Source organism: Saimiri boliviensis, chromosome 17 (assembly GCF_048565385.1).
Source record: "Saimiri boliviensis isolate mSaiBol1 chromosome 17, mSaiBol1.pri, whole genome shotgun sequence".
NCBI lineage: Eukaryota > Metazoa > Chordata > Mammalia > Primates > Cebidae > Saimiri > Saimiri boliviensis.
Genome location: NC_133465.1, coordinates 45,412,083 through 45,669,793, shown reverse-complemented (window position 1 = coordinate 45,669,793; position 257,711 = coordinate 45,412,083). Strand labels below are relative to the sequence as shown.

The window sequence follows — 257,711 nt, the reverse complement described above, 5'->3', positions numbered from 1 at the left end:
TCAAACTCCTGACCTCAAGTGATCCACCCGCCTTGGCCTCCCAAAGTGCAGGGATTATAGGCGTAAGCCACCATGCCCAGGCATATTATTTTATTTTTTTGTAGAGACAGAGTCTCCCTATGTTGCTCAGTAGTCTTGAACTACTGGCTTCAACTGATCCTCCTGCCTTGGCCTCCTAAAGTTTTGGGATTACAGGCATGAGTCACTGCAGCTGGCCAGATATGTTCTTTGGAACGTTATTATTGTAAACCAATGGAAATGCACTTGCAATGGCCATCAGCAGGGGAATTGCTAGATAGATTCTGGTCCCTTCATACTATGTATGCCTCCCAACCTGTCTAGAGTGAAGACTCCATGAGGAAAGGGACTTTGTTTTATTCGGTTGTATTCTCAGTGCTCAGAACAGTGCTCAGCGTGGGCATCAACGTGATTAGGTCTCAAAAACAATATTGAGTAAAAACAGAGCAAATGACATTCCTATAATATACCACTTACAAGAATTAAAAAACTCCATATTGGCCAGGCATGGTGATTCATGCCTGTAATCCCAGCAGTAGGGAGCCTGAGATAGGAGGATTGCTTGTGAGCTCAGGAGTTTAAGGTCAGCCTGGGCAACATAGGGAGACCCCCGTCTCTACAAAAAAAAATCAAAAAATTAGCCAGGCATAGTAGTGCAAGCCTGTAGTTCTAGCTACTTGGGAGGTTGAGGTGGGATGATGGCTTGGGCCAGGGAGGTTGAGGCTGCAGTGAGCTGTGACCACCCCACTGCAGTCCAGCCTGGATGACAGTGAGATCCTGTCCTCTAAATAGATAGATAGATAGATAGATAGATATGGTTTGGCTCTGTTTGCCCACCCAGATCTCATATATCTCATGCTGAGTTGTGATTCTGAGTGTAGGAGGTGGGGCCTGGTGGGAGGTAAGTGTAGTACCTTCCCTTTTGCCTTTTCTCCTGCTTCTGCTGTGGAAACACACTCACTTCCCCTTCGTTTTCCACTCCTTCGTCTTATGCTTGTAAATTTCCTGCGGGCTCCTGAGAAGCAGAAGCCTGTACAGCCTGCAGAACCATGGGCCAATTAAGCCTCTTTTCTTTATAAATTGCCCTGTCTCAGGTATGTCTTTATAGCGGTGTGAGAACAGACTAATACAATAATACAATGAACAAAAGCTCAATATTATTCTTTTTTTTGAGATAGGGTCTCACTCTGTCACCCAGGCTGGAGTACAATGGCGCAGTCTCGGCTCTCTGCAACATCCGTCCCCCAGGGCTCAAGGGATTCTCCCACCTCAGCCTCCCAAGTAGCTGGGACTGCAGGTGTGCACCACCATGGCTGCCTAACATTTTTGTATTTTTTGTAGAGATGGGGTTTGCCATATTGCCCTGGCTGGTCTCAAACTCCTAGGCTCCAGCAATCTTCCTGCCTCAGCCTTCCGAGGTGCTGGGATTACAGGCGTGAGCCATCACACCTGGCAGCTTAATACTATTTTGTAGTAAAAATATGAAAACAGGCCGGGCGCGGTGGCTCAAGCCTGTAATCCCAGCACTTTGGGAGGCTGAGGCGGGTGGATCACGAGGTTGAGAGATCAAGACCATCCTGGTCAACATGGTGAAACCCCGTCTCTACCAAAAATACAAAAAATTAGCTGGGCATGGTGGCGCGTGCCTGTAATCCCAGCTACTCAGGCGGCTGAGGCAGGAGAATTGCCTGAACCCAGGAGGCGGAGGTTGCGGTGAGCCGAGATCGCGCCATTGCACTCCAGCCTGGGTAACAAGAGCGAAACTCTGCCTCAAAAAAAAAAAAAAAAAAGAAAAGAAAAGAAAAGAAAACATAATGGGAAGGCTGCCGGCTGAATTATCAGAGTGGCTGCCTTTGCCAGGAGAGCAAGATGGACTCTTCCAACTTAGCCGTAATATTTTATTTATTTATTTATTTTGTAGAGATGGGGTCTCACTCTGTGGCCCAGGCGAGTCTCAAACTTCTGGGCTCAAGCAATCCTCCTGCATTGGCCTCTCAAAAGGCTGAGATTATAGGCATGAGCTATGGTGTCCAACTTATTTCTTTTTTGATTACAAAACTTCACAGAATAATGAAATGTTAACATGACGAAACTTGGGTGGAGAGTATACGGGTACTTATTTGTTATGTTGTTCTTTGTACTTCTATGCAGTTTTTAAATTAACAAAACAAAACTGGAAGGTAGCCAGGCATGGTGGCTCATGTCTGTAATCCCAGCACTTTGTGAGGCCGAGGCGAGTGGATCACTTGAGGCCAGGAGTTCGAGACCAGCCTGGCCCACATGGTGAAACCCTGTCTCTACTAACAATACAAAAATCAGCCAGGCATGGTGGTGCACATCTGTAACCCAGCTACCGAGGTGGCTGAGGCAGGAGAATCACTTGAACCCTGGTAGCGGAGGTTGCAGTGAGCCGAGATTGCAACACCGCACTCCACCCTGGGTGACAGAGTGAGATTCTGTCTCAAAACAAACAACAACAAAAAAAACTGGAAGGTAAAAGAATACAGTGAACTCTGCAAGCACAAAAGTGACACTTGGCTGGGCATGACGGCTCACACCTGTAATCCCAGCACTTTGAGAGGCCAAGGCTGGTGGATCACTTGAGTTCAGGAGTTGGAGACCAGCCTGGCCAACATGGAAAAACCCCATCTCTACTAAAAATACAAAAATTAGCTGGATGTGGTGGTGGGTGCCTGTAATCCCAGCTGCTTGGGAGGCTGAGGCAGGAGAATTGCTTGAATCCCAGAGGCAGAGGTTGTAGTGAGCTAAGATTGCCCCACTGCACTCCAGCCTGGGTGACAGCATTAGACTCCATTAAAAAAAAAAAAAGTGACTCTGAGTTTCTTTAGGAAAACCCACATTAACAGGATTCATCCAGACAGCGAATGAAGAAGCCTCCAGACAGTCAATAGACAGAAAAATGGCCCATAGAACCAGGAAATCATGGCAAATAACCCCAGCTCTCTGCAAGAGAGTGATAAACCCTCTCCAGTCACTTACAATCAAGATTGAAGATTTATAACCTCATGTGAGGCTGGGCTCCTCAGAAAGATTGCTCATTACAGCTACAAACATTAAACAAGTTGAAAAGGGGCTCAGGCAGCTGTGCTTGCCTTGTGTATATCTCCTGATCACACACGCAAGAAATGTGGCTTTTGAAATCATGGAAGTCTGTCAAGGGCCAGAACGACTGCTGCGTGGATACCCAAAGACAAATGAAGATAGGTTGGGTAACAGAATCCCAGAGTGATGGTTAATACTGAGGGTCAACTTGATTTGATTGAAGGAGGCAAAGTATTTCTCCTGGATGTGTCTTCGCGGGTGTTGCCAAAGGAGATTAACATTGGAGTCAGAGGACTGGGAAAGGCGGACCTCAATGCAGGTGAGCACCATCTAATCAGCTGCTGGCACAGGCAGAAGAAAAAGCTGGAGAAAGACCAGACTGGCTGAGTCTTCTGGCCTCCATCTTTCTCCTGGCTGGATGCTTCCTGCCCTTGAACATCAGACTCCAAGTTCTTCACCTTTGGGACTCTTGGACCTTCGACCTCAGACTGAAAGCTGTACAGTCAGCTTCCCTACTTTTGAGATTTTGGGACTCGGACTGGCTTCCTTGCTCCTCAGCTTGCAGACAGCCTATTATGTGAGTCAATACTCTGTAAAATTCCCTTTATATATACAACTATCTTATTAGTTCTGTTCCTCTAGAGAATCCTGACTAATACACCCAGGCTGAGGCGGGGAGAAGGCAGCACAGCCTGAGAGAAGGCGCATTAACTTTGTATCAGGTCAGCCTGGGTTCCATTGCAGGGCTCATTGAACCCACCTGAACATGTCCTTGCATCCTAAAAGGACACGGAGGAGGTGAGTAACCGTGATCCTCCCACCTCGTCCTTCCTGAAAGGGAATCAAAGATCTTTGAGAAGGTTTTGGGATTGGTTTGCGATATCAAAGGATAACACGGGGAAAGGATTGGAGTCCTAAAAATAAATGAAGAATCTGGATGCTAGGATCAAAGCACCTGCCACAGAGACTGAGGGGTGGGTTTGGGAAGCACAGAAGGGCTGTTCTGCAGTCAACTTTAGGAATTTCATCATACTGAGAAGTAGCAGAAGGTGAAAGGAAGGAAGGGATGCCAAATATTGTGACCAGGGCTGGAGTATGATCAGGGGCCAGAGCAGGGCCAGGCCAAAACCCTTGCTTAATGGAAATTAGGAATACAGGCAGACCTTGGAGATATTGCAAGTTCAGTTTCAGGCCACCACGGTAAAGGGTGTCACAGAGCTGCTGGTTTCCCAGTGCACATAAAAGTTATGTTTACACAGGCCAGGCCCAGTGGGTGGCTCACACCTGTAATCCCAGCACTTTGGGAGGATGAAGCAGGCAGATCATGAGGTCAAGAAATCAAGACCAACTTGGCCAACATGGTGAAACCCTGTCTCTACGAAAAATACAAAAATTAGTTGGGTGGTGCGTGCACCTGTAGTCCCAGCTACTCAGGAGGCTGAGGGCTGAGGCAGGAGAATTGCTTGAACCTGGGAGGCAGAGGTTGTAATGAGCCGAAATGGTGCCACTGCACTCTAGCCTGGGCAACAGAGGGAGAGGCCATCTCAAAAACAAAACAACAAAACAAAAACAAACAACAAAAAAACCTGCCGGATGTGGTGGCGTGTGTCTGTAGTCCTGGTTACTCTGGAGGCTGAGGCTGGAGGAGGGCTTGAGCCCAGGAGTTCTGGGCTGTAGTGTGCCATGCCGATCGCGTGTCTGCACTAAGTTCAGCATCAATATGGTGACCTCCCGGGAGCGGGGCACCATCAGGTTGCCTAAGGAGGGGTGAACCGGCCCAGGTCGGAAACAGAGCATGTCAAAACTCCCGTGCTGATCAGTAGTGGGATCGAGCCCGTGAATAGCCACTGCACTCCAGCCTGGGCAACAGGCCTGGGCGTTGTTGAAGTTCTCTATATAAAGTTATTTCTAGTTAATTCATTATGCAGAAGGTAGAAGGATTTATCCTTGCTGTTTTGTGCTTTATTAGGTTTTTGTCTTTCCCTTACTTTATCTGTTCTATAGCATTGCATTCCAGCCTGGGCAACATAGTGAGATCCCGTCTCTAAAAAAAAAAAAAAAAAAAAAAAAAAACATGCACACACACGCACAAATTTTTTTTTTTATAATAAGAAAATAAAGAAGAGGAAGAAAGAGAAAGAGGAAGAGGGAGAGAGGATGGGGATGGGGGTATTGCTTTATTGCCCGGGCTAGAATGCAGTCTAAATATGGGTATGCCTATAATTGTCCTTAATAATGGAGACATGAAAGAAAATGAGGGAAGAGTAACAAACAAGAAGCCGACCAACATTTCGTTTAAACTTCTAAGTTGATATGATGTGGTACTGATAAGAGTGTATATTTTGTGTATTTAAAGTGGAGAGTTCTATAAATTTTAATTACGTTTACTTGTTCCAGATCTGAGTTCAAGTCCTGGATATCGTTGTTAATTTTCTGTCTCATTGATCTGTCTAATATTAATGTTGAAGTCTCCCACTATTATTGTGTGGGAGTCTAAGTCTCTTAGTCTTGTATGTCTGGGTATTCCTGTATTGGGTGCGTATATATTTAGGATCTTTAGCTCTTCTTGTTGTTGCATTGATCCTTTTATCGTTATATAATGTCCTTCTTGGCTTCTTTTGATCTTTGTTGCTTTAATGACTATTTTATCAGAGGCAAAAAATTGTAACTTCTGCTTTTTATTTATTTATTTTAGCTCTCTGTTTGGTTGGTAAATCTTTCTCCATCCCTTGTTTTGAGTCTTTGTGTATCCTTGAATATGAGGTAGGTCTGGATGCAGCATACTGATGGGTTTTAGTTTTTTATTCAAATTGCCTGTCTGTCTTTGGATTGGGGGATTTAGTCAATTTAAATTTAGAATTAATAATGATATATGTGAGTTTAATACTGCCATTTAATATTAGCTGGCTATTTTGCCCATTAGTCGATGTAAATTCTTCATTATATTGATGCTCTTTTTGGTATTTTTTAGAAAGGCTGATACTGTTTGTTCCTTTCTATGTGTAGTGGTTCTTTCAGAAGTTCTTGTAAAGCAGGCCTGGTGGTGATGAAATCTCTGAGTGCTTGCTTGTTCACAAAAAACTTTATTTTTCCTTCACTTATGAAGCTTAGTTTGGCTGGATGTGAAATTCTTGGTTGAAAGTTCTTTTCTTTAAGGATGTTGAATATTGGTCCCCACTCTCTTCTGGCTTGTAGGGTTTCTGCTGAGAGATCTGCTGTAAGTCTGATAGGCTTCCCTTTGTGGGTAACCTGACCTTTCTCTCTGGCTGCCCTTAGTATTTTCTTCTTCATTTCAACCCTGGTGAATCTGACAATTGTGTCTTGGAGTTGCTCTTCTTGAGGAATATCTTTGTGGTGTTCTCTGTATTACCTGGAGTTGAATATTATCCTGCCTTACTAGGTTGGGAAATTTTCCTGAATAATATCCTGAAGCGTATTTTCCAGCTTGGATTCATTCTCTTCCTCACTTTCAGGTACACCTATCAAGCGCAGATTAGGTCTTTTCACATAGTCCCATATTTCTTGGAGACTTTGCTCGTTCCTTTTTATCCTTTTTTCTCTAATCTTGTCTTCTTGTTTTATTTCATTGAGTTGGTCTTTGACCTCTGATATCCTTTCTTCTGCTTGATCAATTCGGCTGTTAAAACTTGTGCATACTTCACGTGGCTCTCGTATTGTGTTTTTCAGCTCCATCAATTCACTTATTTTCCTCTCTAAATTGTGTATTCTTGTTAACATTTCGTCAAACCTTTTTTCAAAATGCTTTGTTTCTTTAGATTGGGTTGGAACAAGTTCTTTTAATTCACAGAAGTTTCTTATTATCCACATTTTGAAGCCTGCTTCTGTAATTGGAACCCACTCGTTCTCCATCAAGCCTTGTTTCATTGCTGATGAGGAACTGTGATCCCCTGTAGAGGGAGAGGCATTCTGATCTTGGGTATTCTCAGCCTTTTTTGGCTGTTTTCTTGCCTTCATTGTAGATTTATCCATCTGTGGTCTTTATAATTACCGTCTTTGTAATTGGGTTTCCAAGTGGACATCCAACTTATTGATTCTAAGCGCCAAAATCTGAGCAACCCACTGCGCCGGCTAAATCAGCGGCGTTAAAATTGATGGTGCTTTTCTGACTCTGCACCAAGAACCGACGCTCTGAGGTCACAAGAGTCGCGCTGGCGACCTGTGGGGCTCCTCCACTGGGAATCTCCTGGTGCGTGAGCAACAAGAATTCATGTGAAGGTGTGGCGTCCTCTCGTTCTTTGTGCTTTCACTGGGAGCTACAATCCTGAGCTGCTAGTGATCAGCTGATCTCAAACAAACAAATTTGTGTTTACACTATATAGGCTGGGCATGGTGGCTCATGCCTGTAATCCCAGCACTTTGGGAGGCTGAGGTGGTCGGATCACCTAAGCCCAGAAGCTCAAGACCAGCCTGGGCAATATAGCGAGATCCCATCTCCACAAAAAAATGCAAAAATTATCTGGGCGTGGTGGCACTCGCCTATAGTCCCAGCTACTTGGGGGGCTGAAGTGACAGGATCATAGCCCGAGGAGGTCAAGGCTACAATGAGCTGTGATGGTGCCACTGCACTCCAGCCTGGACAACAGAGTGAGAGCCTGTTTCAAAAAAAAAAAGTTATGCTTCTGCTATACTGTAGCCTATTAAGTGTGCAAGAGCATTATGTTTCAAAACGTATCTTATATATGTACATACTTTATTTTTTCTTTATTTTTTCCTCCTCAAAGAGACATTCTCAGCAAGAAATGTACATACTTTAATTTAAAAACACTTTCTTGCTAAAAACGCTAGCAATCAGCTGCGTCTTCAGCAAGTCCTAGCCTTTTCGCTAGCGGAGGTCTTGCCTCGTGTTGATGGCCACTGACTGATCAGAGTGGTGGTTGCTGAAGGTTAGGGTGACTGCAGCAATTTTTTTTCTTATGTTTGTTTTTATTTTTCCTAAGCCTTCAGGTGAGAACAATTTCTTAAAATAAGAAAATAATGAAATTTTCTGCATCGATTGACTCTTTTCTTTCTTCTTTTTTTTTTTTTTTTTGAGACGGAGTTTCGCTCTTGTTACCCAGGCTGGAGTGCAATGGCGCGATCTCGGCTCACCGCAACCTCCACCTCCCGGGTTCAGGCAATTCTCCTGCCTCAGCCTCCTGAGTAGCTGGGATTACAGGCACACGCCACCATGCCCAGCTATTTTTTTTGTATTTTTAGTCGAGACGGGGTTTCACCATGTTGACCAGGATGGTCTCGATCTCTTGACCTTGTGATCCACCTGCCTCAGCCTCCCAAAGTGCTGGGATTACAGGCTTGAGCCACCGCGCCCGGCCTTTTTTTTTTTTTTTTTTTTTTTGAGACAGAGTTTCGCTCTTGTTACCCAGGCTGGAGTGCAATGGCGCAATCTCGGCTCACCGCAACCTCTGCCTCCTGGGTTCGGGCAATTCTCCTGCCTCAGCCTCCTGAGTAGCTGGGATTACAGGCATGTGCCACCATGCCCAGCTAATTTTTTGTATTTTTAGTAGAGACGGGGTTTCACTATGTTGACCGGGATGGTCTCGAGCTCTTGACCTCGTGATCCACCCGCCTCGGCCTCCCAAACTGCTGGGATTACAGGCTTGAGCCACCGTGCCCGGCCTTCTTTCTTTACTTTTTTTTTTTAAGAAAAGTTTTCACCATGTTGGTCAGGCTGGTCTTGAACTCCTGACCTCAGGTGATCCGCCCACCTTGGCCTCCGAAGTGCTTGGATTACAAGCATGAGCCACCACGCCAGGCCTTTTTTTTTTTTTTTTTAAGATGGAGTCTCACCCTGTTGCCCAGCTAGGGTGCAATGGCATGATATTGGCTCACTGCAACCTCCGCCTCCTGGGTTCAAGTGATTCTTCCACCTCAGCCTCCCTAGTAGCTGGGATTACAGGTACCTGCCATCATGCTTGGCTAATTTTTGTATTTTTGTAGAGATGGGGGTGTCACCATTTTGGCCAAGCTGGTCTCGAACTCCTGACCTCAGGTGATCCACCCACCTCGGCTTCCCAAAGTGCTGACTCTTCATTTCTAGAAAGGTTTCTCTGTAGTAGGCGATGTTGTTTGACATTGTTTTACCCACAGTAGAACTTCTTTCAAAATTGGAGTTAATCCTGGCCAGGTGCAGTGGCTCACGCCTGTAATTCCAGCACTTTGGGAGGCCAAGGTGGGTGGATCACCTGAAGTCAGGAGTTCAAGACCACCCTGGCCAACATGGTGAAACCCTGTCTCTACTAAAAATACAAAAATTAGCCGGATGTGGCAGTGGGTACCTGTAATCCCAGCTACTGGGGAGGCTGAGGCAGGAGAGTCACTGGAACCCAGGAGGCAGAGGTTACAGTGAGCTGAGATTTCACCATTGCATTCCAGCCTAGGCAACAGAGCAAGACTCTACCTCAAAAAACAAACCAACCAACAAAAACTGAAGTCAATCCTCTCAAACTGCTGCTGCTTTATGAACTAAGTGTACGTAATATCCTACATCTTTGTTGCTGTTTCAGCAATGTTCACAGCATCTTCACCAGGAGTAGATTCCATCTCAAGAAACCACTTTCTTTGCTCATCCAAGAGAAGCAACTCCTCCTCTGTTCAAATATTATCATGAGATGACAGCAGAAGTCGCATCTTCAGGCTCCACTTTTTTTTTTTTTTTTTTTTTTTTGGTAGAGACGGGGTCTTGCTATGTTACCCAGGTTGGTTTGGAACTTCTGCTTTTTTTGTGTTTTTTTTTTGAGACGGAGTTTCGCTCTTGTTGCCCAGGCTGGAGTGCAATGGCGCGATCTCGGCTCACCGCAACCTCCGCCTCCTGGGTTCAGGCAATTCTCTTGCCTCAGCCTCCTGGGTTTGGAAATTCTGAGCTCAAGTTATCCTCCTGCCCTGGCCTCCCAAAGTGCTGGGATTGCAGGTGTGAGCCACCGTGCCTGGCCTCAGGCTCCACTTCTAATTCTGGTTCTTTTGCTGTTTCTGCATCTGCAGTTTCTTCCTCCACTGAAGTATGTCTTCAGCCCCTCAAAGTCATCCATGAAGGTTGGAATCAACTTCTTCCAAACTCCCATTCATGTTAATATTTTCACCTCCTCCCACAAATTACACGGACCAGAGAGCTATATTTTCTTTTTGAGACAGGTTCTCCCTCTGTTGCCTAGGCTGAATGCAGTGGTGTGAATATGGCTCACTGCAGCCTCAACCTCTTGGGTTCAAGTGATCCTCCCGCCTCAGCCTCCTGTGTAGCTGGGACTACAGGCACGAACCATCATACTCAGCTATTTTTCTTTTTTTTTTTTGAGACACTTTTCTACTCTGTTGCCCAGGCTGGAGTACAGTGGTGTGATCTTGGCTAACTGCAATCTCCCCTTCTTGGGTTCAAGTGATTCTCATGTCTCAGCCTTCCAAGTAGCCGGGATTACAGGCGCTTGCCACCATGCCTGGCTAATTTTTGTATTTTTAGTAGAGATGGGGTTTCACCATCTTGGCCAGGCTGGTCTTGATCTCCTGACCTCAAGTGATCCACCCGCCTCATCCTCCCAGAGAGCTGGAATTACAAGCATGAGACACTGCGCTCGACCTAATTTCTGTTTGTTTTTTTTTAATAGACAGGGTCTCACTTTGTTATCCAGGCTGGTCTCGGCCTGCTGGGCTCAAGTGATCTTCTTGCCTCAGCCTCCAAAAGTGCTGAGATTATAGGTGTGAGCCACCATTTCAGGCCTAATCATGAATATTTTTTGTTTTCTGAGAAAGAGTCTCACTCTGCCACCCAGGCTGGAGCGCAATGGCACGATCTTGGCTCATTGCAACCTCTGCCTCCTGGATTCAATTTAAGTGATTCTCATGCCTCAGCCTCCCGAGTAGCTGTGACTACAGGAGCGTGCTACCACGCCTAACTAATTTCTTTTTTTTAAGTGGAGATGGAGTTTCACCATGTTGGCCAGCTTGGTCTCAAACTCCTGACCTCAGGTTTTCCACCTGCCTCAGCCTTCCAAAGTGCCAGGATTACAAGCTTGAGCTACCACATCTGGCCCTAATCATGAATATTCTTAATGGCATCTAGAATGATGAATGCTTTTTAAGTTTTCAGTTTACCCAGATCCATCAGGGGAATCACTATGACAGATATAGCCTTACAAAATGTATTTCTTTTTTTTTTTTTTTTTTTTTGAGACGGAGTTTCACTCTTGTCACCCAGGCTGGAGTGCAATGGCGCGATCTCGGCTCACCGCAACCTCCGCCTCCCGGGTTCAGGCAATTCTCCTGCCTCAGCCTCCTGAGTAGCTGGGATTACAGGCATGCGCCACCATGCCCAGCTCATTTTTTTGTATTTTTAGTAGAGACGGGGTTTCACCATGTTGACCAGGATGGTCTCGATCTCTTGACCTCGTGATCCACCCGCCTCGGCCTCCCAAAGTGCTGGGATTACAGGCGTGAGCCATCGCGCCCGGCCACAAAATGTATTTCTTAAATAAGACTTGAAAGTTGAATTATTTCATCCATGGACTGCTGAATGGATGTGTTAGCAGGCATAAAAACAGCATTATTTCCCTGGTACCCCTCCATTAGAGGTCTTGGGTGATCAGGTGCATCGTCAGTCAGCAGTAATAACTTTGAAAGAAATCTTTTTTTTTTTTTTTTTTTTTTTCTGAGCAGTCCATCTCAACAGTGGTTTAAAATGTTCACTAAACCTCACGCCTATAATCTCAGCACTTTGGGAGGCCGATGCCGGCAGATCACCTAAGGTCAGGAGTTTGAGACCAGCCTGGCCAACATAGTGAAACCCCATCTCTACTAAAAATATAAAAATTAGCCAGGCGTCCTGGCATGTGCCTATAATCTCAGCTATTCGGGAGGCTGAGTCAGGAGAATCACTTGAACAGGGGAGCCGGAGGTTGCAGTGAGCTGAGATTGTGCCACTGTACTCCAGCCTGGGCAACAGAGCAAGACTCTGTCTCAAACAAGAAACACAAAACAACAACAGCAACAACAACAAAACTGGCCGGGCACGGTGGCTCACGCCTGCGATCCCAGCACTTTGGGAGGCCAAGGCAGGCAGATCATGAGGTCAGGAGTTTGAGACCAGCCTGATCAACATGGTGAAACCCCATCTCTTCTAAAAACACAAGAAATTAGCTGGGTGTGGTGGTGTGCACCTGTAATCGCAGCCATTAGGGAGGCTGGGGCAGGAGAATCGCTTGAACCTGGATGTGGAGGTTGAGGTGAGCCAAGATGGTGCCACTGCACTCCAGCCTTGGCGACAGAGCAAGACTCTGTCTCAAAAAAAACACAAATGTTCAGTAAACCATGCTGGAAACAGATGTGCTGCCATCCAGGCTTTGTTGTGCCATCTGTAGAGCAGAGGCAGAGTAGATTTAGCATCATTAGCAAGAGCTCTAGGATTTTCGGAATGGTAAATGAGCATTGGCTTCAACTTAAAGTCGCCAGCTTCACTAGCCCTAAGAGTCAGCCTCTCCTTCGAGGCTTTGAAGCCAGGGATTGGCTTCTCCTGGCTAGCTATGAAAGTCCTTGGTGGCATCTTCTTCCAATAGAAGGTTGTTTTTCTACACTGAAGGTGTGTCGTTGAGGGGTAGCTGCCTTCATCAGTGATCGGAGCTGGATCTGGACGGATAACCTGCGGCAGCTTCTCCATCAGCAGTTGCTGCTTCACCTTGCACTTGTGTGGCATGGAGACGGCTTCTTTCAACCTCACAAACCAACCTCTTGTTAGCTTCTAACTTTTTTCTTCTGCAACTTTCTCACCTCTTTCTACCTTCACAGGATTGAAGAGAGTGGGGGCCTTGCTCCGGACTCGGCTTTGGCTTAAAGGAATGTTGTAGCAGGTTTGATCTTTCCAGACTAAAACTTTCTCTTTATCAGCAATAAGGCTGTTCTGTTTTCATCCATGTGTCCACTGAAGCAGCACTTTTAATTTTTTTAATTTTTTTTTTTTGAGATGGAATTTCACTCTGTCAGCCAGGCTGGAGTGCAGTGTTGTGATCTTGACTCATTGCAACTTCCACCCCCCCGTTCAAGCGATTCTCCTGCTTCAGCCTCCAGAGTAGCTGGGATTACAGGTATGTGCCACCAAGCCCAGCTAGTATTTTGTATTTTTAATAGAAATGGGATTTCACCATATTGGCAAGGCTGGTCTCGAACTCTTACTCTCAAGTGATCTACTTGCCTCTGCTTCCCATGAGCCACTGCACCCAACCTGGAGCATGTGCTTTTAATTTCCTTCAAGAGGCTGGGCGCCGTGGCTCAAGCCTGTAATCCCAGGACTTTGGGAGGCCAAGGCGGGTGGATCACAAGGTCAAGAGATCGAGACCATCCTGGTCAACATGGTGAAACCCCGTCTCTACTAAAAATACAAAAAACTAGCTGGGCGTGGTGGCGCGTGCCTGTAATCCCAGCTACTTAGGAGGCTGAGGCAGGAGAATTGCCTGAGCCCAGGAGGCGGAGGTTGCAGTGAGCCGGGATTGCGCCATTGCACTCCAGCCTGGGTAACAAGAGCAAAACTCCATCTCAAAAAAAAAAAAAAAAAAAAAAAAAATTTCCTTCAAGAACTCCTTCATAACTTGGCTACCGGTTTGCTGCAGGAGGCCTGGCTTTTGGCTTCGCTCAGCTTTCAACACACCTTTCTCACTAAGCATAATCATTTTGACCTTTTGATTTAAAGTGAGAGACATGTGATTCTTTCTCCCTTTTTCTGTTTTTTGTTTTGGGACTGGGTCTCACTCTTACCCAGGTTGGAGTGCAGTGGCAGGATCTCAGCTCACTGTAGCCTCTGCCTCCACCTCCTAGGCTCAAGGGATCCTCCTACCTCAAGCTCCCAAGTAGCTGGGACTACAGGTGTGTGCCACCATGCCAAGCTAATTTTTGTATTTTTTGTAGAGATGGGGTTTCACTGTGTTGCCCAGGCTGATCTCGAACTCCTAAGCTCAAGGAATCCACCAGCCTTGGCCTCCCAAAGTGCTGTGATAGCAGGCGTGAGTCACCACGCCTGGCCAAAACTTGGAGGGTTATTCATAGGCTTAATTTCGGTATTATTTTGTGTCTCAGGCGATGGAGAGACTCAAGGAAAGGGAGAGAGCCAGGGAATGGATGGTGTGCGAGCAGTGAGAACACACTCAACATTTACTTATTTATTTATAGACGGAGTCTCACTCTGTCGTCCAGACTGGAGGGCAATGGTAACCTCCGCTTCCGGGGTTCAAGCGATTCTCCTGCCTCAGTCTCCAGAGCAGCTGGGACTACAGGCATACACCACCATGTCCAGCTAATTTTTCTATTTTTAGTAGAGACAGGGTTTCACCATGTTGGCCAGGATGGTGTCTTATCTCTTGACCTCGTGATCTGCCCGCCTCAGCCACCCAAAGTGTTGGGATTACAGGTGTGAGCCACCAAGCCTGGCCTGGATTCCTATTTTTAAGAACCAGTTCACTGACTAATCTTATGGCAGATGTGGGGAAGGAGCCCGAGAGATGTGGTGATCTGCCAGTATTTGAGAAGCACACAGGTACGAAATAGAGTAAACCTGGGCTCCCGACTCCAGCTCAGCGTCCCTCCGCCCTCCCCTGGGTGCCTCCCCCTCTGCAGACCCATCCGGCCTTCAGATTACTACACACCTAGGGCTGGTACTCTAAGGCCGAAACCCCAAAATCCAAGGCTGCCAATATTGCTGTCTGATACACAAAACGCTTTGGAGAACTTTTTATTGTTTAAAAATCATAATAGAAGCTTCAAAAAACATACAAGCCAAGACATCCCAGTTCCAGGCCCCTGCTCCCTAGAGGAGCACAGGGCTATCCTTCCCTCCTCCTCCCACACCACCAGCCAGGACCCTGCCCGGGGAGGTTGCCTGCCCACCCTCCTGCCCACTGTGCAATCAGTCACCGGCTGGGGAGGGGCCCTGGAGGAGATAGGGGTGGCTGGCTCCCAGCACCCCCACCCCCTGCACGAATGCAGCCTATGAGCTGTGTGTGGGAAAATGGGAACAGTGCCCTGGGCAGGTGACCCCCAAGGGGGAAAGAGCCTGTCCCCATTCACCTGACCCCTCCCCAGCCCCCCAGCTCAAGGGAAGCTGTCATCATCATCTTCTGCCATCTCCTTGGCAAACTCCAAGTCCTGCTGTTCTCGCTCACGCCGTTCCTAGGGGGGAGAGGCGGGGTGAGGCCAAAGCTTCAGAGCAGCTCCCAACCCTTCCAGACGCTTCCCCGCCTCCCCTTCTGTGTGGAAATTTGACCTTTCAGTCTCACCCAGAAAGCAGAGAGCTTACCTCTGCAGACTCCAAGTCCTTGTTGTAGGATTTAGGAGGAAACCTCATGGCCTGGGGCACAGCAGAGAGAGGAGCAAGGTAAGGGAGGGAGGGAAGCAGGGGAGGCATCTGTGCAACCTGCACTCCCTGCGTCCCCTGTGAGCCAACACCCGGCAGGAAGCGGCGGGCCCTCTCCAGTTAGTCTAGTGGGGGGCTAGGCATCAAAGGAATTATTACAGTGCCCTGTGGGAAATACTGAAAAGAGAGGAATAAATGACCAACACTCTCGACTGGGCAGGGAGGAGGAAAAGGAGGAACACAGTGGGTGTGGAATGGGGAGAGGCCAGGCCTATACTCAGTGGGGTTGACTGCTGGCTGCTGGGGTAGGAGCGGGAGGGCAGGCGAGACGTTAGGGACCAGGTCACAAGCGGCCTCGCATTATCACGTGAAGAAGGGCTTAGCTGGATTTTAAGCAAGGCAGCAATAGCCCTAGTTTCCTGGGAGGAGACTGGAAGAAAACATGGCAACCAAATAGTAACAGCATCAAACTCAGTGGCTGAGGATGAGGGCTCACCCTTTCATGGAGCTAGATACCAGTGCCATTTTGTTTGTTTGTTTGTTTGTTTTTGACAGAGTTTTGCTCTTGTTGCCTAAGCTGGAGTGCAATGGCATGATGTGGGCTCACTGCAACCTCCGCCTCCCGGGTTTAATTGATTCTCCTGTTTCAGCCCCCCGAGTAGCTGGAATTATAGACGTGTGCCACCACGCCCAGCTAATTTTTTGTATTTTTAGTAGAAACGTGGATTCACCATGTTGGCCAGGCTAGTCTTGAACTCTAGCCCTCAGGTGATCTAACTGCCTCGGCCTCCGAAAGTGCTGGGATTACAGGTGTGAGCTACATCCCCCTACCCCCAGCCCAGTCCCATCTTTTTAACAATTTAGACTTTGTTAAGTGCCTCAATACAGGGACTTCATTTAATCTTACCAACCCTGTGAAGCAAGCAAGACGGTTAACACCTCCCTATCAGCTTCAGAGATGGAGAAAGAGAGTTCTGAGATGTTAAATGACACAAATTTGGAACCAAATGTAGAGCCCTCTGAATCCCTGCTTGGTCCTTCATGGTGACCAAATCCCTTAAACAGAACAGGAGAGGGCAACTAGCTGTGCAACTGTGGCCAAGTCCCCTCCCCATGCTGGGCCCCCTGTGCTGTAGCTCAGTGATTTTACAGCGACGGGCTGGGACCTGGGCCACAAGCCAAGCCAGTCTTCTCTGAGGAATCCACGAATGTGGAGGGAGGGGCACGCTGCTGCCAGGTGTGACTCTGCAGCCACGGGCTTCTCACCTTGACAGACATGTTGTGGATATCTAGGCAGAAGGAGATGCGCTGGTGGAAGGCCAGCTGGGGCTCTCGGGTGGAATAGATGTCAATCATCTCCTTGGATTGGACATAGCCCTTCTCATGATTGATGCTGGCCTCAATGACACCATCCCGGATGGCCTGCAGGCCCCCAAAGAGGAAAGAAAGCTCACCAGCAAGCCCATCTTCTTTTTTTTTGAGACAGAGTCTCATTCTGACCCAGGCAGGAGAGTGCAGTGGCGTGATCTCAGCTCACTGCAACCTCCGCCTCCCGGGTTCAAGCAACCTTCCCGGGTTCTCCTGCCTCAGCCTCCTAAGTAGCTGGGATTACAGGCACCTGCCACCAGGCCTGGCTCATTTTTGTATTTTTAGTAGAGACAGGCTTTTGCGAAGTTGGCCAGGCCGGTCTCAAACTCCTGACCTCAGGTGATCCGCCCACCTCGGCCTCCCAAAGTGCTAGGATTACAGGCATGAGCCACTGTGCCTGGCCCAGCACACCCATCTTCTAAGCCAGAGAACATCTTGTTCCATTCCATTCTTCTGCCCGCCTTATATTCTCACACTCACAGACACTATCACAAACTCAACATGTGCACACACCTACACTCACACGCACATCCATTCTCCCTCTGGCAACTTCTTGGCTTCACTGCAAATGACGGGCACTCCCTGAAGACTATGCCACTGCTTCACCTATTCCCCTCCTTGGCCAAACTCCTCCCATTCCTGCCTCCTCAAATTGGCAGGAAAGTGACAACCTGGTCCCTGTGGTTCCTGAACCAGCCCCACCTTGGCAACAATGAACTCTGCATCTTCGGGGCTATCCAACTGCAGCTTCTGGGCGATGTCGGCCAAGGAGATTCGGGAATAGGAGAGGCTGATCATGCGCACACCTGGGAGAGGAAGGAGCGATGGGGTGGGCAGGGCAGGGTGGGCACAGATCCTTCACTTGCCCACAGATAGCCACTGGGTTTGCCCCAGCCTGGCTTCTGCTCCTCCGACAGCCCCTCAGATCCTGATCCACACCTGTCTTAATCACGTTGTGCCGCAGCCGGATAATTAGGGTGTAGGTCCCATCTGCTTGAAACTTCTCCCCAAACTGATCCAGGACCTGGTTGAACTTGGCTAGGTTTCCTGTCCTGACAGCTGCAAGGAGAACAGGAGTGGACTGGATGATGCAAACCGGCATGGGCACGGAGAAGGCCCCAGTGAAAGGGGCCTAGCGGGCTCTGGGGTGGGGAAGCCAGCCTTACCTTGAGTCAGAAGGAAATAGGGCATGAGTGAACGCTTGAGGGAGGGCTGACGGAACTGCAGCCGGTCAGGGATCTCCCCCAGCAACAGCTCCACCACGATGAGAAGCTTGTGCACCTGGACAGAGTGACAGGGGGCACAGTGGGCAGGGAGCCCCACGGGTGGAAGAAGAAAATGAAATGTGGCCTAAATTCTGCCAGATACAGTGGCAAACAGGGAAAGGGAGCACTGTTTAGGCTCAGAGAGAGGAGGAGGGCATGGGATCCAAGCTCTGCCTTTGGCTGCAGAGCCCTCAGCTGCGTTTCACCTGACCGCCCCGTGCACACTCTGCTCTGAAATGACAGCACTCTAAGGCCAGATGGGCGGGTGCTGCGGCTCAGCAATGGCAAGGGACCAGGCCTCATAGGCCTGGGGAGTGGAACGGGTGTCAGCCAGATGCTCACTAGGGAGGTGGACTGTTACTGGAGGAGAGGAGGGGATCAGTGGGTAGAACTCGCTATCTGGGTAGAGGCAGACGCGCCGGAAGGGGCCTGGCCTCAGTGAAGAGCAGAGACATAGAAGGCTGGCTGGAAACCTGGCCTGTCTTCCTCCACAGGACTGAGGTATTTCCGAGTGGTGCCAACTGTGGATCCAGCACCACGTAAGAACTATGGTGGAGGGACAGCAGTTATTTGCTAGTTTTAGAGATGAGGAAACCAAGGACGCCTGCCGACTCAGGGTCTTACCAGCAAATGGGAGGCACAGAACACAAGGCAGCTAAACTGCGGGGCAGCAAGTGTTGGGGGAAGCAGGGTTACAACAGGAGTGCGTGATCACACCCACGGCCAGGCGGGCCCTTCAGCCCCACAGGCACCCATGAGGCTGCCCTGTCCCTTGGAGTAACCCAAGTGTGAGGGGAAGTCCCTGGAAATGGTAATTTATGAAGTGCCTTAAGGATTCTGACAAAGTCGAAAAAGGAGGAGGGTCAAGGGTACAGAGCTAGAAAGAGGCAGAGAAGTGTGGGTGCCTGGGGAGCTGTTAGGAAATGGACAGCTGGGACCACGGTCTGGGGACATGCCATTGCCATTCTGAATGCCAGGCTGAGCAGTTTGAAGTTGGCACATAGAACACCTGGTGTCTAGCTAGTAAACACTGAACAACTGGGTCCTTGGTTTCCTCATCTCTAAAACTAGCAAGTAACAGTAACAATACCCAGCCTGTCTACCTCACGAGACTGTACGATACTCTGCGGCAGTGGGGAGCAATGGAAGCTTCCCAGGCAGGGGAAGGAGAGAGCTGGAGCCCTGCTTAGTAAGGCAAGGGAGTGTAAGCTGGGCTGATGGAGATGAATATGACCAGGCAGAAGTGTCTGGAAATGTTAGCAGCTGGAACCACGGCACCAGCAACACCAAGGAACAGGCAAACACAGAAGACATGCAGACAGTTCAACAGATGACCCAGTGACGGGTAGGGGGCGAGGGAGAGTCAGAGGATCCCAAGGCCCTGATCTGGATAGGGACAGCAGGAGGAAGGACCGGGAAGGGGGCCGGGAGGCGTCTGATTGGGATACGCTGTATAGAGAGATATGGGGGGTGGGAGGGAGAGCTGGATCTGTAGGCCTGGTGTTCACAAGAGGGGTCAGAGGCAGTGTTATAGGCTAAACTGTGTCCCCCTCAAATTCATGTTACAGACCTCAGAGTGGGACTGTATTTGGACATAGGGCCTTTAGAGGTAATTACGGTAAAATGAGGTCATACGGGTGGGCCCTAATCCTATATGACTATTGTCCTCCTATGACAAGAGCAGGACACAGACACGCACAGAGGGAAGACCATGTGAAAACACCAGGAGACAGCCATCTGCGAGCAAACGAGAGAGGCCCTCAGAAGAAACCAATCGTGTCGACACTTGCTCTTGGACTTAGAGCCTCCAGAATTGTGATGAAATACATCTTGGTTGTTTAAGCCACCAAGTCTGTGGGACCTTGAGGTGGCAGCCCCAGCAGAGTCACGGAGTTAGCAGTGTACCGGCTGAAGAGCATCATGTAGGCGACAGCTGAAGCTGGGAAAGCAAACAAGGACGCTCAAGGAGAGAATGAGGGTTTCACTATCGACAGAGAAGCTCTCAGAGTGCTCTGCTGAGGCCGGGTGGTGAGGAGGAGCAGAGAGAAAGCTGGAGGGAAGGAGCTGGCCCCTGTGCTGCTGGGGAGGCAGCTGAGGGGGACAGGAATGGCCGCTTGAGAGAAGCAGCAGGGCTGGTGGCTTTCTGCCCAGAGACTGAAGCAAACAGGTGATGAGCCAAAGCCGGAAGAGAGAGGAAGGAGTGGGACGGAAAACACAGGTAGCGAAGCTGGCATTAAGTAAAGACAGGGAGGGTGAGAATGGGTGGAGAGAGACATTTGAGTTTCCAGGAGACAAGGCAGCTTCAGGAACGAATGCCAGCCGGCCTGAGCCCTGAAGGGATGAGCCGGCACCGCCCTCCTCAGTGCGCTCTGTGCACCAGCAGCACTGGCGTCACCCAGGGCCCATTAGGAACACAGACTCTCTGAATAGGAACCTACAGCTTCATCAGACCCCCAGGTGATTCCGTAAGCTGGGGTGGCGACAGGGGTGCGGCAGGGGTATGTGAGGGCAGAGGGCAGAGGGCTGGTTGCAGGCCTTCTCCCAAACATGCCTTCACTCCCGCTTTCTCTCTCCCCAGGCTCCCTCACCAACAGTGCCCTGGCCTCTCTTCCAGCTCTCTCTATGCCTTCCTGCCACTGGGCTCCACCAGAGGAAATGGAAAGCTTCCATGTCCATAGTAAAATCTCATTTAAAAACACTGCCTGAAAGCCCCTCCTGGGGTACATGACGCATTTTATATGTTAATTGCTTGGATCTTTAGTGATTTTTAAAAGAAACTTTAGTGTATCTTACAGTGTAAGCAATCTAACATTTTGCTCATGTACCACGTGTCTGAAAAGACTTTACTTTTTGTAAAAATCCTACCCAGCTTTCAAAGGCCAGTTCAATTTTAACATTTCTTTTTTTCTTTTGAGATGGAGTCTTGCTCTGTTGCCAGGCTGGAATGCAGTGGCTCAATCTCAGCTCACTGCAACCTCCACTACCAGGTTCAAGTGATTCTCCTGCCTCAGTCTCCTGAGTGGCTGGGACTACAGGTGGGCGCTACCACACCCGGCTAGTCTTTGTATTTTTAGTAGAGTGGGGGTTTCGCCATGTTGGCCAGGATGGTCTCGATCGCTCTCTCTCTCTTTGGTCTCGATTTCTTAATCTCGTGATCCACCTGCCTCGGCCTCCCAAAGTGCTGAGATTAGCCACTGCGCCTGGCCACGTTTCTCTTTTTTCGAGACAGAGTCTTGCTCTGTTGCCCAGGCTACAGTGTAGTGGCATGATAATGGCTCACTGCAGCCTCAACCTCCTGGGCCCAAGTGATCCTTGCACCTCAGCCTCTCAAGTAGCTGGGACTACAGGTGCATGCCATTACACCCAGCTAGGTTTTTTATTTTTGCAGAGATGGTGTCTCCATATATTGCTCAGGTTGGTCTCAAGCAATCCTCTTGCCTTGGCCTTCCAAGTGTTGGGATTACAGGTGTGAGCCACTGTATCCAGTCAACTTTTTCTTTAAGACCCTTTCTCTTTAATTATTTGATTAAAAACAAATCTGACTTTCTCTGAACTTCTGAACAGAAATAAATCGCCCACTGCACTGACCTAATCAATGTACATATTTCCCGTTCCCTGTCAAGGCACTATGGAGGTGGACATTGTGTGAAGGTAAGAGCAAAGGTTTGAATTTGGGAAGACTGGGTCTACATCCTGGCTACTGGGCTCTGATTTCACATATAGCCTTCAAGCTTTTTGAGTCAACATTTTTTATCTATTTGAAACACTATAATAAGAAATACCTCACCAGGCATGGTGGCTCATGCCTGTAATCCCAGTACTTTGGGAGGCTGAAGCAGGTAGATCATCAGGTCAGGAGTTCAAGACCAGCTTGGCCAACACGGTGAAACCCTGTCTCTACTAAAAACACAAAAATCAGCTGGGCGTGGTAGCATGCCTCTGCAATCCAAGTTACTCGGGAGGCTGAGGCAGGAGAATTGCTTGAACCCAGGAGGCGAAGGTTGCAGTGAGCTGAGATCATGTCACTGCACTCCAGCCTGGGTGACAGAGCAAGATTCTGTCTAAAAAAAAAAAAAAAAAAAAAAAGAAGAAGAGATACCAGCTGGGAACTACGGCTCAAGCCTATAATCCCAGCACTTTGGGAGGCCAAGGCAGGCAGATCATCTGAGGGCAGGAGTTTGAGACCAACCTGACCAACATGGGGAAACCCCATCTCTACTAAAAATACAAAATTAGCCAGACATGGTGGTGCATGTCTGTAATCCCAGCTACTTGGGAGGCTGAGGCAGGAGAATCGCTTGAACCTGGGAGGTGGAGGTTACAGTGAGCCAAGATTGTGTCATTGCACTCCGGCCTGGGTGACAGAGCAAAACTCAGTCTCAAAAAAAAAAAAAAAAGAAAAAAGAAAAAGAAAAAAAGAAATACCATATATTGGCAGGATGCGGTGCTCACTCACATCTGTAATCCCAGCACTTTGGGAGGCCCAGGTGGGTGGATCCCTTGAGCCCAGGAGTTGGATATCAGCCTGGGCAACATGGCAAAACTCTATCTCTACAAAAAATTAGCCAGGTGTGATGGTGCATGCCTGTAGTCCCAGCTACTTGGGAGGCTGAGATAGGAGAATCATCTAAGCCATGAAAGTTGAGGCTGCAGTGAGCCATGATCATGCCACTGCACTCCAGCCTGGGCACTGGAGTAAGATTTTGTCAAAAAAAGAAAAGAAAAGAAAGTGAGAGAAAGAAATACCAACAGCATGGTGGCTCACGCCTGTAATCCCAGCACTTTGGGAGGGTGGGGTGGGTGGATCACCTAAGGTTGGAAGTTCCAGATCAGCCTGGCCAACATGGTGAAACGCCATCTCTGTTAAAAATAAAAAAATTAGCCAGGCATGGTGGCAAGCGCCTGTAATCCCAGCTACTTGGGAGGCTGAGGCAGGAGAATCCTTTGAACTCCAAAGGCAGAAGTTGCAGTGAGCCAAGATGGCACCACTGCACTCTAGCCTGGGCAACAGGAAAGACTCCATCTTTAAAAAAAAAAAAAAAAACCCACAAAAAAAACAAAAAACAAAAATTAGTTGGGTGTGGTGGCAGGCACCTGTCCAGCTACTCAGGAGGCTAAGGCAGAATTGCTTGAACTCAGGAGGTGGAGGTTGCAGGGAGCCAAAACTGTGTCACTGCACTCCAGCCTGGGAGACACCATCTCAAAAAAGCGAAAGAAAGAAAGAGAGAGAGAGAAAGACCACTTATTATCCTCCCTTCCTATCCTTTACAGTACCTAATACCAAGCTTGATCTTAAAAAAATAGTTGGTGACTGCCAGCTCTTAAGTTGCCAGGTTTTATCTTTACTGAGCCAGTCAGCCTGTGGAGCTATTCTGGGTTCCTAGGCCACAGACAATACAGTTTCCAAATGTGAACATGAAGGACCAGGTAGAACCCGGGGTTTTTAATCAAGGCAATCTAGGTCCCTGCCTGGAATGACTGTCAGAAGTGCTGGGGAATCAGGAATAATCTAAACCTAGCTGCAAGGAGGACACTGAACATTAACTGCCAGAGGTGCAGGTAGTGTCTGCTTCTTGATACCCACAAACAGATGTGAAGCAACCTTTTGCAGACATGGTGGCTCACACTTGCAATCCCAGCACTTAGGGAGACAGAGGCAAGAGGAGTGCTTGAGCCCAGGAGTTCAAGACCAGCCTGAGCAACATAGTAAGACATCATCTCAATTTAAAAAAAGGAGGGACTGGGCGTGGTGGCTCAAGCCTGTAATCCCAGCACTTTGGGAGGCCAAGGCGGGTGGATCACGAGGTCAAGAGATCGAGACCATCCTGGTCAACATGGTGAAACCCCGTCTCTACTAAAAATACAAAAAATTAGCTGGGCATGGTGGTGCGTGCCTGTAATCCCAGCTACTCAGGAGGCTGAGGCAGGAGAATTGCCTGAACCCAGGAGGCGGAGGTTGCGGTGAGCCAAGATCGTGCCATTGCACTCCAGCCTGGGTAACAAGAGCGAAACTCCGTCTCAAAAAAAAAAAAACAAAAAACCGGGAGGCAAAGGGATGATGGTGGCTATGGCTTACCGTCTGTTTGAAGCCGACAGCTGTGTGCTGAGGGGCCTTGCGAAGGGCATTGGTCATTGTTCTCCGGGCCTCTGAGTACTCCAGCTGGATGGCTTTGATTCGCCCTGGGAGTGGAGGGAAGCAGACTTGGTCAACAGAATGGGGTCATCCAACCCCCCGGACAAGCCAGAGTGCCAAATTGTCCTCTTATGTACCACCCCTTGGAAAATTTGCACCAAGCAGGCCTGAGACACCTGATTTGTGGGTTGGGCCCCTCTGCTCACCTGTGTAGTAGAGGTACCTGGCCCACTCATTGTTGTTGGCCTGCTCAGGGAACACAGACTTGGACACCAGCTTCTCAGCCTGGTCATACAAGCTGTAGTGTAGGTAATTCCGCAGCAGGAGGTTCAGCAGGGTGGCCTGGCCATCTGCATCATGCCGAAGCGTTGCTGTCCGGAGCCGAGCATGCAAGAAGCTTCAAGGAGGAAAGAAAGAAGATGTCAAAGCCTTCAAATCACAACTCTTTGAACTGGCTCTGACCTTTCACTCTCTCTCAATTCCTTAAAAAAGTTGGCCAGGCCTGGTGGCTCACACCTGTAATCCCAGCACTTTGGGAGGCCAAGGCAGGTGGATCGCGAGGTCAGGAGATTGAGACCATCCTGGCTAATGTGGTGAAACCCTGTCTCTACTAAAAATACAAAAACTGGCTGGGTGTAGTGGCACGAGAATCACTTGAACCTAGGAGGCAGAGGTTACAGTGAGCTGAGATCGCGCCACTGCACTCCAGCCTGATGAGAGAGTGTGAGTCTGTCTCCAAAAAAAAAAAAAAAAAAAAAGTTATACAAATTGCTTTTCTGGTTATTCGCTGAATATTTAACTATCGACTGCCTAAGGTGTGTAGCACTATTCTGAGTGGACAAAAAGGACAAAGTCCTGCCCTTAGGGAATGCAGTGGGGGAGACGATGAGCATGAGAAAGGACATTGTGCAGTGTGGCAGAAGACAGGGCGGCTGTGAAGTCAGGGGAGCTGCGACAGGGAATGCAGGAGGTGAGAAAGATGAGCTGTGCTTTTAAATAGCTTGGCCAAGAACGAGACCAGCCTGGCCAACATGGTGAAACCCCATCTCTACTAAAAATACAAAAAAAATTAGCTGGGCACGGTGGCGTGCATCTGTAATCCCAGCTACTAGGGAGGCTGAGGCAGGAGAATCACTTGAACCCCGGGGGACAGCGGCGACGGTGAGCCGAGACCACGCCGCTGCACTCCAGCCTGGCAACAGAGCAAGACTCCATCTCAAAAAAAACAAAAACAAAAACAAAAACAAAAAACCACCACATAAATAGCTTGGCCAAGGCAGGACTCACTGAGAAGGGATCAATTAAGTGAAGGCTTGAAGGAGGCGGGGAGAAGAGTGTTCTGGACAGAGGGGCAGCCAGTGCAAAGGCTCTGAGGAAGAGCATGCTGGGTACACCAGGCAGGCCAGTGGGGCTGAGGAGCAAGAGGAGGTGACATCTAGAAGGTCAAAACGGAACAGATCATATTGGGCCTTATGAGTTATTGTAAGGACTCTGCCTTTCCTTGAGGGAAATGGGAAGCCACTCCAGGTTTTGAGCAAAGAAGTAAAATGTTTTCTAGCCTGTTCCTCTAACCCGAACCCACCCTCAGTCCTACATTGATGTGGGGTGAAGGGAAGAAGCTGAGGGCAGCCCAGCAGTGACTTACTTCTTCATCTAGCATTAGTCTCTCTCCCACAGCCATCATGTGGCAAAAGGCATGGGAACCACTGCCCCTCTTTCCTGCTTACATCTACTGGTTCATTGCCCTCTGCAGGTTCACAGCTGTGTGCCTGTGACTGACCAACTCTCTGACCCCGAGGGCCCCAAGTGAGACCCTCGGTCGCCTGTACCTGCGCACCACATCCAGCTTGTCCAGGAACTCATAGACCCGGGCGTGATAATAGTAACATTTTGCGGCCACAAGGTCTAGGGCCCGGCGATTCTGAGTACTGATCTTTTGCATCAGGTCATCAGAGATCTTCTGTGCCTGGGGAAGCCAAAAGAGAATCAAGTGGTAGTTCCTCAAAAGGATAAACATGGAGTTATCATTTGAGCTAGCAATTCCCATCCTAGATAAGCAGCCAAGAGAACTGGAAACTTATGTTCACATATATGCATGTACACGAATGTTCACAGAAGCATTATTGATAATAATCAAAAAGTAGAAATAACCCAAGTGCTCATCAGCTGATGAACAGATAAACAAAATGTGGCCTATCCACATGATGGAATATTACTCAGCCTTGAGAAGGAATGAAGTACTGACACACGCTATAACATGGATCAGCCTTGAAAACATGATGCTTAGTGAAGAAAGCCAGGGACAAAGGACACATCGTGTGTAATTCAATTTACATGAAATGTCCAGAGTGAGTAAATCCTCAACAGTGACACAGGGTGGATCAGTAGCTGCTGGGGGCTGGGTAAGGGGAAATGAAAAGTGACTACTAACAGGTATGGTGTTTCTTTTTGGGGTGATGAAAATGTTCTGGAATTAGGGATGATGGATATACAACTTTGTGAATATATCAAAACCCACTAAATTGTGCACTTTAAAGGGGTGAATTACATCTCAAAAACAAACAGCCAAGTACAATGCCACCTGCCTCTCACGTAATCCCAGCTACATGAGAGGCTGAGGCGGAAGGACTACCTGATCCCAGGAGTTCAAGACCAGCTTGGGTAACATAGCAAGACCCCATCTCCCACAAAAACAAAACAGTAGGCAGGTGCAGTGGCTCATGCCTACAAACCTAGCACTTTGGGAGGTCGAGGCTGGGGGATTACTTGAGCCCAGGGGTTGGAGACCACCTTGGCAAGAAGGTGAAATCCTGTCTCTACAAAAAAATTAAAAAATTAGCTGGGTGTGGTGGCACACACTGTAGTCCCAGCTACTTAAGAAGCTGATGTGGAAGGATCGCTTAAGCTGGGGAGGTCAAGGCTGCAGTGAACTGTGATTATACCACTGCACTCCAGCATAGGCAACAAAGCAAGATCTCAAAAAAAAAACCCCAACCACCCACCCAAAACAGTGTGGTAAGGAAAGGAAAAAAAAACCAGGAAATTAAGGAGTGGGACTTATTTCTTGAGTGTGCTCCTGTGACAGTGGCCATGATGAACAAAGCAGTTGGCCCCAGCTGGGGGAGTGGAGGAAGTGCAGTATGCAACATGGAGCTGTAAGTCCATAATCACAGCCACCATTTACTAAAATACCATGAAAGCTTACCATGTGCAGATCACGGTGCTAAGTATTTTCCAACAAATTATTTTCTGTAATTCTAACCATCTTGTAGGTAGGTACTGTTTTCCCCGTTTTACATATAGTGGGGAGAAATTTTTTTTTCTTTTTGAGACAGTTTGGCTCTTGTTGCCCAGGCTGGAGTGCAATGCTGCAATCTCAGCTCACCACAACCTCTGCCTCCCAGGTTCAAGTGATTCTCCTGTCTCAGCCTCCCAAGTAGCTGGGACTACAGGCATATGCCACCATGCCCAGCTAATTTTGTATTTTTAGTAAAGATGGGGTTTCTCCACGTTGGTCAGGCTGGTCTCGAACTCCCGACCTCAGGTGATCCGCCTGTCTCAGTCTCCCGAAGTGTTGGGATTACAGGCATCAGCCACTGCGCCTGGACAGCTGGGAGAAATTCATTTGCCTAGGGTCCAGCTGGGATTGGAACCCAGGTCCTCTGTCTCCAAACGCCCCTACTTTTCTCCAAAGAATGTAATACACTGGTATCACCCACTGACCGGTACAGCACACCCACTGCAAGCCCTGTCCCACAGTGCCCAGAGCAGGGGTGGATTTTCCCCTGATGTGGGGTAAGCACATGCCTCTATGCCTCTATGGGGAAAGAGTGTAGGGAATAGTTCTTAAGAACCCAGCGATTATTTCCATTTCCTCACCAGGGACGATCTCCCCGCCAAACCCCTCGCATCACTGGGGGCTTGTGACCCACTCTCACGGCATCCTGGATACCTCTTTGTAGCGCTTGCTGTTCATCATGAAGATGACCATGAGGAGCTGGAGATAGGCTTCCACTTCAGGCAGGAGGGGCGCTGACGCAGCTTTTCCTGTGCGGGGACGGAACTGTAAATCAGCCTCTGTGTCCATGGGCTAGGAGAGGACATGGAAAAGCTCAGTCAAATCAAGTAACCAAGAATTTATTAAGCATCCACTATGTATTTTAACATACTTATTGAGTGCCTACTATATGCCAAGATTTTGCTATGTGCTAGGGATAAAAAAATAAAGATGATAGTCTTTCCCAAAGGAATCAAGGAGGAGCTGGGTGTGGTGGCTCACATTGGTAGTGTCAGCTACCTGGGAGGCTGAGACAGGAGACTGCTTGAGGCCAGGTGTTTGAGACCAGTCTGGGCAACACAGCGAGAACCCCATCTCTCAAAAAATAAAAAAAGAACCAGCCAGGCATGGTGGCATGCACCTGTGTTCCCAGCTACTTGGGAGGCTGAGGCAGGAGGATCGCTTAATCCCAAGAGTTAGAGGCTGCACTGGACTATAACTGTGCCACTGTGCTTCAGCCTGGGTGACCGACCAAGATCCCATCTCAAAGAAATAAACAAGTCAAGGAGGCTGGCAATATATTAATAAACACAATAAAATGTTATAGGAGAAGAATAAACTTCTTTACAGCACATAATGGGGACACGAAGGACAATGTAAGGAACATTCAAAGAGCCCAATCTAAGTAGAGAGATTAAAACACCACACCGGGAACCACTGCAAATACTACCATACAGGCCTTCATGAAATAATTCTAGAGATGCAATCAAGAATCATGAGACCAAAAAACTGTTTCTTATGAGAACTTTTGGGGAAAGTCAACATATACACAAAACTTATTTTCATATTTTGTCTTTGCCACTGGAAGAAATAATGTGTTACAGTCGCTCCCCAAAATAATCATGTTTCATGAGTTTGGAGATGTGAAGGTCAGAACACATGCCAGGTGGAGTTGGGGGTAAGAGTACCTTTTCCCCTTTAGCAGACAAGAAACTCTTCACTGCCCTGCCTCCAGGGATTTTCTGAGTTTTCACATCCATGGAACTGACTGTAACTACATAGGATTTTAAGGAAACACAGGTGCTGGAGGTCAATGGAATTTGAGAAGGCTGAGACCTGGACCATGCCATGAATCATGAGGGAGATTTTACAGCTACAAAGGATAAAGGAAGGGCTCTCCTGGCATGGAGGCCACTGCCACCACCACCACCAAACTGACTTCGTCTGCATTCGCTATGTGCCAGGCACTGTTCTAGGAGCTTTACACTCCCTGCTCCCCAATCTCTTCAGCACATTTAACAAGTGAAGAAAACGAGGCAGCACAGCGAGATGAAGTCACTTGCTCAAGTCTCACAGGTACTGACTGTCAGAGTTTGGATACAAATTCAACTCTACCTCTAAAACCTGTGTTTTGTGTTTTTTGTTTTTTGAGATAGGGGGGTCACTCTGTCACACCCAGAATAGAGTGCAGTAGTGCACTCCTGCCACCTCCACCTGCATTCAAGCGATCCTTCCGCCTTGGCCTCCCGAGTAGCTGGGACTGCAGGCAGGTGTCACCACGCCTGGCTACATTTTGTACTTTTTGCAGAGACAGAGTCTCGCCATGTGCCCCAGGCTGGTCTTGAACTCCTGGGCCAGCAGATCATTTGAGTCCAGCCTCCCAGAGGGCCTGGGATTACAGATGTTAGCTACCATGCCCGGCCCTAACACCTGTGCTCTTAACCACTGTTCTGTGTTTCCTCAGAGGAAAGAGCTTCAGAGGAAAGAGGCAGCAGCACCTTCTCTCTCCCAGGACAACAAAGAAGTCACCCAGCTCAACCTCAACTGGCGTAGAGGGCACATGTTGCAGAGTCGTGGGAAATGAGTTTGGCTGGGAGGGTCCTGATCCCCTGACCTGGAAGAATCACACTACAGGGCAGTGGATGGTTCCCTCGTCACTGGGTAGATTAGTATTAAAATGCACTGTTTTGGGCCGGGCGCGGTGGCTCAAGCCTGTAATCCCAGCACTTTGGGAGGCCGAGGCGGGTGGATCACGAGGTCGAGAGATCGAGACCATCCTGGTCAACATGGTGAAACCCCGTCTCTACTAAAAATACAAAAAATTAGCTGGGCATGGTGGCGCGTGCCTGTAATCCCAGCTACTCAGGAGGCTGAGGCAGGAGAATTGCCTGAACCCAGGAGGCGGAGGTTGCGGTGAGCCGAGATCGCGCCATTGCACTCCAGCCTGGGTAACAAGAGCGAAACTCCGTCTCAAAAAAAAAAAAAAAAAAAAAAAAAAGCACTGTTTTGGCTTCACTCCTCATGCTACGGCAGGTAATAAGATGGGACTTCCGGGTGGAAAATGATGATATTTCTGGGGGGTCTGAGGCCATGCCTGCATCCTTTCAGTTGGCCTGACTCACTCACCTCTTCCAGGAAGGGGAGCAAGAAGTCTCGAGTGGCATTATTTGAGGTGAAGAAACCCTGCACAGCCTTATACAGAACATAGTGGTTGAGGCGGCGCGACGTGGAAGGCAGCATCCGCAGGGCCCGCAGCACGAATCTCGGCTCCTTGCCTGAAACAGCTTTTTCCAGCTGTTTCACGTGCTCCTTGATGTCTGAAGAGGAGCAGAGAAGAAAATGATGTCACTTTGACTCCTAGTCCCCACCACTCCAGGCAGGGGGTTCTAGGGAGCCTCTCACAAAGGGGCAAAATGCGACTAATCACCTTTTCTGCCCTAATGGGGTACATGATATTTACAGATTCCACATATTGATTTTAAGACATAACCAGTTTGGGCAACACAGTGACACCCCATTTCTCAAAAAAGAAAAAAATACAGGAGGGATGGGGGATGGGGTAGAGGATGACAGAAGAAGAAAAGAAAAACCAAGAAACTAAAGAAACCTGGAGATTTATCAGATCTTAATGGAAAAGACTTTCTAAATGTAAACAATGTAAGAAATCACATAGGCACAAAAGATTAATAAGCTTGACTTCATTAAAAAAAAACCCTTTTAGATAACTGTATATACAAAAGAAAAATATTTTCAACAAATGTGATCAAAGATTCATTTTTATTCTATAAAGAGCTTGTATAAATGGTTAAGAGATATAATGATATAATGGTTATAATGCCACAATTTCAAAACAAAAATGGAGACGAACGAACATAGAAGGAGGAAAAATCGCTTACAGACAAAAATTATATTTCATTAGTATTGGAGTAATTGCAAATGGAAACATTTTTAAACTACCAAATTAGTAACATTAAAAAAATTATAGTCTGGGTTCCGTGGTTCATGCTTGTAATCCCAGCGCTCTTGGAGGCCGAGGCCCCGTGAATTGCCTGAGGTCAGTACTTAGGAGAGACCAGCCTGGCCAGCAATGTGAAACCCAGCTCTCCTAAACACACAAAAATTAGCCGGGCATGGTGGCGGACGCCTGTAATCCCAGCTACTTGGGAAGCTCAGGCAGGAGAATCACTCAAATTGGGGAGGCAGAGGTTCCAGTGAGCTGAGATTGCGCCACTGCACTTCAGCCTGGGCAACAGAGCAAGACTCCATTGCCAAAAAAAAAAAAAAAAAATTGCCGGGCGCAGTGGCTCACGCCTGTAATCCCAGCACTTTGGGAGGCCGAGGCGGGTGGATCACGAGGTCAAGAGATCGAGACCATCCTGGTCAACATGGTGAAACCCCGTCTCTACTAAAAATACAAAAAAAATTAGCTGGGCACGGTGGCATGTGCCTGTAATCCCAGCTACTCAGGAGGCTGAGGCAGGAGAATTGCCTGAACCCAGGAGGCGGAAGTTGCGGTGAGCCGAGATCGTGCCATTGCACTCCAGCCTGGGTAACAAAGCGAAACTCCATTTCAAAAAAAAAAAAAAAAAAAAAAAAAAAATTATAGAGTACAGTGAAAAGTACATTTCTCCTGATATAATGTAAATCAGTACAGTTTTTCTGGACAATAACTATCAAAAACCTTTAAAACGCTCAGCCTTTTTAACTCAGGCATATAGATTCTGGGAATCTGTACTTAAGAAATAATTATAAAAGTAGATTTTTAAAGTTGGGCACAAAGATGATTGCTTCAAAGCTATTTATAATAGCAAGAAACTAGAAACAGTTTAAATGCAGAGCAGTAAGGGAATGCAATCAATGAGTAGTTTCTTAGGCACTCCTGTATATTCAGCGCTTTGCACAGAGTAGCTAGGCCAATGATATAACAACGCGATAGGCACAGTTTTATGCATTCTAACATTCACAACAATGCAATAAAGTACCATACTATTCCTCATATTCATACAGATGAGGGAACTAATTCCAGAGCTTCTGCTCTAATTGGGTGTTCAATAAATGTTTCTGAAATAAATTGAATGCTGATTATGTTTACGGATGTTAATGAAAACATAAAATTCAAAACTTATATTTAGTTATGCCTTGATACAAACTGTATGTAGCAAAGGCAGAAGGATACTGGTATACAACTTGCTCTCAATTATAGGAGAGCAGCTCAAAAATTCTTAAGAAAAAATGTTGACCATGTTTTCCCCTCCTGCTTTGAACTTCTCATACATTCCAACATTTCTGCAATGACTACGAATTACTTTACAACAAGAAAATGAAGTGCCTGTAATAAACACCGCGCAGTAGGCAATGCTGAGTGGCACCTTTGACAGTGGCTGTCACTACTGTAGGTAAAAGGATCTCTTTTACCTACAGTATTGATCTTGTTGCTAAACTTTAGAGTAAGAGCTGATGTAGTCAACACCATCACATCCTCAAAAGCACCACCCGGGAAGATAACTTTGCTTATCTCAATGTTTTTAAGCTAGTTTCTCATGCAATGTAATGAAAAGAAAACCTAGTAAGTAGTCTGGTCCCACTTGATCCAGAACCCGGAAAATGGCATCAGGATCACAGTGGGAAGCTCTCACTTGACCCACTTCAAATGTAGACAGGTTGCTTTAAGTTGGAAAAGTAAAACATGAACTTGGAGGAACAAGAGGACTATAGATACTCGAAACAGAAACCTTGGAGAAAAGAAATAGGAGACACTGGTATATAGGAGTTCAGATCAAAGGTGAGTATTACAAAACCAAACAAAGATGACACCCGAAAAGTTTTAAGTGTGTGTGTATTTAAACCCTTTAGAAACAGAGCGGGAGTAGGGACCTGAAGGGAAAGGAGAGGGCAAGGGAACTGTCGGGGCACTTAGAGAAATATCGCAAACAAGGTACCAGGTCGAAATGGTTCATGCTGGGGAGTTTGCGAAAGGTAGCTAGGACAACAAAAATATTCTGCACAGTTTTAAAACTCAGGAGCCAATATTCTAGGTCATCCTGGACCTGCTGACACACATAGACACAAACACTGGTTTCTAGCGGGATCAATTAGTCATATACTGGGGGCGCTAAAATCAGTCAGACAGGATGTAAATGGAACTAGTCAGATGGGAGGGCTTAGAAAGGGGAGGACTTAGAAGAGGGAGTCCCCAGGTCCAGTGGGACCTAGATATAGACACAACCCCAGATATGGGGACGGAAGGGATGTGAGGGGAGTGGTTCCCAGCCTTGGAGAGAAGACTCAGTCATTGGGCCTGGAGTCGGGAGTGTCAGGGCAGTGGGGGCAGGTATCTGGGGGTGATCCCAAGAAACTAGGGGTGGTGGAGGCTGCTCTGGCTTCGCGACGAGAAGCCGAATCACAGGGGTAGCTGTCACCCGTGATTGTTGCACGTTCCCGGCCTGGGCTCCCGTACCCTCCAAGGTGACGGTGTCCAGCTCTCGCTGGGAGTGCTCAGTCGCTGCCGTCGCCGTCTTGCCGTCTGCCTCCCCCGATGACCCGCCACCCGTCGCCGCCTCCTCTTTCATCTCCACATCCTGGGGGGCCGGGGGTGGTGGTGGTTCTTGTTCCCCTCCGCCCGGCGGCGGTTTCGCCTTGTCCGCGCCGCGGCGCCGCGCCGAGCCCTCCTGCTTCATGGCACCCGGGGTCGCGGCCTAGTCCGGGGACCAAGGCCAGGGCCTCGCGTGAACCCTCGCACCGGGGACCAGGAACCGACCCGGGCCTGCACACGAGCGCGGGCTACCGTCGGGCCGCACGATGACGGAGCAGCTACAAACCCCTTCCCGGCGCTGGGCCTTCTGGGAAACGCCAGGCCCGCCAGGCCGATGGCCGAGTTAACAAAGGGAAAATAAATCAACAGCCGAGGTGCAGGATGGAGGCGGAGCTTCGAGGAAGGAGCTGGGAGGAGCCTGTATGTGTTCTTGGTGGAGGGGGGAGGCTTTCTTTCGAGCGCTTAAATGTGATGCTTTTATGTTCCTCACAGACTGCATTTCTGTCCGCTTCCACGAGAGGTCACCTTGGGCTCCAATCTGGGTTACAAAGGACTTTAAGAGCCCCTCAACCAGCGTGGAGTAGGTACAGCCTATCCGAGCGCGGGGCGAGATGACGTCACGAGTTGCCGGGCGGGTTTTGCGCTCAAGTTTGCTCAGTTTTCCGCGGTCGGCCGTCTCCTTCCAGATCCGCGAGGTTTGATTTCTACGGCTGCCGGGTGCCTGCGGCTGGAGGGAGGGAAAGAAGGCTGCGAAGGAAGGACGTGAAGCTAGGGGCTGTTGGGCTTAAAATAAACCGAACTGGAGAGTAGAAAGAACCCTATGGGATCCGGACTTCCTTGGCTAGATTTTAGTTTACTGCTGAAGATAAGGCATACAATTTCTGCAGGCTGGGAGTGCCGATAGGTGGGAGCGTACAATTGCGTAGAATCACTCCAGTTTAATTAAATATGGGGGTCTACCCTATGCACGGCCCAGGACTAGCACACGGGGTGAAAAACAGCTCAAGAATGTAGTGTACCGGGAGTCAGATTGTTAAATAACCAGACACTGTGCTCTGGGCTGCGGTGGATTGGGAGGGTTAAGGAAAGAGGGTGGGAGCCCCTACTGGCAGGCAGGCGCTTTAGGGAGCCCATTGAGAGGACTTTTATACGTCCAGACTGACATTGCTGACATTGTGAAATGGGGGACAGAATAATGGTGTGCCTAAGGAGAGAATGATGGTTTACCCAGTGGTGTACCTAAGGGAAAGCAAATTGGACCAGAAATCCTACCCACTTATTTTTCAAAGGACTCGCCCACTGGTTCTGCAGGGAAGGTGAAACCAGGTGGAAAATTCAGGTCCTAGTTTCTTAGAACAGAAAACACAAACTCTCTGTCTTGAAACTTTTCTCTCTCCCATAAGTGGAAGTCCTGAGTTTTAGACCTTTGTCGGTCCCTACAAGACAATCTAGCCCTTGTAAGGACCCAGAACCCAGAAGGCAGGAAATATGTTTTGACCTCCTCCTCCTTTACATATATAAAAGATAGCCTACTTGTCTTTTTTTTTTTAAGATGGTGTTTCACCATGTTGGTCAGGCTGGTCTCAAACTCCTGACTTCAGGTGATCCACCTGCCTTGGCCTCCCAAAGTGCTGGGATTACAGGCGTGAGCCACCGCGCCCAGCCTCTTTTGTATCTTTCATAGGATTGCAGGATGTTCCTTGCATTAAACAGCCACTTGCTAACTGGAAAGATATGTGCTCTAGTTTGAGGGCACATGCCTTGACCAGTTCCTCCTCAACTGTCCTCTCACCGTCCAGGGCTGGAGAGGGATGGATAACAGGAGTTTTGAATCATCATTGGAATAAACTCATTAGAAACTCTTCTTCATAACACCGTATCTGCAACTGAAGGTGGGTGAGAATGTAAGGAAGAAAACAGATGAGTTTTGTTTATCCTTAACAATCAAAGGAGTTACTCTTCTGGATAGTTTGGGTGCTAGCTCACATCTATTAAGTTTACATCACACAGAGAAAACAACCAAGTCAGCACATAACAACCTGGTATATCCATGAGCAATAGAGTGAGGCTTTGGAAGGTGCCCAGGATCGGGGAGGATGGCGACATAACACAAAGCTTCTGGCAGTTGGTCATGAATTCTTGGTGGATGAGGGAACCAGCCTGGGCAGGGGGCAGCTAAGATGCTGGGGGAGAGTATGACTCCTGGGACCAAAATCCTTAGAGAAACTATTCCACTCATAAAACTTTTTTTTTTTTTTTTTAACAGAATCTTGCTCTGTTGCCTAGGCTGGAGTGCAGTGGCATTATCTTGGCTCACTGCAACCTCCCACTCTGGGGTTCAAGCGATCCTCCTGTCTCTTCCTCCTGAGTAGCTGAGACTACAGGTGCGAGCCACCATGTCCAGCTATTTAAAAACTTTTTTTATTTTTTTATTTTTAGTAGAGACAGGGCTTCACCATGTTGGGTAGGCTGGTCTCGAATTCCCAAACTCAGGTGATCCGCAGACTCAGCCTTGCAAAGTGCTGGATTATAGGCATGAGCTGCACTCATAAACTACTTTTTAAAAAATTATTTTGCTGGGCGCAGTGGCTCACGCCTGTAATCCCAGCACTTTGGGAGGCTGAGGCGGGTGGATCACAAGGTCAAGAGATCGAGGCCATCCTGGTCAACATGGTGAAACCCCATCTCTACTAAAAATTAGCTGGGCATGGTGGCGTATGCCTGTAATCCCAGCTACTCAGGAGGCTGAGGCAGGAGAATTGCCTGAACCCAGGAGGCGGAGGTTGCAGTGAGCCGAGATTGCGCCATTGCACTCCAGCCTGGGTAACAAGAGCGAAACTCTGTTTAAAAAAAAAAAAAAAAGTAATTTTACTTTTTGAGACAGGATCTTGCTCTGTCACCCAGGCTGGAGTGCAGTGGTACTATCTTGGCTAACTGCAGCCTTAGCCTTCCAGGCTCAAGTGATCCACCTCAGCCTCCCAAGTAGCTGGGACCACAGATACATGCCACCATGCCTGGCTAATTTTTTGCATATTTTATAGAGATGGGGTTTCACCATGTTGCCCAGGCTGGTGTCGAACTCCTGGATTCAAGCGATCTGCCCGCATTGGCCTCCCAAAGTGCTGGGATTGCAGGCGTGAGACACTGCGTGCGATCCTAAAACTGATTTAAAGAGGTTGGTAGGCCGGGTGCCTGTAATCTCAGCACTTTGGGACGCCGAGGCAGGTGGATTACCAGGTCAGGAGTTCAAGACCAGCCTGACCAACATGATGAACCCCTGTCTCTACTAAAAATACAAAAATTAGCGAACGTGGTGGTGCATGCCTATAATCCCAGCTACTTGGGAGGCTGAGGCCGAGAATTGCTTGAACTCAGGAGGCAGAGGTTACAGTGAGCTGAGATCTCGCCACTGCACTCCAGCCTGGGCAACAGAGCAAGACTCCATCTCAACAAAAAAAAAGGTTGGTGAAAGATGTTCAAACCCAGCTTTTAGGTGGAGGAGGAAGATATCAACCCAACAGTTTGATGAGACTGTAATATCCATATTAGTAGCAGGTCCATATGCAAAGCCTACCCACAGTACTTCCTCCTACAAGAACCCTAAATTTCAGGGCAGAACAGAGAACAGTGAAACAATATCACAATTTAGTTTTTAAGTTTTGGGTTAGTCTTATTCTTGGGTTACCCCCCCTCCTTTTTTAAAGGCCCATCTGCATTTTCTGTTCAATAAACTTGAAATTCATCTTATTTTTGTTTTGGGCTTCTACTACCTATCTCTGGGTCTTTCCCTCAACCTAGAGCTAGGGGACCCCCAAATGTTCTTCTTTGAAGACAAACTGCTTTGATATCTTCTCACTTTAGAATCTAAATTTCATTAAAGAAAACTAATTGAGGCCAGGCACGGTGGCTCACGACTATAATCCCAGCACTTTGGGAGGCCGAGACAGGCGGATCATGAGGTCAGCAGTTTGAGTCCAGCCTGATCAACATGGTGAAACCCTATCTCTACTAAAAATACAAAAATTAGCCAGATGTGGTGGCTTGCACCTATAATCTCAGCTACTCAGGAGGCTGAGGCAGGAGAATTGCTTGAACTTGGGAGGCGGAGGTTGCAGTGAGCCGAGATCGTGCCTCTGCACGCCAGCCTGGGTGACAGAGTGAGACTCTGTCTCAAAAAAAGAGAAAGAAAACTAATTGAACAGAAAAAAAAATAATAATCTAGATTCCCCACTGTATACCCTGTGAGCATTTTCCAGCTAGCCTGAGGACGGTGTAGAGTATTCAAGTACATATGATCTGTGCACAGTACAACAATCATTTCTTTTTCTGGCACAAATTAAGAATTTCTATATGATCAGTTCTTTAAAGAAAAACACCAGAAGACATATCATCCTAAGATTGACATAATATTTTCCATTAATTCCAGTAAAACTTGTTGTTTTTTTTTTTTTTGAAGTATAAGTAGGCGGGATTAGGATAGAAAATTAATTGATCTTTGTTTTCGGTAATGCTGAAACGGCTCATAGTTTTGAAAGTTGAGTGCTTCTTCTAGAAAATTTAAGCATCAGCAGTTGGGCTAATGGGTTGCAGAGCTGGAGGAGTAGGGGGTGATAGATGGTTGGGCAGGTGGATATTGGTTATTCTGGGTGAACAGCTAAGATTTCAGTTGTCTTCCGCTGATGGCTCTGAAATGCCCTTAAGGACACAGCACCATGAGATTGGGAAGGCATTAGGGAAGCATAAGGCAAATGGAAAGGGCAAATTAGGAGGCCTTGCTCAGCTGCTGAAGCAGGGAGAGGCTGGCATAAAGAGCACAGAGGCGAGGGAGGGTGTCTGGGTCCCACATGTACTGGGGGCCCGATCTCTGCACTTCCAGGCCGCTCAGCCCAACTAGGGCCTCCGTGAGAGTCAGCTCCTCGTCCCCAAGGGAGGAGAGCAGCTCGGGTTGCAGGGGGAAGACACCGTCTTTATCCTGCAGGAAGTTCTGTTCCATCGTGCTCTCCACCTGGAGGGAACCAAAACAGCATGAAAAGAAAAGAACTGGAAACCTCTCTCCTTCTAACTCACAGAAATCCCAAGAAGGTTACATTTCCCCTTATTAGAATCCCTTACTTTACCTTACATTACAACCCCATCTGGGTCAGGGCAGCACGTTTTATAGCCCCATTTTACAGAGGAACAAATCGAGACAGACTTAGATACATTAAAAATTTGCTCACGGCTGGGCATGGTGGATCACGCCTGTAATCCCAGCACTCTGGGAGGCCGAGGTGGGTGGATCACCTGAGGTTGGATGTTTGAGCAACCTGACCAACATGGAGAAACCCCATCTCTACTAAAAATACAAAATTAGCTGGGTGTGGTGGCACATGGCTGTAATCTCAGCTACTTGGGAGGCTGAGGCAGGAGAATCGCTTGAATCCGGGAGGTGGAGGTTGTGGTGAGCTGAGATCGCACCATTGCACTCCAGCCTGGGAAACAATAGAAAGAGCAAAACTCCTTCTCAAAAACAAACAAACAAAAATTGCTCACAACATTTGGCTATGAATAAGCAAGGCCACAGTTTCTGTCTGTTCTCCCAAGATCAGGCTGATAAACCCAGATCATTGCCCAGAAATTCAGTCTTCTAGTGCTTGTTGTGAAATAACAAGAAGAAATATAGAGAGAAAGGAGGAGTGAGCATAAGCCCCTGGGATAAGTCGAGGGTCCTCCAGAATGGCTCCATCCTTAGGGGAAATCACATCTCCGTGGGCTCCAGCTACTCCCAGACTCTCCCCAGCATCTGCTGTTTTTCTCTCACCAGCTTTAGCTGCACGGGTAGGATCTTTTTCTCCATAGATTTTACCAGCAGCTTCTGTTGGGCTTCACTTAGCTCTGGAGAAACAAAAACAAAAACAAAAACAGAGAAAGATATGTGTCACTGGTGCAGAGGGGACTACAGACTCCAAAGAGTGCACTTCCAGAATTTCAGCATTCATTCATTGTATGTAATTACAATACAGGTGTTAAGGGAGCCATAGCTGAGGGGTCCACTTTGGTCTTGGAGTTGGCAAGGTCTTGGAGGGCAGGCTTCTTTTTTTTTTTTTTTTTTTTTTTTTTGAGACGGAGTTTCGCTCTTGTTACCCAGGCTGGAGTGCAATGGCACCATCTCGGCTCACCGCAACCTCCGCCTCCTGGATTCAGGCAATTCTCCTGCCTCAGCCTCCTGAGCAGCTGGGATTACAGGCACACGCCACCATGCCCAGCTGATTTTTTGTATTTTTAGTAGAGACGGGGTTTCACCATGTCGACCAGGATGGTCTCGAACTCTCGACCTCGTGATCCACCCGCCTCGGCCTCCCAAAGTGCTGGGATTACAGGCTTGAGCCACCGTGCCCGGCAGAGGGCAGGCTTCTTAAGGGAACAAACATTTCAGCTTACATCTGAAGGATCACAGAGTTTTGTTTTTTTTTTTTTTTTTTGAGACAAGAGTCTTGCTCTGTCACCCAGGCTGGAGTGCAATGGCGCTATCTTGGCTCATTGCAACCTCCACCTCCCAGGTTCAATCAATTTTCCTGTCTCAGCCTCCTGAGCAGCTGGGATTACAGGCATGTGCCACCACACCCAGTTAATTTTTGTATTTTTAGTAGAGATGTGGTTTCACCATGTTGGTCAGGCTGGTCTTGAACTCCTGACCTCGTGATCTACCCGCCTTGGCCTCCTAAAGTGCTGAGGTTACAGGCATAAGCCACCGCACCCAGCCGGATCACAGAGTTTTTCTAAGTGAAAAACTAGAAAATGTGGAGGGAAGAAGCGCTTTTAGGATCAAGATCAGAAAATGTTACTCCCTGAAATTAAATCTAACAGGTATCATGATAGAAGTGATGAGCTTAGCTATATGCAGAAATTTTAAATATGTGGCTGATAAAACTAGGATTATTCAACCTCTATTAGCAAGACTAGGCTCTCTTTTCAGACCATCCAGCGTGACCAAGTGAATACTTAGGAATGAAACCAATTTTTTTTTTTTTTTTTTTTTTTTTTTTTTAGACGGAGTCTTACTCTGCTGCCAGGCTGGAGTTCAGTGGTGTGATCTCAGCTCACTGCAACCTCTGCCTCCTGGATTCAAGTGATTCGTGTGCCTCAGCTTCCCAAGTAGCTGAGATTACAGGCATGTGCCACCATACGTAGGTAATTTTTGTATTTAAATTTAAAGTAGAGATGGGGTTTCACCATGTTGGCCAGGATGGTCTCGATCTCCTGACCTTGTGATCCCCCTGCCTCGGCCTCCGAAAGTGCTGGGATTACAGGCATGAGCCACCGTGCCTGGCCCCAATTTTTTCTTGACGGAACCTCACTTTATTGCCCAGGCTGGGGTGCAGTGGAATAATCTCGGCTCACTGCAACCTACCCCTCCTGGGTTCAAGCAATTCTCCCACCTCAGCCTTCCAAGTAGCTGGGATTATAGGCACTGACCACCACACCGGGCTAATTTGTGTATTTTTAATAGAGATAGGGTTTCACCATTTTGGCCAGGCTGGTCTTGAACTCTTGACCTCAGATGATCCACCTGCTTCAGCCTCCCAAAGTGCTGGGATTATAGATGTGAGCCACCATGCCTGGCCATGAAACGAATTTATTAAAATGTAGGTATAAACTACTTAACTATGGTATAATTTGTCATTCATTCATTTATTTATTCATCCATTTGGGAATTGATCCAAGTGACTCATTCCTATCACTGAAAAGGTCTATAAATGAAGACCTTATTCCCCACTTACCTGTTAGGGCTCCAACAAAATAGAGGATGGCACCCACGGCCTCCTTTGATAGCAGGACATCTCCTGGGAGTGCCTCCAGGGTCACTTCATGTCCCTTGTCTAGAGCCCCTTCAAGCTGTGGGGGAAGGTGGGCGACTATTGAAGATAACATAGGAAAGGTCCCAACCCAGGGCCCAGCACGTAATAATCCACTGACAGGCGTGAACTCTCTCCCATTTCCCCATGTCTTTTTCAAGGCCTCAAGTCCTGGAGAGTACTGGACTCCTGGGTTCCCTGGTCCCTGAGTTTTCGACTCTGGAAAGGGAAGGTTCCAGCCCCTCCCGCAGACAGCCCTCTGGCCTGCCTCCTACCCTCTGGCCATCAGAGGGAGCATGTTTGCCCTTTCCCAGGGAAAAAAAAAAGGAAGGAGCAGTGGGCTGACAGCCGGAGGGCACGTGGCCGGCCTTGGGGAAGGATCTACGATGGACTCCCCTGGCCACTGGCCACCTCCTGCCACTGTCAGATCTCCCCACCTGCTGCAATACCCGCCCCCACCAAACCTTTACCAAAATGTGCCTTCGCCCACCCTTCCCCACTTCCACTGGGTCCTCACCGCCAGCTCGAGGTCTTGTAACTCCTTTTTCTTCCCTAGAAGTTTGTTGAGGGAGCTGAGCAGGGAGCTTTGGCCGACTCGGCTCAGCTTCTCCACCTGTTGGGTCTCTCTCTGAACTTCTTCTTTTAGTGTCCTGAAGCCTTCATGTACATCCCCTGTGGGGACAGTAATGGGGCACACAGCCCTCCAGTAAGCATTCTCCCTGCAGGGCTCCCACGCTCACCCCCTTTAGGTTCCCATGCCCTACCCCCCAGCTTGAGCCTGGCCCCTTTTTTCTTTACCAAGGAATGTGGTTGCAGGGGTATCCGCCAGCCCCGGCCTGAGGGTTGGGCGAGAAGGTGGACCAGGACTCATGCTGTCATCTAACCCAACAGTGAATTTTCCCGATATCCCAGGCCACATCCCACATCAGTACACAATTGACTTCTCTTTCTCTAAGATTCCAGCCAAAAGTAGAGAAAGAAGGTCTGTATTCCCTTCTCATGAGTTAGTTGACAAAGAAGAATGACTTGGCCTTCTCCTCTCTCTACCCTAATGCTACCTCCATGCCAAAGTCTTGAGAGAAACAAAGTTGCTTACCAGCATCGGATGCCTGGATAACTGAGAAAATAAGAAAAAAAAAAAAAAAAAAAGATAAGAATGCAGTCCTTCAGAATGGCAGCCATACCAGGGGATGAGACACTAAGGAAGATGAGGAAATACATCCTGCCTGTCTCCTGGGAGATCCCAGCCACCTCGTTCCTGGTGTTACTGTGACTCAGTGGCTTTGGCCCCAGGTGCTGGGTGACCGAGGTGCATATGTGTGTGTAGCAGGTTATAGCTACTAAGACTCTTAAAAAAAATTTTTTTTTTTTTGAGACAGAGTCTTGCTCTGTCATCCAGGCTGGAGTGCAGTGGTGCAGTCTTGGCTCACTGCAACCTCTGCTCCCAGGTTGAAGGGATTCTTTTGCCTCAGCCTCCTGAGTAACTGGGACTACAGGCATGTGCCACCATACTCAACTAATGGGGGTTTCACCATGTTGGCCAGGCTGGTCTTGAACTCCTGACCTTGTGATCTGGTCATCTTGGCCTCCCAAAGTACTGGGATTACAGGTGTGAGCCACTGCATCTGGCCAAAATTTTTTTTTTTTTTTTTTTTTTGAGGCGGAGTTTCACTCTTGTTACCCAGGCTGGAGTCCAATGGCGCGATCTCGGCTCACCACAACCTCCGCCTCCTGGGTTCAGGCAATTCTCCTGCCTCAGCCTCCTGAGTAGCTGGGATTACAGGCACGCGCCACCATGCCCAGCTAATTTTTTGTATTTTTAGTAGAGACGGGGTTTCACCATGTTGACCAGGATGGTCTTGATCTCTGGACCTCGTGATCCACCCGCCTCGGCCTCCCAAAGTACTGGGATTACAGGTTTGAGCCACTGCGCCCGGCCATTTTTTTTTTTTTTTTTTAAGAAACATCTGCTTCAGTATTTTTTTTTTAACTCCAGGCACAGTGGCTCACACCTGAAATCCCAGCACTTTGGGAGTTCAAGGTGTGCAGATCACCTGAGGTCAGGAGTTTGAGACGAGCCTGACCAACATGGTGAAACCCCATCTCTACTAAAAATACAAAAAATTAGTGGGGCATGGTGGTAGGTGCCTGTAATTCCAGATACTTGGGAGTCTGAGGCAGGACAATTGCTTGAACCTGGGAGGCAGATGTTGCAGTGAGCCAAGAGCTCGCCATTGAACTCCAGTGTGGGCACAATTTTTTTTTTTTTTTTTTTTTTTTAAATAGAGACAGGGTCTGGTCTCACTATGTTGCCCAGGCTGGTCTCGAATTCCTGAGCTCAAGGGATTCTCCTGCCTCAGCCTCCCAAAGTGCTGGGATTATAGGCGTGAGTCACTGTGCCTGGCTGCTACTAAGCCTCTTGAGGACAAAGGTTTCAGGCATCAGACCACCTGGGCATCTGGTCCAAAGACTCCCCCTTTCCACTGCTTTTTCCCAAGCTATTGGAATTTCTGCCATGTTTGGGGGACAATTATTTTCTGAGACTTGCTCTGCCATTTCCATCAGTCTCATGAGAAGGAAAGGAAAAGATTGGAGTTTTAAAATTCTGAGTCAAGAAAGTTTCAGTAGAATGAAAGAAAACACTTACGGATGACCTTCTCCTCTCCTGACTTTCCTGAAGACAGAAAATTGCACATCTGTCAGCACAAACCCATTTCTGCCTTTTCATCTGAAGCAGTTGTCAAGGCAGGTTTTTTTTTTTTAAATCAGTTATCATTATAAGAACACGTGGAGATGATGTTAGCTCATCCACCCCCGAAATTTGGGAACACACTTGTCTCCCAGCCTTATTCTGCTGCTGACTGTGCCTTCCGGTCTCTGTCGGTTTCTGCATCTCTCTGGGGCAGTATTTATACATATCTATCTCTCTTTCCTGAAGTTGAGGCTGGGTATTTTTAGGGACTTGGGAAACAAAAGCAGAGGCACCTTGGGGGATTATAGTATAAGCTAGGAGAGGGTGGAGGATTTTTAGCAGATAATGTCAGGGGTAGGGCAGAAGATGTGGGAAGCCCGTAAGGAATTTCACTTACCTCCAGGAGGGAAGGTTTGCATGCTATCGTTGCAGATATGTGGAATATCTGTGAAGGGCAAGAGGGAGGGCAGGGGGACTCTTACCAGCTGCCCCACAATTCCTTCTCCAGTCTCAAGCCAAAGGGCTCTGCTAAGTACTAAGACTTTGTGCCCCGAATGCTTAATCTAATTCCCTGCCTCAGCCTCCCTTGCTGGAAGTAATCTTTTCTTCCTTGATAAATTCTCTACTGTGATAACACTACTTTCTACCTTCCATTCAGTCTCTGTCTGTTTCCTCCTTTGGCCACCGACGTCTTGAGAGCAGAGGCGATGCCTGTTCATCTTTGTACCCCCTCCCCCAGTGACCACAGTGCCCAGCACCCAGGAGATGCTCAGAACCCAGGAGCCTCTTCACCCCTCTCTCCAGAGCAGCCTCCACGGCTGCAGTTGGATCACAGTACAACACACGCCCCTGCTCATTCTCTGACGTTTCCACAAGAGGGGACCAGGGTGCCTCAGTATTGGTGCAGGTAATTCTCGTCTTGCGGGGAGAACATGTGGGTCTCTGCTCACCCCACTCATCTTTGCCTTTGACCATCAGCTGTCTCACTCGAAAAGCCAGGACGCAGCCCTTGGGGATGGTTACAGCCTCCTTGTGGTTTACAGATCCCTAGAATTAGATGATGAGAGTTTGTGAATCTCTGGAGATCTTAAGTATGAGATATTGGGAGTGTGTGTTGGGGGAGATGCGGGGTCAGGGCTGACAGCCTTCAGGGAGATAAGTTGGAAGCCTTCAGTGGGGTCCCTGGTCTGCCTGGACTCTGAGGAAGGACTTCAAAGCCCTTGCCCTCATTTCTGCTGATTTTCCTTTTTTTTTTTTTTAAATTGAGATGGAGTCTTGCTCTGTAGCCCAGGCTGGTGTGCAATGGCGCGATCTCGGCTCGCGGCAACCTCCGCCTCCTGGGTTCAGGCAATTCTCCTGCCTCAGCCTCCTGAGTAGCTGGGATTACAGGCACACGCCACCATGCCCAGCTAATTTTTTGTATTTTTAGTAGAGACGGGGTTTCACCATGTTGACCAGGATGGTCTCGATCTCTCGACCTCGTGATCCACCCGCCTCGGCCTCCCAAAGTGCTGGGATTACAGGCTTGAGCCACCACGCCCGGCCTTTTTTTTTTTTTTTTTTTTTTAGATTGAGATGGAGTCTTGCTCTGTAGCCCAGGCTGGAGTGAGTGCAGTGGTGCCATCTTGGCTCACTGCAACCTCCGCCTCCGGGTTCAAGCCATTCTCCTGCCTCAGCCTCCCGAGTAGCTGAAACTACAGGTTTGCACCACCACACCGACTAATTTTTTGTATTTTTTTGTTAATCGGGGAAAGCGCGAATGCAGTCCCCCACTATCACAAATTATGCTCCAGTTTCACACATTTGGGGAGATTGCAGGGATCCGCACATCTGGAGTGCACAGCCTCGCCCTGGGAAAACCACCTTGGTGATCATGGTATCTCCCCTGCCAGGTAAGTATAATTTTTGTATGTTTAGTAGAGATGAGGTTTCACCATGTTGGCCAGGATGGTCTCGATCCCTTGACCTCGTGATCCACCTCAGCCTCCCAAAGTGCTGGGATTACAGACCTGAGCCATCGCGCCTGGCTCTGCTGATTTTCCCTCTAGCAACATGTATCTCTCTTCCTGCTTCAGATGCATGAAGGGAACCAGGCCAACCTGCTCCATCTCCTGCCTGCACATCACCCTAGAGCTTCCATCCAAGCCCTGGCTCCTTCTTCCTCTTTGTCATCTGCCCCATGCTTACCTCTTACAGGAAGCCTTCCATGACTAACCTCTATTCCCAGCTCCAAATCCCAAATCATCCCCTGAATATTTAGATGCAATAGGTAGAGGTATGTGGAGCATTCCTATTTCCACTGACTTTTCCAAGCCTGTGTTCTCTGGGCTTTAACCTCTGTGTCTCCTCTATGAGCCAGAGAACTTTCTGAGAGCAAGGATGTCTCCTCTTTGGATTGGGAGCACCATGAGGGAAAATCTATGAATGGGACTTTCCCCTTCCCCAGTAGTTCCCTGTGGCATCTGGCACAGGGATCTGCCCTCACTGGGTGCCAGTGACCAGGGAGGGAGCGTGTGTCTGGGGTTTGGATCTTGAAGAGCCAGGGGAAGGAGTGGTCCTTTTCAGCATCCTGGGTGGGCACTGATCAGGCAAAGCTAATGAAACCTCTAGTCAGGGGCTGAATGTAAATGTGTATGTGTGAGTGTGAGTGTGAGTGAGTGTGTGTGTGTGTGTGTGTGTGTGTGTGTGTGTATGTGTTTGAATCAAACCTGTAGCCCCAGTGGGGAGAAGAAGGGGAGGGAGAAGCAGGCCTCTGCCTTGCCAGCTCGCTCCAGTGTGACCTCCTGCACCGTCTCCACCACCTCCATCACCACATACAGGTTCTCGCCTTGATCTCGAACCTCTTTCAGGAATGGGTGATCTGCTGCCAGCTTCCTGTGGCAGGAGAAACATAAGGGAACCCGTTCAGAGCTTCTTCCTGCCTGTGCCATGCTCTCCTCTTTTCTTCTGTCATTCCCAGGAGCTAGACATTGTGGTGGCAGAGAAGGAGTGAGGACTCTGGACCAGGGCTGAGGGCAAAACCCAGATCTCCTGTTTACTGGCAGGGCAGCGTCTCTGAGTCTTAGTTGCCTCATCTCTGAAATGAGTATAATGATGCTGACATCCTGGGTTGCTCAGAGATAAACTGGGTAATTATCTGGGCCAGCACCTTGCTGGGAATAGGGCTTCTCAGGTGCTTCTTACCCCCTTTTCCTCTGGTTCGGGGGTAGATGCTTCCCTGTTTCCTCCCCATTCATCTCTCTGGAACCCTTCCTCTCCATGTCTTATGCTCTCTTGTTAACACCAGTTTCTCTTCTCCACTTGCTCCTTCTGTCTGCTTCCATATATACACGTGTCTGGATCCTAACAAATTTGTTTGCTTTGATCATGCTGCTCTCTCAAATTACTACCCTATTTTCCCCCTCATTTCATTGGCAAATATTTCAAAAGATATGCCCACCCTTACTCCTAAATTCTTCTTCTTTTTTTTTTTAGATTCTCACTCATTCTGTGGCCTAGACTGGAGTGCAGTGGCATGATCTTGGCTCACTGCCACCTCTGCCTCCCGGGTTCAAGTGATTCTCTTGCCTCAGCCTCCTGAATAGCTGGGATTATGGATGTGGGCCACCGTGCTCAGTCCACCTAAATTCTCTTTCTTTCTTTTTCTTTTCTTCTTTCTCTCTTGCTTGCTTGCCTACCTTCCTTCCTTCCTTTCTTTCTTTCTTAGATGGAGTCTTGCTGTGTCGCCAGGCTGGAATCCAGGGTCGTGATCTTGGCTCACTCCAGCCTCAGCCTTCCGAGTAACTGGGGCTCCAGGAGCATGCCACCATGCCTGGCTACTTTTTTGTATCTTTAGTAGAGACAGGGCTTCACCATGTTAGCCAGGATGGTCTCGATCTCCTGACCTTGTGATCCGCCTGCCTCGGCCTCCCAGGATTACAGGTGTGAGCCAGTGCACCTGGCCCTAGTCTGCCTACATGCTTTATAATTTGCCTTCTATTTCTTTCTCAGCTGAGATTACAATGACCTCTTACCTATCAGTCTCAATGACCTTGCCTAACTCTGCAATACTCAATCCTGCTGTCCAACCCTCAGAGCGACGCTGGCTTCCCTTGGCTTCCAGTCACGCTGTACCGCTCTGGTTCAACTCCAGTGCTTCTAGCTTCTAAATCTTACCCATTCTGTCTGCACCTCATTTTCCATTTTATTTGGTTCTCTACAATTTTATGTTCTGTAAGATTCTGTTCTCAGTCCTGTTTTCTCAACTCCCTCTGAAATGCCCAACTCACTCCTATAGTGTTTTCTTTCTTTCTTTTTTAAGGTCTCACTCTGTTGCCCAGGCTGAAGTGCAGTGGCTCGATCGTAACTCACTGCAGCCTTGAACTCCTGGGCTCAAGTGATCTTCTTGCCTCAACCTCCTCAGTAGCTAGGACTATAGGCACACCACCATGCCCGGCTAATATTTGCATTTTTTTTTTTTAGAGATGAGGGTTTCATTATCCTGCCTAGGCTGGTTCGAACTCCTGGGCTCAAGGAGTTCTCCTGCCTCAGCTACCCAAAGTGCTGGGATGATAGGAGTGAACCTCCTTCCTTGGCCCCTATAGTTTTACTCTTTATATAGCTGATGACCCCGTGTCTATCTTCACCTTGACCTGTCTCCTGAGCTCACGGGCCTTATTTCCAGCCACCTGGTAAACATTCTCAGCTGATGTCTCAGCAGAGCCAGAAACTCAAAACATCCAAAAGGAACTCACAATCTCCAAATTACCACTAACCTCTGTCTTCCTGTTTGTCACTGGTAATGGTATCTTTAATGTCCTGGAACATCACAACCTGAGTCAAATCTCACAGTCACCTTTGACAAAACCCTTTCCGTCATCCTGCAGTCAGCTACCAAGCCCAGGCCATTCTATTGCCCTTGCTAATATGCCCTGCTCCATTCCTTCCTCTTCACTCCTATTGCCCTTCCTCAGCTCGGGTCTTCAGTTTACACCGCTCATGGGATAGAATCAACAGTGTCTTGGCTGGGCGCGGCGACTCACACCTGTAATCCCAGCACTTTGGGAAGCCGAGGTGGGTGGATCACCTGAGGTCAGGAGTTTAAGACCAGCCTGGCTAACGTGCTGAAACCCCGTGTCTTCCAAAAATACAAAAATATGCTGGGTGTGGTGACAGGCATTTGCAATTCCAGCTACTCTGGAGGCTGAGGCAGGAGATTCGCTTGAACCAGGGAGGCGGAGGTTATGGTGAGCCAAGATTGCACCACTGTGCTCTGGCCTGGGTGACAGGGCAACACTCTGTCTCAAAAAAAAAAAAAAAAAAAAGAACAGTATCTTTCCTGGTCTGACTGCTTCAAACCACTGTCTTCTTCCCCCGTCTGACACACTTCCTCCATCTGGCTGGATTAGTCATGGGACACATCCGAGCATTTTCAGGGTCTTCCTGATGCCTACAGAACAATTCAATCTCCTGGACCTGCCACTTGGCTCCTCCGTAGTTTGGGTTCATCCTGCATTTCCTGCTCGTTCTACTCACACCTCATCTGTCCCTGCCCTGCTGGCCCCTGGTGGTTGAGATTGCTCACCTGTGTGCCTTCATAATACCCTTCTCCCAGCCCTGCATGCCCAATTTCTGCTCATCTTTCAAGGCCCAGAACAGAGGCTGCCATGTCTATGAGATCTTCCCTTCTTTCTCCAGCCAGAAGTCCCTTTGACCTGCCACAAGACTCGGTCAAACCATTCCTACAGCACTAACCACTTCCTGGCTTGGATTATAACTATAATTACTGTGGCACAGGTGTGTTTGTTTGTTTGTTTGTTTGTTTTTGAGATGGACTCTTGCTCTGTTACCCAGGCTGGAGCGCAGGGGCACAATCTTGGTTCACTGCAACCTCTGCCTCCCTGGTTCGAGCAATTCTTCTGTCTCAGCCTCTTGAGTAGCTAGGATTACAGGTACGTGCCACCATGCCCGGTTAATTTTCGTATTTTTAGTAGAGACGGGATTTCACCATGTTGGTCAGGCTGGTCTTGAACTCCTGACCTCGTGATCCACCTGCCTCAGCCTCCCAAAGTGCTGGGATTTCACGTGTGAGCCACTGCACCTGGCCTGCACAGATTTTTTAAATTTTCACCTTCCTAGATTGCAAGGTTCTTGGACAAAGATGTTCTAGGTGCACTGAAGCCCGTAGTAGAGTGCTTTACTATATAATACTTGCTGGATGACTACCCCAGCCCTTCCTTCTGGCCTTGTCAGTCCTTACCTCCGTCTTTCAACCACTACTTAACTACTTAAAAGCCAGTTCCCATGTCAAGCCAAACATCCATGGTGCCCAGCATCAAGGTGGCACCTGCCACACCCTTGTGCTGTGGGGCAGCATTCCCAAGGGCGTGTCTAGTGTGTATTGGGGCCAGGGAGGAGGCTTCATTTATGGGAGCAGAACACAGTGCTCAGGCCTCAGCTGGGGACAGTTAAGACCCATCCCTCCTCTTTCTAGTGTATCGCATAATCTTAGAGTTAGAAGGAGCCTTAGAGATGATCATCCAATCCCATCATTTTGCAGAAAAAAAACTGAGGTCCCAAGAAAAGTGACTTTTCCAAGATCACACAGCAAGCTGGTGTGGACGTAGTCCTCCCTGCGCGTGTGTGATAGTGGGGAGGTGGTCCTGGAGGCAGTGGCAGACCTGGAGGTGTGACTAGGAAATGGCCCAGATGCAGCCATGGGCCGGAAGGGTTGCCTTCAAGAGCGCTCATGTGGTGACCACATTGGCAAAGGTCAGTGCAAGGATCTTACCTTTCAACTCAAGGCCCAAAGCACCCTTTCCACACACTGCCCCACCCACCTCCCAGTCGCCCCTGGGTCCTGCCCACTCTCACCTCTCCTGCTGCAAGGTCTCCAGGGCCTTGGGAGCCACACTGAGTGTCTGGACCTCCAGAGTGCTGTTCTGCGAGAGCCCTGCCGTTCCCTTCACCTTCACCGTCTTTGGTACATCCACTTCTCCCTCCACTCGGGTGTCCAGCATATTCTTAAAGCCAAAATTCCCAGTGTCTGTTGGGTCTGCAGGAGGGAAAAGATGAAAGGGGCTGGGCTGGCTGGGCACGGTAACTCACGCCTATAATCCCAGCATTTTGGGAGACCAAGATGGAAGGATTGCTTGAGCCCAGAAGTTTGAGACCAGCCTGGGCAACAAAGCAAGACCCTGTCTCTATAAAAACAAACAAGTAAATAAATAAAAGAGACTGAGTAGGCCAGGCATGGTGGCTCACACCTGCAATCCCAGTACTTTGAGAGGCTGAGGGAGGTGGATCACCTGAGGTCAGGAGTTTGAGACCAGCCTGGCCAACATGGCAAAACCCCATCTCTACTAAAAATACAAAAATTAGCTAGAGGTGATGACAGGTGCCTTTAATCTCAGCTACTTGGGAGGCCGAGGCAGGAGAATCGCTTGACCTCGGAAGGTGGAGGTTGCAGTGAGCCTAGATTGTGCCACTGCACTCAACCTGGGGGATAGAGTGAGACTCTGCCTCAAAAAAAAAAAAAACAAACAAACACAAACAAAAAAAAACAGGCTAAGCTGAGAGGTACCCCGACTCCTGGCCGCCTCAGCTCCAGATGATAGCTTTGGGCTGGATGATGTCTAACCACCTCTGGCCAGAGGGAGCTTTGAGGTCCTCCTTACAGACCAGGTGCCCAGCCCCTGCCCCTCAGCATCCCTCCGTTCCCGGCCCTGCTCAAGGCTGACCTGAAGGTGAGCTGCCGGGTTCAAGCACATCCAGGAGTGTGTAGTCGGTGCGGACATACCGGGCCCCCCAGAAGAGTGTGCTCTTCCTCTTCCTCAGCACCAGGCAGAAGGGATGGAAGCGCTTGAAGTCGATGAGGCTGTCAAGGGGTGTCAGGTCCCCTCGAGGGTTCAGCTGTCTGGTGAGGGCCCGGGTGACATTTTCAAACATGGTCATGGTCTCTGTGGAGATGGGGAGACAGGAGAGTGTCAAGGCGGCTGCCGAGGAGCCCGGGACGTGGGCTGGGCCCCTGCGGAGATGCCTGGATTGTCTCCTGCCATAGCTGGAAAGAACCAAGAGAGTCTGCCTTTTATGATGGCGAACCTAGGACTGGCGAGTTGAAACAGTTGCCTCAAAGTTCCATAGATGGCCAGCAAAGCCACACGTCCCTTTTCTTTGTCAAGGGCCCTTTTCTCACTCCACGCTCATTTTCTTCACTGCCAGGGAGCCCAGCTGGAGCATTTCTTTCCTCTTTCTCTCTTTCCCTCTCCCTTTTCCTCTGCCCCCTTCCCCTCCCGCTCTCCTCCCCTCCCTTCCCCTCCTCTTCCCTTCTCTTGTCTTCCGAGACAGGGTCTTACTCTGTTGCCCAGGCTGGAGGGCAGTGGCGTGATCACAGCTCACTGCAGCCTTGACCACCAAGGCTTGATCAGTCCTCCCGCTTCAGCCTCCTGAGTAGCTGAGACTGCAGTCATACACTTGGCTAATTTTTAAAATGCTTTTTTTTTTTGTAAATTAAAATTTTTTTTTTTTTTTTTGAGACGGAGTTTCGCCCTTGTTACCCAGGCTGGAATGCAATGGCGCGATCTCGGCTCACCGCAACCTCCGCCTCCTGGGCTCAGGCAATTCTCCTGCCTCAGCCTCCTGAGTAGCTGGGATTACAGGCACGCGCCACCATGCCCAGCTAATTTTTTGCACTTTTAGTAGAGACGGGGTTTCACCATGTTGACCAGGATGGTCTCGATCTCTCGACCTTGTGATCCACCCGCCTCGGCCTCCCGAAGTGCTGGGATTACAGGCTTGAGCCACCGCGCCCGGCTGTTGTTGTTGTTTTATTATGTTTCCCAGGCTGGTCTCAAACTCCTGGCTCAAGTGATCCTCCCACCTCGGCCTCCTGAAGTGCTGGGATGACAGGTGTGAGCCACTGTGCCTTGTCTAGAGCGTTTATTTAGCAATGGAAGTAACGCTTCCTCACTCCAGAGACTAGCAATAGCCAGGGTCTGAGGACACAGGGGAGGGAGGGAGGCGCTGCTGGCAGCGAAGACCTGGGCGGCCGAGCTGTTCACCTGCCCCAGTTGCCCCCTCTGTGTGTGGGGGACACTTCCCTGCCCCGGGTCTTCCCTCGCGTGTGCCTCCCAGCTCACAGGTATGAGTAGAAACACTCTCCTCTCACAGCCCCTGGGATGCCTGCATCCGGACTTTTTTTTCTTCTTTTGAGACAGAGTCTCACTGTCGCCCAGGCTGGAGTGCAGTTGTGCCATCTCTGCTCTGCAACCTCCACCTCTCGGATTCAAGTGATTCTCCTGCCTCAGCCTCCCAAGTAGCTGGGACTACAGGCATGTACTTCCATGCCTGGCTAATTTTTGGATTTTTAATGGAGACGGGGTTTCATCACGTTGGGCATGCTGATCTCAAACTCCTGATCTTAAGTGATCCGCCCTCCTTGGCCTCCCAAAGTGCTGGGATTACAGGCGTGAGCCCCTGCACCTGGCCAGGATCCAGCCATTTCGATGTTCTTTCCCTCTGCCCTCTCTGCTTACAATAATACCCCCTTCCGAATCTGAACAACCCCTAGTTGTCCTCTAACACGCAATTCAGGTCACTTTCTGTGACCTCTTCCCTCACTCCTCCAGCCAGCTGGTGACTGTACCTGTGTTCCCAAAGCGCTCTGCCGAACACCTGCCCTTCCTGTTGTTACGATCTGCTCACCTGACCCTCTCACCTCCTCACCTGTGACTTCCCAGAGGGCAGGAAATGGGCCTTAGTCACCTCTACAGCAGCAGCAGCAGCAGCAGCAAATACCACTCCTGGCACGGAGTTGGAGCGTGGCAAGTGTGTGTGGAAAGAACCAACGAGTATGGCCCCGAGAGACGTGAGAGGACCCTGGAGAATGTGGGGCCCATGAAAGCCTGAGGGTCAACATTGTTTATTTTTTTTTTTTTGGACACGGAATTTCATTCTTGTTGCCCAGGCTGGAGTGCAATGGCGCAGTCTCGGCTCGCCATCCACCTCCTGGGTTCAAGTGATTCTCCTGACTCAGCCTCTCAAGTAGCTGGGATTATAGGCACCTGCCACCATGCCTGGCTATTTTTGTGTTTTCAGTAGAGACGGTGTTTCTCTATGTTGGTCAGGCTGGTCTCGAACTCCTGACCTCAGGTGATCCACCTGCCTCAGCCTCCCAAAGTGCTAGGCTTACAGGTGTGAGCCACTGCACCCAGGCTGAGGATCAACATCTTAAGTCTCTGTCTTTGAAGTTTGAGTCCAGGTGCTCTGGCCGATTGGCACACCCGAGTTATCCCTGTGGGTGGAAGAGGCCACACCAGCTGGCACGGAGGCACCCCACATCCACGGCAGCAGGGGACCGGAAGCACGGTACAGGTATGTGGGGCTGTTCTGCCAGCTTTGAGGAGCTTTTTCTTTTCTTTTTTTAATCCTCATTCCTGGGAAGGCCAGAACGGGGCAGGACAACCTCCTGGCGCCATCTGGGTGCACCTGGGAAGAGCTTGGGCAACGGCAGCCTCCTCTTCACCAGACAGATGCCCACAGGCCTGCCTCTCCCATCCCTTCCAAGGCCTATCGGCATACTTATCCCACTGGACTCTAGGGGAGCTCCATGCCCTTCTTGGTCCACCCATCTCCCTGTGTCCCAAGGACACCCCTGCCTCTCCTGCTGTCATCAAGTCCTTACCTGGGAGGAGGGCTGGGTCCTGTCCGGCAGCTGGGTCTCGGGTGAGGGCCTAGGGCTTGCTTGGTCCGTAGGTTGAGAGGATGACCGTCCCTTGCCAGGACAGGCTGCTTTATGCAGGGTCAGAGGCTTCCAGGGACCCCGCCTGCCCTAGTGACCCCACCCCCGTCCCGCTCCACTTCCGGGAGAACAGCATCAACCTGTTCCACGTGTGCCCTGGCCTCCTGAGGGCTGAGGGGGTGGATGGGGAGCTGCCAGGCAGGTGCCAGCGTGGGTGGGGGTAGCCAAGGCTGATAGAGAGGCGGCAGCTGGAGTTTGGCTTGTGGGCTGAGAGGAGAGGAAGGCAGGTGCCTTTGGGAGGGGTGCAGAGGGAGGCAGTGTGTGTGTGTGTGTGTGTGTGTGTGTGAGAGAGAGAGAGAGAGAGAGTGTGAGTGACCAGGGATGGCGTCTCTGTTCTGTCATCATCACGGTCATTGGGGAGCATCTCGGATTCATGGCAGGGTCTGCGGGTGTGACACAGGGATGAGGAGTACTGTCTGTCCACGCACCCCAGCAGAGAGCAGAGCATCTGCCGTACCGCCCTCCAGCCCTGCGCGTGTCAGCTGTGTTGCGTGGCCTCACTCCATTTGTTTTAGCTGCATGGACATATCTCTGGTACCGCTAGAAGCAGATGTCTGAGTAGGCAGAGAAGGAGTTAGACCAAATGGTTTTCTGTTATTGAATGCTCCTCGTCTCTGCTCCTCACGGAATGTTGTATACACACATACGAATATCTGTAGGCAGAGGCACGGCGATATTCGTGGAAAAGCCCCGGGTGCTTGTCGTGGGCTTTCAGATGTCGCATGAGAGGTCACTCAGGTCCTTCTCTTAGCTTAAATCTCTGCCTAGAAGGGATTTTAAAGGAATTTCAAATTTTGCCTACACGGCCACATCCCTAGAGGACAGAATAAGGGACTTAGAAGCAAGGCCCTGATAGTGTTGGGCTATGTGGCCGTGCATGTGTGCAGGTATAACCGGACACACCTGAGCCTTTCTGTTCCCACCTGGAGGCCCCTCTCAGTATCACTCATCGAAAAAGAAACGCAACCCTGAATGCCGTGCAGAGTAAATTCCATGTTTACTGAAGGTTTTCGTGAGGGGCTGGTGGTGAATGAGACTAGACCATTCCACACTCAGGAAAACTCCCTAAAAGTGTCATCACTCCACTTGTGTCCCCAAAGTCTCATCCAATGACAGATGCTCCCAAATATTTCTTCTCTACGTCTCTACGTCTTAAAAAAGAACAAAACCAAGCCTTGCCCCTGCCTCTGTGCTCACTCTCTTTTTGTTTACATCCCTTCTTCTCCACCCTACGCCTTTTTAAGACAGGGCCTCGCTCTGCCACCCAGGCTGGAGTGCAGTGGTGCGATCATGGCTCACTGCAGCCATCCGTTACTTCATCCTCCTTCCACAGCTCCAGCCCTACAGGGTCCTGTGAGCCCCTCTCTGCTGGTGTGGAGACGAGAAACTGTGGAAATAAAAGACACAAGACACCAAGAAAGAGAAAAAAGAGTTTGGGCCCAGGGGTCCACTGCCAACCAAGGCACGGAGTCCTTTGGCCCCGAGTGCCTGGACGCTCGGACTTTTACTGAGTACAGAGCAGGGGGAAGGGTAGGTAGGGTGAGGTAATGGTGGTCAGTGAATCACGTGTCTTGGAGATAGGGGTCCCAGGACTTTCAAGTAGCCAAGGCGAGGAGAAAACCTAATGCGACTTTTTCATACTTGTCAAGAAAGAACAAAGACATTAAGATTTATGTTACTATTACTGATTTTATCTCTTAAGAGAAGGAGGGGCCAGGTGCAGAGGCAGAGCGTGAGAGTGGACATGGAATGTGACCCCTGAAGCGCAGCATCACACAGAGACAGTTAACCCCCCGGATGTCTGTGGGTCTACCTGACAGCCGTCAGGCCTTTCCACAAGAGCTTGGAGAAGTGGAGTTTTCTCCTAACTCCCCCGAGGAAGGAGATGTCTCAGGCATTTTGGACATCTCCTTCCCTCGTGGCTAGACAGCGGGCGCTTTCCCAGCGCTGGTGCTGCCTCACAGCTGAGGCGCCCTCCAGCAGCACTTAGGTGGGCGTGACAGAGGGCTTAGAGCATCTTGCCTTAGGATCGCTTTGTTCACAATGTCACCTCAGTTCCATGCTTCATAACCCAATAATCATTAGTAAGATTAAAAGATTATATTGAATATATATATTTCTGTGATTACATATGAGTATGTGATTATTCATGATTATATATAGGAATAACTATGTAACTATATCTCTAATTCTTTTCTTTCTTTCTTTCTTTTTTTTAAAGACGGGGTTTCACCATGTTGGTCAGGCTGGTCTTGAACTCCCAACCTCAGGTGATCTGCCTATCTTGGCCTCGAAAGTGCTTGGATTACAGGTGTGAGCCACCATGCCCGGCCCTCTCTAATTCTTTTCTAATTCTGTATTCATATGGGAACAGGCTGAGGCTTCAGATCCTTGCCTTGGCACTTGCGAAGTCTCCCACAGGGTCTCCCACCCACACTGAGGCAGGAGAATCACTTGAACCCAGGAGGTGGAGGTTGCAGTGAGCCGAGATTGTGCTACTGCACTCCAGCCTGGATGGCAGAGCGAGACTCCATCTCAAAAGAAAAAAAGGTTATAGTCAGTCATCTGGTCCCTATCACAATACATATTTACATAGAAACTTGTATGTGTTATATCCTTTTCATCTCTCTCTGTTTTCCTGGTTCTTCCTGGATTTCCACCTCTTCCTCCCTGTATCTCTTGGCCCTACACTGATGTGACACCTGCATTTCAGCATATAGTCCTGAGGCTGTGCAGTCTCCTATGCCTTAATCAGCTCCGGGGAAGGCGGTCCCACTCCCACCCTCTCACCAGCTTGGCATTGCCTCGGTTAGACTTTTGGGAGTTTCTTTCCAGTGACGACCCTCCTCCCATGGGCTGCAGGCCAAGTTTCCTAGTCTAGTGGGTTCTGCCAAGATCTGGGGAACAGTGGCTTTGAAAAGCCACACATGGCTCTGCTCTCCCCAAGGACCCGCAAGCCAGCTCTCTGACCAGGATGTCTTGCTTCTTTCATTTCTCCTGCCTTCACTCTGATCTCAGAGCACTCTGCTCGGCCTGTCCTCACATTCCTGGTGTCCTCCCTACCCTGCCTGCACCGCATTGCCCCATTCCCGCAGATGGCCTAATGATGTTCCAAGCAGGGGGCTTGGTGGGTTCCAGGCAGGGAGGAGATACATGGGCAGGTAGGGTCAACCAGGTTGAAGCTTCAGTGCTTTTGGAATGAAAATATCCACATGTAGCCTTGTCTTGGTGCTGCTCCTTCCTCCCATCCAGGGTGCCCTGACTCTCTCTCTCTCTCTCTCTCTCTCTCTCCCCCCCCTTCCTTCCTTCTTTCTTCCTTTCCTTTCCTTTCTTTTCTTTTTTTGAGATGGAGTCTCGCTGTGTCCCAGGCTGGAGTGCAGTGGCACAATCTCGGCTCACTGCAACCTCTGCCTCCTGGGTTCAAGAGATTTTCCTACCTAACCCTCCCAAGTAGCTGGGATTACAGGTACATGCCACCGCTCCCAACTAATTTTTGTATTTTTGGTAGAGACGGGGTTTCACCATGTTGGCCAGGCTGGTCTTGAACTCTTGACCTCAGGTGATTCACCCGCCTTGGCCTCAGAAAGTGTTGGGATTACAGGTGTGAGCCACCGCACCTGGCTACCTTTTTTTCTTTTTCTTTTACATTTTTGAGAGAGGGTCTCACTCTATTGCCCAGGCTGGAGTGTAGTGGTGCAATCATAGCTCACTGCAGCCTTGACTTCCTGGGCTTACGGGATTCTCTAATCTCAGCACCCCTTCCCTGCTCCCAGTAGCTGGGACTACAGGCATGCATCACCATGCATAGCAAAGTTTTTTTTTTGTTTTTGAGATGGAGTCTTACTCTTGTCGCCCAGGCTGGAGTGCAAAGGCGTGATCTCGGCTCACTGCAACCTCCACCTCCCGGGTTCAAGTGATTCTCCTGCCTTAGTCTCCCGAATAGCTGTGATTACAAGCATGCACCACCAGGCCTGGCTATTTTTTTGTATCTTTAGTAGAGACGGGGTTTCACTATGTTGGCCAGGCTGGTCTGGAACTCCTGACCTCAGGTGATCTGCCCTCCTTGGCCTCCCAAAGTGTTGGGATTACAGGCATGGGCCACCACACCTGGCCATACCTGGCTAAGTTTTAAATTTTGTGTAGAGAAAGAGGTCTTCCTATGTTGCTCAGGCTGGTCTTGAACTCCTGGGCTCAAGCAGTCTTCCTGCCTCAGTCTCCCAAAGCGCTGGGGTTACAGGCGTGAGCCACTGCGCCTGGCCTGTGGCAGAATTTAAGTTGCACTGATGGATATTTAAATTAGACTGCCTTGTAAGATCTCTTCAAGGCCAATTAAAAGAGAATGCTGAAGCAGGAGGCCATGGGGTGCGTGCTGCTCAGGCAGGTGGTAAACTTTGCTCTCTACCTCCCTCTGGTGGTCAATCAAGGTAATGATGGACAATAATCACCCCTTATTTGGGGACCAAGCTTGTGACTGTGGGGTTGCTAGGAGATAGGGATGAGGAGAGGGAATTGACTTAGGAGAGGAAGCCCCAGCCACCTGCCCCTTGGGCCCCTTCCTGTCTCTCTGACGTATAGAGTGCACTGCAGACAGACACCACAATGTGGCAGAGCGTTGTTTCCTTACTCTTTTTTCCTTATTTTCCCTTTTTTTTTTTTTTTTTTTTTGTTGTTGTTGTTGTTTTGTTTGAGATGGAGTTTTGTTCTTGTCGTCCAGGCTGAAGTGCAATCTTGGCTTACTGTAACCTCTGCCTCCCGGGTTCAAGTGATTCTCCTGCCTCAGCCTCCCTAGTAGTAGGGATTACAGGCGCCCACCACCCACACCCAGCTAATTGTTGCATTTTCAGTAGAGATGGGGTTTCACTGTGTTGGCTACGCTGGTCTTGAACTCCTGACCTCAGGTGATCCACTCACCTCGGCCTTCCAAAGTGTTGAGATTACTGGCGAGAGCCACCGTGCCTAGCCGCTTCTCCGTATTTTCACCAGCTCCCCCAGGCTTGTCCTCAAGCCCCACCCTGCCTTCCCTAGTCATGGGCGGGCAGGGCTGGGGATCCCTGATGCAGAAAATATCTGGAGAGCCAGCTGCTGTTGGCCAGCACCTGAAATATGGAGAGGCTGGCTTACAGGACACAGAGTGGGGTCAAGGCATTTGGCTCCCAGGTGTGAGGAGGGTCTGTCTCCTTGTATGTCAAGGCCACAGAGTCCCATCAGGGCCTGACCACTTTCAGCTCCTCACCTCAAAGTAGCTCAAAGTAAAGACAGAAGGGTCCCACCTTCCCCTGGAAGAAATTCTAGTCCAGGATGGTTTCTATCTGCACAGTGGAGAAAAAATATCACAGGTTGCTTTGCATTTAGGGAGCCACCAACTTCAGAAGGGATCTATAGTAAAATTTATTTATTTATTTATTTTTGAGACAGAGTCTTGCTCTGTCGCCTAGGCTGGAGTGCAATGGCATGATCTCGGTTCACTGCAAACTCTGCCCCCCGCCGGGTTCGAGGGATTCTCCTGCCCCAGCCTCCCAAGTAGCTGGAATTACAGGGGTGTGCCACCATGCCTGGCTAATTTTGTACTTTTAGGAGAGATGGAGTTTCACCATATTGGCCAGGCTGGTGTCGAACCCTTGACCTCAGGCGATCCGCCTCCCCTTGGCCTCCCAAAGTGCTGAGATTCCAGGGGTGAGCCACCGTGCCTGGCCAAATATAATTCTTAATAACTTTCATAACAAGGAGTCCTGCATTTTCATTTTGCACTGGGACCCGTAAATTTTGTGGTAGGTCTTGCTTGGTACCATTGGGCCTAACTTAGTAGGCCTGACACATCAGGGATGGCCTTCACCCTCATTCCTGACCCTCACCACACAGAGCTCCCAGCAGGTGCAGAATGTTCCCTCAGCATGGAGTTGGGGTTGCTGAAGTCTCCTGCAGTCCTGCAGCCATTCAGAGACTCCGTTCCTACCCCCAGTTCTCCCTCTGTAGATCCAGGACTAGATCAACCTGGCAGAGAGATGGGAAGTGATGATTCCCAGGCAATTAGACAGCTAGCTTCCTGAAGGAGGGGACGCAGGTCTTCACGCTCAGAATGGCCATTCCATCATGGCAAGGGCCCAGTCTCTTTCCCCAGGAAGAAGCCTCCTCAGGTGGGCTGAGATCTCCGGGGAGGAGGCCGATCACGCCCCATCCAGCCCTCCTCTGGCCTTACCAGCTTGTAGCTCCGCCCTCAGCCATCTTAAGCCCAGCCTATCATCTCCCACCATCCATCTTACCCGCTAGCCCGGGCTCGGTCTTCCGGCGCTCCAAGTGTGTTCCTCAGCACTTGAACCCTGTCCCAGATCCCGCCCCGCCCCTGGGCAATCTGCCCCGCCCCCTGCGACCTTAAGCCCCGCCTCTCGGCCCTAGTAGTCCTGCCGTCACCACCCAGCCCCGCCCTCTGAACTCCATCTCCACCTCTGCCCGGCAGCCCGCAATTCCTCCCACTTCGCTCCAGCCCCGCCTTCACCGCCTCAGCCCCACCTCCGCACCAGCTCCTCTCTCACCGCCCCAGCCCTAGGTCCGCCCAAGCCCGGTCCTCAAAGCCCCAACTGCACCCTCATCAACCCAACCCCACCTCTGCCCTAGCCCCGCTCTCACTACGTAAGCCCACCACACTCCGGCCCCGCCTCCCCAGCCCCGCCCCCACCGCACAGCCCCGCCCCCACCGCACAGCCCCGCCCCCACCGCCCCAGCCCCGCCTCCACCCCGCCCCTCCGGTCGTTCTCTCCGCAGCATCTCTGCCGCCCGGGTGTGGCCCTTCCGCACCGCAGCAATTCCTTCACCTCCACCTGCAGTGCCTGAAACCCCGTGTGCTCCTGTGGGGCCATCTCGGGCCCGGACTGAGCTGTGGGTTCAGGACAGTGGTGACTGGGACCTTACCTCTCTCCACCCTCTTCGACCTCACTTTACTGAGCAAGTCCCTCATTCCCAGGCAGAGGTTCCTTTCTGGGGCGTGGCGCCCTGTTGCCCCTTGCAGACTCTTCACTAGGAAAAGATCGACGGTCGGAGCAGGGTCTTATGGTGAGGGCGTGTGGGGGCTCCACGCCTTACAACGTTTTCCGGTGGGTATTGAGGATCCTGTCTTGCGGAAAGGAAAGCCAAGAGACGTCCTGCGCTTTGGTGCAGCACTGGGTGGGCCTAGCCTCAACCTACCTAGAACAGCGTGGTGGGGGTTGAGGGGGACGATGCACCGAAAAGGCCCAAGAAACCTGTGGCTACCATCGCAGTCAGCACTACGTTCCTCCAATGTCCAGACCTCTCTGCATCCCACCCACCAACACCCCAGAGTTTTTCCCTTGAGAAGGGGCTCTGGGCTTCAGTTGCTGACTTGACAGGTTTCTTTCCTTTGCTTAGGAAGGGGGTCTCTGTGTCCCTCTTACCTTCTAAGGCTTTGTCCACCCTTGGGGCGGGGATGGGGAGAAGAGCCCTGTGCTTCTCCCACCTTCTGAGGGCATTTTCAGCTTCTTGTTCTTGGATGGGGGATGTCTGTGAAGGTCAGAAATGGGGCACTTGGCTGGGCTTGGTGGCTCTTGCCTGTAATCTCAACACTGGGAGGCTGAGGCAGGCGGATCACATGAGGACAGGAGGTCGAGACCAGCCTGGTCAACAGGGAGAAACCCCATCTCTACTAAAAACACAAAATTAGCCAGCATGGTGGTGTGTGCCGTTAGTCAGCTACTTGGGAGGCTGAGGCAGGAGAATTGCTTGAACCCAGGAGGTGGGAGATTACAGTGAACTGAGATCATACCATTGCCCAGTCTGGGTGACAAGAGACTTGTCTTAGGCTGGGTGCACTGGCTCACACCTGTAATCCCAGTACTTTGGGAGGCCGAGGTGGGTGGATCATGAGGTCAGGAGTTCAAGATCAGCCTGGCCAACATGGTGAAACCCCGTCTCTACTAAAGATACAAAAATTAGCCAGGCTTGGTGGTGCATGCCTGTAATCCCAGCTACTCAGGAGGCTGAGGCAGGAGAATCACTTGAACATGGGAGGTGGAGGTTGCAGTGAGCCAAGGTTGTGCCATTGCATTCCAGCTTGGGCAATACAGTGAGATTCTGTCTCAAAAAAAAAAAAAAAAAAAAAAAAAAGGGAGAGAGAGAAATGGGGCAGTGGGCACTGGCCTCTCTGTCGATTCTCAACCTCCCCCCATCCCTGCCGCCCCACACCCAACACATATAGTGTGGCCTCCAGGAGGGGACAGGGGGGTGCAGGGTGCAGGCATAAGGCAGTCACACAGCAGGGGATGTGAAATAAGGATTGGAAGGGGCCCAGGAGAAAGTGGAGTCACCAGCTGGTTTGGAAGACTCCAAACTTCCAAATTTCAGCTCAGCTCTGAGAGTCTGGCCTTGAATAGGAACCGTCCCTGGGAGGCCGCCTCCCCTCCCCTCCCTCGAACTCTGTGCTGTGACTCCAGGTCTTCTCCCCACTGACTCGCTGCTTTTTGGGGCAAAAGGCCATGATGATGCTCCTGTGTGGAAACAGAGAGCCCTGGAAAAGGCAGCCATCTACAGGGCAGGAGGGAAGGGGGGGAGATGGGAGAGAATGAAAGAAGGGAACCCTGGCAGAGGGTGGGAGAACCCTGGCTGCAGTGGAGCCGCTTGGGGAAAGTGCCAGCTGGCTTGAAACCTGGGCTTTGCTCACAGATTGACCTTGGATCAGTCCCTGGACTTTTCCGAAGTCCAGTTTCCTAAACTCTGTGAAGTGGTGATTGCAATAGCAGTTTTGCCTTCCTCCCAGGATTCCTGTGAGATAATAGATTTTAAAAAGTCCTTAACAAAGATAAAAGTGTGAAGGGGAATGGCACAGCATGCAGAGGAGGGTAGGGGCTGCGTGGGGGAATGAGGGAGCAAGTGTGCATGGAAGGGGTGGTGTGGGTAACCTCCCATATAGGCATCGAGGAATGAGAGCTAAGCAGAAGCCTGGCACAGTTAGGGCTTGAGGAATATCTCACTTTATAGAGTTACTATTCAGCTATTTCCTTTTATATAATCCTTTACATAATCATATATTAGTTTATAGAATTAGGGCTTGAAGAATCCCTTTATATAATCCTCTCCATATAATCATTAATAGTTGATAGTATGAGTGCCTAAAGAATATTTCCCTACATATATACCTATAATTATATCTTAGTTCATAATCGGAGGAATGCCTAGAGCAGACACAGTGCAGAGCATGATTTAAGGGAAAACAGTTATGCCAGGACAAGAATCCATAGCCCAGGTGGCAGCGTTCAGTATCATAAAGATACCTGCTGTATGGCAGGCTTGGGGCAAGAGCCACTCCTCCTGATAAACGAGTTGTAGAACCTTGCTCCAGTTCTTGTTGAAGGCTGCCCTCAGACCGGCAATCCACCTTGGTGACTGTGAACTTTATCAGCTCTTGCTACTGTGCTGCTTGAAAAGCATCTTCCCATAAAACCCATTGGAAGCTGCCAGAAGGCGGCGGTAACCTTGACAGCTCTGTCACTGCTATGTGACTTAAAGCATTCTCCTATAAATCTTCTTAGAAGTAGTTTGCCCATAGATAGAAGTATTGCACACTGCACCCTCTTCACTGTGCACGGCCCACCTTCAAGCCTCGGTGACCTAATGGGGGTGGACCCCTTACTGCACATGGCCCTTGCCTTCGTGGGAACGGGTCCCTTGCTGTGCACTGTCCACCTACTGGCCTAGGTGACCTAATGGGGATGGACCCCATGTTTTATTGCTCACGACCCTATCACTATCCTTAAAGATGATTTCACTCACTGCCCTGCCCCCTAACCTATACACAATAAATACTCATGCTTCTGGACATTCTGGGCCTCGCCTGACTCCGCTTATAGGTGGCGTGGTCCTCTGAGCCCAGCTGCGTTTCCTTTGTACTTCTGTGTCCTGTCTCTTTATTTCTCGGATGTGCCTCAGCACAGCATAAGGCTCACCCCACGACCCTGTGGGGCCCTCAGCCCTACAGGGTGGGGCAGAGAAGACATCTCAGAGACTATCAACCTTGAGCCCCACAGCAGCGAGGTGGGGATGGAGCTGCTCCTCTGGCCTTGCCCCGCTTCTCCAGCGTGGCTTCCTTTAGCATCTCCATGGTCTTGGTCACCACATATAGATTCTCCCCACCCTCCACAAGCTTCTGGAGGAAGGACTATGCTGGCTACTTCAGCTTTGTGGAAGGGATGTGGCTAGACTCAGAGGCTGCCAGCGGGTAGACCCTGTGCCCATTTCAGCTGCACCCTGGGCCCACGGTTGTCTTTCTGTATCTCTCCCTTATTTCATTCCATTGGAAAGGGAGTATATGTGTCCCAGAGGGTCAGGGCCCCATGGATTCTAGTCCTGCTTCTTCCTTCCCCGCCATGTGACCTTGGATAACTCGCTGCCCCTCTTGGGCCCTTTTGTATAATAAAGATCCCAAGATCCCTGCCAGCTTGAGCAGTCCACGTGGTTCTGGGTGGGTCCTGCTCCTCTGTGCCAGCCCTCAGCATCTGGCCTGGTATCCTTAAACTGCCTCCTCACCCCACCCTGCGGCTCACCTCTTCCTCAGGTTCTTTTTTCTTTTTTTTTTTTTTTTGAGACAGAGTCTCACTCTTTTGCCAGGCTGGAGTGCAGTGGCATGATCTTGGCTCACTGGACTCCGCCTCCTGGGTTCAAGCAATTCTCTTGCCTCAGCCTCCTAAGTAGCTGGGACTACAGGCACATGCCACCACGCCCAGCTAATTTTTGTATCTTTTTAGTAGAGATGGGCTTCACCATGTTGGCCAGGATGGTCTCAATCTCTTGACCTTGTGATCTGCCCACATTGGCCTCCCAAAGTGCTGTGATTACAGGCTTGAGCCACCACACCTGGCCTGTTTTTTGTTTGTCATTTGAGATGGAATCTCGCTCTGTCATCAGGCTGGAGTGCAGTGGCACGATCTCAACTCACTGCAACCTCCAACTCCCTGGTTCAAGGGATTCTCCTGCCTCAGCCTCCTGAGTAGCTGGGATTATAGGTGCCCGCCACTACACCTGGCTAATTTTTGTATTTTTAGTCGAGATGGGGTTTCACCATGTTGACCAGGCTAGTCTTGAACTCCTGACCTTATGATCTGCCTGCCTCAGCCTCCCAAAGTGCTGGGATTACGAGTGTGAGCTACTGTGCCAGGCTGGGAGCAGAGTTTTTAAATAACTTGGTGGGTTGGGGGAAACCAGTGAACCACGAGTGCTGATTGGTCAGAGATGAAATCACAGGGAGTCAAGGCTGTCTTCTTGTGTTCAGTCAGTTCCTGGGTGGGGGCCGTAAGATCAGATGAGCCAGTTAATCAATCTGGGTGAGGCCAGCTGATCCATCAAGTGCAGGGTCTGCAAAATATCTCAAGCCCTGATCTTAGGAGCAGTTTAGAGAGGATAAGAAGCTTGTAGCCTCCAGCTGCACAACTTTTGTGAGCCATAATTTCTAATCTTGTGGCTAATCTACAAAGGCAGTCTAGTACCCAGGCAAGAAGGAGGTCTGCTTTGGGAAAGGGCTGTCACCATCTTTGTTTGAACTATAAACTATAAACGAAGATTTTCCCAAAGGTAGTTCAGCCTGTGCTCAGGAATGAAGGAGGACAGCTTGGAGGTTAAAAGCAAGATGGAGTCAGTTAAGTTAAATCTCTTTCCCTGTCTCAGTCATAATTTTGCAAAGGCAGTTTTAGGCCTCTCTCCTCCCATCACAGCCCACTGGCTCCCTGATGTTGCTTGTGGTGACAAACTGGGACCTGGGCCCAGGCCGTGGGGATTCTTGCCTCAGGCCTGGCTTGGCAGTAGGCTGGGTTGTCTCGGTTCCTGAGTCAGGTTCCAGCACTTCCGGGTGGGAGAGTTTGGGACCGATGTGGTGTGTCTCCCAGAATAATGTGCCTTTTCCCTCCCTCTGTCCCAGGCAGAAGGGTCAAAGCAGGCAACATCGCTGAGGCCGTCCAGTTGCCTCACCAGGCTTCAGTGGTTTCTCAGGACCCAGGGTCCTGTGATCCCTGGTCCATGGCAGAAGTGAGGATGGGAATGAGGACAGTTACGCCACCCCCTCCTGCCTGCCCAGTGGACAAGCACTAGCCTGAGGTCAGGATGCTGAGGGAGGAGCCCAGGGGTTGTGGGTAGTTGTTCCAGGCAGGAGCCTCTCGGAGTGTGTCAGCACAGCCCTGGCCAGTCTAGCAGATGGACTCTGGTGGCAGGGGCTGGGAGGCAGAAGAGGAGAGAGGAAGCTGGCCTCCAGCCCAGCGGGAGCAACCACAAGGATGGCGGAAGGGCTGGGGACAAGCTCAGCACCCGTCCTCCTCACTACCGGGTCACACGTGCCCAGGAAAAACTAGCAATAAGAGATCGGAGCATTGATAAAAGTGACTTTATTGAGTTGTCCAGGGATGCCCTGGGGTCTCCTCACTTTCCCCAGCTCTCCAGTCACCATCCCCAGCTCAGTAATAGAGACCACCTTCCTCCCATGAGAAAGAGCTCTGGAAACTCATCAGTGTATAAAAGAGGGGATAGAGAGAGATAGGGATTCTCTGGATAGGGACCCTGTGCCGGAGTAGGGGATCCCCAGTAGAGGGCACAGGAAGAGCAGGAGCCTGGGGGCAAGAGAAGCAAGAATCGAGGGGAGGCTCTCAGGGGAGGCAGAGGGAGAAGAGAGGGGGAGTCCACAGTGTCCTTTTAAATCTGGCCACAGCCTGGCTTTTGTCTTCGCCTCCAGCTTGTTCCAACCCACCCTCCCCTTTCCCCTCTGCACCTTCTCTTCCAGCCCTAGGGTGAGTCTTGCTGCTGCGCAGACGTTCTCAGTCATTGTACATCTTCCTTTCTTTCTCCACACCTTTCATCTAGGGTCTCTCTCTCCTCTCTCTTTTCTGTCCAAAGCTCTCCCTTTTTTTTTTTTTTTTTTTGAGACCGGGTCTCACTCTGTGGCCTAGGCCGGAGTGCAGTGGCACAATCTTGGCTCACTGCAACCTCCACCTCCCGGGTTCAAATGATTCTCCTGTCTCCGCCTCATGAGTAGCTGGGATTACAGGTGCACGCTACCATGCCCTGCTAATTTTTTGTATTTTTAGTAGAAACGGGGTTTCACGATGTTGGCCAGGCTGGTGTCGAACTCCTGACCTTAGGTGATCCAACCACTTTGGCCTTCCAAAGTGCTGGGATTACAGGCGCAAGCCACTGCGCTCGGCCTCCCCATTCTTTAAGAATCAGTTCAGCACTTTGGAAGGCCGAGGCAGGCAGATCACAAGGTCAAGAAATCGAGACCAGCCTGGCTAACAGGGTGAAACCTGTCTCTACTAAAAAATACAAAAATTAGCCGGGTGTGGTGGCATGCACCTATAGTCCCAGCTACTCGGGAGGCTGAGGCAGAGGCAGAAGAATCACTTGAACCAGGAGGCAGAGGTTGCAGTGAGCCGAGATCGTGCCACTGCACTCCAGCCTGGAGACAGAGTGAGACTATCTCAAAAAAAAAAAAAAAAAAAAATGGCCAGGCGCGGTGGCTCACGCCTGTAATCCCAGTACTATGGGAGGCTGAGGTGGGTGGATCACGAGGTCAAGAGATCGAGACCATCCTGGCCAACATGGTGAAACTCCCATCTCTACTAAAAATACAAAAAAGTTAGCCGGGCATGGTGGTGCGCGCTTGTAGTCCCAGCTACTCAGGAGGCTGAGGCAGAAGAATCACTTAACCGGGAGGCAGAGGTTGCAATGAGCCAAGATTGCGCCACTGCACTCCAGCAGCGTGGTGACAGAGCCAGACTCCATCTCAAAACCAAAACAAAACAAAAGTAGAATCAGTTTAAACATCCTACAGTGAAGGTTTTGAGATCGCCCTGGGCCAGGTGTAGGCTTCCTCCTCAACCTGCTCCCCCCAGCCCCTCCTCCCCTGCTCCCACCCCACCTGTGGTCATTCTCTGTTCTGGATTTTCTGAGTTTAGTACAAACCAGGCACAGAGTAGGCACCAAAAAATTCCAGGCACCAAAGACGGTGTTGGGTAAGATGACAGAGAGCAAGCCAGCGAACCAGTAGGTATTTAGGGGTAATAAAGGAGAAAGGGGCGGGACGCACTGGGGGCAACGGAGGCAGAGGGAGTCAGAGGAAAGGAGACGGCATAGGGGCAGGGGTGTGAGGTGTGGCTGGAGGAGCTCCCCAGGTCTTCAGACCACTGTGCTGAGGGTGGAGGAGCCCTCGGAACGCACGGGCAGCACTGGGGCCCGCTTGAGGGAGCGCCGGGTCTCATCTCGGTTCTGCCACACATAATGCACCAGGTAAGCCACAACGAGTGTCAGCCAGCCCCCCATGGTGACCAGCAGGGCCACATCGGTGCTCCTCCGGGCCCCGCCCCGCCCTGTCCCACACAGCTCTTTCTCCCCTGCCAGCAGCAGGAACTCCTGCCCCACAAAGTCCGGTCGGGCTCCGGGGCCACACACGATGCCTGTCCCAGTGCCTGGTGCCAGCCTCACCTGCCTGAGCACTTCCTGGAGAGCGCAGTCGCAGTGCCATGGGTTGGCGGATAGGTTCACTTGGATCTGTAGTCCCATAAAGGCCTCCACAGGCACCGAGGCCAGCTGGTTGGCAGAGAGGTCAAGGTGGCGCAGTGTGCCCTCCAGGCCCTGAAAAGCCGCCCCTGAGAGGTGGGCGAGGGCATTATGGGACAGATCCAGCTCCTCCAGGACAGCCAGGTGCTGGAAGGCACCAGCAGGCACCGATGCCAGCTGGTTGGCATCCAGGTAGAGCTTGCGGGTGTCGTTGGGGATGCCGGAGGGCACAGCGCTCAGGCCTGCCTGGCTGCAGCGGAACGTCCGTTCACCTGCTTCCTTTGCCACGTAGCAGCCCCGGGGAGGCACCTGGGGACTGGGCACAGTACCACCTGTGCCTATCACCAGCAGGAGGGACAGGAGGTGACCTGCTGGTGGGAGCATGGCCGCAAGTTGGCATACTCCTGGAGTGGAGTAGGATCTGGGGAAGAAAAGGTCACATAAAGGAAGAGTGAGTAAAGAGAATCACATGCCCACTGCCAGCTCTCTCCTCCTGAGGTCCCTTGGGGAGTCCCTTTGGGCCGGGGCTTCCTCTCAAGACTGGGTGACTTGTTCACTTCCTTCTTGGGGTATCTTGTTTTAAGGCTCCTCAATAGGGCCTTTTGGGTAAAGGGTCTCTTGTGCTTCAAACTCTTTTAGGGTCTATTGATTCTTGAAGGTTAATCTATGAGGCCCTGTTGGTCATTCTGGGTCCGGGGGTTTCTAAGTTTCTGCCTCTATGTATTGATCTCTCTCATTGGAATAAAGTCTTTTTCCCCTATCTGCCTGGGTGGCTGCCAGGTGGGCTAGGTAGCCACCAGGGGTCTAGTTGGCACTTGTGTGATGGAGACAAGTGGGACAGATGACTGATAGGGTGCCAGGGCATCCAGCTAGGCCGGGTGACTAGGTAAAATGGACTTCTGGCCCACCTTCTATGCCCATCAACCCCTCTTCTGGGAGTGCCCACCTGTCTGCCTGCCCAGCTCTGTCCTCTCTGCCTTGCACGGCCTTCCTCCTCCTCCCTCTCCTCCTCTCTTCCTCTCACCCTTCTTGGTGGTAGAGCCTTCTCCAGTGCAGCTGCCCTCTCCCGGCTCCCTGCTGCTGGGCTCTGGAGACCCGCTTCCTCCTCCTGTTTGCTTGTAGCTGCTGGAAGTTGGGGGCTGGGACTTAAGAGTGTTGGGTTTCCTGCATGTGACTCCGGGCCCAGGTGTCGGATACCTGAGCCATGGTGTGGCCAGGCAATGCCAAGAGAGGGCAGATCCTGGACCCTGATGAACTCTGCCATGGGGATACCAGGCCCCAGTTCCATTCCCTGCCCCAGGCTCCCCTCCCCAGCCTTGATACTATCATCTTCCCTCAGCCTTCGAGGCTGAGACTCTGTTTCCAAGAACCCCTCTTCCCTGCCCAGAACTTGGCTGGGCAGAAGGATCCCTGCTTGGCAGGCCTGGGGGGCAGAACTGAACTGGGCGGGCCCCATCTCACATCCACTGTCTCCAGCAACCTGTACACCCCCAACTCCATTCTCCCCCGCCGTCTGCTGCTCCTCTTGTTTTGTTGTTGTTGTTGTTTTGTTTTTGTATTTTTGTAGGGATGGGGTTTCTCCATGTTGGTTAGGCTGGTCTTGAACTGTTGACCTCAGGTAATCTGCCTGCCTTTGCCTCCCAAAGTGCTGGGATTGCAGGTGTGAGCCACCATACCCGGCCGCTTCTGCCCTTCCTTCACGCTCTGTGGCACTTTCTTCCACGGTGAGCAAACTTCCCTTAGCCTTCCTTGGAAAACATGTCTGTCCAGGGCCACATCTCCTGGCTCCTCATAGTGCCCAGCTGTCTTGCCTGCCAGGGGTGCTGTGGTTCAACTTTAGTTTGATCTCTGTGTGGTGGATTGATGGCCTCTCTAGGAGTCAGAAGGAATTCTTTAAGGCACCTGAAGCCTGATGTGGTCGCCTCTGAGTTTTCCTGCTGATTTTATGATCTGGATGAGAACCAACTCAGGTTCTCTCTGCTGGAGCCTTGGACTCTCAGGGTGGCACTTTGAACCCTCCTTCAGGCCTGGGCACCAAAGAGGGCTTGGATGACTTGTTCCCCAGGGCATCCCGGCCCCAAGCATCATTTGCAGGCCATGCCACTCCGTGATACCAACCTCTCCTAATGTTCACTGGGTAGTGGGAAGGAAGGATTTCAAGGCAGAGGATGAGATTCATTTGTGACCTGAGTATGTGACCTGACGCTGCTGGTTGGGAAGAGCTGCCAGGGTTGAGCGGATGTGAAGGCACTTTGTGAAGTGCTGTGCAGTGGCGAGTTGTTAGGATTACAGTCTTCCAGAACACATCGGGTCTTCCTCCATGATTTCAGTACCATGCCAGGCTTTTCCCCACCACCTCCTCTGGTATGCTCTTCAGGGGCAGGGGTGACAAGGGGTCATAGATGTGATCCGTGTGGATGACCCGTCTCATTCCTTAGCCCATGGTGGCTTCTCCCCTGCAACTCCCTACCCACACTATCTCCAGTTCGGTGCTGGATTCAGAGCCTCAGGGATTGATAGAGCTCAAAGGAAGGGGCCAGCCAGTTGACCCTTCTTTAGTTTTCAGATGGGTAAACTGAGGCCCAGAATGTGACCAGAGTTACACAGTGAGTCAGTGGCCAAAGACCAGAGCCCTGTTTTCTGACTCCTTGTCCAACCTCTTCCCATTGCCTGCTAGCACCTCTGGTCTCTGTGCCACACTTACCCACACCCTACATCCTTGCATGTGGAGCCTGATGGTGCCCATGGTATTGTGTAGCACTCGGAAGCCCTCCTGCCAGGTCAGAGAGGTAGAAGAGTGGGGTGTCACAGAGACCAGACAGGATATACTTACATGAAGGAAGATGACATCATATGCAGTGGAGACCTTGCTGAGAAGGACAGCCTTGCTGGTTTTTGCAAGACTGTGGTGACCAGGACTGGACATGGAATTGCAGAGCTCAGTGCAAAATAAAAATGGTGGGGAGGGGCCCCTTGTTTCAAAACCTGTTAAGAATTTCTTTAAAAAAAAAAAAATATATATATATATATACACATACATATTTTTAAAGATGGGGTTTCACCATGTTGGTCAGGCTGGTCTTGAACTTCCAACCTCAGGTGATCTGCCCGCCTTGGCCTCCAAAGTGCTTGGATTACAGGTGTGAGCCACCACACCTGGCCAAATTTCTTTTTTTTTTTTTTTGATGGAGTCTCCCTCTGTCACCCAGTCTGGAGTGCAATGGTGTGATCTCGGCTCACTGTAACCTCCACCGTCTCTGGGTTCAAGAGATCCTCCTGCCTCAGCCTCTGGAGTAGCTGGGATTACAGGTGCCTGCCACCACGCCTGGCTTATTTTTGTATTTTTAGTAGAGACGGGGTTTCACCATGTTGGCCAGGCTGGTCTCAAGCTCCTGACCTCAGGTGATCAGCCCGCCTTGGCCTCCCAAAGTGCTGGGATTACAGGCGTGAGCCACCGTGCCCAGCTCTTTTTTGGGCGGGGGGATGGAGTCTCATTCTGTGGCCCAGGCTGGAGTGCAGTGGTGCAACCTCAGCTCACTGCAACCCCCATCTCCCAGGTTCAAGTGATTCTCCAGCCTCAGCCTCCCGAAAAGCTGGGATTATAGGCGCCCGCCACCATGCCTGGCTAATTTTTGTATTTTTAGTAGAGACAGGGTTTCACCATGTTGGCCAGGCTGGTCTCTAACTCCTGATCTCAACAGAGTCTCAAGAAGGTCTCACTCTGTTGCACAGGCCAGTCTCAAACTTATGAGGCTCCTTGGTCCTTGGCCTCCCAAAGTCCTGAGATTATAGGCATGATCCATGCACCCAGCCTTGAAATTCTGTAGTGGCTCATGTAGTGAGCACTACGCCCTGCCGAAATGGTTAAGAATGTCAAGGCCGGCTGGGCGCGGTGGCTCACGCCTGTAATCCCAGCACTTTGGGGGGCCGAGGCGGGTGGATCACAAGGTCAATAGATTGAGACCATCCTGGTCAACACCGTCTCTACTAAAAAAAAATACGAAAAATTAGCTGGGCATGGTGGCGTGTGCCTGTAATCCCAGCTACTCAGGAGGCTGAGGCAGGAGAATTGCCTGAACCCAGGAGGCGGAGGTTGCAGTGAGCCGAGATCGTGCCATTGCACTCCAGCCTGGGTAACAAGAGTGAAACTCTGTCTGAAAAAAAAAAAAAAAAAGAATGTCAAGGCCTTGCTGGGTATGGTGTAATCCTGTAATCCTAGTATTTTGGGATGCCGAGGCGGGTAGATCACTTAAGACCAGAAGTTCCAGACCAGCCTGACCAACATGGTGAAACACCATCCCTACTAAAAATACAAAAAATTAACTGGGCCATGGTGGCACATGTCTGTAATCCCAGCTATTTTGGGAGGCTAAGGCACGAGAATCACTTGAACCCAGGAGGCAGAAGTTTCACTGAGCCAAGGTCGCACTACTTCACTCCAGCGTAGGTGACGCATCAAGACCCTGTCTCAAAAAAAAAAAAAAAAAAAAGAATTTTAAGACTGGGTGCATGGCTCATGCTTATAATCGCAGCACTTTGGGAGGCTAAGATCCAAGGAGCCTCATGAGTTTGAGACTGTCCTGTGCAACATAGTGAGACCTCGTCTCTACTAAAAACCAAACAAACAGGCCGGGCGCAGTGGCTCATGCCTGTAATCCCAAAACTCTGGGAGGCTGAGGTGGGCGCATCACAAGGTCAAGAGATCGAGACCATCCTGGCCAACATGGTGAAATCCCATCTCTTTTTAAATACAAAAATTAGCCAGACATGGTGGCACGTGCCTGTAGTCCCAGCTACTTAGAAGGCTGAAGCAGGAGAATTGCTTAAACCCAGGAGGCAGAGGTTGCAGTGAGCCGAGATTGCGCCACTGCACTCCAGCCTGGTGCCTGTCAACAGAGCGAGACTGTCTCAAAAACAAAAAACGAAACAAAACAATAACAAAACTATTTGTCCAAATACATTTAAAAAATTTTTTTTTTTTTTGTTTATAGAGATGGGGTTTCTCCATGTTGATCAGACTGGTCTTGAACTCCCGACCTCAGATGATCCACCGCCTTTGCCTCCCAAAGTGCTGGGATTACAGGCGTGAGCCACCAAGCCCGGCCTGTCCAAATACACTTTTTACAAAAAGAAAAAAAAAATTAGCAGAGCATGGTGGTGCATACTTGTAGTCCCAGCTACTCAGGAGGCTGAGGTGGCAGGACAGCTTGAGCCTGGGAAGTAGAGGCTGCAGTGAGCTGTGACTGCATCACGGCACTCCAGCCTGGGCGACAGGGGTGCAACTCTGTCTCTAAACAAATAAAAATAAAAAAAGAATTTCAAGATGACGACAACAGCAGAGTACAGAACCAAGTCCAGGGCTCTTCTGAGCACAGGGCATGAGGTCTTGTGGGAACGCATCAGCCACATGCCTGTGAGGCTGGCCTTGTAGGTTACCTTTGAACAGCAGTTTCAGAAACGACGGGCATCAGAAGCATGATGGGGACCAGATCAGATGGTCGGATACTAGATGACGTCATCTCTGAGAGTGTACTCACCACGGACTCATTCCTGCCGTGTCAACACGGGCATTTCACAGACTCACATTTGTCTGAGGAATCAGATAATTTTCGATACTCAGGCAGCAGAAGCAACAAGCAACACTTTTCTCTGAGGGTTGCTTGTTAGTTAGGCCAGAAACTCTGCTGCTGGCTACTTGGGTGTCCGTTTTGGAACTGCAGCTGAATGTGGGACAGAAAGCTGAGTAATCTTCCCTTTCCCTCCTTTCTCTCTCACACTGGACAGGGCCTTTAACTGAGGCACAGAAGCTGAGCCTGGCTGTGGATGGAGGGTTATTTCCTTCTAACACTAGGGCAGCTTCCAGGAAAAGAGTGGGACTAGGATGTCCAGCACAGCAGCTGTGGGAGAAGCAGGAGCCCAGCTGGAGCTGCAGATGTGGTTAATGAAGCGAGGCTGGGTGCAAACTCAGTGAAGGAGGGAGATCCCAGGGGAGGGAGGAACTACACTTAGAACAGTGCGCACTACAGGCTGGGGACTGCAGAATTGGAAGAGAAATTGTCTTCCATTTATTTATTTGTGTATTCATTTATTCATTCAGTGAGGATTTCCTGTGAGCCTCATATGCTATTTGAAGGTAATATAGACAGGGATTTTTTTTTTTTTTTTTTTTTTTTTTTGGAGACAGAGTCTAGCTCTGTCACCCAGGCTGGAGTGCAGTGGCGCGATCTCGGCTCACTGCAACCTCCGCCTCTTCGGTTCAGGAGATTCTCCTGCCTCAGCCTCCTGAGTAGCTGGGATTACAGGTGCCTGCCACTGCACCTGGCTAATTTTTGTGTTTTTATTACAGACAGGATTTCACTGTGTTGGCTAGGCTGGTCTCAAACTCCTGACCTTGTAATCCGCCCATCTTGGCCTCCCAAAGTGCTGGGATTACAAGTGTGAGCCACCTTGCCCAGCCTAGACAAGGTTCTTAAGGTGCTGGGTCTGTAGCAGGGTTCTCAAAACAGCCTGCACATTCAAATCACTTGGGGAGCTTTTACAAATTAGTTATGCTGGGGCTTCATCTGAACCAATTACATTCAAATCTCTGTGCATGGGGTTTAGGCACTGGTTTCTTTCAAAAGCTCCCCAGATATGTCTAATGCGCAGCCTGAGTTGAGAGTGGTTAGTCTGGAGGGAGACACAGACATGTCTCCACAATGCTTTGATGTGATGCCTGCATTGATGGATGTGTGTACAAGGAGCTTCCCCAAGTGATGTGTACAGAGAGAGAATAAGTATTAATAACACGGGAGAACCTGCTGGCTGTGCAGTTGGTATCCATCCCTTCTCTCCTACTACCAGATAACACACACGGCTTTAGGAGTGGCAATGCACTCAGCCCTGGATGGTTCAACCTGACTGAGCTTCTCAGCCCATCAGAAGTCCTGTTGCCCACTTTTCCAATCTCCTTTGTAGCTGAGGGTGGCCCAATTCTGGTCAATGACATGTAAGCGGAAGTCTGCAAACAGTCTTTGACAGTCTGGGACAGTCTTTGATTTGCTGGTAAGATCAGTCTTTTTTTTTTTTTTTTTTTTTTTTTTGAGACGGAGTTTTGCTCTTGTTACCCAGGCTGGAGTGCAATGGCGCGATCTCAGCCCACCGCAACCTCTGCCTCCTGGGTTCAGGCAATTCTCCTGCCTCAGCCTCCTGAATAGCTGGGATTACAGGCACGCGCCACCATGCCCAGCTAATTTTTTGTATTTTTAGTGGAGACGGGGTTTCACCATGTTGACCAGGATGGTCTCGATCTCTTGACCTTGTGATCCACCCGTCTCGGCCTCCCAAAGTGCTGGGATTACAGGCTTGAGCCACCGCGCCCGGCAAGATCAGTCTTTGATCTCAGTTCACTACAACCTCCACCTCCAGGATTCAAGCGATCCTCCTGCCTCAACCTCCTGAGTAGCTGGGATTACAGGCCCACACCACCACATCCCACTAGTTTCTGTGTTTTCAGTAGAGACGGGTTTCACCATATTGGCCAGGCTGGTCTTGAACTCCTGACCTCAGGTGATTCACCTGCCTCAGCTTCCCAAAGTGCTAGGATTATAGGTGTGAGCCACTGTACCCAGCTTTTTTTTTTTTTTTTTTTGGTGAAGGGGTCTCACTGTGTTGTCCAGATTGGAGTGTAATGGTACAAATACAGCTCACTGCAGCCTTGACCCCCACCAAGTTCAAGTAATCCTCCTGCCTTAGCCTGTTATGTAGCTGGGACCACAGACATGTGCCACTGCAACCAGCTACTTTTTTTTTTTTTTAAGAGATGAGGGTCTCACTTTGTTGCCCAGGCTGGTCTTGAATTCTTAAGGCTCCTGCCTTGGCTCACCAAAGTGCTGGGGATTACAGCCTGAGCCACTGTGCCTGGCCCCTACTTTGAACATGAAAGGCTCAACATGAAAGGACAACAAAGCATAAAGGGAAGGTTGAGTATTACTGAGTTGTTGGCTGGAGGCCATTGAACTCCTCACCCAACACCTGCAACCGCCTCCTCTAGACTCAGCATGTGAGAACGAGAACCCCCTAATTTCAGAGCTTTTCAACTTGGCTGTACATTAGAATATAGGCAGTTTTGAAAACTCCTGATGCCTGGGTACACCCACGGAGATTTTAATTGAGTTAATCTGGCATGTGTCTGGTGATAGGAATATATTTTTCTTTTTGAGACAGAGTCTCACTCTGTCGCCCAGGCTGGAGTGCACTGGCACGATCCCGGCTCACTGCAGCCTCTGCCTCCTGGGTTCAAAAAATTCTCCTGCCTCAGCCTCCCAAGTAGCTGGGATTAAAGGCACACACCACCATGTCCAGCTAATTTTTGTATTTTTAGTAGAGTTTTTTGTTTTGTTTTGTTTTGCTTTTGTATATATGTGTGTGTGTGAGAGAGAGACAGAGTTTTGCTCTTGTTGCCCAGGCTGGAGTGCAATGGTGTGATCTTGGCTCACTGCAAACTCCGCCTCCTGGGCTCAAGCAATTCTGCCTCAGCCTCCCGAGTAGCTGGGATTATAGGCATGTGCCACCACACCTGGCTAATTTTGTATTTTTTTTTCTAAATAGAGATGGGGTTTTTCTATGCTGATCAGGCTGGTCTTGAACTCCAGACCTCAGGTGATCCACCCACCTCAGCCTCCTGAAGTGCTATAATTATAGGTGTGAGCCACTGCACCCTACCTAGGGAATTTTCTTCATGTTAGCTAGGTGAGTCTCAAACTCCTGACCTCAGGTGATCCACCTGCCTCGGCCTCCCAAAGTGCTAGGATCACATTTGTGAGCCACCGTGCTTGGCCAGGTGATGGGAACTTTCAGAAGCTCCTCAGGTGATTCTAATGGCAAACTGGGATAAGAATATTTATTTGAGTTTTCTGTTGCTTTCAGCTGAGAGCATCCTTAACTGGTACACCAACTTCTCTAGGGTATCATCAAGGAAGGCTTCACCAAGGAGTGACATCTGAGCTGGGTTTCAAGGCTGGCCTAATCAGGTGGAGAAACAGTGTGTAACAGCAAGGGAGCATGAAATAGCTTGGCTTCCAGATCACTGGGTGGATGGAGGGGATGGTGACAAAAGCCAGGGGTAAAGAAGTAAAAAGGGAGCAGATCCTTGCGGCTTGCATGCCACGGATGCATTGAGACTTGATTCTGTGTCTTGTGGATTGAAAGGTTTTATTTAATTTTTATTATTTTATTAATTTATTTATTGAGATGGAATCTCGCTCTGTACCCAGGCTGGAGTGCAGTGGTGAGATCTTGGCTGACTGCAACCTGTGCCTCCCCAGTTCAAGCAATTCTCCTGCCTCAGCCTCCCGAGTAGCAGGGATTACAGGAACCCACCATCACACCAGGCTAATTTTTGTATTTTCAGTAGACACGGGGTTTCACCATGTTGACTACGCCAGTCTTGAACTTCTAACCTCAGGTGATCTGCCTGCCTCGGCCTCCCAAAATGTTGGGATTACAGGTGTGAGCCATGGCACTCAGGCTATATATTTATTGAGACGGAGTTTTGCTCTGTCGCTGGGCTGGAGTGCAATGACACGATCTCTGCTCACTGCAACCTCTGCCTCTAGAGTTCAAGTGATTCTCCTGCCTTGGTCTTCTGAGTAGCTGGAATTACAGGTGCCTGCCTCCACACCTGGCTCATTTTTGTGTTTTTAGTAGAGGCGGGGTGTCGCCATGTTGGCAAGGTTGGTCTCGAACTCCTGACCTCAGGTGATCTGCCTGCCTCGGCCTCCCAAAGTGCTGAGATTACAGGCATGAGCCATTGTACTTGGTCTATTTGTTTTTTTGAGACGGAGTCTCATTCTGTCACCCAGGTTGGAGTGCAGTGGTGTGATCTTGGTTCACTGCAACCTTTGCCTCCTGGGTTCAAGGGATTCTCCTACCTCAGCCTCCTGAGTAGCTGGGATTACAGGCATGAACCACCACGCCCGACCAATATTTGTATTATTATTTTTTTCCAAGTAGAGACAGGGTCTCACCATTTTGGCCAGGCTAGTCTTGAACTGCTAATGCAAAGTGATCCTCTCACCTTGGCTTCCCAGAAGTGTTGAGATATAGGCATGAGCCACTGTGCCTGGCCAAGTTTTTATTTGTATTTTTTTCAAGAAAAGGTCCCACTGTTGCCCAGGCTGGAGTGCAGTGGTGGCATCACAGTTCACTGAAGCCTCAACCTCCCCAGGCTCAGGTGATCCTTCCGCCTCAGCCTCCTGAGGGGATAGAACCAGAGGTGCATACTACCACACCCAGCTAATTTGTTGTTGTTGTTGTTGTTGTTGTTGTTGTTGTTGTTGTTGTTTTGTATTTTTGTGTAGAGACGGGATTTGGTCATGTTTCTCAGGCTAGTCTCAAACTCCTGGGTTCAAGCAATCTGCCCACCTTGCCTTCCCAAAGTGTTGGGGTTACAAGTGTGAACCACCACATCTGGGCAGATTGAAAGGTTTTAAAATTAGATTTGCTATTTGGATCACTCTCTTGGTTGTGTGTGGGATGTATTGGTGGCAGGAAAACAGGTTATGGCAAAGGTCCAGGTGTGAGATCATACAGACCTGAGGGACACATGGCATGGGACTGGAAGAGCCATCGCTGGGGAGTCCGATGCTCTGCCTTGGCCTGTGAAAGTCCTGGGCAAATTCTTGGGCTAGGCCCAAGACCCGCAGACATTTGTGCCACGGGACATATCTTTTCCCAATCCCCTTGGCCCTTCCATTCTGTGGACCCTCACAGTCTCTGAGATCCCTTCTAGCCTGATGCTTTGTGTGTCTAGGATGGCAGGCAGAGAAGAGGCTGAGGAATGGCAGGGTCCTGGCTCCCAAGGTCAGGGCCCAGGAAAGTGAGACTCTCAGGCAGTCTGAGTCACAGCTCCTCCCTCTGAGGGTGGTAACCCTCTATCCCAAAGATGGGACCATAGGGGAAGGAAGTTCAGCAGACATCTATCCCCTTCCCTCCCTGATGTTGGAGACCCCCATGTCCAGCCTGTGTCGGGGGATAACTGAAAGGAAAAGAGGAGGGCTAGCTTCTTTATCAGGTCAGCCAGGGATCCATCTAATGCCAGGCTACTGGGCAATTTCGGGGGGAGGGAGACAAAGTCCTCTGTTATTCTTGTTCCCTGTGGAAAAGGGAAAGGGGTGTATACATGCACTTAATCTGCCATGCTTGGAGGTACTCTCTCATTTACTTAGCACATATCTGAGCACGCACTGTGCACCAAGGCCTCTTAGGCATTGGGGATTCAGAGTTGCTTTTTAAAAAATTGTTTTGAGACAGGTCTCATTCTGTCATCTAGGACTGCAGTAGCGTGATCACAGCTCACTTGCAGCCTCAACCTCCTGGGCTCGAGCCATCTTCCCACCTCACCCTCCAAAGTAGCTGGGACTGCAGATGTGCACCACCACACCCCGCCAACTTTGTATTTTTGTGGAGAGCCACCACGCCTGGCTGAGAAAAGTAAATGTCCCCCAACAAATGAGGGAAGACTGGTGTGTGCACAAATAGAGCCAGCTGATCACCCAGGGGTGGGCTTGGACTGAGGGATCTGCCAGGGTCAGAGGAGCCTGGAGGATGGAGCAGTGGACTCTGCTCCAACATTGGGGAAGGCTGCACTGAGAAGGGGACAGGTGAGCTAGGCCTTGAGGGATGTATAGGAGTCCGTCAGATGGAAAAGGCTAGGAGGCTGAGATAAGAACAAGGGAGGGCAGTTTGGCTGTGGTCTGCGATGTGCAATTAGTTCTGTCAGAGACGTGGGAACCAGAGCAACTCCATCTTAAATAGGAGCTGAGTAAAATCAGGCTGAACCCTACAGTTAAGGCATTCTAAGTCACAAGATGACATAGGAGGTCAGCACAAAATACAGGTCATAAAGACCTCGCTGATAAAACAGTTTGCAGTAAAGGAGCCGTCCAAAACCCATCAAAACCAAAGTGGTGAAGAGAGTGACCTCTGGGTGTCCTGACTGCTACGCTCCCAGCAGCACCATGACAGTTTACAAATGCCATGGCAACGTCAGGAAGTTACCCTATATGGTCTAAAAGGGGAAGCATGAATAAGCCAACCCTTGTTTAGCATCTCATCAAGAAATAACCATAAAAATGGACAACCAGCTGCTTGGGGTTGCTCCCGCTCTTTTATTCCTTTACTTCCTAATAAACTTGTTTTTACTTCACACCGTGGACTCGCCCTGAATGCTTTCTTGCGTGAGATCCAGGAGCCCTCTCTTAGGGTCTGGAAGGGGATCCCTTTGTGGTAACAGTTCTGTTACATAGTTTAGTTAATTTTTATTGAGAATTCACAGTTCAGGAAATGCAAATGTGAGACGGGGAGCAAGACTAGCAGACTAGCGGGAGGCAGTTCTGTAACATACAAAGAAAGCCCTTTGCCCAGTGCCTGGAACATAGCAAACAATAATGTTTGCTGTGATCGTCACTGAAGGAGGAGCTGGCCTTAGGCAGGAGAAGGTGATCTGGGGACAGGGGCCGCCCAGAATTTCTGGATAGGTGAGGCTAGGAGTAGGAACTCAGTTGGTAGGGAGCTAGGAGGTCTCGTTTTGAAGCTACAGTTTTTATATCCATTGCCCTTTTGATCTGAAATATTTTCAGTTTTCTAACTGCTTTTATTCATGGGAGAGTGTCAATTGTCCATATCAAAGAATATGCAGTTTGAGGGGGTCCCAATGTACCACCCTGCACTTGGTTTCCCAGGGAGGTTCTTGTTCCCAGGCACAGGCTGGAGGATGGGGCCCAGTGGCCCTGACTGGTTCAGCCCTTTCTCTCCACAGCTCAAAATAGCCAACCACAGGCCTGGGTGGGGGAGGCGGAACAGAGTGCCCACCGGCGATGCTGCCATCCCGCACCCACTCCTGGCTTCTGACTGGCTCAGTAGTTCTCAGGAGGGTCACTCGCTGCTCCTTTGTTTACTTAACATTTGCCCTCCCGCTCCCGCTTCCCATCACATGCCTGGGGTATCCCCCACCCAAACAAAAATAAAAACACAACCGTCAATGAAATAAGCAGCTCTTTCCTTCCTTGCAGGAAGCAGGTTGGGGATGGGAGTAGTAGGAGTGAGGGTGGCATTCTTTCCTGCAGGGGAAGGGGCTCTGTTTCTTGACACCACTCCTCCCGGCTTCTGAACGCATCCAGGGGACGTGTTGCTTGTTTATCATCCTATCTCAGCCCACAAGAGGGTGTATGGTGTATCTCTCACAGGCAGAGGCCCCATCACCACTCCCAAGTCATCAGATGGAAGCGAAGTGCACTGAGCTGAGGAATGTGTCTACCTCAGTGGCCTAAGGAGCTCCCAGAAGGCAGGGAGAGCCTGTGACCTAGGCTCATTTTGTTTTAAAAGACTTTTCATAAAACATTTAAAGGTAATATCACATTATGCAAAGTTTGAAACTAGAGAATGAAAAAGATCACCCCAAATCCCCCTATCCTGATTCAAGACTGTTTTTGTTGTTTTTCTTTCTTTCTTTTTTTTGAGATGTAGTTCTGCTCTTGTCGCCCAGGTTGGAGTGCAATGGCACGATCTCAGCTCACTGCAGCCTCTGTCTCCGTTCAAGCAATTCTCCCACCTCAGCATTCATAGTAGCTGGGATTATAGGAGTGCGACACTATGCCCGGATAATTTTTGCATTTTTAGTAGCGATGGGGTTTCACCATGTTGGCCAGGCTGGTCTGGAACTCCTGACCTCAGATGATCCACCTCTGCTTCAGCCTCCCAAAGTGCTGGGATTACAGGCGTGAGCCACCACGCCCTGCCTGTTGTTTTAAGAGACAGGGCTTGCTTTATTGCCCAGGCTGGAGTGAACTAGTGAGATCACTGCAGCCTCGAACTCCCTAGGCTCAAATGATCCTCCCACCTTAGCCTCCTGAGTGGCTGGGACTACAGGAATGCACCACCATGCCTGGCTAATTTATTTTTATTTTTTGTAGAGATGGCGGTGTGTGTGGGGAGTGTCTCGTTATGTTGCCCAGGCTGGTCTTGAACTCTTGGCCTCAAGCAACCCTCCCGCCTCAGCCTCCCAAAATGCTGAGATTACAGGCTTGAGCCACAGTTCCTAGCCCCAAGGTCTGTTTTTATTTTGTTGAATTTTCATAATCTAGTAAAGTACATGCTCAAATATCATTCAAATGTGGAATGAATTAATAAAAGGCAACACATACTGAGCACTTCATTATGTGCCAGGAATTGTTTCAAGTGTTTCATTTCACATTTACTGGCCCATTTAATATTCACAGCATGAGGTGGGTATTATCATGATCATTACCATCTTCATTTACTTTCTTTTTTCTGAACACCAGTGTCACTTGCCATTTCATTTAGCAATGAGGTAACTGAAGCACAGAGAGGTTCAGTAACTTGCTTAAGGTTACACGGCTGGTAACTAGAGGAGCTGGGAGTTGAACTCTGGCAGTCTTGTGCCACAGGATGTTACTGGTGCTGCTCTATTTTTGCTTATCTTAATCATTAACATACATCCAGAATTAGACTTTTTATTATGAACAATTTCTTTTTTTTTTTTTTTTTGAGACGGAGTTTCGCTCTTGTTACCCAGGCTGGAGTGCAATGGCGCGATCTCGGCTCACCGCAACCTCCTCCTCCTGGGTTCAGGCAATTCTCCTGCCTCAGCCTCCTGAGTAGCTGGGATTACAGGCACACGCCACCACGCCCAGCTAGTTTTTTGTATTTTTAGTAGAGACGGGGTTTCACCATGTTGACCAGGATGGTCTCGATCTCTCGACCTCGTGATCCACCCGCCTCGGCCTCCCAAAGTGCTGGGATTACAGGCTTGAGCCACCGCGCCCGGCCTATTATGAACAATTTCAAACATAAAAAAGTAGAGAAAATAGGCTGGGCATGGTGGCTCACACCTGTAATCTCAGCACTTTGGGAGGCCAAGGTGAACAGATCACTTGAGGTGAGGAGTTCGAGACCAGCCTGGCCAAGCTGCTGAAAACCCGTCTCAACTAAAAATACAAAAATTAGCCAGCATGCGCCTATAATCTCAGCTACTCAGGCAGCTGAGGCAGAAGAACTGCTTGAACCTGTTAGGTGGAGGTTGCAGTGAGCTGAAATTGCACCACCGCACTCCAGCCTGGGTGACTGAGCGAGACTCCGTCTCGAATAAGGAAAAGTAAAGTAGAGAAAATAATGTAAAGAACTTAACGTCCTCATCACACAGCTTCAATAATTATCACCTCATGGCCCATCTTATTATGTCTCTATTGTTCCCAGCCCAGATTATTTGAAGCAAATGCAGTCACTGTATCATTTCATCCACAGATATTTTAGTATATATGTCTGAAAGGAGGACTTTTTATTTATTTATTTATTTATTTATTTATTTATTTATTTATTTATTTTGTTGAGATGGAGTTTCGCTCTTGTTACCCAGGCTGGAGTGCAATGGCACGATCTCGGCTCACCACAACCTCTGCCTCCTGGGTTCAGGCAATTCTCCTGCCTCAGCCTCCTGAGTAGCTGGGATTACAGGCACGTGCCACCATGCCCAGCTAATTTTTTGTATTTTTAGTAGAGACTGGGTTTCACCATGTTGACCAGGATGGTCTCGATCTCTTGACCTTGGGAGCCACCCGCCTCGGCCTCCCAAAGTGCTGGGATTACAGGCTTGAGCCACCGCGCCCGGCCCAGGAGGACTTTTTAAATTAAAAAAAAAAACTTACTACAATTCTATTTCATGCCTAAACATTTAGAATTCCTTAATATCATTGAATACCTTGTCAGTATTCAAATTTGCCTGATAATAAAATCTTTTTATTTATTTATTTTTTTTTCTTTTGAGACAGAGCCTCACTCTGTCACCCAGACTGGAGTGCAACAGTGCAATCTTGGCTCACTGTAACCTCTGCCTCCCGGGTTCAAGTTATTCTCCTGCCTCAGCCTCCCGAGTAGCTGGGATTACAGGTGCCTACTTCCACACCCGGATAGTTTTTATAGTTTTAGTAAAGACGGAGTTTCACCATGTTGGCCAGGCTGGTCTTGAACTCCTGACCTCAGGTGATCTGCCCATCTCCGCCTCCCAAAGTGCTGTGTTTACAGGCATGCACCACTGCATCTGGCCTTTTCTTTCTTTCTCTCTCTCTCTCTTTCTTTCTTTTTTTCCTGAGACAGAGTCTCACTCTACTGCCCAGGCTGGAGAGAAGTGGCCTGATCTCAGCCTACTGCAACCTCTGCCTCCCAGGTTCAGTGATTCGTCTGCCTCAGCTGCCCGAGTAGCTGGGAGTACAGGTGCAGGCCAGTACACCCAGCTAATTGTTTTTGTATTTTTAGTAGAGACAGGGTTTCACCATGTTGGCCAGGCTGGTCTTGAACTCCTGACCTCATGATCTGCCTGTCTTGGCCTCCCAAAGTGCTGGAATTACAGGTGTGAGTCACCATACCTGGCCCCAATTTTGTTAAGGGAATTCGGTATTTGTCCTAATTTTCTTCATTCTAGATTTTGCTGACTATATCCCTGGGGAATGTGTCTTCTGGTATTTTGTGTCCTTATCTTTTCATATAACTTAGCAAACATTTCCCCATACTGCCACAGGGTTTTCACAATCTGTCCTAAATGGCTTCATACTATTCTATCCAGCAGAGAGAGATACTGTAATTTTTTTCTTGTGCATTTAGGTTGCTTTCAGTTTTTCACTAACTATAAATATTGCTGGAATGAACATCCTGACACATTGCAGCTTTTCCTGTACATGGGATAACTTCCTTAGAATATGCTACCCGAAGTGTAATTATGGTTCTGAGGCATGAAGAATTTTTCAGCTTCTTGGCACACAGTGACAATTGTTTGTCCAAGAGTTTGTGTGTCTCCCAGCACCAAATAAGAGAGCTGTCACTCACTCTGAATAGTGCTTAGGGCTGTTCACAGCTGAAGGATGTTTAGGGAAGACATGGTAATTATGAGGGCAACGAGTTAGAGAAGGAGAAAAATGATGACAGGGACTCCAGCTAAATAAAGCAGAAAGTGATCTGTAATTTACCACAAACCTAGAGTGAGTCAGAACTCTGCTCATTCCTATTGCGGAAAAAAAAATCTTTGATAAAAGGAGTTATTAATAGTGCATGACATGTCCAGTAATCTTTCTGTTAGACTGTACATTAGTCAGAACCTTATTTGAGACGTGGTCTCAGTCTGGGTCACCGAACTTCATAGAGATGTCAAGAAACTGATCAAGACCCAGAGGGCTCGATCAACCTGATGGAGGATGAAGAATCCCAGAGAAAAATAAAAACAGTCCAGCAGGCTCACTTTGGAAAATATAGACACACCTTCTTGCCTTAATGCTGGGGAGGTTTCCGTGAAAAGAACAACACTGGGTTTGCTTATGTCTGCAGAAAGATGACTATAAGGAAAGGCACCTCCACAAACCAAGAAAAACTTCCTTAGGACATAGGCAGAGCTATTTCAGACTCGGGAGATTATTTCGATCTTGGGATGAACTCTTCTGGGGCCATTGGCCCTGGGAATATTCAAGAAGCTGCCTGTTCTGCTCTGGGTGGTTCAAATACCCACCTGCCTGGTAACCACTAAGTGCCTCTGGGGGTCCCACTCCAGTTATGTGACAACTGTTTCCTGGCAGCCCCCTGGGGAAGGAAGGGTAGGTGGAGTCCAAGTGAAGTGCTCCCCAGTTTTCCTGGGCTAGCCTCTTCCTTCCTGTTTCACTCCAGGGTGCCACGAACTGCCATTCAGAGTCGGGCTGGCAAGCCATGATGACATAATCTGATCTTGCTATTCCAGCCCTGCCCTGCATAGAGTGGACTTAGAGAGAAGCTGGGGAGGGAGTTGAAACTACCCAGACAAGGCCTCTTGGTGACATGGAGAATGGGAGTGACCGAGGAGACCTCAAGGGCCATTTAGTTCAACCTCCCACAGTGATATTAAATAAATTCCTACAATGCAACAAGTGCTTTACATGCATTTTTTTGGGTTCCCACAACCTTGGAGGTGGGGTTTCACAGGTGTGAAACTGGAGATTAAGACAAGTAATTTGCCCAGGGTCACACTGCCAATAAAGGGGGGGCCTACCCTATGTCGACCAGGCAGTAAAATCTGTGCCCTTGCCTTTAGAGGATGCAGATGTGAAAACTGCAGACCAGAGCCTCTCATTCAAAACCACACAAGCTGACCTGAGACAGAAACTCAGGCTCCTTACTACTGATCAAGGAATCTATGATACGTGGCCTCTTCTGACGTCAGGTGCGGGGCGGCCAAGGATGTGGCCCCGTCCCGGGCAGCCTGGGCCAAGCATGACTGAGAAGAAGGCAGACCCTCAGCCAATGTGAAAAGCGCGCTGCCAGGAGGGCCCGGCAGGGCAAAGGGCCGAGCCAGTCCGCTTCTGGAGGAGCCAATCTGGGGCCAGGGCGGAGGCAGCCAAGAGCAGTGGAAAAACCCTGCACTTGGGGTCAGAATATCTGGGTTTCGATCCAGTCTGGGACCCAGCAAAGACTTACAGCAAGGAGTCTTTGCTGACTTACAAGTTGGAGTCTCCTCATCTGCAAAACTGGGGCAAGGATAAAATACACTTGAAAGGCACAGAAGCAAAAGTTGGAATTGTTACGCACCAAAGTTCTATCATGCGATCTGACCGTTGCGTCACGGTGCAACTTCCAACAGTGCGGCCCCGGAGAGACCGGGAAAGGAGCCCGGAAAAACTACAACTCCCAGGAGGCGTCGGGCGGGCCGGCGCGAGGTGATGACGTCACGCGGCCGGCGCGGAGCTCTGATTCGGCCGGAGCTGCCAGCGGAGAGGCTGCCGCCGCGGGTTGTTACAGCTGCTGGAGCAGCGGCGGCCCCCGCTCCCGGGAACCGTTCCCGGGCCCTCGATCTCCTTCCCTGCACGGTGAGCCCAGACAGAACCAGGGGACCCCAGGGCTAGAGGAGGGGCGGGAGAGAAGGTGGGGGCTGCTAGGGAGGCGCCCTGGGCTGGACAGACCCTGGCAGAGTGAGTGGAGGTAGAGGGAGTGCATCAACCGAGGGGGTGCAGCGTCTGGGGAGGTGGCCAAGGAAGAAAGTACGAGCCGCAGGCCGGTGGTAGAACGTCGGGGAGGAGCGGTTCGGCTAGGGGTGGGAGGCGGGGAGAGGCTGGGCTTCGGGGGTAAAGGTTTGGCTGCTTGCAGAGCTGGGTGAACCCGTGGAGGTGACGGTGGGGTCCCGGACTCGGCCGGGTTCCGTGTGCGAGGTCCCAGGCTGGGGAACAGAGCAGGACCCTTCCCCCCGGCCCCCAGCCAGAGGTCTCACTCAGAAAACCCTAACAACAGTGAGGACTCCGCCCCTTCGCTCCTCCTCTTCTCGGCTTAGTGTGGGTTCGCCTTAGCACAAGCTTTCCGCTCCCACCGCCCTCCCCCAGTCGGGATGGCTGGGCCAAAGTTGAGAGGTGATCGGCTGCGGTCCTGCGGCTTGCCGGGTGGGCGGAATGGAAATGGCATTGTGATGTGCTGCCACGGACTCCCGGTTGGGGGTCCCCATCCAGTCCTGGATGTTTTGTGCTCCTCATCCAGAAGTCAGGAGGTTTGCTGTTGTAAGGGCTGCTCTTTTCTGGGGGAGGGAATGAGAAGGGCTCACCTGGTGGCTGGTCTGGGGCACGGTCAGCCTTGGCTTGAGTGTCTGGCATACTGGCTGGGCCCGGATATTTGCGTGTGGAGCCAAGGGGGTGGGGAGGGAAGGAGGGGAAAAGAGCTACCAGCAAAAAAAAAAGTGGTTAATAGAACAGAGTTGCTGCAGGCTCTGGTTTGAGGCAGGTTATGAAACCACATCAGGACCTGGCACTAGCAGCCACCTGCCAGCTATGGCAGCAGAACTTTTCAGCTCAGCTGCTGTAGACCGCTGCCAGCCTCCTCTCTGTTTCTCCTCATCTAGGGGAGGGGTCACTTGGTCGTTTTGCTAATGGAAGTGATGTGTGCCCATAGTCACACGCAAGTCTCGAGTGTTTTTTGGCTGCCAGTCCTTTTCTTAGTTTGTTGATCTCTTTTTTTCAGGGGTCTCTGGTGGTTTTCTGCTCTCAGGGCACCTAGTGTTTAGGCTTCAGGAAGAAGCGTCTGAGGGTGTCGGCTAGGACCTAAGTCTGCGCTTTTCCTAGGCTTGTCAAGTTTTGTTGGCTGCCCTGTGAAAGCCGGAAAGGGGTATGGGGTCTTGTGATCTGGGATTCCACTAGGCTTTTGGCACTCCGGGACAAATACTAGGAAGGGTTAGTGCTTTCTACACCAACAACCCGTAGAGGTGGGTAACAGAGAGGTGATGGGGTGGCAGTTTCCCCAGGTCAGGCTTGGGAAACTCTCCCTCTCCTTAATCAGAGGTAAGTCCTTCAGATCCTTCACTTATCAGCTACATGTTGCCCTCCCTTCTAAGGTGAAGGCTTTTGTGTAGCTGTCCCAGGGGCTGCTAGAGTAATGGAAGCCCCGAGGCCCTGGGAAGGTAAACAGGGCCAGCTCTGGCTTTTTAGATCCTTGGATTTCTGTGAGGCTCAATTACCCAGCCCAATGGGCTGTGCTGATAGGTCCCAGGAGGGTCACTTCACCCAGAACGCACAGCAGGCAGGCTCAGAGGTGTTTGCTTGTTGGGGTGGTGTGCTGTGGGTCACATTTTCCCTGAGGTCTCTAAGCGTGGGGCTGTCTGAGAAGAGGACACTTGCTCCTCTTATCCTGGAAGTAAAGAACTGACCCCTGAGGATTCAGGCTCCTATGCAGATTTGGCTAGGATCCTATCAGAGATAGATGGCATCTGGGACTGAGGGGTTGCCGCAGGGGCGTGAGGGAGTTGGCTTTCTGGGTACTTCTAGAATGTCTCCATCTGGGACTCTTCTGCATTCCCAGGAAAGATGTTGCTGTTACCATGGTGAGGACCTTATGGTCTTTAGCAGGCGGGACCCTACCTCAGATAGGGAGGTGAGCCAGTACACAGGCACCATCTGTTCCACCTTCTCCTGATCACAGGTCTCTCAGGGATCTGGGGACAGCCAAGCTCTGGACAAGGGGCAGATCATTCCCCTCCCTTCCTTCTCTACTTGCCCCTGCCCACTGTGGGTTGTGGCCACCTCCTGGTTCCTCCTGCCACAGGCCTCCTACTGTTGGCGCTGGACAGGGGAAGGCATGAGCTAAGGTACACCTGGAAACAGGTGCTGAGGGAGACTGAGGTGAGGATGGGCAGGACAGAGAGGAACGGGGACAGGAGGAAGGCCACAGGTTCGGGTCTGTGCCCTTGGGACGCATATGTTGATGCGGGTTCCAGCTCTCCGTGGGAGCTCTAGGTATTGGCCACGTTCTCTGTCCTCACCCCTCTTGTGGGGAAAAGGGCCCTGGTGGTTTGGCAGCAGAGTTGGCATCGCAAGGGCTGGCCTGAGTGGCTGCCAAATGGAGAAAACATCTGGATGGGTTGTTTTGTGTCACCAGAAGGGGCACCTTCCAGGTCTGGGCAGAGGTTGTCCCTAGTCTGTTGTTTTCGCATTTCTTCCCTCCCCTGTTCCCTTTTTTTTACCGAATCAGTCCTCCTAAGTTAGGGTTTGGGGAGATCCAGAATTGAAAATATTAGAGGAGGTGAGTGGAAGCAGTGACCTCCAAATAGTTCATCCACTGCTGCCTGTACCCGTAGACCCCACTTCTTTTCCCTCCTGATGGGAAGGGCTTCAGAGGAGACATCCCAAATCAGACCCTCGTGAGAGGAAGTCCAGCAGGGGTCATGCTGAGTGAGAACTCTCTCCTGGGGCCTTTGTCAGCAGAGGGCCCTCATGGGAATGCTGTAAGGGGTGAGGCTGGGAGGTGGGCCTTGCCTTCTCTGTTCTGGGGCTGCATGCCTCTTGATGACCTGTCCTCCAAAGCCCTGCCAGGCCTCTGTCCCAATGGGGTGATGCATGGGGCAGCCTGGGGTTTATCCCAGCCCAGCAGCAGGAAATGAGTAGAGCTAAGTCCATGTGGATTTTTTCTACTTTCCATGCTTGAGAATCAAAAGAGTGGAACTGTGTGGAGTTCTCAGGGAAAGAAGGACCTGCCTTCCAGCGGATCGGAGGGTGAGAGGGGGCAGGGAAAGCCATGTGACCTGTCTGACCTGTGCTGCTTGTTTGCAGAACAGCGGAGAGGGGCGGCAGGATGAATGTGGGCACAGCGCACAGCGAGGTGAACCCCAACACACGAGTGATGAACAGCCGTGGCATCTGGCTCTCTTACGTGCTGGCCATCGGGCTCCTCCACGTCGTGCTGCTGAGCATCCCCTTCGTGAGTGTCCCTGTCGTCTGGACTCTCACCAACCTCATCCACAACATGGTGAGAGCCGGCCTGCTGCCTGCCTCTGCCCTGTGGGCTGCTCTTTGGCAGGGGTGAGGGATAGGAGGAGCCTGCTGGGCCTGGCCCAGATGTCAGGGTGAGGTACTGACAACATCTGCTCCAGAGCCCAGGCCCAGCCCATATCTCTCTGCCTTGCTCCCCTGTGCACGACGATAGGAATCAAATCTGCAGATTTGTCCACATCGCCAGGGTGGGGTGGCTGTGGATCTGGAAGATGCATCCCTGAGAGCTGAACAAAGGGCTCCAGAGAGTTCCCAGGACCCGGGAGTCCTGGTGCCTAGGCTGGGGCAGAAATGCTCTTTTCTCAAGTTTCCTTCTCGAGCCATCTTCCACTCTTGCCCTTCTCTGCTCCCTCACCACTTGCTCCTTTGCACTCTTTGGCTGGTAAGCAGGGGTTAGTCCCGTCAGCTTGCCTCCTCCCAGCTGGCACAGGGAGGTTATGAGTGGCCTGGAGGGGCGGCATCTCTGTGCCTGTCTTGTGGCCAGCTCCCCCAATGCGTTCTCATGCCAAGCCTAGCCTGTCCCCCTGGGTCCCCTTTTTCTTCTCCTGGCAGTCTCCCAGCTGCTCCATCCTGACCTCCAGCCCATATCTGCCTACCCAGCACAGGGAGGCCCCAGATCACTGGGAGTTACTTCTGTCTGTGACTGGGTGTAGGAGCTGGGCTGGAGGGCCTTTTGCCTTTTATAGCCTCCAACAAAGACGTCTTCCTCCAGGGCATGTATATCTTCCTGCACACGGTGAAGGGGACGCCCTTTGAGACCCCGGACCAGGGCAAGGCGAGGTTGCTCACTCACTGGGAGCAGATGGACTATGGGGTCCAGTTCACGGCCTCTCGGAAGTTCTTGACCATCACACCCATCGTGCTGTGAGTGCCTGTGCTTCAGGAAGACACCAGCAGGCAGGGCAAGGCCGGGAGGACCCTGGGGCCCAGCCGTGCTTATTAACCCTGCTCTGGCTGCTGGTGTTGGGATGAACAGAGGAAGTTGGAATATTCCTGGGTCTTACACTAGGTTCAGGCTTTGGACTCTCTGGCCCCGAGTTTCCTTCGTTAGAGCCTCCTTCCCGCTAGTGAGATAGGCCCACAGGCTTGGGGTGAAGTTGGGAGGGAGGTTGGCGCTGGTCCAGGAGGGGCCTCTTTAGCCTGAGATCTCTTGCTTCTTACTCTGGCCTGGAGACCTCTTCTGTAACTCTTTGGCTGTCAGGATTCTGCCTTCCCGCACCCAGGAAGTGAGGGGGGAAGGGGTCCTCCCAGCAGTCTTTTCGTTGTTGTTGTTGTTGAGATGGAGTTTCGCTCTTGTTACCCAGGCTGGAGTGCAGTGGCACGATCTTGGCCCACTACAACCTCCGCCTCCCAGGTTCAAGCAATTCTCCTGCCTCAGCCTCCTGAGTAGCTGGGATAACAGGCACGCACCGCCATGCCCGGCTCATTTTGTATTTTAAGTAGAGACGGGGTTTCACCATGTTGGACAGGCTGGTTTCGAACTCCTGACCTCAAGTGATCCACCCGCCTCGGCCTCCCAAAGTGCTGGGATTACAGTCTTGAGCCACCGCGCCCGGCCCAACAGTCTTTTTTATCTCTCCCCACCCTTCCCCTCCCAGGTACTTCCTCACCAGCTTCTACACCAAGTACGATCAGATCCATTTCATCCTCAACACCGTGTCCCTGATGAGCGTGCTCATCCCCAAGCTGCCCCAGCTCCACGGAGTCCGGATTTTTGGAATCAATAAGTACTGAGGGTGCGGCCCCTTCCTCTGCCCAGGGTGACAGGGGAGGGATAGGGGAAAAGGCCTGCGCTGCGACACTGAAGACAGGAAGAAGGAGCCTCTGGACACTGTCGAGGTGGGGGTTGAGCCTCTGGGCCTAGTTTCCCCCCTCGCTTCCCCCAGTAGCCAACTTGGAGTAGCTTGTAGTGGGGTTGGGGCGGGGCCCCTTGGGCTCTGACCTTTTCTGAATTTTTTGATCTTTTCCTTTTGCTTTTTGAATAGAGACTCCATGGGGGTGGTCACAGAATCGGCTGGGCTCCTGGGCTGAACACGGACCATGCATTGGGACAGGAGGCGGGGGTGGGGTGGGGGAAACCCCTGCTCACTTGTTTCAGGCAGCCAAAGCACTTTAACCCCTGCGTAAGGAGCAGAGGGCGGTACGGCTTCTGGATTGTGTCACTGTAATCCTGAGGTCTTTTCGATGACACGCAGTGTGTGCTTGTGTGTGTGAAAGCAAGCGTGGGACGGGGCCTTGCCCTTCTGGGCAGAGAGCTGTCTAATCCGAGTCTCGGGCTTTCACCAGTTTCCCTGCAACCCACCGTGGGTCCTGGTTGGGAGTGGGGAGGGTCAGGTAGGGGGAAGATGGGGTGGAGTGTGGATGGCTTGGTCCCAGAGGTGAGGGGGCCAGGGCTGCTGCCATCCTGGCCTGGTAGAGGTTGGGGAGCTGCAGGGGTGATAGGGAGTGGAGACTTAGAAGAATGGGGCCACAGAGCAGCAGAGCACTGATGTAAGGGAGGGAGGGGTGGGGACAGAAGCTAGATCCAGTCTTCTTTGGGATGTGGGCAGGGAGGGAAGCAGGCTTGGAGGGTTAGTTTACCCACAGAATGTGATGGTAATAGGGGAAGGAGGCTGCTGTGGGCTTAACTCCTGAGTTGGCTGTTGGGTGGACAGGTGGGGAAGAGGCCCGTGGGTCATTGTTAGTACAGGTCCAACTTGGCTCTGACTTCTGCAGGGTACAGGGAAGCTGTGACAAACGATGGCTGCTGTGGTCCTCTGCAGGCCCTCACCCCTTAACCGCCTCGTGTAGGCTGGCACTGGCAGGGCCTCTCGTGTGGCAGGCACATGTGGTGCTGTGAGGCCACCCCACGTGGGGTCAGTGGCGAGAGTCCTGTAGGACCTTTGGTCAAGCAGCACAGGGGAAGGAGCCAGGCGTGGCCTATAGGCGCTGTCTCAGCCTGCAGAGAAGAAAGTGAGGCCGGGAGCCTGAGCCTGGGCTGGAGCCTTCTCCCTTCCCCTGGCTGACTAAGGGCCGCGTTAATTCTGAAAAGGCGTGGGTGCCTGTATCCTCTTCCAGGGGCCCGGGGGAGCAGGAGAGGTCACTGGCCCTGTTTTCTGCCTCCTGGCCCTGCATCTCCCACCCCATGTATCATAGGGAACTTTCACCTTAAAATCTTTCTAAGCAACATGTGAATAGGATTTTTACTCCCTTTGTACAGTATTCTGAGAAATGCAAATAAAAGGGCAACATGTTCCTGTTTCCCTGTGTCTGGCCTCTGCTTCCTGGAAGGCTGAGGGGTGGGGGCAGGGGTGTGGGCAGAGCGCCTGCTGAGGCGCTGGTGGGACATCAGTGCAGCTCTGATGGTGGCAGGAGGGGCTCCGGGACTGCTGGGCTTTGTGCTGCTTTCAGCAGGGAAATCCCCCAAGGGGGCTGCGAGGGAGCTGACAGTGGCGGCAGTGGTCAGAGAGCAAAATTCTCTGTGCTTTTGCCTGGCTGTTCTCTGACAGGTCTTGTACGTTGGCTCCACAGGCTGGGGTGACTTGTGCCATGGCCAGGGAGGGGGCAATCCAGCAATGGTTTACACCTGGAGCCAGGGTCCCAAGCGGTGCCCACACCTTCCCGATGAGTCCCCCAGTCCTTCTCCAGTTTCTCACTTCTCTCTCCTAGGCCTTTCCCCAGTCATGTCTCCCCTGGGAGTGCTGCATTTCCTTCTGACCTTTCAGTGTAGGGAGTTTTCATGCTTCCTCCTCCCACCATAAGCCTGAGTGACAGGGGAAGAGGTAACCCCTGGGGACTTTCCAAGGCCAACACGGCTAAGAGAGAGAGGAGTCTTATAGCAAGGAATCCTTATCTCCCTAGGGCACTGACCGTCCAGCATATTGTGGGCAGTATCAGCTGCTATTCTCAGGACAGGCACAAAGTCCCAGGTAGAAGGGAGGAGCTGCCCCATGTCTGGCCCTGGTCCAGTATCACGGCACCCTTGGAGTGAGTATCAGGAAGAGTGTGGGGTATGTGCCCAAGTCCAGCTACCACCCGTCTCTGAGTAGGGCCCACACAGTACTGGGAAGAGAAACATGGCTGCTGCTCTCACTCCTGGGAGTAGGGGTGCCCTGGATGCTTTCACCAGCCTGCAAGAGTACAGTCAGGGTGAGATACTGGAGAACATCCACAATGATCTGGGTTCAAATCCCAGCTCTGCAACTTATTAGCTATTTTGTTTTGTCAACTTTTCTGAGCTTCAGTTGCTTCCGCTGATGTGTAAGGATAATGCCTGTTAGGGCCGTCGTGAGCGTTAGCGCAGTCCTGGCATATAGTAAATAATGTATGGTAGCCATATTATTATTATTGTAATTGTTACCACCACCTCTGTTGTCTGTCTGTTTATTTATTTATTATTTATTTGTTTATTGCCACCCAGGCTAGAGTGCAGCGGTGTGCTCTTGGCTCACAGCAACCTCCGCCTCCCAGGTTCAAGCGATTCTCCTGCCTCAGCCTCCTAACTAGCTGGGATTACAGGTGTGCGCCACCACATCTGGCTGATTTTGTGTGTGTGTGTGTGTGTGTGTGTGTGTGTGTGTGTGTGTATGTAGAGATGGGGTTTCACCATGGTGACCAGGCTGGTCCTTGAACTTCTGGCCTCAAGTGATCTTCCCACCTTGGCCTCCCAAAGTGCTGTGATTATAGGCAGAGCCACTGTCCCTGGCCTCTGTCATCTCTTTAAATGTTCTTTCAGAACTGAGGCATGCAAAGGCTGGAAGACAGGCTGGGCTCACCCGGGTGTTTATCTCTGAGAGAGGACATGGGTGAGGCCAGAGGCCTCTCTCCCTGGAGAAGGAAGTAGGTGGAGAAGGTGGGTGGCATCCAGATAAGGAAGACCAGCATGTGTACACGGGAGCACGGGATGGGGAGGGAGGCTGAGTGCTCCTTACAGGCCCACCCTGTTCTTTCCAGGTGTTAGCTGCTGTTATCCTGGGTCTTCACTGTGGACCACAGCATGGCATTTGGGCAGCTGGTTCTGCTGGGTTACTGTCCACATGTCCTAGGCATGGCCATAGCCATTGCCTGCTGGCACTTGATACCCACCCATATTTGATTTCTCTATTCCAAATACACGGGATTGCATGGCCCAGCGTGCCGTGGTTTGCCCCATTGTCTGGCTCAAACTCACCTAAAATACATATCAGGATCTTCTACCCACTCCTTGGGTCCAAGAAGGAGTTCTGGCCTTATCTGCCTCTAGATCAGTTATAAGGTGGCTTATCTAAAGGCTTGGGAAATGGGGCGCCCAGCCCTACTCACCTGTCCTTGTACCTGGATAAGTTTCAATTTCATTATTTTAGCTTCCTGAGATTCAGAGGCCAGGAACTGTACAGAGATCTGCAGAGGGGATCCTCACAACTTCCATTTCTGGTGAACAGCTGAGGTCGGAGAGGAGGTGGGTGGCACCTGAGATGGGCACCCTTTCTAGACACCTAAAATTCTCAGGTTAGTAGTGAATTGAGGGTCAACCACCATGAAGGGGGCAGAGACAAGAGAAGGGAACCGTGAGTGGATAAATGCCTGGGTCAGGCAGAAGGGATGTAGGTAACATGGCCAGAGGCAGGATGGGGAAGCGGATCCCAGGAAGCTTTTGTTTCTTCTGAGGCTGACTTACCGCCACCTCATAAATGGTTGGTAGGGAGGCACCCATCCAACTGCCTTGCAGAGTACAGCAAGGCAGATAGCCCAAGAATCGGAGCCAAGGGAAGACGATCAGTTGAGGTTAGTAATGTGAAGTCTGGCAGCCATTCCCGTCGTCCCTCCCTGGTTCCTCTGTTCATCAACGTTGGGGTGGGTGTGGCTGGGGCATGGTGGGCCTGCCTTTTCATCCCTCAGCCCCTTGGAAGAAGGGGACAACTCTGCTGTGGGAGATGTAGAAAATGGGTCTCACTTTCCCTATTTGGGGTAATAGCTGCTACTTTTTCCCTCCAGATGGGTTCCATGAGGGGTAGAGGAGAATCTGGGATCTGTGATGTTTACCCCTCTTGACTGAGTCATGGCTGTCTTGCCTTCTAGAAGTAGGGCAAGGAGATCATTCCAGGTCCTGGTTGTCCTGGAACCTTTGGCTCTTCCTTGACCTCAGGCTGCCAAACGTGGAAGGTTTAAATACTTGAACCAATACCCTCCTCCCCAAAACTGAAATTGACTTCTATTTCCCAGTGGTCCAGGCACAATGGTCAGCACATTTGAGGAAATCACAAGAGTTGTAGTTCAGGAAATGGATGCTGGAGGGGGTATGATTGCTGTTAGAAGCCTCTCTGATGCTGGTAGATTACACTGCTTCTGTCTGGTGAGGGAGAAGGAAAGTTTCTTTGGATGCCAGTACTACATGACAGACCTCACCCTCGTGGACATTCTGGAGAAAGAGGAAGGGGACAAGCTATTAGATGAACTGGACTCTGGGCTCCAAGGTCAGTATAAGGTGGATGAGAGGTGTCCAGCTAGGAGGCCCTGACCACTTGTACTCCATCTCCTTCTTAATTCCCCATTGTTATCAACCATATCAACCAATCAGCAACAAAACTGTGGAATTTGTACACATCCACACACCTTAAGAAATGCACAGAAAAGCATGATGGGAGGAGAGTGGGAGAAATGGAGATGTATTTACATTGGAAACCATTCCTGAATGCTCTTCCTTTTCCATTTTTTTCCCTTGTAAAATAATCTACTTTTAATTTAGCTGAGCTCTTCTCATGTATGTATCATTTAAATGGATAAGTAACGAAGGCATTTTGCTGACTGGTTAAGAAAGAATGGCCGGGCGCGGTGGCTCAAGCCTGTAATCCCAGCACTTTGGGAGGCCGAGGCGGGTGGATCACCAGGTCAAGAGATCAAGACCGTCCTGGTCAATATGGTGAAACCCCGTCTCTACTAAAAATACAAAAAAAAGTAGCTGGGCATGGTGGCACATGCCTGTAATCTGAGCTACTCAGGAGGCTGAGGCAGGAGAATTGCCTGAACCCAGGAGGCGGAGGTTACGGTGAGCCGAGATCGCGCCATTGCACTCCAGCCTGGGTAACAAGAGCGAAACTCCGTCTCAAAAAAAAAAAAAAGAAAAGAAAAGAAAGAATGCAGGCTTTAGGGCTGGAAGCACCTGGTTTCAAAGCCTGACTCTGCCTCTTATCAGCTAGGTGACCTTTGGAGAAGTTGTTTTATTGCTCTAAGTTTGTTTCCTCATGTGTCAACTCTAGAGGACTGTTGTAAGAATCGAATGAGAATAAATTACATGAATCATTTGTTACAGCGCCTGCCGCAAAAGGAGCACTCAATAAAAGTTGCTCCCACCATCTGGTGGTGGTGATTCTCATTACCCTTTCATGTTCCCTGGATATCATGACTGAAAGGGAAGTTGCTGATGGGCAGAAATCCCTAAGGTATTGAGGGAATTTATGGAAGAGTCAATGATTCCATCCCCCCGCCTCTGATCTCAGTTATTCCTGGGGTACTTGGGTTTCAGAAGCCCCAGGGTAAGTGTTGAGGGTCTCACTTGGAGCCCACACTGAAATATGGTGAGGAGTTCATTATATTTTATAATATGAAAAAATATTTCATAATATGAAAAATGGCAAGGAGGTCATAGCTTAGTCCCCTCTGATACAGTCCATTTTCTAGGGTCCAGCCCTGCAGAGTTCTGTGAGCCCCTCTCTGCTGGTGTGGAGACGAGAAACTGTGGAAATAAAAGACACAAGACACCAAGAAAGAAAAAAACAGAGTTTGTGCCTGGGGGTCCACTGCTAACCAAAGTGCAGAGTCCAGCAGTGGCCCCGAGTGTCTGGACACTCTGACTTTTATTGAGTACAAAGCAGTGGGCAGGGAAGGTAAGGTGAGGTAATGGCAGTCAATGATAGGGTCAGGTAAATCACGTGTCTTGGAGTTAGGGGTCCCAGGACTTTCAAGTAGCTGAGATGAGGAGAAAACCTAATGCATCAGCACTTTTCACGTATTTGTCAGAAATATCAAGGACATTAAGATTTATGTTACTATTATTAATTCTTGTCTTCTAAGAAAAAGAGAAACCGCTGAAGCACAGCATCACATAGAGACAGTTAAGGCCCTGGATGTCTGTGGGGCTGCCTGACAGCCGTCAGGCCTACCAAAAGAGCTTGGGGGAGCGGAGTTTTCTCCTAACTCCCCCGAGGAAGGAGACATCGTGGGCATTTTGGACATCTCCTTCCCTAGCCGGCTAAACAGCGAGCGCTTTCCCAGCACTGCTGCTGCCGCACAGCTGAGGCGCCCTCCAGCACGCCTGTCACCCCCCTCAGTTCCATGCTTCATAACCGATCATCATTAGTAAAATTAAAGGTTATATTGAGTATATATCTTTATGATTATAAGATTATATAGAATTATATAAAGGAATAAGTATGTGCCTCTATTTCTTTTGTTTGTTGTTTTTTTTTTCTTTTTGTGCTTCTATTTCTAATTCTTTTTTTTAAAAAAAAAAAAAAAAACAGGGAGGCCGGGCGCGGTGGCTCAAGCCTGTAATCCCAGCACTTTGGGAGGCCGAGGCGGGTGGATCACAAGGTCAAGAGATCGAGACTATCCTGGTCAACATAGTGAAACCCCGTCTCTACTAAAAATACAAAAAATTAGCTGGGCATGGTTGTGCGTGCCTGTAATCCCAGCTACTCAGGAGGCTGAGACAGGAGAATTGCCTGAACCCAGGAGGCGGAGGTTGCGGTGAGCCGAGATCACGCCATTGCACTCCAGCCTGGGTAACGAGCAAAACTCCGGCTCAAAAAAAAAAAAAAAAACAAAACAGGGTTTCACCATGTTGGTCAGACTGGTCTTGAACTCCCAACCTCAGGTGATCTGCCCGCCTTGGCCTCCAAAGTGTTTGAATTACAGGCGTGAGCCACCACGTCCAGCCTCTAATTCTTTTCTAAATCAATATTTATATGGGAACAGGCTGAGGCTTCAGACCCTTGCCACGGCACTTGTGGGGCTCCCCCGACAGCATTTCTTTTTATGAGGTCTCATGCCAAGAGATGGAGAGGAGCTCTAACAACTGCCCTGAGCAGTTTTAGAGCAGGACAATGTGCCAGGCACTGCTGTAAGTGACCAGGCACAGTACCCAGATTACTTGGAAGTGGTGGACCATTCCACAGGCAGAGTTTGGTTAAGCAAGCAAGGGGCTTTTGGAGAAATTTCAGATTCACATTTTTCAAAGACAGAGTCAATTTTCTGAAAAGCAGTTTGCCAAGAGCCAATGTGCTAAAAGCCAGCTCTAAAAAATGTCAGTTTGCCAAATGATCAATTCACTGAAAATGGAAAAATACTTTGACCCAGAACTAGGATGTTTTCTCACAATAATATTACTCCCCAGGGACAGGGCAATGTGTTAAGTCTGGAAAAAAAAAATTGACTAAGTCAGTCAACTTCCTTTAAGGAAAAGCCCATCTGTTTGGAGGCAGAGGTGAAACCAAACTTAAAAAAGAAAATCCTTACAATGATGAGAATTGATAATTTGAGTTGATTTTCAGCTTGGCCTGCTCCCTATTTAAATGGGTTATTTATTTTGTAACTGTATGTTATTTGTGTCCAATAGTACCAAATATTAAATGCATTTAATAAAGAGATCTTCCAAGCAGGCTTTGTGTGGGCAAGAAGGCAGTTTTCTTTCTTTCTTTTTTTTTTTTTTTTTTTTTTTTTTGCAGGGAAGTGGGTGGAGGGGAGGGAAGGGGAGGAGTGCCCTCAAGGAGGGCGGCAGTTTTATTTCTTGCTTGGGTGCAAGTGGGCCGAATCTGAGAAAGGACAGGCAAAAGGGGTAAGGTGGGAATTGGCTTTATAGGTTGGGGCAGTTTTTTGGGGGATGGGGTGTTGCAAAGTAAGATCAGTTACAGTGGTGGGGGTAGGGGCAAGGAGTATACATGACCACAAGTTCAGTTACAATGGCAGGCGGGGGTGAGGCAGAAGAGCCATTAAGATGGCAGGATGGGTGAGAGGTATTCACATTATCATAAGAACAGTTAAGATGGCAGGGTTGGGTGAGGGGCTTGTCCCACCCAGGTTGGGTGAGGGAAGCTCCGCTGGGTGATCAGGGACCATGGTGAACTCCCAGGAGGTGGGAGACGATCAGCTGAGGCAGGCAGGACTTGAGACACGCAGGCTCCAGGCTTGCATATGGAGACCTGACACTATAATGCTGATGGTGCAGTTGAAGTATGCTTAGGGCTAGGCACAGTGGTTCATTCCTATAATCCCAGTACTTTGGGAGGCTGAAGTAGGCAGATCACTTGAGATCAGGAGTTTGAGACCAGTCTGGCCAACATGGTGAAACCCTGTCTTTACTAAAATTATGCAGATTAGCTGGGCATGGTGGCACATGCCTGTAATCCCAGCTACTTGGGAGGCTGAGATGGGAGAACTGCTTGAACCCGGGAGGTGGAGGTTGCAGTGAGCCATGATTGTACCACTGCACTCCAGTCTAGTGACAGAGCACGATTCTGTCTCCAAAAAAAAAAAAAAAAAAAAAGGGTGCATAGGATTTTTTTTTTTTTTTTTTTTTTTTTTGACACGGAGTTTCGCCCTTGTTACCCAGGGTGGAGTGCAATGGCGCAATCTCGGCTCACTGCAACCTCCGCCTCCTGGGCTCAGGCAATTCTCCTGCCTCAGCCTCCTGAGTAGCTGGGATTACAGGCACGTGCCACCATGCCCAGCTAATTTTTTGCGCTTTTAGTAGAGACGGGGTTTCACCATGTTGACCAGGATGGTCTCGATCTCTCGACCTCGTGATCCACCCGCCTCGGCCTCCCAAAGTGCTGGGATTACAGGCTTGAGCCACCGCGCCCGGCCTGTGCATAGGATTTTTTTTTATTAAAGTCCACATTTTGTTCATATTAACTTTTTTTTTTTTTTTGAGACTCAGCCTCCCTCTGTTGCCCAGACTGGAGTGCAATGGTACAATTTCAGCTCACTGCAACCTCTGCCTCCCAGGTTCAAGTGGTCCTCCTGCCTCAGCCTCCTGAGTAGCTGGGATTACAGGTGCCCCCCCTCACGCCCAGCTAATTTTTGTATTTTTAGTAGAGACAGGGTTTCACTATGTTGCCCAGGCTGGTCTTGAACTCCTGACCTCAAGTGATCCTCCTGCCTCAGCCTCCCAAAGTGTTGGGATTACAGGCTTAAGCCACCACACCTGGCCCATATCATCTTAGTTTTGACCTAATGTACTTCTTCTATTCCAGAATCCCATTCAGGACCCCAGATTACACTTAGTTGTCATGTCTCCTTAGGTTCCTCTTGGCTGTGACGGTTTCCCAGACTTTACTGGTTTTTGATGATCTTGGCAGTTTTGAGCAGTACTGGCCAGGCATATTGTAGAATGGCCCTCAGGTGGAATTCAGTTGATGTTTGTTTTCTCATTATTAGACTGGGTTCTGGGTCTCAGGGAGGAAGACCACAGAGGTAAAGTGCTATTGCTATTACATCACATCAGGAGTACGTACTATCAACCTGACTTATCACGGTTGATGTTGACCTTGATCGCCTGGCTGAGGTAATGTTTGTCAGGTGTCTCCACTCTTTTTCCTCCTCTCCATATAGTACTCTTTATGCACGTAGTTTTTATTTTTCTTTTCTCTCTGATATTTCCCTTTTCTTTTCTTTCTCAAGAAACAAATCATCCCTAAGACATTAGTGTCTCGTGTACACACAAATAGTGATTTCAGGCACTATTTTCAATTCTGCCACATTTCCACCAGTTCCAAAATGGATTTTTCTTTGGAAATCCAGCCCTGCCCACAAAACCTAGCAGCAGGAGCTCTCCCTCCTCTGTAGGTTCCCATCTGGGAGGCTGGAGACAAAGGCACGCAGCTCCTTCAGCATGCCCACACATCCTCCATGAACCCCGGGCGGCAACTGACCCAGAACCAAGGCCCTTATTAGCGCCTGATTAGTCAGGGCAGAGTCCATGCATGTGGGTGACTTTCCAGGGTTGCTTCACTTCATACTTGTGTACTTGTGCAGTTCATACAAACAACAGTGACAGAACTTTTTTTTTTTTTTGAGATGGAGTATTGCTGTCACCCAGGGCTGGAGTGCAGTGGTTTGACCTCAGCTCACTAAAACCTCTGCCTCCTGGATTCAAGCAATTCTCCTGCCTCAGCTTCCAGAGTAGCTGGGATTACAGGTATGCGCAACCACCCTGGCTAATTTTTTATGTTTTTGGTAGAGACAGGTTTCACCATGCTGGTCTTGAACTCCTGACCTCAAGTGATCCACCTGCCTTGGCCTCTCAAAGTTCTTAGATTACAGGTGTGAGCCACCACACCCCGTCAAAACGGCTTAAGTTTTATCTCCCAATTGGCTGGGGCTTCTACTTCTTTAGCTTTACTTTTCTTTGTCTCATTTCAGCTTACAAGACTGGCTTACAATTATTAAGCAGTTAGAATGTATGCCAGGCACTTGGTTAAGTGCTTAACTGCATAATTATATTTAATTTCTTTCCTTTCTTTTTTTTTTTTTTTTTTGAGGCAGAGAGGTAGAGTCTCAGTCTGTCATCCAGGCTAGAGTGCAGTGGCGCAATCTCAGCTCACTGCAACCTCTGCCTCCCAGGTTCAAGTGATTCTCATTCCTCAGCCTCCCAAGTAGCTGTGATTACAGGCACACACCACCAGGTGTGGCTAATTTCTGTATTTTTTATTAGAGACAGGGTTTCACCATGTTGGCCAGGCTGGTCTCCCACTCCTGACCTCAAGTGATCTGCCTGCCTCAGCCTCCCAAAATGCTGGGATTACAGGTGTGAGCCACTGTGCCCAGCCTGGAACTGTACTTTTACAGCAACCGTGTTTCTACAACTGCAGGGGCCTCCAGACCTACAGAACTCCTTATTGTGCCAAAGCTGTCTAAAGTTATATTACCTCCTGGCAGCTACAATTCTCTGACTTAGGGAGAAACACAAAAGTTCCTTCTCTATTTAATGTTCAATTCTGAGGAATGGATTACTGGTGAAATAAGCAGCTTGCTACAGTGAGACCCAGAATTTCCCCTCTCGGCTGACATCTGCACAAACCTGGCAGTGATATAAACGTTTTCCCCCATTTATAACTTTAAAAATATTTTTTCTTGAGATCAGGTTTTGGTTTTGACTGTCAAGCTTTCCACTCACAGAGAGAAAGGTAATCACACGAATCTGTCAGTTTATCTATGTTCTTCCTTCTGAGGGACTGAAGAAGCTTATGAAACATAAAAGGAGGAAGAAGGCAGGGGGAACCCTCAGACACGTTTATCAGATGCATGGGTTGTGGGGTAAGGAAAGCTTGGCAAAGGGGAACACAGCTCAGATGCAAATAATGCAGCAATTTAAAGAGTAAAAGGAAACTGGCAGATGAAAAACAAAAGATAGAAGGAGAAAACAGCATCCTGGCTTAGGAAAAAGAGAAATCCACAAATTCAATGGCAGTGCCTACATTCTGTGGGATTTTCTAAGGAGAGGGGAAGAAAAGTCAAAGCAGAGTATCATCAGACAGAGGCTGGGTGAGGTGGCTCATTCCTGTAATCCCAGCACTTTGGGAGGCCCAGGTGGAATATCACCTAAGGTCAGGAATTCAGGACCAGCCTGGCCAACATGGCGAAACCCCGTCTCTACTAAAAATACAAAAATTAGCCATGTGTGGTGGTGGGTGCCTGTAATCCCAGCTTTGGGAGGCTGAGGCAGGAGAATCACTTGAACCCAGGAGGTGGAGGTTGCAGTGAGCTGAGATCATGCTACTGTACTCCAGCCTGGATGACAGAGTGAGCCTCCATCTCGGAAGGGAAAAAAAAAAAAAGAATAACATCAGACAGAAGCAGGTGGCAATCTTTCAGAATTCAATACCATCACTAGTTCACCCTTTGACCTACACTGTGGGTTTTCCCTCAGGGGTTGGTTAAATTTTGTATTTGGTTGTATCTTATTTGCCTAACAGGCACTTTCCATTAAACTGCTTTGTTTGAGGAGCTCATGTAAAATGTTAGAAATAATTACTGCCTGCTAAGATAAAAGTTAACTATGAAAGGCAGAATCATTAGTAATGAAGAGCCCGGATACTGGAGCTATCCAATGTCAAGTCTACCACATACCAGCTGTGTGACTTTGGGCGAATGACTTCCGTATTATATGCCTCTGTTTTGATGTGTATAAAATGTGAATAATAAAAGTTTCTGCCTCCTATGATGAATATGAGGACTACTGAATGCATCAGAAACACTCCGTGCAGTTCCCGGTATATGTAGTGCTATATGTACGTGTATTCGTTATTATGTGGGAGTACTTGCAGCTTTTCCTTTTGAACTGTCTCTTTTCCTTTTCGTATCTGTCTCTTTAGGATGCTTCTGGTGGTAGTTCTACCTTCAAGAAGGAAACATTTTCTTCTTACAGGGACAGAATCACTTTAGAATCCTAGCATTAAAATGTTTATATTCTCTTTCTCACTTTTGTAAAATTCTGTTTCAAAATGAGACATGCTATTATCAAAAAGAATAATTCATTAGCCTATTTCAGGATAACCTATTCATTAACTTGTGTGCCTATTTTTTTTTATGCCGACAGAATAAAACTATCCAAACAACTGAGATTCATCCTCACTGGAATAGACACATTTTGGATGTGGGTTTGCCGTCTCTGCTCGTAATGTTTCAGCCAGTGCTGCCACCCGTCGGGTCACAGAATGCCTCATCCACCATCATGGCATTCTGCACTGCATTATGTCTGATCAGGGAACTCACTTCACTGCAAAGGAAGTGAAGCAGTGGGTTCATGGCCGTGGAAACCACTGGTCTTACTCCACTCCCCATCACCTAGAAGCAACTGGCCTAATGAAAAAAGGTGAAATGGCTCACTAAAATCTGTTACAGTGTCCGTTGGGAGACAGCATCCTGAAAGGAATGGGTTCTGCTTTACAGGATGCAGTTTATGTTTTGAATCAGAGGCCACTATATAGTGCTGTCTCCCTCACAGCCAGTGTAGTCCAGGAATCAAAGGGTGGATGTGGGACTGGATCCTCTCACTGTTACACCCAATCACCCACTTGCAGAAAGTTTGCTTCCTATCCTGGCAACTCTGAGCTCTGCTGGTTTGGAGATCTTTGTCCCCCAGAGGGGGATGCTTCCATAAGGAGACACCACAGGGGTTCTTCCCGTTTGGAAGAGGAGACTGTCACCTGGAGGTTTTGGGTTCCATATGCTGTTGAACTAAGCAAGGGAAAAAGGAGATGAGGTGGGGAGGACAGTTAACCTGCTTGCTGGAAAGAATGACCACGGGGAAACTGAGTTGCTACACAAGGTAGAAAGGAGGCTATGTCTGGAACCCAGATTCTCTAGGGTGCCTCTAGTTCTTCTATGTCCAATAGTTAATGGAAAACTACACACAACCAAAAAAACAGGTGCGGGGAGGAGAAGGGGTAAGAACAACGAAGATTCACTTTGGCAATAATTTCAGTCATTCCACCAGATAAAGAATCCACAGCAGCTGAAGTTCTGGCTGAGGGGAAGAATAATACAGAATTAGCTTCCTGCAGAAGGAAGCCGTGCATATAAACTACAACCTTAATGATCAATTACAGAAACAAAGTAGCTTTGCATATTTTCTCTTTGCTTGTTGTATTCATGCCTTTATTTATTTATTTATTTTGAGATGAAGTCTTGCTCTGTCAACCAGAGCGCAGTGGCACGATCTTGGCACACTGCAACCTCTGCCTCCTGGGCTCAAACAAGTTTTCTGCCTCAGCCCCCTGAGTAGCTGGGATTACCGGCATGCAGCACCACACCTGGCCAATTTTTGTATTATTAGTAGAGACGGGGTTTCACCACGTTGGCTGGGCTGATCTCTAACTCCTGACCTCAGGAGATCTGCCAGCCTCAGCCTCCCAAAGTGCTGGGATTGCAAGTGTGAGCCACTGCGCCCAGCCAATACCTTTATTTTCATATGCCATCTTTCTTCTCTCTTCTTAAATTGTTGGAAGTTAATTTTACAGTTTAGTCTTTAGGTAAGAATACTCAGTGGCACTGTGACTGAATTTGAGAAGTAATTAACATAGCCAGCAATAGAAACAATGACTGTTGACATTACATATCTTTACATTTTGGGGAAACAGCAAGTACTTTAAAGATGGATAGATGTATCTTCTTAGAATATAAAACTGTGACCAGGTGAGGTGGCTCATGTCTGTAATTCCAGCACTTTTGGAGGCTGAGGCAGAAGGATCACTTGAGCCCAGGAGTTTGAGATCAGCCTGAGCTATAGAGAGAGACCTTGTCTCCACAAAATATTTTAAAAATTAGCTGAGAGTGGTGACACATAGCTGTAGTCCCAGATACTTGGGAGGCTGAGGCAGGAGGATTGCTTGAGCCCAGGAGTTCAAAGCCTGCAGTGGGCTATGATCATGCCACTGCCCTTCAGCCTGAGTGACAGAGAGACCTTGTCTCAAAAAAAATTATTTCATCCATGTACAAGAGTTCAAATGTGTATAGAAAGGTGCATGTGGACGTTGAATAGCCAAAGGGTTAGACTGTGACAGTTAATCAACTTATTGCCTCTCAGCTCCAAATTCATCTTTTTTGCCTGCTCTATGAAAATGAATCTGGGCTCTAAAAATATTTTTCCTTTGCCAGCTGGCACAACAAGGGACTGTCAGAAAGGAGTGCTAGAGAGACTGCATGTTCTGAGTTCTTGCTTTGGCAGGCTCTGATAGCAAGTTCAACTTCTCCATTGTCCATACCCTGCAGTGCCTGGTGGCCAGCAGCTTTGTTGACAATGCCTCCTCCTTCTGTGGATTTATGTATTATTTATTTAGAGATGATGTCTCAGTCTGTCATCCAGCTGGTGTGCAGTGGCACAATCTTGGCTCACTGCCATCTCTGCCTCCTGGGTTCAAGTGATTCTCCTGCCTCTGCCTCCCAAGTAGCTGGGATTATAGGCACCCACCACCACACCAAGCTAATTTTTGTATTTTTAGTAGAGACTGGGTTTCACCGTGTTGGCCATGCTGGTCTCGAACTCCTGACCTCAAGTGATCTGCCCACTTTGGCCTCCCTAAGTGCTAGGATTACAGATGTGAGCCACTACACCTGGCCTCCTTTGATGGTTTTATAGCAGAGTGTCTCTAGTGAGAAAATTCCTCATGTACAGCTTTTCCTGCCACCCTAGAGGGTGGGTCTCTGGCAAGTTCTAGAGAGTGCATTTTTAGCACTGCAGTGACTTTTCTTTCATCTGGTGACCCATGATCACGCTAACTTCAACAAGCTGGACCTAAGCCCTAGGGGATGGTGAATTTTTCTTAGACATTCTCAGTCCTAGTGGTAGTGCCTTAAAAAAAAATTATATATATATATATATATATATATATATATATATATATATGAAATTAGAGGAAGAGCATATATGTCTGCTATTCCTTTATTAGCTGGGCACATTGGCTCATGCCTGTAATCCCAACACTTTGGGAGGCCGAGGTGGGTGGATCACCTGAGGTCGGCAGTTCAAGACCAGCCTGACCAATATGGAGAAACCCTGTCTCTACTAAAAGTACAAAATTAGCCGGTGTGGTAGTGCATGCCTGTAATCCCAGCTACTCAGGAGGCAGGAGAATTGCTTGTACCCCAGAGGTGGAGGTTGTGGTGAACTGAGACCATGCCATTGCACTCCAATCTGGACAACAAGAGTGGAACTCTGTCTCAAAACAAATTTATATATATATATATATGTATATAATATATATAAAAATATTTAGAGTTTCCTTTACATCTTACTAGCCAATTCCTTATTATTCCAATCCCATGTTATATTTAGTAATTACTTATATTGGACCCTGACTGATGCATATACACTGTTAATAGATGGAAAATAATACATATTGCCATATTAATGTAGTGGAATAGAGGAGGAATGAAATCAAATCTTCACGTGTTAACAGAATTTTTAAAAATATGGGCAAAGAAATTTGCAAAGCAGTCAGGTGCGTTGGTTCATACATATAATCCTGGCACTTTGGGAGGCAGAGGCGGGCAGATCACAAGATCAGGAGTTCGAGACCCACCTGGCCAACATGGTGAAACCCCCATCTCTACTAAAAATACAAAAATTAGCCAGGCATGGTGGTGTGCACCTGTAGTCCCAGCTACTTGGGAGGCTGAGACAGGAAAATCACTTGAAACCAGGAGGTAGAGGTTGCAGCAAGCTGAGATCGAGCCATTGCATTCCAGCATGGGTGACAGAGTGAGACTCCATCTCAAAAAAAAAAAAAAAAATCCCAGCACTTTGGGAGGCCAAAGTGGGCAGATCAACTGAGGTCAGGAGTTCAAGACCAGCCTGGCCAATATGGTGAAACCCCATCTTTACTAAAAATACAAAAATTAGCCAGGTGTGGTGGTGCATGCCTGCAATACCAGCTACTCGGGAGTCTGAGGCAGGAAAATCACTTAAACCCAGGAGATGGAGGTTGCAGTGAGCTTAAATTGCACCACTGCACTTCTGTCTGTATGACAAGAGTCAAACTCCATCTCAAAACAAAAACAAAAACAAAAACTTAGATGGGAAGGATACCTACCAATTTCAGAGTAGTGATTAGTTTTTGGGGGGAATAAGGAAAATGGTGGCAGAAGAAAAGTATAAAATAAATCAACCTGTAAAATTTTTTTTTTTTTTTTGACGAATTCTTGCTCTGTTGCCAGACTGGAATGCAATACTGTGATCTCAGCTCACTACGACCTCCGCCTCCCTGGTTCAAGTGATTCTCCTGCCTCAGCTTCCCGAGTAGCTGGGACTACAGGCACGAACCACCACCCCAGCTAATTTTTGTATTTTTAGTAGAGACGGGGTTTCACCATGTTGGCCAGGATGGTCTCGATTTCTTGACCTTGTGATCTACCCACCTCAGCCTCCCAAAGGCTGGGATTACAGACATCAGCCACCATGCCCGGACATGTAATGTTTTGCTTTTAAAGATATGAAGTAAACAACAACAACAACAACAACAACAACAACAACAACAACAAAACCCTGTAAGAATATAATGAAAATGAAAGGCAAAAGTCTGTAATTTGCAACTGAAGCAATTTGGCAGAAAAAGGTCAGCCTAAATTACACTTGACCATCTTCTCTTCTGGATATTCTAAGCAGGTTAATACAAAGGTAACCTAAGTACACATATCTTAGGATAGTTTACCTTTTAGTTGATAAGGAATAAGGAAGCCTAAGGTAAAATTAAAATGTCCATTGCTGAAACACAGGCTCTAAGACTTTTTTTTTTTTTTTTTTTTTTTTGAGATGGAGTTTCGCTCTTGTTACCCAGGCTGGAATGCAATGGCCGTGATCTCGGCTCACCGCAACCTCCGCCTCCTGGGTTCAGGCAATTCTCCTGCCTCAGCCTCCTGAGTAGCTGGGATTACAGGTGCGCACCACCAGGCCCAGCTAATTTTTTGTATTTTTAGTAGAGACGGGGTTTCACCATGTTGGCCAGGATGGTCTCGATCTCTTGACCTCGTGATCCACCCGCCTTGGCCTCCTAAAGTGCTGGGATTACAGGCTTGAGCCACCGCGCCCGGCCTCTCAACACATGCTTTAAATTCTGCTGTGTTATTTAAATAGTTTACTATGGATCAGGGTCAGGGGATGGAAAGAGTGTGAATCAATGTATCAAGGGGCAAATATCATTCTCTCTCTCTCTCTCTCTGTTTTGAGACAGAGTCTCACTCTGTCACCCAGGCTGGAGTGTAGTAGTGTGATCCCAGTTCACTGCAACCTTAGCCTCCTGGGTTCAAGCAATTCTCTCGCCTCAGCCTCCCGAGTGGCCGGGATTACAGGTGCCTGCCACCACACCTGACTAATTTTTGTATTTTTAGTAGAGATGGGGTTTCACCATGTTGGCCAGGCTGGTTTCCAACTCCTGAGCTCAAGTCATATGCCCACCTTGGCCTCCCGAAGTGCTGGGATTATAGGTGTGCACCACCACATCCGGCCAGAAATTGAATCAATAATTAATAACCTTCCAAGACATAAAGCATCAGACCTGGATAGTATTTTTGTTGTTGTTGTTTTGTTTTTTTTAAGTGGCTTAAAATAACACAAATTCCCCAGGAGTTCAAGATCAGCTTGGGCAATATAGTGAGACCCCCATCTCTAAAATACAAAACAAACAAAATCACAATAATTTGCTCTCTTACAATTGTGTAGGCAGAAATTCAATATGAGTCTCATTGGCTTAAACATAAGGTGTTTACAGGACTTTGTTCCTTTTTGGAGGCTCTACAGAAACCATTTCCTTGCCTTTTCCAGCTTCTAGAGGCCACCTGCACTCCTTGGCTCATGGCTGTCTTCCTGTATGTTCAAAGCCAACAACATAACATCCCTCTGACTCTGCTTCTGTCATCCTCATCTCTTTCTTTTTCTCACTTGTTTCCTTCCCTCTCTTTTATAAAGACCCTGTGTTTACATTGTACCCACCAAGATAATCAGGGATAACCTCCCTATTTTAATGTTTAGCCACCTTAATTCTATGTGTAACTTTAATTCACCTTTACCTGTAATTTAACATGCTCACAGGTTTTGTGGATGAAGATGTGGACATCCTTGAGGGGCTCTTATTCTCCCTGATACACTATTCCAGCCCCTTCACTATGATTTTTAAGTATATTCCAGTATTTTTGAAAGGCCCAGACAAATTTACGAGTGAATTCCACCAAACATTTAAGAAAGTATACATACTCTCTTCCATAAAAACTGAAGCAAAGGGAACACTTCCTAACTCATATCCTATGAGGCCAACATTACTGGAACACTAAAACCAGATAAAGATATTACAAAAAGTAAAACTACAGACTAAATATATCTTATGAACATAAATGCAAAAATCCCTAACAGAATATTAGCAAATGAAATCCAACGATGTATAAAAATACTTATTCACATAGCCAAGAAGGATTTATTCCAAATATGCAATGCTGGTCCAACATTTAAAAATTAGTTAATGTGGCTAGGCGCGGTGGCTCACGCCTGTAATCCCAGCACTTTGGGAGGCCGAGGCGGGTGGATCACGAGGTCAAGAGATTGAGACCATCATGGTCAACATGGTGAAACCCCGTCTCTACTAAAAAATACAAAAAATTAGCTGGGCATGGTGGCGTGTGCCTGTAATCCCAGCTACTTAGGAGGCTGAGGCAGGAGAATTGCCTGAACCCAGGAGGTGGAGGTTGCAGTGAGCCGAGATCGCGCCATTGCACTCCAGCCTGGGTAACAAGAGCGAAACTCTGTCTCAAAAAAAAAAAAAAAAAAAAAAAAAAATTAGTTAATGTGGCCGGGCACGGTGGCTCAAGCCTGTAATCCCAGCAGTTTGGGAGACCGAGGCGGGTGGATCACAAGGTCAAGAGATCGAGACCATCCTGGTCAACATGGTGAAACCCCGTCTCTACTAAAAATACAAAAAATTAGCTGGGCATGGTGGCGCATGCCTGTAATCCCAGCTACTCAGGAGGCCGAGGCAGGAGAATTGCCTGAACCCAGGAGGCGGAGGTTGTGGTGAGCCGAGATTGCGCTGTTGCACTTCAGCCTGTGTAACAAGAGCGAAACTCAGTCTCAAAAAAAAAAAAAAAAAAAAAAAAAAATTAGTTAATGTAATTCATAACATTAACAGGCTAAAGAAAAAATCATATGATCATATCAGTAAATGCAGGAAATGCATTTGACAAAATCTACTACCCATTTGTGATCAAAATTCTCAGCAAACTAGGAATACAGGGGATTTTTTAACTTAACAAAGAAAGTCTACAAAAAGCTTGTAACTAACATCATACTTGATGGTGAGAAATTGGATGTTTTCTCTTTCTTTCTTTTCTTTTCTTTTTTTTTTTTTTTTTTTTGAGACAGTTTCACTCTTGTTGCCCAGGCTGGAATGCAGTGGTTTGATCTCTGCTCACTGCAACCACCACCTCTTGGGTTCAAGCGATTCTCCTGCCTCAACCTCCTGAGTAGCTGGGAGTACAGGCATGTGCCACCACACCTGGCTAATTTTGTATTTTTAGTAGAGGTGGGGTTTCTCCATGTTGGTCAGGCTGGTCTCAAACTCCTGACCTCAGGTGATCCCCCCACCTTGGCCTCTCAAAGTGCTGGGATTATAGGCATGAGGGACTGTGCCTGGCCTTCCCTTTCTTTAACACTGGGCATGAGGCAAGGATATCCCCTCTCTTATTTGACGTTATACTCAAAGTACTAGCTGATTAGGTAAGAAAGGAAAATAAAAGGTATACAGATTGGAAAGAAATAAATAAAACTGTCTTTGTTCACAAGTGATATGACTGTCAATGCAGAAAATCCCAAAGAATAGGCAAAAAATTCCTGGAACTAAATAATTGTAGTAAAGTCACAGAATGTAAGGTTAATATACAAAAGTCAATTGCCTTTCTATACACCAGTACTGAACACTTGAACTTTGAAATTAAAAGCACAACATCATTTATATTAGCATAACAATTAAACATTAAGGCATAAATATAATAATAAATGTACAGGAAAACCACAAAACCCTGATAAAAGAAATCAAAGAAGATCTAAATAAATGGAGAGATATTCCATTCATAGATGGGAAGACTTAATATTGTTAACATGTTAATTCTCCCCAACTTGACTTACAGATTCACTGTAATCCTAAACAAACTCCCAGCAAGTTATTTTGTGGTTATCAACAAACTATTCTAAGGTTTATATGGAGCAGCAAAAGACTCAGAATAACCCCAACTAAAGAACAAAGTCAGAGGACTAACGCTACTCAAATGTAAGACTTACTATGCAGTAATCAAAACAGTGTGGTATTGACAGAATAAAGAGCCCAGACATAGACCCATATAAATGCAGTCAACTAATCTTTGACAAAGGAGCAAAGGAGCAAATGTTATTCAATGGTGGAAGAATAGTCTGTTCAACAAATGGTGCTGGAACAATGGGATATCAATATGCAAAAAAATGAATCTAGACATACAATTTATACTTTTCATAAAAAAACTCCAAATGGATCATAGACTTACATATAAAACATGAAACTATAAAACTTCTAGAAGATAATGGGAGTGTCTAGTGACCTTTGGTGATGAGTTTTCAGATATGACAATAAAAGCATGACCCATGAAAGAAAAATTATTAAGGTGCACTTTTTTTTTTTTTTTTTTTTTTTTTGAGACGGAGTTTCGCTTGTTAACCAGGCTGGAGTACAACGGCGCAATCTCGGCTCACCGCAACCTCTGCCTCCTGGGTTCAGGCAATTCTCCTGCCTCAGCCTCCTAAGTAGCTGGGATTACAGGCACGCGCCACCACGCCCAGCTAGTTTTTTGTATTTTTAGTAGAGACAGGGTTTCACCATGTTGACCAGGATGGTCTCGATCTCTCGACCTCGTGATCCACCCGCCTCAGCCTCCCAAAGTGCTGGGATTACAGGCTTGAGCCACTGCGCCTGGCCTAAGGTGCACTTTATCAAAATTAAAAACTTTCCTGTGAAAGGCATTGTTGAAGGAATGAAAAGCTGAAGGAATAAGGAGAAAGGTTTTTTTTCATGAAGAATGTGAAAACATATTTGCAAATGTGTATTTAATTAAAAATTTAGGAAAAAAAAAAAGATATCTCCTTTCTCACCTTGTCAGGTGCCAGCTCAAGCTGGTTGGTAATGTTGTCTATGTCTTCTATACCCTTTATGGTTTTTGCACCAGCTGTTCTATCAATTATTGAGAGTAAATTATTGAAATAGCCAATTATTAAGTTATCTGTCTTCCTTTTAAAAAATTCTTTACATTTTGATTTGAATATTTTGAAGCTCCATTGTTAGGTGCAGATACATTATTTCTTCTTGATGTATTTAACCTGTATTCATTATGAAATATTCCTTTCATGCTCTCAGAGTAGTACTTGCCTTAACATCTATTTTGCCTAATATCAATATAATCACTTGAATTATATCATAGCTACTGCTTGTATAGTGTATATATTTTTATTTTTACTTTGGGACTACTTGTGTCTTTGAAGCTAATGTATGTCTTTGCAGGTAGCAATGGTTGAATTTTTCTTTTTACTCTGACAATTTGTGCCTTTTGATTGCATTATTAGAACTAACATTTAATACAATTATATGATCGTACTTAAATTTACCATTTTGCTAATTGTTTTCTGTATTTCCCCTTTTTGTTGTTCTTTCCTTTAACTGGCTTCTTTTTTGTTAAATAATATTTTTTGGCGTAGATTTTTAGTTTTTCTATTTTTGAGTTGTATTATTTCAGTTGTTTTCTTAGTGGTAGCGCTAGTGATTGCAATATGCGTATTATCCTATCACAGTCTACTTCAGATTAATACATAAACTTAATTCTAGTAAAATACAGAAACTTGCCTTCAACATTGCTTCACTTTCTCGTCTTTTGTAAATTTTTTTTTTTTTTTTTGAGATGGAGTCTGGGTCTGTTGCCCAGGCTGGAGGGCAGTGGTGCAATCTTGGCTCACTGTAACCTCTGCCTCTCAGGTTCAAGCGATCCTCCAGCTCCAGCCTCCAGAGTAGCTGGGATTACAGGTGTGTGCCACCATGCCTGGCTAGTCTTTTGTAATTTTATTGCCATATATGTTACATCATATATGTTGCAATCTATTAATATAGTATATAATTTATTATGTTAATAAATGTAATGTTTTTTAAAGTTACTAAGAAAATAAATTGGAAGATTAACTAAAAAAATTTGTATGTTGACTCCCACTCACTCCTAAGTGTGAGTCAAACAATGAGAACACATGGACACAGGGAGGGGAACATCACACACCAGGGACTAGGAACATCACACACCAGGGACACACAGGTGGGAGCTGGGGGAGGGATAGCATTATGAGAAATACCTAATGTAGATGACGGGGTGACAGATGCAGCAGCCAATCACCATGGCATGTGTATATCTGTGTAACAAACCTGCATGTTCTGCACATGTACCCCAGAACTTAAAGTACAATAAAAAATAGTAACTTGACATGTAATACAAACAGTAACATGACAATTATTGGAAAATGGCATTATTCAGTAAGCATTTAAAAGCCAAATTTGTATTAGATTTTATCTAAAACAATGAAATCTAATTGTTCACACACACAAATAAAATAACATTTGTAACTTAAAAATCAAATGGAACAAACAAGCCAATTAAACATTCACCGAGAAATTTAAATAGACATTTTACTAAAAGACACGGATGGAAAATAAGCAAATGAAAATATGCTTAACATCATTTGTCATATGACAAATAAAAATTCAAACCACACAAACACACACACACACACACACACACACACACACAAATTTGTATCAAAGATATACAAATCCAGCCTGGGTGACAGAGCAAGACTCTGTCTCATATATATATATATATATATATATATATATATATATGTATACATATATACATATATATGTGTGTGTGTATATATATATATTTATTTATTTATATATAAATCTTACTATACATATCATATATATCAAATCTTACTATACATTTATTTATATTTATATATATAAATCTTACTATACGTATCATATATATCAAATCTTACTATACATTTATTTATATTTATATATATAAATCTTACTATACATATCATATATATCAAATCTTACTATACATATCATATATAAACCTTACAATAAAATATACATAACAATATGCAAAAAAGAATCTAGACATACAATTTATACTTTTTATTAAAAGTAACAATTTAAGGCCAGGCACGGTGGTTCAAGCCTGTAATCCCAGCACTTTGGGAGGCCGAGGCGGGTGGATCATGAGGTCAAGAGATCGAGACCATGGTCAACATGGTGAAACCCTGTCTCTACTGAAAATACAAAAAAAATTGGCTGGGCATGGTGGCACGTGCCTGTAATCCCAGCTACTCAGGAAGCCTGAGGCAGGAAAATTGCCTGAACCCAGGAGGCGGAGGTTGTGGTGAGCTGAGATCGTGCCATTGCACTCCAGCCTGGGTAGCAAGAGCGAAACTCCGTCTCAAAAAAAGAAAAAAAAAAAGTAACAATTTAAAATTTAACATAATTTCAAAACTATTAACTATATACTTACATATACAAAGAACTCTTAGAATTCAATAATAAGAGAATAAATAACCCAATTAAGTAATGGGAAAAGGATCTGAACAGACATCTCACCAAAAAGATACACAGATAGCAAACAACCATATGAAAAGATGTTCAACATCAGATATCATTACAGAATTGTAAATTAAAACAATAAAATATTACCATACACCTATTAGAATGGCCAAAATTTTAAAAACTTGCCAATACCAAATGCTGGGGAGGATAAGGATAACAGGAATATTTTTTCATTGTTGGTGGGAATGCAAAATGGTAAGCCACTGTGGGAGACGGTATGGCAGTTTCTTATAAAACTACATGTAGTCATACTCTGGCACTCACACTCCTAGGTTATTTACACAATTGGGTTGAAAACTTATGTTCACACAAAAACCTGCACACAAGTGATTATAGCGGCTTTATTCTTAATCATCAAAAACTGGAAGCAACCAAGATTTCCTTTAATGGGTGAATGGATAAACACACTATGCTATATCCATACAGTAATCATTATTCGGCAACAAAAAATGAGCTATCAAGTCACAAAAAGACATGGAGGAATCTTAAATGCATTAAGAGTTCCACTTACTGCTAAGTGAAAAGAAGTCAGTCCAAAACGTCTACATACTGTAGAATTCCAACCAGCTACATGACATTTTGGAAAAGGCAAAACTGTAGAGACAGTAAAAAATCAGTGGTTGCCAGGGCTCGGGGCTGGGTGGGGGTGGGGGTAGGGGTGTGTGGGAGTGGGATAAATAAGTGAAGCACAGAGGATTTTTACGGTAGAGAAACTATTCTGTATGAAACTGCAATGGGGCACACATGCCACTATGAATTTGTCAAAACCCACATAACCTTGTAACACAAAGAATGAACTATGGACTACAGTTAATAATAAATCAATATTGGTTCATCATTAGTAACAAATGTGCCACACTAATACAAAATCTTAATAATAGGAAAAATTGTGTGAGGAGGAATAAGGGTATGGGGTGCGGTGGGTATATGGAACTCTATTATCTGCTCAATTATTCTGTAAACCTAAACCTATACTTTAAAAAATAGTCTATTAATTATCTTAAAAAATAAAATCAAAGGGACCAAAATAAGTAACTTTTTTGGTTCTAACAAAAAGATAATATACATGCCTTTATATCATATAAGAGTGATTCCAAACAAATACATAAAGTATAAAATTTTTATTTTATTATATTTTGCTACCCTTCTTGACCTTACTATACTCTTAGGTACAGAAAACAATAAAACATTTCATTAAAAATGATCCATTAATACTTCAACTTTCCTTTGTACACTGGAGATACTGGATTAAATGCCTTCTTAGAAATGCCAAGTTAACCATTTTTCAAAAAGTTTCTGAAATGCATGTTTTCCAGTGGTTTGATCTTACTGATTTTACTTGATAGAACTACCTGTGATGCTCTGGGATGTGAACAAATCATCTTATGTCCCCCACTTCCACAAGTAAGTGACAATGCTTTCACCTCTAGTCTTCATATTGCCGATTTTTGTTTGAAGTTTATGGACAAGATTTAGCTCCGTAGATAAGGACAGAAATGCAGGTCTGACAAGTTACATCAACATCAGGACTAAAAGTCCCAGGACTACAAACCACTGCAGAGGAAAACACATGGAATAATTACAATTTATAGGTATTTTATGCTTCTGCAACTTGGGAGGTATTTTATACCAACAACATAAATCTGCTTTCAATATCACACCATTTCAGTACCTATATTATACCAAGTAATGTTCAGCTAATTTAAGTTGTAAGAGATTATTTGAGTTTCAAACTTTATAGTTTGATGATCTTAAAGAGAGGAGAAAGTGAGAATCCTATTTTTTCTTTTACTATCAGCATTTTACAGTATCTTCTGCAGTGCCCCATTTATGAGTTCCTATTTCCTAGTTCTCTGCTTTCTAGGTAGGACCATTCTGTTTTCCTTTATTGTACAGTAGCTTAGAACAGAACACTATGGAAATGTATACAAGAGAGTACATCAGGAAGAGTTAATATACACTGAAATAAGTATATTTAGAAATTTAGGCTTTGGCTGGGTGCTGTGACTCATGCCTATAATTCCAGCACTTTGGGAGGCCAAGGTGGGCAGATTGCTTGAGCTCAGGAATTGGAGAACAGTCTGGGCAATGGGGTGAAACACTATCACTGCTAAAGACACAAAAATTCGTCAGGTGTGGTGATATACACCTGTAATCCCGGCTATTCGGGAGGCTGAGATTGAAGAATGGCTTGAGCCTGGGAGGCAGAGTTACCATGAGCTAAGACTGTGCCACACTGCACTCTGGCCTGGGTAACAAAGCTAGACTCCATATCAAAAAAAGAAAAAAAGGGGCCAAGTGTGGTAGCCCACATCTGTAATTTCTCTGGGCACTTTGGGAAGCTAAGGCGGATGATCACTTGAGGTCAGGAGTTTAATCGCCTGGCCAACATGGTGAAACTCTATTTCTACTTTTTACAAAAATTAGTCAGCTGTGGTGGCAGGTGCCTGTAGTTCCAGCTACTCAGGAGGCTGAGGCAGGAGAATCGCTTAACCCCGGGAGATGGAGGTTGTGGTGAGCCGAGACTGCACTGCTGCACTCCAGCCTGGGCAAGAGAGTGAGACTCTGTCTCAAAAAAAATACAAAAATAAAAAATAAATTGGGGCTTTGAATTTTTACTTCCCTTTAGATAAAGTTTTTGGTAAGAGAATCAGTGTAAAGATTCTATTCAGTTATGCCAAGTGAATTACTCATGTATTCTTCTGATTATATAACCTAAACATTTAGATATTTATATTTTGTAATTACCACAACAGCTAGCGCAATTACTGTGTAGACCTTCATTTTTTCCAAAACCTGGTCGACAGCTATCCAGACGTACTACTTGAAAACTGTGGTCCACAAAATGCATTGCTGGTAGAGTTTTATTTAAGTTATGGTGGAAAATATATGCTTGGCTCTGAAAAAATTCTTCTATTCGATTTCTTGCCTAAGGTGTAAAAATACCAGAGAGAGGTACAATTACTAACCCCTGAACCAAATTTATCCTCCAGTATCAGAGGCAATAATGTAGTGTAAACATGCCATACTTTACATAGACAAATTCCTGAAAAGGTGTGTGTTAACACCAAAATTAGTCTAGGCTTGACCTTATCAACTGTTGTCAATTGATACATGCAATGGTTAAGAAAAATTGGCCAGGCGCGGTGGCTTATGCCTGTAATCCTAGCACTTTGGGAGGCCAAGGTAGGCAGATAACAAGGTCAAGAGACGGAGACCATCCTGGTCAACATGGTGAAACCCTATCTTTACTAAAAGTACAAAAATTAGCTGGGCATGGCGGCACGTGCCTGTAGTCCCAGCTACTCGGGAAGTTGAGGCAGGAGAATCACTTGAACTTGGGAGGTGGAGGCTGCAGTGAGCTGATATTGAGCCACTGCATTACAGCCTGGTGACAGATCGAGACTCAGTTTCAAACAAACAAGCAAACAAACACTTTTCTTTGGTCAGCATTATAAACTAGTGATGTAAATTTTGGGTTTTTGACACAAAATTTAATAATAACTAATGTTAAAAGTGTTTCTCATAAGCCATACACAACATCAATTCAGGCTATGGGCTCAGGAACTAGACCAGAGAGTGAAGGGATTTTTCTTTTTTTCTTCACTGCTTATGTGGGTGTGGAGGGATTTTAAGACTATGTCTTTAGCCTCTGAGGATAGTGGAGGGTAGAGCAACTATTATGATCAATATAGATACAGTTTTGGAAGCACCATTGGCTTAACCTAGGGTAACATATTTGTGAAATCGTCCTTTAAGCCACTATTTAATCATCATTTGAGGAACAAAGACCAGGGATCTGTCTTTCTGTCATAGATAAAATACATGATACTAACCTTGGGAAGGAACTATCTAATGTTCCAGATTTACTATTCCAAAATAACACATCTTGATACTCCAGCTCTCTTTTGATTAAAAAAATAAATAAATAAAACTTGAAATAACCAAGAATCTCATAATCTCAGTTTAAAAAACTGAAACCAAAAATCAGTAATACTTAAAAAAAATCAATATTAATACTTTATATTTTAAAAAATAATTTAAATTTACTCCTCAGAAATGTCTTATTATTGATTTATTCACAAGATGGAGAAATAGATTTTTAAGAAACTTTTAATAAAACAAAGTATTTACAAAAAATTTTAAAATAGCTTTATTGATTTTCAAATACTTCCTCCTTGGCTGAGGCACGAGATCACCTGAGCCCAGGGGTTCCAGGCTGCAGTTTGCTATGGTCGTACCACTGCACTCCAGCCTGGGTGACGCCCTGTCTCTAAAAAAAGAAAAAGATAAATAATTCTTCCTTACAATGACAGTCTCACCTGGAGGATATTATGATTAGTGATATCTTCACAGTCAGCAGATCCATTGCAAGCACCTTTCCACCCTGGTGCAAAAGGATTAACTGAAGAGAAAAAAAATGATAGGTTCACAAAGGGATTCTAAAAAGTTTCAAACATTTGAATAAAGGTCCAAGTGCTGAATTCAGTGTGCATGCAGGCATGTTTAGTCCTACTACCTAATCCTAGTACTAAAACAAGGTGCACAATTTGAATAATTTATACTTTATGGTTTCACTCCATCTGGGGGCTAATACAAGTAACTACAAGGCTTTAAAATGAATAGAAATACATTTGGTTTGGTTATTTACTTTTACTAAATTTTCAAAAATACAATTAAAAATTCTATAAGAAGTTATAAGTGAAATATTAGCTGCATAAAGGCTGTATTAATAAAATGATATTGATTTTTAAGAAGCAACAATATGCCATATTTGAAAGTAATTAATTAGTGTGTTAAGCTTTAAAACTGTAAACAGGCTAAGACCAACTATATACTTTAGTGCTTAACAAACATTTAAGACCTATTGCTTTAAAAATATCTCATATTGATATGGTAATTAATTTTGAAATTATCATGGTTCAGGACTAAATTCAAAATTGAAGAAATGTTAAAATTTTACCTTGAAATGCTATAAAGAGCTCATGTATGAGGCCATGTTCTGGAATTTCAACAGAATGACATTTATATGATGGCTCTATGACATGACAGGACAAATCAGATACTAGATTATCCAAGATTTTCTTCAGCACTCTAAAGAGCATGTCATTGTATCTCCCTATACAAGACTTTGTGGTAAAACGTACAGCCATCTGATATGAATAATCAGGTTCCCGATAGGCTTTAAAGAGAGAAAGATAAGAGTGAAAACCATGGTGCCTAGCATTAATTTCCTCTACCAAACAATTTTCAAATAGCATGTAATACTAAATCCCATCAATCTTGCAACCAGCATAGAAACTTATCTAATAAAATGTTTTATCAGTTAGTCCTCACAAAAATACACCAAACTATTAACTTTAATGGAAAATGTTATTTTCATCTGATATATTATCTACTTGGCACAACAAGAGAAATGGCTTCTGTGGGACGGCTATATAGATCACAGTATCAAGAAAAAAAAAAAGACTTTTTGGGGAGGGCCTTAATTCACAGAAAGTATCATTGCTGTCAGCACAGCCCAGTGAAAGAATCGTTAACTTGCTTTTATAGAATTAAAGATCAGTTTTTAAATTACGTGCTAAATTGTGGTAAAGTAGATGTGCTTGCATATCTAGACAGAGGCAAGTAGGGAACTGAAGGAAGATTATTTAGGACAAACTATCTTGATGTCAATTTAAGAGTTTGCCTAGTCAAATACATCCCAAAATATTCTGTAAGTCATAATTAGTGATAGTCACCTGTTACAGACTCACTTTCACTAAATGAAGACACTAAACATTTAATTGTGATCCAAACTAAATGTATAAGTCAAAATGTGCCTAAATTCTTACCAAAGACCATAAAGTCATATCTCTTTTTTACTGTCTTTTCTTCCTGGGTTTCTGCTTTAACAGTCTTATAAGAAAGAGTACATGTGTAAAGTCCAGACAAAGGCTCCAGAAAATCTTTCACCATCAGCTGTCCAGTCTTAGTTATATTTATTCGATTATTTCCTAAGCAGAATAGTAAATTACTTATTTAACATATAACATATCAAGCATTATTTAGTAAACTTGGAATTACAAATAGACACAAATATTTTTTCAAATTAATGAACTATCTCAACTTTAAGAATCCCACAAAATCTTAATTCTGTCATATTACTCTATGGGAGACTACATGATAGAGTACACTTTTGAAATATATTTTGTGTGGTTATTTTTTGTTTCTTGGCATCTGGCTCCGATTGGTTCATACCAATAATTCAGAAAAAGAGATTACATTGCCCTGTAACGGTATACAATTTCTGCGGACAAGACAGAAACTAATTAATAATACTTATGTTCCAAGGCATGAAAAATTAGATATTAGATATTTCATATCCTGTTACTGGTGCTACAATGATACATTTTAGGTTTTATAGACCTTTGAATTAACATAGCTCTGAGACGTAGGGCACAAAATTTACTGCTTCAGTTTTTGCATGAGGAGAAAATAGGGAAGTGGCCAAGATATAAGATGATTTGTCTAAGCAGGGAGCAAGGGAAACTGCCATTAAAACTAAATTTCAATTTGTTATTTCTAATAATAGCGATTTTCTAAAAATATTTTTACATCATTAAAAAAGAACATATTAAAATCAGATTTACCTGTTAATGTCTTTTCATTAGGCCCAATCCATAAGTAGGTGGGGTCCACTATTTCTTTTTTAGCAAGCTTAAAATCCATACAGATAAGGACTGGGCTATTTTGATGTAACTTAACATATATTTTCTCTGTGATGAAATAAAATAATGTATAACTACATTATATAGCAAAATTAAATTAAGAAATATACTCCTACCATTTTGTCCTGAAGACACAAATTAGTTATTGTTGGATTTCACTATTTAAAAAAATCGATATTTAACATTTAGAATGCTAATCTGAAGTTCTTGCTTCTCATAGTAAGTTTTTTGAAACTCTACATTATTAGTCATGAGTTATAACATTTTTCCATTTTTCCAATTTGTTTATAAAAATATACATTATACGTTTAAAGTTCATTTTAATGCACACATTCAGAACTCACTCAAATCATAATTTTTTGGAGGATTGGTGGAAGCAATTCAAAGTTCAGAAAAGGACTGGGTGGGGTCGCTCACACCTGTAATCCCAGGATTTTGGGAGGCCGAGGCGGCGGAGTGCTTGAGTCCAGTTCGATACCAGCCTCGGGAAAATGGCAAAACCCAATCTCTACCAAAAAAACAAAACTTAGCTTGGCGTGGTAATGTGGGCCTGTAATCCCAGTTACTGGGAAGGCTAAGGCAGGAGAATCACTTGAACCCAGGAGGCGGAGGCTGCAGTGAGCCGAGAATGCACCAGTGCACTCCTGCCTGGGTAAGAGAGCGATACTCCCTCTCCGGGCGGGGAAAAAAAAAAAAAAAAAGTTCAGAAAAGGACTTCAGCAAAACTATTTTAAAGATGATCAGCTGGGCATGGTGGCTCATGCCTGTAATCCCAGCACTTTGGGAGGCCGAGGTGCATGGATTACCTAGGTCAGGAGTTCGGGACAAGCCTGGCCAAAATGGTGAGACCCCCCCTCTGTACTAAAAACACAGAAATTAGCTGGGTGTGGTGGCGGGTGCCTGTAATTCCAGCTACTCAGGAGGCTGAGGCAGGAGAATCTCTTGAACCAGCGAGGGGGAGGTTGCAGTAAGCTGAGATTGTGCCCTTGAATTCCAGCCTGGGTGACAGAGACTCTATCAAAAACAAACAAACAAACAAACAAAAAAGATCATGATCATCCTAAGGGAAACTTGATGTCTAACTGTAAATTTCCTCCATTGGGAATAATAATTAAGCCTATCTGGGGTATACTAGGAACATGTGTGATTGCTTCTCGTTTCTGGTTTGGTAGAGAAAGATTCCTGGGGAATGCATGCTTGGAATCACTGCAACCCAGAAAGATACCAATTTTAAAGCCTACTGAATGCCACGCTCTGAGTACATAAAGACAACGTCCTACAATTTGGTGGGGGCTCGGGGAGAGGACCCAAACCTAGAAGGATTCTAAACATAACAAATGATATTAACTGGCTCAAAGTTATCTAAAATTAGCTATGTGACTAATTTTCCTCGGGAAAGTTTCACTGCAGAGATAAAGGACATTTGAGCTGAGCCTTGAAGGATGCATAGTTCTTCCGGGTAATAACGAGAGGATTAAAGATATTCCAAACAGAAGGCCTTGGAAATCACTCCTCTGAGTGGGTTTCCCACGCTGCAAAGCAGCAGAGACACCTGGAAGTGAGATGGCATCGAAGAAAGAAATTTGGAAGGAATCCCAGCCCCTTGGGAGCTGCACGGCGTTAGCAGGGCCACACAACGGGGGTCGCTGTAAGGATGAAAAGATGCGACCTTTGCGAACTGCCAAGCAGATGCCGGGTATAAGAGATGCTCAATAAACGCTCACTGCTCCCTTTCCCTCCAGGTTCCGGGGAAGCGCTTCCGGGCAGAGCTCCGCAGTTCCGGCCCCTCCACTGGGCCGGCGAGCGCAGAGGTCCTTGTTACCTGGGTGTCCCGGCTGCCCATAAATGAAGCCCTTCGTATTGAATAAGGTAGAACGCGGGCATTCGACTGCGGAGGAAAGAAATCACTGACGTTTTAGTGAGAAGAGGAGCGGGTTCAAGTGGGACAGGGCAGGGCGAGGCGAAGGAGGCAGGGCAGAGGGAGAGGCCTGGGGACCGGGCGGAGCGCGCCCCACCTCCTGGGAGGCACCAGAGCACCGCGGAGAGGAGGACCCACGCTCGCATCGCGGCTCAGGGGCTGGCGTCGCAGGAGGCGTCGAGGGACGGTCTCCTTCCTACCTCAGCCCCGGCCCAACACCTCCCCATCGCCTCCACAGCGCCGAGCAGAACGCCGGGGGCGCCTCCCCTACCCGTCCGTCGCCACCTCGGGAGCGGACGCGCAGGAGAGCGCGTGCGTGCTCTGATTCTCGCGCGCGGGGGCGGGGCGAGGGCGCGGGAGGCGAACGCCTGGTCTTCGGGTGCCCACGCGGCCGCAGGCGTGCGAACGCTTCGCGCCTCAAGTCCGGCGCCATTTTCCCGCGCTCGGCGCCCCTTGGTTCTCCTCGCGGAGCGGAAGGAAGAGTGTAAGGGGAAAGAAGCCACGGCGTCGCGTTCCCGGGATTCCCCAGTCTAGGAGCTCAAGGGATGGAGGAGAGAACAACTGGGGGCCCAAGGACCGTGGTGGTGGAGGTGGGGAGGGCGGCCGCCAGGGGATGCGATGAGATTGGGACCTGAGGAAGGCAGAGGCTTCCGACGATTTCCTTCTCACGTGGGGATTTCCTGTGCCTCTCATCTCATGAACGCCGAAACGGGGTGTCCAGTCCCTTTCAAACTGACAAGCGATTTTTATCTAATTGCGTTCTTTACCCGCAAAACCGAGACCCGGAAGAGCCACTGCGGAGCCCAGCAGGCGCCTCCGGGCCTTCCCACTCTAGAGGAGGGTTGAATCTTGACTTTCACTTCGAGTACGAGGCGATGTGAAAGACCTCCCCCAGTGCACACATATCTACGTTGGGGAAGTGACCTGGCTTTAAAAATGGGTCCCAGCGTAAGGCAAGAGCCCGACTGGCTTTTTCTGTAGGGATGGATGGGTAATCAGGATCAGGGGGCTCCAAAGGGGATCCTGCCCGCGTGGTTGATGGCTCCTTCTTGGCTATCAGTTTGGTGGCCCGAAAGGCCGTGTGTGTTGTCTGTTTCTTAGCAGTGGGGCACCACCCTCAGTAGTGGTTTTGAGTAGGCTGGTTAGCAGAGAGAGCCCAAGGTTCAGACAGGGTGCAGAATGGTTATTTTGGGTGAGATCAAGAGTTTTCGGTTTTATTTCCTTTGAGCCGAGTCAGTACTTGGACTATCTCAGATGGTCCAGGAACAACCTTTGTCAGTAATTTCATTTTTAGTCACCGTTAATTTTACCTATATAGCATAAGCCCTGAAATGTGACTCAGTGAGTCAGATCGACCCATTGTCAGTTACCATGTCTGGATTCGTGGTCTGGTCTCAACTGTTCCCTGCTTAAGGTAATGATAACGAAGACAGATTTAGGCATTATCTTTGATTCCCTCCAAGTTCATCATTCCAGCTTTAGTCAAAGTACATTATAAATCCACGGTGTGTCTTATTGGCTTCTCAGTTATTGCAAGTAATTGATCCTTGTAAATCCTATGTGATAAACTAAATCCTATGAGAAGAGACTTAACCAAATGAGTAGTTGTCTGTCAAAAGTACCCATCCACTCTTTTTAAATAAACTTTTTATTTTAGAAGAGTTTTAGATTTACAGAAAAATTGCAAAAACAGTACAGAGAGTTTTTACATACTCCCACTCAATTTTCCCTATTATTGACATCTTCCATTGGTATGGCACATTGCTTTCAATTTAATAAGCCAATATTGATATATTACTATTAACTGAAGTCCAAACTTGATTCAGATTTCCTTGATTTTTTGCCTAATGTCCCCCTGCCATCCCTCCCCACCTTTTTTTTTGCTCCAGGATCCCATGTGGGATCCTACATTACCTAGAGTCGTCATATCGCCTTAGATTCCTCTTGACTGTGTCAGACTTTTCTTGTTGTTGAAGGTCTTGACCTGGCTTTAACTGGTTAAGTATTTTGTAGAATGCCTCTCTACTGGAATTTGGTGTCTTTCCCCATGTTAGACTAGAATTATGGGTTCTTGGTAGGAAGATTACAGAGATAAAATGACATCCCCATCACATCATATCAAGGTACATACTATCAATGTGCCTTATCACTTGATGTTAACCTTGGTCTTTTGGCTTAGGTACTGTTTGTCAGGTTTCTCCACTGTCAACTTACTCCCCCACTTTCATACTATACTCTTGGAAGGAAGCCACCATGTGCGCCCACACTTAAAGAGTAGGGATATATGCTGCACCTCCCTGAGGGTGGAGTAGCTACATAAATTATTTTACCAATCCACTTTTAATCCCCTTAGGTATCACTCTCGGGAGTCTGAAATACTGTTTTGAACTATTTACAGAGTAGTTACATGTTCCACTGTCGAGTATACAGAGTATTGTAACGGAATATCATAAAGTTTCCTTACAACTTTTTTTTTTTTTTTTTTGAGACAGAGTCTTGCTCTGTCACCCAGGCTGGAGTGCAGTGGTGCGACCTCAGCTCACTGCAACCTCTGCCTCCTGGGTTCAAGGGATTCTCCTGCCTCAGCCTCCTGAGTAGCTGGGATTACAGGCATGCACTACCATGCCCAGCTAATTTAATTTTTGTATTTTTAGTAGAGACAGTATTTCACCATGTTTGTCAGGCTGGCCTCTAACTTCTGACCTCATGATTCTCCTGGCTTGGCCTCCTAAAGTGCTGGGATTACAGGCATGAGCCACTGCACCAGGCTTACAACTTTTTAATAACCAAATACCTTTTCATCCTCACCATCCCTGTGAAATTTTACAGTTCCTCTTCTGCTACTTTTGATGTGCTATTTTTGCCTTTAGAAACTAACAAACAACAAATTTCCCCTTTCAGTACTAAAATTAGACCTAGTGTTTAGAATATTTCTCCAAAATGGATATCCTGTAGTACTCCCAACTTATGCAGTTATAGAGATGCTACCGTGGTGCTTAAAGCCAGTGCAGTTTTTCACCCATTTAAATATATAGACACACATCACATAGACTACCTATACCAACAACACACTATTGTTTAAAACTACAATTCATAAAATTACAGCATGCATACTTTAACTTGTAAGTGGGGTTTCTTCTGATATGGTCAGCTAATGCACAAATCCTCAACCTTAAGTCTCAAGTATATTTGTATACACTAATATGATTTTCTAATAAGGGTGGCAGTGGCCTTTTGAGACTCATTTGTATATTGTCCTGAACACTGGGTATCTTTAGAAGGGCTCACCTGAACAATGTCCCTTAGACCTCAATGTGAAGAAAAGTTCTGCTTTGAAAACAGTTGTGTGGTCATGTCCCCTTTCCTCTCTCTGCAGTCAAATGTGTGCTTTAAGACAGTAGGGAGGATGTTGGGAAAAGATGTTGACTGGTACATATCTGTGTACTAACATCTTTAAGTTAATTTTCCTATCTTACTACCCCCACCTTCCACCCTTAGCTCTATTTTCTTTGCTTATTTTTCTGAAACATCATATACGTATTTTTGTAAGGTGACTATTTGGAAGAAGGCAGGCTGAGAGAAAATAAACACACTCTATTAAACACTCACTCTATTTATATAGAGTGGGTAGTATTGTGTGAGTGGTGGCAAATAAACCAAGCAGTTCCCGGAGGGAAAACAAAAGTGACATAATTGCTTCCAAAAATCAAACAGTTGGATTGATAAAAGTGCCAAAATCCATTCGGACTGTCTTTCTAAAAACTTGGACCAAAACCTTTTACTACGTGAAATGAAAAAGTAAGAAAGGAAAAAAAATACTTTGAAAGAAGTGAGTTCTCATGGATACTTTTCACAGCTGTTATCACCAAATCTAGACAAAAAGTTGCAGATCTTCTTCAATTTAAGATAAACGTCTTTGAACTTGAGCTTGCCAAGAAACCAGTGCAGACCCTCCACCCTCCGTGTGATATTAGTCTTCTCATCCATTATCCTTCTAACATAGACGTTTTGAGACAATCTAGTGATGCGCCATTTCCATCCTGTCAAGGTTCCTTGAGTTTGACATTCAAAAAGGGGCTGGAGGCGCGGAACCCGTGGCATTCCGCGGACAGCGTCCTTTAAAGCCGCCGCCAGCCAGCGCCGCTGTAACCCCGCTTACCGGCAGGTCGCCGGCTCCTGCCCCTTTCAGTCTGCGCCGACGCGGCGGCCGGATCCCGGGGACTCCCCGTGCCGGGAATCTCCCGCCAGCTGCTAGCTGTGTCCCGGCGACGGCAGGAGCACGTGGAGAGGCCGGGTAGCCAAAGCAGCAGCTCCAGCCCGGCCCAGAGGCGACATGGAAGGTGAGCCTGCAACCTGCTTCTTTTCTCCGGGGTCTTTGAGAAGCTTGACCGGTGCAGGCAGCAGAAAGAGTTTCTTCTGAATCTCGGTTTTGCTTCTATTTATTTCTTTTGTCAAAAGTAAATATGAGGTATTTCCGAGGGCAAAGCTAGTCGATTCTCACTTGTCCTTCCTCCGCTCTTTGGAAAGTGTTAACTTCTTTGCAATTTTATTTCTAAAGGGTTGTCAGACATGGGGGGTTAACCCTACGTCTGCAGAGGAAGAGCACTTAAGGGGTGTCCCTGAAATGGCTGCAAATCTGGGGTGGAATAACCAACCCTTTTGTGTATTTTTTTCCTTCGTATAGCCTCAGTGTTCATTGGAATTAGGCTAATCTGAGTGACTTGTTTTCTTCCAAGGGTAAATGGTGTTAGACGGGAAAGGTACATTTGAACGGGGTTGGCACCTGCAGTTCCCTTGGAACTTGATCTTCTAATGAGTCTTCTTTACCCAACGCAAAAATCAGTTCATACCAAGAGTTTCATTTGAATTAATTTTGAAAGTCATAAAACTATCCTCGCTTCTCAAACATTTTTTATTCTGTGCTTTCTTGGGATACCTAAAATTTCACACTGCTTCTGTAAACTCTTCAGTGGTCTTCTCAACAAGTGTTTCTAAAACCTTGAAAATGGCTAATGCATCTCAACCCGGGGGTATGGTGGTATTTAGAAAATCAGAATTTCATTCTGTTAAAAATGAGATATTGACACCTAACTAAAAGGTTACTTTGATAAATATGAAGACTGTGGATATTTTCTTCATAGTAATGAAAGGATCTCTAACAATGAACTGATCTTTAGCAGCTTTATTTTTAGAGTATATGAAGTTATTAAAATATCAAAAACTTTACGCTTTTAAATTTTTTAATTATTAGGGTTTAAAAACTTAAAAATGTTTGCATTTTATAGAGTCTGATTATATTCACTGTTTGTAAAAAAAACCTTTTTTTGCATTTTAACATTTAAATAATGGTTTATTGAAGTGTAACTTTTAACAAAGATTTTATTGGCTAATAGCAAGGGGGAAAAATCGGGTTGTTGTATACTATGGGAAAAATAATTGTTAAAAAGCTCTTATGCTTTATTACAAAATGATTAATTTGTATTTATGAAATTATAAATCAGTACTTCGACACTATTTTTCCTAGACTTAACCATAACACATGTTAAGAATAATGTACAGAATCGTGCAAATCCATAGAAACTGGAGTATTTCTTTATAAATGTTAATACTTCCAAATTCATTTATTTAATGTGAAATAAAGAAAATAAATAGCATATCTTAGGTTACTGGTGTACTAATACAGATATTTAGTAAGCCTGGATGAAGACTCCCTGAAGAAGAAAAGAATGAAAACTTGTGTAGAATTTAATTCAGAATGTATAAATTATAAATAGAAAGAGAATATAGATCAGTGATTTTAAAAAGTTGTGGTTACATGATTAGATTAAATTTATAGGTTCATGGAGATAGATAGTATAGAGTATACTTAATGCAAAAACTTTAACATTTAAATTTTAAAAAGAGATTAATTATGTGAATTTGGCTGTCTTAATGTCAGGTCCCCGAGGATAGAATATTTGATGTGGTAAAATATCTAGTTCATTATAGCTACCAAAAATTGACTAATCTGACCCATGTTTTTGATATTTAAAACTAAGTATTTTTATATCATCTTGTTGTTTTGATCTCAGTCTAGAATAGAGATTTGGTCTGTAGTGTATACTTCTCTTGGCAATGTAAGAAAGTTGAATACTGCATGGAATACCTTTATTTTCTGCTCAATTTGGGGATCCCATTGATTCATAACAGTTTATTGTGCAGTTTATTATATCATTCCTTCAGCATATGAAGTCATTTAACAAATTCATTTATCTTTTAATTTATTGAGACTTTGTATGAAGATATCAGATGAATACGTTTTTGAAATAGAAATCTTGTCATGTAGAAATGAAGATTTTAATGCATATACTAGATCAGAAGCTATAACTTTTTAATTTTAATTTCTTTTTTTCTCACAACTTTAATTATTTTCTACCCAAAGATTCTTTATGAATCACCAAATTTTATTATTTGTACTATAACATCTCTTCTGTCTGGTATGGTTGGGCAATGAGGTAGTTCACAAACATGAATTTCACAGGTAATGGCAGACTTCCTATTTAATGTAAAGCCTTTTTATTTTTAACAATATTGGGTAAAGATTTTTCTAAGTATATTTATTAACAACCCCCTGCTTTATAAGCAAGGTACACAAGAGATAGGTTTATCTCAGCAATTCTGAGTCACTGTTCTATGAGATCATGTATTATTCCATAGTATATTTTCACAGGGGTTTTGAGCTATGTAAAGCTGAATGCCCCTACACCAAATATTCCCAGGATATTGTACAATTTTTGTCTCCTTCTTGATGTCAGCTTCTATTTCTCACCACATGGATTTTGTAGTAGCAGTTTGTTGTTTCAGGTCACTTTCCATGTTGAGGTCCGGATGGTTGAGATTAACAGAGATAAGTCCTCTAGCTGATGGAATTTGTTCACCCTCCATTGTGAGCGTATAGAGAATGAAATATGAAGGTTTTAAGGACCAAAAGCCAAAGAAAGGCCATGGGATCCTGGTAGAACATAAATTTTCAAAATTCTTGCTTGTGCTTCCTATAATCCAATATACTATTTCACACTTCTATGTCTTTGCTATTATGTTCACCCATTCTCTGCTTGGTTATGCCTACTCATCTTTCAAGACTGCTCAGGCATCATCACCACGAAGGCTGTACGATGACCTTCTTCTGATGACCTCCTCCTAGTGCCTTCTGGCGATCACCCCTACCCAGTCCCTCATGTTCCTCTACCTCGGCTAAAGGCCTCTTCTTTCTGTGAATACTTATATCACATTGTGTTGAAATTATTTATTGATTTAGGTGTTTATTCCCCCTCTGACCTTTAAGCTTCTGGAGAGCAGAGACTATGTCCTGTTTTTGTAAACTAAGTGCCAAGGACAGTTTTTGGTTCATAGAAGGCCCTCAGAATTTGTTGCATTCAATTAAAATAGTGCTGAAAAAGTACTCTTTATTATGTTTATTGTGATGCATTTTATTTAAATAAATTTTTTAAGTAGGAGATTGGGGCTAGTAATTCTTTGATAAAAGTCAGTAATTTTTTAAGCACTTAAATTGTATAATTGAAAAAGAAAGCTTGGGAAACAAAAATGTTACTGGATATTTTTTGCTAGACTATCACTTAAAGCCAAATTTTTTTAAAAAATTAGATTTAGGGGGTACTTGTATAGGTTTCTTACGTAAGTATATTGTGTGATGCTGAGGTTTGGGCTTCTAATGATCCTGTCACCCAAATAATGAGTGTTGTACCCTATAGGTAGTTTTTCAACCCTTGCCCTCCTCCCATGCTTCCCCCTTTTGGAGTTGCCAGTGTCTAATTTGGGGTCACATTAATTCATAACAGTCCACGTGTACCCAATGTTTAGCTCCCACTCATAAGTGAGAATATGCGGTATTTGGTTTTCTGCTTCTGTGTTAATTCACTAAGAATAATGGCCTTCAGCTGCATCCATGTTGTTGCAAAGGATATGATTTCATTTTTTCATGCAAAGCCAAATTTTAACTATTAAATTTACATAAGCAGAGTCCATTAAAATATCCATTGAATATGAGCAGAATTTGTTTTCTCAATCAGTAAGATATAGATGATGCCATAAAATTAGCATACACTTTTGAATGATACTTTAAAAATACAGTCTTATAAACTTTTCGTTTTTATATATAGATGTATATACATACCCTTATTTAGGACTAAAAGATTATTGGTAGATCTTTTATCAGACATCTAACTTTTTTTTCTTTTAGAGACAGGTCTCGCTCTGTTGCTCAGGCTACCACAAACTCCTAGGCTCAAATGATCCTTTTGCCTCGGCCTTTTGAGTAGCTGGGACTACAGGCATACACCACCATAACCTGCTAATTTATTGTACAAACTGCCATGACCTGCTAATTTATTATTTTTTATTTTTTGTAGAAATGGGGGTCTTGCTATGTTGCTCAGGTTGTTCTTGAATTACTGGCCACAAGTGATCCTTCTGCCTCAACCTTCCCAAGTGCTGGGATTATAGGAGTGAGCCACTGCACCTGGCCTAGATAGATGTTCAATGACAATTGGCTCACATGTCAGCTATAATTCCAGACCATGTATTAGAAGAACTGAGTGATTAACACAGAAACTTGCCAGTAGTAGGTGCTCAATTAATGTTTTTTGTCCTAAGGATTCATTAATTATTTTGAAAAGAGACCCTACACATCACAAGGGCATAGAATGTTCTGTATAGGCTTTATTAAATTTAGCTCCTTTTTTTTTTTTTTTTTTTTTTGAGACGGAGTTTCGCTCTTGTTACCCAGGCTGGAGTGCTCTTGGCTCACCACAACCTCTGCCTCCTGGGTTCAGGCAATTCTCCTGTCTCAGCCTCCTGAGTAGCTGGGATTACAGGCACGCACCACCATGCCCAGCTAATTTTTTGTATTTTTAGTAGAGACGGGGTTTCACCTTGTTAACCAAGATGGTCTCGATCTCTTGACCTCGTGATCCACCCACCTCAGCCTCCCAAAGTGCTGGGATTACAGGCTTGAGCCACCGCGCCCAGCTTATTTAGCTCTATATTAACTGATACATTTATGATAGTTAGAAATCATAAGGATGAGGCTAGGAGTGGTGGTTCATGCCTGTAATCCTAGCACTTTGGGAGGCTGAGGTGGGCAGATTGCTTGAGCCTAGGAATTTAAGACCAGCCTGGGCAACATGGTGAAACCCTGACTCTACAAAAAGTACAAAAATTAGCCAGGCGTGTTAGCACATGCCTATAGTAACAGCTACTTGGCAGGCTGAGGTGGGAAGATGGCCTGAACCTGGGAGGTCGAGGCTACAGTGAGCCATGAGTGTGCCACTGCTCTCCAGCCTGGGCAACAGAGTGAAACCCTGTCTCAAAAAAAAAATTCATAAGGATGACACCAAGGCCTTTTGGATCACTGAAAAAATGATGCAGTAATGAAACAATAATTATAATTTATTTATAATATATGTAGATTGTTTGAAAAGTAATCTGTGCATAACTTTATTAATATTACTATATAATTCATCAAAATGCTTTTATCCCTAGTGATTCTGAAATTATTTTTTCAGCCTAATTGAAATCTTGTTTTTGCATCCAAAATTTAAGGGTTTTTTTTTTTTTTTTTAATTAAAAAGTTCTTTAAAACATTTAAGGGTGGGCTGGGCATGGCGGCTCACGCCTGTAATCCCAGCACTTTGGGAGGCCAAGGTTGGCAGATCACGAGGTCAAGAGATTGAGACCATCCTGGCCAACATAGTGAAACCCCATCTCTACTAAAATACAAAAAGTAGCTGGGTATGGTGGTGTGCACCTGTAGTCCCAGCTACTTGGGATGCTGAGGCAGGGGAATTGCCTGAACCCAGGAGGCAAAAGTTACAGTGAGCCAAGATGGGCTGCTGCACTCCAGCCTGGCAACTGGTGATAGAATGAGATTCTGTCTCAAAAAACAAACAAACAAACAAAAATTTAAGGGCTGGGCATAGTGGCTCACACCTGTAATCCCAGCACTTTAGGAGGCCGAGGTGGGAGGATTCCTTGAGGCCAGGAAATTGAGACCAGCCTGGGAAACATGGTGAGAGCCTGTTTCATTGTTTTTTGTTTTGTTTTGTTTTGTTTTGTTTCTTTTTCTTTTTTTATCCTGTTTCATTAAAAAAAAAAAAAAAAGTAAAAATAAATTGGTCTGGTGTGGTGCTGTACACCTGTAGTACTTGGGAGTCTGAGGTGGGAGGATTACTTGACCTGGGAGTTTGAGGCTTCAGTGAGCTGTAATCACTGCACTCCAGTTTGAGCAACAGAGTGAGAACCTGTCTCAACAACAACAACAAATTTAAGTCCAAAGTGTTATATAGTAAATAAAAATAATATGGAGTTACCATATTATATTAGATACCAATGCCATATGACCATATTATGTTAGATATGTGTCTAATCCAGGAGATATTTTAAAATTAGATACTTGATGTTGGCAGGTGCCTGTAGTCCCAGCTACTCGGGAGACTGAGACAGGAGAATTGCTTGAACCCGGGAGGCGGAGGTTGCATTGAGCCAAGACCTCACCACTGCACTCCAGCCTGGGTGATGGAACAAGACTCCGTCTCAAAAAACAAAAAACAAAAGACTAGGTACTTGATAATGGACATGAAACAAAGAACATTACTCTTCCTACTTATTGTCAGTACTTAAAATCAGCTTACTGTGTGAGTTTTTTTATAACAATGGAATTGGCAACATGTCACAAATTGTACTTAGTAGTGTTCTCAGAGATGAAATTTTTGGCACATCAGGTTATTTGTGAGTTTACAAAGGAAACTTTTTTTTCTTTCTTTTTTAAATAGAGACAGGGTTTCACTGTGTTACCCAGGTTGGTCTTGAACTCCTGAGCCCAAAAGATTCTCCTGCCTTGGCCTTCCAAAGTGCTAAGGTTATAGGCATGAGCCACCAATGCCCGGCCAATGGAAGAAACTTTTAAAATAAGAAATAGAAAACATTTCAATAGTGTCTTGATGAAACAGTATAAAAACCGTTATTTTTTTACTCTTTTAACTAGGTTTCTTGTTTATTTTGGTGAAGTAATACAGCTGTAGCCCCTTCTAGACTGTTAATTTGCAAAGTTTAGGGATCTCTCTTTTTTAAATTATTTGAGGTGGGGGTCTCTCTACATTGCAGGCTGGTTTCAAACTCCTGGGCTCAAGTAATCCTCCCACCTCATCCTCTTGAGTAGCCGGGACTAAAGGCATGTGCCACCAAGAATAGCTAGGGATCCCAACACATAGTAGGACGGCAATCACATTTGTTAAATAAATTAATGAATGAGTTGCCTGTGTGTTTGGTCATTTGACTCTTTACTTTGCCCAGCTTTTATGGTAAAGGGAGGAAGGAAAATAAAGACATTGAAACTGGTAAATTTCACTGGTTAATTTGTTAAAGGTACTGTTAAAGGTTTAGTAGAAGAGACTGAAGTGTTGGCTAAATCCAGCAGGTAAATAATGCCATTTTTCTAATCCATGCCCCCCACAGGACACAATACCTTCTAACTTTTGGCTTTATTTAATAATTTTGGTACATTCTTTATTTTAGTGAAGCACTACAGTTTCCACAATAAATCTTTTCTTCACAATAGATGTTTTGATTCTTAAAATTGTTGACCATAACTTCACTTAATTTGAATTCTCTATCATAGAAACATCAGTTCATTTAAGAAGTAATGTCTGTTAGAGAGACTATTAATTTACCAGAATATTTGGCACATCAGAACAATTTCCTGTTTCCTAGGGTAGTCTGTGGAGATGAGAAAAAGATCACTCTCACCAACCTATAACATTTTTATGGATATGGAATTACATCATAACTGATGGGAAATATTGTCCAGTATGAAAAATGGAAGTAACTACTTTTTATAATATTTAACAAGTAATCATTTTTGCTGTCATCTACCTCTGTGACTTAGTTAAGAAATCCCTTGATCTAAACTGCTAACAGTCACTAATAGTTGATTTTTTTGCTTGCATACAGTGTAGGCAGTTCCACAAATATGCTTCAGGGGCCAACTTGATTTGAATTTTATTCGAATTTCACATAAAATTCCAAACTTTAAAGTATTGAAGATTATCAGTGGAAAAATTTATCCCCTGACCTCAAAATGAGACTTTTTTGCCAAATATTAAAATTTTATAAACATAATGAATAAAATTGTGGTATTGTACTGGTATTTTTTCTCCTGTGCATATTTTCTCATGTAAAATTATTATTATTTGAGACAGAGTCTTGCTTTTGTCACCCAGGCTGGAGTGCAGTGGCACAATCTCAGCTCACTGCAACCTCCGTCTCCCAGGTTCAAGGGATTCTCCTGCCTCAGACTCCCAAGTAGCTGGGATTACAGGTGACTGCCACAACGCCTGGCTAATTTTTGTAATTTTAGTAGATACAGGGTTTCACCATGTTGACCAGGCTGGTCTCGGAACTCCTGACCTCAGGTGATCCACCTGCCTCGGCCTCCTAAAGTGCTGGGATTACAGGCATGAGCCACCGCGCTCGGCTGTAAAATTATTTAAGTAAGAATATTACTAACAGTTTGTGACCAGCCTGGCCAACATGGTGAAACCTCGTCTCTACTAAAAATACAAAAATTAGCCAGGCGTGGTGGCACGAGCCATAATCCCAGCTACTCAGGAGGCTGAGGCAGGAGAATTGCTTGAATCTGGGAGGCAGAGGTTGCAGTAAGAGATCACATCACTGCACTCCAGCTTGGGCAACAGAGCTAGGCTCCGTGTTAAAAAAAAAAAAAAAAAAAAGAAGAATATTACTGTCTTATTCCCTGTACTTAATTAAGTGCCTATAAAGGCTCAGGCTCAGGTACTTGGGACATGCTTTTGTCACAGTATGGTAATCAACTACTCACTAACAAGGACATGTAACATATAACCTTACAAGCATTTAAAAGATTTATAATATACTTGTTATATTGTACATATACAATATACATTGTATATTATAATACATGTTACATCATGATTGTATATTATAAATCTTTTAAACGCTTATGATAAGGTTGGGACACTTTTTATTTGATTTTTATGTTCAGAATTAAATAAAAAGAATGTTGAATATTTGTGTGATTCAACTTTGAAGGAAATATTATTTATCATCATTTCTCAAGTTTCTGGGAATAGTTTAATTAAAAACTATTCTGAAAGGCTGGGCGCGGTGGCTCAAGCCTGTAATCCCAGCACTTTGGGAGGCCGAGGCGGGTGGATCACGAGGTCAAGAGACCGAGACCTGGTCAACATGGTGAAACCCTGTCTCTACTAAAAATGCAAAAAACTAGCTGGGCATGGTGGCGCGTGCCTGTAATCCCAGCTACTCAGGAAGCTGAGGAAGGAGAATTGCCTGAACCCAGGAGGCGGAGGTTGCAGTGAGCTGAGATGGCACCATTGCACTCCAGCCTGGGTAACAAGAGTGAAACTCCATCTCAAAAAAAAAAAAAAAAAAAAAAAATTCTGAAATAATAAGGTGAAGCACTCCTGCCTCAGCCTCCTGAGTAGCTGGGATTGCAGGTGAACACCAACACCATCTGGCTAATTTTTCAGATTTGAATTAGTAGGGCTGGGACACCGGGATGAACAAAGAAGTACATAGCTTCTAAGTGTGCCAAGCCAATAGCATAATATGCACATCTCAGTAAAAGGAATTTGGAGATTCTGAAAGGACTTGCAGATATCCATTGCAAGTATCAATGGCCTGGTATGGACGTAGTTGCCCAGACCTAAACAACTAGAAAATGTTTACACATAATCCAATTTGGGGAGAGAGATCCAATCTATATAATAGGACAAATGATGATTGAACAAGTTGATATTAGGAATTCATGTAGTGCTTATAGCTTTTTTAACTACTACTCTACACAGAGATACTTGATGATTATTTGATGACCTTGAGGTATTTCACTGTTAGTCTCACATTTCAACAAGTATTAGGACTAGATGTGAAAACAAGACAAAAACTTGTATTTTGCAACAGAACACCATTTACACCAAAATCTTATGTCGGATCAGATTCAGGTGTAATGTTTCAAATGAGAACCTGGAGAAGGAACAAGAGACCACTGCTAAGCCTGTCTTCCTCTTGTCATAGTTCAGCACCTGTGGCAGCGCTCTGCAACCCTGGATTCCATAGAACACATTTTGAAAACTACTGATTTAGACTGTTAGATGTTTTTCCTACTAGTAACTCTGGCTCGACTTGCCTTGCCTCTTTTAATCTGTTTTGAGGATTGCTGCCAGAATGATATTCCTAAAATATGAAGTTATTCTACTAAACACCGTTTTAAATATTTTTTAGTTGGTCATTTAAGATACTCCACAAGGTAGCTTCAGTACCTTTCCAGTGGTATCTTCTGTCCTCTAACGTGACTCTGGACTGCTTAGTGTTCCCTGTTCAGGTATTGCTTTCTCTCCCTCCCCGTTTTTCTAATGCAGTTCTTCCAACTCAACAAGTCCAAAATTGGACTAGTTTTCTCTCCAACCCAAACCAACTTCTCCTGACTTCCCGACACTGTAATTGCACCACAGGCATGCCAGCTGGAATCCTCACTCATCGATTATGGTTTATTTCAAATGGCATCACCTTTAGGAAGCCATCCCTCATTCTAAGAGGAATACCTCCCTTTTCTGAAAGATAGTGACATTTTGTGCTATCTAATGACTTCTAGACTCTAACTCCATTTTATGTTCAAACATGAAGCATTTTTGCATGGGTTTCTACACTCTAAATTCTTGTTTTTCATTTAATCCATGGCTTTATTGTCTTGTTTTTTAAATTTTATTTCCTTGTTGTTATTTTTTAGTTGATTCAACATGCATCCTTCTGCATTTAGCTGTTGCATTCTTGGTGATTCTACAAATACATCTATCTACCTTATTATTCTATCTTCTGGAATAATTGTGGTGCATTTACATTTTGGAATACAGAGTATTATTTACTTTGATTTATTTCACCTTTATGTTACAATTGAGTTTATTTTAAATAAAAATTTTTGGGGCCGGGCACGGTGGCTCAAGCCTGTAATCCCAGCACTTTGGGAGGCCGAGGTGGGTGGATCAAGAAGTCAAGAGATCGAGACCATCCTGGTCAACATGGTGAAACCCCGTCTCTACTAAAAATAAAAATTAGCTGGGCATGGTGGCACGTGCCTGTAATCCCAGCTACTCAGGAGGCTGAGACAGGAGAATTGCCTGAACCCAGGAAACGGAGGTTGCGGTGAGCCGAGATCGCGCCATTGCCCTCCAGCCTGGGTAACAAGAGCGAAACTCCATCTCAAAAAAAAAAAAAATTTTTTTTTTGAAAGGTATTGCCTACAGTTTGAACAGTATCAGCAAAACCTATCATCACTCTGATAGCATACATTGCATTAGTGGTGGGTCATCGTCACATATGTACTTAGCATATGTTTTTTATTGTTTTAAATATTCTAAAAGATAGTTCAACAATGAGAATTTTATAACATTTGATTTTGATTAATCTTGTAATACAACATTTATTATACAACATAATTCAAAAGTCAGAAGTTTTCATTCTTCATTCTAAAACTGTTTATTGAATATCTATTTTGTGCCACATATGCAAAATACTGGTAATACAGTGGTGAACAAGGCAGACAAAGCTTTGGCCCTTATGGAATTTGTTAAGGTAAGGAAGACAGACCAAAGAACAAGTAATAACAATTGAAATAATTAAATTTGTGCTAAGTGCTATGAAAGACATAACAAGAATGCTAATATGGAGAGTAATGGGAGGAGGCAGGGTCAGGGATCACTCCTCTAAAGAAGAGGTCTGGCTAGTGATAGGAATTTGGCTATCTTCAGCACATAGATGATATTTAAAGCCAAGGGAATGGATGGGATCACCTAAACAGAGAATATATTGAGAGAAGCGCTCTCAGGATAGTACCTGGAGGCATGTCTCATTTGGTCAGGTAGAGAAGAAGCCAGCAAAAGAGAAAGAGCAGCCACTGAGACGGTAAGAAAACCAGCAGCAGAGTGTGGCATAACGGAATTCAAGAAAGGAGAATGTTTCATGATGGAGTGGGTGATGAGCTATGTTGAATGTGGCTGAGAAATCAAGCAAGATAAGGACAAAGAGTGTGGTTGGTTTTGGCGACATAACACTTGCTAGTGGCCTTGACAAAAGTGGTTTCTGTGGAGTGGTAGTGATAGAAACCAAATCGAAGTGGTTAAAGCGGGAATGGGAATAGAGGAAGTAGAAACGTTGATTACAGACCATTTTTTCCAGAAGTTTAGCTGTGAGGGTGAAGAAGAGAAATCAGTAGGATGTTGCTGGAAGGAAATGTGGATTAAAAGAGAGTTTTTTTGTTTGTTTTTGTTTTCCAAAGATGAGTGACATTTATGCTATCAGTAGCTTAACTTTATTGAAAGAAAAATACCAATATTGAAACATTTTGAAATCCCAGTTCGCTGGGAAGTTTGGGGAATTCGTGATCACTGAAAATATCTTCATATTTAGTTCATACATGACATGTAAATCAATTTCCATACCACGTGATTTTTAAAGCTATATATGGAGCTCATTGAGTGATTGGTTGGTGTAGATGCAACTTATAAAAGTTCTGTAGCAGAATCATGAGAAACTCTTGAAATTCAAAGTTTTTTCAAAAGCAAGAAGATACTGTTATAATTGCATTTCTTGGGTTTAGGATTTAGATATTTGGGGATGTATGAGTGTTCAATGGATTTTTTTTTTAAATTAAGGAATAACATACAATTAAAGTGCACATCTTTTGTATATAGCTTTATTATTTTTCACCTTTGTACAACCTTCCTGATCAACATATGGAACAATTGCATCACCTCAGGTTTCCTTGTGTCCATTTATTGTGAATTTCCCCCTTTGCCCCAAATTAATCACTATTCAGACTTCTATCCTCATAGATCGTTTTCCTGTTTTTGAATTTCATGTAAATTAATTATACAGTATATGCTTTTCTGGGGTCTAGCTTCTTTTCCTCAATAGATTTTTGAGATTCATCTGTTGTTATTTTTATTAGTAGTTCATTCTCTTTTATTATTGAATCGTATGAACATACCACAAGTTATACCTTCTGCCATTGATGGACAATTGATTGTTTCCAGTGTTTGACTGTATTACAGACATTCTTATGTATGTCTTTTGGTGGACATGTGTGTATTCATGTCTCTTGAATATATACCTAGGCGGCCAGTCATGGTGACTCATGCAATTTCCAGCACTTTGGGAGACTGAGGCGGGCAGATGACTTGAGCCCAGGAGTTCAAGACCACCCTGAGCAACATGGTGAAACCCTGTCTCTACAAAAAAAGTACAAAAATTAGCCAGGTGTGGTGATGAGGGCCTGTAGTCCCAATACTGGGAGGTGAAGGCTGCAATGAGCCATTATCATCCTACTGTACTACAGCCTAGGTGACAGAGCAAGACTCTCTCTCTCTCTCCACACACACACACCCCTAGAACTACTACTTCTGGGTTCTAATGTAGGTGTATGTTTAGCTTTGATACATATTGCCAAAGAGTTTCCAAAGTGGTTGGATCAGTTTACCCTCCCACTAGCAATGTCTGAGAATTCCACTTGTTCTATGTCTTTTTGTTAACACTTGCTATTATCAGCCTTTTTTAATTTTTGCCATTCTTTTTTTTTCCTCCAAGTATGCCCTACATATTTGCAAATTTTTGCCATTCTTATGGGTGTGTAGTGAGTGGTATTTCATTGCGGTTTTAATTTGCATTTTCCTAATGAGTAACTACATTCATTGTCTTATGTTTATTGCCATTTGGATATCCTCTTTCCCGAAGTATCTAAGGTCTTCTGGTCATTTAGGGTTTTGTTTTGTTTTGTTTTATGAGATGGAGTTTCGCTCTGTTACCCAGGCTGGAGTTCAGTGGTGCGATCTTGGCTCACTGCAACCTCCACCTCCTGGGTTCAAGCTATTCTCCTGCCTCAGCCTCCTGAGTAGCTGGGGTTACAGGTGCCCACCACCGTGCCCAGCTAATTTTTGTGATTTTAGTAGGGACAGGGTTTCACCATGTTGGCTAGGCTGGTCTCAAACTCCTGACCTCAGGTGATCCACCTACCTTGGCCTCCCAAAGTGCTGGGATTACAGGCGTGAGTCATGGCACCCAGCTGGATTTTTTTTTAATTGGGTTGTCTTTTCTTGTTGATTTTGCAGGCATTTTTATATTTTGGGAATGTGGGGTTTATTTATTTATTTATTTGAGATGGGGTCTCACTCTGTTTCCCAGGTTGGAGTGCAGTGGCGTGATCTCTGGTCACTGCAACCTCTGCCTCCCAGGTTCAAGTGATTCTCCTGCCTTAGCCTCCTGTAGCTGGGATTACAGGCACCTGCCACCATACCTGGCTAAGTTTTGTATATTTTTTAATAGAGACAGTTTCAGCATGTTGGCCAGGCTGGTCTCGAAATCCTAACCTCAGGTGATTCACCCACCTCGGCATTCTAAAGTGCTGGTATTACAAGCGTGAGCCACCACACCTGGCCAGGAATGTGTACTTTGTCGGATGTGTAATACAAATACTTTCTGTAACTTGTTTATTTTTCTTAATCCAGTATGTAACTTGTTTATTTTTCTTAATCCATTTGATGAATAGAATTCTTAATTTTAATGAAGATTAATTTATCAGCTTTTTTTGGTTACTAAGTGGTGCTTATATCTTGATGAAGAATTTCCTGGGCACAGTGGCTCCCACCTGTAATCCTAGCACTTTGGGAGGATGAGGTGGGAGGATCACTCAAGATCAAGAATTCTAAGACCAGCCCAGGCAACATAATGGACCCCATCTCTCCAAAAAAAAATTTTTTTAATTAGCTGAAGGTGGTGATGCATGCCTGTAGTCCTAGCTACTCAGTAAGCTGAGGTGGGCAGATTACTTAAGCCCAGGAGTTCAGGGCTGCAGTGAGTTATGTATGTCAATGCATTCCAGCCTGTGCAACAGAGTGGGAGTTTTCCTATCTCTAGGAAAAAAAAAAAAAATTAATCTTTACCGACTCCAGGACCATGAAAATATTCTGTTTTTCTCTCCAGAAGTTTGATTATTTTAACTTTCATATTTAGCTCTGTTGCCCACTTCAAAATTGATACTTCTATTTTTGACTCCAGCTATTTTAGTTACAAAACTAGGCATTTTGCAGTTATAAAACAAGTCTTCATTTCAATATGTTGGATTCATTTTATCAGAAACATCTTTTTAAAGTAGCAATGACATGGAATGCCCATTTTTCCTTTTCTCTCTGCATGTTCATTTGGTAGAATGTGATATACAAGGTAAAATTGGAATATATATATTTTTTCTACAACTTAAGGGTAACTGACCTTTTAAGGAAAATAGCACTAGACACCGACTTTGTTGTTTTAACTACAGTTGTCAGCAATTCACCTATGCCCCACAGTCTACAATTTCCTCATTAAACACTTAATCTAGGGGAAAAAATTGAATGCTTTAATTTTTTTTAAAGTGGGGAGGGTAGGAAGAACTGGAATAGTAATATGGTTATATTTGATCTGGTATTTTTAAACAAGTAGTCTTGATGTTTCTTAACATTTACCTTAGTCCAAGGAAATAGGGAAGGAAATATTTCATGATCGAAGGGATTACTCTCACTTTAATGCATGACTTTGTTCTTATCTTCCTTTCCCCTCAATCAGCAATAACACACAGTCAGTTGAGGTGTTTGAAATTAATTGGATCTAAAATCTCTTCTAGCTCTGGCCTTCTAAAATCTATAACCTATATAGGAAGGCATTTGAAATATGATTTAAATTCTCTGAAGCAACAGTAAAACTCAAGAGACAAATCCTGCTTCTCTTTTCAATGTGTCACTGACTTTGTGCCCTCAAGCAATTACTGGTCTTTATGTTTTTTGTCATTATTTGTGTCTTGGATTTTGTCTGTAAAATGGGGAAAATAATAAATACCATTGCCCTTATTTCTCACCCAGAAATGCTGTGAGAAAAAAATCTCATTGCACCATTAGGCCGAGTACTTGATGCCACGTTTTTGCAGAGCCACAAGGCAAACAAAAACAGGTTCAGAAGAAAGTTCTCACCATGTCAGGAAACTGATTGGTAACATCTGAGCTATAACTTATCCTGTATGTTCCCAGAAAGCTGAACTAGGACCTGAAATAGACATTTCAGGAAATTTGAGTTCAGCTATATTTAAGAAAGAATGCTTTTAACTACTAGAGTTTTTCTGAAATGGAAAGGAATAACCTCTGTATTATTCAAAGTGTTCAAGCAGAGGCTCTACAACCCAAGTAGGGGGATACTAGAGGACGTTCAAACATCAGATGGCAGAGGAAGGTGAGGTAAGCTAGTTAGTATAATAATTTCAATGCTAATATGCTAATTTCATTGAGTATAGGGATCATTTTTCATCCTACAGAGCTGTTCTTTTGCTGATGGAATTTGAGGAATGATTATATACGTATGATGGTGATAAAGTGAACTGATAAAGGATTTTGTAGAAATGACAGCTAACACTTCTCTGCCACATTTACGGTCCCAGGTGTTAATGGTGAAGTTGTGAAAACATTCTTGTAATCACTGCCTCAGTTTCTAAAACTTTTAGTGAAAAAGTAAAAGTAAACATTTTAGATAAGAGAAATTTTTTCTTTTTTTTAAAAGAGGTATGGGTATAAAGGACACCATTTACTATTGTAAAGACAGAATGAGGCTGGGCGCAGTGGCTCACGCGTGTAATCCCAGCACTTTGGGAGGCCAAGGCAGGTGGATCACAAGGTCAAGAGATCGAGACCATCATGGTCAACATGGTAAAACCCTGTCTCTACTAAGAATACAAAAAAAAAAAAAAAAAAAAAAAAAAAAAATTAGCTGGGCATGGTGGCGTGTGCCTGTAATCCTAGCTACTCAGGAGGCTGAGGCAGGAGAATTGCCTGAACCCAGGAGGTGGAGTTGTGGTGAGCTGAGATCGCGCCATTGCACTCCAGCCTGGGTAACGAGCGAAACTCCGTCTCAAAAACAACAACAACAACAAAAGACAGAATGAAATATCAACATTCAGAGCAGCTTTCTGGCAGCTGTCAGACACCAGAGGTGCTGGCAGCTGGCAAACTCAATACAGGATTCTTTCTGAGATTTGACATTTTGCTTTCCTTGAGTGCTTATACTTCCTATTGGGAAAACAGACCAGTAGGTTTATAGTTAGTGCTTATACTTCCTACTGGGAAGACAGACCAGAGTAGAAATCTGATATCTGAAATTAAGAGGAAAAATTTTTTAGCTAATATTCTTAACTGAATGGTAATTATTTAATAGTACAGTAGTAGAAATAAAGGCAACTTTATACTCATTCAAATTTAAAACATGATTCCACATTTTTGTTGCTAATGTAAATATTTGGTTTTGTTCATAGATAATTTATATCTGAACTTATAGGTAAAGCTTTCATATGTGAACTTTCATGAAATCTCAACTAACTAGTCTCCTGCCATTTCCAAGTTTAAATTCTAATTTATTTTACTTATTTATATTTGAAATAGAGTTTTGCTTTTATTGCCCAGACTGGAGTGCAATGGCATGATCTTGGCTCACCGAAACCTCTGCCTCCTGGGTTCAAGGGATTCTCCTGCCTCAACCTCCGGAGTAGCTGGGATTACAGGCATGCGCTGCCACGCCTGGCTAATTTTGTGTTTTTCAGTAGAGACAGGATTTCTCCATGTTGGTCAGGCTGGTCTTGAACTCCTGACCTCAGGTGATTGGCCCGCCTTGGCCTCCTAAAGTGCTGGGATTACAGACGTGAGCCACCGCGCCAGGCCTCAATTTTATTTGTAATCTGTCTCCTTTCATTTTACAGCACATGAAATGTTAGAATCTCTGAAAAAAAAAAATACAACTTTGGTATCCTAAAAAAACTTACTGGTGAAAAAATTTATATAGTATTGTTGTCAATGAAAAGAGAATCTAAAAGCCTAAAAACAAATTTGAAATTGTCATCTCTCAGTAAGCATGTGATAAAGTCTTATTTTCCATGATGGTAGAAAACAATTTGAGATTGCTAGTATGGCTACGAATAGCTATGAATGGGACAGTGCTGTGAAACACTGTAAAGAAATAACCTTTAACTTCTACAGTCTAATATATATGTCAGCTATCTCAGTAACAGAGTGAACAGTTGCGTCCTTTAGAAGATGTGTTATCTAAGAGATAAGGTGTGAATGAAAACACTTATGTTTTAATTAAACCTTATAACAGGAGATTGGTTATTTAGTTGTGGGAAGAGCAGACAGACAAATGAAATAGGTGTTAACTAGAGTTTTCTGCTAGATTACAACTTTGGCTTTTAAATGAGATAAGAAAATCGTTTTATCTAATGATACCAAAAACTCATGATGAAAACATGATGCTAAGTATATATTTGTGTACAAACATGTATGTTCATTTTAAAATATTTTATCTGGATATTTGGCATCATGTGGTGAATATTTTTACCCTCTGAAAAGTCACATTAATTTTTCAATCAGTGACATTTGTGAAGTGCTTTGTATGAAAGGTGCTGTCTAAATTCTTTATTTCTTTGATTACTGCATCAATGAAAACCACAACTTTCTCTTGAAATTCCAACACAGGGTTTGGAAAGCAACCATAGAAGTATTAGTAATAGACCTAGAACAGAGTTCCATAAGGTTTTTCTGTAAAGGACTAAATAGTGAACATTTTAGGCTTTGCAGATCATATGGTCTCTGTCACAGCTACTCAGTTGGCTGATACAGTACAAAAGCAGCCATAGAAAATATGTAAATGAATGGGTTTAGCTGTGTTCCAGTAAAACCTTTTTTTTTTTGTTGGGGTGGTGGTGGGAACGGAGTCTTGTCCTGTCACCCAGGCTGGAGTGCAATGGAGCCATCTCAGCTCACTGCAACCTCCGCCTCTGGGGTTCAAGTGATTCTCCTACCTCACCCTCCTGAGTAGCTGGAATTATAGGTGCCTGCCACCAAGTCTGGCTAATTTTTTTTTTTTTTTTTTTTGGTATTTTTAGTAAAGACAGAGTTCCACCATGTTGGCCAAGCTGGTCTCGAACTCCTGACCTCAAGTGACCTGCCCACCTCAGCCCTCCAAAGTGCTGGGACTACAGGGATAAGCCACCGTGTCTAGCCTCCAATAAAACTATACTAATAAACACTGCAATTTGAATTTTATAAAATGTTCAAGTGCCATGAAATAGTATTATTCTCGGCCGGGCGCGGTGGCTCAAGCCTGTAATCCCAGCACTTTGGGAGGCTGGGGCGGGTGGATCACGAGGTCAAGAGATCGAGACCGTCCTGGTCAACATGGTGAAACCCCGTCCCTACTAAAAATACAAAACATTAGCTGGGCATGGTGGCGCGTGCCTGTAATCCCAGCTAGTCAGGAGGCTGAGGCAGGAGAATTGCCTGAACCCAGGAGGCGGAGGTTGCGGTGAGCCGAGGTCGCGCCATTGCACTCCAGCCTGGGTAACAAGAGCGAAACTCCGTCTCAAAAAAAAAAAAAAATAAATAAATAAATAAAAAATAGTATTATTCTCATTTTTAAAAACCATTTTAAAATGTAAAAACCATTTAGTTCACAGGCAGTACAATAACAGGCAGTGAGCCATAGTTTGCAAACCTTGATCTAGAGTGTTTATAGGGATCAACAATAGAGATATGAAACTTCACTTGTTCATTCAACAAATACTTATTGAGTATGCATCATGAGCAGGCACTAGTGTGGGGGCTGAAGATACAGCAATACAAAACAGACAACATCCCTGTTCTCATGGAGTTTACATTCTGGTGGGAAAGACAGATTTTAAAAAATGAACAATGGTGATAATAAAGAAATTTTATGAAGAAAAATAAAGCAAGGTAAAAGGAAAGAAAATGACAAGGAAAGCCGGGCGCGGTGGCTCAAGCCTGTAATCCCAGCACTTTGGGAGGCCGAGGCGGGTGGATCACGAGGTCGAGAGATCGAGACCATCCCGGTCAACATAGTGAAACCCCGTCTCTACTAAAAATACAAAAAATTAGCTGGGCATAGTGGCACGTGCCTGTAATCCCAGCTACTCGGGAGGCTGAGGCAGGAGAATTGCCTGAACCCAGGAGGCGGAGGTTGTGGTGAGCCAAGATCGCGCCATTGCACTCCAGCCTGGGTAACAAGAGCGAAACTCTGTCTCAAAAAAAAAAAAAAAAAAGAAAATGACAAGGAAGGATGACATTTTACGTAGGGTAATTAGGTAAAGCTTGTTTGAAAAGGTGACTTTTAAGCAGATACCTGGATGAAAAGAGAAATTGAGCCGAGTGGCTTCTAGGAGGAAAGCGTTACAATTAGTAGGGAAGGTAAATGCAAAGGCCTTGAGGCAGGAGCATGCTTTCCCCATTCAAATAACAGGAGAAATGTAGAAAATTGATTAGATTAATATTTCAACAAAATTAACCCCCTCCAAGATTCTTCCATCATTTGCCCCGGATATATATGAACATCAATACAGGAAACTATATGTCCATCAAAAGCAATATAGAGACTCTTCCTACTTAGCTTTGTAGAGTATTCTTTTGGAAAATATTTCAAAGCTATGTTGACTGCCTGCACATTAAAAAGACCACAGTAGACCCCATCAAATGGAAACTTTTTGTGGGTTTGTTAGGGGGCACTGAAATGTAAAGAAACTACAAAATGATTTATTGAAAACTAAGACTTTTTGCTGCATTTAGAAATATCAAGTTTCTGGTCTTCAGCTGGGAGTTCCTTCACCGTCTATGCATTCCTATCTTTGAATAGGTTTCATGTTCTTATAAAGTCCTTGAAGTTTATTGGGGAAATGTACTTCAATCGATCTTGTCATTGTGTTTTAACTATTTTTTAGTAGCTAAGAAGACTTTTCACGTGGCCTGATCATAGATGGTTTTCCTATCCCTTTTAAGTTATGAATGCTAAGGTAGTCAGAATCTCATTTTTCTCTTAGAAACTACACTCAGTTTCTTCTGGTGTTATTTACAGTACACAAAGGACACTTAAAAAATACTGAGAGCTATTTAAATGTCAGAGGGTTTAAAAGGTTCAGTGGATCAAGACCTTTTGCCTTTTAGTTTACCAAATCAAAAGCCATCTAGCTGTGTAGTGACTAAAAGATGTTCCCACATGAAGGTTGCTCATGTGAAAGCTTTGAGCTAGTTTTCTTTCTTTCTTCCCCACCACCGTTAAGAATCCTTTCAGCATGCAGTTGAAAGTTTCATAGTTAGCGTTTTTAAAAAACACTATCAAACTTACAAAAAAGTTGCAATACAGCACAAAAAACTTTTTTTTCTGTAAGTTTTGAGAGTAAGTTGCTGACATGATGCTCTATCCCTCTCCTATGCGTTAGAGTATGTGCCCTGCCTTCACAATAAAATCATCAAAACCAGGAAATCAACACTGATACATTACTACTGCTCAATCTTCAGACCCCATTCAGGTTTCTCCAGTTGCTTCAGTGATGTTCTTTAACACAAGAGATTTTGGTTCAGAATCACACATTGCTTTTAATTGTCATGTCTCTTTCCTCTCTTTCAGTCTGGAACAGTTTCTCAGTCTTTCATGACCTTGAAACTTTGAAGGATAATATGCCAGCTGCTTTGTAGAGTATCCCTGCAAATTGAAGTTTGGTTGTTTCTTCATGGTTTGATTCGTGTTTTGCATATTTGGCAGGAATATCACAGAAGTGATGCTGTGTTCTACTCACTATCAGAAGGCACATAATTTTTGTTTGGCCCATTACTGATGATGATCACATGTAACTTCATCAGTTACAGTGATATCAAACAGGCTTTTCCATTATATAGGTGATCTTTTCTTTCAACCTTGTAATTTATAAGTGTTTTTGGAGAGAAGCACTTTGAAACTACATGAATATCCCATTTGTCACCAGACTTTCAATTTATTTATTTAATACCAGAATGGACTCATGAATTTCTGTTTTTAAATGGGTCATAATCTAATATTATTATTTTTATGCTCACTTGTCCCAGATTTGGCTAATGGAAACCCCTTCAAGATGACTACTATATCCTTTGAAGATATCCTCTTCATTCTGTGAGCACTTCCTTGCTTTCTGACAAAGCAAAATATTCCCGACTCATACTTTTCAATTCTCATGCCATAGCCACTTCCGTAGCTGGGACTACAGGCGTGCGACACCATCCCTGCCTAATTTTTGTATTTCTAGTAGAGATGGGGTTTCGCCATATTGGCCAGGCTTGGTCTCAGACACTTGAGGCTGAGGTGGGCCTCAAATGATCCACCCGCCTCAGCCTCCCAAAGTGCTGGGATTATAGGAATGAGCCACCATGCCCAACTTGGAGTAAACCATTTCTTCAAGGAGCCTGGTTCTTTTAAATGGAGAATAATATTTAGAAGTTAATATCTAGAAGCTTTGTAGTTTCACTGTTCTTAAGTGCTCTCAATGGACAGGGAAAGGGACTATATTTATGTATACTCATATACACACATTTACATGTATATTTTATATCTTTTTTTTTTTTTTTTTTTTGCTTTGTTGTCATCTGGGCTTGAGTGCAGTGACACATAGCTCATTGCAGCCTCAAAGTCCTGGGTTCAAGTGATTCTCTTGCTTCAGCCTATTGAGTAGATAGGACTATAGGTGCACTTCACCACACCCTTCTAATTTTATTTATTTTTTTTTTTTGGTAGAGACAGAGTCTCACTATGTTGCCCAGGCTGGTCTTGAACTCCTGGCATCAAGCAATCCTCCTGCCTTGGCCTCCCAAAGTGCTGGGATTACAGACATGAGCCACCTTGCCTGGCCTATCTTTTTATATATAGTAGAAGCCATGAATTCATGCCAGTACATCCACTTGCAATAGAGTACCACAGGTTTCCATATTTGTAACTCCCTTCTCTGACAGATCAGTATCCTTATTGTATTTACTTCTTTGAGCAGTCCTCCATTATGTAATACAACCAGTTCCCCATTGGCACATGACATCTACTCAGCACAGTTGCTCTCCTTGACTCATTTGGTTTTGATAATCCCACCCTGTGGTCTCCACTCTGTGTGGACATTCTTTTCTGCTGCTTGAGCTCTGACATCTCCATGTAGACTGCCCCTAACATGCAGACTCCCTCTTCACTGCACTCGGGTTTTGGTACTTTGCACTGGACTACTCTCATGCATCGAAGTTCTCCTCATTCCATTTAGACTCCAGTGGGGGTGCCAGCCCCCACGCTTCTGATGTGGGTGCCTTGCTCACCCTGTTTAGCCTCGCCAGACCTCCCCCATAGATGCATAGATGTCCTCCTCACTGTGTTCAGGCTTTGATTCTCCATGCTGACCTATCCCTTAGCTTAGATGTCCTCTTCATTCCCTCTCAGGCTCTAACAGTCCAGGTCAGGCAGTCCTCCTTCCTGCATTTTCTCTTATGCTGGTTGGGCCCTAACTTTTCATGCTGTCTGTCCTTCCATGTGGAAACTTGCTTTTTTTTTTTTTTTTTTTTTTGGGTGGGGGGCGGGACAGAGTCTCTCTGTTGCCCAGGCTGGACTGCAGTGGCACCATCTCATCTCACTGCAGCCTTGACCTCCTGGGCTCAAGTGATCCTCCCATCCCAGCCTCCCGAGTAACTGAGACTACAGGCATGTGCCACCGTGCCTGGCTGATTTTTGTATTTTTTTTTTTTAGAGATGGAGTCTTGCCATGTTGCCCAGGCTGGTCTTAAACTCCTGGGCTCAGGCAACCTGCCTACCTTGGCCTCCCGAAACATTGGGACTACAGGCGTGAGCCACTGCACCTAGCCTGAAACCCTCCTTACCTCATTCACACTGCCTCCCATGCATGGACACAGTCTTCATGCTGGCTGGTCTCCTACCCTGGGCTGCCCCTATTCATTGCATGGATATTTCTCTCATCCAGCTTGGATTCTGACACCCCATGCCAAACCGCCCCTTTACTTATTTTAAAACTATATCGATTTCTTCTGCCTTTATGCTTTGTTGCTAACCTCTAATGGCTAGCATATTAAAAGTTTTAAATTAGAATACAATGTAAATACAGTGGGTTTTTTTTGTTTTTTTGTTTTTTTTTTTTTTTTTTTTTTTTGAGATGCAGTCTCGCTCTGTCACCCAGACTGGAGTGCATTGGCACATTCTTGGCTCACTATAACCTCTGCCTCCTGGGTTCAAGTGATTCTCCTGCTTCATCCTCCCATGTAGCTGGGACTACAGGCATGTGCCACCACACCCAGCTAATTTTTTGTATTTTTAGTAGAGACAGGATTTCACTGTGTTGGTCAGGCTGGTCTCAAACTCCTGACCTTGTGATCCACCCACCTTGGCCTCCCAAAGTGCTGGCCAGGTGTGAGCCACTGTGCCTGGCCAGTGACTGTATTTTTTAAACTAAAAATTGGAGTATGACCTGATTACTCTGTAGACCATTTTAAATCAGTACTATTCTAAACAGTTTGGAGTAAATGATCACAGTCAAAAGGACAGTTTTAATTTCTGTAATGGAGTAGTACCTCCTATCGAACCAACCTTTCCACAGATAACAATGATCGATTCTGGACAAAACATTTTTTAAATTGTCACCTGAAAGCATTGGAAAAATGACCAGAAGCAGCCTGTTTTATATCCTTTTATCCAAGTGCAGGCCCTCATTTCAGCCTCCACGTGGCTAAAACTTTGATAGGAAATCCACGGTTTTATCAAACCACAGCAGCTTGGAAGTTAAGGGAGACATCCTGGAATGGAGAAAGCCAGAGAGGGCTTTTTTGGATATAAATTCTCTGACTGATCCACTAATGTACAGAGTAACACTCTAAATGGCCCATCTGAGGCTAAAATAACTAAACGGATGTATATTTCTGCAAAGGTGACTAACTCATCCCAGTTTCTTTGGGATGCTGAAAGTTCTAGAAAACCCCTGAATCCAGGCTTATTGGAACATTTGGTCACCCTAGCTGGTGCCCACCACAGGTGAAACAGAGTTTGAGTTTAAACCAAGGCAAGTTAGTTGCATGACAGGCATCCCCAAACTTTTTACACAGGGGGCCAGTTCACTGTCCCTCAGACCGTTGGAGGGCCGCCACATACTGTGCTCCTCTCACTGACCACTAATGAAAGAGGTGCCCCTTCCTGAAGTGCGGCGGGGGGCCGGATAAATGGCCTCAGGGGGCCGCATGTGGCCCATAGGCCATAGTTTGGGGACGCCTGGTTTAAAAAGTAAGAAGTCTGGCCAGCCATGGTAGCTCACACCTATAATCCTAGCACTTTGGGAGGCCAAGGTGGGAGGATTACTTGAGGCCAGGAGTTAGAGACCAGCCTGGGCAACATGACGAGACCTCTTCTCTACAAAAAAATACAAAAATTATCTGGCATGCTGATGCATACCTGTAGTCCCAGGTACTTGAGTGATTAAGGTGGGAGGACCACCTGAGCCCAGGGAGGTCAAGGTTTCAGTGAGCCGTGATCGCATCTATAGTCCTTCCTACTCAGGAACCTGAAGTGAAGGATTGCTTGAGCCTGGGATGCAGAGGGCTCAGGTCACACCACTGCACTCCAGCTAGGGCAACAGAGCAAGACCCTGTCTCAAAAAAATAAAAATAAAAATTATGCTCTCTGAAGGTCACAATGATGTTACCATATCAAGCTGAAAATGTCACAACTATCTGGAGAGTTGGACATGTTTTATTGGAAATATATATGTTTTTTCTCTGAATCTGTTATGAACATGTTGGTTAGCTGGGTTCAGTAATAAATATGTGAGATCTTTCATTTGAAAAAAGAAAAAAGAAAGAAAATTAAAACCAAAAAGACTAGGCATGATGGCTCATGCCTATAATCACAGCTCTTCTTTGGGAAGCTGAGGCAAGAGGATTGCTTGAGGCCAGGAGTTCAAGACAAGCCTGGGCAACATACTGAGACTCTGTCACTACAAAAAAACTTTAAAAGCCAGATGTGGTGGCACACACCTGTAGTCCTAGGTACTCAGGAGACTCAGGCGGGAGCATTGCTTGAGTCCAGGAATCTAAGGTTACAGAGAGCTATGATCATGCCACTACACTCAGGCCTAGAAAACAGTGCAAAATCCTACCTCTTAAAAAAAAAAAAAAAAGTAAAACAAACAAAGAAAAATTTCTGCCGGGCGCGGTGACTCAAGCCTGTAATCCCAGCACTTTGGGAGGCCGAGGCGGGTGGATCACAAGGTCAAGAGATCGAGACCATCCTGGTCAACATGGTGAAACCCCGTCTCTACTAAAAATACAAAAAATTAGCTGGGCACGGTGGTGAGTGCCTGTAGTCCCAGCTACTCGGGAGGCTGAGGCAGGAGAATTGCTTGAACTCAGGAGGCGGAGGTTGTGGTGAGCCGAGATCGCGCCATTACACTCCAGCCTGGGTAACAAGAGCAAAACTCCGTCTCAAAAAAAAAAGAGAAAAATTTCTACATGCTTCAGAGGACCAAATAGAATTCAGAATTTATGTAATATAAAATTTATGATGTCCAGCATACAATAAAAAATTATGTGGTCATATGAAGAAGCAGGAAAATGTGTCCCATACTCAAGAGGAAAGGAAATCAATGGTAACTGACCTCAGGATGACATGTCTCAACTACACATGGCATTCACCAAGAACACAAGTCTTAATACCTTTTTTTTTTTTTTTGAGACAGATTCTTGCCCTTTTGCCCAGGCTGGAGTGCAATGTGCGATCTTGGCTCACTGCAACCTCCATCTCCCAGGTTCAAGCAACTCTCTTGCCTCAGCCTCCTGAGTAGCTGGGATTACAGGCACCCACCACCATGCCCAGCTAATTTTTTGTATCTTTAGTAGAGATGGGGTTTCACCATATTGGCCAGGCTGGTCTTGAACTCCTGACCTTGTGATCCACCTGCCTCAGCCTCGCAAAGTGCTGGGATTACAGCATGAGCCATCGCACTCAGCCAAGTCTTAATACTTTTAAAAGGACTGCAATCACACAGACTGTGGCCTCTGACAGTAGTGCAATGGAATTTGAATTCAATAACAAGTTAGGTAAAGAATCCTTGAATTCCCCCAAATATCTGGAAATTAAACTTATAAATAACCAGTGGATCAAAGAAGTCACAAGGGAAATTAGAACTGAATTATAATGAAAATAAAAAAGCATTTTCGAGAGGCAGCTAAAGCAATGCTTACAGGAAAATGTATAGCTTTAAATGTTTATAATTAGAAGAAAGGAATAAAGTCAATCACTAAAATTTCACCTTAAGAGGGTAGAAACAGAACCAATTAAGCCCAAAGTGAAAGGAAAAATCACTTTTGAACAAGTTCTAGTTTAACTGTGTTAAAAATAGATGTATGCCTCCTACCCTGTAACTCAGTAATTCACAGCTAGGCATTGACTCAAGAGACATGAAAGCATATGACCACAGAAATACTTGTACAAGGATGATCATACTCTGGTCTAATCATGAGAAAAACAAATTGCAGTTGAGGGACATTCTACAAAACACCTGACCAGTACTCAAAACTGTCAAGATCATCAAAATAAGGCAAGTCTGAGAAACTGTCCCAACCAAGAGAAGCCTAAAGAAGCAAGATGACTAAATGTAATGTGGAATCCTGGAAGGGATCCTGCAACAGAAAAAGGACATTAGATGAAAACTAAGGAAATCTGAATACTTAGTAATAATGTATGAATATGTGTTCATTAATTACAACAAAATGTGCCATACTAATATAAGATGTTAATAATAGGGGAAGTTGGGTGTGGGGTATATGGGATCTCTCTCTGTGCTATCTTTGCAATTTTTCCATAAATTTAAAACTACTCTAAAATTTAGAAGTTTATTCTTTTAAAAAGGAATATCATAATAGTTTGATTTATATATAGCCCAAACTGGAAACAGTCTAGGTGTCCATCAACAGGAGAAAGGATAAACAAACTGGGACATTCATATGGAATACTAGTTAGCAATAAAAAAGAATGAACTACTGACAAACATCACAGAATGGATGTAACTCAAAACATTATGTTGAATGAAAGAAGCCTCAGGCAAAAGAATTTATGCCATATGTCTGTGTGATTCTGTTTTTATGAAGTTCTAAAATAAGCTAAACTAATCTATGGTGGAAAAAATCAAAACAGTAGTTGTCTCTAGAGTTTGTGGGTGGGAATTGACTAGGAAGAGATGTGAGGAAACTTTTCTGGGATGACGGTAATGTTCTGTATCTTGATAGGGGTTTGCATCCTATGAGGATATGCATTTTTTAAAACTCACTGAATGGTACACTTAACATCCTTGCATTTCATTGCATGTAAATTTTACCTTTTAAAGTCTTGTAATCAGATATTGAATTCTAGTTAATAATAATCATGCTGAAATGTTAGGACTAAGGCATGCTGATATCTGCCAGTTATTTTGAAATGCATAGAAAAAGCTGGATCGATGAATGGATTGAGTGATGAATGGATAGAAAGATATGTGATAAGGAAAAATAGCAAAATGTTAATTGTAGAATCCAGAGGGTGAGTAATGGGTATTCAGCTATGCAGTTTATTTTATTTTTTATTTTACATATTTATGGGGTACATGTGAAAGTTTGTTACATGCATAGAATATACAATAATCAAGTCAGGGAATTTGGTGTGTCTGTCACCTGAGTATTTGTCATTTCTATGTGTTGGAAACAATTCAAGTCCTCTCTTCTAGCTATTTTGGAATATATAATACACTGTTGTTAACTAAATATATAAATACATCGTTGTCACTCTACTCTGCTGTTGAACATTAGCACTTATGAATTCTATGTAACTATATGCCTTACCCATTAACTAACCTCTCTTCATCCCCCATTCCCACCCACATACCCTATCATTCTACTTTCCATCTCCATGAGATCAACATTTTTAGCTCTCACATGTGAATGAGAACACGTGATTTTTGTCTTTCTGTGCCTGACTTATTTCACTTAACATAGTGACTTCCATCCATGTTGCTGCAAATGACATGATTTTATTCTTTTTAATGGCTGAATAGTATTTTATTGTATATATATACTAATTGTAACTCTTTTTTTTCTATGTGTTCAACAGTATTCATAATAAAATATTGGGAGAAGAATAAATATATGAAATTATTTCTAATGGGACCTACTTTTTTGTGTATTGTTCTTGGTATAAGTAGATCTCTGGCAGAAAGTTCTTAGAGTAACATTGCTGCATCAATTTTTTTGTTTCATTCTCCTTGAGAGGCTTTTAGGGAGAGTGTAATGAAAGAGTAGTCTTGCTCTGAAAGAGGAATTCTGCTGCTAAGGTTTCCAAAATGGTATTCCTTATTAAATTTGGAATGCTCAAACCTGTAGAAGTGTACCCTAAGTAGCTAATATTTATAACTTCTTTCTTTTCAGATATACAAACAAATGTGGAACTGAAAAGCACTCAGGAGCAGTCTGTGCCCGCAGGTAACATCAGGTCTTTCCTCTCTAGAAATATACCTTTACTAAAAATACCAAAGAAAGAAGAATGTGCTTATTCTGGTTGCAGTAAAAATGCTATGGAAATGTGTGTTTTTTAAAATATGGTTGCTTCTTGCTGATGAAAAATAACTCATCTCTTTAGACCATGTAAGTTCTTTAGCATCTTAGGGCCAAGCATACGCTACCTAATGTTGATCACTGCTTGCTTTTAATTTTTCAGCTCATTGCTCTGAAGACAGTTTTTGTTGAATAATACAGTAGTTTGTATTTGAAAAACTTACAATTTTTACTCTAGAACAATGGTCTGCAAACTTTTTTGTAAAGGGTCAGATAGTAAATATTTAGACTTTGCAGGCCATGTATGATCTCCGTCATACCTTATTCTTTGTATTTCGTACAACCCTTAAAAAATGTAAAAACCATTCCTACCTTCTGGGCCCACACAGAAGCAAGCTATGGTCAGACTTATCCCTCAGGCCATAGTTTACTGATCCCAGCTTTAGAATAAACTATAAACATTTAAAATAATTTATTTCCTAAAAATAACTTCTGTGTCCTCCATTGATAAACTCACTTTGTGAATCAAAGCTTACATTATATTACAAAATTTGTCACTGAAGTGACTTTTTGTGTTACTGTAAGTTGTAACCAAATCTCTTTTTTTCTTTTTCTTTTTCTTTTTATTTTTTTGAGGCAGAGACTCACTCTGTTGCTCAGGCTGGAGTGCAGCGTATGATCTTGGCCCACTGCAACCTCCATCTCCTGGGTTCAGGCGATTCTCCTGCCTCACTCTCCAGAGTAGCTGGGATTACAGATGTGCACCACCACGCCCGGCTAATTTTGTATTTTTAGTAGAAACAGGGTTTCTCCCTGTTGGTCAGGCTGATCTCGAAATCCCGACCTCAGGTGATCCATCCACCTCAGCCTCCCAAAGTGCTGGGACTACAGACGTGAGCCATCGGGCCCAGTCAATCATATCTTTTAATTGAACCTAAACCTTGCATTAATTGTTTAGGTGTGCACTGTATTTTAGTCATTTCAGGTTTGAGAAAAGTGAACCATTGTTTAGTACAGTGTCTTAAAGTTCACAGAGTATATATTATAATATGCAGAAATTAGAAACTTTAGATATTCATAAATCAAACATTGAGTTTGTGGTGACCACATTAGTGATGGGTTTTGTGAAATGTGTTTCTGTTTCGCTCCTGTGTGTATTTGGTCGTGGCTCAGCTGAAAGGAGTGCCACTGCAGAGCTTCTAGTTACCTCTCTACTTCAGCCCAGCCTCAGTGCTACAGGATTCAGTGTCTTTGACTATTTTTTTTATTAATGGGAACTCAGCAAATATTTTATTGAAGATTGGGAAGGAGTTAGATAGAAAGAGGGTAACTTTTCAGTTCATTTCTTCTAATGTCATCTTTTTGTTAAGCTACTATGCTTATATGTGAAAATAATTTCAGCCCCATTGTTCCTTTTTTCTTACTTTTAGTATTATCAATATTTATCATACATTTCTCTTAAATTTATTTTTTAACAAGTGTGCTGTTTATTTAAGGATGTTTTTATTATGTCTACTCTCTTTCACTTACGGACTTTCATAACACTTTGTTATTTCCTTTATTTAATCCCTTGTCTGAGCCTACCATGTGTTAGAGTGTGAGGTTCTCTTATCTATATCTCAGAGTATGAGCTCCTTGAAGACAGGCCGAATGACTTATTCATATCTGTAGCCTTGTCAACATTTAGTAAATGTTCAAACAAATAAAGGAACTTGGGGTCCAATATGTTTTCCATAGAATCACATTTATAATCATGTGAACAGAAGGGGAAAACAGAATTTGGCATACAGAAAGCTTATAGATCTTTCCCTTAAGAAAGCATCTTTCCCTTAAGAAAGCATCTTACCCAAATTAGGTTATGCCAGTGTGTGCAGGCTCGGTATTTCTCATCACTACATATTAGTACTTCTTGGTCATAAATAGCAATGGCATTCTACTGAATATCATGAGATATACCAACAGAGAGAGAATTTTTCTCCAGAAGGAACATGAGTGCCCTTTAACTCAGATGAAATAAATATTCAAGAAAGCTGTGTATATTCAAAGGGTACATGAGCCCTGGGAATATTTCTTTTCTCTTTTCTTTTTTTTATAGATGAAGTCTCACTCTGTCACCCAGGCTGGAGTGCAGTGGTGTGATCTTGGCTCCCTGCAACCTCTGCCTCCCAAGTTTAAGTGATTTTTTGCCTCAGCCTCCTGAGTAGCTAGGATTACAGGCATGTGCCACCAGGCTCAACTGATTTTTGTATTTTTAGTAGAAATGGGGTTTTACCCTGTTGGCCAGGCTGGTCTTGAGTTCCTGACCTCAGGTGATCCACCCACCTCGGCCTCCCTAAGTGTTGGGATTACAGGCACGAGCTACTGTGAACCCTGGGCATATTTCTAAACCTCAAGAGTTTTCATGTATATACCCTTTTGCATATATGTGAAGTCACTATCTGTGACTAAAGGATTGCGTGAGGCTGAAAGTTAAATGGGGGTCTACTTAATACATTTTTATGAAAATCCTTTGAGGTTGAACCACATACTTAAAATTCCCTTTATCTTTTAGAAAGTCCAGCAGTTTTGAATGACTACAGTTTAACACAATCTCATGAAATGGAAAATGTGGACAGTACAGACGGCCCAGTTAATGAAGATGAAGACATAGGAGGTGAGCCATAGTGTGCAAACTAAATGCTGATGGCTGTAGATATGGCAAGGCTTAGAGTGGAGAAGAAATCAGCTCCAAGGAAAACTTGCACTTGTGGGTTTAGTTACGAGTGATTGTTTTGTTAATTTCACAAATATTTGCATTTCACAGTTGTAGATTATCAGCAAATTTTGAGAATTTAAGGTACTTATCCAGTGTTCCAGTTATATTAACTTCACTTAAAAAAATGTTTGTTTTATTATTTTTCATTATAAAAGTAATACATGTCTATTGTAGAAAGTTTGTCTGGGTTGTTTTCTGATACCAACAAACCAGTTTTTCAGTTCTCCAGACAATGACTTGGTGTCCAACAGTTTTTTTTTTTTTTTTTTTTCCGAAACAAGAGTCTCACTCTATTGCCCAGGCCAGAATGCAGTGGTGCAATCTCGGCTCACTGCAACCTCTGCCTCCCACACTGTAGTGATTCTCCTGCCTCAGCCTCCCAAATAGCCGGGGTTACAGGCGCCCACCACCACACCTGGCTAATTTTTGTATTTTTAAAATAGAGATGGGGTTTTACCATTGTTGGCCAGGCTGGTCTTGAACTCCTGACCTCAAGTGATCTGCCAAACTCAGCCTTCCAAAGTACTGGGATTACAAGTGTGAACCATCATGCCTGGCCCAATTCAATTCAAATCTGATTCTAATTCATGATGTTTGTGTAGATCCCACAGGTTACAGGCTCAGTTCCACATTACTGCACAGTATTGCCCCTGCTTCAGACACCAGTCTCAAATACCAGGTCCCCAAGTTACCTGCACTTCCGTCTGATTAGCTACAAAATCAGGGACTCCCCTCCACATGTTTAATAATTTGCTAGGATGACTGACAGTACTTGTTACATAACTCATTTATTCATTCCTTTACTCTCAGCTACTCTTCCTCCTTCTTACTGTTTATGCCCAAACTTTCCCACCTTTGGCAGGAACATTAGGCCACTGAACCGGTTTAGATCGTAGGCAGCAATACTAGTCTAGCAAGTACCTCTCCCTCATTCAACTCCCATACATACAGGGTAAGGTTATACAGGTACAGAATTGGTGGGCTATTTCTATCACTAGGCAATATAACTACATTCACTATTTTTTTTTTTTTTGAGACAGAGTTTTGCTCTTGTTACCCAGGCTGGAGTGCAATGGCGTGATCTCAGCTCACCGCAACCTCCGCCTCCTGGGCTCAGGCAATTCTCCTGCCTCAGCCTCCTAAGTAGCTGGGATTACAGGCACGCGCCACCATGCCCAGCTAATTTTTCTGTATTTTTAGTGTTGACCAGGATGGTCTCGATCTCTCGACCTCGTGATCCACCCACCTCAGCCTCCCAAAGTGCTGGGATTACAGGCTTGAGCCACCGCAACCGACCTACATTCACTATTAACCCCAATTTTGCCAGATGGGATAAAGACACAGCCTGCCTCATTGGGCCCTTAGGAATTCTGACATAAATGTTTAAAGCTATGGTTGCAGTTTCTTGCTTTAGGAATCATCTCTGTTTCTGGCACTTGCAGTTGCAGTGCTGGTCTTGTGACCACTGCATCTGGCAGGAAAGAGAAAGCTGTGGTGATGATGTAGGCAAGGAAAAAGAAAGAATAGCTATCACACCAACATCCCCCTCTTTGGCAAGAATTGTATAGTCTTATCAGCATCCTCTCCTACCTCCTCTTCCCTAATCCACCAGAAAAACAGAGGAATCTACCTAGTGGGGACACTCCCTTAGCTCATTTGAGTGTGACCTCACACTTGTGCAAATGCATAAACCAACCCTACCTGTCTGTACCTCACCCTGTTTTAGACAACCAGTGTTTCAATTGACTGCTCCACTTCTCTATCAAACTATTACTCTGAGGAGGATAGCTCTTTGCCCATTGTTTGACATTATGGGATGTAAGTAGAGTACTCCTTAGTATGAAGAAATGTGGCTCAGCCATTCAAATTGGTGCAATATCTTCTGTTCTGATTCTTTCATGGTACTGATCATTTGTGTCTACCACCAGATAAGCTAAGTCCTGTCCAGAGGCAGTGTTTATCCCTGTCAAAACCACTTTGTAGGATGGGTGCAGTGGTTCACACCTATAATCCCAGCACTTTGAGAGGCCTAAGCAGGAGGATCACTTGAGCGCAGGAATTCAGGACCAGCCTAGGTAACACAGTGAAACCCTATCTCTGTGATAATAATAATGATAATAATACAAATAAATTAGCCGTGTGTGGTGGTTTGTGCCTGTAGTCCCAGCTACTTGGGAGGCTAAAGCTGGAGGATCACTTGAGCCTGGGAAGTTGAGGCTGCTGTGAGCTGTGATCCCACCATTGCACTCCAGCCTGGGCAATAGAGTGAGATCCTGTCTCAAAAGAACAAAAACAGGCCAGGTGTAGTGACTCATGCCTGTAATCCCAGCACTTGGGAGGCCGAGGCAGGTGGATCATTTGAGGTTGGGAGTTCAAGACCAGCCTGGCCAACTGGTGAAATCCCATCTCTACAAAAAGTTCAAAAATTAGCCAGGTGTGGTGGTGCTTGCCTGTAATTCCAGCTACTAGGGAGGTTGAGGCAGGAGAATCACTTGAAGCCGGGAAGTGAAAGTTACAGTGAGCTGAGATTGCACCAGTGTGCTCCAGCCTGGGTGACAGAGTGAGACTCCATCTCAAAAAGAGAACAAAAACAAAAATGATGTGTTGTCCTTGGGACTACCAGCATTGGCTCTTCCATGCAATCTACTGGCCAGCCATGTGTGGGATCTTCCCCCTGGGGGTCTTCCCCATAGTCATCTACAATAACTGTCTCTCTTATTGGCAGAGAGAATAGTTGCTGTTTTGTGCTTCAGAGGGTGCAAGAGAAGTATGTTCAAATTCAGCCCATCTTCTGCAGTGGCTGTAGCACCCCCATCCTGTCTACTCATTTTATGGACCCACATGCTCACCTCAAACAAGCACACTGTGATACCTACTAATTGGTTCTGATCATCTTCCAATCGGGAAGGAGGGTCTTTCCTGGGCATTGCCATGTCTGTCTTTAATGCACCCCTCATCCCCATAGTGATTTCCATAGGGCTTTGTCCCATATGAAAGTCCCTTTAATATGCCAGGTTTCCATTGCACTCTTGCCTTACCACATGGCCAGGCTGTTGGCCATTGCCCGTGAATCAGAAACTGAAAGATATGGGCATTTATCACTGTTCAATTCTTCCATCACTTCTAGGAAAACAGCAGATTATTCAGCTCACCTAGCTGATTTGTTTTTACCTTCCTTAATTACAGTCGTGGTGTTCCAAACAGGATGTTGTCCATTTACCTTGAAACTAGCATCCACAGCCCCAGGCATGGTGGCTTATGCCTGTAATCCTAAAACTTTGGGAGGCTGCACAGAGCAGGGGGACCGTGGACCCAGCCCAGGAAACCATTTTTTCTTCCTAGACTTCTGGGCCTGTGATGGGAGGGGCTGCTTTGAAGTCCTCTGATATACCCTGGAGAAATTTTCCCCAGTGTCTTGGTAATTAACATTAGGCTCCTCATTACTTATGAAATTTATGTAGCTGGTTTGAATTTCTCCTCAGAAAACGAGTTTTTCTTTTCTATTGCATTGTCAGACTGCAAATTTTTCAAATTTGTTGCTCTGCTTCCTTTTGAATACTTTGCTGCTTAGAAATTTCTTCCACCAGATGAGTGTAAATTATTTCAACCATTATGGAAGACAATGTGGCGTTTCCTCAAGGATCTAGAAATAGAAATTCCATTTGACCTAGCAACCCCATTACTGGGTATATATCCAAAGGATTATAAATCGTTCTATCATAAAAGACACATGCACACGTATGTTCATTGTGGTGCTGTTTACAATAGCAAAGACCTAGAACCAACCCAAATGCCCATCAGTGATAAACTGGACAAACAAATGTGGCACATATACACCATGGAATACGATGCAGCCATAAAAAATGATTAGTTCATGTCCTTTATAGAGACATGGATGAACTTAGGAACCATCATTCTCAGCAAACTGACACAAGAACAGAAAACCAACACCACAAGTGTTCACTCATAGGCAGGTGATGATCAATGAGAACACTTGGGCACAGAGAAGGGAACAACACTCACCGGGCTAGGTCAGGGGGTGGAGGGGAGGGACAGCGGTGGGGGTGCGGAGGATGGGGAGGGATAACACCAGGAGAAATGCCTGATGTAGGCGATGGGGGAGGGGGGAAATAGAGACAGCAAACCACCATGGCATGCATGTACCTAGGTAACAATCCTGCAGGATGCAGGACGTGCACATGTACCCCAGAGCCCAAATACAATTAAAAAAAAAAAAAAAGAAAAGAAATTTCTTTCACTAGATACCCTAAATCATCTCTCTTAAGTTCAAAGTTCCACAGATCTCTAGGGTAGGGACAAAATATTGCAAGTCTTTTTGCTAAAGCATACCAAGAGTTACCTTTGCTCCAGTTCCCAAGAAGTTCCTCATCTCCATCTGAGACCACCCCAGCCTGGACTTCATTGTCCATATCACTGTCAGCATTTTGGTCAAAAGCATTCAACAAGTCTCTAGGAAGTTCCAAGGCTTCCCAACATCTTCCTGTCTTCTGAGCCCTCTAAGTCTCTAGGAAGTTCCAAACTTTCCCACATTTTTCTGTCATCCACTAAGCCCTCCAAACTGTTCCAACCTCTGTCTGTTACCCAGTTCCAAAGTTGCTTCCACATTTTTGGTTATCTTTAGAGCAGCACCCCATTCTCTGTGGTACCAATTTACAGTATTAGTCCACTTTCACACTGCTATGAAGAAATACCCAAGACTGGGTAATTTATAAAGAAAAGAGTTTTAATTGACTCACAGTTATGCATGGCTGGGAAGGCCTCAGGAAACTTAACAATCATAGCAGAAGGCATCTCTTCACAGGGTGGCAGAAGAGAGTGAGTGCCAGCAGGGTAAATATCAGATCTTGTGAAAACCCACTCACTATCATGAGAACATGGGGAAACTGCCCCCATGATTCAGTTATCTCCCACCAGGTCCCACCCATGACACGGGATTATGGGGCTTACAATTCAAGATGAGATTTGGGTGGGGACACAGCAAAATATATCACCTGGGTAATGGGCATATTCAGTGCATGAATCCTGATTATTACAAAGCCAGGTCCACATGGTTTGCATATGAAGCATATTAGCTGCTTCATCTGGGTTGTTCCAGTTGGCATTGAAAGGGGAAGTCAGATAGTTCCCCTTCTCAGGGTAAATAGACCTTATAATGGCTCATATCTGGTCCACCAGGTCAGCTGTTCCCTTGGGAACAACTTGCTATGTGTCTGGATTATGTGTAGCCATCTGTGATTGTTCCATAGTGAGCTGTGGATCCTCTATCAATCCAAACATGGCCTTCCACTCTGAAGCATTTAAAAGCCAAGATACTGCCCTTAAATTAGTTATTCTCACAATCCATTTTAGTAAAAATTCTTTAAGAAGCTGATGGTACTGACCTACAAAATAAAGTAGCTCTCTCACACTATACCCCTTGGTTTCAGTAGTTTCTTCGTTTTGCCCTCCCCTATCTAGACCCTCTTTTTGGTGACCAGAAATCTTGGAGGCATTTTCTGTTTTTTTTTCTCACGTATTTTTTCCCATTAGAGGCAGCTTTGAGTCTAGCATCCAAAGTTCAGGCCCACTGGAATCTGAGCTTGGTCCAACAATAAGGTCCAACTCAACACTCTTTTTAACTTTCATTTTAGCTGTTACAGATAACAATAACCATTGGATTGTGTATTTCACTTTTTTCTTATTAGTTTGCATTTCCTTAAGCATTCAGTGAATCAACTCCCCAGGAGTTGGGTTCATTTCTAAACTTCATTGGTAACTTTTACCTTTAGTAACTGGCCACAGCCCAGTTGCCGCTCCGTAGGTGACTATATGGCCACTCAGGAATCAAAGTTTCCTCATCTCCTACCCTTTTATCTTTATCCTTCCAAACCACATGTTTCTGAGTTCCAGGTAACCCACACTTCTTCCAACTTGGACAAATTTGAGGGTTCCCACACCCTTTATCAGGTTTGATAATTTTCTGGAATGACTCACAGAACTCAAAAAATTTCTTTATATACCATTACCAGTTTATTACAAAAGATATAACTCAGGAGCAGCCAAATGGAAGGGAGGCATAGAGCAAGGTAGGGAGGACATGGAGCTTCCATATTTTCTCTGGGCATGCCACACCCCCAGCTCCTCTTTGTACTCACCAACCTTTCTGAATCTCATTGTTAAGGATGTTTATAGGACTCAGTCTCCAGCCCCCTTTCCTCCCTCTTCTTCCCTGAGGTCAGTGGGTGGGGCTGAAAGTCCAACTCAATTACCAGGTCCTTCTAGTGAGGCAGCTCCATTCTGAGGCTCTCTAGGGGCCTGAGCCTCAGCTACCTCATTAGCATAATCTAAGGTGCTATTGAAAGGGGCTCATTATGAATGCAAAAGACACTCCTGTCCTTGCTACTTAGAGGCTGAGGCAGGAGGATCTAGTGAGGAAAAAAAAAGACACTCCTATCACTCAGGAAATTCCAAGGGCTTAAGAAGTTCTGTGCCTGGTCCTGGGAGCAGGAACAAAGACCAAATATGTTTTTGTATTATACCACAGTTTGGAAAGTTCATTGAAATAAAACAAACGAAAAAAAAAACCCACCTCTATCCTACCACCCAAAGATAGTCTCTATTAGCATTACAGAATACTTACTTCAGGCTCTTTTGTGAGTTTTGAGCATTATATTAATATTATTCACATTTTATGGTAATATTTATGTTGATTAATCTAATCACTTTGCTTTATGAAAGTTACTCAGATCTCATCTTAAATGTCATTTCTTCAGAGAAGCTTTTCCTGACAAAATTCAGTCACTATTTTAACACAGTCCGCTATTTTAATTCATCGCATGACACTGAACACAGATAACTTTGGAGTTTTGTTTAATGTCTGCTTTCCTTCCAGCCTTGATTAACCTGGATCTTGGGCTGTTTTTTTAACTTGTTAGATATTTACAGCACCTAGAACAGTACCTAGCCCTATTGTGGTAGGTATGCAATAAATATTTGTTGTGCAGGTGACTAAATGAAAGCCCTAGGTTGGTTATATGTGTGATTATATGTGTTTTTTAAAGGAATAAAAGAAAATAGGCCGGGCGCAGTGGCTTGGCTTACCCCTGTAATCCCAGCACTTTGGGAGGCCAAGGTAGGTGGATTACTTGAGGTTAGGAGTTTGAGACCAGCCTAGGCAACATGGCAAAACCCCATCTTTACAAAAAAAAAAAAAAAAAAAAATTCTTTTTCCTACACATAAAGAATTGTTTTAATTGGTCAAAAAAAAATTTTTTTTTTTAATTAGCTGGGTGTGTGCCTGTAGTTCTAGCTACTTGGGAGGCTGAGGTGGGAGGATCACTTGAGCCCAGGAGGCAGAGGTTGCAGTGAGCCAAGATTGCACCACTGTACTCCAGCCTGGACAACAGAGTGAGACCCCGTCTCAAGAAAAGAAAATCATTTCTCAGAGTCTTTTTCTTCTGTCTTAAATGTCTTAAGAAATCAAGAAATGGAGTTCTTTGTCTAAAACTTCTGAGATTCAAATCACAGCTTCAATTAACATTCCAGCTGTGCCGAGCTATACATTAATTTGTACCAGTTTTTAACCACAGAGACAGAAAAATGCTGTCTGGCACAGGATGTGGTCATTTCTGCTGAGGAAAGGCATATGATCTTGTATCAGCTTCATGTAACTTGAAGGTGACATCCATGGAGTCTCACTCAAAATGAGGCAAATGATAGTTGTGCCTGTGGCTTGTTTTTTTTTTTTTTTTTTTTTTCTGAGTTATGGTTTCTGACTTCTGGTAGGTAATGCTATTAAGTTTATAGTTGAAATAGTGATCCCTATGCAACTGTTGGTTTGGGAATTTATAATTTATATTATAAATTTGCTTTGGGTTCAGAGGTAGCCTATGAGTTTTGTATTTTCAGATAGTTTGGGGTAAAAAAAAAAAAAGATTAACTACCGAAACATAAACAAGAAACCAATAATTTCCATTCAACAATAGGAATTTAATATTGTAAAGACCCAAGTGGTGAAGCACCTTGTTAGAAACCCATACGATAGTATCACCTTACCTCCAACTACATATCAATGGATTAATAGGATTTCTGTGTAGAGAAATATTTTTCCCAGTTGCCAGGGGTCTGGGAGTGTCACGAGTTCTTGATAAAGAATAGAAGATATGATCAATCGCTCTAAATAATTTGGGAAAGAGAAAAGAAACTGTTATTTACTTTAAGCTTAACTCGGAAAGAAATGAATAGGCTAATTTTGTTGTTGTTTTTGTTGCTGCTCTGTTGCCCAGGCTGGAGTGCAGTGGCGCAATCTCACTGTAACCTCCACCTCCTAATTTCAAGTGATTCCCAGCCTTCTGAGTAGCTGGGACTACAGGCATGTACCACCATGCCCGGCAAATCTTTAGGAGAGACGGGGTTTTACCATCTCTATTAGATGGCCAGACTGGTCTCGAACTCCTGATCTCAAGTGGTCTGCCAGCCTCGGCCTCCCAAAGTGCTAGGATTACACCACGCCTGGCCTAAATAGGCAATTTTAATGCTGAAAGATCATTCCATTATTTTGTGATTAATCTGCAAACAGATTATAGTAGTCCCCCTTCTCTGTGGTTTCACTTTTTGCAGTTTCACTTCCATGGTCAAACATTATCCCAAAATAAGTGCGTATAGCACAATAAAATATTTTGAGAGAGAGTCAATAATCACATACCTTTTATTATAGTATAATGTTATAATTGTTCTATTTTATTGTTAGTTGTTGTTATTAATCTCTTACTGTGCCAGATTTATAAATTAAACTTTATCATAGGTATAGGAAAAAACATAGTATTCAGTCTTATACCACATAACATTTTGGTCAATGATGGACTGCAAAAACGGTGGTCTCATAAGTTAAGACCTATTTTTGCTGTATCTTTTCTTTTTTTTTTTTTTTTTGAGGCGGAGTTTCGCTCGTTACCCAGGCTGGAGTGCAATGGTACGATCTTGGCTCACTGCAACCTCCGCCTCCTGGGTTCAGGCAATTCTCCTGCCTCAGCCTCCTGAGTAGCTGGGATTACAGGCACACACCACCATGCCCAGCTAATTTTTTTTATTTTTAGTAGAGACGGGTTTTCACCATGTTGGCCTGGAAGGTCTTGATCTCTTGACCTTGTGATCCACCCGCCTTGGCCTCCCAAAGTGCTGGGATTACAGGCTTGAGCCACCGCGCCCAACCGGCTTTGCTGTATCTTTTCTATTTTTAGATACATAAATACTTAACATTGTGTTACTGTTGCCTACAGTATTCAGTACAGTGATATACTGTACATATAACATGCTATACAGTCCAGGAGCAATAGGCTGTACCATATACCTGGGAGTTGTAGTGGGCCATACTGTCTCAGGTTGTAAAAATACAGTGTACCCTATAATGTTTGCATAATGATGAAATCACCTAATGATGCATTTCTTAGAAAACATCTCATGGTTAAGGAGCATGTGACTATATATGGGGTTTGGTACTATCTTCAGTTTCAGACATCCACTGAGGGTATTAGAAAGTATCCTCTGTGGATAAGGGGAGACTACTGTACTGTACTATTAACACTGGCACTTAATCTGGGTCATATATGTTTGGAAAAGGTGGTTACCAGGACCCTACTTTTATAAAATACATAACGTGATCAGCATATATAAATTATACACACTAAATTATAAAAATAATAGAATTTAAAAACAGCATTGACCAATGAAAGATATACCTATTGCATAATAAGGTACCACCACCATATGCAGCACAGGAAAACATTAAGACTAGAGTTGGGCCTGGGGAGGGAGCTGGCCAGAGGAAGACCCTTTCCTGTGGCATTAGAGGGGGAGGGGCAGCTGGCACCCCACATGTTCCCCTCCCTCAAATTCCCAGCCCCAGTCAGTGTTTGAGCCTCCTCGTTCCCCTCACACATCCTCGGTGAACCCTTGGTGATGATTTTGGCAACTTTGGGAATAAATGGCACTCCCATGGGCGTTGGCCTCCAGAAAAGAAAAAATACTAGAGTTGGGCCCAGTGCTGTGGCACAAGCCTGTAGTCCCAGCTATTCAGGAGGCTGAGACAGGAGGATCACCTGAGCCCAGGAGTTTGAGGCTAGAGTGCATTTATGATCACACCTATGAATAACCAGTGCACTCCAGCCTGGGAAATGTAGCAAGACTCCTTCTATAAAAAGAGAAAAGAGTAGAATGAGAATTATACTTTTAAAGGTAATTAGGGAAATTTAGCTATAATGTAATAATTATTTTAAAATATGCTTTAGAGGCCGGGCGCAGTGGCTCAAGCCTGTAATCCCAGCACTTTGGGAGGCCGAGGCGGGTGGATGACGAGGTCGAGAGATCGAGACCATCCTGGTCAACATGGTGAAACCCCGTCTCTACTAAAAATACAAAAAATTAGCTGGGCATGGTGGCACGTGCCTGTAATCCCAGCTACTCAGGAGGCTGAGGCAGGAGAATTACCTGAACCCAGGAGGCGGAGGTTGCGGTGAGCCGAGATCGCGCCATTGCACTCCAGCCTGGGTAACAAGAGAGAAACTCCGTCTCAAAAAAAAAATAAATAAATAAAAATAAAAAAATAAAATAAAATATGCTTTAGAGAATTCTGTTCTGTTTAAGTTTAATGGAACCATTTATTTTTTAATGTCATTTTAAAGGTTTTAGGAACCAAGACCTGTCAGGGTGTTTAAAATTCAGAATAATTGCAATCATGTTTAATTTATGTGTTAAAAAAATGAAATATCATGTGCATCTTTATAGTTCTTAAAAAGTTGTTTTATAGAAAATTTCACACCCTGATAGAAACACTCACTTTATTTTTTCTTTTGTGAAACGACAGACTAATTTTTAGGGGAAAAGTCTTTACCCAACTATAGTTATTTTGATAACAAAACAAAAATACTTGGAAAAAACTTTTTTATTTTTAGAAAGAGGCACAATGCTTAGGAAAAAAACTTTTTAAAAGTATTAACATTGGTCAGGCATGGTGGCTCACATCTGTAATCCCAGCATGTTGGGAGGCTGAGGCCGGCAGGTCACCTGAAGTCAGAAGTTTGAGCCAGCCCTGCCAACATGGTGAAACCCCTTCTCTTCTAAATATACAAAAAATAGCTGGGCATAGTGGTACATGCCTGTAATCGCAGCTACCCAGGAGGCTGAGGTAGGAGAATCATCTGAGCCCGGGAGGTAGGGATTGCAGCAATGAGTCGAGATTACACCACTGCACTGAAGCCTGGGCGACAGACCAAGCCTCTATCTCAAGAAAATGACACAACAAACAAAAGTGTTAACACTGAACATAAATACACTTGCTCACAATCCCACAGACATTGTGGTAACTTTTTACAATATATTCCCAGGAGCTTGATGTGGGTATTGGCAAACTTTTTCTGTAAAGGAACAAATAGTAAATATCTTAGGCTTTGTGGGCTGTACAACCTGTTGCATCTTCTCAACTCTGCCATTGCAAGGTAAGACAACTGTAGATCCATAAATGAATGTGAGTGGCTTTGTACCAATAACACTTTACAAAAATAGGCAGTGGGTTGTATTTGACCTGCAGGCCATAATTTTCTTACTCCTAACCTAGTGTATACATTTATTGTATAAAGAGTTAAGAAAAGTTTTGGCTCTTGAAAGGAACAATGTTTGTGTAAACATTTCAAAAGGGCATCAGTGAGGATTCTAACACTATTATTTTAAAAATTAGAAAAATATATATCACTAACAGCTGTTTATCACATGAACATATAGTTGATATCACTCTATTTACATAAATTAGACATGAATAAAAGTGTATGTAGACTAAATGTTGTGTTACCATTTAGTTGGTTTTCTCCTTTATTCCTGAAAATTTAAATCTAACAAGTTAATGCACTGGGAATATTTACATCAACTCAAGTTTGCTTTCTCCAGGAGGCCTTTTTATACTATCCCACCTCCCACTGTGTGGTCTCAGAGCTGAATTTTTAAGGGCATGTTCAATTAGTACTTGTTTAAACACCTAATTATATTCTATTCAAAATTGTTTGTGCATGACAAGCTTTCACCCCATTATATCATAAGCTTTTTGAAAAAAGGAGCCCTAACCTATATTTACATCTTTCTAAGAATACTTACCTATGAAGTGGTATAATCCAGCCAGATTAGAAAACACAAGAAATGAGGAAGTTCACAGTTCTTTTTCCAGCCTGCTCTTTAACTTCTATGAACAGTTATTATTTCTCCTCCTCTTAGTGACCAACTGTAACTATCTTCAGACTGAACTTGAGCCATAGGAAATAACCCAGAGAACAGCATCTTTATTTTTGTTTAGCATCCAATGAGTGCTGGGAATATCACATGCACTTTGCTGCATACAAAAGATTTGGGACCTTCTACTTGGATCTAAAATGTCAGCGAGATACTGTGATGTCAAAAGCAAGAGTTAAAACAATACTACAACATATCATGAGAAAGAATATTCTTGTTGCTGATATCTTGGCCTGTGATCACAGAGCAACACAATAAAATAAAAACCTCTGAGTATCAAGGCTAGAGAGATGTGTTTCATGCCAGTGTACTGAGGGATATTAACTTGGTAGAGATAAGACACGAGATGGTGGGATGTCATCCCAGCAAGGCAATTGTCATGTACAAACAATTTCAGATAGAATGTAATTAGGTGCTTAAACAAGTGGAAAAGACATGGCCTTAAGGGCAGAATGACTGAAATAGAACTCTTACAGCTTTTTGTGTCAGTCCTTCTTCCTCTGAAATTGGATTCCCATCTTTGCCATTTCCCACTTGGAAACTAGAAGGAAAGATTCTGTCATGAGCATATATGTTATGAGGTTTGTGATGGATTTGCTGATAGTATTATTTTTCCTCTTTGAATAGTTGAGGAATAAAAGTTTGGCTACTGACCCCCTGTATTTAGCACTCTGCTGGCCCTCCATTTTTCAGCAGCCCCAGCAGCCACTGTCTCTTTCTATTTACACAAGCTATTTGTTCTGGAGCTGCCGTAGGGGTAAAAAGTACATAGTATACCTTGATACCCATCAACACTAGCTGTTTACCCTGCCCAAGTTGCACATTTACCCTTTGTCTTAGTTTCCCAGGGCTTCCATAATAAATTACCACAACAGGGTAACAAAACAACAGAACTTTTTTCTCTCATTTTTCTGGAGGGTAGAAGTTCAAAATCAAGGTGTCAGCAGGATCATGGGAAGGGCCTAGGAAGAATTCTTTTTTGCCTCTTTCTAGCTTCTGGTGGCTTCCAGCAATGCTCGGTATTCCTTGGCTCATGCCTCTGTTGTCACGCAGGCTTCTTCTCTGTGGGCATCTCTCGTTTCTCTTCTCCTCTAGGGAAACTAGTCATTGGATTTAGGGCCTATCCTAATTCAGTGTGACCTCATCTTAACTAACTACATCTACTATGATGATATTTCCAACCTCATCTTAACTAACTACATCTACTATGATATTTCCAAATAAAGTCACATTCTGAGGTTCCAGGAGGACGTGAATTTAGAAGGGACACTATTCAACACAGTACACCCTTCATCTCCTGATTCCAACTAAATATCAGATAGATCCGATACCCATCATGAAACAGATTTCTTTTTTAATTAATTGTACAGTGGTGATCAGTCAGTGTATGCATTTAATTATTTCTGTCCCGTAAGAGCTATGGGTCTTGCCGGATTTCATGAGAAAAGTTGAATTTGATCATTTTAAAGGCCTTACATTTTCTGTATTGTGACATCTTGTGCCGTGTAGATGCTTAGATCAAAGATAAGAACTTTAATTAGAAAATTTGCTGAAAAAAATAATTCTCCCCCTTCTTAGGAGACAGCTCCCTTCTTCAGTAGCTTTCCATGGCATAGTTTCAGGCCCTTTTGAGGTGTGCAACTCTTTGGTGCTTATAAGAAGTACTAACTACTTTGATGCTTTTGAAAGAGGGGGAGGGAAACTAAGCCACATGTGTGGTTTATGGATGCTAATTACCACCACATTTAGATGTGTGAAGAAGGGTGGCTGGAGCGAGCTGGGAGAGACCGAGTCAGCCTCGCCTAGGCACTGGCTGAGGCTCCCGCGGTACTGCTCAGCACACGCAAATATATGCTTCAAAAGGAAGTGCCGTTTTTTATCAAAATATTACATCTCTCAAGCCCAGATCAAGACTTGTCACTCATGGGATGCAGGGGTTATCTGACAAAATCAGCAGTGCTCTGCTGCAGAAGTTCACTCACAGGGGATTTCTGTAAGTGCTTACCATGGGTAGAGCTTTTCAGCTTGTACTGTGTCAAACTGGTAAGTTCTGTTAGTGATAAAACCAAGACATCTCTCCTTGAATCTTTTTTTTTTTTTTCTAATCACTCTGTCACTAAGGCTGGAGTGCAGTGGCATGATCTCGGCTCACTGCAGCTTCAACCTCCTGGGCTCAAGTGATCCTCCCACCCCAGCCTCCCAAGTAGCTGTGGCTGGAGTTGTATGCCACCACACATGGCTAATTTTTTTTTTCTGTAGATATGGGGTCTCGCTATGTTGCCCAGGCTGGTCTGGAACTTTTGGACTCAATTGATCCTCCTGCCTTGGCTTCTCAAAGTGCTGGGTTTACAGGCATAAGCCCCTGTGCCTGGCCCTTGAAACTTTTTAACAGAAAACATCTCTGGATTTTTTTTTTTCATAACTAAGCTGGTAGCACAGCAAACTAAAAGGAATGTATAAGAAGATATTTGACATCTGCAAAAGGGCCATAGGCAGTTGCAATGGTTAACAGAAAAATTGGGCGGCCCACTCTGTCCTTAGTGGATCCTCTGGAGAGTTTTCTCCCTTCTTTTTGCTTTTTTATTCGTGAAGCAGTAGTGTTGGTGCCTCCTTTCAGCTGGATTAAGAGAATGCATAAAACACCCTTATGTACTTGCTAACTTTCATAGCAGCTTTTCTTGCCAAGTGAGTTCTGCTGTTCAAATAAACTTTGGCACCAGGCATGGTAACCCGAGTCATTGTATACCTTGGTGCAGTTTGATAGCTGCAGGAAGATACCCTGCTGAGGGATAAATGAGGAGTCCCAGTGGTATGCCAGAATCAGCTCATAGTTGCTTGTTAAATTATCAGGAATTTTGTATGCTGGCTAACTCCATGTTGGTAGCTTGAAATTGGCCATGGTGGAGTATTTATACCACTGAGATCAGTAAATGCCACCAATAAGCCCTTCTCCCATCCTGAGCTGGTTGTTAAGCATTTACCAGTACACCACTGGACTGAAGACTGAACGAAATCCTGTCCTGGCTCATGAGAACTATCTTTTTTTTTTTTTTTTTTTTGTAATTTGTCAGCCCAAAGGGATTTTGGGTTTTGGGTGTTCTGTTTTGTTTTTGTTTTTATTTTGTAATTCGCATGAAAGAGAATAGTGTTAGAGATGAGAAGAGTACATGAGCTCTCTGCACAACATAGAAGATGGGATCCAGAAATTTTATCTTGTAAAATATGGGGGGTCATGCTATTACAAGCAAATGAAATATAGTAAATATAGTAGATGGGTTTTTTTGTTGTTGTTTTTGGCAGGGTTTTTTTTTTTTTTTAAGTATATACTGTTAACAAAAAGCACAAATCAATGACAGTGAAGCTTAGACTGGACACAACTGACCACACATTAAACCTTAAAAGACCCAAATGATAATGAGGCAGTTACTTCCTATCCATTCCCATAACATAATAACTTTAGTTTGCTCTTGTCGGAGAAGTGGGTAGACAACAGGAGGCAATCAGCAATCCTGTTAGGTCCAAATTTGTACACACTATATTGTGGCTGGGTCTTATTATACTTGATTGTGTCCCAGAGACATGGCAAGGACAGTTTATAGTTGTATTCTTTTATGCCAAAGTTCTGGGAATATGGTAAACACTCAGTGTTTATCCGTTTTTCTTTCTGCCTTTCCCTCGAACCATCCATTTATCCATTTATCCCCTGCAATGTTCACAAGTCCTCACTAAGTACTGGTTCATTAACTAAAGTGAAGAACAGCATGTGAGTACATTTTGGCAATGGGGTCTTTTATTTTAGTAGTCTTCTTCAAATGCTGGGAAAACTTTCCAAGGATTGCATGGGAGTAAATTATTTTAAGAGAATCAGTTTCCAGGTCCACAACTTTAGTATATTCTCTTCCTCTCTTCCTAAAACGGATCTGCCTAGAAGACTGCTGCCTTTGAACTAGTTTGCTTTATTTCTTCCTCTTTCTTTTTCTTCCTTCCTTCCTTTCTTTTCTCTTTTTCTTTCTTCCTTCCTTCCTTCCTTCTCTCTCCCTCTCCTTCCTTCACTTTCCTTTGTTTTCCTTTCCTTTGCTTTCCCTTCCCTTCCCTTCCCTCGCCTCCCCTCCTTTCCCTTCCCCTCCCCTCCCCTTCCCCTTCCCCTCTCCTTCTTTTCTTTCCTTTCTCTTGACAGAGTGTTGCTCTGTTGTCTAGGCTGGAGTGCAGTGGGATAATCACAGTTCACTGTAGCCTTGACCTCCTGGGCTCAAGCAGCCTCAACCTCCTGAATAACTAGGACTACAGGCACGCACCACCATGCCCTGCTAATTTTTTTATTTTTCGTAGAGGGGTCTCACTGTGTTGCCTAGGCTGGTCTTGAACACCTGGGCTCAAGTGATCTTCTCACCTTGGTCTTCCAAATTGCTGAGGTTACAGGCATGAGCCACCATGCCCAGCCTTCCTTCTCCACTTTGTAAAAGAAAAGAACATTTCTCACCCATCTCTAAGGAGTAAGTATATCCAGGATGCCAAACAAAAGATCAGTTAGATAATTTCTTTTATCAAACTTTCATAAATTATTTCCCCTCTATCCTTCTCATTAGGAGATACATTCCCAACAAATTTTACTTTTTGCATTTGGTAATTACTGATCAAAAATTATAATATATTGTTTTACTCAATTGTATGTTAATAATTGTAATGCTAATTCAATCCAGAAGAAAACACATTTTGACACATAGCACTTTATGTTAACAAAATTACTTTATTGGGTTTTGGTTTGTTTTGTTTTGTTTTGCTGCAGATACATATAATGGGTTGAACAATAGATGACTCAAGCATATAAAAAGTACTACATTAGGATAAAATTCCATGGGGGAAGTGAAATGGAAATAGAAGTTCAAAGAGAAATTTTCTGATTTTCTTGAAAAACTTATTATGTATTTTTAAATTTATGATGGAGTAAATCAAATTACAAATATGTATATATTCCTAAGTAGATAATTTGAAAGGGTGTGGTACCAGTTTAAACTACCATTATTTACAACACACAAACTGTATGCTTTCATTTAAAAATATTTAAACTCGTAATGAAAAATTATAGCTATCAACCTAGTATGTACTTAATGTCTGCTATGTATAAGAGAGCTATATAATTTTTCAAAATTCTTTCAAGGGTGCTGGAGCAAAACATTAGAAAAATACTTACCACTATTATATGAAGTGTACAAATTGTAGCACAGAGGTGTCTGTAAGCCTGAGCCTATTTAAAGGTCAAAGGCAGAGATTCTTAAACCTGAGATCTCAGGTTTGAGAAATCGATAAATAGTATGTGAAATTTTGTGTTTATGGGTAGGTGTACCTTTTTCTAGGCAAAGAGTACAGTTCTCAAAGATGTTCATAACCTAGAAAAGATTAAAAAGATCTGACCAAAGCATGTGAAGTCTTAAGACACTTGACTTTGCTGTTTTCCTAATAGTTTTATATGCATTGGTATGGGAGTTGCTTCCAACATAAAAAAATTTTGGTTCAGTTGTTTGTATACAGAAGAACACTAATTATAAAAAATAATGTAATAGATACAATCCCCCTTTCTTCATCATGATCCCTAGATCCTACATCAATCTTTTAATTTTATTCCTTGCTTATTCAAAGACCTTTTCTTTTTCTTAATTTTGAGGTAGAAAATTACAGTTGCTTCATCCATAGAAAAATGCTGAATGGAAATTTGGACAACATTTTTTAAAAGAATAGACATCATCTGCCCCTGACAGTTCTGTCCTGTGGTTTCTCCCGGCATCTAATCAGCAGTCCAGCAATAGGTTGACATAGTATTCAGGCTCAGAATTAGGAAAATTACATTTGGAAGTAACTAATAACACAATACTTTCAAAGCTTTGGATTTTAAAGTGACGCATACAGCAGGTGAATGAAGATGTCAGTGCCAGGCCTAAAGGAGGACCCTGGTAATCCAGCCCTTGGTGTGTAACCTTCAAACACCAATAAACAAGATTATCTGGATTTAACATGTGACCTTTCTCATTTTGACTGGTAGGTCCAGATGTTTTCTTATTTAGCTGCCTGGTTGAAATCTGCTTTAACTGACTGCATTTGGATCTAGATTTGAGGTTGCAGAAATGACAGTTCTGAAAACTATATTCTGCAGTGGGTGATGCTGTCTAAACAGTAACATATGGAGAGCCACGGTTTAATATTCAAAAATAATTTGTGACCTTACCCTTAATAGATTTGCTAATTATGTCAACTGAATAAGTAAAAATGGGATCATGATAGATATTTCACTATATTCATCAGTCTGGTGGCATTAAAGACATTGACAAGATGTGTTAGAACCAGCCTTTTCTGCACCTGCGTCTGCAGAAGCAGAAATCTCAACCAGTGCCTTTGTTACCCTTTCTTACTCCTCAAGTAAGTTCATAGCAGCCCTAGAGAAAATAGGAAAGTCTCTTTGTTAACTTCTTCTAAGACAGTCTAGGCCTTGGTAATACCTCCTATCCACCGACATTTAAACAAACAACATTTAATGGTCCATTATTACCTCTCTTCTTTACTTGGAGCCCAGAACTCTTTCTGGCACTTTTATATGACCTATTCCTTATTTACCATCAGCTTGATTTTCTGGTTCTAGTCCTTCAGGTTGTACTAGCCCTTTCTCTCTCTGAGATTATATAAAAAAGATAATTCTTTATTTTCTTAGTTTGTCTTATGAGACAACTCACCTTCCTGAATGAACCCTCAGAGAACTTCCCCAGGTGCATTTATACCACTCCTGCTTTGCAGTTCAGAGATAGTGCTCATTAACTAATTAATAATCACAGCCTAGTAAAACATACTAAATTATTAATGGAATAGAAAGTGGGACAGTATGGTCCATAAAAGCACAAAATATGACAAAGAAGTAATACATCCTTATGTATCTGGATCCTTATGGATTTTAGCCCAATTCAGAAAGAACAAAAATCAGTAGTTAGGTATTTATCTGAAATTGATAATAAAATAACTAAGTATGGGGAATGTCCGATCAGGCCAACTCTTCTATACTTGAATTTTTTAATCCTCCTTTCCTGCTGTCAAGTAGCAGTTGCCCCTTATGTTTTTCAATGAGCTAAATCTTGTTAATTTTGTTGAAAGGGAATGAAATCAGTAGCACAGGAACAAAAGGAGTTAAAGATAGTCTTCTGAGCATTTGTCATATGGAAGTAATCATAGCTAAAAAACTATACTTATGATGTTTCTTGTAATCGTTGGCGAATGGGTAGCTAAACATTCTCCTTTTGAGACAGAGTCAGTATCAGAGCTATCAATTTTATTTTGTTTTGTTTATAGATTTCTTTTTAAAACAGCTTTAATGTACTTATAATTTACATACCTTTAAGTGTTCAATTCAATGACTTTTCTAGAAAATTTAGAGTTGTACAACTACCACCACATTTTAGAACATTTCCATCACCCTAAAAAACCCTTCGTACCTGTTTATAGTTGATCCCCATTCCTGCCGCCTCAGGCAACTGCTAATCTTACTTCTGTCTCTAAAGAGTTACTGTTTCTGGGCATTTCATATAAATGGAATAATACAATATGTAATATTTCATTTCTGGCTTCTTTTACCTAGCATCAAGTTTTTGAAGTTCACCTATGTTGCTGCATGTATCAGTTTGTTTCTTTTATTTTTTCTTAAAATTTTTGAAATGGCATCTCACTATGTTGCCCAGGCTGATCTCAAACTTCTGGGTTGAAGTGATCTTCCCACCTCAGCCTCTGGAGTAGCTGGCAACATAGAGAGGCCCCGTCTCTACAGAAAAATAAATAAATAAATAAATAAATAAAAATAAAATAAAAAATAGTACCAGCTACTCAGGAGGCTGAGGTGGGAGGATTGCTTGAGCCCAGGAGGTTGAGGCTGCCTAGTGAGCCATGACCATGCCACTGCATTCCAGCCCAGGCAACAGAGTAAGACTCTGTCTCAAAAAAAAAAAAAAAAAAAATACAATTGTATTCATATGGTACATTTTGATTATCAATTCACTGTTTGATGGACATTCAATTGTTTGCATTTTTAGCTTCTATGAACATTTTATGTACAAGTCTTTATGTGGACATAGGTTTTCACTGCTTTTGAGCAGATACCTAGTAGTAGAATTATTGGCTTGTATGGTAAATTTATGTTTAATTTTTATAAGAAACTGCCCCTATATTAGTTATTGATTACTGTGTGATAAATGACCTCAAACCCTAGCAACTGAAAACATATTATCCCAGGAATGCAGGCACAGCATATCTGAGTCCTCTGCTTCAGTCTCTCCCAAGGCTGCTAACCAGATATTGACCTGAACTATGGTCTCATCTAAAGACTTGACTAGGGACGGATCAGCTAGCTTCCAAACTCACTCATGTGGTTGTTGTCAGGATTCAGTTTCTGAAGGCTATTAGACTGAAGGCCTCATTTCTTCACTGGAGGTTGACCAGACACTGCCTTCAGTTCATTGCTCTCCAGCTTATTTCATCCCAGAAGCTTGCAAGAAGCACCAGAGAGAGAAAGAGAGAGAGAGAGAGAGAGAGAGAGAGAGAGTGTGTGTGTGTGTGTGTGTGTGTCTTTTGTAACCTAACACAGAAGGGATACCTTCCATCACTTTTCCATGTTTTTTTCATTAGAAGCAATCACCCTGCTCTAGCCCACACTGGAGGGGAACATTACACAAGGGTGTGAATGCTAGGAGCGGTTTTAGAAGGCTGCCCACCATACTGCCAAACTGTTTTACAAATGGCTGTATCATTTTACACTCCCACCAGCAACGGATAAGGTTTCTATTTTCTTCACAGCCTTGCCAATGCTCTTTATTGTGTCTTTTTCATAGTAACCATTCTAGCAGGTGTGAAGTGGAATCTCATTATGGTTTTAATTCACACTTCTCTAATGACTGATGATGATGAGTGTCTTTTCATTGGTCTGTTGTCCATTCATATAATTTCCTTGGTGAAATGTTAATTCACATCTTTTGTGCATTTTTAAAATTTTGTTTATTACCTTAGAAAAGCTAAAGACTACTTTTGTGCATTTTACAATTGGATTATTTGTCTTATTATTGAGTTGTAGAATATTTTCATTTATGAATCATGTTTTCAGTGTTATAGCTAAGAAATCTTTGCCTATCTCAAGGTTATGAACATATTATGTGTCAGCTACTATGCTACGCCTTTGTATACATTATTTTGCTTGGTTTCCTTACTGTAACAGCCCTATTAGATATAGATATTATCATTATTGCAACACAAATGAGAAAATTCACGGAAGTCCAATAACTTGCTGAGGTCACACAGCTAGTTAGTACAACTTGAACCTTGATTCTGTCTTACTCCAAAGCCCATGTTCTTTTATCAGAAACTTAAAAAAAAAAAAAAAGGCATTCAACTCTACTTTCAGTGGAAAAAATAAGTTAAATACCACATTGTCCCTTCCCTGTAATTACTGATACCCATCTGATGTTACTTGAATATTGTTAGCAGAAACCTCTCTGTGATCATTAGAAGTTGCTGTTTGAAATAGAAAGGACATAGATTCTTAGTTGGCCAGATTCCATTCTAGTTTTATTCTGCCAGACAATATTTCTTCCACAGTTTCTGGTAAAGCTAGGATGTATCTTTGCTTGCAGCCTTGAAGTATGTTACTGGGCAGCTGTTAAGCAGTTGTTACACTTCACCCCAGGGATGAACATGTTCCAGTGACAAGATAGCTTATTCCCTTGTGTGCTTTTAATGTTGTGTATTCACCTAGGAGAAGTCAGTGCTGAGTTTCTTCCATTATCTCTCAGTGCTCTAATTCCATTATTTGAAAACAGGGAGGGAGGAAGGGAGGAAGATGGCAAATGTTAAATTGTTTTCTTATATTTTTTATTTTAGTTTAATGCTAAAAAGAGCAAGAGTCTTCTAATTCTTAATCCTTATACTCATTTCCTTCTTGTCCAAGAATCCTTTATACCTTTTGGGTCTGATTGTTATACCTTAAGTTAGAAATACAATTTAATGTTTCCCTCTATCCTGGGCTAATATGCTAGCTTTAGGCAAAATTGCAATCTGTGCAGTTTTTTTAAAACACTGTCAACCGTAATTTTGTATTTGAAGCAAATAATTGTATAGTTGTTCATGCTTTCCTTTCTTTCTTCTTACCTTCTTTCCTTCCTTACTTCCTTGTTTAGTAAATAGCCACTGAGCTCTGTATCAGGCACAGTGCTAAATGTTGACAGAAGCAGAATAATATACAGACATTGACATCAAACAGCCACTACGCAGATAGGACAACGGAGAATGTTATAGGAAGAGTAGATTTGGAAAGAGAGAAGAAATGGGAGAGATAATGAGCTTGTTTGCAACTTGTTGAGTGTGAGATGAGTGTTGGAAATTCATGAAATGATTGTATATGTCAGGAAGTATGTGTCTGGGGCTTAGGAGGTAATATGTCAGGAAGTATATGTCTGTAGCGTTCCAGGCCTTAAGAGTCAATAGCAATAAAAACTTGGATCAGAAGACAGAGTATGTAGAGTGAAAAGGCAAAAGTTTTGAGAAATAGGCCCCAGGAGATAATTCACATCTAGGAGACAGAGAAAGAGAAGTAAATAGAGGGAATAAGTAAATAAGTGAATTAGGAGTAGAACCAGCCCATGAATGAGCTGTTTGATAGTCAGATAAGGCAAAGATTAATGTTATTAGTAAAATTGAGGGTGGTTCCTTTGAAACAGAAACTTTTTATATGCTAATGTCTTGTGTTTGAAGTGATGTGATTTACTGATAGCCAGTTTAGATTTTTTTTTTTTTTTTTTTTTTTTTTGTTTTTTGAGATGGGTCTCAGTCTGTCACCCAGGCTGGCTGGAGTGCAGTGGCATAATTACAGCTCACGGTAGCCTGGACCTCCCCAGGCTCAGGTGATCCTCCCACCTCAGCCTCTTGAGGACCACAGGCATGTGCAACCATTCTTGGCTAATTTTTTGTGTGTTTCTTGTAGAGATAAGGTTTTGCCATGTTGCCCAAGCTGGTCTCGAACTCCTAAGCACAAGCGATCTGACTGCCTTGGCCTCCCATAGTTTAGATTCTTTAAGGGCAAATTTTAAAGTCCGATGACTTTAATTTTTTTTTTTTCTTTTTGAGACAGGGGTCTCACTCCAGGCTGGAGTGCAGTTGCATGAACATAGCTCACTGCAGACTTGACCTCCTGGGTTCAAGGGAGTCTCCTGCCTTAGCCTTCTGTGTAGCTGGGACAACAAGCACATGCGACCACACCTGGCTAACTTTTTTTTTTTATTTTTTTTTATTTTTTTGAGACGGAGTTTCGCTCTTGTTACCCAGGCTGGAGTGCAATGGCGTGATCTCGGCTCACCGCAACCTCCGCCTCCTGGGTTCAGGCAATTCTCCTGCCTCAGCCTCCTGAGTAGCTGGGATTACAGGCACATGCCACCATGCCCAGCTAATTTTTTGTATTTTTAGTAGAGACGGGGTTTCACCATGTTGACCAGGATGGTCTCGGTCTCTCGACCTTGTGATCCACCCGCCTCGGCCTCCCAAAGTGCTGGGATTACAGGCTTGAGCCACCGCGCCCGGCCTACTTTTTTATTTTTTATAGAGACAGGGTTTTACTTTGTTGCCTAGGCTGTTCTCAAACTGATGGGCTCAAGCAATCCCCTCTCCTCTGCCTCCTGAAGTGCTGGAGTTACAGATGTGAGCTATCGCACCTGGCCAAGAATATATTTCAATGAGAACTTAAACCTATAGAATTTTATCCAAACCTGTATTGAGATGTCAGTATTTCGTCTCTTGTTAGCCTGGTTCACCTTTTTCACTTTTTTCCTAATTTAAAAATAGGCATTTTCAAAATTAACAGATGTTCATTATTTTCCATTTTAAAAGATAAAAAAGAAAACATACTGGATTTTATAAACCAATGACCAAAAGTTTAGTTTGCATTGAAGCTTTATAATTTTACTGGTTAGCAAATATTAAAACTTTCCTTACTCTTTAGTTCACAAAGTATCATCGGTTTCTCTCTCTCATTACTTTACATACAAAAATGTAAATTAGAAAACAAAAATGACCCATCATTTCAGTGTTCTTGTTCCTAATACAAAGAGGTCATTGTGGGAAAGAAGTATAGATATTAATTTTATAAGGAAAACTGTTCTAATTCATCTGTTTGCTTTAGATTGGGTGACAGTAACAAACTGTACTTTGTAGATGGAATACCTACAATACATATATCTCCCATTTTGCTCTTTAGTGCGTCAAGCTTCTAAATCCTATTAACAGCTGTCAAAACCTGGTAAACTATTTAGATGCTTTCACAATTTGTTTAATTGGATACTTAGAAAATGGCATGCTAGAAAAGCCCATCCCCCCCTTTCTTTTAGCCTGGCTGAACATCTGTAGCATTAGGGCCTCATTATCTCTGAATTGGCATAGCAAATCAGTGGCATCATTAAAATGCCACATTAAGATGATTAAGCTTCTTTGTTATCCAGTTGACTTTTGCATGTGCTGGGGATTTCATGGTTATGACCCCCGATCCTTGTAAAACACTTAAATAACATCACCCTTTCGTGCCTTCCGTAACATCCTCTATCTTGTTTTGTCCCTTTTCACAATATCTCTAGCAAACCTGAAGATACTACTTTCAACTTTGTCCTTATTGGAGTTGGATTCTCAGATCTCATAGTTTAAGGTGGAAATTCAGAACCCCTTTTTTACACTGGGAAATTCCTAGTAACAACATGCTCTCCAAGATACCCAAGTTGCCTGTTCTGTTTGCCATCTTTGATAGGTTCTTCTCTCCAACTGAGCATTTTATGTGCATGTAAAAACAAACTGAGGCACAGTTGGCTGAGACTGCTATTGCCCCTGAAGGATTTAGATGTTGGATCCTTTCCAGGACCCATTGTTTTTGCAGTGTCTCAGGTGAAACCAAAAATGTCTACTCTGGTGTGCAAGCCTTTCATGTGATAACCATCACCCCAGGAAATGAAACCATGTGCATCAGCCTCAGTGAGCCAAACCTTTGTTCTCCTCAGCCTACAAAATTCTCTCTGGGGTGTGTGTGTGTTCGTGTGTGTCATCTTCCTAAGAGGCCTCCAAAACATAGACAAAGATGGGAACAATTGCACCCTAGAGTAGCTCCTTTAGAAAGAAGTTTAGTTTAATCAATTTCCTATGGGTTAGATTCAATTTAGACATCTTTTCCCTGCCTCTGGGAATGTATAGCAATTACCTTTATCAGCAATTTGTGGTTTGGTAGAGTTCTTTTCTCCACAAGTTCAGTTATAAAAAATGTATTCAGGAAGCCTTTAACTTTTTTTTATTATGAAATAGATCATATGTACAAAAAGGCAAGTATAATTACAGTTACAGTTTAAAGAATAATAAGAAAACATCCATACACCCACCACTTGACTTAAGAAATAAACTTTGCCAGTGTCTATGAGGCTTCTTGATAGTCTTCTAAGTGTCAACTTAAGATGTATATCTAAGAAACTTGATATATATTATAAAAATATTAGAATTGAACCTGGAAGGCAGAGGTTGCAGTGAACCAAGATTGCACCACTGCACTCCAGCCTAGGCAACAGAGTGAGACTCTGTCAGAAGAAGGAAAAGAAAAGAAAAGGAAGGAGAGAAAAAGAGAAAGAAAGAAAAGAAAGAACGAACAAACAAACCAAATGTGAGATTATTCATACTATAAAAGGTTTATTCACTTTATAAAAGACTAAAAATATAAAGAAGAGTAAGACAGGTGTATGAGAACAAAGAAACATAATTTTTTTTCTAATTAAGGGTATCAAGGAAGACTGCATGGAAGAAGTGGCATTTAAACTACGTGTGGAATTTTGAAAACACTATTGAAATGGTAGGATATTTTAGATGTGGGAAAGGCTGGAGAAGAGGCTTGGAGAACTGTGATTCTCAAACTTTAATGTGCATAAGAATCTTGAGGATCTTGTTAAAATGCAAATTCTGGTCCAGTAGGTCTAGGTTGAGGCCTGAGGGCCTGCATTTCTTTTTTTTTCTTTTCTTTTCTTTTTTCTTTTTTTTTTTCTTTTTTTTGAGATGGAGTCTTGCTCTGTAGCCAGGCTGGAGTGCAGTGGCACATTCTTGGCTCACTACAACCTTTACTTCCTGGGTTCAAGTGAATCCCCTACCTCAGCCACCTGAGTAGCTGGGACTACAGTTGTGCACCACCACGCTCAGCTAATTTTTTGTATTTTAGTAGAGATGGGGTTTCACCATGTTAGCCAGGATAGTCTCGATCTCCTGACCTTGTGATCCACCTGCCTTGGCTTCCCAAAGTGCTGGGATTACAGGTGTGTGAGCCACTGCGCCCGGCCAGAGCACCTTTATTTCTAACAAGCTTCCAGGGGGTTGCAGAACTGCTTATCCAAGGACCTCACTTTGAATAGTAAAGTTCTAGTATAGAGAGAAAGACAACTCAAGAAGGCTGAGAAATGAGATGATTAAGTAGTCCTGGGGTAAGTTCTGGACAGGTGCTTGAATGCCTCATTAAGGAGTTTGGAATTTATCCTATAAGCAAATGAAATCACTGAAAGTTTTTTAACAAGAGTTTCATTGCTATGGCATGATTATTCTGGCAATAGGATGCAGTATAACAGAAGTCACATGTACTGTGGGCCAGTTAGGAGGCGAATGCAATGATATACTCATATACCAGGAATTTATTGGCTGTCTACTTTATGTAGGGCATTGTTTTAAACTCCAGGCAGTGGCTGTCAGACTCCATTGTACATAAGGTTTATCTGGAGAGCATGTTTTCAAATATCTATTTCCAGTCTCTACCCCCAGATTAGTAGATCTATGGTAGGAACCCCGCAATTTCTATTTTAAAACCATATAACCTCTGGTCTTACAGATACAGGTTAAGCAGTGTCAAAGGGAATTCTGAGTTACACACACACACACACACACACACACACACACACACTCACTGTATAGCTTCTGCCCTCAGCTGGCTTACATGTTTATGGGGGAGACTAGGGGAGGTGAGTTTGTAAGTAACCCAGGAAGAAGGAGCAGGGTATTTTCCAGCTGGGGGATCCGGGAAGGCATAGTAGCTGAGAGATAGCATATTAGTTTGACCCTAAAATAAGTATGTGTAGGACTTGGACCTGTGGCCATGTTGGGGAAAGATCTTTTAGGCAGTGGAAATAAATTTGGACAAAACCAAGACTACATGGAAGTTCTTTAGTTAAAGATCTAAGTAGTCCAAATAATTATGCCAAAGATAGGTTAGGGCCTTTTAAATTCTTTGTTTTTGAGTTTGGACTTTATTTTGTTGGCAGTGGAAAATACTGAAGAATTTTGACAGGGCTATGACATGACCAGAGCTAGAATTTAGGAAGAACAATCTTGTAGCAATGAGCAAGATGAGCTGGAAAGGAGAAAGGAGGGAGGCAGGGAGAACAGTGTGGGGGCTACAGCAGTAAGTAGATCATGGGAAAGTCATAGGGTCTGAGAATTAGGTAATGGGCATGCAAAATAGTGGAGTGGAGAAACAAATTAGTGATTGGACAGAGAGACAAAACCACTGAATGATTCAGTGTGGGGCCCGATAAGGAGAAAGGAAAGATGATCATAAGGATTCTAGCATGAGTAACTGGGAAGATACCTAGGAAGCCTTTGGAAATAGAGGACTAAAAAATATACAGCTAGAGTTATATATTTGGGGATTAATCATATAAGATGTTAGTTGAAGCCTTAAGGATTAATGAAATTGACATACAAGAGGGGTATAGAGGGAAGAAAAAAGAAGGTTAAGGACAGTATTTAGGATGCAGAGGGAAGAAAAGGGGCAAGAAGAAGCAATGAGAAAGGCAAGGAAAGAAGGTACAGTTTCATTGAAGAAATAGGAGTGCAGGGGCCGGGCACAGTGGTGCACACCTGTAATCCCAACACTATGGGAGGCCAAGCCAGGTGGATTACCTGAGATCAGGAGTTCAAGACCAGCCTGGCCAACATGGTGAAACCCTATCTCTACTAAAAATACAAAAAATTAGCCAGGTATGGTGGCATGTGCCTCTGATCCCAGCTATTTGGGAGGCTGAGGCAGGAGAATCACTTGAACCTGGGAGGCAGAGGTTGCAGGGAACCAAGATCACGCCACTGCACTTCAGCCTAGGCAACAGAGTGAGACTCTGTCGAAAGAAAGAAAAGAAAAGAGAAAAGAAGGAAGGAGGGGGAAAGAAAGAGAGAGAAAGAAAGGAAGGAAGGAGGAAAGGAGTGCAGAAGAACAAGGAATGGTGAGTAGTCGGTAGTGTCAAGGACTATAGAGAAGTTGGGAAGAGTGGCATATAAAAAGGTGTTGAATCTAGGAGTCAGGAGATTATTGTTGGTGATCTTCAAGGGAGCAGATTCAGTGAATTGTGAAGGCAGAAGCCAGATTACAGAGAATTCTGAGTCCTTTTTGAGGCTGTAGAGGCAGTAAGCATAGCCTACCTGTGTTTTAAATCTGGCTGGAAAGGAATGTTGAGAGAGGACGAATTTAGATATGATGCAATGAAAGGTGAAACCAAATTGCAAACGGAAAGGAAAAGAAGAGTTGGCCCCTAGAGAGCCAGATGACACAGAGTTGATAGATCTTGGAGACGGACTTGATTTGGAGACTGAAAGAGAGAAGGTTCCACAGTTTCACGACTTGTAGACTAGAAGAAGGGAGATGCCATTTGTCAATATAAATAACTCATAAATTAGAAGCAAGTTTGGGTTCAAAGATGACAAGCTTGATTTTAGACGTGTTCATTAGTATTTTCTAAGTAGAACACCCCTTTTCTCTGCTCCAGTAAGTCTTCCAGGGAATGGAATGAATCTCTTCATTAGAGCAGGCTAGTGCTTTTCCTGGTTGTTTTGGTGGACTGTATTTGGAGGCTGAGTGCTAAGCCCGATATCTCTCAGGAATCTCATTCATACCTTAGATTCTAATTTATTGGTTTTGTTTTGTTTTGTTTTTGAGATGGAGTCTCACTCTGTCGCCTAGGCTGGAATGCAGTGGTGCAATCTTGGATCACTGCAACCTCTGCCTCCTGGGTTCAAGTGATTCTCCTGCCTCAGCTTCCCCAGTAGCTGGGAGCCACCATGCCCAGCTAATTTTTGTATTTTTAGTGGAGATGGGGTTTTGCCACGTTGACCAGGCTGCTCTCGAACTCCTTACCTCAAGTGATCCACCTGCCTCGGCTTCCTGAAGTGCTGGGATTACAGGTGTGAGCCACCATGCCTGGCCAGCAATTTATTATGGTTTACCTTGAGAAGGTAACAGAGTTGATGTTACAATAAATTAGACTCTGGTTGGGCACAGTGGCTCATGCCTATAATCCCAACACTTTGGGAGGCTGAGGTGGGTGGATCACTTGAGGTCAGGAGTTCAAGACCAGACAGGCCAACATGGCGAAACTCCGTCTTTACTAAAAATACAAAAATCAGCTGAGCACGGTGGCAGGTGCCTGTAATCCCAGGTACTTGGGAGGCTAAGGCAGGAGAATCATTTGAACCTGGGAAGCGGAGGTTGCGGTGAGCTGATCGTGCCACTGCACTCCAGCCTGGGCAACAGAACAAGACTAGTTCTCAAAAAATAAAATAAAATAAAAATAAATTGCTGTTCCCCAGTAACCATGCAGAGAGGTCATTCATCGAAAAGTGGTAAGACTCCAAAGGCAAACCAGCAGCTATGTAAGCCCAAGGGCTCTCTCTAATGCCCTATCCCTGTGTCCTTATGTCCCTGGGTCTCAAATACTATCTTGCTCTACAGCTGACTCTTAAAGGGCTAAAGCTAAGATCTGCTCTTGAGCCAGGATGGTGTAGTATTAGTTCCAGGTCAGGCCACCTAAAGCCAAAATCCTGAGGGAAGGGAGCAGCTCTTATTTCCTCTGTTTTCAGAAAGACCCAACATATTGAACTTAATATATTTTAAAGTTCAGTGACCATGGAGTGACCTGAGTCTGGTCATGTTCACATTTTCTAACCAAAATGGAAAGGATCCTTTTCTGCTGGCCTTTTCTATCTGCTGTTTTTGGTTTTCAGTAGCTGAAATTTTCCGTTGAGGTTCTTTTAAACGCCTACATGCAAACTGAAGAGCACTCAAGCTTTGGTGGGATATCACCCACAGCTGGAGTGATGGAGGAAGGGAGGCGGGTACAAGCCTCAGGTGCATCCTTCTCTTAAAAAAAAATTGAAAAAAAAAAAAAAAAAAACCACTTAAGCAAACAAATTCCATTTGAAATCAGGGAAGACCTATCCAGAGAAAGAAGGAAGTGAACCTCTTTCCAAGTAGGAAGCAGATACCATTTCTTATGTAACCAAGATCCACAGGGTGGGCAAATTTGAAACATGTTGGACTTATCCTACAGGCCTGCATCTTTGCTAGTCAAAGAGTGAAAAGTTGTGAACCATGAACTGTGGTAGGAAGCAGTGGAACAGTGTGGCAGCACTGGCTCCTCTGATGGTGGTTAGGCCCTGTCTTGCTCTATTAAGCAAACACAGTTAATATAGATGAAAGGTAACCTTGATAGAAGTGAAAATTGAAACTTGGGTTGAAGGTAGCAAGCTAGGCACAGCTGCAGTTGTACTTCCTCCTATGTGGCAAGAGGAGCAACACTTACTGATGTTTTTTGGAAGGGATGTAGTTTTTTAAAATATCTTTTTTCACAGTGTTTTGGGTTTTAACATTTACTTCATTGATGGGAGGTTGTGTAATATGGTTGGTAAGTACCCACTTAGGCCTTATATATCTAGTGTGTGAGGTCAAATCCAAGTAATTGATAGTTCAAGAATAAGTTTTGCGTTCTAATCACACCTCTGCTAGTAACTAGATGTATAACCTTGGACAAATGACTGAAAACATCTCAGATTTCCTCAGCTCCCAGATTTCCTCATCTGAGAAACCAGAGGGTTGGATTAGATTATCTTAAATTCCCTTCTAGCCCTACACTCCACTGATGTGTGATTCCTCATGGGGAGTACAACTTTTGATTTCTAAGGACCAATGTTTATATAGCATATTTTATACATGAAAAATCCCTTACAAATGTTTATTCTTGTTACATCAGGCAAATTTTTAGGTTTTGTTAGTCTCAGTGCAAGTACATAGATTTGTCTTCTTTGTTTCTTATGTTCTTCTTATTTTTCCCATGTTCTTCATATGTTCTTATGCTCTTCGTTAAGAGTATTACAGCTCGCCTTTTAAATTTCATTTATTTCCATTACAGCTCTTAAGATAGTAATTGGTCAGCCAACTCACTTGAGCCAGTCCCTCCTCTCCTATCCAGTCCTATTATATAAACCTTGAGTCCTTGAGTTTAGTCCTCCCTAACTTGGGACCTAAGGGTCCTTCTCCTTATTTAGACTGAGCCCCATTTACCTGTGTCGATGAAAGTGATTCCTTAGGTTATATGAAAGAATTACTTTTCCTTTTGTCTTTGTCAACACTATTTCATTAGTACTGACAGCTTCCTCTACATTCAATGTTGTGCCTTTATCAGCTCCAAGAGAGGCAGAGATAAGTTGTGTTTTAGCAATTCATATACATGGAAGAGGAAGAGGCAAAGCATGGCTTAAAATTAGAAAAACGACATTAACTATTCAACTCTTTTTTTTTGAGACGGAGTTTCACTCCTGTTACCCAGGCTGGAGTGCAATGGCACGATCTCGGCTCACCGCAACCTCCGCCTCCTGGGTTCAGGCAATTCTCCTGCCTCAGCCTCCTGAGTAGCTGGGATTACAGGCACGCGCCACCATGCCCAGCTAATTTTTTGTATTTTTAGTAGAGACGGGGTTTCACCATGTTGACCAGGATGGTCTCGATCTCTGGACCTCGTGATCCACCCTCCTCGGCCTCCCAAAGTGCTGGGATTACAGGCTTGAGCCACCGCGCCCGGCCCTAACTATTCAACTCTTAATCTTAATGGCTTACACTGGATGCATTTGAAGGATTCAAACAATATTTTCTCCTTGAAACTTAAGATTACATCACTTTGCCTTTTTAACTGCAGCCACCAAAAAAAGTACTAGAACTGAGAACCCATCCTCTCCCCTAGTACTGGAGAAGAGTTGCTCAATGTTTGTTTCATGGCCACTTTGAGCAGACTTAGCTAAAATCTATTATCTGTATTTTTCTGGATAGCATAAAACACTATCGTCTGTTTTTATGTATGTAAGTATGTGTGTTTTCCTCTGACTGTCGTTCTGATTTTAAATAATGTGCGCTCATGCTAATGGTGCTTTCTTGTTTTGTAGATGTACAGTGTTTCGTTAGCTTCATTTGGTATTTGTCAGTTGTGGATCTCTGCTGTATGAGCTGCTTTGATAGCTTCAAGTATAGTCATTGTTCATTTCTTGCATTTTTTTCCCTGCAGATGATTCAATGAAAGTGAAAGATGAATACAGTGAAAGAGATGATAATATTTTAAAGCCAGAGCCCATGGGAAATGCAGAAGAGCCTGAAATCCCTTATAGCTATTCAAGAGAATATAATGAATATGAAAACATTAAGTTGGAGAGACATGTTGTCTCATTCGATAGTAGCAGGCCAACCAGTGGAAAGATGAACTGCGATGTGTGTGGATTATCCTGCATCAGCTTCAATGTCTTAATGGTTCATAAGCGAAGCCATACTGGTAAATAGTCTTTTTGCATTCTTCCGAAAACTGTCCTAATGCAGCCATGTGAGAAATGAAGTGGTGGAATTTGGAACTTTTGGTTACTTTCATTGATTTTTGCTATAATGCTGATGTATCTCTTTCTCTCTGCATTGCCATTAACTCGGTGCTTTTTATTCCTGCCTTGCCATGCATTTGGCAAACATATTGCAAATGCTATGAATAAAAAAAGACTGTAGAGAGCACAGTGTTCTAGGTCAGCCAAAAACTTTTTCTTCAGTTTCTAAGTAGGAGTTGAATTGTGTGATTTGCTTCTTAGCCATCTTTCACATATTTTTGCATAACATTTTTAATACAAGCAGATCTTCTTATTGTATTGGGTTCCAAATTGGTAAATGAAAGGATATAGTTTTCATTTCCGTTTTAAAAGAATTTATCTTCAGACATTAAATAGGCAGTCTATAGAAATGCAGACAAACGCAAGCATCGCATGTGAGCCAGTAGATTCCATCCCACATCTCATATGAAGACTTTAAAAAGGAGAATTTCTAGCCCTCAACACCTTGTTAGGACTTGAGTTTGTGACTCTTTTTTCAAAGGAGATTATATTCAAAAGGAATACTAAAAAATTAGCCAGGCATGATGGCAAACACTAGTAGTCCCAGCTATCCTAGAGGCTGTGGCGAGAGGCTCACCTGAACCCAGGAGGTTGAGGCTTCAGTGAGCCTCTTCACCACTGCACTCTAGCCTGAGCAAGAAGACCCTGTCTCAAAAAAAAGGAGTACCAAGTAATATAAAAACGTACATCTAGGGCCAGGCACAATGGCTCAGACCTGTAATCCCAGCACTCTGGGAGACCGAGGCGGGTGGACCATGAGGTCAAGAGTTTGAGACCATCCTGGCCAACATGGTGAAACCCCATCTCTACCAAGAATACAAAATTAGCCAGGCATGGTGGTGCATGCCTATAATCCTAGCTACTTGGGAAGCTGAGGCAGGAGAATCGCTTGAATCTGGGAGGCGGAGGTTGCAGTGAGCCAAGATCGTGCCACTGCACACCAGACTGGGCGACAGAGCAAGACTCCATCTCAGGGCGGGGGGAAAAAAAGAAAAAACTTGCATCTAGAAAGCACTTCTAGAGCTACTCTTGTTTCTTTGCTCTGATTCAATACAATACCTAACATAGCCTTGCTAGGTAGGTGCGTTTTCTCGTCTAGAGAGGAGATTTCATAAGTAAGTCTTATGCTTGCCTTGAAATATAGCTCCCAACTGATCCCACTGTGAACAGTAACTGTTTAAAAGATGAGTTTTTGCCCTAGGCATCTAATCTGTGCATATCCTTCTCCACTTGCCTATGATCAGAAATCTCCTTTCTTGTCCTTTTTAAAGGTGAACGCCCATTCCAATGTAATCAGTGTGGGGCATCTTTTACTCAGAAAGGTAACCTCCTCCGCCACATTAAACTGCACACAGGGGAAAAACCTTTTAAGTGTCACCTCTGCAACTATGCATGCCAAAGAAGAGATGCGCTCACTGGGCATCTTAGGACACATTCTGGTAAGTGAGAGAAATGAGCATTCTGTGTCTAGTAACTGCATTCCTCAGAGCCCATGTGGAAACTAGAAAGAGTTAAGTATGAAGGTTTCAATCTGTCATTCTTGTTCTGAAGGGTTACAACAGCAGAGACCTCTAGGGCTAATTACACTACCATTAAGGCATTAATTGTTCTCCATCTGCCTCAGTGGAGATTATCATCTCCTCACCATCCTTGCACCCCTAGAGAACACCACGGTCAGATAGGAAGAGCCCACCCTATAAAAATGTCTTTTTAATTTTTGTGAGAAAATTATAGCCATCAGTATTTTCTTCTGGTAAACTTTATTAAAAGATTATTTTCCACACACACACACACACACACACACACACACTCTTTCCATTCAAAAGACTGGACAAGCAAATGATGTACAATTTTGTAAATTATGAAAAACTAATCTAGACATAAATCATCGTTTGGGGGCTACTTTTTGGCCACTAGGGATAAATTTCTTAAATCCAACTTTCCTCTTGATCAGCCCACTTTTTTTTTTCTTTTTTTAATAGACATGAGGTCTCATTATGTTGCTCAGGCTGGTCTCAAACTCCTGAGCTTGCACAATCCTCCCACTTTGACCTCCCAAAGTGCTGGGACTACAGGCATGAGCTGCCATGCCCAGCCAACCTATTTAGTTTAAATCTCTAAAAGATGAACAACAGTAAGGATTCATAAAAAGCTATGTGCTGTCTTGATGTTTTTACTCTTTATTTTGACCAAGATAATACTTTCTTTTTTCAAGATTGAGAATTTCCTTCCTAGAAAAATAAGACTGAGTTTATTTTCAAATTTGGGACCTCATGTTCTTGATGTTATCTGGCAAAATTTTAATTGGAAAAAAAGGTTTGTTTTTATGTCAGTTCACGTCTACTGCTTTGACTAAAACCTAGCCCCAAACCTGAAACTTGTTATAATTCAGCCACTAGGATTAAGCAAATCAACCCCAACAAAACCCACCATGAGAGATCATAATTGGCAAATGAAGGGTTTCTTTCTTTTACAGCTCATTTTTCAAAGTAATGAATTAAGGATGAGTTTGGTTCGAAAAAATTAGAATAGTTCTCTACTGTTGCCTTTTTCAAGTAAGAAACAATAGCAGGCATTTTAAAGACAGATTCTAGAGGACCCAATTTATGCAGAAACTTAACATTTTTAGCCCTAGCAAACCTGCATTTGTTTTAATTTAGGATTCCATAAGGATCTTTTAGTGCTTTAAATCCCAAAGCCTCTGTTTTAAACAGAACAAGAGGAGTTCAAAAATAAAAATTTTAGCCCATAAAACTGACAAATGCATTGAGTATATTTTATCAACAATCAGAAAGACCAGCCTTGAACAGATAGTTGAAGTTATTACTTACATATTTCAAGCAATAAAGCATTTGGGAAGTTGGCAGAATACGGTTGCCTGAATTGTATGGGTGAAACTTTTCCTTCATTTTAGACATTTAGACGAAGTCATTTTTACAATTCATTTTTATTTCTTTTTTATTTTTGAGTAGAGTCTTACTCTGTCACCCAGACTGGAGTCCAGTGGCGCGATCTCAGCTCACTGCAACCTCTGCCTCCTAGGTTCAAGTGATTCTCCTGCCTCAGCCTTCCTAGTAGCTGCGATTATAGGTGCCCACCATAACTCCCAGCTAATTTTTGTATTTTCAGTAGAGACAGGGTTGCGCCACGTTGGGCAGGCTTGTCTCAAACTCCTGACCTCGGGTGATCTGCCCTACTTGGCTTCCCAAAGTGCTGGGATTACAATTGTGAGCCACTGCACCCAGAGTATTTTTATTTCTATTATTCAAAAATATCCAGGCCAGGTGCAATGGCTCACACCTGTAATCCTCTCACGTTGGGAGTCCAAGGTGGGAGAATCACCTGAGCCTGTGAAGTTGGGGCTGCAGCAAGCTGTGATTGTGCCACTGCACTCCAGCATGGGTGATGGAGTAAGACCCCATCTCAAAAACAAAAAAATCCTTAATTAATTAGCTCAGTTTTTATTGTAGCCTAGACTTTGCTATAGCCACTTGGCAAGGATGAGCTAAAGTTATTTAAATATGTCAACGTTCTGAAAAGGCCATCAGTTTCTAGCCGAATGGCTAACTCCCACAAACTACAGCAATCTTTACTTACAGCCAGATGGATGTCCAAAATAAGGAATCCTTTCCTATTTCATTGCTTATACTACATTAACCTCGTTAAAGAATAAAAGGGACCTATTTTCTTTTTCCTAAAGAAATAAGATTCTACCTGGATCTAAAACACTATGCTAAGTGGTGATCACTAAATCCAAATTCTTTCATTTGTGATAGGAGGCAATCCTTTTGAAGAATACTCTGACATAATAATTAATCATAGACCATAACCTTATTTAAGCTTACCAGATTTAAAATATAGATTCAAAAGTATTTAAATACTCTGGCTTCACTTAGCAGTCTCATTTCTAATGAACAGTTGTCACAGAGCCCCAATACCCGACCTGTATGGAACCCCTGAGGGTCACTGAGTGCCCCTTATGTTCTCCTTCTAGTGGAGAAACCCTACAAATGTGAGTTTTGTGGAAGGAGTTACAAGCAGAGAAGTTCCCTTGAGGAGCACAAGGAGCGCTGCCGTACATTTCTTCAGAGCACTAACCCAGGGGACACTGGTGAGTTCACACAACACACGTTTAGTGAGCATCTGCTGCCCTGGGTGGTGGGATATAACAGGAAGTAAAAAGACTCGTGGAGTTTATATTTTGCTGGGGGCAGATAGATTATAAAGAAAGTAAATGAGCAGACTGTATGTTGGAAGGTTAGAGGGTGGTAAGTGCTATTGAGAAAAATGAAGCAGTTACTGAGGAGTGAGGGTGAGAATCAGGGAAGGCTTCAGTGAGGTAACATTTTAACAGGCTTCTTAACAGGATGAGTGAGCCTGGCAAGTAACTAGGGAACAGCAAGAGCAAAGGTCCTGGGGCACAAATTTGAAAAAGTATATATAGTCCTGTGTGGCTAGAACACAGTGAGTAATGGGACCTGAAGCCAGAGAGGAAATGGGAAACCAGATCTTATCAGGCCTTGCAGGCCATTGTAAAGGCTTTGGCTTTTACCCTGAGTGAAATTGAAAATCTTTAGAGGGTTTTGTATAAAGAGGTGACATCATTGGCCTTCTCATTTGAAAGAATCCGTCTACTTGCTTTTGAGAAGACATTGTATTTGGGGCAAGGTTGGAAATTGGGGGGTCCAGTTAGGAGGTTATTGCAATAGTTCAAGCAAGAGAAAATTGTATATTGTTAGTAGTAGAGGTGGTGGGAAGTATTCTAAGTCTCTATATATTTAAAGGCAGAGTCAACAAGATTTCCTAACAGATTGATGAAGAATGCAGTTACTATTTATAGAAATGGCAAAGACTGAGAGTGGAAGAGGTTGGGGAGTGGCTAGGGAAGGGTCAGTGAAAACTACAAGAATTTTCTTTGCACAGGCCCAATTTATATCCTTGTCTATTCATATTATTTATTGTGATGCTTTTATTTGGCTTTGGGGATTTCTTGTTTTATTCAGTGATTTGAATTAGATGCCTACTGGCAATTGGTTGAACCACTAGATGTTCTTCTATATCTCAATTGTGTTTTATTTTCTTTTCATTCTTTAGTTGAAACAGCCTGAAACTTTTTTGTGTCACATCTCTGCAGCTGTCCTTTGTCCCATGGAGTTGGCTATCAGCCTGGTTCTGCAGTTTGGGTTGTCTGACATTTTTATTTGATGACTTGTACCAATTACTTATTTAGAATAGGTACAAATCCTCATGGGATTTAGTGTTTGACAGCAATTGTTGAAGTTGAGTAGTTTGAATAGCCTAAATAAGAAAGATTACAAAAATATGACAGAAATAACATGAAACTCAGGAAAAATGTAGTAGAAATGACTAAACTGCCCTCATTTTGCGTGAGAGAAAACTTGTGTTTTAGATAAAACGTATTGTATGATGTTAGGAGCTGGCCAACTGAATTCCGTTGGTTTGCACTGCTTCTGCTTTTTTCCTAATGGTATCTCTCAAGGAGTTGGATTTCTAACTTGATAAAGGAAATCCAACTTATTTGGAAAAAGCATATCCATGTAAAAAGAAGTGTTTACTCCCTTATTAAAAAAAAAAAAAAAAAAAAAAAGGCCAGACACAGTGGCACACACCTGTTGTCTTAGCTACTAAGGAAGCTGAGGCAAGAGGATTATTTGAGCCCAGGAGCTCAAGCCCAGCCTGGGTAACTAAGTGAGACCCCCATCTCTAAAAAAAATTAATTAATTAATTAAAAAGAAAAACAAACCTAATATTTGGGTTTTGACATATTCTTCTCTTTGTTTTGTTTTATTTTTATCTGAGTCTGCTTGCTAGGAAAGGTTTTGACATCTTAAGTGACCTGCTTCATGGGAGTCAGGCAGTACTTGTTCAAGAATAGAATGTAGGCATCTTTACTTACAGTGCTGTATTTCAGACAATAGGCAAAGCTCTTATCATGAGAGATCCCCTATGAAAATTTGTCTATGAAAATTTGTCATATTCCAAGTAGAATTAATTACTAATATTTAAAGCTAGAATGAAAGAGAGCATCTGACCCTACCTCTTCATTTTAGAGGTGACAAGACTGAGACTCACCTAAAATTCAGTGACTTACTTAAAATTCACCAGAATTTTGTGATTAGTATTTTTTTTTTTTTTTTCCGGAGATGGAGTTTTGCTCTTGTTGCCCAGGCTGGAGTGCAATGATGCAATCTCAGTTCATCGCAACCTCCATCTCCCAGGTTCAAGCGAATCTCCTGCCTCAGTCTCCCAAGTAGCTGGGATTACAGGCAGGCGCCACCACGCCCAGCTAATTTTTTGTATTTTTAGTAGAAACAGGGCTTCTCCATGTTGGTCAGGCTCATTTTGAACTCCTGACCTCAGGTGATCCACCAGTCTCATCCTCCCAAAGTGCTGGGATTACACCTGTGAGCCACTGCACCCAGCCACGATTAGGCGTATTTTTTAATTTTCAAAAATTTGAGATATAGCTCACATACTATAAAATTTACCTTTTTAAAGTGTACATTTCAATAGTTTTAGTATATTCACAAAGTTGTACAGCCATCACCACTATCTAATTTCAGAACATTATCACCACTAGCAAAAGCAGTGCTGTGCCCATTAGCAGTCACTCCTTATTCCCCCTCCCTCTAGCTCCTGGCAGCCACCAGTCTACTTTCTGTCTATATGGATTTGCCTGTTATGGACATTTCGCATAAATGGAATCATACAACATGTGGCCTTTTGTGTTGGCTTATAGGCTGAAGCATTTATCAGTACTTCATTTCTTTCTTTCTTTTTTTTTTTTTGAGATGGAGTTTCGCTGTTGTTACCCAGGCTGGAGTGCAATGGCGCGATCTCGGCTCACCGCAACCTCCGCCTCCTGGGTTCAAGCAATTCTCTTGCCTCAGCCTCCTGAGTAGCCGGGATTACAGGCACACGCCACCATGTCCAGCTAATTTTTTGTATTTTTAGTAGAGACGGGGTTTCACCATGTTGACCAGGATGGTCTCCATCTCTTGACCTCGTGATCCACCCGCCTCGGACTCCCAAAGTGCTGGGATTACAGGCTTGAGCCACCGCGCCCGGCCACTTCATTTCTTTTTATGGCTAGATAATATTCCATTGTTTAGATTTGCCACTTTCTATTTATCCATTCATCAGTTAATAGACATTTGGGTCTTTTATACCTTTTCTACTTTTTACCTTGATTAGTTGTATTTCTTAAAGGTTATATATTATCTGGCTTGCAAAAGAAATATAGTAACACACATACTAATAGACACACACATAAATGCATATATGTGTGTCCTGATTCTCCTGGAAGGAGGAGGGGGAAGATCAGAAAACTACACTCTATAATAAACAGTAAGTTCAAAATTACAGATTTTGAAGTAAGGTAACTACCTTACTTCCCATTCTCACAATCTTTTTTAGGAATTTCAAGTAAGGAAAATATCAAAAGAAGTATTTTAGCTATCTTCAGTGATATTAAGTGATTCAGGAAATGCTGAAATACAGAGGTTGGGTTAATTTGCATTTCATAGGGTGGTTTGGTGGATGCGTGCACCATACTTTAAGTCTCAGCAAAAAAGATAAAGGGTTAACTAAGTCAGCAAGTTTTGATTTTTTTTTTTTAACAAATATGTCGTAATGGTGGTTTCAGGTTATAAATGTGTAAAGTCACAGCTTAATCAAGTTACTGCATCTCAGTCCATATGTTAGTCTATATTTTAATGTTTCAGATAGTTTCTATAATTTTTCCTGAGGCCAAAATTTACAGAATATTTAATCTAACAGAAGCCAATTCTTTATTTTGCACCCTTCCATGTATGATTTCCATTTGTTTTCTTCTTCTTCTTTTTTTTTTTTTTTGAGACGGAGTTTCACTCTTGTTACCCAGGCTGGAGTGCAATGGCGTGATCTCAGCTCACCGCAACCTCTGCCTCCCGGGTTCAGGCAATTCTCCTGCCTCAGCCTCCTGAGTAGCTGGGATTACAGGCACGTGCCACCATGCCCAGCTAATTTTTTGTATTTTTAGTAGAGACGGGGTTTCACTATGTTGACCAGGATGGTCTCGATCTCTTGACCTCGTGATCCACCCGCCTCGGACTCCCAAAGTGCTGAGATTACAGGCTTGAGCCACCACGCCCGGCCGCTGTTTTATTCTTAAAATTGGGAGTCCACTGTGGACATGGGGTTCCACTAGCCAGTATAGTGTGCATCTTATGCCTTCATCCCTCACTTGTAAAGAGATGATGCTCCATTGCTGTTGTGCCTACAGCACTCATTCTTCAAATGCTTATCGTAAATCAAAGTGCAGTGTAATGGGGAAGCAGGACTTTCTGGAAGCAAGCAGATGGATAAAAAAGGCCTTGAAGTGAAGACCAGCCTGCAAAAAAATGCAGGTGTTGGGCAACAGGACTTCTGGCCTTGCTAATCATTTCTTTTATCCAGATAGCATTTATTGTGTTCTCTGTGTACCAGGCCCATATCAAAGCTGTTTATAAGACAAATTAAGGTCAAGCCCCTATACTTTAAGAATTTACAATCTGGCTGGGCACGGTGGCTCACGCCTGTAATCTCAGCACTTTGAGAGACCGAGGTCGGCAGATCACAAGGTCAAGAGATGGAGACCATCCTGGCCAACATGGTAAAACTCTGTCTCTACTAACAATACAAAAATTAGCCAGGCATGGTGGTGGGCACCTGTAGTCCCAGCTACTTTGGGAAGCTGAGGCAGGAGAATCGCTTGAACCCAGGAGGTAGAGGTTGCAGTGAGCCAAGATCTTGCCACTGCACTCCAGCCTGGTGACAGAGCAAGGCTCCTCTGTCTCAAAAAAAAAAAAAAAAAAAAGAATAACTTACAGTTTAACCACAACCAGATGCTTGATCTATTAAGACAACGCAGGGGTCTAATAAAGACACAAGTGATATTGCTACTTTAGTCCAAGTTTCTACACCAGCCATCACAAGTGACACCATCAAAATATTCCAATTCTGTCTTAATGGAGTATGTATGAAAAGAAGAAAAAATACAGAAGACCATGGACTTCATTTTCTCATTAGCTTGATTCTTATTTCAGAAAGAGACTAACAGCTGGTATAGAAATTCATTTAGCCTCATTTCACACAAATTATGAATACTTGGAGCAGGAAATATTTTTTGTGTAACAATGAGTTCTAGCAATAATAATATTTTTAAGTAATTGAATAATTTATGAATCTAGGATACTAAACCTTTCAACTTCAATAGCTCTTCAAACTAATACAAGCATGAGGGTTTCCGAATAAACTTATATTTTTATCAACTTAGCAGACCAAAGAAAATGTTTTAAAATTTTTAACTTTGTTTTCCCAACCTATTCTTTTTTTTTTTTTTTTGAGACGGAGTTTCACCCTTGTTACCCAGGCTGGAGTGCAATGACGCGATCTCGGCTCACCGCAACCTCCACCTCCTGGGGTCAGGCAATTCTCCTGCCTCAGCCTCCTGAGTAGCTGGGATTACAGGCACGTGCCACCATGCCCAGCTAATTTTTTGCACTTTTAGTAGAGACGGGGTTTCACCATGTTGACCAGGATGGTCTCGATATCTCGACCTCGTGATCCACCCACCTCGGCCTCCCAAAGTGCTGGGATTACAGGCTTGAGCCACCGCGCCCGGCGCCAACCTATTCTTTTTTTTTGAGATGGAGTCTTGCTCTGTCACCCAGGCTGGAGTGCAGTGATGCCATCTCGGCTCACTGCAACCTCTGCATTCTGGGTTTAACCAATTCTCCTGCCTCAGCCTCCTGAATAGCTGGGATTACAGGCGCCCACCACCATGCCCCTCTAATTTTTGTATTTTTAGTAGAGGTTTTCACTATGTTGGCCAAGCTAGTCTCAAACTCCTGACCTCAGGTGATTCTCCCCCGCTCCCACCTCGGCCTCCCAAAGTGCTGGGATTACAGGTGTGAGCTACTGCTCTAACCTATTCTTTTTAGAAATTAATACTATCTCACAGGTAGTATATTCATTTTACTGGTTCAAAAAGGCAACAGTTTTATGTAACTTTTTTGTTAGAACCTGCCTCTCTCTGTGATAGCAATCTCTTGTTAGACAATTCCTATTGCATAATAGCACCACTTTGTTCCACTCTCCATTAGCTACTGACTGACCACACCATAGAAGAGACAGGAAGCAATAGCTCTTATTTAAGTTCCACTTAACACTTCAAGATCTAATGAAGGATTTTGAACAAAAACAAAAGCACAGCACAATTACATAGTTAAACCTTCAGTGACTTTGAGATAGAAATTGTATCATGGAAACAGTTAACTAAAACCAAATGTTAAGGCTTATACAGGGAATAAAGGTAGTAACCTATTCTGTAATTGTGACTTTGTACTACATCTTATTATTTATTTTTTCAGCACATCATTAAAATAACTTTTCTAATGAAAATTAGTGTATCTACCATTTAGCAAGCAAGCAGTATGAAGGGAAATCGATCCACAATGACTGTCCTGCTCATTCTACTCTCACTCATGAACCGAATGTGCAGATTGTTCCTTGCACCAGCACATATTCCCCACACCCACCCCTTGCAGCATTAAACCGCCAAACACCACCCAGGAACGGATTTCCTATTTCGTCATTTAAACCCATTATCTTGTTCCCTTACTATCTTGCCAAACTGGTTTCTCTCCACTTACATTTCTGAGACGTGATGTGGCAAGATAACAAGTCTAGACTGTTTGTATAAATAGACAGTTGGGTCCTAAAGTTGGAGAAAAGGACCAAAAGCCAATAGTCTTTTTTTTTTATTTTTATTTTTTATCTTTTCAGTACACTGCCTAAACCACTCAGTAATCCCAAAGAGCTTGTCCAGTTACAAAGCATTTTTTTGTGTATGTGTGATGTGTGTGTTGTTGTTGTTTACAGACAGGGCTCACTCTGTTCCTCACACTGGAGGGCAGTGGCAAGATCATAGCTCCCTGGGCTCAAGCGATCCTCCCACCTCAGCCTCCCAAAGTGCTGGATTACAGGCGCAAGCCATGGCACCTGGCTCTTTGTGTTTTAAAGGGTGCTTATTTCATGGTATTGTTCGTCAGCTGTCCAACAAGTGTGAGGCAAAGACTAGCAGTTTAGGAAAGAAAATAAGAGTACTATCTTCAGGTGAAAATTAGCCTTTGCCTAACTTATCAACTAGAAAACAAAGTTAACTCAGTGAAGATCAACTGAATCACTAGAGTGTTCACATGTACAATGAAGATTAAGATCTTGTAGTTAATATTTTGAGTGAATGATCCAGAAAGAGGGTGTGAGTGAACAGGAGTCCTCTAGATTAGTTTCAGAGGATTTCTTTCAATCTAATCAGAGTTGTGGAAATGGAGAAGTCTCCATCCATGCCTCAAAATGTGTCCATCCATGAACGGTGCAGAATTTTATGTTAAATGCCAGGTATTTGGTCACTGATTTACAGAGTAATGTTTATCCGGAAATGACTCTCAAGACCAGTTTGGTGGGTAACACAGAATAAAAGGTGATGTTATCTCAAAAGGTTGCCATTTAGTGACCTGCCATAATTACAGTTATTTAGGTCATTGTGTCCACGTTTCAGCATCCTCACAAATGGAGAGGATGTTGATTACGTGTCCTCAGAAAGCTGCTTGTTGTAACTGACATTGACTTTGGTAAAATGTAGACAATAACTGCTGAGAAACAAATGGGAAAACTAGATGGGCAGCACCGTGCTTGGGGTAATTCCTAGGTAATGATTTGGCAGTGAGAGGAGGGACCACAAGAGACTAATAAGAACAGTGGTAAAATGGGCATAAAACATAAACATTCCCTGAGTACTGTTTTTCATTCTTTTTTCACTATAAATCTTTTTGTTAATAACTACAGGGTTGAGGGGAGGCTTACTGGGATTTAATCTTCTCAAAGTTGTTGGAACTAGGATGAATGTTCCTAGTCAAAGCACAAACTTAGCTGCCTCTCCCATGATTCCAAGATAAAAGTCTCCTTCTAACAGCCCCAATAACTTACTGCAGATTCCAAGCTTTGTCTTTCATCTCTATGCTCTTAGGGCTTTGGGTAGTGCCACATCTGGTGGTGGTTTGTGTGAAAGGAAATAATCTATATAAATAATTTCCTGTTTGGTCATTGAAACCTATCCCTGTACTGGACAGAATTTGACCGGCTTCACTCAATAGCAGTGTCTTGTGGTTGAAGTGCCCGTTATTTACAACTGTTGGTCAGCCAGAGTCTATCAAGTACTTTCACACTAGCCCAAAAGCCACTCAGTCCCCTTATTCTGACCCTTACTGTTTTCCTTTACACAATTAGTTGTTAATAGCTTCACTGAAGGCTATGATTTATTTCTTTAGAGCCTAGAATTAGTTTTGACAAGAAACTCACCAAGTCCAGTAAATATTGTCATTATTATCACATTATTTATCATCCTCTCCTCTTTCTCATTTTTGGAATCAGATTTCTTTTTCTTTGTCTTTTTCAGAGATGGGATCTCACTGCGTTGCCCAAGCTGAACTTGAACTCCTGGCCTCAAGCCATCCCCTCACCTCAGCCTCCTCAGTAGCTGGGACTATGGGCTGGTGCCACCACACCTGACAGAGCCAGATTTCATTTTATTCTAAATTAAAAAAAAAAAAAAAGCTGAACTTTGGCTGGGTGCAGTGGCTCATGCCTATAAACCCAACACTTTGGGAGGCTAAAGTGGGAGGATTGCCTGAGGCCAGGAGTTGGAGACCAGACTGAGCAATATATTGAGACTAATAATTTTTTTAATTAGCCAGACATGGTGGCTCCAGACTGTAGTCCTAGCTACTTGGGAAGCTGAGGTGGGAGGATCACTTGAACCCAGGAAGTTGAGCCTGCAGTAAGCCGTGATCACACCACTGCACTCCACCCTGGGTGACAGTTGAGACCCTGTTTCAAAAACAAGTTAATAAATTAGTTAAATAATAAAAACTGAGCTTTATAATGTATTGTGTAATGATATACAGTAACATACTGTAACATACAGTTTTTTAATGCCACTAATAAAATTAAAAATATTTAATACTCTGAGGCTTATTTCTGTTTTTTTAGACAGAGTCTCACTCTGTCGCTCAGGCTGGAGTGTGGTGGCATGATTAGGTTGGTGCAAAAGTAATTGCAGTTTTTGCAGTTACCTTTAATAGTTCACTGTAACCTCAAACCTCTGGGCTCGAGGAATCTTCCCACCTCAGTCTCCCAAGTAGCTAGGACTATAGGCATATGCCAACATGCCTATATAATTTTTTAAAATTATTTTTTGTAGATGTAGCATCTAGTTATGTTGCCCAGGCTGGTCTCAACTCCTGGCCTCAAGTAATCCTCCTGCCTCGGTCTCCCAAAGCACAGATTACAGGGGTTAGCCACCATGCCAGCCACTACTTGCTTTTTACTCTAATCCCTTAAACTAATTTTAATTTATTCTTCCATAGACATAATAGAAATGTATGGATAATTCATTTTAGTTTGGATCTCCTGAAGTGTTTATGAGAAAACAGAGAAAAATGTTTACAGCATCACAATGTATTTGCCCAGAGCAAGTGTGGGCAAACTGTGGTCCTCCGAGCAAATGCAGCTAGTGGCCTGTTTGTGTACAGGGGTTTTTACATTTTTTAAAGGCTGTGGGACAGACAAACAAAACAAAAAACAAAGAATATAAGATAGGGACTACATGTGTCTGGCAATTTTTTTTAATTTACTGTCTGGCCCTTTACAGAATAAGCTTGCTGATCCCTGGCTCAGGCTAGCATCATGTGTTAAATGTCAAGCTTTATATTTAGAGCAGCTGGTATCTCTTTGAACTTTAGGCATAAAGTTGGGCACTGCTTGCTGAATCGAGGTAAATTATATTTATTACGGTTTACTATTTTAGTTGATTAGATATTGGCACTATTTATATACTCTTCTAGTAGTTCTCAATTCTGGCTGCATTTAAAAATCATCTGAGGAGCTTTGAAAATATTTTTGCCTAGGCCCCTTACCAGAAATCCTGATTTAATTGATCTGAAGTGGGGCCTGGGCATAGGTATTTCGTACATGCACTTCAGGTGATTCTAATGTCCAGCTAGGTCTGAGAACCATAGGCCTACACTACTCACAAGTCTATTTGTGGATGGGTAGTTAGCCCACATTCATAGGCAGTTTTTATTCACATTTTTATTAGAAATTCAATAGAAATGTGTTATACAAATTGTTCTTTAATTTCATGGCAGAAGTGTTGCTCAGGGAAATTATAACTGAGACTATTTTGAAATGTGAAGAGCATATGAAACAGATAATGCAGAGCACAGAGAAAGAGAATATGAAAGATAGGAACTGAGAGGAGCGTGCTGGAAAAAAATGAAAAAGAAAAAGAAAGAAACCACTCAGAATTTCAATACACAAATCACTGAGTAGATGTCTTGCTATCTGTGTGAGTGTATCTATTTTCAAAAGTGCTGTTAACATAAACAGAGCAGTAAATCTGGGGCACCATGCTTTTTTTTCAAAGTTGTTAAGAAGAATTATTTCAGTCTGCAGGTGTCACACGCAGTTACTCAGAATCAGAAAGGAGGCTGATCAGGGGTTAGAAGATCTCCATCTATCTGTCTTTTTGCAACCAACCACGTCCAGGCTGTTTATTTAATACTTCCTCTTGCTAATGAATGTACTGGTTGGGGATGGGTCGAGCTTTCCCGTCTCGGCATAAGACTGCAAGATTTGAATGTGCCCTGGTGTCGGCTTCACTGACCACAGCAGGTACCCCAGGCAAGAATCTGAGCAGTCATAACAGGTAACAACAGCAGAGTGTGCATCCGACTTTGGACACTTCTCCTTCCAGTTTATTACCTTTACTCCCCATGTACCAATGTGTTCTTTTCCCTCTTCCTTTTATATTTTTCCAAACCAGCAAGTGCGGAGGCAAGACACATCAAAGCAGAGATGGGAAGTGAAAGAGCTCTCGTTCTGGACAGATTAGCAAGCAATGTGGCAAAACGAAAAAGCTCAATGCCTCAGAAATTCATTGGTAAGAATACAAACCTTTTTCCTGCTGTTGTTAGCAGACAGTTTAAATGAAATAACATAGGATGCTTGTTAAACAAGGCCCTTCCTAGCTTAACCTCTGTTAAAATAATTAGTTTTTCATTGTGTACTTTTATTCTTTGTGGTTCATTTTGATAGCTCTAGAAAATAGAATAAAATACATTAACTAAAGCATCATCATGACAGAAGATGGGAGTATTTGATATCCAATTTCCTAAATGGATGTGATGTTTAAAATCCTGTTCCTTCCTCTTTACTCTGAATGACATATGTTGCATGAGAGAGTTTATGCAATTTGTACCAGTAAGATGTTCAAGATAGCATTTTTGTAATCTTTTGTAATTATATTTTACAAGTTGGTTCGTTAGCATGCTCAAACTTTTTCCATGCTCTAAAACATATTGCCATATTTTCTTGAATTTGATTGAGAATTGGCTTTAAGAGAAAGCGGTTGGGCAAACATAGATTTAAATAACAAGGTTCGATTTAATCATTTGTCTTACTGGAGTTAATTTTTATGCCATCGGTTTTCACATTGTCGAAAAATACAGCAGAATGAGATGGCTACGAAATAATTATGTTCATTAAAGTGTTAGGACTTCCAAATGGCAGAGATATTTTGCTGAACTCTCCCAGATATTTACATAAACGTGACCATGATATTTAAAATAGATTTGTATTTGTGAAGTAGATAGCTGAAATGGAACATATCAGTTTTGCTATAAATTGAAAGTTGGTGATACTGAACAAAAATAGTTATCACATGAAAATAGACCTCCCTCAACATCAGTAATATTTTAGAAACCTGTCTCAGTCTCTTTTTCCAAAGCTGCTTCCAGCTGTTGATTTATTTCAGTCCTTTTGTATTTATTCTTCTTAATAGCTCTTACAGATAACAATTGCCTGCCAGGTTTTTAAATCTGACTAAATTTGATTATGGTATAGATAATGTTTTTACAAGCAGACATTCTATGTGAATTATACAGATATATTGAAAGAATTCATATATTTCAAAATTACCTACTTTGGTATTTCTGCCTATTTATTTTACTTTGACTAACTGAAAGATTTTTGTGCAGTTGTAGTCACTTTAAGAATAAATTGCGTCAGAGTAAAGTTGGTGTATTTCAGTTTAGGGAGGTCCCTTCCTCCTTGCTGCCCTCCTCCCCTTGGTGAGAAATGTCAGGGGAGTACGTAGTGACTTCCATTTAGAGTTTAGGCACAGTAAACAAATGGCGAGTTTAAGACGTTGTCTACAAACATTGCCCATATATCTTTTGGGCTTTGCTTATACGAAGAGGTTCTGACTGGAGTATAAAAGAAAGCTTGCATCATTATTCTATGCCATGAGTGTATTTTAGTTTGGGGAAAGTAATGGGTTTTTGGCTGTTTTTGTTTTGAGACAGGGTCTCACTCTTCTGCCCAGGCTGGAATGCAGTGGTGCAATCACACCTCAAATTCCTGGGCTCAAGAGATCCCTCCTAACCCAGACTCCCAAGTAGCTGGAACTATGGGCACGCACCACCAGGCTCAGCTAATTTTTAAACTTTTTATAGAGATGGAATCTCTTTATGTTGCCCAGGCTGGTCCAGAGAAAGTTTTGACTCTAGAAATGGCTGAAGCTGATATGGGGAGGGACATCACAAGGAGAGCTGGGCAAGAAAAAAATGTAAAGTGACTTAATTTCAATCCAGTTGTGGTCAATGCATTTTGGTCTAAGAGAACTAAAATTTGAGAGATAGTCCCTAGTATTTACAGTTGTCCTAAACCTATAGTTGAACTACTTAATAAAAGTTGCTTTGGTATTTCATGGGTTCAAAAATACAGCATGTTTCATATGTGCAAATTCATGCCATTTAGCCCATTGCCAGGGGGATCTGTTTCATTTGTTTGCTACTCTTGCAACCAGAGGATTTTCATTTTACCCTTCCAGACTTGTGAGAGATGCTGATCTTGTAGGTGTTGATTTCTCATCTTCTGAACCATCACATTCTTTCTGTGCTGGAATCAGAAACCTAGTAGAGTTAGCTCTTTATCAAGCTGAGGTAGCAACTTCAGGGCTTCAGGGCCCAGAATAACTGGGGGAATTTTTTTTTAATTGTGGTGTAGTGCAATAAGAAGAGTAATGGATTAGAAGCTAAAAGACCCAGGTTCTGATCCTAGCTCTGTCATTTCGTAACTGTGTATGTTTAGACTAATCACAGAACCTTTCTGGTCCTCTCTTTACTCATCTGTGAAATGAAGAGACTGAATAGGTAATGAAGTGCCCAGGAAGGTACCTCCCATCTGCAAGTCTGTGAGATTAATTAGAAAAGAAATCGAAGTCAGCAATTATTGATACCACTGTGTGTTTATAAAGCCCATCTGTGTAACTTCAGATAGCCTTTTTCTCAAGGCTATACAGATACGGTGTTCATGTTATAAACCATATCCTAGGTTTTTAGGAGCTGTTTTTTTTGTTTTGTTTTGTTTTTTGTTGTTGTTGTTTTTTTTTTTTTTTAGACAAATGGTATAAATCTAAAACACAGTTACATTAGCCCAACATTCATGTGTTTTGCTTAGGGCAGTACCACTTGTTCATTCACTCTTTTGTCCATTCGTCCATCATACAGAAGGCTAAGAGTTCCTGTCATATACATGACATTCTTGTTTCTGGGCACTGTTCTAATCTTCTTGCATTAATTTACATCCTAAACCTTTGTTTGAAAGGTTTTTAAAAAATAAAAATAAAGAAATCCCTTAAATTATTTAACTGAATCAACCTTTGTAATAGAAAATAGTAATGTCAAGGGAGGGAAAAAGGAACATTATCTGTGACGCTGCAGTATATGAGATGAAGTGATATGAAACGTGGGACTATTGTCCTCTCTTCTCTTCTCATCTCCTCGCCTCTCCTCTTTCCTCCCCTCCCCTCCTTCCTTCTCTTCTCCTCTTCTCTCCTTTCTCCTATATTTCCTCTCCAAGGCACTATTTTTTTTTTTTTTTTTTTTTTTGAGACAGAGTTTCGCTCTTGTTACCCAGGCTGGAGTGCAATGGCGCGATCTCGGCTCACCGCAACCTCCGCCTCCTGGGTTCAAGCAATTCTCCTGCCTCAGCCTCCTGAGTAGCTGGGATTACAGGCTTGAGCCACCGCGCCCGGCCTTCCAAGGCACTGTTTTTTGAAGATTCAGCTGCCAGGGTAATGGCAATGAGTAAGGTGCGAAGGAAGACTGAGTCATTCTGTTTAATCCTTGCTGACGATTGTACAGCACTCAGACCAGCCTTGACTTCCCTGGCCTCTTGTACTATGAGGGTAAAGGTGAAATCAGACTATCAGGTTAGCCCAGGCGTTCCCAAACTGCGGCCCCCTGAGGCCATTTATGCGCCTCCCCCCCCCCCCCCCCCCCCCGCCACACTTCAGGAAGGGGCACCTTTTTCATTAGTGGTCAGTGAGAGGAGCACAGTATGTGGCGGCCCTCCAACGATCTGAGGGACAGTGAACTGGCCCCCTGTGTAAAAAGTTTGGGGACGCCTGTTGCTATCTCAGGCAAGCTGGAGATAATTACCAGTAGGGAGCATTTTGCATCTATTAGAGATGAACTGGGGAAGAGGGACAGATTGGATCAAGTCTAAATGTATTTTGAGACACAAACAAGCTCTCAAGTCGGAGAAAAATAATTTTTTTTCTAATTCTCCAAGAAACTGTGTATGGCTTTGTTTCAAATAGGAAAAAAATTCACACACATCTATCAGGAATCAACACCTTTACGTTGCCAGAATAATTCTGTTTAAGTTTTTCTTTTCAAAGGACAAGAGACCTTCCTTTGCACATACAGTCCTTTAGGGGTTTTCCTCCCTCTGAATCTTGTTCTCCTGTTATAAACTTGTTTGACTACACTTCAAAGTAGGCCATCCTCAAATACTTGGCTCAAAATGGATTTCTCTCTTGGATGGAGAAGAAAAATGACTACATTTCTGCATATTTCTCCTGATTTTTATTCTTTCCCAAAAAAACAGATGTTATTCAGACCAAAGTGGTTACCATAGCATCTCCTTATTTTAAAAGTTTTATGTATTACTTTATTAAAGGAAGTTTTCATATTGAAAAGAACATTAAAAAAAGATCTCACTCACCTGTGGTAAACATGTTAATGAGGTTTTGACACTTCAACAAACCATCGGTTCTCCCTGTGAAGTAACTAATGAGAAATTGCCTGCTTTGGTTAACAGCAACAGGAAGCAGTTTTAATACCTGTTTTCTAAAAGAAAAAAGTATTTTTCCAACCCCTTCCCAAAGGCCTAAAGTCCATAATCCCATAAGCATTATAATGTCATAGCATTTTAGGGATATTAGGAAGCACCAGTGAGGCTCTTTTACCATGGAAGGAAGGAGAATCAGAGAGGTGGAGGGACACAGCTGGCAGCCGACAGAGCAGCGCCAGACCTTGGCCTATAAGCGCTGCAGTCCAGGCCCTTCCTTTCCCAGGAGGTGACCAAGAGCAGTGCATGTCATATGGGGGGATTTGGAAAGTGAGGAGTCTGGTCGTTGAAAGTTGGTGGGAGAGGCCAGGTGCAGTGACTCACGCTTGTAATCCCAGCACTTTGGGAGCCCAAGGCAGGTAGATCACTTGAGGTCAGGAGTTCAAGACCAGCCTTGGCCAATATGGTGAAACCCCATCTCTACTAAAAATACAAAAATTAGCCAGGTATGGTGGTGGGTGCCTGTAATCCCACCTATTTGGGAGGCTGAGGCACAAGAATCACTTGAACCCAGGAAGCAGAGGTTGTAGTAAGCCAAGATTGCACCAGCCTGGGTGACAAAGCAAGACTGTTTCAAAAAAAAGAAAAAAGAAAGTTGGTAGGAGAAAAAAGTCCCTCGAAGAAGGGCAATTGTTCTCCCTCAAGGGTGATTCTCTTTAGAAAAGACGTCTTCCCCGGTGACTCCATGAGAACAGATGACATCCATATAGCACTTCCCAGTGTCTCACAGAGGACAAAGACTGCTGCAGCAACCAAATGTGGTCTCCAGCTCAGCTTTCCCCAGCACCGCCCCCACAGCTCTCTCTGTTCTTCCCTCCTTCCTGTTTCTTCTTGTACTCTGGCTCCCCTCTGTTTTCCACCTCCTGCAAGAAGTGTTAGTTTCACCTAGGTTGAGATCAGAGCCATGATGATGATTGGATATTCCATTTTTTCTACTTACCTGCTTTTTTTTGTTCATTTGCTTATGGATGTGTGCTGATAGTAAGAGTGAGAGGTAACGTGTGGGAAATTATATGACACAGCAGCAAACACATTTAAGTGACTTGAAGAACCTTAAGACTTAAAACCTGAATATTTCACCTTACCAGAAATACTGCATTTCTGTTATTTTTCTAAAGGTTCGATCATTTTGCCACCCTCTTCAAAAAACCTTTCAATGACTCCCAATGGAATAAAATCCAAACCACTCAGTCAGGCCTTCTGAGCCTTCCACAGTCTGTCTCCAACTTCTAATTTTATCATTTCAGCCAACCAGTCCTTTGCTTCAGCCACTGTGAACTCCTCCTCCCTCTTCTGTGTAATATCTCACTCTTTTCTGAATGCTGTCCCTCACATCTGCCCTTGAAAGTACACATTGTAGGCTGGGCGCAGTGGCTTATGCCTGTAATCCCAGCACTTTGGGAGACCAAGGTGGGAGGATCACTTGAGCTCAGGAGTTTGAGACCATCCTGAGCAACACAGTAAGACCCTGTCTCTGCAAAACAAACAAACAAACAAAAAAATCAAAAAATTAGCCAGGCGTGATGGCATGGGCTTGTAGTCCCAGGTACTTGGGCAGCTGAGGTGGGAGTATCACTTGAACTCAGGAGGTTGAGGCTGCAGTGAGCTGTGATCATGCCACTGCAATCCCACCTGGGCAACAAAGTGAGACCCTGTCTAAAAAAAAGAAAAGAAAAAAGAAACACACATTGTCCACATTCCCATACCCCTGTGTTCTCTGTCTGCCCCGTCCTCCCTCTGCACCCCAGGCAAGTTTACTAGTCTGCTTCTTATTATAGATATGACTGTCTCCACCACCACCACTACCATCACCTTTGATTACAAGGAGACTTTGAAGAAAATAATAGATTAACATTTGCCCCATATTAAATGTGGCATATTTGAGAAGTAGCTCATAGTTTTCTCTTTCTACTCTCTTGGCTACTCTATGCTTTGTTCTACCATGTACCATTAAGGATACCAATTTGTCATGAAATGATGTAAATGCTGCATCTCCTCTGTTGGATTGCAATTTTATTGTATTCCTCAAATCACCTAACATGGTGCTAAGCAAATCATAAGAATAGAGTGCTTCCACATGCCTGGCACTGTGAAGCACTTTATAGACATCGTAACAACTCTGTGCAGCATATACTTCTTGAACGTGTGTGCTGGTCCATGTGGAAAAAAACAGTTAACTGCCACTAAGCCCTCTTGCCCTCTGCCATGGGAACCACCGCAACAGAAAATCTAAAGTCACTGCTGGTGGTGGAGCTGTGCAGCCATGGGCCAGGTGGCAGCTGGGAAACAGCAGTCAATACTCAGACACATACTGGGCTATGTGGGCTCCTGGATTACATCCTGGTTCTCTGTTCACCAACTGGGCAGCCTTGGAAAGTGAATCAACCTGTTTGTGCTTTAGGTTCTTCATCTAAGAGACAATAATTCATACCTTAAAAGGTATCATACAAAAATTAGCCACGCATAGTGGCAGGCACCTGTAATCCTAGCTACTCAGGAGGCTGAGGCAGGAGAATCTCTTGAATCCGGGAGATGGAGGTTGCAGTGAGTGGAGATTGCACCATTGCACTCCAGCCTGGGTGACAGAGCAAGACTCCGTCTCAAAATTTAAAAAAAAAAGGAAACCTTAACAGGCTGGTAAAATGAGACAGTATGCAAAGTGTCTGGGATGGCACGGTGCATACAGCAGGGGCTCAATAAATAGTACTTATCATTATTGGAGTTATTGTATATAAGGTACAGTGCTAGGTACTGTAAAATATAAAGACCAGAAGTAAACATATTACGGTGGTGGGTCTTGCCCTTCAACCCTACAGAGTTCTGAATCCACATGCTCGGTTAAGGGCCCTTTTAGCTCTAGCCTGTGATTCTGTACTTCCAAGTTGGCACTTAAAAGCCAACAACCATATGTCCTCACCACATTGCATCAGTTCAGGTCAGGTGGTTGCTTAGTTTAGAGTTAACAAAGCCAAGATATGAGAGATTGATACCTTTAAAAAGAACCACGGGTAGGGAACGGCCCAGCCAGGCAGCCTTGGTTTCTAAACTTCGGACTTGCTACTACTGTGTGTATTTTTGTTGGAAGAAGACCTCCAATTCAGCCTGAAGCTGGTATCATGAATCACTCAAAGGTGTGATGTGATTGTGACTAGAAGCTGGACCAGATGCTCTGTGCAGGTTTGGAAGCAGTTACGCTCTTGTGGTTTGACTAACCTTTTTTATGAGTGTGTTACTAAAGAAACGTGAGCTGTTGGCTTTTCAATTACTGTAGTTTACCCTTTCTGAGTTTCATACACATTGAGTCATCGTGTCTACAGGTGACTGATAATCATCTGCACTGCTTAAGTTACCGTAACTCAGAGACGAGGGGATCTGATGATTACAAGTTGCATGCACGTGAACATCTGAGGCTGCCCCATCTCCTTAACAATGAACAATGGTCTGCGTTAACTACAGAATTTAGTCACATATTTCCACTCATCCAAGGGTTTATTTTCCTCTTACTGTTTCGCCTTTTACAATTTTAGCACTCAGCTGTTTTCTGACATATGCTGCAGGTGGTATAGAGTATGAAATTGTAGGCCTCACTAAGTAAAGCAAACTCTTGGGAGAAAGGATAAAAGCAGTTTGTGATGTGCCTACCCCATCCAGAAGCCTTCTGGAGCCTTTCTATTAGGTGAAAAGAGAAAAAGTTCCTCAAGGACCTCTGGTTTTTAGGGACTTGAACAGAGGTGGCCACACTGTAAAATCACCAATAACCTTAAAAAGGCCAAAAAACCAAAGTTCATCACTTCTGTGTCACATTCTAGGGAATGGGTGTCTGTAACCTTAGCTGGCTTTCATGTTCTAAGTCTTCCAGATGGCCTTGACCAAAGATATATCCAATCTGGAAACTGGAAATAAAACCCATTGATTACTTTGGCCAAGGTCTACTCTGCTGTTGCTTCTTATGGAGTTTCCAAGACAATTGTTTTTCTTTGCATATATATTCTTTTCTCTCAGGTATTCGTCTAGAAACTGTCAGGTTGGCCTTTAAGGTCAGCGGCTTGTGGGGATGCAAGGACAAATTCATCTTACAGGAATAGATCTGTTAGCTGGTTCTTCTGGCTCTAATTTCTCACTGTTCTTGTCTGCCTTACACATTACTGTTACATTAACCACAAGCCTGTCTTTTTCAAGGGCAGGTAGCCTTGGCTCTTTGTTCAAATTCAAACCCTACAGTGAGCCATTTGGAATGCCCATCATTTGGTCCTACCATGCATTATCTTTTTTCAGTGTTTCTCCAAATGTAGGATGCAAATTGCCAGCAGGCACATGGGGCCATTTAAAAACCTGGGTCCACACAGCAGGACAATTATTTTCTTTCCAGTTCTCTTTCAGTCTCCCAGATTATACTAAAGAGAAAGATTTAGACTTAATTTGATACCAGTTGTCTTTAACACTAGTCTCACCCTTGGTAATATCTGTTTTTAACAAAGGGGGAAGGGAGCTTAGTCTCCAAGTACTTAATATCTGATCAAAATGTTATGAAATGCTCCGTTTCTTTTTTTTTTTTTTTGAGATGGAGTTTTGCTCATGTTGCCCAGGCGCAATCTTGGCTCACCATAACCTCCGCCACCCAGGTTCAAGTAATTCTCCTGCCTCAGCCTCCCGAGTAGCTGGGATTACAGGCATGCACCACCACACCCGGCTAATTTTGTATTTTTAGTAGAGACGGGGTTCTCCATGTTGGTCAGGCTGGTCTCAAACTCCCGATCTCAAGTGATCCTCCCACCTCAGCCTTCCAAAGTGCTGGGATTACAGGCATGAGCCACTGCGCCTGGCCAGTGCTCTATTTCATCGTCTTTATTTTTCATAGTTACCTTCTACTTGAAAAATAAGTGATTCTGGTTTTCCATTTATGTCAGTGATATAAAGTTTCCTTAAAAACCACATTTGTTTTAGAAAAAAAAGTGAACCAAATCAAACAAAGAAAAAACCCAAGCACTTACCAAGTGTTTTCCATATGGCAGGACCTGTTCTAAGTGCTTTCCAGTGACCCTGTGAGGGAGATAACATTATTATCTTCACTTTACATGAGGACACGGAACAGACAGGTTAAGTGACTTGCCCAAGGTCACACAACCAGTGACCAATGGAGCCAGCATCAAACCCAGCCCATCTGACTTCAGAGTTTGTTTTCTCAACCACCATACTTCACTGGTGTGTAGATATTGCAGAATATGAAAGAAGAGTGAAGCCTGGGAAATCCTGTGTTTCATACTTCTTGATCTAGTTTCAGTCAGACTCTTACTGTGCATGTTCCATGTAGTCCCACCTCTCTGCCTTCATTCCTGCACTCTCCTCAACTAGGATGTCCTCTCCCCCTTCTCTGAAAATCTAAATCCTACCAGTTCATCAAGACCCTTCTCAAAATTTAGATTTTCCAAGAATGCTTTCCCTTCCCCAAGTACTTCTGAAGTTTCTGCATTCCCTTAATGCCTAAATATCAGTTTATACCAAATTGTCTTGCCTGTGCCTATATGTTACCTTATTATTCTTTTTACAGAACACATGTTACTTTCCTGTCTAAATGTCTCAAATGTGGGCATTTAGAATAAAAGCAAAGACCTCCATAGAGCAAAGCAATCCTTTTACAACCTCTTTTTTTTTTTTTTTTTTTTTTTTTTTTTTTTTTTGAGACATGGTCTCACTCTGCCACCCAAGCTGGAGTGCAGTGGCATCATTTCAGCTCACTGCAACCTCTGCCTCCCAGGCTCAGGTGATCCTCCCACCTCAGCCTCCTGTGTAGCAGTGTAGCAGGGACTACAGGTGCCCAGCTAATTTTTTTTTTTTTTTTTTTGAGACGGAGTTTCGCTCTTGTTACCCAGGCTGGAGTGCAATGGCGCGATCTCGGCTCACCACAACCTCCGCCTCCTGGGTTCAGGCAATTCTCCTGCCTCAGCCTCCTGAGTAGCTGGGATTACAGGCACGCACCACCATGCCCAGCTAATTTTTTGTATTTTTAGTAGAGATGGGGTTTCACCATGTTGACCAGGTTGGTCTTGATCTCTCGACCATGTGATCCACCTGCCTCGGCCTCCCAAAGTGCTGGGATTACAGGCTTGAGCCACCGCGCCCGGCCAATTATTTTATTTTATTTTATTTTATTTTATTTTATTTTATTTTATTTTATTTTATTTTAATTGTAGAGACCAAGTTTCTCTATGTTGCCTGGGCTGGTCTCAAACTCCTGGGCTCAAGCGATCCTCCTGCCTCAGCCTCCCAAAGTGCTAGGATTACAGGCATGAACCACCACACCCAGCCAACTTTTAACTTATAATTTTTCTCCAGTTCCATATACATAGGTCTTCTTTTTCATCCACTAAGTTGGAGATGCCTCAAGAACAGGAACTGGTTCTTCCAATCCTTTTGTTTTCTCTTTTTTTTTTTTCTTCTTTATTTTATTGCTGTATGGCAGTGACAAATTTTGGAATCTCAACATGCCTAGGAAACATTACAGAAGGATATGGTTTAGCAAATCTCTCCAGAATCCAGGCTGACAGAATGGAAAGGATCAGCAATGACCTCAGCCTCACCTCCAGCACTCCTAGCTTTCTCTCCCCTCTGCCCACCCCTCACCACTGAGCACATCTGCCCTCACTGCAGTCCCCATCCCTGCCTTCCCTGTGACCAGAGAGCCTCTGTTTTCTAACACACAACACCCACACACCCCGAAGGTGGCTAAACTCTGTTTTCAAAACTTCTCAGCAGTTTTACATGAGAAGAAGGAGAGGGTGACCACAAGTATATTTTTTCAGTTAAGTGTGAGATAGGCCCTAATGATCACGTGTGTATCAGAGACATATTTGCCAAGCAAAGGAAGAGAAACACACTTTAGGAAAGGGACAAAGACCATGATCTCTTCTCAAAAAAGTTTTTCTATAAATTTCCACATTTGAAGTTCTTTCACTTCAGTTTCAGTCAGCTAGGACGGTGAGTCTGGGGAGTAGCCAGTTGGAGTCTGGGGGGGCTATTTTCTCTGCCTCTGCAGCTATTTAAAAAGCTGCCAAGGGGAGGCACTGAGTGTCCCCACTCTGCAGCATTTCCGTCCCCCTGGTTACCTAATACTGCAAGCAGAAAATAAACAAAATAAGAGTTGGGAGTTGACTGTGTCTTAAGAGATCGCGAACTATGACAGAAGCCCCAGACTCCCGCAGGCTGGTAGCTCCCTTGTCCCTTTAGCCCCGTCCTCGTGTCCTGCTTCTTTCCCTCCTTCCTTGAGGGCTCCCCTCTGACCTGCACAGTGGGCCTACCTTACCACATGGCCTCAGCTGAACCACATCTCTGCCCCTCCCTTCTGCCTGCTGGCTTTATTTTAACCATCCAAACAAGGTGCTGCGGACCAGTGTCCCCTGAGACTTCAGCACCATGGGGAACCATTCTGCCAGGCTTAGTCTTCTTGGGCAGTAGGCAGCTTAACTTTCCTCCCTTTCTGAGGTCTCTGGAAAATACTTACATACTCTCTGCCTCGGCAGCGTTTCCTTTGTAACCCTCTTTGTCACTTGTTCCAGGTGAGAAGCGCCACTGCTTTGATGTTAACTATAATTCAAGCTATATGTATGAGAAAGAGAGTGAGATCATACAGACCCGCATGATGGACCAAGCCATCAATAACGCCATCAGCTATCTCGGTGCCGAAGCCCTGCGCCCCTTGGTCCAGACACCGCCTACTCCCACCTCCGAGATGGTTCCAGTTATTAGCAGCATGTATCCCATAGCCCTCACCCGGGCTGAGATGCCAAACGGTGCCCCTCAGGAGCTGGAAAAGAAAAGCATCCACCTTCCAGAGAAGAGTGTGGCTTCTGAAAGAGGCCTCTCCCCCAATAATAGTGGCCATGACTCCACAGATACTGACAGCAACCATGAAGAACGCCAGAATCACATATATCAGCAAAATCACATGGTCCTTCCTCGGGCCCGCAATGGGATGCCACTTCTGAAGGAGGTCCCCCGCTCTTATGAACTCCTTAAGCCCCCGCCCATCTGCCCAAGAGACTCCATCAAAGTGATCAACAAAGAAGGGGAGGTGATGGATGTATATCGGTGTGACCACTGCCGCATCCTCTTCCTGGACTATGTGATGTTCACCATTCACATGGGCTGCCACGGCTTCCGTGACCCTTTCGAGTGTAACATGTGTGGATATCGAAGCCATGATCGGTATGAGTTCTCGTCTCACATAGCCAGAGGAGAACACAGAGCCCTGCTGAAGTGAATATCTGGTCTCAGAGAATGCCCCTAAGTGTTCAATATCATTTCTAAAAATCGATAACCTCACCTAACAGATTGCTCTCAAAACTTACTCACTTCCAGACTCCTTTTCATACCATTTTTAGCTGGGTTCACATGGGGAGCCAGAGATACACTGTCTTCCTTCAGAAATTATTCATAGATCCAGCATATTATTTACTTTTGTGAAATCTTTGTTTTCCCATCAGGGACTTGAATTTTATGGAATGTAAAAGCCAAAAAGGTATTTGGTCATTGTCTTCTGCAGCAATAGAATGAGCGGTCCCAGAGATGTGCTACATGAGACATTCTTTCCAAGATATATCAACCATGTATGGAAAAGCCTTTCAGTCATGTGTGCAAATCCACAAAGAGGAAAAGCTGACCAGCTGACCTTGCTGGGAGCCTCACCCTTCTGCACTTCTTCACGGGCTGAAGGATTAGGATATGACAGGCTAAGAGTAAGAAAAAGAACGGCCATAAACTAAGTATCTGTTACGAGTTAACTGAAGACCCCATTCTCCAAGCGTCAGATTCATTTCCTATGACAACATTTTTTTAAAATGTCATCTAATGGCACTTCTGCTTCTACCCTTTACCTGCCCATCTCCAGTGAAAAGCTGAGCTGCTTTGGGCTAAACCAATTGTCTACAGGAGAAAAATCTATGCCAGAAGAACTGATGGTTTTAAATATAGACCATCATTGAAACTCCGGAAGGTTGTCCACTGTGGATAATGGTATCCCTTTCCGTTGGTCAAGGTTGGAAGGGCAAGGGTATGATAAAGGGGGAAATGGTTTGGCAGCACCAACGGAAAAAAAAACAGCTACCTGAAAGTTCCTGAAAGAGTTCATGGAGAATTGGTAATACAGACCCAAAGCCAATTTGCCAATGATTTTTTTTCCATTAAAAAAATCCAAAAAGTGTGGCTTAGCCTCCCCCTCCCCACAGGAGAGGAACTGGAGATAGACACCATGTGTGTTTAGATCGGAGCTGAGCTCCAGGATGGGGTGAAGAGGGATACCTCTACTGACAGGCTCTCCCTGATCAGGCAGGCTTTGGCCCGTTTTTACCTATTTAAATGGAACTGCTGTATTCCATGAAAATTCCTGAAAGTCTGATCACGGTTCGGCAAATGTATAAGTCATCCTTGCCACTCACAATGTGGACATACTATCAGGAGGAATGCTGTTATCATTGTAAAATTAGCACTGGAATAGGGAGTGACAAAATCTGTTTGCTAATTAGCTATATGACTTTGAGTAAATCATTTAATATTTTTTCTTAGACAGGATCTCACTCTGTTGCCCAGGCTGGAGTGCAGTGGTGCAATCGTGGCTCACTGCAGCCTTGACCTCCCCAGGCTCAGGTGATCCTCCCACCTCAGCCTCTTGAGTACTGGGACTACAGGCACGCACCACCATGTCTGGATAATTTTTGTACCTTTTGTAGAGATGGGGTCTCACTATGTTACCCATCCTGCTGGTCTTGAACTCCTGGGCTCAAGCAATCAGCCTGCCTCAGCCTCCTTAAGTGCTGGGATTACAGGTGTGAGCCACCACACCCAGCCTCATTTAACTCTTGAAACTTCATTTCCTGCCAGGCTCGGTGACTCACACCAGTAATCAAAACACTGAGAGGCTGAGGTGGGCAAATCGTTTGAGGTCAAGAGTTTGAGACCAGCCTGGCCCATATGGTGAAGTGCTGTCTTTACTAAAAATACAAAAATTAACTAGGCAGTAGTGGCATATGCCTGTAATCCCAGCTATTCGGGAGGCTGAGACAGGAGAATCTGGGAGGCAGAGGTTTCAGTCAGTGGAGATGGCCCTTCTACACTCCAGTCTGGGTGACAGAGTGAGACCCTGTCTCCAAAAAAAAAAAAACAAAAACAAAAAACCTCAGTTTCCTCATTCATAAAATAGGAATTGGATTTAAATGTTCTCTTGGGTCCCTTCTAGCTTTAAATTATTATGTGATTACGCAGTAACCACAGGTTATTGTTTAAACCTCCTAATGTATGGATATTAAGCAGAGGAGTATTTATATGAATACGTGTTTCACATTCCTTTGGTATGAAAATGGTGTGTTAAGTTTTTCCTTTAATCACTGAGTTGTGAATGTGAAGAAGGTGGTGGAGAGGAACAAAAAACAGAAAGGTATTTTGATCTTGCCCCAAAGCATACACACAAATTGGCAAATGCAGCTGTTTACCAAAGCCTTTTTTTTTTTTTTCCTTTTTAAGAAATTATGTTAGGGAAAATAAATTCTGCTTCCAGAGACAACTTCATGGAACCTATTTACAAATTAAGAGTCAGCTTTGTGAACATTTCTACCAGAGCCAAGAATCCCAAATTCCTGGTAGATTAGCGTTTTATTTCTAAAGGGCTTATGCATTCGGCTCAAACTCAACTCGTCTGTGTGCTGCCAGTAATTAAAATGCTCCACCTCAGACTGCACAAATGGCTTATCCTTCTTTGTGGCATGGCGTCTGTCTCAGGAAAAAGGGTTTTATGAAATTCCATGGCAACAGTCCCAACATGTTTGAGATTTCAGCTAAAGGAATGGATGTATTTTGGTGTGTAGTCTTCAGTATATCACTGTATTTCCATAATACTAGACTCCAAGCTATGCCAGATTGCTTATTCCCATTGTGAAGGAGGAGTTGCTCATTATGTTCTTGAAATATCACACATCCTGTTGGTTCTTCAGGGGACAAGAGAAAGAGAATTTGGAGGCAGGGATTAGTAAAAGAGAAAACTAGGGAAAGGAAGCCTTTCCATCAGATTAGTGTTCAAGTCTTTGCAGAGGAGACCAACTTTTTTTTTCTTGAGACAGAGTCTCGCTCTGTTGCCCAGGCTGAAGTGCAGTGTCGCAATCTCAGCTCACTGCAACCTCTGCCTCCTAAGTTCAAGCATCTGCCACTGCTGGGCACTGAAGCCCTGGAGCAGCGCCAGGCAGGACCTGTAGTTTCTCATGCAGACTCCCTCTGAACACAAGCCGCATAGGCCCCTCTGCTTCATTTCCCACCAGCCTTCCACTATACACCCAGGAGGCCACGATCTGAGGAACCGCCAAACCCATGAAAAGTTTCCTTGCAGCCAAGGTGACAGAATTGGGCTGAGGGTGGAAAAGAAACAGAACCAGTGCTCCAGGTATTTTTTATTTTTATTTTTGTATATATATATTTTTAGAAGACAGGGTCTCACTATGTTGTGTAGGCCAGACTCAAACTCTGTGCCCAAGCAATCCTCCTGCCTCAGCCTCCCAAGTAGCTGGAATTACAGACAGGCACAAACCGTACCCAGCTTTCCAAATGTTTTCGGTCACTGTTTGAAGTGTCGCATCAGTACTTCCTATGGAGAGAGAACTAAATAGAAGTGTCTCTCCTGTGACCCACCTCCACCACTACCAGGAAAAAAAGAGAGAGAGAATGAACTCATTAGTCTTTAGATTCCTCAAGTCATTCTCCCAAAAAGATATTTGCCTTGGCTTAGATAAGCCAGCTAATCTTATGCTTTGTGACTCATTCTAAGCTGTTCCTGACACAGCTTCTGCCTTTGTCAGTGACAACATTTTTTACCTTTAAATGCAGTGCTTAACATTTGGTTAGGCCCATATTCAAAATAGCCCAGATAGAAAATGACCTCAGATTTTAACCTCCTAGGCTCAAACAATCCTCCCACCTCAGCCTCCCAAGTAGTTGGGACTATAGGCATGCCACCACACACAGCTAATATTTTGTACTTTTTTGCAGAGATGGTGTTTCGCAATGCTGCCCAGGCTGGTCTTAAACCCCTGGGCTCAAGCAGTCCGCCCACTTGAGCCTCCCAAAGTACTGGGGTTACAGGCGAGAGCCACTGAGCCCAGCCACAGCCAGATTCCTTTGGCAAACAGAAATGTTTAAAAACACAAAATTTTGCTCAGTTGAAACACTGTGTCAAATCTCACATCAACATAGTTTTTCTTTTTGGCTTTGTTTCATGAGGAACAGACAGAACATAAAGTTTTTCCAAGCAACATCTGTATCACTATTATTCTCCTACTTCCTGCCCCCCCACCTCCCCACCCCCTATTGAATGTGAGGTTTAGAATGTTTTAAGGAGGACTGGGCACAGTGGCTTACGCCTGTAATCCCAGCACTTTGGTAGGCCGAGGCAGGCAGATCACGAGGTCAGGAGTTTGAGACCAGCTTGACCAATATGGTGAAATCCCGTCTCTACTAAAAATGCAAAAATTAGCCAGGCATGGTGGTGCGTGCCTGTAATCCCAGCTATTCAGGAGGCTGAAGTGGGAGAATCACTTGAACCCAGGAGGTAGAGAAAGCAATGAGTCGAGATTGCACCACTGCATTCCAGCCTGGGCGACAGAGTGAGACTCTGTCTTAAAAAAAAAAAAAAAAAAAAGTTTTAAGGAAAAAAAGCAGTATTTCTGTTATATATAATCCCAGGTGGTAAGACCACAATGGAACTGTTTCCTTAAAGTCCTCATTTAAAGCCCAATGAAAGGAGGCATGTTGGACTCTAGCAGAGATTTGGAAACTCTGGGAAACTCAAGATTTGTGAAAGAAGTTGGCCATCTGAGGACTCAAAGCCTCAGCATTGGGACTTGTGAGTTCAAGAAGGAAAAAGAAAAGGGAGTGGTGAAACTTTGTCCTAAAAGTTAGCACCAGGAACAGAAGGAAAAAAATGACATATATTGATACCTCATCTTTTAGAGAATTGGAAACTATTTTTGTGTTCACACAGAAAGTATAGTTCAAAAAAACCTCTATATCCAGAGGTCAGACAAGGAGAATGATTTGAAATATACGTGCTGATAAAGGAGGACAATTTTGATCTGAAACCAACGGCTGGACCTGGGCCATCTCAGGAAAAGGACTCTATTCTCCAAGGCTGCACGACTAAATGGTTCTGAGAATGAGCCCAGGATTGAGACTCCTGACCCATTAGGACCGTGGACTCAGAAGAGTCTGAAGGAGCATTGTGGGCTTGAAATTTCTGAAAGCTTGTAAAGTAACACAAGACTGCGCCTCTCCCTCACCCCAGCTGTAGATATTCTGTGCCCCACCAGCATTGTCAAGATACACAGGTTTTTGCACTTTGAAGAAACTGGATGCAAGTTTCCTTTTTTTTTTTTTTTTTTTGAGACAAAGCCTTGATCTGTTGCCCAGGCTGAGTGCAATGGCGAAATCCTGGCTCACCTGCAGCCTCAACCTCCTGGGCTCAAGCAACGAGTGATCCTCCAGTCTCAGCCTCCCAACTAGCTGAGACTACAGGCATGCACCACCACACCCAGCTAATTTTTGTACTTTTGGTAGAGACCGGGTCTCACCATGTTGCCCAGGCTGGTCTTGAACTCCTGGCCTCAAGTAATCTACCCACAAGTAATCAGCCTCCCAAAGTGTTGGGGTTACAGGAATGAGCCTCTGCGGCCAGCTTGAGTTTCTTCTTAATACTGTATTACAATAGTGGACTGTCTTATGTGTTTATATTGATGAGCTATTTCAAATAGGAATGTTAATGAGTGTATTAAATTTTTGTAAGGATATACCTTCCAAGGATGTTGTGAGGTTTTCCATAATTTTGTATGAGAGCTAATGTTACCTTTGAGAGGTGGTGTGGATTATGTGGGGTGGTTGTAAATTTTCTACTGTATGTACCATGACCTAAATTTAAAGACATGAAAAATATCCAAAGACCATACTAGAACATAATAGTAATTCTTTTACAAATGAATTATGGATGTAAATGATCTCTAACGCAGTTTCTTTCATGTTGTTTTAATGCACAAGGGCAGAGGATCTGCTGACCCTTGGAACCAATGTGAGCTAACCACGTGCTACAGACACTTCATGGTGTCGCACCCAGGGAAGTGGAAGCGCTTTGCTCCCTCACTGTCTGTGAGTCCTCAACCGTTAGTTCCCCCGCAGAACTTGAGCTTCTTCAAATGGTTCTCACTGTTTATCTCTCCATGGACCCCACTCCAGAAAACCTAGAGATGAGTCCCAAGATGCCACCCACCTTCCCCAAGCCCTTGCCACACATCTATGAATTCTATTTCACACTCTGAATGTAAGTGCAGCTTTGCTTCTTCCTCTCTTGAAAAGGCTGAGAACACACGTTTTAAAATGTTAGGAAAATGGGGCAGCCTTAAAAATGACTGATCCCACCACCAGTGACTCATGTATACTCCAGGCTAGCAGACAAGGCCCTTTTTGGTGGGCCTGCCTCTGTGGGTTCACAGAAACCAAATTACTGTGGGTTGCAAAGAATTAGCAGGTCATTTACAAAGCAGACATCCCTTCCCCAGACGGTGGTTTTGCATGCTCAGGTTCTCAGTCTGTGAGCTTTGGTGCAGGATCATTTTGGCTACTGGAAAAACCATAGCTTATTTTAAATTTCTGGTTGCCAAAGCCACCATACGTGTGGTCTGTGGATGACCATTGTCTGCAGAATGACGAGAGAGGAACAGAATGTGGTTTGGGGCTCAGGGTGGCCTTCCCACTGGGAAGGAAAGCAGGAGGGAGCCCTTGCCCTGCGTTTTGACACAGCCTGTGCTCACAGCCTCTCCTCTCATCTTCGTTTCTCAGAAATGCCCTCCCTGCCCAGTAATGACTTTCCCTTGTCACTCCTATGGAGTTCTACCCGGAGTCCGACCATGTGTAGCACTGTGAAGTTTACTCCTTTGTAAAGATGGTTTAAAGAAAGTCAGCTTCTGAAATGTAGCAATGCTAGCCCTTGCCAGAACCCTGTAAGAAATAGCCCTACTGATAGTTTTCTAGGTTTATCATGCTTAATTTTTACACTGAAAAATAAAAAAATCCTGGTATGTTTGAAATGAGTCCTTGTGCATCCTTATCATTTGCAGCTGCTGCTGGCAGGATGAGGAGGGTTTCATCCCGACCCAAGGAATACTTTCTTAATTGCGCTCCTCTATTTCTTAAAGTCCAGTTATCAAGAACAACGAATTGGCCGGGTGCGGTGGCTCAAGCTTGTAATCCCAGCACTTTGGGAGGCCAAGGCGGGTGGATCACAAGGTCAAGAGATCGAGACCATCCTGGTCAACATGGTGAAACCCCGTCTCTACTAAAAATACAAAAAATTAGCTGGGCATAGTGGCGCATGCCTGTAATCCCAGCTACTCAGGAGGCTGAGGCAGGAGAATTGCCTGAACCCAGGAGGCAGAAGTTGCGGTGAGCCGAGATCGCGCCGTTGCACTCCAGCCTGGGCAACAAGAGCGAAACTCCGTCTCAAAAAAAAAAAAAAAAGAACAACGAATTATCACTGAAATAAGGGTTCTCACCTGATGCCTTGCTGAGCCTACCACTGGGATCCTGCCGCTGGCCCCTGAACCCACGTGATGGGGTTCTTGGTCCCACTGGTCCTTAGTTCACTAAGGAAACTGGAGGAGGTTCCGGACCTGGACTTTGCATGATCAACACATTCAGCACGGTGCACCCCTCTTCCAAGCCGCTGCTCTGCCCTCCTCCCTCAACAGAGATTCTTCTTAAAATACAGTCAAGTTCCAACTTTTTAATGTCTGGGGCTCACAGACATCCACATTGGGAAACTTGGGTTGTAGTCCTTAAACTTGACCCTATTTAAATACAGTCTTTAGAAACCTGGAGACCCAAAACCAAGGTGTTAGGGGGAAAAGTCCTGGGAGAGTGGCAGAGGGATGGGGCTGCTTTCTCCCCATCTCATGATTGCATTCTCTCTTAGAAAATGTTAGAGAAGGTAGACACTGTCTAGCCTCTAGTACCTGGAGTCCTGGTTCCAATCCCAGCCCTGCAGCTCTCAGGATGAGCCCAGACACTTGACTTTCCCGTCTGAGCGCTGATCTTTCCCGGAGTCAAGGATCTCTGAAGGGCCTTCTGGCTGGTACTCCTAAAGCACCCTCCATTTTCCCTCTTCTGTGGAAGAGGCATGAGAAAGATGGTCTGAAGTCTAGGACTAGCAATGTGGGGCCAGGCTGGCGGCGGCGTCTTCTGGCTCTATGATCAGCACCATCTCCCTCCCATCAGTACCCCAAACTGTCCAAGCAGGCTGTGGGGTTTCCCAGGCTCGCTCAAACTGAGGAGGAGAAAGGAATGGCACGGGCGCCTGCCTCTGCATTTTAGCACTGAATACATTCAACAATGGCCCCTCAGTAGCTGGTTTTCAGCCCTGGAGAGAGGATTATATGGCCTTTCCCATCCCCAAACCCTTTCCAAAGCAGAAGCAGCTCAGGCAGAAGACAGGGAAACAGAGAGACCCTGACCCCCTTTGCCAGTACGCAGTGGCGTTGGGGCCAAATGGACTGCTGGCCTGAGAAGAGTTTTCCTTCCTGATCCTTGGAAGCTGATTCAATGCCCTAGAGGGTGGGGGGTGGACCTGGCAGTGAAGGCCACCCACACCTGCACCCTCCTCCTCCCCCTCCCCCATCATGCAAAACCCGGGCCATTCACTTAGGCTGCTGTGTCCAAACCTCCACCTGCAGGCAACTGCCACCCGAGGGCAGGCAGGGGGAAAGGACCTAGCTCCCTGCCCTCATCTCCTGTCCCTCAGAATCCAGGGTCTGAGGGAGAGTGGGGGTGACAGCTCCCAGAAGACCAGAAACACTGGCCTGAGGGATGGTGGAGGGGCACGTTCGGTCCAGGCCACAGTTCCAGCTGCGGAGCATTCCGGGATCAGACGGTTGTTTGCATAAAAGCCAAAAGCCACTGCACCTGGGGTGGGGAGGCCCTCTGGGGAGGTGCTCCCTGGCTTGGGGGAGATGGGGGAAGGAAGGTGTCATGGAAAGTCCCTGAAGGACACGGGGTGTTGAATTTGCTGTGGTTTTGTTTTTAACTCTGTCTTGACCTGTGAAGTAGGCAGCTGCCTCCCTTCACCCCAAATAACAGACCTTCCCCCAGAATAACACACACATACCCAAGGAAAGGGCTGCAGTGGAAAGGCCTGCGGGTGATGTCAGCTGCCCCCCTTCCCCAGGAGTGAGGGGGCAGGAAGCCCCGAAACAGCCTTTCCCATCACTTCGCCTCTCCACCCCAGTCCCCTGGCCCCCTGGCCCAGAAGAGCTGCCTAGGCAAATAAACCACAGCCCTGGGGGTAGCGGTGGATGGGAACTAGGGGGGCGCTGCCACCTCCTCCCCCAGGCTTGTCCTTCCACCCCACAATCTCCATCTCACCCCCACTGGAATTGCATTCTCAGTAACTTACTGAGAATGTCTCACTCACAGACCTCAGCTGCCCCACTAGACTCCCGGGGAGCTGTGTCTCTCTGCGTGTGCATGTCTGTCTCCATGTGCACCTGTCTCTCTCTCCGAATATCTTTCTGTGTCTGTCTGTGTGTGCGTGTGTGTCCGTGTGCACGTGCACGTGTCTTGTGTGTGTGCTGGGGAAAAGCAGGCAGTCAGTGAATCCAGCAAAGCTCTTAAGTCCCAAGCAAAAGACAGCCAGGCGCAGACTCCTGCGAGTATCTGGAGTCCTGGTTCCAATCCCAGCCCTGCAGCTCTCGGGATGAGCCCAGACACTTGACTTTCCCTTCTGAGCGCTGATTTTCCCCGGAGTCAGGGATCTCTGAAGGGCCTTCCGGCTGGTACTCCTAAGACTGGCCTCAACCTCACTGCAGCAGCCGGGCTCCAGGCCTTCCCTCTCCCGCCTCTCCTCACCGGGCGCTGGAACTACAGTAATAGTGGCCCTGCCCGTGACCCTCTCAAGAAGTCACTGTCCTAACTGCTCTATCAAATTCCAATCCTGGCCCCCAGAGGTAGGGGACACCTGTGGAACTGTAGGAGGCTCAGAATATGCGCGCTGAGGCTGGGGCTGAACCCCAGGCCCCTACTCTTTCTCAGGTTCTCCTCTATATTCTGCGTAGACCCCAACCCCAGATTCCCGGCCGGCAGGGGTGCCTGGGAGAGGAAAGCGAGGCCGACGAGGCCGACGGAGATGCGGCAGGGGTGCGGCGCGCGGTGGGAGTGAGGGGGGTGTGAGGGGAGGGGCGGCTGCACTTCTGAGAAACAGCTCGGCGTCTCAGCAGCCCGCAGCCTAAGCCCCTGCCTGCGGCTTCACAGCTCGCTCCTCCCGCCGCCCACGCCGCTCGGGGCCTCTCCGGGGGTCGGCAGCCCCGGCGGAGGTGGTGGCTGCTGGGGAGGAAAGCAGCTCTGGGGACAGCAAAGGGGGGGTGGGGGTGGACATGGAGGAAAGCGTGGGTCGCCTGACACCCCGAGAGGAAAACGCCTCCCCTCATCAGGGTCCCAAGCGCTGGATCTCGGCGTGCCCGCGTGTCCCCCTGCCGCCCCCACGCTGTCCCATCACAGCCCGAACGGGATCCAGAAGTGAAACTGTCAGGGTCACAGCCCAGCGCCGCCGCTGCGCCCCGCCCCGCCTTTCCGGGCACTGCCGAGGCGCAGGATCTCCCAGCGCTCGGGCGCCTGCCTGGGAGGAAACGGGGGAGGGGCAGGGGAAGTGCCCCGCGGGCATCTGCAGCGCGCGGTCGCTCTCCTCGGGGGTGTCCGCGCATAATCGCGGGTGGGAACCTCGAGAAACCCGAGCCCCGGGGAGGCCAGGCCGCGGCGCCCGCACTTCCCGCTACGGCCGCTGGGTGTCACTGCAGCTGCGCGGCTGAACCGGCTCGGCGCCGGCGGGAGGCGGGAGGCAGGAACGCTGGGACGCCGGGGCTAGGCCGCCGCGCCGCACGCCGGTCCCGCTCGCCCGCGCCCGGAGGCCCCCGCGGCACTGGAACGCGGCTCCCACACCTCCACCCGCCCGGCCAAGGGAGCACCCCCCGCCCCGCCCGCCGACCCTTAGCGAGGCCCGGACTAACCAACGCTCTGCGGCCACGGGCTCGTTGCTGCAGCGCCACGCAAGCCACGATACCGACTGCGCATCCCCCCGCGGCCTCGCTGGGCCGAGTTCAAAGAGCCGCGACCCCGACGCGCGCCCCCTGGCGAAGCTGGTGGCCTTCTCCCCGCAGAGGTGCGAGGAGTCGCCACGATCGCGGGTGGCTCGGTGGAGCCTGGCGCCCGTTGGCCCCGGCGCGCGCGTGCGGCCCGAGTGGTGGCAGAAGGGCGGGAGACGGGGCAGATCACCTGGCGCACCGGCCCAGAAAAGCTGGGAGATGGGTCCCCGGTACATCCTCCCCTACCCCAGCCTGGCCTGACAAGACTGGGGTCCAGCCTTACCCAGCCACCCCGCAGGCCCCAACACTAAGCTCATCCAGTAGATGTGTGGGGCAGGGTACCTCAGACTGGGAGGAAGGAACCCAAAGATGGGGAACCCGAGTCGGGACTGATGGGTGGAAGAGAGCCAGGCTGGGCAAAGAAGAGATTCCCTGGATGGCCAGGCCTGGTGGTTCATACCTGTAATCCCAGCGCTTTTGGAAGGCAAGGCGGGAGGATCACTTGAGGTCAGGAGTTCGAGATCAGCTTGGCCAACGTGGCAAAACCCCGTCTACTAAAAATACAAAAATTAGCCGATCATGGTAGTGCACGCCTGTAATCCCAGCTACTCGGAAGGCCGAGACAGGAGAATCGCTTGAACTTGGGGGGCGGGGGTTGCAGCGAGCCGAGATGTGCCACTGCACTCCAGCCCGACAGAGAGAGACTGTGAAATTTAATATATATATATATATACATACACACCACAGAAGGGTCTGAAAAAAAAAAGAAAAGAAAAAAGGAGAGATCCCTGGAATCTTTTGGGAAATTGGGGTAGTGCCAGTAGGAATGTCCTGGAGGACAGGACTCTGGGCACGGGAGTTGGTCACAGCTGTGTGAGTTGACCATCCTGCATTCAGCTTCCCCTCCAACTCCAAGGTCACAGGGCCCAGTTCTACTACCCAGACCCTAAGGGGATCTACATGGTGGCTCTAAGGGGGTGGTTTCTACCTTCCAATCTACCTCAGTCTGCCCCAGACCACCCCAAGATAAACCCAATCTAAATAAGAACAAACTGCTTGCAACAAAAACGCAGCTCCAGCTAGACAGCCCTGCAGGTGCCCAGCAAAGAAAAATTTGCCCCTTCCTTGGGGTAGATGCAATTCTGGGAGATGGTGTCAGATGACATCATAGCTCAACCTACATGGGATTGAATTTCAGGCCTCGTCCCCACTTCCCAACACCACCCCTTCCTGTATGGAGAGCCTGGGGGACCCTCGAGGAGCAGCCTCGGACGCGGGATCACCCACTCACCACGCCCCCAGGCTCTGGAGTCCAGTCTGCAACATCCAACTCCCCTAGGATCCAACTCCCTCTTTTTTTTTTTTTTGGAGACAGAATCTCACTCTGTCGCCTGGGCTGGAGTGCAGTGGTGCGATTTCGGCTCACTGCAACCTCTGCCTCTTGGGTTCAAGTGACTTTTCTTTTTTTTTTTTTTTTTTTTTTTTTTTTTTTTTTTTTTTTTTTTGAGACAGAGTTTCGCTCTTGTTACCCAGGCTGGAGTGCAATGGTGCAATCTCGGCTCACCGCAACCTCCGCCTCCTGGGTTCAGGCAATTCTCCTGTCTCAGCCTCCTGAGTAGCTGGGATTACAGGCACGCGCCACCATGCCCAGCTAATTTTTTGTATTTTTAGTAGAGACGGGGTTTCACCATGTTGACCAGGATGGTCTCGATCTCTCGACCTCGTGATCCACCCGCCTCGGCCTCCCAAAGTGCTGGGATTACAAGCTTGAGCCACCGTGCCCGGCCTCAAGTGACTTTTCTGCCTCAGCCTCCTGAGTAGCTGGGATTACAGGCACCTGACACTACGCCCAGCTAATTGTGTGTGTGTGTGTGTGTGTGTGTGTGTGTGTGTGTGTGTTTATTTTTTATTTTTTGTAGAGATGAGGTTTCACCATATTGGCCAGGCTGGTCTCAAGTTCGCTCTGACCTCCAGATTTGCCCATCTTGGCCTCGCAAAGTGCTGAGATTACAGGTATGAGCCACGGCTCCCAGGCCCAACTCCCTCTTTTCTCTCCTCTCCCAACTCAACTGAGAGCTCAGAGTCCTTTGTCCTGATTGCCACTTCGTACTCCCCCTCAAGCCCCAAAGGTGAGGTTCTGCCAACAGCACAGGACGGGAGAGCGGCCTCTGCAGACCCCACCACTGTGCGAGCTGGACCAAGCCCTGAGCTCTCTGGACCCTCTTTCTGTCTGTAGGACCAGATTAGTGCTTCAGCGGTGCAAGCGTTTTTCATGAATACACTGTAAGGCTGAACTTCCACTTAGAAAGGCAGTGCATTCCCCATCACCACCCCAACCTGTCCCTCAGGCCCCTGCTGGAAGCCTGGGACTCTGGGAAGCAGTTAGAAAACTGCTTATGTAGATAGTTTGGAAGAAAGAATCCTTCCCAGTGGCTTTGGACTCCCCTCCCTGTGTCCTGCCCTTCCTCTGTTCATCCCTCATCAGGGTGCCTGGCACTGGGGCCCAAGGAAGGAGCCAGGCAGAGTCCCTGACCTGATGTTGAACCCTCGCGCCTGTGCACCACCCGTGAACTTGGGTGCTGCAGAACTGGCCAGGGCTTTGTCTGGATGCCCTGCCCAGAGAGGTGGACACCCTTAGAATCACACCCACCCCATTCCAGAGTCCAGAGCACTGGCAGCAGTATTCCCTCCCCTCCACACTTGAGCAGGCAGAGAGGCCCACACTGTAGCCACACCGGCCACAGAACCCCTACCCTACAGGCTCACAGTGCTGCCAAGGATGGCAGTGTACCCTGGCGCCTGGCTCCCACTGGCCACGCTGGCCCTGGGCAGCCGGAAAGCGTGATGTACAACACGCGGCACCTTGGGTCAGCTCCCCAGATGTGGGCCCTGTCACCCCCTCTCAGTACTGGGTCCTCCTCTGCATGGAAAGACGATGAGGAATTTCCCCTTTGCCCTCAAGTTCTTTTCTGAAATGTTTTTAATAAGTACATATAATTTTAGGATCAAAAATTATATGTACTTATTAAAAATAAATCTATTTTGATTTATTTTTAAATCAATTTTGAAAAGACAGTATCTGAGGTCCCAGGCCCCTCCCTATCCACCAGAGAAGCTCCCACCAGCCCAGGTTTTCTCAGAACCACAAGCCTCCCCTATCTAGCTCTGAAGCTGTCCTTGGCAGTCTTTTCTGCTATCTGACCACTGTAGGTCATGCTGCAGTCTCTGAGGCAGAGCAGCAGCCTTCCCACATCCTCGGAGCTAGGGAATCTTGCCCAGGGGTCCCTCTATGAGCTGGCCCTGAGAGGATCCCTGTCCCCCAAACTTTTAGCAGCTACATCTCCAAAACGCCAGAAATCTCAGACACTCACCGAGAACGGCCTGCTGCCTGTCTCAGGGAGCCAGATCAGAGCCAAGTGCTGCCCCCTCTAAGGGCTCCCAGCAGCCTCACAGTGGCCAGCACTGAGAAGGGAGGGGGCAGAGAACAAAGGCCAGAGCAGGGCAGGGCTGCATTTCACCGTCTGCCACTGGGCTGAGTCTGGCCTCTGTCCCGAACTCCATGACCCCAGGTGAGTCGCTGTCTTCCTCTGAGCCTCAGTTTCCCATTTGTAAAGTGGGAAGGATATCTGTCTCACAGTCTCCAGTTAGCTGTGAAGGGACACTGGGTCCTCTTTTTGTGCAGTCTAAACCCCTGGACATGCTGAAGAGGTGACTCATCCTGACCCCTTTACTCTCACCCCAGCCTGGAACCCTGACACCCACACCTCAGAAGTGACCCTGGGTACCCACGGCCAGCCACACAGCCAACGCTGCCCCATTCGGGGCTTGAGCCGCAGCTCGTGGTGGGGATGGCTCTGGGGACCCTGGCAGGTGGCAGGCAGCAGGTTGCACTGGGTCCTGCCTCCAATCCTGCTAAAAATAAGCAAAATAGCCGGGTGTGGTGGCTCATGCCTGTAATCCCAGCACTTTGAGAGGCCAAGGCAGGTGGATCGCCTGAGATCAGGAGTTCAAGACCAACCTGGCCAACATGTTGAAATCCGTCTCTACTAAAAATACAAAAAAAAAAAAAAAAATTAGCCGGGCATGGTAGCGGGTGCCTGTAATCCCAGCTACTCCAGAGGCTGAGGCAAAAGAATTGCTTGAACCCAGGAGGCAGAGGTTGCAGTGAGCTGAGATTGTGCCATTGCACTCCAACCTGGCGACAGAGTAAGACTGTCTCAAAAAACAAAACAAAAAAAAAATCTGCCACCCTTCCTGCACTTGGGCTGCGTAAGGGCTTCCGGTAGATTCCCAGGAGGTCCCAGCTAGGGTGTGCGTGAGATCTTTCTGCCCACCTCTGTCTGCCAGGCCTGGCTCCAAGCTTCCCAGCCTGAGACTAGCCGAGGATGGGGGGTGCCTTGGTCAGGAGTGGCTGCCAGGGCTGCCAAGCCCGGCCCAGGGCTCGTTACAGAGGCTGGACCATCTCAAGGTCACCGGAGGACAACCCTCCAGGCCAGAGACCAAGGCTGCAGGGTAGGCAGGGGCTTTCTACGAGAGAAACCCATAGGCCACGATTGCTGTCACTGCGGCTGAGGAATGCCACCTGGAAGTCAGCCAGACGGGAGGGCAGAACATGCCCAGACCTGGTCCTCAGACCCGGGTTGGAATCGTGACTCTCCCACTGTGATCTGGGACCAGGCCGCCCACTGGGCCATCAGTTTCCTCACCTACAAAACAGCATCTCACCACCTCCTGCCCAGTCAGCCCCAAAGATTTGAGGAGAGGCTCTCCATTAAAACATATCAATATATTATAGAATATACAACCATATACGAAGGTGGAGAGAATAATTTAACAAATCCCCACATACCTAGCACCTATCACCAAGCTTCAACCAATGTCAACTCATGGCCATGCCATGACTATGCCCACACCCTCTCCCTTAACCTCTGGATTTTATTTATTTTATTTTATTTTATTATTTTATTTTTGAGACAGAGTTTCACTCTTGTTACCCAGGCTGGAGTGCAATGGCGCGATCTCGGCTCACTGCAACCTCCGCCTCCTGGGTTCAAGCAATTCTCCTACCTCAGCCTCCTGAGTAGCTGGGATTACAAGCATGTGCCACCATGCCCAGCTAATGTTTTGTATTTTTAGTAGAGACGGGGTTTCACCATGTTAACCAGGATGGTCTCGATCTCTTGACTTCGTGATCCACCTGCCTCGGCCTCCCAAAGTGCTGGGATTACAGGCTTGAGCCACTGTGCCCGGCTATTTATTTTATTTTTTGAGACAAACTCTTGTTCTGTGGCCCAGGCTGAGTGCAGTGATATAATCAGGGCTCCCACAAGCCTCAACCTCCTGGGCTTAAACGATCCTTCACGTCAGCCACCCAGGTAGTTGGGACCACGGATACATGTCACCACACCTGGCTAATCTTTTATTTTTTATTTTTGTAGAGAGAGGGCCTCACGATGTTGCCCAGGCTGGTCTCAAACTCCTCCCACCTCAGCTTCCCAAAATGCTGGGATTACAGGCATGAGCCACTGCGCCCAGTCACCGCTGGGTTATTTTAAAAACAAAGCTTCAGCATCACTCAATATACCCAGGAAATAAACCTGCACATGTACTGCCTGAATCTAAGATAAAAGTTGAAAAAAAAAAAAAAAAAAAAAAAGAAAGAAAGAAAAACAAAGCTGAGACAACTTGTGATTTAACCTTTAAATACTTCACAATGAATCTCTTAAAGACTCAGAAAAAACCATAACCACAATACCATGACTACACCTTAAAAAGTTAACCATAATCCTTCAATATCATCAAGTATCTATCTCATCAGAATTCAAATTTCCCCCAATTGCTCATAAATGCTTTTTAAGTTAGTTTGGATTTGAATCAAAGGTCAACACATCATTTGGTTGACATATGTCTAAATTTCTTGAAATCTAGAGATTCCCCATCTTTTCTGGTAATTTTGTTGCTGTTGAAGAAGAAACTGGGTTATCTGTTCTATAGAATTTCCCAATCTGGATTTTTGTCATTGTTTCCCTTGTATTTCCCGTAAACTCGTTGTTGAATCCAAGGAATCAGATTCAGGTTTGGAGTTTTCACAAAAACAATGACTGGTTGGGGTTCATGTGTCTGGCGAGAGGGTCTGTCTCCTGAGCTGAGCAGCAAGTTCAGGTGCAGCCAACCTGATACAATCTCATACATTTATTCAAGAGTTCTCATCAGGTAAGAGCTGAAACTAAAAAAGTCTTAGACAACACCAGGCGGGGTGGCTCACGCCTGTAATCCCAGCACTTTGGGAGGCCAAGGTGGGTGGATCACTTGAGGTCAGGAGTTCAAGACCAGCCTGGCCAACATGGTGAAACATTGTCTCTACTGAAAATACAAAAAATTAGCCAGGCATGGTGGCAAGCGCCTGTGGTCCCAGCTACTTGGGAGGCTGAGGCAGAACTGCTTGAACCCAGGAGATGGAGGTTGTAGTGAGCTGAGATTGCACTACTGCATTCCACCTTGGGCAATAGAGTGAGATTCCATCTCAAAAAAAAACAAAACAAACAAACAAAAAAAACCTCTTAGACAAAACAGACTGGCATGAGCAGTGGGCAGAGGCCAGACCCTACACTGTCTGTGTGGGCTTCGTTGGAGGCACAAGGGAGTGGTGGATTTCTATTTGGGAATGATCACTCTGCGTGTTGAAGGACATGTTGGAGAGGGAAGCCAGACACAGAGGGCTGAATGGTAGCAGGCTCCATTTGTATGGCTGTCTGGAAGGGGCAGAACTAGGACAGAGGTTTCAGGTTGGGGAGGAGGGAGAGGGGCTGGCAGTAGGGGGCACAGGGACTTGTTGGGGGATGGAGCTGTTCTGTGTCTCGGTGGTGGGGCTGGATGCATAGCTGTGTACGTGCTGGGGCCGACCGTCCCACCAGCTAGTCCAGGACCAGCTGAGGACAAGCATGCTATCCAACTCATCTCCAACTCCCGGGCCCTGCCAGTTACCTCTCTAAGCTTAGACTGTCAGAAAGGCTCTCTGGGATCATGGTATCTTGTGCATTCACTTACTTAACTAGCAATGACTGGGCACCCACCATGTGCCAGGCTGTATGGGGGGCACTGGAGACTCTCAGATAACCACGACGAGTCCTGCCCTCAGGGAACATCCAGGCCGGCTGGAACATGGCCTCGATCCATTTGACACTTTCACCAAGGCCTCCATGGGCGCCCGCCTTCCTGGGTCACCCCCACTTTTTTTTTCCAGGCAGGTTCTCACTGTCACCCAGGCTGAGTGCAGTAGCACAATCTCAGTTCACTGCAGCCTTGACATCCCAGGCTCAAGGGACAAGGGATCCTCCCACTTCAGCCTCCTGAGTAGCTGGGACTACAGGTGCACACCACCATGCCCAGCTCATTTTTTATTTTTTGTAGGGACGAGGTCTTGCCATGTTGCCCAGGCTGGTCTCTAACTCTTAGATTCAAATGATTCTCCTACCTTGGCCTCCCAAAGTGCTGGGATTACAGGCATGAGTCACCACGCCTGGCTGTGGTCCCCTTCTTGACTTCAGCCAGCCAGGCCTTGCCAGACACAACTCATAGGTATATCAAAAAATAATCTTTATTGTTACTAGTATAAAACAGAACGGATCAACTGGCCTCTCAGTCTCTACAAAGTGTGGGGCATGAGACCACCTGGGCTGGCACCACTTCTCCCATAATGCCCCGCCCTACAGCAGCACCCCAAGAGCTAGGAGAAGGGGAGGGGGCCACCCCAGGCCTTCCCTTGAGGAGAGGGTTCAAGAGTGGACTGGAGGGGGTGCTGTTTTCTACCTGAGGGAGGCAAAGAAGCAGAGGAGAAAACTGGAATGAGGGAACCCTCTGGCTCCTCATCCCGTCCCCAACTGCCACACCCGGAGTTCACTAGATGCATGGAGGGGTGGTGGGCAGCCTGAAGGCGGCTGAGGCGTGAGCCAGCCTGTGGCCAGGTCAGAGGGCCACCCGCGTGCAGCAGTGGCGCAGCAGGCACGGCAGGATGCCACGGTTCAGCTGGTGGAACTCCACGAGCTGCAGCAGGTCAGTGAAGCGGGTCTGGCCGTCGTCCATGCTGAAGTACAGGCGGCCTTCCTCCTCGCTCTGGGGTACAGTAGAGGGGGTGGGAGGTCAGGGAGGGGCCCGGGGCTTCGGGAGCTCCCTCCATAGCCAGGGCCCCATCCATTCCCTTTTATTCTCTTTTTCTTTTTCTTTTCTTTTTTTTTTTTTTGAGGCGGAGTTTCGCTCTTGTTACCCAGGCTGGAGTGCAATGGCGCGATCTCGGCTCACCGCAACCTCCGCCCCCTGGGTTCAGGCAATTCTCCTGCCTCAGCCTCCTGAGTAGCTGGGATTACAGGCACGCACCACCATGCCCAGCTAATTTTTTGTATTTTCCGTAGAGACGGGGTTTCACCATGTTGACCAGGATGGTGTCGATCTCTTGACCTTGTGATCCACCCGCCTCGGCCTCCCAAAGTGCTGGGATTACAGGCTTGAGCCACCGCGCCCGGCCTTCTTTTTCCTTTTTTGAGAAGGAGTCTTGCTTTGTCACCCAGGCTGGGATGCAGTGGTGCAATCTCGGCTCACTGCAACCTCTGCCTCCTTGGTTCAAGCGATTCTCCCGACTCAGCCTCCCAAGTAGCTAGGACTACAGGCTCGCACCACCACGCCCAGCTCATTTTTGTATTTTTTTAGTAGAGGTGGGGTTTCACCATGTTGGCCAGGATGGTCTCGATCTCCCAATCTTGTGATCTGCCTGCCTCCGCCTCCCAAAGTGCTGAGATTACAGGCATGCGCCACCACACCGGCCTGTTTTTGTTTTTGTTTTTGTTTTTGTTTTGAGACAGGGTTTTCTCACTCTGTCATTCAGGCTGGAGTGTGATGGTGCCATCATGGCTCTCATTGCAGCCTTGACCTGCTGGGCTCGAGCAATGCTCCCATCTCAGCCTCCTGAGTAGCTGGGATCACAGGTGCACACCACCATGCCTGGCTAATTATAAATTATTTGTAGAGATGGGGGGTCTCCCTGTGTTGCCTAGGCTGGTCTCGAACTCCTGGGCTCAAACCATCCTCCACCTTGGCCTTCCACAGTGCTGGGATTAAAGGTGTGAGCCATGGCACTCGGCCTTCCCCTTCTTGTGCAGGGAAAAGGGAGATGCACTGGGGGCCAGGGAGCCTCTGGAGGGCCTGGTGAGGCGGACAGGTTGCTGGGAGTCCCGGGTCTCATTGCAGGACTCCGGGGGGGGGGGGATGAGGGGATGCTCACCGGCAGGATGAGATAATGCTTCACTTTCTGCAGGTGACACAAGGAGAGGACAAAGCCCTGGGGGTTCCGCTGACTCTCCCGGACCAGGAACAGGCTGCCAGAAGACAGGAGAGAGGGCAGCGTTACCCGAGGGCCCTTGGCTGCCACCTGAATCCCGGTCTGTCTTATCCCTGGGTCTGCTGCCCGGCCCTGCCCCTTACCCGTCTACCAAGCCCTGCTGTCCAATGAGCCGCTGGCTCTCCTCACGGGAAATGCGCCCGTGGAACCAGAGTTGGGTGCGGTGGATGGCTGCGGTGGGGGAAGCACATGGGTGGTCACTTTGGGGAGGGGACCCCTATACCACCTGCTCACCCGGGAATGCTCAGAGAAGTTGAGGCAGCCCCCACCCGGGACTTGGGGCTGTCACCCACCTGCACTGAGGCTGGTGCCGGAGGCCGGTGTAGGCAGGCTGAGGCGGTGGTTTGTCTTCTTCTGCGGAGCAGTGGGAGACACAAGAGAGTTAGGTGCATTTGGGGGCATTATCCCGCACCTCAGGGAGGTAGAGCACCTCTCCCCAGCTGGGGGCCCTCTCACCCCCTCTTCCTCCCTATCTCAGGGATCCTGCCCAGAAAGCGGGTCCCTCACGCAAACACACAGCCAGGCGCAGGCCTCACCCTCCAGGCCTGGGCCTCCTCCAGGGCCACACTCAAAGCCTCCCGGGGGTTCTCGATGACGCGCCCAGCATGGCCAGAGAAGTCCATGGCCACCAGAGTATTATCTGAGACGCTTCTCTGAAGAGGGAAGGAGAGGGGAGAGGTCAGGACAGGATACAGGTACCCCTGGGACGAGGCCTGCGTGCCCCCCCTCCCATCCCCTTGTGCGCACTCACCAACGGTGGGGAGCCCAAACAAGAGGGACGCAGGTGGCGAGACTGTGCCTGCTGGTAATTCTTGTACAGCTGCGCCCCGTACTGGGGTGGGGAGAGAAAAAGGGCCTGAGATTCAGGTTGGGAGGCGCAGCTGTGACGCCCCCCCGCAGAACAGGACTTGCCCAGGGCAGAGCTGTGTGTCTGCCTTGGATGGGCGCTTCCTATATCAGGCTTGGACAGGGGGTTATCAGAGAGCAAGGCTGTGATGCCCTCCTCATTCCAGAGGCTTCCTGGGGGCAGAACTGGGGGTCCCCCTGGCCAGGCCAGCCCACCAGGCCACTCCCAGGGCCTCACCTTGAAGAGGCGGAAGGCAGCCAGCCAGCAGGTGCGGCTCTGCTCGTCTTCACTGCAGAAGATCCGAAGCCCCTTGTGGCCATTTCGAAGCTTGTTGGGCTGCAGGGAGAGGAAATTGGCTGGTCCTGTATCTGCCTGTAGGATCATGTGTCTGTCCCTGCTTCACAGAGCAGAGCAGGATCCAAGGAGTTTCCAGCAAGGCAGGGTGCAGGGAGAGGAGTCTGGGTGTCTGAATTGGGGCTCAGAAGCCCCAGGCAGGATCCAGAGGCCTGAGCAGTTCCTGCTTCCCCCAAGGGCCAGGCCGGGCCAGGTCTTCACCTTGACACAGAAGCCGAAGTCTGTGGGCATCCCGTAGAACTTGCGGCCCTGAGTCACCACATACACGTTGGACTCATTCACGTCTGCCACGTACTGCAGGTGCCTCGGATCCTGAGTAGCACGAGAGAGCAGGCCTTGGTACAGGTGGATCCCAACCCCTCTTACTGCCCCTCCCCAAGCCAGGTGGGGCGAATTTAGGACCAGAGAGGGGCAGGGGAGTGTCCAGGGTCACACAGCAAATAGAAGTAGAGTCAGGACTTAAACGGGGGTCATCTTTTCTCCTGCTACCTCCCTGGGCAAGTAAACTGGGCAAGGCGGTGGGGAGAGGTGGTAAACTGGAGGTGGCTGGCCTGGGAGCGCCTGGGAGAAGGGCTCGGAGGTTCCAGCAGAGAAGGGGCAACTTCTAGAAGGACCAGGGACTGGTGGGACTGGAAGGGTTGGGATTAGCACCCTCAAGACCTCACCTTAGAGGTGCCCTTGGTGGAGTAATAAAGGCCAGATCGGCGCAAGAAGCAGAAAAAGCGTTTCCAAAGCTTCCGTCCTGATCCCCGAAGCTGCAGAAAGCCCTGAATCTCAGGGAAGCTGCCGACATTCAGGAAGTTCTGAGCCAGAGAGCAGAGGCGAGTGAGAGGTCTGATCTCCTCCCTTCCCCTCTACCACCAAGATCTTTTTCTTTTGAGACAGGGTCTCACTCTAGTACAGTGGCACCATCACAGCTCACCGCAGCCTCAAACTCCCAAGCTCAACTGATTCTCCCACCTCAGCCTCTCAAGCACCTGGGACCACAGGCTCATGTCACCATTCCCGGCTTCTTCTTCCCTTTTTTTTTTTTTTTTTTTTTTGGTAGAGACAATGTCTCTCTATGTTACCCGGGCTGGTTTCAAACTCCTGGGCTCAAGTAATCCTCCCACCTTAACCTCCCAAAGTGCTGGGATTACAGGTGTGAGCCACCATGCCCAGCCCACCCTCAGGTTTTTACGAAGAGATGCTCCACATGCATTTCTCGCCCCCATTCAACAGAAGAAACTGATGCTCAGGCAGGAAAAATGACCTGTCCACAGTCACACAGGACTGCGGCTGGGCTCTTTCTACCACAGAGAGGAGGCACGGGACTTAAGGGCAGAGAAGCACTGGCCAGTTTTGGGGAGCCGTGAATATGCAGTGAAATGTGAAATGGGGGAGTCCCCCCACCTGGATGAGGTCTTCATGGGATACGCCAGTGTGTGCATCGAGACAGCTGGAGACCATTTTTTCTGGGAACAGGGAGTGCTGTGGGTGGAAAAGGGGCAGGGCTTAGGGCTCCAGCGTCCAGGTTGAGGATCAGGGCGGCCCAGCGCCCAGAGAGCCCGAACACACTCACTGGGGAGCTCTTGAACAGTTCGTACTTGGCGAAGTTTTTCCGGAAGACGAAGCGGCTATCTCCGCCCACGGGCCAGGCAGCCTGCACTTCCACCACGGACTCGTGGTCCTCTAAACCCCGCTCTGGGGTCAAGGGCAAAAAACAGGGGTTACTGGAGATCAACCAGATCTCCTGGACGAGCCACATGCCTAGCCCAAGATGCGAGGCATTGCCTCCCAGCCCAGGCGGTTCCATACACCTGACTCACCCAGTGCTAGGTGGGGGTGGCACTCCACCAGCCCCCAGGTCTCGTCACTCAAGGCGTGAGTTCGCTGCACCAGCATTTCACACACGTGGCGAGCCGTGGCGCCCGCCGCCACCTCCACAGACCTGCAGGCCCCATCCTCACTGTACACCTTTACTACCTGTGCCCCAGGAATTGCAGACGACTTGAGGGGAAGCAAAGGGGGATTTCTTCCCTTTCCCCACCTGCTAGACCCTCAGGGACCTGACCAAGAGTCCCCGCCTCCAGGGAACCAGCTGTGTATCTCCCACAGACCCAGAACACTCCCCAATCCCTGCCTTGCCTTCTGAGGGACAACTCACATGGGGGCAGCTGGCATCGCGTGGGAGCAGCCCCCGTACACTGGAGGGCCCCCCGAGAATGGGGCTCTGTGGGGGAGGACTGCAGAGCTCAGGGAAGGGGTTGGGGATGGAGGGGAGGGAGGTGGCCCGCCGTTCCTCCTCTCGAAGTCTCCTGGGGCAAAAAGAAGAGAGAGAGGTGTGGGGAGTAGGAGGCATGGCCTGCAAGCCTCTGTGTGTCATCCAGCAAGGACCTCCCCCAAGCCGCAGGTCCCATCATACCTGCCGGTGGTTGGGATGAGGAGAGGCTGGGACCTCTTTACCTCCTCAGGCACAGGGGCCTCAGGGGGCCGGGGACTCCCAGGAGGGGTCCCAGGGGCTGGGCAGAGGTCTTCCGGAGAGCTACCAAGATGAGGTGGAGACAGATCCAGCTCCATGGCGTCTGAGGCAGAGGGGCTGAAGGGAACCAGCTGTGTGGCCTTGTCCTGGGGAGAGGGGACGAGAGAATTCAGACCTCCTGACGTCACACGGCGGTTAGGGTGCCCCTCAGAGTTTACCTAACACGGCACTGCTCTAACTGCAGTTTCCCTGAAGCCCTTAGGGTAGGAGAGAATGAGCCTCATTTTACAAAAGGGGACACTGGGTGTCTGAGAAGGAAGCGTTGCCCTCAGTCACGGGTGAGTCGGGGTGGAACCTGGTGTCTGGACTCCAAGTCCAGTGCCCTTGGTGCTCTTTCTGTTTCTGTGTTTTCTTTGGTTGGTTCGTTGCAGTGGCTCCATCTTGGTGTGCGCCACCACGTCCGGCTAATTTTTGTATTTTTGGTAGAGACAGGCTTTCGCCATGTTGACCAGGCTGGTCTCGAACTCCTGATCTGCCTGCCTTGGCCTTCCAAAGTACTGCGATTACAGGCATGAGCTACCACACTCGGCCCCAGGCTCCTTTTTTGAGACGGAACCTCTCTCTGTCACCCAGGCTGGAGTGGAGTGAAACCTCCGCCTCCCAGGTTCAAGCGATTCTCCTGCCTCAGCCTCCCAAGTATCTGGGATTACAGGCACACGCCACCACGCCTGGGCCCCAGTACTCTTTCTTTAGCACAAAGTTGTTCACGGGAAGAGCTGAGGGTCCACCCACCACAAGCCTGGTGGTCACAACAGATTTCACCACCCACAGACTAAGACCCACTCCTTTGCCTCCACGGGTGGGCCACTCACTATGCCGGGCTCTGCCCCGGGTTTTTCCAGCGCTTTGCTGCCAGACCCAGTTGCCAGAGCCTGTTCGTACTTGGCAAAGTTTGGCCTGCCCAAGTGATGAGTGATACAGAAGGAAAAGGAGGTGGGGAAGGATAGGAGCCAGGAAGGCCGGAGGGCTGGCTCAGCTGCAGAGCAAGGGCGAGAGCAGGTCTGGGGTGGGGACCTGGCCCTAGCAGCCCACAAACCTGTGTGCCCTCCCAGGCCATCCTCCTGCCCAGCTCTTTCCTGAAGCCCCGGTGCTAGAGCCACTTCCTCAGAGAAACCGTCCTAGCTTTCCACATTCAGACTGAATGACTCCCTCGCAGCACTGTGTGGGGCCGCATCATCCATCACTGTGCACCTGTCTTATCTGCCCACTTGTCCGAGGGCACCTGGTAGCCCCAGCCAAGGCCAATCTCTCACCCATGTCTTATCACCTACAGGGGCTGCTCAGACACTCAGGACTAGTAAAGACAGGAGGGTGGCAAAGGTAAGCCCTAGAGGTGGAGATGGGGCTGGCCCCTCCTCCGCAGGAACCCAGCGGACCCCCCTCGCTGGGCTGAGACCTGGGAGAACCTGCAATCCCAGCCCCCAGCCTGTTCTCGGAACACTGGGCCAGTACTATAAGGCCACTTGGGGCACCTGGACTGACCCCTCAGGATGGAGCAGGCACCTGACCCTTCAGTGAGGGCACTGGGGGACTTGGGGGACAGGTGAGTCAGGGCGGGCGGGACGACACTGCCTAGGGCTCTCCATTCAACCTTGACTCACCACACAACTTCCTGGCTTAGGAGAAACAAAAACAGCCCTGCCTCTACCCTCCCCCCAACTCCCCAACCCACTGGTAGCCGGAGAGAAATGGGGGAGGCAAGGGGCTGGGAACAGGACAGGGGAGGAGGATGTGGGGCCTGAGGCTCCTCTGACGTCACCTCCTCCTCCCTACCCTTGGCCTAGCTCCAGGCCAGGTGGGACCCACGATCTGCTCTCACCCCCAGTCCCAAACCACCACCTGGCCAGGGAGTCTCCCTGGGAGGGAAAGAGGCAATGCCCGGCCTGGATTCAAGAGAAGCTGGCATCCCAGCGGTGCCCCTCCCGACCCAAAGCATCGCTCAGAGCCCCTGCCCTGTGTCTGGGATCTACCGGGTCCCACCCTGCTGCTAGGGGACTCATCCGCATTCCCCTAGGGGATGAGGCTCCTCCTGACACATTCTCCTGGGTGTCCCAGCCAGAGGGGTAGCATAAAAGCAGGCACGGAAAGGGAAACACTCAAGATGCCAGACAGGACAAAAGGCCAGGGAGGGGCTCAGGGTCCTGCCAGGAGGGGCAGAACACACCCACCACCCGCTGGCAAGAGACCAGCACCTCAACACCAGAACACACTCCCCCACTCCCACCCCTGTCTGACCTCTCCAAACAGCTCTGATGATTTCATTTCAGGCTGCAGGGGGCCACACCTTCGACGAAGTCGCAGACTAATAGTGGGGTGGGAGAGGAGGAGAGAATTCGGGAGGATAGTGCTTGGAAGGGCTTAGAAGTGGATTCGAATCACATTAGCACCTGGCCTCAGCGATCAGGGAGGGCCGGCCCAAGGCTGGGCAGTACCCTCAGATCCCCCACCATGTCTTTCAGCCCCTCTAAGGCTGGAGGCGAGTGGGACCGTCAAGACCAATGGCGTGAGCAGGGAGGAGGAAGAGGTCCTTGCTGTGGGCCTGGCAGCTCAAACTAAGGCCCCAGGAAAGCTTCGGTTGGAAAAACAGACCCCCAAAATGAGTATGTCCCCTCAAGGAGGCCACTCCGGCCTTGGCTTTCCGGCTGTCTCCTCCCCTAGCGGCTCCAGCCCCACCCACGTTCCCATCCTCCCAACCTCCTTGTTTACTTCCTGAATCACGCCCCACCTGGCTGGCCCTAAGGGCGGGTGGCGGGGCCCAGTGTTCAGGGCCAACCGAAAACAACCCTGCTTCCCAGAGCAGGGGGAAGGGCTGGGGGCACTGAGGCCAGGGCCGGGGCCTGGATGCGGAGGGAGAGCCCCGGGCCCCCCAGCACTCCAGCCCCGCCCCCACAGGAGAGGCTTATAACCTTTTAGGGTGCAGGGCCCAGGTGAGAAGGTTAAGAAACCCCGGGATGACTCCGAGTAGAAGGGAGGACCCAGGACTCTGAGGCCCGGCCCACTCTCTCAGGAAAAACACCCAATGGGAGAAGGCGGGGCAGCTCTTTTAAAGTTGAATTCGGGAAGAATGCTGGAGTGTCTGTGCGGTTAATCATTACAGGCTGCCCGCCTCCGGGACGTCCCCCCACCCCGCACCCAGCAGAATAGCAGGAGAGGAGAGAGCAGAGTCCAAGACCGGCGAACCCCAAGGAGCCTTCCTGGGGGGCAATGCGGCTGGCGGGTGGGGGGGGGGGTCCCACTTTGCCGGCAGGTGGATTCTCTGTCACCGTCTGCCACGGAGACCCAGACTGGGAACCAGGGTCTCTCTCTAGCTTCATCAAGCAGAAGAGACCATCTGCCACCCCCCACCCCGCTCTCCCCAGGCCCCACCGCACTGCAGAGTCCCCCGTCCACCCCTGAAGCCTTCCTGCCCACTTCATGCAGAAGCCACGAGGGGCCCCGTCCCCCGCCCCACCCGGCCTGCACTTTCCCACCCGAGGGCCGGAGACGGTGTTGCTGAGCAGCGAATACAATCTGGAAAGATGGAGCCTCAACAATTTAGAGGATCCCTCTCCTTCAGTGCCCTCCAAAGTGGAGGGGGCCCTCCCTCCAGCCCGAGGAGACGTCTGTCTTAGAGACTTGGGGAAACCCAAACTGGGGTAAACTGGGCGAGCCGGGCAGTGAGGGCGGCTCTCTCCGGGCGTGCGGGGAGGGGCTAGTTTCAGCGGGAAAGCCAGGTTGGAGGAGAGAATCAGGTCTTCCTTCCCATTCTCAGCTGCTGGCTGCTGGGAGGTGTACAGGGAGGGAACGAGGAGGGCTGGAAACCAGGATGGGCACGAAAGCGGGCGGGCGGGGAGGAGGGGGCGGGATGGGAGATGGGCGGAAAAGAGAAAAGTGGGAGGCCCAGCAACCCAGCAGGACACGCAGCCTTTCCCTACCGGCCCCCAGACCGGCCGCGCCTGCCCCCAAAGGATGAATGCCCGCGTGGGTCCTTACCTGAACCCCAGGCGTCAGGACACCCGGCTGGGACCACGTCTTTAGGGAGGGAGACGCCAGGCCCTTAACTACCTGTCCCCCTTCGGCCCCCGCCCCGGGCCTGACATCACCGAGCGGGGGGAGGGGGAGAGCCAGGTGGCCTCCAGTCCGCCCACCTGGGCCGCCGGCCAGTTCAGCCGGAAACGGGCACAGCCTGGGGCCCTGATGCGGCTGGGGGTTGCCGGGCAAGCTGTCTTCTGAGACCGATCTCGGTCGCCTTACCTGGAGGAGTCCCAGGACACCCGGTCTGAAGTCTGGCTCTGTCTAGGAACCCCCAGATGCCTGGATTTTATTTCAGATCCACTCTACAGGTGGCAGGAGGGTGTCCCGACTTCGGATGGAGAAGTCAGGGGCGGGGGGAGCCCTGTGTGTCTAGATTCCAGGCCCAAGGAAACTAAAATTATCTTGGGTAGATGGGGGCGGGTCGGGGGAGGCGCCTGGGAGGAGGAAGCCTGGGAGGAGGGAGGAGACTCCCTGACACTACGCCAGCTGGGATTGTTTTTGCCCTTCCTAGCCTGGCAGCAGGTGCCAAGGGAGGGTGCAGGTGCCTGGGAGAGGCGGGGAAGACAATCAAAGAGACAGCACCAAGAGCGAAGATCAAGAGGCCCGACCGCCTGGGAGGGAGGGGGGAGGGCCTGGGGGCTGCAAGTTAAGAAGAACCACCCCGTCCACTCTTCCCCAACACCCTCCCCAAACCTGGTCTGATCATTGGCCAAGCCAGGGGGCCCATCTACAGCTCTGGTTCCCACCCCCTGGAGCAAAAAGCACCCTGCCAAGGAGGGATGCCAGCCAGGGGGTTGCCCAGCAACGTGGCCAGCCTCTCTACCTACCTGCAGCCACCCATTCCATGGTGGCTGCACCCTGGCCCCTCGGAGGCACCCAGGGTACAGCCCCCCCACAATTCTGAGCAAAGTCCAGAGTCTCAGCTTCCCCTTTAAAATCGAGGGAGTTAGGCAGGGTGGCACAGTGGAGGAGCCGTAGTGATCTGCAGAAAGCTCTGGCCTGGGCACCTGGGGATTCCTCTTAGAGGGATCACTTTGACTCTCTCACTCAGGAGTAGGCAAACACAGGGTACTTGGGAGAGGGGTTGGGAGGCAGAGATCAAAGGCTGCGGCCACCACCAGCTTGATGTGGGTGACAGGAAAACAAACAATCCCCTGGGCGCCGGGCACCGGGCGCCGGGCACGGTGGCTCACGCCTGTAATCCCAGCACTTTGGGAGGCCGAGGGGGGGTGGATCACAAGATTAGGAGATCAAGACTCTCCTGGCCAACATGGCGAAACCCCGTCTCTACTAAAAATACAAAAACTAGCAGGGCGTGGTGGCATGCACCTGTAGTTCCAGGTACTCAGGAGGCTGAGGCAGGAGAATTGCTTGAACCTGGGAGGCGGAGGTTGCAGTGAGGCGAGATCGTGCCACTGCACTCCAGCCTGGGTGACAGAGTGAGACTCCATCTCCAAAAAAAATAACAACAACAAAAAAAAAACACAATCTTTAGGGGGTTAAGAGGTCCATCCTGGGTGAGGACAGAGGAGTGGCTCCTGCCTCAGTTTTCTCCAAAGTTTTCCTCAGAAACCTGGTAAGAGTGAGCCAAGCAAAGAAGTTGGGGAGGAGGCAAGTTCTCCTGAGCAGTTTGTGCAAAGGCAGAGTAGACAATTCACTCATTCATTTATTCAACTATCTGTTCAGTACCTACCACATGCCAGCCCCATGTTTGGTGCTGGGGTCACAGGGATAAGCAACAAAAACAGGCCTTACCCCATCCTCACACAGCCAATCAGGGAGACTGATGTTAATCACAGAATCACACAAATAAGAAATGGCAGGTGACAGCTATGCTGGGAGAGTGACTCACATAGGGAGTCAGGAAAGACTTCTCTGTGGAGGTGACAGCCGAGCAGAGGAGAAGCTGGTTGACATGGGAAGGAGGTTGGAATCGAAGATGGGGATTGGGAAGGGGGCCACAGTCCCCAGGGAGGAAACCAGTACCAGAACTCCGGGCAGGAGGGAATGCAGCATGCAGAGACGGAGCGGGGTTGGAGGAGAAGGGAGGCAGCAGAGGCCACGCAGGTGAAGCTGGACAGCTGTGGAAGGTGTGAAGAGAGGGAGCTGTGCTTCTGCAAATGTGGCCTGTGACACACCTGCCTCCGCACCTCCCTAAGCTTGTGTGAAAAACAGATCCTTGGGCTCCTCTCCAGCCACTGAATCTCAGTCTCTGGGGCTAAGACCCAGGAATGTGTGATATTGACAAGCCCTCAGGTGGCTGTTCTGCAAGCCTGGTTTGAGAGCCATCCATCCCGTTTGTCCAGATGGGCAGGAGTAGCAGTCCAAGGCCAGACCCTGCAAGTTGTATTTAGGCCCGAGTAGAAGCACAGAGGAGAGGGCACGTTGACATTTTGGAAAGATCATCCCGGATGTTGAAGGATGGGACGGAACCGCAGCCGCACTCAGAGGGGTGAGTGCTGTAGGAATCAACTTACATGGCTTTCTGGAGGAGGTGGAACTGTGTGGACAAAAAGCAGGCCTGGGATTGGGGAGGAGGGAAAAGGATCCACCGTGGGGGGCACAGGGACTCGTGGGAGGTGATGGGACTGTTCTGTATCATGGTTGTGGAGTTGGATGCCTAATCGTGTGTGTTTATTAGGACTCATAGAAAGGTGCCCTCAAGAGAATGAAATTCACTGTGTATGAGCTGTATCTAAATTGAAAAACAACAACAATAAGGCTGGGTGCGGTGACTCAGGCCTATAATCCCAACACTTGGAGAGACCAAGGCAGGTGGATCAGGAGGTCAGGAGTTTGAGACTAGCCTGGCCGACATGGTGAAACTCCATCTCTACTAAAAATACAAAACTTAGCTGGGCGTGGTGGTGTGCAGCTGTAATCCCAGCTACTCGGGAGACTGAGGTAGGAGACTCGCTTGAAACCAGGAGGCAGAGGTTACAGTGAGTCGAGATCACACCACTGCACTCCAGCCTAGGTGACAGAGCGAGGCTCTGTCTAAAATAAATAAATAAATAAATAAGAATGTGTTTATAGGTCAGTAGAACAGAATCCAGAGTCCAAGAAGAAACCCTTACATTTCTGGTCAACTGATTTTTTACAGGGTGTCAAGACAATTTGATGGTAGAGAGAATGATGCTGTGATCAATTTGATACCCACAGGCCAAAAGATGAATTTAGATCTTTTGCTCACAGGATGCATTAAAACAAAACAAAACAAAACAAAACTCAGATTATATACCTGAATGTAAGAGCTAAAACCATCTAACTTCTAGAGGAAACCACGGGAGATAGTCTTCATGGCCTCGGGTTAGGCAGAGAACTTAAATTGAACAGCAAAAGACAACCGATGAGAGAAAAAAACTGATGTTAGACTTCATCAAAATTTAAAATTTTGTACTTCAAAAGCCACCATGAAGAAGAGGCCAGGCGCCGGGCGTGGTGGCTCAAGCCTGTAATCCCAGCACTTTGGGAGGCCGAGGCGGGTGGATCACGAGGTCAAGAGATCGAGACCATCCTTGTCAACATGGTGAAACCCCGTCTCTACTAAAAATACAAAAAAAATTAGCTGGGCGTGGTGGCACATGCCTGTAATCCCAGCTACTCAGGAGGCTGAGGCAGGAGAATTGCCTGAACCCGGGAGGTGGAGGTTGCGGTGAGCCGAGATCGATCGCGCCATTGCACTCCAGCCTGGGTAACAAGAGCGAAACTCTGTCTCAAAAAAAAAAAAAAAGAAGAAGAAGAGGCCAGGCTTGGTGGCTCACACCTGTAATCCCAGCAGCACTTTGGGCAGGTGAATTGTTTGAGCCCAGGAATTTGAGACCAACCTAGGCAACATGGCAAGACCTCATCTCTACAAAAAATATAAAATTTATCTGGGTATGGTGGTGCAGGCCTGTAGTCCGGCTACTTGGTGGGGCTGAGGTGTGACAATTGCTTGAGCCTGCAAAGCTGAGACTGCTGTGAGCTGTGATTGTGCCACTGTGCTCCAGCCTGGGTGACAGAGCAAGATCCTGTCTCAAAAAAAGAAAGGAGAAAAGAAGTCAGGTGAAATAGATCATGCCTGTGGTCCCAGCACTTTGGGAGGCTGAGGCAGGCAGATCACTTGAGGCCCAGGAGCTCTAGACCAACCTGGCCAACATAGCAAACACAGTCTGGCCATCTCAACTAAAAATACAAAAATTAGTTGGGCCGTGGTGGCGCATGCCTGTAATCCCAGCTACTTGGGAGGCTTGAACCTGGGAAGCAGAAGTTGCAGTGAGCTGAGATTGTGCCACTACATTCCAGCCTGTGTGACACCATGAGACCCTGTCTCAAAAAAAGAAAGAAAGAAAGAAAGAAAAAAATGAGTCAAAGATTGGGAAAAAATAGTTGCAAATCATAACAACCGTGTATGGTTGTATATATCTTGGTTGGTATCCAAAATATATAAAGAACTTTTACAAATCAAAAATAGACAAACAATCCTAATAAAAATGGGCAAAAGACTTGAATAGATGTTTCTTCAAATAATATGTATATGAATGGGTAATAACTACGTGAAAAGACATACAACATAGTCATTAGATAAATGAGAATGAAAACCACAATGATATACCATGACATGCCCACTAGGATGCTTATAATCAAAGAGACAGAAACAAGTATTAGTGAGGATATGGAGAGACAAATCCTCTTATATTGCTGGTGGGGATGTAAAATGGTGCCGCCACTTTGAAAAACAGTCTGGCTGTTTCTTTTTCTTTTTTATTTATTTATTTTTTTTTTGAGATCGAGTCTCGCTTTGTTGCCCAGGCTGGAATGCAGTGGCTCGATCTTGGCTCACTGCAACCTCCGACTCTGGGGTTCCAGCAATTCTCCTGTCTCAGCCTCCTGAGTAGCTGGGACTACAGGCGCCCACTACCACACCTGGCTAATTTTTGTTTTTGTTTTTGAGATGGATTCTTGCTCTGTCTCTGGAGTGAGGTGGCAAAATCTCAGCTCACTGCAACCTCCGCCTCCCGGATTCAAGGGATTCTCCTGTCTCAGCTTCCCGAGTAGCTGGGATTACAGGCATGCACCACCACGCGCAGCTAATTTTGTATTTTTAGTAGAAACAGAGTTTCTCCATGTTAGTCAGGCTGGTCTCGAACTCCCGACCTCAGGTGATCTGCTCATCTCAGCCTCCCAAAGTGCTGGGATTACAGGGGTGAGCCACCCGCCCGGCCCCTAATTTTCGTATTTTTAGTAGAGACCGTATTTCACCATATTGGTCAGGCTGATATCAAACTCCTGACCTCAGGTGATTTGCCCACCTCAGCCTCCCGAAGTGCTGGGATTACAGACGTAACCCACCATGCCCCACCCTGGCCATTTCTTAAAAAGTTAAACACTAGGCCGGGCGCGGTGGCTCAAGCTTGTAATCCCAGCACTTTGGGAGGCCGAGGCGGGTGGATCACAAGGTCGAGAGATCGAGACCATCCTGGTCAACATGGTGAAACCCCGTCTCTACTAAAAATACAAAAAATTAGCTGGGCGTGGTGGCGCGTGCCTGTAATCCCAGCTACTCAGGAGGCTGAGACAGGAGAATTGCCTGAACCCAAGAGGTGGAGGTTGCGATGAGCCGAGATCGCGCCATTGCACTCCAGCCTGGGTAACAAGAGTGAAACTCCGTCTCAAAAAAAAAAAAAAAAAAAAAAAAAAGTTAAACACTAGTGTGAGAAAATGGCAAAACTTTGTCTCTACAAAAAATACAAAAAAACTAGGGAGGGGGGCATGGTGGTGCATGTCTGTAGTCTCAGCTATTCAGGTGGCTGAGGCAATAGGATAGCTTGAGTTCAGCAGGTCGAGGCTGCAGTGAGCTGTGTTTGCACTGCTGCATTCTAGT

The 257,711-nt window shown here is 45.8% G+C and overlaps 7 protein-coding genes, 1 long non-coding RNA gene and 1 other non-coding gene across 17 annotated transcripts; 2 read left to right on the top strand and 7 right to left on the bottom strand.

Annotated features, from left to right (window-relative positions):
- Positions 1–14,787: 14,787 nt before the first annotated feature.
- PSMD3 (proteasome 26S subunit, non-ATPase 3) lies at positions 14,788–34,326 on the bottom strand. Its single transcript, XM_003942834.3, has 12 exons — positions 33,925–34,326; positions 30,594–30,784; positions 28,143–28,280; positions 26,020–26,156; positions 24,397–24,587; positions 24,134–24,237; positions 17,959–18,073; positions 17,732–17,851; positions 17,495–17,598; positions 16,691–16,846; positions 15,368–15,418; positions 14,788–15,240 (listed from the first exon to the last, which is right to left on the bottom strand). Exons 1-12 carry the CDS (start codon positions 34,142–34,144, stop codon positions 15,163–15,165), a joined length of 1,605 nt encoding a protein of 534 aa, XP_003942883.1. The 5' UTR covers positions 34,145–34,326; the 3' UTR covers positions 14,788–15,162.
- Positions 34,327–38,391: 4,065 nt separating this feature from the next.
- GSDMA (gasdermin A) lies at positions 38,392–55,344 on the bottom strand. The gene is made up of 12 exons (XM_039476458.2): positions 55,187–55,344; positions 52,245–52,463; positions 51,379–51,559; positions 47,235–47,400; positions 45,477–45,573; positions 44,924–44,971; positions 44,482–44,508; positions 42,931–42,951; positions 42,352–42,506; positions 41,760–41,874; positions 39,800–39,873; positions 38,392–39,004 (listed from the first exon to the last, which is right to left on the bottom strand). The coding sequence occupies exons 2-12, from the start codon at positions 52,456–52,458 to the stop codon at positions 38,762–38,764; spliced, it is 1,341 nt and encodes a 446-aa protein (XP_039332392.1). The 5' UTR covers positions 52,459–52,463; positions 55,187–55,344; the 3' UTR covers positions 38,392–38,761.
- LOC120367078 (U1 spliceosomal RNA) lies at positions 46,271–46,426 on the bottom strand. Its single transcript, XR_005581570.1, has one exon. It is a non-coding gene; the product is annotated as a U1 spliceosomal RNA (small nuclear RNA).
- A 14,116-nt stretch (positions 55,345–69,460) lies between the features above and the next one.
- LRRC3C (leucine rich repeat containing 3C) lies at positions 69,461–71,297 on the bottom strand. Its single transcript, XM_074388004.1, has 2 exons — positions 70,750–71,297; positions 69,461–70,262 (listed from the first exon to the last, which is right to left on the bottom strand). Exons 1-2 carry the CDS (start codon positions 71,295–71,297, stop codon positions 69,461–69,463), a joined length of 1,350 nt encoding a protein of 449 aa, XP_074244105.1.
- Positions 71,298–88,601: 17,304 nt separating this feature from the next.
- Positions 88,602–95,394, top strand: ORMDL3 (ORMDL sphingolipid biosynthesis regulator 3). Of its 4 annotated transcripts, none has more exons than XM_003942836.4 (4): positions 88,602–88,719; positions 91,941–92,131; positions 92,867–93,018; positions 93,753–95,394. In XM_003942836.4, the coding sequence occupies exons 2-4, from the start codon at positions 91,958–91,960 to the stop codon at positions 93,886–93,888; spliced, it is 462 nt and encodes a 153-aa protein (XP_003942885.1). In that variant the 5' UTR covers positions 88,602–88,719; positions 91,941–91,957; the 3' UTR covers positions 93,889–95,394. The 4 variants fall into 4 exon arrangements, with proteins under 4 accessions (XP_003942885.1, XP_010328962.1, XP_074244801.1 ...); XM_010330660.2 differs by having other exon boundaries at positions 91,936–92,131; XM_010330661.3 differs by lacking the exon at positions 88,602–88,719 and adding an exon at positions 89,323–89,397 and having other exon boundaries at positions 91,936–92,131.
- Positions 95,395–119,563: 24,169 nt separating this feature from the next.
- ZPBP2 (zona pellucida binding protein 2) lies at positions 119,564–128,877 on the bottom strand. Its single transcript, XM_074388003.1, is given in 10 exon segments — positions 119,564–119,876; positions 121,071–121,251; positions 122,645–122,727; positions 123,286–123,504; positions 124,157–124,318; positions 124,955–125,106; positions 126,757–126,920; positions 127,151–127,480; positions 127,861–128,046; positions 128,860–128,877. Coding segments are annotated over 10 exon segments (1,623 nt in total). The 3' UTR covers positions 119,564–119,748.
- Positions 128,878–130,981: 2,104 nt separating this feature from the next.
- On the top strand, positions 130,982–228,246 carry IKZF3 (IKAROS family zinc finger 3). 4 transcript variants are annotated; one of them, XM_003942839.4, is made up of 8 exons: positions 130,998–131,290; positions 160,364–160,417; positions 163,041–163,142; positions 195,911–196,171; positions 197,543–197,710; positions 200,266–200,382; positions 211,198–211,314; positions 223,124–228,246. In XM_003942839.4, exons 1-8 carry the CDS (start codon positions 131,284–131,286, stop codon positions 223,825–223,827), a joined length of 1,530 nt encoding a protein of 509 aa, XP_003942888.1. In that variant the 5' UTR covers positions 130,998–131,283; the 3' UTR covers positions 223,828–228,246. The 4 variants fall into 4 exon arrangements, with proteins under 4 accessions (XP_010328958.1, XP_074244799.1, XP_003942888.1 ...); XM_010330656.3 differs by lacking the exon at positions 163,041–163,142 and having other exon boundaries at positions 130,982–131,290; XM_074388698.1 differs by lacking the exons at positions 197,543–197,710; positions 200,266–200,382 and having other exon boundaries at positions 130,991–131,290.
- A 713-nt stretch (positions 228,247–228,959) lies between these two features.
- Positions 228,960–234,694, bottom strand: LOC141581868 (uncharacterized). Its single transcript, XR_012514663.1, has 2 exons — positions 234,644–234,694; positions 228,960–231,752 (listed from the first exon to the last, which is right to left on the bottom strand). It is a non-coding gene; the product is annotated as an uncharacterized LOC141581868 (long non-coding RNA).
- Positions 234,695–241,286: 6,592 nt separating this feature from the next.
- GRB7 (growth factor receptor bound protein 7) lies at positions 241,287–252,259 on the bottom strand. Of its 3 annotated transcripts, none has more exons than XM_010330693.3 (15): positions 252,065–252,259; positions 247,715–247,917; positions 247,457–247,607; positions 247,119–247,275; positions 246,872–246,993; positions 246,703–246,780; positions 245,976–246,113; positions 245,512–245,622; positions 245,194–245,292; positions 244,861–244,941; positions 244,646–244,762; positions 244,403–244,463; positions 244,193–244,280; positions 243,993–244,086; positions 241,287–242,830 (listed from the first exon to the last, which is right to left on the bottom strand). In XM_010330693.3, the coding sequence occupies exons 2-15, from the start codon at positions 247,867–247,869 to the stop codon at positions 242,684–242,686; spliced, it is 1,599 nt and encodes a 532-aa protein (XP_010328995.1). In that variant the 5' UTR covers positions 247,870–247,917; positions 252,065–252,259; the 3' UTR covers positions 241,287–242,683. The 3 variants fall into 3 exon arrangements, with proteins under 3 accessions (XP_010328995.1, XP_003942889.1, XP_074244798.1); XM_003942840.4 differs by lacking the exon at positions 252,065–252,259 and adding an exon at positions 251,804–252,022; XM_074388697.1 differs by lacking the exons at positions 244,193–244,280; positions 252,065–252,259 and adding an exon at positions 251,804–252,024 and having other exon boundaries at positions 242,742–242,830.
- Positions 252,260–257,711: the final 5,452 nt, after the last annotated feature.

Coding starts and splice junctions, on each gene's coding strand:
- PSMD3 (XM_003942834.3), bottom strand. CDS start 34,144: ATGAAGCAGGAGGGCTCGGCGCGGCGCCGCGGCGCGGACAAGGCGAAA. Junction 17,599..17,731: donor GCACAACGTGATTAAGACAG/GTGTGGATCAGG, acceptor TTCCTCTCCCAG/GTGTGCGCATGATCAGCCTC. Junction 15,241..15,367: donor AGGACTTGGAGTCTGCAGAG/GTAAGCTCTCTG, acceptor TCTCCCCCCTAG/GAACGGCGTGAGCGAGAACA.
- GSDMA (XM_039476458.2), bottom strand. CDS start 52,458: ATGACCATGTTTGAAAATGTCACCCGGGCCCTCACCAGACAGCTGAAC. Junction 39,874..41,759: donor TTTTGTTGGAGCCCTAACAG/GTAAGTGGGGAA, acceptor TTGTTTCTCCAG/AGCTAAGTGAAGCCCAACAG. Junction 39,005..39,799: donor TACCCGTGCAGCTAAAGCTG/GTGAGAGAAAAA, acceptor GGTTCCCTCCAG/GTGGAGAGCACGATGGAACA.
- LRRC3C (XM_074388004.1), bottom strand. CDS start 71,297: ATGGGGCCCGCCCAGTTCAGTTCTGCCCCCCAGGCCTGCCAAGCAGGG. Junction 70,263..70,749: donor GGGGTTGATGGGCATAGAAG/GTGGGCCAGAAG, acceptor TTTCTTCCCCAG/ATCCTACTCCACTCCAGGAG.
- ORMDL3 (XM_074388700.1), top strand. CDS start 89,232: ATGGCTGGGCCAAAGTTGAGAGGTGATCGGCTGCGGTCCTGCGGCTTG. Junction 89,398..91,940: donor AAGTCAGGAGGTTTGCTGTT/GTAAGGGCTGCT, acceptor TTTGCAGAACAG/CGGAGAGGGGCGGCAGGATG. Junction 92,132..93,752: donor CCAACCTCATCCACAACATG/GTGAGAGCCGGC, acceptor TTCCCCTCCCAG/GTACTTCCTCACCAGCTTCT.
- IKZF3 (XM_003942839.4), top strand. Junction 196,172..197,542: donor TCATAAGCGAAGCCATACTG/GTAAATAGTCTT, acceptor TCCTTTTTAAAG/GTGAACGCCCATTCCAATGT. Junction 200,383..211,197: donor CACTAACCCAGGGGACACTG/GTGAGTTCACAC, acceptor TTTCCAAACCAG/CAAGTGCGGAGGCAAGACAC.
- GRB7 (XM_010330693.3), bottom strand. CDS start 247,869: ATGGAGCTGGATCTGTCTCCACCTCATCTTGGTAGCTCTCCGGAAGAC. Junction 246,114..246,702: donor CCCATGAAGACCTCATCCAG/GTGGGGGGACTC, acceptor TCTCTGGCTCAG/AACTTCCTGAATGTCGGCAG. Junction 245,293..245,511: donor ACTTCGGCTTCTGTGTCAAG/GTGAAGACCTGG, acceptor CTCTCCCTGCAG/CCCAACAAGCTTCGAAATGG.